The sequence below is a fragment of the Monodon monoceros genome, unplaced genomic scaffold (genome assembly GCF_005190385.1).
Source record: "Monodon monoceros isolate NGI ecotype Baffin Bay Population unplaced genomic scaffold, NGI_Narwhal_1 Super_Scaffold_17, whole genome shotgun sequence".
NCBI classification, from domain to species: Eukaryota; Metazoa; Chordata; class Mammalia; order Artiodactyla; family Monodontidae; genus Monodon; species Monodon monoceros.
Genome location: NW_021703773.1, coordinates 20,629,245 through 20,917,602, shown reverse-complemented (window position 1 = coordinate 20,917,602; position 288,358 = coordinate 20,629,245). Strand labels below are relative to the sequence as shown.

General features: G+C 39.6%; 4 protein-coding genes and 4 long non-coding RNA genes across 20 annotated transcripts in view; 6 read left to right on the top strand and 2 right to left on the bottom strand.

The window, feature by feature from the left end:
• The window catches only part of FAM149A (family with sequence similarity 149 member A), a 30,140-nt gene extending 24,136 nt beyond the window's left edge, over positions 1–6,004 (top strand). For 2 of the 4 annotated variants that reach the window (XM_029226269.1, XM_029226271.1), the window contains exons 11-13: positions 1,024–1,144; positions 2,582–2,660; positions 4,953–6,004. In XM_029226269.1, coding sequence (XP_029082102.1) covers positions 1,024–1,144; positions 2,582–2,660; positions 4,953–5,026 — 274 coding nt within the window. In that variant the 3' untranslated portion in view covers positions 5,027–6,004. The other 2 variants (XM_029226270.1, XM_029226272.1) reach the window with 2 other exon arrangements.
• LOC114897491 lies at positions 4,465–8,840 on the bottom strand. Its single transcript, XR_003794154.1, has 2 exons — positions 8,453–8,840; positions 4,465–5,753 (listed from the first exon to the last, which is right to left on the bottom strand). It is a non-coding gene; the product is annotated as an uncharacterized LOC114897491 (long non-coding RNA).
• A 1,555-nt stretch (positions 8,841–10,395) lies between these two features.
• LOC114897490 (cytochrome P450 4V2) lies at positions 10,396–27,031 on the top strand. The gene is made up of 11 exons (XM_029226273.1): positions 10,396–10,990; positions 15,363–15,475; positions 15,865–15,950; positions 16,750–16,940; positions 17,353–17,422; positions 18,898–19,024; positions 20,987–21,172; positions 24,169–24,271; positions 25,081–25,215; positions 25,309–25,488; positions 26,707–27,031. Exons 1-11 carry the CDS (start codon positions 10,396–10,398, stop codon positions 26,877–26,879), a joined length of 1,959 nt encoding a protein of 652 aa, XP_029082106.1. The 3' UTR covers positions 26,880–27,031.
• A 9,040-nt stretch (positions 27,032–36,071) lies between these two features.
• Positions 36,072–40,734, top strand: LOC114897519. The gene is made up of 3 exons (XR_003794172.1): positions 36,072–36,978; positions 37,080–37,323; positions 40,657–40,734. It is a non-coding gene; the product is annotated as an uncharacterized LOC114897519 (long non-coding RNA).
• A 57-nt stretch (positions 40,735–40,791) lies between these two features.
• Positions 40,792–42,660, top strand: LOC114897518. The gene is made up of 3 exons (XR_003794171.1): positions 40,792–40,868; positions 41,543–41,682; positions 42,175–42,660. It is a non-coding gene; the product is annotated as an uncharacterized LOC114897518 (long non-coding RNA).
• Positions 42,661–42,672: 12 nt separating this feature from the next.
• LOC114897517 (coagulation factor XI) lies at positions 42,673–73,971 on the top strand. Of its 5 annotated transcripts, none has more exons than XM_029226354.1 (16): positions 44,910–45,234; positions 46,083–46,138; positions 52,530–52,692; positions 53,960–54,066; positions 54,738–54,897; positions 56,125–56,234; positions 56,942–57,101; positions 59,400–59,509; positions 59,602–59,764; positions 59,855–59,961; positions 62,510–62,678; positions 64,137–64,312; positions 64,891–64,986; positions 65,545–65,684; positions 65,958–66,154; positions 73,786–73,971. In XM_029226354.1, exons 2-15 carry the CDS (start codon positions 46,084–46,086, stop codon positions 66,141–66,143), a joined length of 1,902 nt encoding a protein of 633 aa, XP_029082187.1. In that variant the 5' UTR covers positions 44,910–45,234; position 46,083; the 3' UTR covers positions 66,144–66,154; positions 73,786–73,971. The 5 variants fall into 5 exon arrangements, with proteins under 5 accessions (XP_029082189.1, XP_029082187.1, XP_029082186.1 ...); XM_029226353.1 differs by lacking the exon at positions 73,786–73,971 and adding an exon at positions 68,816–69,205; XM_029226351.1 differs by lacking the exon at positions 73,786–73,971 and having other exon boundaries at positions 65,958–69,205.
• Positions 73,972–108,744: 34,773 nt separating this feature from the next.
• FAT1 (FAT atypical cadherin 1) lies at positions 108,745–231,737 on the bottom strand. 6 transcript variants are annotated; one of them, XM_029226368.1, is made up of 27 exons: positions 229,953–231,735; positions 211,620–214,899; positions 173,641–173,955; positions 155,083–155,144; positions 153,003–153,332; positions 152,433–152,643; positions 150,064–150,203; positions 145,274–145,549; positions 144,936–145,146; positions 135,182–139,249; positions 134,420–134,616; positions 131,763–131,922; positions 130,737–130,970; positions 129,277–129,666; positions 127,792–128,006; positions 127,394–127,531; positions 125,008–125,151; positions 124,280–124,477; positions 123,060–123,861; positions 122,786–122,917; positions 121,222–121,379; positions 120,128–120,590; positions 119,286–119,439; positions 119,043–119,153; positions 116,959–117,590; positions 116,117–116,254; positions 108,745–110,171 (listed from the first exon to the last, which is right to left on the bottom strand). In XM_029226368.1, exons 2-27 carry the CDS (start codon positions 214,879–214,881, stop codon positions 109,543–109,545), a joined length of 13,770 nt encoding a protein of 4,589 aa, XP_029082201.1. In that variant the 5' UTR covers positions 214,882–214,899; positions 229,953–231,735; the 3' UTR covers positions 108,745–109,542. The 6 variants fall into 6 exon arrangements, with proteins under 6 accessions (XP_029082201.1, XP_029082204.1, XP_029082202.1 ...); XM_029226371.1 differs by having other exon boundaries at positions 131,769–131,922; XM_029226369.1 differs by lacking the exon at positions 229,953–231,735 and adding an exon at positions 227,207–227,372.
• LOC114897525 lies at positions 227,394–249,387 on the top strand. Its single transcript, XR_003794174.1, has 3 exons — positions 227,394–227,711; positions 228,007–228,192; positions 249,229–249,387. It is a non-coding gene; the product is annotated as an uncharacterized LOC114897525 (long non-coding RNA).
• The last annotated feature ends 38,971 nt before the right edge of the window (positions 249,388–288,358 follow it).

Here is a 288,358-nt window from a genome sequence, read left to right as displayed (position 1 = left end):
CTTACATAAATTTTAGTAAGGATGTCTTTAAACTGTTTCCTGGTGGTAAGTCCTAGAAGTAAAGCTACCAGGTCAAAGGTTATGGATATTTTTAAGGCTCTTGAAATATTTTTCCAAAGTTCTTCTAAGAATGGTTCTACTAATTTATAGACCCACTAGCAATCCACAAGACTCTTTCCTTGCAGCCTGTAAACTTTAGTTAGTATGTATATTTTAAAACTTGATGAGTCAAAAATTGTCATATTTTAATTTTCATGAATTTATTATTAATAAATAAATGAATTAGAATCTGTTTCTAGAATATCCATCTCTATTCTTGTGCACAAATTAGACAATTTAATTTTTCAGTGTTAATATGTGGTAGGGAAGGTCTTTTATCATCATTACTCTTCCTTTGTTGAAATTACTCACCCATGTTGACAAATTTTACAGTCTGGTTGTCAAATTTAAAAAAAAAGTATCACATTGGACCTCATAGCATTAAATCTATTAAAAATGTAGGAATAATTGACATTTTCACAAAACTTAGTTTTCCCATCAGAGAACATATTTTGCCTTTTATGACCTTACATAAATTTTTGTGGTTTTCCTCATCTAGGCCCTGCACATTGAGAATTAATTTTATCCTTCATTGATTGCTCTATTCCCTAAATTTCTACAGTGCTTGTATTCAGAACCAGACACCGTAGCACTATATTATATCAACTGCATTGCATTGTAATCTAATTACTTGATTTGTTTTCAGTACTTTGTAATCTTCTTAAGGAGAGGAACTAGATATTCAAAAACTTCTATGTTCTGCGCAGGGGCTAGCATAGCTGAGCACTCAGTAAATACAGGCTCACAGTCCTTACTAAACACAGAGGTGACTGGGGTTGGGACTCAGTCCCCCGCCCATCTTGTAGAAACTCAGCTCATCCTACTTGGCGTTTCCTTTGGGAGGCAGGTTGTGATTAATACCTTCGCGGTAAGGTCTGTCCGTCTCTGTACCTGGGTGCTCAGGTCATGTTGTTGTGTTTACAGGCAAACTGGCGTGGACCGCACGGCCTCCCCACCAGTTCAGACCTCAAGGAGCAGGTTGCCACCAATAGGCTCAGAGACTGGGGAGCAGAATATGGCAGTTCCCGGATGGCGTCCTGTTTCTGTAAGACAGATTTCTTAATATTTAAGTGCACCATTTACATTGTTTGTCGGAAAACAAACATAATTTGGACACTTCCACATGAACACGGTAGCATAAAATGTCTCCATGATCTGTTTCTTGAAAGTAACTGGCTTGTGAGAATTTATAGGAGGTGGGAGGATTAATTCAATATTTTGTGAAATAAAAACACGGCCCGAACTAAATCAGAAAGTCCAGGTGTCAAGGCCATATCTGACGGTCAGGATGGTGTAGCGAAGAAAATAGCATGAAGATTACGTCAGGGGACAGGCAGATCTGTGTTTGAATCCTGCCACACAAACTCTTTATATGATTTGCTTCCAGTTAGTCTCCCTGAGCCTTAATTTTCTCACTTATAAAAGGGCAATAATGACTCCTACCTCAAAGAATTGTTATAAGGATTAAATGAATTTATAGATGTTAAATAATGCCTGGCATAGATTAAGAACACAGTAACATACCCTGCCATTTTTCCCAGCTCTCATTTTTACAGTTAATCTTTGCCGTGTTCACTGGAATGTAGGCATAATGTCTTCTTCACCCAAGCTCAACTCAGCCAAGCGACCACAGAAAGTCTGGGGAAGGTATCCTGCTGGTAGAAAGCCTAACCAGGTTTCCCCCAGGTTTATAATGACTGCTCACTTCACTCCAATACAAGTAACTTGTGTCTATTTTATAAAACACAGAAGACCCCCAAGTGTGAGAACATAAAGCGTAGAGAGAGAAAAGCCAGCTGATGCAGGGCTTTCTCTCGCATTCCTTCTGCCTCCCTGAATATAACAGTAAAACTCATTCTCAGAAGGCAAGAGTTGCAAAGCTTTAATATTTAACTTTAGAATATTGTGGCTTAGAGTGGAATCCTAAAAGCAGTCAAATACCACATTTTAAAAAAGTTAGATGCTTCACAAATGCAGAAGAACATTTCTATCATAGTTTAATATTAAGAATTTTATGCAGTTAAGGTTTTTAATCCATATTTACTTATTAAGGCCCTACCACTTTACCGGGTTAAAAACTACAATTACATAATTAAATTGATAGGTGTGTTTAGTGGACCTTATACTTAGCAATATCTAAATAAAAGTTTTCAAATAAGCGAGTGAATGAATGATAAACGAGCAACTGATTGAAGCATATATAGATTTTCTTTTGTCTTTTTAAGGATTCCATTTATTTTAAACAAGAGCATATCATCCTTCATTTAGCTCAGAGGAAGGCATCCACAAAAACATGTGTTGAGCACAGTACCTGTCCGTGTAGAAAGATCACCCCTTCAAGAAAGATCTCTGGCCACGGAACAGTTTTCAAGCCCAGCACATCCCATACATTTTGGGTCGGTTCTCTGTTAACCATAACTTTCGTTTTTAAAAATATTTGAAATGGTAAAACTCATCCCTCATTTTATTTTTCTTCTAACAGTCAGATACACCCCGAAAAGGTTCATTGACACTGAGGGAATTTGCTGGTCACACATGGACAGGTCAAGGTTTTTTGACAGGTCGGTGTTCTCCATATACAAATAAAATGATGTAATACGTGAAGTTTCAAGTTTTGGAAAGAGAAATTGGAGATTATCGACCTTGAGAGGACAATTTTGACCAAGAGTTTGTCATCTATGGCTATATCTCAGGAATCTCCATAAAGAGCAAAACTGCAAAGACAAGCACTTCTCTGCTGTTGGTTAAAAAAACAAAATAACTGAGTAAATCTGAAGATCAAAGTGGTTTTGGTAAGCAATTCATGAATCAATTGGGCAGCATCTCATGTGGCAAACAGAGATATTCTGAGGAGTTGCAGGGCATGGAAGGCTTTTATAAAAGGAAGGCAGGACAGGGAAAGGAGATCATCAGCAAGGAAAAAAGGAAAGTTCATTGGAGGAAGGTAAAAGCTCAAGTGATGATAGCTTGTCTTTGGCTGAGCTGCCGGGTTTTCCATTGGCTGGGCTTGTTGCTGGGCAAGAAGGAAGTCTTCCTTCCTCCTGCTGGGGCAGGAGTGTAGCTGCGCTTCCTGTTTGGGAGAGCAAGGTAGTCTCTTCCTGTTGGGGTCAGTCAGTTACTGATGTCTTCCTGGTGGGGTAATTAAAGGTGAGTGGTGGGCAGGGCATGAGAGCTCCCACTACTGGCTTTCCAACCCCAACTTTGGCTGAGGTTTCCTTTTATTAATTTGCACAATCTTAAAGGAGAAAATGCCCAAAGTTTTTCCTAATAATTTAGAGCCTCACCCTCATAAAAAAGAAAATGCTGTCTTGAGTCTTATGAGAAATCAATGTCTCTCTGCTGTAGAGTTTCCATTTTTTTCTTCTGAATGAAACCCTATTTTCAGATTCTCTTTGAAGATCTCATTATAAAAATGCTTCACAAAATTAATACAAATCTTCTAGTTATTTTATGATGTAGAGTTTTACAGATAAATACTTATTCTCAGGTAGTATGCCATTTAAAGAATGAAGTTTCTAGACTGAATTCAGGCCTATGATGTTTTAATTTTCAAAACCGTTACCAACATTTTTGTTCAAGGAGGCAACGTAGCATCGTCATGAGATGTGCCACTCTGGAATCAAATGCCTCGTTTCCATCCTGACTCGAGCACCTACTAGCTGAGCACTTTAGGAGAGCCTCAACTGCTCCGGGCCTCAGTTCTTTTATAACAGACTAGATGGAGAAAACAATTATTGGAAAAATGTATGGAAAGGACCTAGCTAGATGCCAAGCATACACTGTTTGCTCAAAAAATATGAATCATTTGTATTACAGATAATCTCAAATGTAGAGGATAATTTGCTGTTTTAAGGGAAATAATATAACTTTAAAATAAATCTAGTATAATTCAAGCACTGGGACAACTCAGGTTTATCACTGTTTATGTCAGCCCTTCTATAGTTCTATAGCATAGTGATGTCAAAATTTCTCTATTCTTTTGAGATTTTTCTCCTATGCTCATAGCTCTAAGCTGCTGTGTCTTTTTGTTGCTTTTTGCCTTGTGCATTCCCCAGGAGTATTCTCTGTCATTTTCAATGACAATAGTTCTTTCTCTAAAAGGCAGCCGTGGTATGTGAGAGAGAGAACAGTGACGGTTGATAAATATGATTCTGCGGATGGCCAATAGACAGTGGCTAGTTTCGGAGATGTTGACTGCAGCGTGCTAGGTGGAGATGCCAAATAGTTTGTTGGGCGCACAGTACTAGAGGTTAGGGGAGGAAACTGGGCTCTGAATTTGTTTAAAATCTGCACTCTTAATTTTTCACCAAATACTAAGTCACTGTATTCTCTTATCAATAACTTTATGACAACTGTCATTATTGCTGGTTGGAGGCCTTTTTCATGTCTATAGAAGTGATTGAGGGTACATAAGAGAGATGTTCCTATATTTCTAAAGATTTATTTTCTTCTTCTCTGACAAGCAGGCTTGTGGTCTCTTGCTTACCTTTGCTTCCAGGTCCAAAAGCGCAGGGGCTATTAACTTATCAGCATTATTTCTGTAGCAGAAAAAAAAAAAAAAAAGGAGAAGCTGAGGGACCAAGAGTTGGAAGGACTTCTTAAGGTAGCTGACAGAGTTCTCTGGGGGAACTCATGGCCAGGACCAAGGCCCAGTGGAGGGGAAGCACCCCTCTTTCTTCTCAGCACCCAGAGTGGCAGTTTTTCCAGATGACTATTTCCTGATTTGTGTACAAATGACATTAAGTTTTTTTTTTTTCGTTTTAAAAAATATCATCTGCATGGAACATATAACACGATCCTTTTGGGACCTGGGATTTGTAACATTTTAATGAGAATTTTGCTTGGTGTTTCAGGTTCACAATTTCCACCTAAATCTTTTCAGAGGACAACTTTGACTTTCAGAAAGAGATTCCAAGTGGCGTGTTGATGTGACTTCACCAGGACTGCAACACCTGTTGAAGCATTCAAAGCCTCGGTACACCATTTATCACTTGAAAAATAGAAGAAGTATTGTTATATATCTGTCTGACAGTCTGAGATGTTCGACTGCCTGAGAGAAATGCAAACAAATAAACAACTTAATTTTGAACACTTTTTGCATACAAGTCAAACCCACCAACCTTCTTCATTATCGGAAGCATTCCAGTAAAGGTTCTTTAGGCTTTGCTCAGAAGAATCTAATATGTGTTTATAATTCATCCTTTTATTAATTATACACAGACACACACATGCTTAGTGCGTGTATTCACACACTACTTCGTATATGAAAGTATATTATCTAGGAATATGCCATTTTATCTAGGAGTATGTAACTTTATGTCTTTTGAGATTTTTTTGTCTCATTCTATTATTAATTCCATCAAAGTCCTAGTCACTAATAGATATTACTCCCTCCTTTAGAAAATAGCAGAGTCACCTTTGGTACAATATGACAGGTTGACTAATGTTCAGATTGTTCTAGTCATTGTGCTGACTTTCTTATACCTTTTTAAAAAAGCACTTTAGGGGCTTCCCTGGTGGCGCAGTGGCTGGGAGTCCGCCTGCCGATGCAGGGGACGCAGGTTTGTGCCCCGGTCCGGGAAGATCCCACATGCCGCGGAGTGGCTGGGCCCATGAGCCATGGCCGCTGAGCCTGCGCGTCTGGAGCCTGTGCTCTGCAACGGGAGAGGCCACAACAGTGAGAGGCCCGCGAACCGCAAAAAATAAAAAATAAAAAAATAAAAAATAGAAGTACAGTGGTCTAGACTCATACCTTATAAACATTTTCTATTGGAAAATAAAGTACTATTTTAGAGATAACATAAAGTCTTGGCTCTTCCACTCACTTAAAAAAAAAAACAGCCTGCTTATGCATATATTTTAACACCTATATTAAAGATAATACAGATAATAATCTAGAGTTTATTAAATAATGCTTAAATCAAGGATGGTGTAGGGCAGTGTTTTCATAATAATCTACTTTGATAAATGAGTCTCATCTTAGAATTTACCTAACAAAGTTTGAAAAAGGCAAATCAAATTACTCCTGAGATCAATTTTTAAACTAAGGTTAGTGACTATATTAATTAAAATGTCAGTTTATCCAAAACCGAAGAAGAAATGAAGGAATTTAAAAATAATATAAAAAAATGTAAAATACCATAGAAAACTACTAGATTGTATGAATTTAATACTAAAGGAAGTATCCATAGAGTTGTTATTCTGAACTAGAATGGGATTTCTATACCAATTAAGAGATACATTTTTATAATATCATAAATCATTTGCATATTATATTTTTATTGTCATTGTTTTCTTATGACTACAGATCATGGTTAGGATGTTTAATTCTTTAATTTTTAATAAAAAGTGTTGAGTTTTCAAAAATTCATTACATTTATAAAATGTTTAGATTCCCAATTTTCAATACAATTTGTGTAAATATTTCTCTATTCTGCAGTGTCTAATAAACAGGTTACTCATTCATTTATTTCCAACTCCATAGCAAACTTTTCCTTGTGAATTCAAAATATATATCCATATATGTTTGTGAGGGTTTTACCTCATTTATGAGTACACCAATTTAATCTTCATTTCAGAAAATGGCATTCCTGTGTGGCAATCATACTTGATATTTATCAAGCACCTCCTTTGTATAAGATTCTGTTCTAAGCATTGGGCTGAACAAGACAAAGTTTTGCCCTAATAGAACTTACATTCTAGTGGAGCGCACAGACTGTAAACAAATCAATAGAAACATAAGGTGAGATAACAATCAGTGCTATGAAGAAATATAAAATAAGGCCATGTGACAGTGGAAAGAGTTGCAACTTTAGATAGGACAGTCAGGGGAGGCTTTATTGCAGAGGTAGTCTTTGAGCAAAGACTCAAAGCAAATGAGAAAAGAAGCCATGTAGAAATGGAAAAAAGAATTCTAGACAGAGGAAAAAACACACAGCCCAAAACAGGAGCATACCTGGAGGTTTGAAGAGCAGCAAAGAGGCCAGTGGGACGTGGGATGGAATTAGCAAGGAGGTAAATAATAAAGAATGAGATCAGCAAAGTAATAGGAGCTGAGGGTTTAAGATCCTTTATGGCCTTGGAAGTTGTAAATTATCCGAAATGGGGAGCCACTGGAGAGTTCTGAGGACCAAGTGATGTAATCTGACACGAGATGATGTTTCAGATCAGATGATAGTGGTGCAGCTGGGGAGGAGTCAGGGACCTTGGGTGTGTTCTCAAATTTGAGCCAATAGGATTTGCCATTGGACTGGATGAGCAGGGTAATAAAAAATCCAGATTGACTCGAAAGCTCTGGCTTAACACTTGGAAAGATGGTGTTGGCCTTTACCGAAATCAGAAAAAGTTCAAGAGGAGCAGATTTGGAGGCATGTTGAGACATGTTTGTTTGAGATGCCTGAAGTGGAGATGTTGAGGTGTTTCGATATCTGTCCCTGGGGTTTAGAGAGGAGGTATAGACTGGGGTGTGTGTGTGTGTGTGTGTGTGTGTGTGTATATATATATATATATATATATATATATATGGTATTTAAGTACTGAAATGGATGAGATAACCAAGAAAGTGAGAACTTAGAAGCAGGGAAAAAAGAGTTCTGAGCCCCAGGCATCTTAACCATCTGGAGGTACGGGATGTGAAGAGAAACTAGCAAAGCAGACAGAAAGAATAACTGGTGAGGGAGAAAAAAATCAAGATAATATGGAGTCAAAGTCAAATGGGGGCGGCGGGGTTCAAGGAAGTGATAAGGACTCAAACATGTTGAATGCTGTTGATAAGTCAATTTAGATAAGGTCTGAGAAATGACTTAAAGATTTAGCTACATGGGAGATATTGGTGATCTTGACAAGATATGTGCTAGAAGAATGGACAACACAAAAGTCTGAAGAGGCTTCAGGAGAGAATAAGAGGAGGAATTGAAGACAGTAGGAATTTACACTGATCATTTGATGTGTGTGAGTATATAGATAACATAGTTCTATATCCAGTGAGAATTTATTTTTTTAATCTAAATTAGGTATCTTTTTCATACTGGGAATCATTCCAAGTGAGATAAAATTTAAGGAAATCAGTTTTAACGTTTACAAAGGCCTTCTGTAGTTTATAACACATTCTGGCCCACGACTTTAACTTTCAGAAGCACTTATTTGAAGCTGGGGAGAGTAGCAAACAAAGACCTTCCAAGTGGGAAGGGATTCGTCCTTTACTGTAGAATGAATCTTCAGGAGAGAAAGTAAGTTCACACCTTCCTACTCGATTGGATTAGTTCCATGAAGCTGACAATGAATGTGGTTACAAAGGCAGACAGATTTGTCTTCACCTTGGCACAGCACTGTTTCCTACACAGAGCATCCTTACCTTTTACGGTGGACCTTCTAAGATGCAGCACTGTGTACGTTGCTACCAGGAGAGAAGGATGGTGCTGTGCATTTCTTGCAGGCCTGGCCATCTGACTGGTTTCCTCTGAAATGTAAATATTCCAAGGCAGTATGAGAAGGGTCTCATCTGGTAACAAGAAAACCACAGGAAAGATGAAAGGGAACAAAGGGACAAGGCTTTTGTTGACCCTTAAAAAAAAACTTCAGTGTCCTGTTCCTCACCCACAAATTGCCTTCAAAATAAAACTAAACCGTGTACACCTGGCAGTCAACTCAAGGTTTATTTCAGCTCGCTCCATGCCACCCATCAACATCATCTTGCTCTAGGCACTCTTAGCTACCTTGTGCTCCAAGCAGGGGCCCCTACACTGTCTCCTGAACCCCTCATACCCTCCCCTGACCTGGAGCACTTCTTCTCTCATGCTGCCTGGAGCATTCACTCCCCCCACCCCACCCCACCCCATCCCTCCCTCTTTCTCGACTTCCTGAGGTCTGCAGTTGTAGGTTATATTCCTTGTTTTGTCCACAGGGATTAGCAGAGAGTCAGATATAGACAAATCTTGTACTTTTATAGCTTTAATTGGCCTTGTGGCTCAGCCTCAGTCCTTTAGAGAGAAGGAAATGAGAGCCCAGAAGATATACTGAAAGATATTACACAGATATATTTTTTTAAAGTGTTAAAGTAATTCAACAATATGGAAGTGAATAACACAAAAAGTGTAAGTTCTTCTCCATTCCCATGCAGTCGAGTTGATCATTATTTTTCTTTCCAGGTATTAGTCTAGCTGCAGAGAAAAAAAATTCTCCCAAAGAGGGCATTACATTATATATTTTGTTCTGCAACTTGTTTATTATTTTTTTCCACTTAATATTTCATGAACGTCTTTCTGTGTCGGTATATATAGATGACTTGAAGAAATTCAGTTGGAGAAAAGTCTTAGGTATGTTTTTCTCTACATCAAAGAGGCTCTGCAGGTGGCTGCAAGTAAAGCTAATCCAATTAAGCAAAATAAAAATACAGGGTATTCTCAATATTCCAGCTTCCTTGGCACTTTTCCTATAGCTTAGGGACGTGCTGCTAGGAGAGGGACCCTCCATCCCAGCGCCTTTGTGAAGAAGGATCAAGTGTACACAAGGGAACCAGAATCAGGATTGGGCACCTGGAGAAAAGAGAGAATTTGGTAGTTAGGGAAACCAGCCCCTGGGCAGAAGTGGAGCATTCTCCTCACTGTCCTTACCTTTTCCCTCCGCAGGCTCAGAGGTTTGTCTCCTTTCCCTTTTGAGAGCACTCCATAACTACTGTCTCCTTATCGAAACCTCCCCTCCCAGCATCACTTACCTCCACCGCTTTCAGAGAACGCGACCTCCATCCTCTCCCACCCGCCCTTGCCTTGTTCTCTTGGGGTGCTACCTTTTCTTGTTCCCGAAAATATTTTGAAAAATATTTGGATCACAACAACCTTACTCAACTCCCCTGTGTCGCAATCAGCCATCCGATGCAGACTGATAACTGGTGCCCCTAAGGTCGTGTCCCTAAGGCTACTCTGGATCAGAGTAGGTAGCTGCCCGAATGACCCCGATGCGGATGCCAGGATGCAACCCACCCCCGGGCGGGTAGGCAGCCAGTCCCACCGGAGTGGACCACTGGCAGATGTGCAAGGAAATGAGCTTAGGTACCCAGCCGGGAAAAAACGAGCTCCAGAGGCTGAGTTTCAAACCAGATACTTATTTCCATTTAAAAATATCCTGCGCACTCTAGCCTGAGTCGTCCCATTCCCAGCAGAGGGGGGCCTATAAGCCAAAGCTCAGCCCCCTCTGGCCCCGGAGTGCCTCTCCGTCACTAAGCTGCCTTCCATTTCACCTTCAGCATCCTCCCCGCTCCACCCACTAACGTGCCACCATTTACATCAGCGCAGCCCACAAATGCTCGTTTCCCGGACTTTCGTTTTCTGCTCGAAGCAAACAAAGAGGCCGGTTACGTCGGCTTGGGCCTCCGCAGTGCCTGATCGAGGAGCCTCGGAGACTCCAACCTTGTCGCGAGAAGCAGGGCTGCCCCCGCTTCAGGGCGGCCAGGCCTGTGCCCACCTCCGGCCGGCCGGGGAAGTGAGCGGGGCCGGCGACGCCCCCTTCTGCTCCCGGAGCGCCCCGCACCCTGCGGGCGCCGCCCGACTTTCCAGAGGCCAGGAAACTCCGCCAGGGGCTGGCGCCCTTGACCTCCCGGGGCTGCACCGCGCCCGCCGCCCCGAGCATCCCGCCCCGCGGTCCCGCAGCCTCAGTCCAGGTGCAGAGCGGCCCGCAGGCGCGATGCTGGCGCTGTGGCTGCTGAGCTTCGGGCAGAGGTTGCTGCTCTGGGGCGGGTTGTGCGCGGTCTCCCTGGCGGGCGCCATCCTCACCCTGCACCTCCTGCGGATGGTGGCGAGCTACGCGTGGACATGGCAGCAGATGCGTGCGGTCCCAACCTTGGAGGGCGCCTACCCCTTCCTGGGACACGCGCTGATGTTAAAGCCGGACGCGAGAGGTAAGGGACCGCGCCCAGGCCGGCCAAGTCCCCGTCCCAGGGATGGGGGCTCCCGACCTGCGCCGCGCCACCGGCCTTCCTACAGCCTGGACACCAGGGCTTGAGGTGCTGACGCTGGGAGAGAGGATTTGTCACCCGCTGGAGGATGGAGTCCCAGTTCTATTTAGTTTCCCTATGACACCTGGCAAAATTGCTAGTGCCCTCCGTTCCCAACGAACTTTTTCTTTGTGTACAGCGTAGGTTGCAGTATCTCTGAGCTTTTGTCCTGAATTTTTGCTTCTTCTCTTCCCACCTCCTACCTGCTCCTACCTCAGAGCACTGCAGTCTTTGCTTGTCTTGGCTGTTAAAGCCTTAAAGGCAGAAACTTCCCTGAACAAGGCAAATTCTTAGAACTTAGAAATCTCCCTCTCTCTCTCTCTCTCTCCCTCTCTCTCTCTCTCTCCCTCTCTCTCTCTCTCTCTTCCCCTCTCTCCCTCTCTCTCTCTCTCTCTCCCTCTCTCCCCCTCTCTCCCTCTCTCTCTCTCTCCCTCTCTCTCCCCCTCACATTTATTTATTTGAAAACCACATTTGTAAAATCATCTTGGATAATACTTAAAGCAGAGCTAACCTCCCCTTCTATCCTAAGGCTTTATAGTATTAAAAAATAATTGTGTAGAAATATGAACCCTCCCCTCCCCACAAAAGAAACAATATACTTGAGGAGTCTCATCATATTCTTTTTGGGAAGTTTTCTAAGAATTGAAATCTCTATTGAATAAGACCTGTTTCAAAACAAACTGTGAGTTGACTGGAATATTTAACATAATTCTCTTTGGAATTACTTTCTGAGTGAAGAGAATGACAGTGTACTGTCTTTTATAAAGGGACTTTTTGATCCGTCATACAAGTACTGGATTTTGGCAACAGGTAAACTTTTGCTCAATTTCCAGCTTTGCAACCAAGTTGATGGATTTGGGGAAGTTGTTTGAAACTCTCTAAGTTAGAGGGGTTTTGTTTGTTTGTTTACCATTTACTTGTAAATGTAACTGTATTACAGAGTAATTTTAAGGATGAAATTTAATGCATGTGGTATCTAGATCACTGTCTAGAACTTGGTTAGACTAAGTTAGTTAAAGCTGTCAATCAACCATTTATTGAAGCCCTGCTTTGTGCCCAGCATTGAGCTCAGCAAAATTGGGGATATCAGAATATTCTGAGAAATATTCCCTGTTCTCAGCACCTTTGTCTCTTATACAGGAGGCTGTGCCTTTCATTTTGTGGCTACTGTCCAAATTCTGCCCTCAGTAATTCCACCTGGAGTATTGCAGTTGTTTTCCCATGAGCCCTTTGAACTCTAATCTCTTGCTTTTGCATCTATGTCAGCACCCGTCTTCCTCAGCTGCCACCTGCTATTGGACATGATATCTTCAAACCACAGATTCAGACTTCCCTGTCTCCTCTGTCAGACCAGACCAAGGCAGGCAGTATATTAGCACGAAGCCAGATATTTTGATACTGTTGACCTGACCCAGCTCTTTTCATGGCAATGTTACCAACTGTCTTGACCAGAAGACATTTTGAAGAAGTGCGGTAATATGGTTAAGGTGGTGCATTCTGGGGTCTGACTGCCTTGGGTACAAAGCCAGATTCCACCATTTACCAGCTCGGTGATACATTGGGCAAGTTGCTTAACTGTGCACAACTTCCTCAATTGTTTAATGACAGTAATAACAGCATCCCTCCCCATATAACTGTGGTGAGGCACAAAAGACATAATACACCTGAAACCCTGAGCACTAGATCTGACATATAATAACCTGCCATAGCAAGTAAATATGACATAATGAATGTTAATTATTTTAAGACTATTATTATTAGGTTTGGCGTGCAAACACTTAAAAAAATCAAGACTATTGATTTAATTTTATATGCAGTGGACATCCCCAGCCTTAGCCCTTCTCCAACTTTGAACAACTTGCCCTGAAGCTCAGGGGTGGGTGAAGCTTAAGGATGGAAGAGGACCAGGGATGGACTAAGCACGAGCACATTTTTTGACATGGAAAAAGAGCTGAAGAGCTTAATGGTTCTGTTTTTTATGCCATACCAGTTTTTCCCCTTGCCCAAATTCCCACATAAAAAAAAAAAAAAAACCCTGTCAAAATCTCAAGCATCATATTAGTAGCCTCACAGTGAGTTTGGGATGAATCCCACTGTTGTCAATCAGGCATTCCCATTGCCCAGGAGAAGCCCTGGATACCCATATGCCTCCCAACTAGCCTTCCCCTCCACAAAATTGGAAAGGAAGAAGTAAAACTGTTACTCTTTGCAGATAACATGATATTACAGAAAACCCTAAAGATTCCAGCAAAAAAAAATTATTAGAGCTAATAAACTACTTCAGTAAAGTTGCAGGATACAAAATCAATATATAAAAATCAGTTGTGTTTCTATACACTAATAATGAACTATCAGAAAGAGAAATTAAGAAAACAATCCCATTTACAATTGCATCAAAAAGAATAAAATACCTAGGAATAAATTTAACCAAGGAAGTAAAAAAGGTGTACACTGAAAACTATGAGACACTGCTGAAATAAACTGAATAAGACACAAATAAATGGAAAGATATTCCATGTTCATGTATTGGAAGAATTAATATTGTTAAAATTTCCATACTATCCAGAGCAATTCTCAGATTCAATGCAATCCCTATCAAGCTCTCAATGACATTTGCCACAGAAATAGAATAGTACCAAATTTTGTACGGAATACAAATGACCTCAAATAGCTAAAGCAATTTTGAGAAAGAAGAACAAAACTGAAGGCATCACACTTCCTGATTTCAAGATATATTACAAAGCCATAGTAATCAAAACAGTATGGTATTGGCATAAATGCAGACACATAGATCAATGGAACAGAATAGAAACCCAGAAATAAACAGATGGTGGTCAATTAATTTAGCACAAAGGATCCAAGAACACATAATGGGGAAAGGACAGACTCTCAATAAATGGTGTTGGGAAAACTAGACAGACACTTGCAAAAGAATAAAACTGGACCACTATCTTACACCATGCATGATAATAACTGAAAATTGATTAAAGACTTAAGTGTAAGACCTGAAGCCGTATACCTCATAGAAGAAAACATAAGTGGTAAGCTCCTTGATTTTTTGGATTTGACACCAAAAGCAAAGGCAACAAAAGCAAAAATAAACAATTGAGACTACATCAAATTAAAAAGCTTCTGCACAGCAAATAAAACCATTAAGAAAATGAAAAGGAAACCTACAAAATGGGATATATGATTTGCAAATCATATATCTAATAAGGGGTTAATATCCAAACTATATAAAGAACTCATACAAGTCAATAGCAAAAAACCCTGAACAATCTCATTTAAAAATGGGCAGAGGGTCTGAATAGACATTTTCCCAAAGAAGGCATACAGATGACCAACAGATACATGAAAATGTGCTCAACATCACTACTCGTCAGGGAAATGCAAATAAAAACCACAATAGGACTTCACCTCACACTTTTTAGAATGGCTATAATCAAAAAGACAAGAAGTAACAAATTTTGGCAAGAGAGAAGGGAACTCTTGAGCACTGTTGGTGAAAATGTAAATTGCTGCAGCCACTGTGGAAAACAGTATGGGGATTCCTCAAAACATTAAAAACTGAACTACCGTATGATCCCTCAGTTTCACTTCCAGGTATATATACCAAGAAAATGAAAACATTAACTTGAAAAGATATATGCACGCCATGTACACTACAGTATTATTTACAGTAGCGAAGACATGGAAGCAACCTAAGTGTCCATCACTGGACGAATGGATAAAGAAAATGTGGTATGTACACACACACACACACACACACACACACACACACACACACACACAGAGGAATATTATTCAGTCATAAAAAAGAAGGAAATATTGCCATTTGTGAAAACATGGATGAACCTTGAGGGCATAATGCTCAATGAAATAAGTCAGACAAAGCAAGGCACGTATTTTGTGATCTCACTTCTGTGTGGAATCTAAAACAACAACAACAAATATCTCTCTGGGAGATATTAAGTGACTTGTCCAAAGTAAAACAAAAACAAAAACCCCAAGGAACCAAAAGACACAATAAGGAACTTATTACAAAATTTTTGTCTTTTAAAAACTTTTTATTGGAGTATAGTTGATTTACAATGTTGTGTTAATTTCATGTGTACAGCAAAGTGAATCAGTTATACATATACATATACCCACTCTTTTTTAGATTCTTTTCCCATATAGGCCATTGCAGAGTACTAAGTAGAGTTCCCTGTGCTGTTATCCTTATTAGACAAAATTCTTGTCTTGATTAAATTTAAGATTAAATATTTTCTCCCAGATTTTTTTCAGCAGATGATTCAGTACACTGAAGAATACCGACACCTGCCACTGGTGAAACTATGGCTTGGGCCCGTACCTCTGGTGTTCCTTTATAACGCAGAAAATGTGGAGGTGAGTATGTGGCAGATGTGATAAATATTCCACTGTCTGTCTGATGGTGTGGGAATCTCATTAGATGTGGTCATCCTCCGGATTCACCTGCCTCTCCCCTCTCCCCTCAAGAAATGACTCTGCTTGGTTCTTAGTTTGTGGGAGGAACCAGGAATCATCTTGGACATTTTCCTTCCTTTCAACTCCATTTAGTCCTCAAGACTGAATGACAATTATACGTTCAAAACTCTAATTACATTTCTTTGAGGCACAGGAATGAAAATGAATCACAGAGAAATAACAATTATGAAATCTTGCTTTAAAAATTTGTTGTGTTCTAGCCAGGTGTTCTTATAACTGAAATTGTTTTGATGTCTATATCCCTCAATTTTTTTTTTTCTCTTTTAAAGGTAATTTTAACTAGTTCAAAGCACATTGACAAATCCTATATGTACAAGTTCCTAGAACCGTGGCTTGGCCTAGGACTTCTTACAAGGTACCTCAGTGGAAATTTGTAAAGCTGTCTTGTAGAAACAGTTATTTCTATGAGTAATTTGTTATTTCAGGAACTGACACAAGGTATTCTTCCAATAGCAAGATTGAGGTATTGGGAATTATGGGAGAAGCTGGAAGGAAAGGTCCAGCTAACAATGGGCCTTTGATAGATAGGGTGTATGGTAATCTCCAGCCACTATATTCAATAATGATAATCACTAGTGTTCCAAGAAAAATGAGGAGGTACTGATGTATAAATGGAGTAAAGCCAAGGATAGTTTGCAGAAGGGAAATCTTGAAAATATAATGAAAAAGGCAGTCACCCTCAGAGAAGTGTATCGAACACAGTAGCCTCACTTCTTGAGTTGGCACCCAGAAACAGGACTCCATCCTCTGAGAAAGGGCCTAGCAAGAGAAAGGCAGGACCCTGGTGGGGACTTTGGAGAATTCAAAGATAGTAGAGATGAAAGAAAATCATGGAGCAGTGGATCATCTGAGGACTAAGATGTTGATAGAGGGGAGAAAAATTCTAATTTTTAGAAACTCAGAGCTTAGAAATTTAGAACAATTCTTAAATGTTTCCATTTTTAATGAATACTCTTCTAAACATTAGTAATATAGAACAGTATTCAAAATATTCACATTCTGTAACTATACATGAGTCTTTGTCATTCTGACCAAAGCATTTGAGAATCTGTAGATTAAGCTGTTTCAAGAGAACTTGATGATGACTATATTTATATTTTATTTGTTTCAGATGTTGCTTCTTTTTTCTTTGTAACCGTGTATTTTATTTCTAGTACTGGAAACAGGTGGCGCTCTAGGAGAAAAATGTTAACACCCACTTTCCATTTTACAATTCTGGAAGATTTCTTAGATGTCATGAATGAACAAGCAAATATATTGGTTAATAAGCTTGAAAAACATGTTGACCAAGAAGCATTTAACTGCTTTTTTTACATCACTCTTTGTGCCTTAGATATAATCTGTGGTAAGTCTCAATGATTTATTTTTAAAGTTAGGATGTAATGATAAAATGGCACAAATAGAAAATAACAGTCCATAGGGCGGGGCGGGGCAGGGGAGAAAGGACATTGGGTTCTTCTGGAAGGTCCTATTGCTAAATTAGCCACCTGAGAAGCAGCAGCCATTCATAGGACTTCGGACAAATGGTCACTGAGCCAACATGACCAGAAGGTCTGAGGGAAGGAAGGGCAGGAACTGGGAGTAAGAGAAGCAGTAAGAGAAGCAGGAACTGGGAGTAAGAGAAGTAGGAAAAGAACAATTCTACAATATATATGAACAGAACAGGACATAATGTCTTTTTTCAAGTGTCTGCCACTGGAAAATGTAGCCAAGATATATGCATGAGTTGAATGGTTGCTTCTCACTATATTTTACAGAAACAGCTATGGGGAAGAACATTGGTGCTCAAAGCAACGATGATTCCGAGTATGTTCAAGCAGTTTATAGGTAAATGAAGCCCTAATTATTTCTAAAATTGTTATTGGGAATTCCCTGGCAGTCCAGTGGTTAGGACTCTGCGCTTTCACTGTTGAGGGCCCAGGTTCTATCCCTGGCCAGGGAACTAAGGTCCCGCAAGCTGCGTGGTGTGGCCCAAAAAAATAAAATAAAATTGTTATTGATCAGGGCTTTAAAAAATTCTTGCTAATAATTTCTGTCTGTACTGTAGCTTTTTCATCATTTCAAAGTGAAACATTATACTAAAAATTAACCTAACCATTTAAGCATATCTTTCAACAGTACAGGAATGGTTATGGCACATCCAGATTATGCAGTAATTTTAAATGACTATTTTATAATATATCGAGAGATTACATTATGATGCTAAGTGATAAAAGAAAGACATAAATTTTTTGGTAGTTTGATAACCACTAGGTATAAAAAAATTATTCATAGAAAAAGCTAGGAGATACTATACCAAAATGTTAGCTGCGGTTATTATTGTGTGTGTGCTCTCTTTCTTATTGTGTTTTGGTTTTGTTGTGATTCATTCTCCTTTCCTATATTTTCTGCACTGAGTATGTATTATTTTTTAATTGAAATAATCAACTTTACTTTTAAAATTGCTTGTGATTACTCAGCTATTAAGAGGCAGGGCCAGGATTTGATTCAATGCATCCTATCTTTAAGTCCACGGCTCATTTCACTTCATCTTAACAACTACTTGTTGAGCATCTATAATCTGCCATTCACTGCACAAGGTACTGACTAGTTTTATACGGGCACATGAAACAGAACAGCAGGGGAGACAGGCATTGAAGCAAATGAATATAAACTTATAAATTATAATAATTGCTTAGAAAGAAAAGATCAAGTTGATATGAGAGAGGAAAACAGGGATGTGTTTACAGATTGCGTGGTCAGGAAAGGTCTTCTCTGAGGAATTGACATCTAAGCTGGTCATGAAGGAGGAAGATCGTGTAGGGGTCTTTCTGCTTCTCACTGGGAATAATGAGGGTGGTGCTCGTGACAGCTATGTGACAGATGAGCATTTAATGAGCACTTTTCTGTGGAAGAGGGCAACCCGTAGTTTACTGGCACTACGGAGGAGTGAGAAAGCAAATGAGTGGACACCATAAAGAGGCAGATTTCATATCAGCTTGTGCTACAAGAGCCACAGGCAGCCTGGGGTGGTCAAGAACTCTCCCTGGAGAAAAAGAAGCAGAGATCAGATGACCATTTAGTAAGGATGTTTTATAACAGATTCTTCATTCCTCTAAAGGACCCATTAAATGTTTAAGCTTCACTGGATGTGGAATACCCCATGCCTTCATTGTTGAGTGTAAAGCCTGGATCTTAGTAGCCTCTAAGACGAATCATTATCATCCCTACATATTACCCTCATTGAGAGCGGGCATCAATTAGGTGCTCACGAAATACACATTTTCAGTGTATCAGCTGATGTGTTTTTATCCTATTTATAGGATGAGTGATTCAATACATCAAAGAATGAAGATGCCCTGGCTCTGGCTTGACCTTTTGTTCTTTATATTTAAAGATGGATGGGAACACAAAAGGAGCCTAAAAATCCTACATAATTTTACCAAAAATGTAAGCACTTGATTTTTTTTAATTGTGATAAAATATACACGACATAAAATTTACCATTAACCACACTCTCAGTGTTCTGAAACCATCACCACTCTCCATTTCTAGATCTTTTATGCGTCCAAGATTTTTATGCTGTGTTAACATACCCTGGAGCCTGTGTCTCATAAAATAAAAGTTGAATAATAATGGAAAGGAGACAGTGTGATTACATTTTAATTATGTACTCACCAAAATATTAATTAAACACTTGTTAGGTGCCAAACACTGTACCAAGTGTTAAAAACATAGTAGTAAGATATGTATGTCCCCTGAAAGAGGTTAGTCTAGTAGAGCAGGTTGTCTATTAAAAAAATTACAAAATGTGATATGAACTATAAATATTTATTAACAATCAGGGTGCTATGTTGAATGAATAAAGAAGAGGGGATCCATGTTATGAGAGTCTTAGGGAAAATGTTTGGATTAGGCAGTAGCTTTCAAAGGCAAAGGGCATTTATAGCAGTATCTCAACTTGGAAAAGATTAAAATTAAGTAGATGTCACTATTTTACTTCCAATTAAAAAATAACAAGGAGATAGTGATATTGTTTCAGATATAAGATGTCAGTCTTGTGTTAAACATGTGCTTTTGACAAAGCAATATTTAACTGAAAATATACATCAAATTATGATTTAAATGTACTGATAAAAGTACCAATTTAAATATATTCTCTCTTTGCTGTCAGTTTCAGTTTAAACTATATTGGCATTTCTTCCTTACAGTGAGGTACAGCCTGTCACCAACAGATCATGTGGTTCCCAGTCAGGAAATGTTGGATGAATGAGGTGTTGGATTGAGGTGGCCACAGTGGAGGACAGAGTTATCTCCATTACTCGGCAGTAGGAGAATGACCACATTTTTCCTCAAATTACATGCATTACTATCAATATCAATAATTAATGAATTCCAAATTGGATGGACAATATTATTTATTTAATAAATATTGAAAGTTGCATACTGAGTGCCAGGCCCTAGGGGGTTCCCCCAAGAATGAAAGGAGATACGGTGTTTTGTCCTCAAAGCACTTAGGATCTATTCATTCAAATCACTTAGCAGCAGGTTTGGTCAATTGCCTGATAGGAGAAGAAAGTTGAAATGTATAGCCAAATTAAGTTTATGGGCTTTAATTCTTTTATTCATTCAGCAAAGATCTAAGGAATGTCCTTAAAATGCCAGACAGTGTTCTAAGGGTTGGAGTTATATCAATGAACAAAGACAAATTTGCTGCCACATGGATGGTACATTCATGCATTATATTATATAGCAAGTATACTATAATGTCAGGTGGTAAGTGAAATGGAAAAAAAAAATAAAGTAAGGCTAGAAAGATAGTGAGTGCTAGGGACCAGGTTAGCAGTGATCCGGGAAGGTCTTTCTGATGGTGTGAGAAGGGGTCAAGACCTTAAAAGGAGGGAGGGAGTCAGCCACACTGGCATCTGAAGAAAGAGAAATCTAGGCAGCAGGAACAGTGAGCACATAGGGTGAACTGACTGCTCAACCTGCTGTTTCTTGTCCCCGATGCAAGCTGTAACGAGAGCAATCCATTATTAGTCTATTATATAATGATTGCATTCTCCCACCACCTAAACTTTTTCTCATTAGCTCATCCAAATCTCTAGGGCACCACTTAGGGGATTACTAACTCTATCCCCGTGTTAGAAAGATGGCAGAAATAGCACTTGAATATTCTGAATTTGTCTGACATTAAATTTGTTTTTTAAAGTCTTACCAAATAACGTCCTAAAATGTTAACAGGAAGCTTTACTATATTTTCCACAAGAGCCTAAGTTATTGTTGAGTTAGAACAGGAAAGGTTTCATGGAAAAAAATCCATGAAAGAAGCTAGTATATTTTCATAAGAAAATATATTATGAGGCTACATCAAATTCCAAACAAGAGCATATGATTGTTTAACTCATACAGGTCATCACTGAGCGGGCCAATGAAATGAAGAGACATGAAGAAGGTAGAAGTAATGACAAGGACTCTCCTCCACGCAATAATAAACGCAGGGGTTTTCTCGACTTGCTTTTAAATGTGACTGATGACCAAGGGAACAAGCTGAGTTATGAAGAGATTCGAGAAGAAGTTGACACCTTTATGTTTGAGGTATTTTATCTCATCACATTATTTTCAGGTATCATTAAACAAATTGCAGTTATTTTCTAGAATCTTTAGCATCATTTTTAAAAGTTTATTCAAGTTTTAAAGTAGCTTCATATAACTGAGGATGAGTCGCTACATTATAATTAGAAATTACAAAATGTAAGAACCTGATTAAGTACCAGATCAGCTTTCTTCTTCAGAAAAAGCCTTTGACTCGTGGTGAGTATAGCGCTAGACACATTGTTTTCTCAGGAAAACCTAAAACCCACTGGATTTTTCCAAGTAGAAAAGAAGTCAGAAATTGCTTTCCCTATATTGCTTCATGCTTTTTAAAACTTTCTGAAACCCACAAGTCTGTCTTTTCACTACCTCCTTTTTGAAGTTCTAGCAAATGAGTGCTTAGCTCTTGCTTTGAGCTGCCCAAACTAGAGAAGATAGCAAGAGCCCTCCGACAGAGAATTTAACTAGTTTGTGATTCTAAAGGGATTTCTGACCTTCAAATAATGAAAAGAAAGATGCAGTTTTTACAAAAGGTAATTCTAGCATTATTAAATATTACAAAGAGTGAATCTCTCAGTGTGTGGATTGCCAAATAAAGATGAAGAAATGGTTTTAAAAAGCTCCCTGTGGTAATATCCTGGAAGTGGAGGAAAGTGAAGGGCATGGGTAGCTTTGGATGGCTCAGTACATGCCAGCCATGGATGGTGTGAGCAGCCCTGCTTGCAGGCACCTGGGTACAGCGTACCTCTGGGTACAGTGTACCTCTGGGTATACTGCCAGATCGCACATTCTCCCGGGGGCACAGTATAGGAAAGCAAGCTGTGTCAAGGGTCCCTAGACCCGAGTTCTCATTCTGGCTCCATGCTAACTAGCCTTATGAGATGGTGCCAATCATCTCAGATTTCTGTCACAGCTTCCCTGTGTATAAAATAGAGAGATGGATTATATCAGTGGTTTTAAACTTCTTTTTTAAGCAGAGCGCTTCATTGAAAAGAAATTTTATGCAGAAAATGGACATCTAAATTAGCTAAAAAGTGGAGCAGTGTTAAGCTGGGGTCTCTGGGGCCAAATCCCACCTCTAACCTGTACTAGAGGTGGGACCTCGGGTAACTCATGGAGCCTTTCTGGGCTTTGGTGTCCTCACTGTTATAGCACGGGCCTCGCAGGATAATTACCAGGATTAGATGAATGATTTTTTAAAGCGCACGAAGAATCTTGCTCGGCACATGGGAAGGGTGTGGTGGATATTGGCTATTATCATTTGAAGTTAAAGTGGAGAGACCATCTCACATCTCCGCCCTGCATACACACGCACACACACACGCCCACATACATACACTCTCACGCACACGTGCACACACACATCCTTCTCCTACCAAAAACCTCTCACTTTCATGAAAACAACCAGAATAATGATCCGTTTCTTCCAGCTCTAACATTGTTTGAAATTCTAAGTTCTTTCTTCTTTGCATCAAATAGGAGACACACCTCGTATGATTATAATATGGTGACCTCCTCCATAAAGAGGTTGCAGGTTATTACGACCACACCTTTCCTGCCCCAGGTGCTGGCCACTGGATACTAAGGTTCCTGCCCCTGCCCTGTCCCACCAGCCCGCTTCTATAAACTGTGTGCTTTGTGCTTTGCTTAATCCTGCTTTCCTCGGGTAGCAGACGCGTGGAAGCAGGAAGTTCAGCCGACATCTCTTACACATTGGGATCAGGCTTCCGCCTATAAATTCAAGCGAAGTTATTAAGAATTCTTTAGCAAGAGCACTTCCTCCTGTGACTCTGGTAAACAACTGAGTGAAATGGGCCAGATCTGGTCCGCAGCTCAGGGTAGTCTCTGTGAAGGAACAGCAAGCCTGAGAAGAGGCAATGGCACCAATATCAGAGACTCGGAAAATATGTATTTTATAAAATTGCAGAATAAACCTCAAACAATTCAACTTTGAAGCTGTTTTATGAAGCAAGTGCTTTGGAGATTTCTGCCCAGAGAAAGAAAAATTATAACCATTACTTGTGTTGCATGGGGAAAATGGAAAAGTAAGAACTTCCATAGAGGAAACAATTTGTTTTCGGTTTAGTTCCCCTAAAAGTCTTATTCATAGAGTTATAATATTATTATTGATTTTCCAAACTTTTTTTTTCTGCAGAACTCATGTAAAAAAAATTCTTTGTCTGTTCTTAATCTCTAAAATGTAAATATCTGTATCACGTATTTCACAGAGTCTTTCTAAAGGAAAATTGAATTAGTTTCTGCAAAGTACTTAGTATTTTGCCTAAAGCTCAGCAAGTATTACGGGAGGCTATTTATCAACTTCCTGACATGCAGGATGCTACTCAGACCACACATAGACACCCTGGCGTCCAGGGCTGACAGGTAAAGCCTACCTTACAAATGCTAGAAGGTGGAGGAGTACAGATCTGGTAAACTGGCTCATAAAAGTCAGGCTTTTTCCCCTTAAAAACAGTCAAGAGCACCTAGTTCCCTTGGAAGGCCCCCTTATTAGCACAGCCTAGCCACTTCTCACCACATATGCATACTTCTTCTCAATTATGAGAAGAATAACCATTATGATACTTTTCAGATTTAATCACCTACAGCAGATCATTTATAAGTTGACTCAGAGGTTCTGTTCCTATTTCCCTTTGGACAGTGTACTTACAGCCTTCCTTTCATTCCTCAGAGCATCACAATTACCTTTTTATATCATGTATTACTGGAAAAGATTCCTCTTGGTAATCTCCCGTCCCTCACAGTGATTCAGGGAGTTGACTGATGGCTTTTGGAGCTCGAAGGACCTTAGAGTGTTGAAATACCTATCTAAGCATGAACCTTCCCTTTGAAGGGATTGTTTTGTTTCTCACCAAGGTGAAATACTGTACCGAATTGTTTTATTCTGTCTCTGTCAAATCCAGAGACAATTCCAAATAGAGTTCTCTTTTCTAATCTTCGCAATACTACTCCACTAAGTTATTTTTTCCTTACATTTGTAGGGTCACGATACGACCGCAGCTGCAATAAACTTGTCCTTATATCTATTGGGTTCGTATCCAGAAGTCCAGCAAAAAGTGGACAACGAACTGGAGGAAGTGTTTGGTATGTTTCGTCCCTTCACTATTTACACTGTGGGTACCATGTCCATGGAAGCAAGTGCCGTTCCTGCTCATGAAGCATAAACAGCAGGACCTGTTCTAAAGATACAGCAATAAGCAGGAAGGCCCCCCTATGGGATCCCTTCCAGTCCCAGTCTTCTTAGCAAAGCCTTATTCATCACTTACAGAATACAGGCATTTGCTAATTGCATGGCATGTGACTGCACTGGGCTAGATGCTGGGGATGCACAGATAAATGTTACTGTCCTCAAGCATCTCACTGCTTAATAGATGAAGCAGACATATCTACATAAAGCATTGAGTCATGGGGTCAAGGAAAACTGTTTCATACAGCATTGCATCTGGCCACCAATGAGAGAAAAGATGCATTAAGCCGGTAGCGCAAACTTTTCTACGACACAACCAGCAGTCCGCAGGTAAGCTGTCCTAGGCTGATGCCAGCAGTGATGTCACTGGAGTCCCAACACCCCAAAAGGAAACTCTGTCCCATTAATCAGCCACTCTCCTCTCTTCCCCCAGCCCCTGGCAACTGCTAAGTTACTGTCTGTCTCTATGGATTTACTACCTGTTCTGAATACTTCCTATACATGGAATCCCACAACATGTGACCGTTGGTGTCTGGTTTCTTTTACTGAACATATCTCATTTTATTTTGATTATGGGTAATACTAGAAACTCTACTTTAGCTGTAGGTATTTAACATGTTTTGATGCATGTATTCTTCTTCAATGTCCCATCCCCCAAGCTCAAATAATCCTTTCCTTGTTATCTCATGTATTTACTTAAAACCAGGGAGATCTGATCGTCCTCCTACCTTAGATGACCTGAGGAAACTTAAATATCTGGAATGTGTTGTTAAAGAGAGCCTTCGCCTTTTTCCTTCTGTTCCTTTCTTTGCCCGTAATCTTAATGAAGACTGTGAAGTTGGTAAGAATTCTATAATTTGAGTAGGAGGGAGAGTGGATTATTTTAATGTTTGTCTTGCTCCATCCTCACGGCCTATTGACTACTTCTTGACAGCGGGTTACAAAATCGTGAAAGGCTCTCAAGTAATCATCATGCCCTATGCACTGCACAGAGATCCAAGATACTTCCCCAATCCTGAGGAGTTCAAGCCAGAACGGTTCTTTCCCGAGAATTCGAAAGGACGTCATTCATACGCATATGTGCCCTTCTCTGCTGGACCCCGAAACTGTATAGGTTTGTATCCGGCAGAACTTGTTTGACCTTTCAGGCCTGCAGAGTAGGGGGTTTCACACAAAAATTTCTTGAGATGTAGCAGCCCATAGGCAACTGTCTTTTTAAAAAACTGGCTTCCTCTTCCCTCCACTTTACTATACATTATTTTTTAAAATATGACTGTCATAAAGTGTATTAGTTTGTTAGGGCAGCCATAACATGGTACCACACACTGGGTGGCTTAAACCACAGGAATTTATTTTCTCCCAATTCTGAAGCTAGAAGTCCAAGATTGAGGTGTCAGCAGGATTGGTAATAAATACCTGCTTAGCTTGTAAGTGATCTTCTTCTCCCTGTCTCCCCACATGGTCTTTCCTCTGTGTGTGTCTGTGTCCTAATCTCTTCTTTTTATAGGGACCACCAGTCAGATTGGATTAGGGTCCACCCATCTGATTATTTTATTTTATTTTTGACCATTTTAATTTAATTACTTCTTTAAAGTTCCCATCTCCAAATAGTCATATTCTGAGATACTGAGGTTTAGGACTTCAACCTATGAATTTGGGGGGACACAATTTAGCCCATAACATAAAGCATAAATAGTTTGAAAATGTTGTAGCTTTTAGATTAAAATAGAACACACTTCATATGGTACAAACCCTATTTATAACAATTAGTTATATTTAGCTTAATTTCTGTGTTTGTTGATTTTAAGAACTGCATTTTGCAAAACCAAAACACAAGATGCTTACCACAAGGCCAGACGAAGTTCTTAAGCAAAGTGAATGCACGTCACCATGCATTATAAAGACTATCAGCTTCAGAATCTCTAGCATTTTATCGTTTATGTAACTGCAGACATTTGTAAATTAAGGCCAGATTTAAATGGATGAATCTGACGCTTATTTAGTACCTCTCGAGTAAATTAAATTTAAGTTAAAGGCCTAAATAAGAAATCAGTCGAGAGTAGTGATTCTCATGCTTAAACGAGCCCAGGATTCATCTCAGGTTTTGCTAAAATACAAATATCTGGCCCACTTCAGCTGTTCAGATGCACTGGGTGGGAACAGGAAGGGCACTCAAGAATCTTCATGTTTTACAGGCATCCCAAGTGATTCTGATTCTCCCAGGGCCCACTGCGAAAATATAAAATTGCCTGCTTCCTCTAATTGGACTTGTGATTTCTCACATTTGAGATACATCTATCATTAAAGTGTTGCTATTTACATTAATTTGAAGGTCAAAAGTTTGCCATGATGGAAGAAAAGACCATTCTTTCCTGCATCCTGAGGCATTTTTGGGTAGAATCCAACCAAAAAAGAGAAGAACTTGGTCTGGCAGGAGAACTGATTCTTCGTCCAAGTAACGGCATCTGGATCAAGTTGAAGAGGAGAAACACAAATGAATCCTAACTATGCTACTGGGCTGCTCTCTTACCACAAAAAGGTCTTTCTTTAAAGGAAGCTTTGCATTTACAATTTGTAGATCATGAACTCAATATTCTTAATCCCTAAACCTAATTTTTTTCTTGTCCCCATTTACCTTGGGGTCAAGTCTGCCAAAGTGCGAGTTTTCATATCTCCATCACCATCATAGCTCTGACCCCTGGTCTTGATCCCAAAAGTAAACTGATGACTGTACCCAAATAAACACATAAAAGCTTCTCAGCAGAGGGATCCACAGGCCAATCCAATTTCAATCAACGGACCCAAAGGATACAATTTAAGTTCCAGAATATTTTTAAGGTATTCTTGTAAACTCAGGAACATATAGATGCATGTATATATATACATTTGTTTGAAAAGGGTGAGTAATTAAGTACTTAGACATAAGGAGCTTAAGTTTCAAGAATTATATCAGTGGCATCAATTATGAGAAGAAAAACCATTATGATACTTTTCAGATTTAATCATCTACAGCAAATCACTTATAAATTGACTCAGAGGTTCTGTTCCTATTTCCCTTTGGACGTGTACTTATAGCCTTCCTTTCATTCCTCAGAGCATCACAATTACCTTTTTATATCATGTATTATTGGAAAAGATTCCTCTTGGTAATCTCCCGTCCCTCACAGTGATTCAGGGAGTTGATTTATGGCTTTTGGAGCTCGAAGGACCTTAAGAGTTTATCAAGTTATGCCGTGGGCTCTCCCTATCCACGAATTCTGAATCCATGGATTTAACAAATGGCTGATAAAAAATATTTGAAAAAAAATTCCAGAAAGTTCCAAAAAGCAAAGCTATTTACATAGCATTTACATTGTATTAAGTATTATAAGTAATCTAGAGATGATTTAAAGTATACAGTTGGAAGTTCAAGATGGTGGAGTAGAAGGACATGCGCTCACTCCCTCTTGCGAGAGCACCGGAATCACAACTAATTGCTGAACAGTCATTGACAGGAAGACACTGGAACTCACCAAAAAAGACACCCCACATGCAAATACAAAGGAGAAGCCCCAATGAGAGGGTAGGAGGGGCGCAATCACAATAAAATCAAATCCCATAACCGCTGGGTGGGTGACTCACAAACTGGAGAACACTTATACCACAGAAGTCCACCCACTGGAGTGAAGGTTCTGAGACCTGCGCCAGGCTTCCCAACCTGGGGGTACAGCAACGGGAGGAGGAATTCCCAGATAATCAGACCTTAAAGGCTAGTGGGATTTGATTGCAGGACTTTGACAAGAATGGGGGAAACAGAGACTCCACTCTTGGAGGGCACACACAAAGTAGTGTGCACATCAGGACCCAGGGGAAGGAGCAGTGACCCCACAGGAGACTGAACCAGATCCACCTGCTAGTGTTGGAGGGTCTCCTGCAGAGGTGAGGGGTGGCTGTGGCTCACCGTGGGGACAAGGACACTGACAGCAGAAGTTCTGGGAAGTACTCCTTGGCATGAGCCCCCCAGAGTCCACCATTAGCCCTGCCAAAGGGCCTGCAGGCTCCAGTGCTGGGTCACCTCAGGCCAAACAAACAACAGGGAGAGAACTCAGCCCCACCCACCAGAGCAGCACCCAGCTCTACCCACCACCAGTCCCTCCCACCAGGAAGCTTGCACAAGCCTCTTAGATAGTCTTATCCACCAGAGGGCAGACAGCAGAAGCAAGAAGAACTACAATCCTGCAGCCTGTGGAACAAAAGCCACATTCACAGAAAGATAGACAAAATGAAAAGGCAGAGGGCTATGTACGAGATGAAGGAACAAGATAAAACCCCAGAAAAACAATTAAATGAAGTGGAGATAGGGAACCTTCCAGAAAAAGAATTCAGAATAATGATAGTGAAGACGATCCAGGACCTCGGAAAAAGAATGGAGGCAAAGACTGAGAAGATGCAAGAAATATTTAACAAACACCCAGGAGAATTAAGGAACAAACAAACAGAGATGAACAATATAATAACTGAAATGAAAAATACACTAGAAGGAATCAATAGCAGAATAACTGAGGCAGAAGAACAGAGAAGTGACCTGGAAAACAGAATGGTGGAATTCACTGCCATGGAACAGAATAAAGAAAAAAGACTGAAAAGAAATGAAGACAGCCTAAGAGACCTTTGGGACAACATTAAATGCACCAACATTTGCATTATAGGGGTCCCAGAAGGAGAAGAGGGAGAGAAAGGACCCAAGAAAATATTTGAAGAGATTATAGTCAAAAACTATAACCACCCAAGAGATAACCACCCAAGTCCAGGAAGCACAGAGAGTCCCAGGAAGGATAAACCCAAGGAGAAACATGGTGAGACACACAGTAATCAAACTGACAAGAATTAAAGAAAAATGATTGAAAGCAACAAGAGAAAAATGACAAATAAAATAGAAGGGAACTCCCGTAAGGTTAACAGCTGATTTCTCAGCAGAAACCCTACAAGCCAGAAGGGAGTGGCATGATATATTTAAAGTGACATACAATGGAGAAAAGACAGTCTCTTCAATAAGTGTTGCTGGGAAAACTGGACAGCTACATCTAAAAGAATGAAATTAGAATGCTCCCTAACACCATACACAAAAATAAACTCAAAATGGATTAAAGACCTAAATGTAAGACAGGACACTATAAAACTCCTAGAGGAAAACATAGGAAGAACACTCTCTGACATAAATCATAGCAAAATCTTTTTTGACCCACCTCCTAGAGTAATAGAAATAAAACCAAAAATAAACAAGTAGGGGGTTTCCCTGGTGGCACAGTGGTTAAGAATCCGCCTGCCAATGCAGGGAACACAGGTTCGAGCCCTGGTCTGGGAAGACCCCACGTGCCGTGGAGCAACTAAGCCCACATGCCACAACTACCGAGCCCGCATGCCATAACTACTGAAGCCCATGCACCTAGAGCCCATGCTCCTCAACAAGAGAAGCCACTGCAATGAGAAGCCCATGCACCGCAATGAGGAGTAAGCCCAGCTCGCTGCAACTAGAGAAAGCCCACGCACAGCAACAAACACCCAACGCAGCCAAAAATAAATAAATTAAATTTATTAAAAACAAACAAAAAAAACCAGATGGGACCTAATGAAACAAAAGCTTTTGCACAGCAAGGGAAACTATAAACAAGATGAAAAGACAACCCTCAGAATGGAAGAAAACACTTGCAAATGAATTAACGGACAATGGATTAATCTCCAGAATATATAGACACCTCATGCAGCTCAATATTAAAAAAACTAACAACCCAATCTAAAAATGGGCAGAAGACCTAAATAGACATTTCTCCAAAGAGGACATACAGATGGCCAAGAAGCACATGAAAAGCTGCTCAACATCACTAATCATTAGAGAAATGCAAATCAAAACTACAATGAGGTATCACCTCACACTGGTTAGAAAGGGCATCATCAGAAAATCTACAAACAACAAATGCTGGAGAGGATGTGGAGAAGGAACCCTCTTGCACTGTTGGTGGGAATGTAAATGGATACAGCCACTATGGAGAACAGTATGGAGGTTCCTTAAAAAACTAAAAATAGAATTACCGTATGACCCAGCAATCCCACTACTGGGCATATACCCAGAGAAAACCATAATTCAAAAAGACACATGCACCCCAATGTTCACTGCAGCACTATTTACAATAGCCAGGTCACGGAAGCAACCTAAATGCCCATCGACAGATGAATGGATAAAGAAGATGTGGCACATATATACAATGGAATATTACTCAGCCATAAAAAGGAACGAAATTGGGTCATTTGTAGAGACGTGGATGAATCTAGAGACTATCATACAGAGTGAAGTTAGAGAGAGAAAAACAAATATCGTATATTAACACATGTATGTGGAACCTAGAAAAATGGTACAGATGAACCAGTTTGCAGGGCAGAAATTGAGACACAGATGTAAGAGAACAAACGTATGGACACCAAGGGGGGAAAGTGGCGGGTGGTGGGGGTGGTGGTGTGACGAATTGGGCAGTTGGGATTAACATGTATACACTGATGAGTATAAAATGGATAACTAATGAGAACCTGCTGTATAATAAAATAAAATTCAAAAACAAACAAAAAAAGGATATTGACAAATACAGCTCTGATTCTAAGGACCCTGTATTTTCAGTTTATTCTGATGTGAAATCCTCCGTTGTTTTATTTCTTTAAGAAAATATTATCTCCTAATAAAAAGAAAATATGTTCATTATGTAAGATTTATTTGGAAATTAGAGATGAAAAAATAGAAATCACCCTATGGAGATAGTAGTAATATCTCAGTATATCTCTTTCTAGTGTTGTCCTATACCTAAATATAAATACATATTTACAAAATTAAGAAAAAAAATAAAGTATACAGTTGGATGTGTGTATCCATATGCAAATACTACACCGTTTTATATAAGGGACTTAAGCATCCATGGATTGGTGTCTGCGGGAGGTCCTGGAACCAATCACTTGCGGATACCCAGGGATGACTGCACTCCCTTTTATTAGAAGGGAATAAGTTCAATGGAAATGTACGTTTCTTCCCAAATTTAGGCCACTAGTGGGTGATAAGGTTGGTAACAGAGGTCTTTAAATCTCTCCACTCCCATTATGATGACACTCCTACAATATGCTCTTGCTTTATGGAACTCATGTCTCGATATGTCATTAGAACACAGATGTTCTGCCTCTGATTTTGGCATATTTCTTCTAGAATTCTTTCATGGTTAAAGGAAAAGAGAAGCCATTCATCTGTATTAGGTAACCCAGTCATGACTCACTTAGTTTAGTGTTGGACTTTCAGTAAATTCAATCCTCCAGAACATACCTGTCAAGCTGATAACTGACACCCACTCCCTGAATTTTTATGCCATGGACAACATCTCTAGTCCCTCACTCAGTGACTTTTTAAAACTTCATTTAATAAGAAATTTTAATAAAATTGTTTTTTCAGTTTTTCCAAGGCCATAGCTGATAGAAATGACAAATTAAGAGGATGGAAGATGTATTCTTCAATGGATATCAAAGAAAGAGCTTACAAAAGCAAAGCCACCTGGGAAACACCATAGGCTGCAGCCCACTTTAATATCCAAAAGACGCCAGTGTAGACCACCCAGCCCCTAAGCTGGTCGGAAAAAGTCAGGGACACATGTGATGCAAGTAGAAAAGAGTCCCATCCTATGGTTAACCTTCTTATCTAGAAAGTGGATATACGTAGAAAATCTTGTTCCCAGATGACCTTGGATAATTGGAGTTTTATTTGTGGAAATCAGTCTTATTTATCAATTTTATGCACTTATGTTTAATCCTTTGTGTTTGTTTGAAGTGACCCTACATTAAATGTGAAATTCAATGTAAAGTAAAATATTGCTACATGTTACCTTTTGGACTAAAATCTTCATTTAGCCCCAGAATAATCTGTTACTCATATTTTAATTGGAAATTCTCCAAAACCGTGGCAGAGTTGGAAATGAGAAATTATATCATCTTCTGTAGTATGGAAATGCAGGTGCTGATTTTTTTAAATTAAAGGATGATCAAATATCCATTTATGTCCCCATTACCTGTCTTACTTCTACTCAAAAGAGGTATCTCAAGAAAAATAAATTTTAAACATGGGTGCTACATTTTATTCTAAGAATTGATGTCAGTTTGAAATATGAATGATTTTAAAGGATAAGTTAGTGGATGACTGATTCATAATGTAATTAAAGTAAAAGCACTTTTGAGTTGATGTCATTAGTGTCACTCAGGCTTTCTAACAAAATGATCCTCACGCTGTTATCACAGACTGATTTAGAGTTTCCCATACTCTGAAGAATAAACTAGAGGAGAAGGAGAAATACCAGAACGTTTTGCTCAGCTGATAGCAAAAAGTAAAATCTCTTAGGGCTACCTGGGAGTCAGCAAAAACCATAAGCATCATTGGGTCGCAGGGATTTACAGCTTAGAAATCTCTCCAGGTGGTGGACTGTTGAATTGATGTTCTATTCCTTGTCACAGACAACCAAAGAATGTCAGCTTTGAACCAGCAGACCTTTCTCACAAAGAGATACTCGGCACAGAAGGGTCAGTTTTTACCCTGGAAGGTATCTGGATCAAATGCATTTATTTCCAGCATCTAATGAGATGCTGATAGAAACATTTAACTTTGACCCCCTTTTGCTAGGAACAGCACCTTCTTTATTTTTGGAGTTATCGTGGGATATCCCCACCTTCTGTTCTCCTCATCCTTTTGCTTCCCCAAACCACACCCGCTGTAAACATGTGGTTCTAGAGGAAGCAATGGAGAGCCTCCCTCCTGCCCAGTCGCTCTCACTCTTTGAATCTCTAGGTCTTCTTTTATACAAACAGCAAAAGGAAACTCTGTTTTTAAAGGGGTCACGTGACGAGACTAGGCACACCCAGATAAGCCCCATTTTGATTAGCTCAAAGTTGACTGTTTAGTAACCTTAATTACATCTGCAGAATTGCTTTTGCCCTGTAACATAGCGTAATCATGGACAGACAGGGTACCCCAGCTTCTTCAGTTCCTGGGATCTGAGTGGGAAATCTTGGGAGACATTTCAGAATTCTGCCTACCACTGCCTCTTTCCAACCTCATTCTGATTTGGTTCTTCTGAATCTACAAAGAAATTTTTAGTTTTAATGTATTATGAGAACATATGTTTCACTGTAAGAAAAATTTAAAAGAAACACAGAAGTATATTTAAATAGGTTAAAATTGGTAATTGCACCTTTTTGGGAAACAACCTCCGAGGGTTTCTGCTGTGATTCGGAGAGAGGGTAGTTTTTCTCCCAGTCATCTTTTTTTCCTGATGAGGCCAGTAGCAGAAGAAATCTCCAATTTAAATTCTTTAACATTGCACAAGCCAGAGGATTCCCTTTTGTCGTTTGCTGGTGTACCAGGTGATACCCTGAATTTAAATGGCGGTACAGCATGAATATTTGAAATATGCTACTTCATTACAGCCAGAAACTATTTTATTGGCAACATTATCCTACATTTTTAATAAACACTCTTCTGCATTGCAGTAACATGCATTAAATATTTATTTAAGAACTAACTCCCTAAAAATCTAATTTACTAGCCAGAAAGATGTATTGCATTTTTGAAGAATAGTTAGGAAACCAAGGGGATTTAGTGGGCAAGGGATTATAGTCTTTAAATATTTTTAAAAGCACAAAAAAGAGAATAAATCATTTTGTATGGATCTAGTAGGTTAATCTAGGAATGATGGATAGAAGTGGCAAGGAGGTATATTTCAGTATATAGGGAGACTTTTTCTTAAAAATAAAAATAAAATACAATTCCCTGAACAGGAACAGGCTCCTAGGAAAACCAGTATGTTCCTTTCAGGTCTAGGTGTCCTGACAGAGAAGTCTAAACTCTATGCTAGGAGTGCTAACTTGTCTGACAAGGGGCAGATAGTAAGTCTTTTCAGCTTTGCAGGCCGTACTGTTTCTGTCACAACTACTTAACCCTGTAGGGTGAAAGCAACCATGGATAATACAGGAATGAATGAGCCTGACTGTGGTCCAATAAAACTTTATTTACAAAAACAGTCTGTGCACAGTGGTTTGTCAATCCCTGCTATGTCTTATTTCCTGAACTGGATGGGAGGAAGACCTAAAAATTGACCAATTCCCTTCCATCCTTAAAACTTCCTTCACTAGGATATAGGAAGGCATGGATACCATTTGCCAAAAGGGTCTTCATGCCTTCCAGGATGATCTATCCATTCCCACCCCTTATTCAGTTGTGTATCCAGGTTATTATATTGGAAAAGTCTAGTTAAGATTTATTATGACTCCAAATAACTAGGAATGTTATTATGGACCTTTTAAAAAATGGAAGCCTCTACATGAATTCTGTGGTCTTATTATGAAATAGTTAATATATTTAATAGCTGAACACAGGAATGGGACGTTCATAGAATATGTTGACAGGACAAAAAGTTGAAACTGTTGGCAGAAAACCAAAGTCAATATCGGAGCCAAGCAAATACTGCCTGCCTAGAGCCCCATAGGGAAAGCTCAAAGACTGGCCATTTTTAAGTGGCGAGAGACACCCTCACCTCCAGAACCACGAAGCAATTGTGTTTTCAGGTAGAGAATTTCTGTTATTCTGATGGCTTCCAAATAGTTTTTTTTTTTTCTTTAAGCATGAAGAAACTACTAGTTAATGTTCTAATTCCCTGTGTATCTAGAGAATGTAGAAGGAATTAATATTCTTATATGTGGAAATATTTAAGTGGAAGATATTTTTAAATCAAAGAGAATACTGAATGATTTAAAAATTTAAAACGGGCTTGAAGATTTTGAATATTGTTCCTTAGGGACTCTGGACTGATACTATTGCTGTGGTTTACAATAATTTTCTTTTTGTTCAAATCAAGAGGCTTCACAAGTGTTTAATTGCCATAATTACTAAGAACATAGGTGCCAAATGAACAATAAACACAACAGTAGTCTAGAGGTCTCAATTTGTATCTTGTGCCAAGTCCTTGGGTACAAAATGTACAGAAAACCCTTGCTTTCTATACTGGTAATTGTGTGCTTAGGTTTTCTATTCAGACATTTACAAGAAAATCTGTAACACCTTAAATTAAGGTTCATGTTGAATATGATCTACAACCACTAGAGTTATGTGTGTGTTGCCTTCTCTTTTAGGATGATTTCATTCAGACAAGCAGCTTACTTCATTTGCTTGTTTGCTACAGTTTCCTGTGGTGAGTGGATTATCTATAAGACATAAAGTTAAGGGTGAATGTTTCTCTTCCACTGCTCATTGATAATTCCAGCATGAAATATTACCTGTATTGCTGCACAGACCTTGCAGTCTGGGAAGTAAATTAACCCCTTTTTCATGCTAGCACTCCAAAACATATTGGAATGTGTTTATTTCAAGTAGAGTTTGATAGTTTAGTGATGTAATAAAAATTCTAAATCCCCTAATTAATGGGGCAGTTGCCAAAAATGGAATATTATCCTTCAGAACTACCCAGCCCAGACTTCGAAAACAAACTTATGGTTACCAAAGGGGAAACATGGAGGGGAGGGATATATTAGGAGTTTGGGATTAACATATACACACAACTGTATATAAAACAGGTAACCAACAAGGACCTACTGTTCAGCACAGAGAGCTCTACTCAATATTCTGTAATAACCTATATGGGAAAAGAATCTGAAAAAGAATGGATATATGTATATGTATAACTGACTCGCTTTGCTGTACACCTGAAACTAACACAACATTGTAAATCAACTATGCTCCACTATAAAATAAAAAATAAAAAATAAACCACTACCCGGCCCAAATTGATGATTTACTTCCAGAAGGGAAACTGATTGAATTTGCTCTATGCGTTTTATTTGGACAGCTTGCCACTGAAACATTTATAAAGGAATTGATATGAGAGGAGTCAATTTCAATGTATCTAAGGTGAGCAGTGTTGAAGAATGCCAAGCAAGGTGCACCGATAGCGTTCACTGCCCATTTTTCACATACACCACGCAAACCTTCTTCAGTGCAGGGCACCCGTGAGTAAAATTCACAGTGTCTGTTCTCTCTCATGGTGTTTTTAGGATTTAATTGTATTCTTCATAACCTTTTTTTTTTTCCCAGCTGAAAACTGGACAGGGCTTTTAGATCTAACCACCCTTCTTATTTACTCAATTTTGGCGCCATTTCTCCTGAAAAGAGTAATTTCCATTTGGTCTGCAAATTTCCATTTGTGCTTGCAGAATGAGGGTTCAGCAAATAATGCAGAAGAATGGCTCCCACTGCATCCTCACCTTAACCCTCCCTCTGCAGAGGGGGGATGTCTATTTGATGAATAACACAGAACCCTAACCCAGTCACCACCAAGGTCTTGCTTTGTTTATTTTCCACTGACCATGGATCATTTTCAACTGGAAATGGGCTTCTGCAGGTACCTGGAAGTTTAGGAAGCAAAGTAACCTCTGCTTTTCACATTCAGGAACAACTGCCTACTAAAGTACAGTCCATGAGGGACACCTACTAGTATAAAGGTGCTGGCTAACGTGGAATCTGGATTCTCACTGAAGCCCGGTGCAGACTCAGAAATTGGTAATTGTATGGCTCCTACTTCACTCTGTGATTGTAGTAGGCAGAAAAAGAGCCCCCGAAAGACATCCACATCCTAATACCTGGAATCTGCTACCTTACAGGGCAAAAGAGGCTTTATTAAATATGTGATTACGTTAAAGACTTTGAGATGGGAGATTATTCTGGATTATATGGATGGGCCCGATGTAGTCACAAGCGTCCTTATAAAAGAAAGAGATACCAGAAGGGACAGAGTCAGAGAGAGAGAGAGAGAGAGAGATTTGAAGAGGTTACACTTCTGGCTTTGAAGATGGAGGAAGAGTCCATAAGCCAAGGAATGCAGGTGGCCTCTAGAATCTGGAAAAGGTAAGGAGCCCTGTTGGCCTGTTGATTAAAAAGCCCAGTAAGACCCATTTCAGACTTCTCGACTGCTGATCTCCAGAACTGTGAGATAATACATCCGTGTTGTTTTAAGCCACTACATTTGGGATAATTTGTTACAGCAGCCATAGGAAACTAGTACAGTGACACTGTAGAGAAAACTATAGGGTCATTTCTTGGCGGTGTCTGTTATCTAGTGAAATGACTCTAGCATAATGAATCAATGAAACCCTGTAGTCTCAGACACAGAGGTAATTTTAACTGAATTATCCAGAAACTTTGCTATGATATTCTACCTTATTTAGCGTATCAGCATGTCAATGATAACATGTTATTGAAGCCAAATAGCCAACAGTCACTTCTACATAGTTGTCAAGTGCTGACCCTGTGCCAGGCCCTGAATGGGGAGCTCCTGGGAAGACTGGGAAGTTGGCAACTGTGCACACCTTCCCCAATCTGTTCCCATCCTCCCCAGACACACCTCCTCCACAGTGTGTTCCAGATTCATTGCTTCGAATTAACTGATTATTTAATTTTTTAATATTCAGATTTGGTTTTTTTAAAAAATATAATTTCTTTCTCTTTATTGATATTCTCTATTTGGCGAGACATTGTTTTCATACTTCTCTTCAGTTCTTTAGACGTGGTTTTCTTTCGTTCTTTGAACATATTTAAAATAGCTGATGTAAAGTCTTGGTATAGTAAATCCAATGTTTGTGCTTCCTCAGCAATGGTTTATACTGACCTTTAATTCTGTGTAGGGGCCATAGCTCCTTGTTTCTTTACATGTCTCATAATTTTTTGTAAAAAAAAAACAATCAGACTTTTTAAACACTAGCATGTGACAACTCTGGAAATCAAATTCCCTCTTCCTCAGAGATTTTTGTTGTTACCATTTTGTGTTGTTGTTACTGTTTGGTGACTTTCCTGAACTGTGTAAAGTGTTTAGTCTTCGTTATACATGGCCACGGATGTCTCTGCTTGGTTTTCTTCATAGTTAGCTAATGATGGGACAGAAGTTTCCTTCAGTGCCTGGAACCAGTGAGTTTCCCAGCCTTGAACAAGGGGCTTTTTGTGAGTTAGGGCATGCCTACATTGCCTCCGCAGGGATTTTGCAACTTTGCCCTGGTCTCCACTTTCTGCTGACACAGAGCTCACAAAGGTCAATGTCAGCCAGCTCAGGGCTTCCTCAGATCTCTCACAGGCTTGTGCACAGCCTCGGTCATGCACGCAGTCAGCTCTATACATGCTCATGGCCTTCTAGATGCCCAGGAATATGTCAGAGATTTTCAGGCTTTCCCTGGTTTTCTTTTTAAGATTTTTATTGGCTTGTGGTTTGTCCCAGCTGTTATTGCTGTCTTAGGCAGCTACAATGTTGTGTAATGGCCATACTTGTTTTTTGTGACAAAAACTTCCAAGGAAAATGCTGTTAACACTGAGGAAGCTCTGAGTCAGGTGAAAGAAACTCAATCCTTGGGAGTGGGGTTTTCCTGAGAACTTCCACACAGTCAAATAATGACAATGATCTGGGGACAGAGCTTTGGGGCAGCTCCAGCTCCGATCTGCCCCCTCCTGGGGCTGTTAGGCTGCTGGATTTCCCCGTGATTGAGGGTGTTTTCAAGGCTTCTGTGGAGCTGGGGAGAGGGGCTGGGAACAGGGCAAGTTAAAACCCCACAAAACTTGCTATTCTTATTGAGATTCAGCTGGTTTTCTTGAATAAACTCTCCCTGGACTTTTATAAACCTTTGGTTAATTCCTAGAGTTCTGAAACAACGTTGATTTTGACAATTCTGCCAGCGCTCTCGTTACTTTTATGGAGGAGAGGATTTGGGGAGGTCCTTACTCTGTCATTCCCACTAACATCCTGTAGTGCTTTTGGTAAACGAAACAAATGAAAAACAAACTAGCTTTAAAAAAGAACATGGTCTTTGGAACAAGACAGCCCTTGTCCTTCTGTCATCTGGACAGGTCAGACTGTGACTGCACTTTCTATTCAGCTCTGTGTTCCACATTTTGTGTGGAGCAACAGACAAGTGGAACACTTCAAAGGAGAGTAACCCGAATGGTGAGATATCCAGAAATCATGGAAAATAAGATACAGTTAAAGAAGCAGGTTCTTTAAACCTGAAAAAGAGTCAGGATGACTGTTTTAAATTTTTGTTTTTGAAGGACTGTCACTGGGAAAAGGATTAGATTAATCTGCGTAGTTTTATAAGGCAGATACTACTATGATAAAAATAAGAAAAAAATTCCAACACCTGCAGTGATCCACAAGTGAGCCTTGTCATGAGGTAGTCAGCTCCTTGTCACTATAAATGTCTTAAATAAATGTTGAACAACTTGTCAAGGGTATCCTTGAGAGGATGCAGTTATAGGTAGGTATGGATGACCCATAAGTTCTCTTCCAGCTTCAAGAGTCTGGTGTTTTTTTTTTTTTTTTTTGAAAAATATAAAAAACGATTTAATTAGTTGAGTTCTAATTTCCTAAACTGCCCATCTGAAGATATTATGTTATGGTGAACACTCCCAAAATATGTCCAAGGGGAGCCTGGACACTGGTGGAAATTAAACTATTTGTAAATAAATTGTTCTTTGTGGAAAATGCTCACTTACATTTACTCAAAGAACAAAATATTCTTCTACTGTCAAAGGTTTGGTTTTTTTCAAAAATTATATATGTATACTTTTTCCAGTTTTATTGAGATATAACTGACATACAATTATAAACTTATACATGCATAAGTTTAAAGTGTACAGCATAGTGTTTCGACTTATATGTGTTGTGAAATGATCACTGCTATAAATTTGGTTGGCATCCATCATCTCAGATACACACACCAAAAAAAAAAAAAAGAAAGAAAAAAAAAATTTTTCCCCCTAATGGTGAGAACTCTTAGGATCAACTCTCTTAACAACTTTCAAATATACCATACAGAAGTGTTTTTTATGGGTGAATAATATTCCATCATATATATATATATATATATGATGGAATATTTTATATATATATGATGGAATATTTTATATATATATATATATATATATATATATATATATCTCACAGTGTCTTTATCCCTTCACCTGTCAGAGGAAACATCTTAAGTTTCCATGTCTTGGCTATTGTAAATAATGCTGCCGTAAACATGGGGGTGCAAATAGCTCTTGGACACAGTGTTATTTCCTTCCAATATATTCCCAGAAGTGGAATTTCTGGATCATATGATAGTTCTGTTTTTAATTTTTTGAGGATTCTTCATACTGTCTTCCATAGTGGCATTTGTTATCTCATATCTTTTTTTTTTTTTTTGCGGTACGCAGGTTGTGGCCTCTCCCACTGCGGAGCACAGGCTCCAGACGCGCAGGCTCAGCGGCCATGGCTCACGGGCCCAGTCACTCTGTGGCATGTGGGATTCTCCCGGACCGGGGCACGAACCCGTGTCCCCTGCATCGGCAGGTGGACTCTCAACCACTGTGCCACCAGGGAAGCCCTCTCATATCTTTTTGATAATCATCATTCTAACATGTGTGAGGTAATATCTCATTATGGTTTTAATTTGCATTTCCATGATGATAACTGAGGTTGAGCACCTTTTCATATACCTTTTGGCCAGTCATTCTCTTCTTTGAAAAAATGTCTATTCGAGTCCTTTGCCCATTTGACAATTAGATTATTTGGTTTCTTTTTTTTCTCTTCTTGGATTTTGAATTGTGTGAATTCTTTAAGTATTTTGGATATTAACCCCTTATTAGATAAATGTTTGCAAATATGTTTTCCCATTCTGTAGGTTGTCTTTTCATTTTGTTGATAAAAATACTAATTTTAAAATTATTTTGAATATGTAAAACAAAAACTGAAAGATAAGAGTGTCTAGGCTTTCAGAACATAGGCAATAAGAGGGAATTTGAGAGATTTTTATGGAGATGAGAGGATGGCAGAGAAAAAGAAAGTTCTTTGGTCAACCTAAGGCTCTAGGGTGGTCCCAATGCTGCATCAGAGCCCAATACAGGGCTCTCTCTCTCTCTCTCTCCTTCTCTCTCTCCTCTCTCTTCGTTTGTGTGTGTAACTCTACCTTCTCACCTTTACTATTTTTATCCAAAGAAATGACCTTAATGTAAAAGTCATCATTCTCATTTAAGACTGTAGTCTTACTTCTCTATTTATTTTATTGCCTCCTTCTGAAGTTGTACATTGTTTACCTCATAGGGAAAATCCAAAATACCCTACAAAAGACAGATGTTCCTTTGGTATCAAATGAAGAATGCCAGAAAAGTTACAGAGATCATAAAATAACCAAACAGATGATCTGTGCTGGCTATAAAGAAGGAGAGAAAGATGCTTGGAAGGTAATGCATGGGATTATGAAAACACATAATAGGCCACTTGAGAAAAATCATTTCAAAATATATTTTTTCCAAGAGTACTTCACTATAGTTTTCCAAATAATTCAGAACCAAATAATCTGAAAACTTCACAAGAAGTCTTTAACAAATTGAATATACACATATAATTTTTATATATTATATATTATACATCTCACAATCTTTGCAGGAGCATGCCATATCTAAGGGAAGACAATTGTAATACAATAATTGTGCTAAATATAAGAGCATTAGATTTATCTCACCTTGGGTGATGATGTCAAAATTTCTTTGTTGGAATGAACAGAAAATGCAGCCATACGCTACTGACTTAAGTCACTTTCACCCCATTCAACAGCTGAGGCACAGGAGTATCTGAAGAACTGAGAAATTTTTTGTGTGTGGTGTGACTACAGAATTTTAAAGGCACATCTGTCATAACCTATCATTTTATTTTTTCTACTCACTGTGACACAGGGTGATTCAGGTGGTCCCTTGGTTTGTAAACACAATGGAATATGGCATCACCAGATGGGGCAAAGGCTGTGACCGCAAGGAACAACCAGGAGTCTACACCAAAGTTGCTGAGAACATGGACTGGATTTTAGAGAAAACACAGGATGGCGATGGTCAGTCTTTGATGAAGTAGCCAGCTTAGAGCATTCGTTTTACAACCTGCGTTCAATTCAAGTGCTGAGTCTTGGGGTCCTCATCTGCAGAAACGTGGGGAGTGGTGTCTACCTCCTGTCCTTGTCATAAGGGGAAAAAGGGCCGAAGCATAACGCTTTCAACTTTCAGTAGTAATGCTGTAATGGGAGAGAAAACAACTGAGGATCTCCACGACTGTTTGTTGTGAAATAAAATGGCAAAAGAGTGTGATTAAAAAGTGTTTTCTTCTGATAGTGAAACAGACTGGAAGATATGTGACTCCAGATTCTAGCACAGTGCCTGGGATCATTCTAATCTCACCATCTCCTCTGGGTATCAGTCTATCTCAGAGATACTAAATTCTCCTCTCGACCTCACCTGCGTGGTTGTTCATACCTACTACTGCCTGCCTCACTTGAGGTGAAAAGCCGGTAAGCTTGGATTTTGTTCTGCCGGGTGGAATCGAAGAAACCTGTGTAACATGCACTTTTGCAAGGAAGAGGTGGGTTATCTGAACCTAGAAGAATAGTATAGTGCACCTTTTTACGTTGGCCTCCTACCTTGGGGCTAAGCTTCAAATTTACCTTTTCCTTACTGTCTCTTTCAGTAAGTTCTATTTCCCCCATACGTCCCTTCCTGTAAGAGCTTTGAAAGGACCTGCCAGTGTTCCCGATCTGGGGTCATCTTTCTACATAGGCATTTGGCCACCAGGCACTGGCTATTCCACACCTTCAGAAACTGTTCAGATAACGGCAACGTTATGATAGACATAAAATGAGATTGTCTCTCTCTGTCTCCAAATATTGAAATAAGCCAAGTAAACTGGCAACACTTTCTAGATTTGGAAGATCACACTCATATCAGCAATACTGTCCCTGAACAAAACACAATATTTCCTCTGGTACCTATAACTTCAGCAAGCTCTGAAATGGGGACTGACTTGTAATTTTATTCTTCTCTTTGTCTTCAGAATATTTTTTTTAAATCATGACTCCATTTATAAACCTAAGATCTTGTTTTGCTTTTCTCTGGAAAATATGAAGTCTTCTCTGAACCGTAACATCTTTCTCTAAAATTTATTTAAATCAAACGTATTTTAAAAGGTTGTAAATTTTTTATTTCTTTTAGGTTTTCAGGGGACCACATAGAGATCCTTAGAGCTAGTTATTGTTTAATGTTCTAAGCGAGGACCTGAAGTTTGGAGAGAGAAAGCAGCTTGGCCAGGGAAGCACGGGTAGCTAGCATAAGTGCAAGAGTCTGGTTTCTGCTTAAGTTACATGACCAATAAACTAATGAAAGATCTGGGTAACAGAGGACATGCACCATCCTGATTTCCATAGAGTCCTTGTTCAAGGTCCATGGGAAGGCTCTGAACAGAAACATAATTAAGTGAAACCCCACAAAGTATTTCACAAGCTTTCCTCTCTATGAACTGCAACAAGTCCTACCACTAGGAGGTGCCCTTATGGACAAAGGGAACTGACCTGCTGTCTTTGGATTGCTTGTCACTCAACAGCTAGACAGTCACTTCTTAGCTCTCCATTGGTGTCTTAGTGCACTGAGATCTAAAGAAAGTTATGTGGACTTCCCTGGTGGCACAGTGTTTAAGAATCTGCCTGCCAGGGCTTCCCTGGTGGCACAGTGGTTGAGAGTCCGCCTGCTGATGCAGGGGACGCGGGTTCGTGCCCCGGTCCGGGAAGATCCCACATGCCGTGGAGCAGCTGGGCCCGTGAGCCATGGCCGCTGAGCCTGCGCGTCCGGAGCCTGTTGTTCTGCAACGGAAGAGGCCACAGCAGTGAGAGGCCCGCGTACAGCCAAAAAAAAAAAAAAGAATCTGCCTGCCAATGCAGGAGACATGGGTTTGATCCCTGGTCCGGGAAGATCCCACATGCTGTGGAGCAACTAAGCCTGTGTGCCACAACTACTGAGCCCACAGGCCGCAACTACTGAAGCCCACGCACTCTAGGGCCCGCATGCGGCAACTACTGAGTCCATGTGCTACAACTACTGAAGCCCACATGCCTGCTCGTGGTCTGCAACAAGAGAAGCCACCACAATGAGAAGCACACACACCGCAACAAAGAGTAGCCCCCGCTCACCGCAACTAGAGAAGCCCGTGTGAAGAACCAACACACCCAAAAATAAAAACTAAAAAAAAAGAAAGCTATGAAAATCACATATTTTTCCATTTTTCAAAAGAATTTTAAAGTCTAAAGGCATTCAGTGTTTGCAAGTGGGATAAAAGAGAGCTGGGCTCATTAGAACGAATCCTACCTTCCTAGGCCTCTGAGGAGGTAACACTATAAAAATGGAAACTGTGATTGCAGAAGAGCAGGGCATCTACAATCGGCCCCTTACTTATGACCCACTCTGTAACCCCCGAACAGCTGAGTTTCATTTCTCTGCTATTCTGAGCATCAGCAAGTCCATCAGACTTCCCTTGTTTTCTTTTTAAATGGTGAGACTCAAGTTAGCCTGGAATTAATGATTAACAGTTGCTATTTGAAAGTGTGGTTAAGTGCAGCTTTGGCCAGCAGGCATCCTAATTGTGAGTTTGACCAACTGCTAAGGCACATGGGCAAATTCAAGTTCTCTAAGTTTCTCTGTATGTCACTTGTTTGAATGCATAGTAAAATAAGAGAGAAAAAATTAATGTATTCAAAAAGCAAGCACCTCTACCAAGGTATGTGTTTGATATGCAAAGATTTTCAGGACTTTCACAGGCATGCTGTACAAAGAGACGATGTTACATCACACTGGGAACCAGTAAAAGTAAATATTAAAGTTAAGTGAACATTACCTGCAAAATCTCATTTAGAGGAGGATGAAAACCATTTTGGAAAAAGAAAGACATTCTTATTAAGAATTGCAGCAAACAAGGACTTTCAGGTATGATTTCAAAAATTATTTAAGATTTCCCTCAAGCAATTATTCCTTGAAGTGCCTTTTTCTATTGTACCATGGGGTTTTAAAATTTTTTTACAATAGACAATGATTGATTTTTAAAATGTGTCTGATTTAACATTTTGGAGGTTTTTAGTTAATAACCATAAGCAATGTGGGAGGAGATGCAGAACGGAAGAAGAGTAATAGTTTGTACTCAATAGCAAGTATTTTACAAATTAAAAAGATTTTCAAGAGTAATATGAACAAATCAGAAGACTTGATTTGTCTCATAGCAGGTTTTTCATAGAGCTGTCAGTTCAGGGCTTTGTGGGGATAAGTACATGTATGAGTGACCAAGACAACCTAGGAATAGATTTGTAACATAATTTTTAAATTAGAAAATTTTGTTAGTAAAAAATCATTTATAGCTTCTTTGACAGATTTAGAAAAGAAACCTCAAAGATGGAAAGAAAGGAAATGAATTGAAAGAGAAGAAAGAAATGGAAAAATTGGGATGGGGAGAGAGTCAGATGATGGCAGTGAGAAATGTCTGATTAATAGTGAGCTGGAGGCCGAGGAGAGGGAGGGAAGGGAGGAAAGTGAGAGGACCCTTCCCTTTTAGCCCTTGGTCCTTCCCAACCATGAATGTGTTGACCACTGCACATACGACCATGCTGAGGAACGCTCTAGGCTTGGGGAAAAATAAAATTCAGCTTACGAGAGGAGCTCTGTGAACACTACTGAATTAACTACTCCTCTCCCTCCGTATTTCTTGTAAACTCTGATATCAGTAAATTAACTATAAATTCACATTTTGTGTTCTAAACACATGTACATTTTTCTTTTTGTAGGATGACTTTATTATATCAAATGGTACATTTCATTTTATTTGCCTCAGTTTCTGGTGGTAAGTAGAGTTTTATCTTTAGTATGGACTGGGAATAGCTTGGTTCCCTGACTTGTGATGAGAAAACAGAAGGGTATAAGCCCAGAGAGGAAAATCACACTATTGTTCAAAGCAGGGAAGGAAACTGAGGTAAAGGAATTGTTCATGATACTAAGAATCTATGTCTATCTATATCTATATCCATATCTATACTATGTTTATGTCTAAATCTATATCACACATTTAACTGATATTTAAGACCAATATTAAAAAGCAGAAATCTTGACTTGCCTCACTGATTAGTCAATTTTCCATAAAGCAGTCAGTTCAATGCAACACACACACACACACACACACACACACAGAGAGGCAATTTTGGACTGAAAAATGTCCCCCAAAATGTCCAAAAATGCAAATATTCCTACACAGTTTATGCATTTCAATAATTTAATCACTGCTGTGAATTCTCCACTCTACATCATGTCCACTAAGTTTGTTTATAAATTACTTAACCAATATTCAGAAGGACATATCAGTTCAAGTATTTTTAGCCCTTATATTTATTCTTTATTTAAAATGAAAGTTTAAGCATTCCTTTAAAAAAAAAGCCTTACATATATTACATTTAATTTCTGCTACTCTTGTTAGCATTTAATGCACAGTAAACTTTTTTTCTGGCATATATGGAAAATGGTAAATCTAGGTAGAGATTTAAAATAAAACACTACAGTTCATAATTTCATTTTTCTTTGTGACAAGATTCTTATCCAGGTTATTATATTCCTTCATTGTCATCATTATGAAATAGTATTGTTATTTAATTGATAGGTCAGTAGTAACTCAATGGACATATTTTGAACATTGGACCCAAGAACTGCATCTCTACATATATACATCCTTTACATACGCGTATGGAACATTTACAAAAATTGACCACATAAAAGGCCCTAAAGCAAGTCTCAACAAATTTTAAAGGATTAAAACTCTACAGAGCATGTTATCCAATCACAATAGAATTGAGATAAAATGTAAGAAAAGACAACTGGAAAATCACATTCAAAATTAAATAATACCCTTTTAAATAAATATCAGTCAAAGAAGAGATCACAATGGAGATTAGAAAATGTATTGAACTGAATAATAATGAAAATATGGCTTATCAGAACTTTGGGACATAGCTAAATTGGTGCTGAAGTCAAGTGTGTACACTTACATGCATATATTAGAATAGGGAAACTGTAAAAATTAATGATGTAAGAATCCAGTTTAAGAAGATGGAAAGAGAATAGCAAATTAAATGCAAAAAAACTAGAAAGAAGAAAAAAATAAAACAGCAGAAATTAAGTAATTGAAAAACAAACATATATTAGGGAAGCTTAACTAAGTCACAGTCTCCAAAGCATTTTGTAAGGCCACTGTGATCTTGATACCAAAACATGACAAGGACATTGAGACAGGGATATTATGACATTTTGACAAATCATAGGCCTTTTTTCCTTGTGAATGTAGATGCAATTATCAGAAACAAAAGAATTACCAAACATCACCCAGCAGTATGTTAAAAGAAACCCAAAAAGGATGATTACATTGTGACAAGTTTGGGTTTATTCCAGGAACGAAAAATTAGTTTAGTGTTCAAAAATCAATGGATGAACCACTTCTGGGTATACATCCAAAAGAAATGAAAGCAGAGTCTCAAAAAGATATATTCATAGCAGCATTATTCACAATAGCCAAACAGTGGAAGCAACCCAAGTATCTGTCAACAAATGAATAAACAAAATGTGGTATGCACGCATTAATAATGAAATATTATTCAGCCTAGAAAAGGAAGGAAATTCTGACACATACCACAAAATGGATGAACTCTGAGGATATTATGCTAAATGAAATAAGCCAGTCACAAAACAACAAATACTGGATGATTCTACTTATGTAAGTTATCTAGAGTAGTCAATTTCATAGAGAGAGAAAGTAGAATGGTGGTTGCCAGGGTTTGAGGGGAGGAGGGATGGGCAGTGTTTAATGGATGTAGACTTTCAGTTGGGGAAGATGAAAATGTTCTGGAGACATATATGTTACTACAATAAAAAATAATAATTTAAAATACATGCAGAAAAAATATATAATAAAATTCCACTTATGATAAAAATTCTTAGCAAACTGGAATTAAAAGGGAAGTTCCCTCTTCTGTTAAAGGATATCTTTAAAGAAACAAACAGACAAAAGTCTAAACCAAAAATCTTCACGAAAGCTAATAATAGTGAAATAGTAAAAGTTTTTCCTAGGAATTGATAATAAGACAAGAATACTCACTATTAATTACCTTAAACATTATACTGGCCTAGTCACTGCAATAAGAAAAGAAAAGAAGTAAAAGGTAAAGGACGAGAAAGAAACTCTCATTGTCCATGGATGATATGATTGTGTCCCTCAAAAAGTCCAAAATAACCAACACATAAATTAGTTGAGCCAGTAAATTATATGAGCAAGAATTCTGGAATACAAAGTCCATATGCAAAAACAGGCACTTTCTAGTTCACCAAAAACAGATTAACCAGTTTTTACTGGCACTAAGAAGCTGTGTTTGGATTTTGAAAATCAATCTGCCTTGTAAATTTAAATGATCCAATTAGTAGGTGGTATATTTTAAGAAATACAGCACCTATATTAAACATGTAAAATCTGTTTAATTTACCAAATAAGTAATAAGCTTCTTAAAAGTAACATTTTAATATAGCATGCTTGCTTTGCACTAAGAGGTGGGATTTCCTTGGTCAATGGGACTATTTCGAGGTGCGAATAGACCCTCTATTAATGGAGGCTGCCGTACAGCTTCCTTAGAAGCAACACAGAGCCTGGGGAGAGGAGGAAGATTCTGTTCACCCTCAGGTCATTCTCAGGGAGCTGCCAATTTTGGAGAAAATCATGTTATATACAGAGGTTATTATAGATGGGTAATACAGAAGGCATATGGGGTGGATTTTTGAGGAGAGCTGTGGCAGGATCCTTGACTCTCTTCTCCCATGTATCCCTTGGCAGTTTAGTGAACTGGACTCCATCCTCAGAATAATGTTTTAAAGAAATAGTGAAAATACATAGGATTACCAAACAAATAAACTATATTTAAATATAGTTAGTTAAACTGTAAAAAAAAATTTATATAGAAATAGATGTGCTTCTTATTAACACTTTATGTAGTAAGATTTAGTGGTGGGTCTAAAACTGCATAGTAATTACCATCAAACTAGGAATGAGTGATAATGATATTTTGAGATATCTGCAACTATAGTGTTTTTAAATATGCGATTTTTATTATGACAAAGGCACAGATACTGTGAACCCTAATGCATTTTTTTCTTACATTAATAATGGAAAGATATGCCATATTTTAGTTAGAAGCTAGGGAAAATAAAGATGAAAATTTCCCCCATTTAAGTCCATGGACTGTATAATCCTATAAGCCTTAGTGATAATTTCTACTGTTTTTTACCTATATACTTTCCCACATATTAATTGGTATGTTGGTTATTACTACAATAGAAATTAGTTATTTTTAATTTTATTTATTTTTGCTACAATAAATTTAAGTGATATTTTATTCTGTCCAAATATTTTATTTTTGTTATATATATTTATATATTTGTTTTTATATTAAGAAAACTAAGGGTTATATTGTAGTATTTGTCAATAAAAATATACCAAAATTAAAAACTACAACACTTTTATTCAGTGACTAAGTAATAATGACCTAAAACTCCACAATCTGGAATATTCAATATCTCTTTCTAGAAACAGAAGCAAATTTTAATTTTATGCAATTTAGCTTCGTTTGTATTTTTAACTTACTTATGGTTTCAGTGGAAGGGGATTCAATAATTTTTCCAAGAGTCTTTTTCCTGTTCCTGTCTATTTATTTATTTGTTTGGTTTTTATTTTTCTTCCAGTTTTATTAAGGTATAGTAGACATACAGCACTGTATAAGTTTAAGGTGTACAGCATGATGATTTGACATACATACATTGTGAAATGATGACCACAGTAAGTTCAGTGAACGTCCATCACCTCATAGAGATACATTAAAGAAACTGAAAAAAATGTTTTCTTATGATGCAAACTCTTAGGATTTCCTCTCTTAACAACTTTCATATGTAACGTACAGCAGTGGTAATTATACTTATGCTGTACATTATGTCCCTAGTACTTATTTATCTTATAACTTGAAGTTTGTACCTTTTGACTTTCTTTATCCAATTCCCCTCTTCTCCAATGTCTGCCTCTGGTAACCACAAATCTGATCTCTTTCTAAATGAATTTGTTTGTTTGTTTTTGAAGTATAATTGACCCACAAGACCGTATTAGTTCTTAAAAAACAAAACAAATGAACAAACATAACAAAACAGAAACAGTCATAGAAAAACAGAATAAACAGGTGGTTGCCAGAGGGGAGGGGGATAGGGGGAGGAGAGAAACAGGTGAGGGAGATTAAGAGATGCAAACTTCCAGTTGCAAAATAAATGAGTCACAGGTATGAAATGTACAGTGTGGGGAATATAGTCAATAACTATGTAATATCTTTGTATGCTGACAGATGGTAACTAGACTTGTCATGATGATTACTTTGAAGTGTACAGAAATATCCAATCATTATGTTGTGGGACAGGAACTAACATAGTGTTGTAGGTCAATTAAACTGGTCCATTTAGGAAATAAAACAAAAATAAACAAATGGGACCTAATGAAACTTAAAAGCTTTTGCACAGCAAAGGAAACCATAAACAAGACGAAAAGACAACCCTCAGAATGGGAGAAAATATTTGCAAATGAAGCAACTGACAAAGGATTAATCTCCAAAATTTACAGGCAGCTCATGCAGCTCAATATCAAAAAAACAAACCACCCAGTCCAAAAATGGGCAGAAGAAAAAAAAAAATGGGCAAAACACCTAAATAGACATTTCTCCAAAGAAGATATACAGAGTGCCAACAAACACATGAAAGGATGCTCAACATCACTAATCATTAGAGAAATGCAAATCAAAACTACAATGAGGTATCACCTCACACCAGTCAGAATGGCCATCATCAAAGAATCTACAAACAATAAATGCTGGAGAGGGTGTGGAGAAAAGGGAACCCTCTTGCACTGTTGGCGGGAATGTAAATTGATACAGCCACTATGGAGAACAGTATGGAGGTTCCTTAAAAAACTAAACATAGAGCTACCATATGACCTAGCAATCCCACTACTGGGCATATACCCTGAGAAAACCATCATTCAAAAAGACTCATGTACCACAATGTTCACTGCAGCTCTATTTACAATAGTCAGGACATGGAAGCAACCTAATTGTCCATTGACAGATGAATGGATAAAGAAGATGTGGCACATATATACAATGGAATATTACTCAGCCGTAAAAAGAAATGAAATTGAGTTATTTGTAGTGAGATGGGTGGACCTAGAGCTTGAGTTATTTGTAGTGAGGTGGGTGGACCTAGAGCCTGTCATACAGAGTGAAGTAAGTCAGAAAGAGAAAAACAAACACCATATGGTAACACATATATATGGAATCTAAAAAAAAAAAAAGGTTATGAAGAACCTAGGGGCAGGATGGGAATAAAGACACAGACCTACTAGAGAATGGACTTGAGGACACAGGGAGTGGGAAGGGTAAGCTGGGACAAAGTGAGAGAGTGGCATGGACATATATACACTACCAAATGTAAAATAGACAGCTAGTGGGAAGCAGCCGCATAGCACAGGGAGATCAGCTCGGTGCTTTGTGACCACCTAGAGGGGTGGGATAGGAAGGGTGGGAGGGAGACGCAAGAGGGAGGAGATATGGGGATATATGTATATGTATAGCTGATTCACTTTGTTATAAAGCAGAAACTAACGCACAAAAACAACAAGAACAAAACACACACACACAAAACAAACCAAAAAAACTGGTCCATTTAATATAGTGAGGTGATGTAGTACATTATCACATCCAGGGCCATTGGATGCCACCCGAAGATGATCAGTGTGGAGCCTTTGTTTCATATAAACATGGAGTTTAGACACGGAGCGGCGCTGGGGAAAGGGAAAAGCAGAGGTCATTCTAGACCTGTGAGCATTTTTGCCAGTGAAGATCTGAGAAATGAATCAATTGCTCACAAGGCACCCACGTCTCCAAGACAATCATTCAGAAGCACCATTCCATTGAGGCACACGTGCCATTTAGTGATTTTCTTTTCTATCTGGGGTTGCTTATCCAATAAACTAAAAGCTTTTATTGCCCTGATTTCATGTTCAGGCATATTTCCTGTTAAGTAGCCCTACTTCACTTGCCTTTGTGAGATTATTACCTGATTGGGTATGTGCTCGCTAAAATCCCAAATAACACGTGTAATGTATTATAACACAGAGTGTGTGACCAAGCTGTTCCAAGATGCCTACTTTAAAGGAGGAGACATTACTGTTGTTTTCACACCAAATGCCAAGCACTGCCAAATAGTCTGCACCCACCATCCAAGGTGTTTGCTCTTCACTTTTATGGCTGAATCATCATCTGAAGATCCTACCAAGTGGTAAATGTTTGCTTTTCTACATAGAGGAAATAGATTTTATACGACAGACGGACAGACAGACAATTACCAACAATAAATTGCCGTCTACCATTTTATAAAATTTAATGTTAACAACTGGAAAATGTATTTTCCTTCCATTGAAATTTTAAATATTACAGAAAAAACGGTAGTGTTTAGGCAGGTCAGGAGGAACAGACATGCCCCTCAGTGTGGTTTCTTGTGGTCTCAATATTAATGATACTTTCTCTCTGATTTCTTTCTACTTTAATGCCAATTAATCATTTTGTTCTTTGCTTTTCAATTGATTATTGATATTTGATATGATTTAAACTGGTACTTTTCCCTCAATTATTTTATTAGAAAAAAATTCATTATTTATAAAGGTAATTTGAAAGAATAGTACAATGATTTCCTATCTCCCCCAAGAATTTTTGCCATTTTTGTCTTCCCTATTATATATGTGTAGATGTCCAACCATTTGAAATAATTTGAAACCATCATAACACTTCACCCCTAAATATTTCAACATATATTATCTTACACAAAAAACATTAAAAATTAATAAGAATCCCTTTATATCATCTCAATTGTCCCCCAAGTGTAATTTATAGCAATTAACCAGAATCTTATTAAGATTTGCAAATAGCATCTGGTGGTTTTGTCTCTATAGTCATATTCTTAAAAATTTTAGGACATTCCATCCATCCTTTTTGTTTCCGTATTGAGCTTGAAAATTTAATGATAAAGCTTTACTGCAGAATGAAGTTATTAACATCTTTGTGCATTATTACTGCATTCATAGTGCCCTGAACTTATAAAATTTACTATTCTAGAATCTACAACAGAGATTGGCAAACTTCTTTTTAACAGGCAGAGAGTAAATATTTCAGGCTTTGTGGGTCCAGAGGCAAAATCAAGGATATTATATAAATACTTACACAATGATTTCAAATGTAATCATTAAAAAGCATAGAAACCCTTCTTAGCTCATTAACTGTACAGAAACAGGCAGAGAGCTGCATTTAACCAACAGGCCATAGTTCACCCACTCCTGCTTCCAGTTAGGAAGGAGTATTACATGTGATCTTTTCAATGTCGGGATGTTGGAATGGAAAACAAACTCACAGTCTTGCTAAGAATATATTTGTTTTGGCATGAGATAGAGAAGTTTGTTTCCTTCTCTTTGACTCTCTGTGTGCTAACTTTTAAGACCCATTATTTTAAAACATAGATTTTCACCCAGTAATGTTATTTTTTTAAAAAACAGGTTTACTTGCATCCTGAAAGACAGTGTTGCAGAAACACTGCCGATGGTCAATATGACGGGAGCAATTTCTGGATATTCTTCCAAGCAATGCTCAGACCAAATAAGTGGTAAGATGTCTTGCTAGAATTGATATATACTAGTTATTGTGATGTGTACGTGCAGTTACATCAGGTATGGTTTTGTGGCTATGAAATAAAACCCTGCTATATGGAAACGAGGTCTCCTAATGAAGTTCTTTCCTCGTAGAGGAAAAACTAGCATACATGCATGTCCCCCCTACCCCATTATAGTTCATTAAAATTTATCTCATAGGACGTATCTAACTACACCAGTTCATCATTCACTTATTTTCTTTCTCCTTCCCAGCTTAAAGTTTTATATGAAAGTCCTTATTAAATATATTAATTCAAATCAAAGGAAGCAACCATAAAGGTTAAGATGACCCTTGTCTTAATGGTGAGATATACCAGATACTTGAATAGGTTAATTAGTGAATCAATCCATCAGTGGAGTTAAGGAGACAAGAGACATCAGTTCATAAAGCTGAAGCAGAAATGTACAAGTCTAATATTGCTGCAGTGCAAAAAGGACACTGACATTCTCTTACCGTTTCCATGTAAGAGTAGGAGTTGAGCAGATTAAAATAAAACTAGACGCCTTCTGAGGAAGTCAGGGAAAGAACTGAAAGAGCAAAATCTGGAGGGACGGTTGCTAAGATAGAATTATCAGATGCCCCCAGAGACTGGAAGATAACCGTATTTTCTGATTTTATTTCCAGCTTGCAACAAAGATATTTATGTGGACCTACATATGAAGGGCCTGAACCATAACAGCTCTATTACCAAGAGTGCTCAGGAATGCCAAGAGAGGTGTACGAATGACAGGCACTGTCACTTTTTTACATTCGCCACAGAGCACTTTCCAAGTGTAAAGTATCGGTGAGTGAGCTGTGGACTGAGCCCAAGGACCTTAGATTATCCAATAGAAAACAAAATGGGATTCTTTCTTTTTCCTTCAGCTTGTAGGGGTTAAAAATTTATTTTTGACCCCTACAAGACAATTCTATAAGTACTCCCAGTTTTCTTGATGGAAAATGCATTTAAAGTCCAACTTGGATGCATTTCATTTTGTAGTACGGAGTCTGTCTTTCAATGATGCTTTTAAAAAATGTTTAATACATCTCCTAGCTAATTTGAAGAGTGCTACATTTTTAAAGTGGCAATTTTGAAACAATTACAGTGGTCCGACAGTTCCATTCTCAGCCTAAAGGATGCTACATTATGAAGCTATAGAATCAAAATGAAAAAGCTACTCAGATATCCTTCCAAATAACAGTTCCCCACCTGAGACAAAGTAACTGAAACCCATGTGAAGTATTTTAAAACTTGCCCCCTACTGGATTTAGAAATATTGCAGGTATAAACCTCCTGTGTAAGAATATAAAAGGATCTCATCTGTAATTGATTAATCTCTTTTCTCTTAAAAAATATTTTTAGGGAAAAATATCATTAACTTCTTTATTTAGAAATATTTGAGATGTTCTGGATTTGTATAGGAAACTACACTTATCTGAAATCCAACAATGAAAGAAAAGTTCAAATGACTGGTATTTGGATTTTAACATTCTGCTCTACACATTCACAAAAAAGGAGATGAGTGGCAATAAAGCGTCAAAGATTTGTTTGAAGAAAAGCAATGATAACAAAGAATGAAACCCTCAAATTAAAAATTAAGTTTTCATGGCTTTTCTTTAGCTCAGCTCAAACTACACCTTTTTACATATTTTATGTCTAAGATTCAATGCAGCATGAACAGCGAGCCAGGAAGTTGTGAGTTGCTACGTATTATAAAAAAGTTAAAATGCTAAAATTGAGAAGAGCTTGAGAAGTCATCAATTCCTACACCTCTACTCTTCATGTCACCACCCATCTAAAGCGGCCATTTTACTGATGAAAAAATAAAGTTGACAAAACTCACAGGACCACCAGCTCTTGGCAGAGTTGGGACCCAAACCAGCTGTCCAATCTCTCAATCAATACCTTTCAGAGCAATTCTTTAGCTATCATGCCCAGGCTGTCTCTAAATGTGCGTTTCTTATTATCTTATGTTTTTCCGTATTTGCATTTGGAGAGGTAAAATATTTGTCCATTTTGGTCTTTATTTAGTAACATTTGTCTGTTGAAGTACACCCAAACGGGGATGCCAACCAACATAACAAAGCTCAGTGAAGTGGTGTCTGGATTTTCACTGAAGCCCTGTGCGCTTTCTAATCTGGGTAACTATTATTTTCTTAATGAGGTAGTTTAGCCATTAAATAGTAGGTGCTGATTATGTGTACGATGGGCATAACTTAGGATACCAATTTGTGCTTACTGATGAAATGGACCCAATGATCTTTCATCATCTTCATGAGAAAAAGTTCATTATGTTCTACATGATTAAAGCTTATATTTGAATTTAAAGCTTAAAACAATCACTTCAGTTATCCTAATTTTAAAAAATGTAAAAGATCTTGGGATAAACTTTTAAAAATTACTAAGACCTTGTTTCTTTAGTGCAATTTTAGGTTCGCAGCAAAATTGAGGGGAAGGGATAGAGATTTCCCATATACTCCCTGCCCAGACACATGCACAGCGTCCCCTATTACCAACGACCCTCGCCAGATGGTACATTGGTTACAAGTGACAAACCTACACTGACACGTATAGTCACCCGAAGTCCACAGTTTACATTACGATTCACTCTTGGAGCTGTACATTGTATGGGTTTGAACAAATATGTAATGGCATGTTTCCATCATTAGAGTATTATTCAGAGTACTTTTCACTGCCTTAAAATTCCTCTGTGTTCTGCCTATTCATCCCTCCCTCATCCCCCAACAAACTTGTTATATGGAATTTACGAATACCATGAGTGGGATTTTACCTTTACCGATGCTGCTGGTGAACTGACTTTCTAAATATGGTTTCTTCTGTTGCACAGCTTGTATTAGGGACATTTTCCCTAGAACAATGTTTGCAGACAGTAACATTGACAGTGTCATGGCTCCAGATGCTTTTGTCTGTCGCAGCATTTGTACTCACCATCCCAGTTGTTTGTTCTTTACCTTCTTTTCTCAAGAATGGCCAACAATATCTGAAAGGTAAGGAGTTAAGATTGTGTCATGTGTTATCTTTTCAAACAGTTGATCAAAAGCCACCATTAAAAACTCTGAGCAGGGGCTTCCCCGGTGGCGCAGTGGTTGAGAGTCCGCCTGCCGATGCAGGGGACACGGGTTCGTGCCCCGGTCCGGGAGGATCCCACATGCCGCGGGGCGGCTGGGCCCGTGAGCCATGGCCGCTAAGCCTGCGCGTCCGGAGCCTGTGCTCCGCCACGGGAGAGGCCACAACAGTGAGAGGCCCACGTACAGCAAAACAACAAAAACAAACTCTGAGCATCTACAAATTTTATCTAAATGTCTGTCAAGGATACCTAAAAGTTGCAAAGAAGAATTCCTAGTTCCTCTTTCTTTCCTATTCCCCACCTATCGACTGCAAATCTGGTGTTACCCAGGACTCTCGCTTTTCCTTATGTTAGGGAGGTCTCTGCCTTCAGAGAGTTGCTAGTTCTGAAAGGAATGACGAAAATAAGGATGGTGATCTTAGTTCAGTGCCTGGTTAAAATAACTGAACCTGGAGCAGAAAGAACTGGAAATATCAGTGACTTGTCAAATCCAAAGTGGAGAGGGGTGGAGCGATGGCCTTCATCAACAGAAGCGTGGGTAACAGTGCAGGGAGATTTGAGAATTTCCCTACTGCTTCCCTACTGATGGGTATTAACATTGGAAACCACAAAAAAGCACAGGAAATTGCTATGATCATCAAAGGGATGTTTGCTGGGGTTGCTGCTCCTCACTAACAAAATTCACTAAAAAAAAGAAGAAATCTTAAGATTATTTGCTTAAAAATCTAGATCATATGTATTATCTTAATCTGAATGCTCAGAGCCCTTGTTATTTGCTTGACATTGCTGTTCATTGTTGGGGAGAGTGTCCCCCAGAGCCATCCAGCCACAGTAAGCCCTTGAGCTCCTGTTTATCAAGCAAGAATGGTTTTTTATCAAGTGAGGATATAATTCCGGAAGTACAACGCTAGGTTTGTCACATGAGAATATATCTGTTACTTTCATTTTCTCAACATGGTTCTAAATGCGGGGATACCATTAGTCAACTCAATAGATTAAAAACCCTGCCCTACTTGGACCAGAGTGGAAGTAAAAGAGAAGTGATTAGATTGGGATATATGGTCAATGTAGAGCCAGTAAGATTTGCTGATGGATTGAATGCCAGCTGTGAAGTAAAGAGTCAATGATAGCTCCAAGATTTTTGGCCCAAGAAAATTAGAAGGATGGCAATGCCAATGAAGAGATGGGGGAAGATTTCTTACAGAGATGATTTCAAGAGGCAAGAGGTGCCTGGTAGCCATCCAGAGAGAAATATTGAATTGGTGGTTAGAAAGGGAAGTCTGGGTTTAACAAGGGAGGTTTATGCCCTAGATCAGTGTTAGGTGTCACCAGGATACAGCTGGTAATTAATGCCATTGAAACTGATGAGGTCACCAAAACACTGAGCGCAGTCAGAGAAAGAGACGAGGTCAAAGATTGAGCCTTGAGGCAGTATAAACTTCAGAACTTAGAAAGATGCTTTTGTAATGTGTTATTCTGTCTTAATCACTGCTCTTTTTTTTATTCCTTTTATAAAATTCCCAATCAATACCTATAAGAGGAGCAACACATTTAATCCTCATTACAAGGTGAGAGAGGAACATGGGTGCTACAAGCCAAGACTTGGTTTCTTAAATATACGTTAATGAATATTAAATAAAACTAAATATCCATTTCCTCAGCTGTATTAGCCACATTTCAAGGATGCAGCATATGGCTGGCTAGTGGCTCTTGTATTGGCTGGTATAGACGTTGAATATTTACGTCATTGCAGAAAATTCTGTTGGACGGCACAGCTCCAGACTGTGATTTTGTGCTAATTAGGAAAAGCTACTTCCTCCCAGAAAGATGCTGCCTGGGTATGGAGTCTGTGGTGGATTTTGCTTATCCCTGTCTACGCCTACAGCAACTCTGGGTAGCAGATTTGTAGGTAGCATGAAAATTCTTGAATCGTTGAGATAGTCTAGGAGAGTTGAGAGAAAGGAAATAAAAAAGGAAGGTACTAGGAACAGTGATGTTGAATAGAGCAAGCTTAGAAAATTTGGAGGCAGTTTGGTAAATTTGTCTACAACCTATGGATCATGGAGTCTGAGTCAGTGATTTATGAATAGTACTTTCAAAATGGGAACAACTTCCCTATTAAATGCCAACAGGAGCTGACTTCTATATGTGCTGTGAAAATGTCTTCTTCTTTGATATGTTTACATGATATCTCTATATTTCCCTTTTTTACTGTTAGAAATCTGTGTCTACTTAAAACGTCTACAAGTGGGTTGCCAAGTGCACGCATTAGAAAGAACAAAGCTCTTTCTGGTTTTAGTCTACAAAACTGCCGGCACAGTGTCCCAGGTAAATGATGAAAGCTCTTCCTTCTGATTGACAATCAACAAATGTGTGCTAGGGTTTCACGTCTCATACCTGATACGTGCTTTGCTGTCTAGTGTTCTGCCATTCTTCATTCTACCGTGACACTGATTTCTTGGGAGAAGAACTGGACATTGTTGATGTGGACGGGCACGAAGCCTGCCAGAAAACATGTACCAACAGCATCCGCTGTCAATTTTTTACCTATTCTCCATCTCAAGAACCTTGCAACGGAGGGAAGTAAGACGTATGATGAGTTCCACAGATGCTCCTGCCCCATCTAGCTGCAGGGAGGAATTATGTTTATACCATTTTGTTTCCAACCTGCAGGGGTAAATGCTACTTAAAACTTTCTGCAAATGGATCTCCAACTAAAATACTTCATGGGAGAGGAAACATCTCTGGATATACGTTAAGGTTATGTAAAATGGATAATGGTGAGTTTAATGTCACTTGAAAAAATACATCCCCTGTATACTGAGTATGTCATCACTAAGAGAGTCAGCAGTAGCTACAGAGGGGAGAAAATTAGTAAAGTAATGAACTTAGATGCAATTTTCTGTTATTTTCACTGCTATCACTCAGGCTGCCCTGTTTTAAAGGTAAATATTGGGCTTTGACTAAACACTGTGTTGCATGGCATTAACTGAATATGTGTTATAATTTGATACATTTGTATAACCAGTATTTCCTGGTGAGACTCAGGCTCAGCCAAAATTTTTATGTCTGATTGTTGTTATCAAGGTCAATAATCTTTCTTATTATCCTTTATAATAGAAATATCAACCAGCATCTTGGTTAATCAGATTAGTCATTTTCTTTCTATTGGCTATTACTTGATCTTTAATTCAAACATAGTCATCATATGTTTGGAAAATTATGTATCTGTGCAAGAAATACTCAAGTGGCTCCTTCTCCAGGGCCTTTAGATTTCCTGCAAGTGTTCTGCATATTTATGAATATTAGCAAAAGTTACAGTAAAACCTTATTAATTTGTAACAATGAGTATAGTAGGGTGGAAATAAAAAGATTGTCTATATTAAACAAGACTATAATAACATAAAAATTATAATACACATCAGATCAGCAATGCTTCCATTCCAGTGGCCGATTTCTGAGCATAGAAACAAAAGATGGTTTGTAGGCAAACAACACTGTGTAAGAGATGAAACAGGAAAGAGCCTGATACACACATTCCTCTCTAAATTATTGTAATAACCTATTATGACTTTAATGTTCATTGACTTACATACACTACATGTTTTTAGACTTTTACTGCTTACTGCCCAATATTATAATGCAGTATAAATTAAGTTGCAACTGAGACTTAATGAGTGAAATGGAAGTGATAATTATGCTTTGTCGTAGATTTCAAAGTATGAAAATCTTCCGTGTCAGAAATATTGGCTCTACTGAGAGGTGAATAAATCCTTAACTTCTGAGAACTTGTTTTGTATAATAGAACATACAATATGACTGTATACTGTGTCCAATGCTAGCATCCTAGCTGGGAAATTCTGCCTTTCTAGGGCTTAGAGGGGCTCTGATGGGAATCTGGATGGCTCTAGCTTCTTTAAAAAGACAGTAAATTAAAAAAAAAAAAAAAAAAAAAAAAAAGACAGTAAATTGAGTTGTATCTCATACATTCTCTGTTTTTCTTACAATAAACTTACCTAAGATAAAAAGGAGTATTTACAATCATTCTGTTGTCTTGGTTCTACCAAGCAATAGAAAGGATGCAGCAAATTTTGCTGTTAGTGATGTTGACATAGTTTAAAAAAGGGAACCAGCACTTATACCTTTAATTGCAGAATTCATTCTCTACCCTCCTTCCTGCTCTTTTCTAATAAATCTAGGGACTCTGGTCTCTAGAGGTTACAGAATAAATCAGGGGTAGATTGATAGCTAAAGCAGAAAATATAAGATAAAGGAAAATAAAATCTTATGTCTTTTTAGTGCATCTTCTGAAATAAGTGAAACTAGATAATTAGGTTTTGCTGCATTATATTAGATGAAATAATACCCTAAAATGAGAGGGAATATCTAACTGAGATGTTTATCATATCTTGTACTGTCATTTGTCTACACTATAACTTAACTTTGTGAAGATACAGAGCAATTGCCATTCAAAGAAACATCTCTTAACACAAAATGTAAGGCTAAAAACAAATATTTAAAGCATTTTTTTGAACTGAGAAACCAAATAGAACGAACACCAAGACCTATAACTCATCTTAATAAGGTCTTTATTTAGTTGTTCTTAATATATTTTAGTTACTGATCTATTAATTTTCTAAGGCAAGAAAAAAAACAGAAGGGTGAGTTTGAATCAAAGTCCTTGGAAACATCAAAGGTTGAGCAGAAAACCCCAGTCTGTCAACAAGACCAAAGGGCAGACGCAGCTCACAAACAGAAGAGCAGCCAGGTCTGGGTGTGGGTAGAGCATGAGTGACTGGGACCAAAGGGCAGCTGGAATGGAAGGGGATGGGGAGGAATTGGACAAAGGCCACAAACTGAGTGGAAGTGCTGAAATTTTCTTTGTAACAGTAGTTCTTAAACGTTAGTGAGGCTGATTAAAACTCAGATGACTAGGGTCCACTGTCAGAGTTTCTGATTCACTAGGTCTGAGGTGGCTCTCACGAATTTGCATTTCTAACAAATTCTCAGGTGATGCCATTGGTCGGGGGCCACATCTGACAACCATTGCTTTAAGAGAACCATTGAGGTTAGCATTTGATGGAGGGTAAGACTGCCTTGCCGCCCCAGATGAGGCATTACCTGGGGGCATGCGATTACAAGGTGACTCATCATTCAGTTTTTATGTGCATGTTGTGCTTTGCCAACTTGATTCTAAAGTGTCTTCAAGTCAAGGTCATGGTAAATTATTGAATCCAGGGAAGGTTTTTTTCCCTGTGTGCCTGAAGGAACTTTACTGTTGGAAAATGAAGATGTAGGAACCAACTCACTGCAATCCTTCTGTTGTAGCGTGTACAACGAAAATCAAGCCCAGAATTGTTGGAGGAACCAAGTCTGTTCTTGGAGAGTGGCCATGGCAGATAACTTTGTACATCACATCACCCACCCAGAGACACCTGTGTGGAGGCTCCATCATCGGAAACCAGTGGATATTAACAGCTGCTCATTGTTTCAGCGAGTCAGTACCACTGCTGTTTTTACTCGTTCACCGTACTCACACATATATTAAATGTATCCCTAGTATTTTAGTACAATTTTAAAGATGTAAATTAACCTATTTGCTAAATTAATTTTCTGTCTTTAGTGATAAAAAGCAAAAAGGAAGAGCCACTCATGGTCTACCAGCATCAGAACAGGTGCAGGAACATGGCTGTTTGACTTCATAATACTCCACTTTTCCAGTTAAATGTATACTCATCCCCAGGGGAGTCCTGGTTATTTCCTATTAAGAGCGTATCATCTTCTGTGCACTGTCTGGGCATTGGGTCCAGAACTAAACTCGGAGACAATTTCCTGCTCCCTGAATCTAATTTCCCATTTATTCCCCCTCTTCTTCTCCCTCCCCCTCCCCCTCCTCCATCTTCTCCTCCTCCCTTGTCCTCGATCTCTCCCTTCCTTCTTCTTCTCCTTCTCCTTCTCCCTCTCCTTCTTCTCCTCTTCCTCTTCTTCCTCTGCTTCTTTCTCTCTCTCTCCTCTCTCGTTCTCCCTCCATCTCTCTCTCTTTCTCTCCCGCTGTGTTTCTAGACCCATAAGGAAGAGTTTATTGTACATCAGCAAACTGGATTCCCGGGGCTTCCCCGGTGGCGCAGTGGTTGGGAGTCCGCCTGCCGATGCAGGGGACGTGGGTTCGTGCCCCGGTCTGGGAGGATCCCACATGCCGCGGAGCGGCTGGGCCCGTGAGCCATGGCCTCTGAGCCTGCGTGTCCGGAGCCTGTGCTCCACAACGAGAGAGGCCACAGCAGTGAGAGGCCCATGTGCCGCAAAGAAAAAAACCAAAAAAAAAAACAAAAACAAAAACTGGATTCCCTACTTAAGTCAATTTCAATACTGGTAAACTTAACAGCTCCATCGGGAGAGCATTCAGAGTATATGTAACCCAGGGAATTTTAGCTGGCCAAACTTCCTCTTTGCACCTCAGTATCTTCTGGGTTGTTTCCAGACACAGTTTTGTGTTTTTGTTTATTTTATCAGTATGCAACTTACTCATATTATTACTCAAAGATTCATTTGAGGTCAACAGTCTCTTTTACCCTTTACATATGGGAAAATGGAGTACCAGAAAGTCCAAGAGAATTTCTCAGGGTCACAGCCAACGACCCCAGCAATGAAACTAAAACCCAGAACTTTTTTTCTTTTATGTGTGTGTGTGTGTGTGAGTGTGTGTTGAAAGGCAGAAAAAGTATTCATTGATTTTTGTGTGTTTAACATAAGGCAAATGATAGCCCAGGACATTCCATATAGGACGACTATGTGACTGAAAAATCTTAGCATAAAATCACTTCTTTCCACTTAAAAGCCCACCGTTGGCAGAAAATAGTACCTAGTTAGTAACAGTCAGTTAAATAGCACTGTACCTCAAATGCTTGGGAATTATTCAGTAAAGGAATTTTCTTTTCCTCGACTGCTTACTCCTTAGGGTAGAGTCACCTAAAGCTTTGCGTGTCTATAGTGGCATTTTAAACCAAGAAGAAATAAAAGAGGATACATCTTTCTTTGGGGTTCAAGAAATAATAATTCATGATCAGTATGAAATGGCAGAAAGTGGATATGATATCGCCTTGTTGAAACTGGAAATGACAATGAATTACACAGGTATGGAAAATTTTAAACAGAAAGCTGTCTACAGTGACTACATGGAGACGATGTTTCACGCTCCCAGATTCACGGCCAGACCCTGGCAATCTCTCCATGTGTTATTACCATGAAAGGGGGAGGGGATGCCGAGCTAGTCTTAAGACTGTTGTGCTTTCCTGATGACTGCATTTTATTTTGGGGTGTGGGTGAAATGGTAGGTTGTCCCCAGGCTTCTTCAGATGCACAGAATGACATAACTTGATAATATACTGGAATATTAAAGAGGATTTTTATCTGCTTTTTAAGGAAGAAAGGATTGTGGGTCAGAATGATGAAGCAATTTCTACAGGGTCACAGACCTCGCGAGAGTGACGGAGTTAGTGGAGAGGGCTGTGGCTTGTCTCTCTCGTTCCCTCATCCTGGGATGTGTGACAGATAATGCTGAACACGAGGGATGAAAATGTATAACGAGGAGGCACAAAAAAAGAATATAATACATAGGGAACACACGAAATAATGGAACGTGAAGGAAGTTTTTCCTGGGAAAGAAGATGTATTTTGTTTCTGATCATTAAACTGTGATTTTTAAAATTTAGATTCTCAACGACCCATCTGCCTACCTTCCAAAGGAGATAGAAATGTGACGTATACTGAGTGCTGGGTGACTGGATGGGGGTACCAAAAATTAAGAGGTAAGAAATGATGTTTCTCTGTGTGCTCCAGCTCGAGATACAGAACACAATTTAGTCGTAAGCTTTTCCGCTATATCAATTCATACAGCTAAAATGAGAGTAAAATAATAACATTATTCAATTGCAGAAAACATATTAATAAAGATGGAAAGACAAAAATCACTCAAGTGAAGACGACACCTCGTCTGTTTGACTGGAAATTTTAAATATGACAATCTCTTTAAAGAAATTGTTTTTAATGCAGTTTAATTCAAAACCTAGCACTTTTCAGTAAATGTCTTAGCCTGTTATCCAATTATTTTCTCTGGGAAGTAATTCCAGTTAGAGCCGTGATTAATTTTGGACTTAATTAACATTAACAAAATGGTACTCACAATAGTGAGAATAATATCTTCTCCATACTCTGTAATTATAAAAGATCTATGAAGTAAACCTAATATTTTTTTCCTTCTAGGTTTTTAGATAGGTATGGTTTTGATTTTAAATACATATATTTAAATTTGTATATGTATTATATATATGTGGCTGTTCCATTAACAAACTAAACATTTTTTTCAGACAAAATACTAAATACTCTCCAGAAAGCCCGGGTACCCTTGGTGACAAATGAAGAATGCCAGGCAGGATACAGAGGGCATAAAATAACTAATAAGATGGTCTGTGCAGGCTACAAAGAAGGAGGGAAGGATGCCTGCAAGGTAACAGTGTTCTCAGCCAATTGAATATACTCACATTAGAATGTTTCATGCATTTTTAAAGCAGTCTTCTGCCAATGAGCGGGGAACACAGTGGATTTGTTTTCCTTACCCTGAAATCTGATAGGCTGAGGGAAAAACAAGAAATCCAGTTCTTTGAAGTTTATTAAAGGGCCAAGACAGAATTCTAGGTGAAATCACTCTGATGAAAGTGTATTTAAGATGAGAAGTATCTGAACTGATCTGCGTGCCTTTTCTTTTCTCCATGTGTCATAGGGAGATTCGGGGGGCCCCCTGTCTTGTAAGCACAACGAGGTCTGGCACTTGGTAGGCATCACGAGCTGGGGCGAAGGCTGCGGCCAAAGGGAGCGGCCAGGTGTTTACACCAACGTGGTTGAGTACGTGGACTGGATTTTGGAGAAAACGCAAAGCAGCTTGAAAGAGTCCCCAGATGCCATTTGACTCCCTGAAGGGTAAGCCAGGTTATTCCCTGGAAGAGGGTTTGGATTTCACCCAGGAAGACACTGCACCATCATTTTCCTCCACAGGCTACAATTCTGAGACTGTAACAGATTGAAGGGGCTTGGTATTGGTAAAAACACACCAAAACTGTCATTCTCAAAACCCCCAGTTCCGCCATCATCAGAGGGCGATCAGCACCCAGTCTCTTGCTTGCTGGTTGCACCTTTCCTGAGCCAAACGAATACTATAAGATTAAGATATTTGAAGATGAAAACATACCCAGATAGACCAGAAAAGAATCAGGTAGTGGCACCAAAGGATCGGGTAGAACTGCTCAAAGAAACCACTGTAAAAAGATTTGTTAAATGAAAAATGGGAACTGGAGAAAATGGAAACAAGGGCAGTCACCATCAAATCGCAAGACTCTGGGCTCTGCGTACATGCACACATCTCTTTTGTAAAGAAAGAACTTGACTGAATTTGATGGCACGTTTTCAGAATAATCAAGAATTCCTGTCATGTCATTTTTTAGTATTTTTTAAGTTAGTCTGGGTAGAGATAAGCTATGAGTGAGTGTGAATGTGGGTTCCAGAATTTCCGTATGGGAAAGGATTAAAAGCAGCAATTCACCTGGAAGTGGGAACTTAGGGGACGAATCTTAAAGGTGTTCTTGCCTAGAAAACTATTTGTGCGTGGATTTCATATTTATTTGCATAGTTTTGGGTAGGGGAGGGCTGATGAAGATGAGGGGCTAAGCTAAAGACCTCCTAAGATAAGCTGCCTCTGTGAGTGTGGGTTTACAAGTCTACGTTTAGAGATGATAAATGCATTGACAGAAATCAAAATAAAATACATCCATACTACGGGGAAAACAATTTGGGAATAAATGGATGGTTACAGTAACGTCTTCAGCATCTTGAAAGTATTCTCAGTACTGGGGTGTTCCCTGTAAATATTTACCTGGTTATTGTTGCTGATATAGTTTAATAATCTAGAATTTTCGCTGTCTCCACCAGTTTTCAATCCGTGTCAACAACTTATGTCAATATTCAATCCAATATGTGCAGTCTTTCTTGAACAGACTGAGCTGGTGGGATACAGCAGTGAGCCAATAAATAGATCCCTACCTTCCTGAACCTTCCGGTCTAGCTAGCAGGAGCCACAAAAAATAATTACACATATATAAAATATATCATATAATTGTAAATGGAAATGAGAGGGAAGCACAGGGTTCTACAAGAAGTTAAGGAAGAAGAGAGTTTAGGGAAGGTTCAAAGGCTGGGATAAAAAGGAATTTGTCTGAGGAAGAAACAATGAAAACAAAAGCAAACAAACAAAACCCCCAAATCAAACAACTGGAATGGCATTAAGGCCTGAGCTACTGTCCTACCTCATCAAAGACTCAGGGAAACTCTGATCCATTCTGATGAAGAGGCATGTCCCCAACTGGTCCTGTTCAGACCCTCTTCTCCCTTTACCTTGTGGGTCCTGCCTTGTCCTCTAATATTCCTTTCTTATGGGCTTTTCCCACATCCTCCATCAACCTGAGTCAGAATGGGCCTTTCCCTGTCCTTGTGCGAGAGAATTTTCTACATTCTGGTTAATGTCTTTAAAATTCACATTTAGAGAATTTACCTACTGCCCTGAGGCTCCAGCAGCAGTGAATGGTGGCCCTGTGCTGAGGCAATGGTTTCCTTTCTTAGCTTGCCTCTCCATGAGACGTTCTGAGGCCGCCAGGTACCCTGAGGAAGGCTTCTCTGGGGGCCTCTGCCTACATCCAACCCATTTCCCTCACGGGGTATGTACGCGGTGCTCATTCATCAGAGCGGGGCAAGCTTCTATCTTTCTTTCTGTCCTTCCCAAAGCCATCGACAAACTGAAACTAACTCTTCTGAGCAATTTTTCAATTAGGAATGTGCCCGTGTGTGTGTGTGTGTGTGTGTCTGTCTGTCTGTCGGGGGGCGGGGAAAGACGAGTTGGGGAGAGAGGCGGAGAGAATGAAAAGGAATATTTCCAGTAACCACAATACTTAACACACACTCAGCCTCACTACCTCTCTTGATGATCCCTCATCTTCAGATATAGTTTTAATTTCCTAGGGTTTCAGTAACAATTTGCCACTAACTGAATGCTTTAAAACAACAGAAATTCTTTCTTTCACAGTTCTGAAGGCTAGAAGCCTGAAATCCAGGTGCCCCCTCTGAGGCCCGCAGAGGAGGGTCCTTCCTAGACTCTTCCAGCTCTGGTAGCCCTAGGCCTTCCTTGGCTTGTGACAGCACCAGTCTGGTCTCTGCCTCTGTCTTTACATGGGCTTGTCTCCTGTGTCTCTCCGCCTCTTCTCATAAGGACACCAGTCATATTGGATTAAGTGCTCACCCAACCGTGTAAAAGTATGTGCTGCATGAAGTATAGAAATTATTGTCATTATCCATTTAGTTCAGACTTTCCGAGAAGAGACTATATTCAAAATACCCCCTGCAGCAACTGGCACAAAACAGATATTCAATAAACAGTTGTCTCTCTTTTGCCCTTGAGCATCAGACCATTTTATTACAAACGTAGTAGTATGTGGTGGGATTCCCAGGTGGAGATTATGATTGTGCATATATGTGTTTGTTTTACTTGCTCTTTCTAAAGAATTGTCAACATTTATCTTTTATCTACTGAGGCAGCTTCCCCACTGCACCCAACACCCCCGGGGAACGTGTGCACACTTTGTAACTCCAAGAAACTTTCAAAGGACACTGTGCTGTACCAAGGCAGAAACTTCCATATCCTGTGAGGATCTGTGTTAATGCTCGGACATTGTGAAATAAACAGTCAAGTGGCACTCGTGACCTTGGTTGGGAAGGTACCTTAAAAAAGAATACAGGGGGGCCTTCAAGATGGCGGAGGAGTAAGACGCAGAGATCACCTTCCTCCCCACAAATACATCAGAAATACATCCACACGTGGAACAGCTCCTACAGAACACCTACTGGACGCTGGCAGAAGACCTCAGACCTCCCAAAAGGCAAGAAACTCCCCACGTACCTGGGTAGGGCAAAAGAAAAAAGAAAAAACAGAGACAAAGAATAGGGACGGGACCTGCACCAGTGGGAAGGAGCTGTGAAGGAGGAAAGGTTTCCACACACTAGAAGCCCCTTCGCGGGCGGAGACTGCGGGTGGTGGAGGGGAGGAAGCTTCGGAGCCGTGGAGGAGAGCACAGCTACGGGGGTGCGGAGGGCAAAGCGGAGAGATTCCCGCACAGAGGATCGGTGCCGACCAGCACTCAACAGCCCGAGAGGCTTGTCTGTTCACCCGCCGGGGCGGGCGGGGCTGGGAGCTGAGGCTCGGACTTCGGTAGGAAAGCAGGGAGAGGACTGGGGTTGGTGGCGTGAACACAGCCTGCAAGGGGCTAGTGCGCCACGGCTAGGCTAGCCGGGAGGGAGTCCGGGGAAAAGTCTGGACCTGCCGAAGAGGCAGGAGACTTTTTCTTTCCTCTTTGTTTCCTGGTGCGCGAGGAGAGGACATTAAGAGCGCTGCTTAAAGGAGCTCCAGAGACGGGCGCGAGCCGCGGCTAAAAGTGCAGACCCCAGAGACAGGCATGAGACGCTAGGGCTGCTGCTGCCGCCACCAAGAAGCCTGTGTGCGAGCACAGGTCACTATCCACACCCACCTTCCAGGGAGCCTGTGCAGCCCGCCACTGCCAGGGTCCCGGGATCCAGGGATAACTTCCCCGGGAGAACGCACGGCGCGCCTCAGGCTGGTGCAACGTCACGCTGGCCTCTGCCACCGCAGGCTCGCCCCGCACTCCATGCCCTTCCCTAGCCCCGGCCTGAGTGAGCCAGAGCCCCCGAATCAGCGGCTCCTTTAACCCCGTCCTGTCTAAGCGAAGAACAGACGCCCTCCGGTGACGTACACGCAGAGGCGGGGCCAAATCCAAAGCTGAACCCCTGGAGCTGTGAGAACAAAGAAGAGAAAGGGAAATCTCCCCCAGCAGCCTCGGAGCAGTGGATTAAATCTCCACCATCAACCTGATGTACCTGCATCTGTGGAATACCTGAATAGACAACGAATCATCCCAAAACTGAGGCTGTGGAACCTGGATGCAAATGTAGACTTGGGGTTTGCCTTCTGCATCTAATTTGTTTCTGGTTTTATGTTTATCTTAGTTTGGTATTTAGAGTTTATTATCACTGGTAGATTTATTGATTTGGCTCTCTTCCTTTTTTTATATATAGATAAATGTGTCTTTTACTCATTTTGTGAGTGTATATGTGTATGCTTCTTTGTGTGATTTTGTCTGTATAGCTTTGCTTTTACCATTCATCCTAGGGTTCTGTCTTTTTTTTTTTTTTTTAGTACAGTTTTTAGCACTTGTTATCATTGGTGGATTAGTTTTTTGGTTTGATTGCTCTCTTCTTTCTTGCTTGCTTTTTTGTTTTTTCTTTTTTTATTACTTTTTTCTTTTTAATAGTAATTTTTTTCATTTTCTTAACTTATTTTCTTTCTTTCTTTCTTTCTTTCTTTTCTTTCTTTCTTTCCTTTCTTTCTCTCTTTCTCTCTTTCTTTCTTTCTCTGTTTCTCTCTTTTTTTCTCCCTTTTCTTCTCAGCCGTGTGGCTGACAGGGTCTTGGTGCTCCAGCCGGGAGTCAGGTCTCAGCCTCTGAGGTGGAAGAGCTGAGTTTAGGGCACTGGTCCACCAGAGACCTCCCAACCCCACGTAATATCAAATGGTGAAAGCTCTCCCAGAGCTCTCCATCTCAACACTAAGGCCCAGCTCCACTCAATGACTAGCAAGGTACAGTGCTGGACACCTCATGCCAAACAACTAGCAAGACAGGAACACAACCCCACCCATTAGCAGAGAGGCTGCCTAAAATCAAAAGTTCACAGACAACCCAAAACACACCACCAGACTCATTCCTGCCCACCAGAAAGACAAGATCCAGCTTCATACACCAGAACACAAGCACCAGTCCCCTCCACCAGGAAGCCTACAAAGCCCACTGAAGCAACCTTACCCACTAGGGGCAGACACCAAAAACAACGGGAACTACAAACCTGAAGCCTGCAAAACGGAGACCCCAAACACAGTAAGTTAAGCAAAACGAGAAGACAGAGAAATACACAGCAGATGAAGGACCAAGATAAAAACCCACCAGACCAAACAAATGAAGAGGAAATAAGTACTATACCTGAAAAAGAATTCAGAGTAATGATAGTAAAGATGATCAAAAATCTTGGAAATAGAATGGAGAAAATACAAGAAACGTTTAACAAGGACCTAGAAGGACAAAAGAGCAAACAAACAATGATGAACAACACAATAAATTAAAAATTCTCTAGAAGAAATCAATAGCAGAATAACTGAGGCAGAAGAACGGATAAGTGACCTGGAAGATAAAATAGTGGAAATAACTACTGCAGAGCAGAATAAAGAAAAAAGAATGAAAAGAATTGAGGACAGTCTCAAGAGATCTCTGGGACAACATTAAATGCAACAACATTTGAATTATAGGGGTCCTGGAAGAGGAAGAGATTAAAAAAGGGACTGAGAAAATATTTGAAGAGATTATACTTGAAAACTTCCCTAATATGGGAAAGGAAATAGTCAATCAAGTCCAGGAAGCACAGAGAGTCCTACACAAGATAAATCCAAGGAGAAACACGCCAAGACACATATTAATTAAACTATAAAAAATTAAATACAAAGAAAAAATATTAAAAGCAGCAAGGGAAAAACAACAAATAACATACAAGGGAATCCCCATAAGGTTAACAGCTGATCTTCTGGCAGAAACTCTGCAAGCCAGAAGGGAGTGACAGGACATATTTAAAGTGATGAAAGGGAAAAACCTACAACCAAGAGTACTCTACCCAGCAAGGATCTCATTCAGATTCCACGGAGAAATTAAAACCTTTACAGACAAGCAAAAGCTAAGAGAATTCGGCACCATCAAACCAGCTTTACAACAAATGCTAAAGGAACTTCTCTAGGCAGAAAACACAGAGAAGGAAAAGACCTACAAAAACAAACCCAAAACAATTAAGAAAATGGTAATAAGAACATACATATCGATAACTACCTTAAATGTAAATGGATTAAATGCTCCAACCAAAAGACACAGACTGGCTTAATGGAGACAAAAACAAGACCCACATATATGCTGTCTACAAGAGACTCACTTCAGAACTAGGGACACATACAGACTGAAAGTGAGGGGATGGAAAAAGATATTCCATGCAAATGGAAATCAAAAGAAAGCTGGAGTAGCAATTCTCATATCAGACAAAATGGACTTTAAAATAAAGACTATTACAAGAGACAAAGAAGGACACTACATAATGATCAAGGGATCAATCCAAGAAGATGATATAGCAATTGTAAATATTTATGCACCCAACATAGGAGCACCTCAATACATAAGGCAAATGCTAACAGCCATAAAACGGGAAATCGACAGTAACACAATCATAGCAGGGGACTTTAACACCCCACTTTCACCAATGGACAGATCATTCGAAATGAAAATAAATAAGGAAACACAAGCTTTAAATGATACATTAAACAAGATGGACGTAATTGATATTTATGGGACATTCCATCCAAAAACAACAGAATACACTTTCTTCTCAAGTGCTCACGGAACATTCTCCAGGACAGATCATATCTTGGGTCACAAATCAAGCCTTGGTAAATTTTATTTATTTATTTATTTTATTTTTTGCGTTACACAGGCCTCTCACTGTTGTGGCCTCTCCCATTGCGGAGCACAGGCTCCGGACGTGCAGGCTCAACAGCCATGGCTCATGGGCCCAGCCGCTCCGTGGCATGTGGGATCTTCCCGGACCGGGGCACGAACCCGTGTCCCCTTCATCGGCAGGCAGACTCTCAACCACTGCGCCACCAGGGAAGCCCGCCTTGGTAAATTTAAGAAACTTGAAATCGTTTCAAATATCTTTTCCGACCACAACACTATGAGACTAGATATCAATTACAGGGAAAAAATTTGTAAAAAGTACAAACACATGGAGGCTAAACAATACAGTACTAAATAACCAAGAGATCACTGAAGAAGTCAAAGAGGAAATCAAAAAAAAAAAAAGTGAACAGCTTGTTAAGTGGACATCCTAGACTTAAAATTCAGTGGGCCCAGCAATTAGTATCGTTAATAAATATAGTAACACCATTTTGACTAACAAGAATAAGAATGCAAGTAAGAATATTACAATATGGGACTTCCTTGGTGGCGCAGTGGTTAAGAATCTGCCTGTCAATGCAGGGGACATGGGTTCCAGCCCTAGTCCGGGAAGATCCCACATGCCGTGGAGCAACTACGCCCGTGTGCCACAACTGCTGAGCCCGCATGCCACAACTACTGAAGCCCCCGTGCTCCCCAACAAGAGAAACCACCACAATGAGAAGCCTGTGCACCACAACAAAGAGTAGCCCCCGCTCGCAGCAACTAGAGAAAGCCCGTGCGCAGCAACAAAGACCCAATGCAGCCAAAAATAAATAAATAATTAAAAAAAAAAAGAATATTACAATATGTCCCTCTTGTAGAGTGCCTGCTGTGTGTTTTACTCCTTGTACCACCATGCAAGATAAGGTATTATTATTATCATTATAACATAATATCATGTTGTTGCTTTTACAGGGGGAAAAAGAAAGAAAAGACAAGAAGTTTTGCAAGTATTTTCTGCTCAATTCTCCACTTGCCCTCTAGATGGCACTTTGATACCTCCTTTTGCCACATTTTAAACCATAGCATCTGGACAGAATGCATTTAATTTATAAGTAAACAAATTCTATGTATATATAGTATCTGGAAACATTAGATCAAATCAACTGCTTCAATTCAAGTTCGCTTGACTTTTCAAATATAATTGTTGTAAATATCGAGTCCCTAGACAGTAGTTTGTCTTTTAAACCACGTGCTCCAGAGCCCCCACCCCCCGCTTTGGGGACCCCTCACTTCCCCGTAGTGACTAACTACAGGAATCCTCAGCAGCGGGTGACACTGGGTCCTGGGTACCAAGGTGTGCTCCTAAAGACCTCTAGGACTGCAGAGGGAGTGATCAACTATCTTCCACCAAGCCATCCCCGTTCTCACTTGCCACCTTGCTGAGTCACAAGCCTCAGGACTTCTTGCCATCTCTCTGTGGCTTCCCTTCAGCTGTTGCAGCGCTTTCTACCACCCCGCAACCGTCTGGTCATTTCCAGTCTCTTCCCCACCCTTGCTTTGCTCCACATGTGAACGGAATCCCCTCCCTTAATTACTCAGTATTGTAAAGATCATGATGCAATATTTAAAACAAACAAGCAAAAACCTTTGAGTTCTGAGGGCTTGGTGATAGGAAAAAAAAAAAAAAGAAAAATACACCTCCCCTCGACACACACACACACACATCCCACATTTGGAAGTGGATGGAGATATAACCACTCCAAGACTCCGTGAGTCAAGTTCCTCCTCAAGGTTTCCCTTCCAGCTGTGTGTTTCCCCGGCCCCCGGCGGCTTGCAGAGACCAGCTGGCTTGGGACTGAAGCTTATACTATTTCGCGACTTTGACAAAGAAACCCTCTTAGGGACAGAACGTCCATCAGTATTTGGGTTTGTCCACTATGTGTGGACAGAGAAAAGGCCTGGGCTACAAATCTTCCCTGACTTGTGGACAGTGTCTAATAAGTCAGCCAGCTGGCTAGTGACTTCAAAAAAAATTTTAAAACTGGTGGGAAGAAAATCTAGGGAAGAGCGATGTAGGTCCAAGTCGTGGAAAGGGCACAGTGTGAAATCGTCAGAGCTTCCACGTGTGCCCACCAGAGGGCGCAGCAGTTAGTCTGTGAACGGAAGACTAATTCTAGACTCTAGAGTCTAGAATTGAGAAATTTCTTGACGCCTTAAATGTCATTCCCCTCGCTGTCCTACCTTAGCGTGTCTTCAATTTGTAGCCCTCGAGTTTTCAAAAATTACTGGAGTCCAGTGTTAGTTCGAGCACCCTATAAAAAACTGTTATTCCTACTAACCAGAGATACTTAAGTATTGTCAAGGGCAAGTTGTGCAGAGCCCATGAAAAGTGACAGGTACTACCTACCCGTCTTTATCTGGCTCCCACGAAGCTCTTTAGAAACTTCTACCCCCAATCTGTGCCTGGACATCGCAGGGATGGGCTCGAAACACCTCCCCAGTTCGGCCACTACATCATTAAACTAGAATCACCATCTGTGGAAGAAAAAAGATAGGTCCCTTCGTAAAGTGAGTCTAGATGGTGGCCCTCTGCTAAGAGGTGCCTGTTGGCCACATATTTATTTGAGTGCCACATACTTCGGGGGTAAATGAGGCCTTAGGAAGTCATATTTTATTCCAACATTGCCATTAGACTGTTTATCTAAGGAAGAGAGTATAGTCTTAGAGTACACAGCAAACTTTCACATAAAAGTATTATTTCAGAGTGAATTTCAGCTCAAGATCTGCCTTCTAAAGTTACCCCAGGCAACAATAGCCACAAAGCAGAGGACTCAAAGATGTTAATGCCAAAAATATTCGACTCTTAGCAACAAACTAACAAAATGAACTGTGTTGCCAACTAGCCAGTTCAGCCAAGAATAATCATTACAATAGATTTTGAGGCCTATAACTGTCATTTTATTCCTGAGTGTAAGAGATTGGGAAAGAAACTTTTAAAATGCAGTTGTTAATTATATGAATGGGACATGTTAAATGATGTTTCATTGGGAGAACTTATTAAAATGATATTATAGTTCCGATATTTTAATTTTTTTCTTTCAAAAACAATGAGTGAATCTAAAATATAATTAATGAATTTTAAAATAACGCCAACTTTTTTTTTAAACATCTTTATTGGAGTATAATTGCTTTACAATGGTGTGTTAGTTTCTGCTGTATAAAAAAGTGAATCAGCTATATGTATACATATATCCCCATATCCCCTCCCTCTTGAGCCTCCCTCCCACCCTCCCTATCACACCCCTCTAGGTGGTCACAAAGCACCGAGCTGATCTCCCTGTGCTATGCGGCTGCTTCCCACTAGCTATCTATTTTACATTTGGTAGTGTATATATGTCCATTCCACTCTCTCACTTCGTCCCAGCTTACCCTTCCCCGTCCCTGTGTCCTCAAGTCTCTAGAGAAAGCCCACGTACAGCAACGAAGACCCAATGCAGCCAAAAATAAAAAATAAATGAATAAATAAATTTTTAAAAAATGAGATGAATACGGAATTAATAAGCCGGGACAGGAGCTCCAGCACCACCCGTGTCCCTGGAACGGAGACTGAGAAACCCCTGGGGCACTTTGGAAATAAGTTTCAAACCAAGAATAATCAATACTTGTAAGAAAACAAATCCAGAAAGCTTCCAGGGTCAGCTAGTGGCAGGGCCTGGTGGTCCCTCGCCTGCACCCAAGGCTCCAGCACTGCAGTGAGATGTCCTGCCATTATATATATTATGTATAATATATATATATAATGCATAAATATATACAATGGAATATTATTTAGCCATAAAAAAGAAAATCCTATAATTTGTGGAAACTTGGATGAACCTTGAAAGTATTACCGTAAGTGAAATACGTCAAAGCAGCACAATTACTGAATGATCTCAATTACATGTGAAATCAAAAAGCCAAAGTGACGGACACAGAGAGCAGAATGGTGGTTGCTAGCAAGTGGGGGAAATGAGGAGTTGTTGGTCAAAGGGTACAAACTTCCAGTTACAAGATGAATAAGTTCTGGGGACCTAATTCACAGCATGGTGATTATCGTTAAGAACACTGTATTGGGGCTTCCCTGGTGGCGCAGTGGTTGAGAGTCCGCCTGCCGATGCAGGGGACACGGGTTCGTGCCCCAGTCCGGGAAGATCCCACATGCCGCAGAGCGGCTGGGCCCGTGAGCCGTGGCCGCTGAGCCTGCGCGTCCGGAGCCTGTGCTCCGCAACGGGAGAGGCCACAACAGTGAGAGGCCCACGTACCGCAAAAAAAAAAAAAAAAAAAAAAAGAACACTGTATTGTATCCTTGAAAGTTGCTAAGAGAGTAGTTAGGGAAAACATCAACGCTCATAAATCAGCTACATTTTACAGATGCAGAATATGAGGCTCAAGAGATTAAGTGATTTCCCCATAATCACAAAGCTAATTAGTGATAAATCTGAGTTTAAACAACGGATCTAAACTTCAGTTTGGAGCTCATTTTATTACACATGCTGCCATCGTAATCGCCAGTTATGGTAAGATTTTCAAAAGACCACACACTTAACATTAGAACAAAGAGAACTCTGTTCTTTCTTTTTGGAGCGTCTCCTCAAATCATCACCTTTTTATGGGAGAGCATTTCTAGCTGTTACTCTGTGCAGACGATGTTCAGATTTGCTGTTCCTTCTATGTTACAGTAAATACTTAATAAAAACACTTGCTTCAGTGTCTTTGTTTAGCTGAAGAAATAATGTCTTAATACTAACTCTTCAAAGATATTGTATAATGTTTGCTGAAGACAAAAACTATATGTTACCTACAATGAAGCATAATAACAAAAGGAACACCTGTGGACTCCTCTCCTCCCCCAAATACCTTTAATCAACCTGTGTGAATTTTCTTCATTTTATTACTTCCTCTTCCCCCAAGATAATCCTTAGCATTACCTCTTTTAAAAACTTAAAAAAAAAAATTTAGTCACAAAATGGAAAAAATTATATTTAGTTTGTTTTTAAGTTACATGAAATTTTTTCCTAGACTGTATGCAGTTTTCAGAAAATTGCCATTTCATTCAATATTATATTTCCAAGATTTTTTCAAGTTATTTCATGTAACAGGAGCTAACTGATTTTCTGCCAAATCATGTTCTACCAGGCAAAATACATTTATTCATTTTTTTATCAGTGGATATCAGGTCATTGACAATTTCTATTGTGAACAATGATATCATGACACTTTTATGCTAGTCTACTAGGCAAGTATTCAAATTTATGAGATACTGCCATATTGATTGTTATAATAATTTATTATATAAGTTGCTGTAACAATTTGAATAATCAGATCTTTATTTTTCCAAACTAATGTTTATAAAATTGTGCTTCATTGAGATCTCAAGATGTATTTCCTGAAAAGTTAGTGAGGGTAAATATTTTGTAGTTATTTGTAATTTGGCTTCCTTCTCTTTGAAATAACTCTTGTCTTTTGCCTGTTATTCTACTTGTCTGGGGGTTTTTCTTTTTGATAGGTAGCAGTCTTAAATATGATTCTTTTCTCAGTTATATGTATTGCATGTATCTCCTCCCAGCTTACGAGCTGTGCTTTTTTATTTTATTTAATTTTTTGGCCGTATTGCGCAGCTTGCGGGATCTCAGTTCCCCAACCAGGGATTGAATCTGTGCCACTCGCTTTCATGGCAGTGAAAGTGAGTCCTAACCACTGGACCGCCAGGGAATTCCCAATGGGTTGTCCTTTTAACGTTCTTTATAAAGTCTTCTGATGTACTTTAAGTAAAAAATCTGATATAATTATAGTTATCAGTCTTTTATTAGTAGTAGTTTTAGGTCTTATTGAAAGCCCTTCTTCACTATTAAGTTTATAAAATGATTTTCCTAATTTTCTTCTAAAAGATCTGAAGTTTTTTTTGTACTGCATTTGAGCCTTTCATCCATCAGGAACTTATTTTGGGATATGGTGTGTAAAAGGGGGTCAATTTTCCCCACATGGATAACCAACTGTCCCAGGGCTGTTTTGAAAGCTTGATCCTTTTTTCAGTTACCTGCAATGCCACCACTGCTTTCTTACTTTGGTTTTGCATATACGTGTTAGTCTAGCTCTCGGCTATTTATTGCGTTCCTCTTCTCAGTTTGTTGATTTCAGTGTCAGCACCACATTTTCTTAATTGACCATTGCTTTGCAATATGTCTTCCTCTGTGGTAGAAAATGATTTCTCCAATTCTCTTTCTTCAGCATCTTGTCTATTCTTAGGTGTTTGCTACTCCATCTTAATTTTAGAACCATACTGTCAAGTTTGTCAAAAAAAAGAAGAGAAAGAAAAAACAGAAACTATAGGGGTTTGACTGGAATTGGGTTGAATCTATATTAATTTGGAGAGTGAATACTATTGAGTATACTGCTTGGAGCTTTATGATATTGAGTTTTCCTACCCAGGAACATAGAATTTCTCCGTTGCTTTTGTCTTTATTATTGTCTTTCAGCACAGTTTTTTAGTGTTCTCCATACTATTTTTAAACATCTCTCACTAGATGTATTTCTGAGCATCTGGCTTTTGTGGAAGATTTTACTTGTAAAGCCATCTGGGCCTGTAATTTCTCTGTGCAAAAAATTTTGATTACAGTCACTTTAATGCAAAAATATTTGGTTTAATTTAATACTTGAAAAGGCTGAGTGGTCGCAATGTTTTTCTCTAGAGAGGAAATGCATCTTCTTTTGCCAAGATCCAGGGAGCACTTCTGACTTAGAAGCACTTCAGCTTCATGGAGGCGGGGGTGGGAGGGGAGTGTAGTCCGGGGTACCACTCACCTTTCTGGTCCTGATTGCTGTACCTTACAGGGACTTTGCTTTTATGTGAATAAAACTTAGTACTTACAGCTCTGAAAGATGTTTAATGCAGGACGTAGGTGTTTTCCAGTGAAAGGGCCCCTCAGAATATCTAGTCCGACATTCTGCCAAAAGCAAACATCTCAAGGTTGACTCTTAGGAGGCCACTTAGCATCATTCATGGCTCCCAACTGCTACAAAAAATAATGTAGGAATGTTGATCCTGATGGAAGGTGGCTGAAGGGCCTTCTCTTCTATTTAGAGGGTATGCTTATTTGAGGTGGGCATTGATGAAGGCATCCCTTGACACTGCTGCTACCCTCTCTGGTTTTCCACACATCTACGAATCGGGGAGTGGTGAAATGAGGCCATTTCAACCCGACAGTGATGCTTGTGGGAGTGCTTAATGCATTTAGGCACCACATAAAGTCACGTGATTCCTAGTTTTGCTTATCAATGTACTCAGTTTTGCTGAAAGAATAACCCTGTAAATGGTTATTGAACTCCAGTGAGGTCTGCATGTCACAGCCTTGACCTTGGAATGAGCAGCGATGCTATTACTTGTGATTAGGCTCCAATCTTTCCTCTGCTCTTCTTTGTTTATGTGGACCTGCACTTGAGCATTGCTCTCGAACATTTTTTCTGAGAGTTCCTGTCACCCACCACCCTTGAAATGAACAACTATGCCTTATTCATCTCTATGTCAACCACTTAGGCTGGCAAACTTCTGGTGTACTGAACTCTTCAAAGAGTGGGGGAGTGAAGGTACAACTTGTCCCCTTTCTACATAGTCTTGGTTATACATACTGTTTAAAATCAGATGCAACATGATCCTACCTACTCATTCGTAACTTGGTTTATATATAACCTTTTATTGAGTACAACAAATAAGTTGAAGCACAAATATCTTTGGGAGCATCACCCACAGGAATATATAAACTTGGCAAGTAGATGAATTGCAGCTCAGTCTCAATGTCAGAAGCCTATCTGGAGAGTACTCATCAGCCTCATGTGAGAGGCGAGCTCCACCTACACAATGCAGCCCAACTAGCACTCATGCTTGTGTTCTCTCTGACTTTACACTACATGCATATACAGTCTGGACTCTATCTTATCTAATTCGTGAAATAGTTTTCACCATTTATTCTTTCAAGTAACAAACATATAGTGATTTTACTAAGTGTACACTATGCTGGATATTAGGAATACAATAAAATGAGAGAGACCAAGTACTGACCCTACGGGATCTCAGAGTTTCCAGGAAGAGACAGATACACAGTTGTAGGAGCGTAAAAAGTACTCTGAAAGAGGTACATACGCAATACCCAGGACAATCACTGAGAGTAATGAATTCTGCCTGACAGTCAAGAAAGGCTCAACAGAAGAAATTATATTTGAGTCAGATGGCAAAAAAAATATGCAGAAATTTTCCGGGATGAGCACAAGACGAACATCTCAGGTGGAGGCACAATTATGATGTGGTGGCTGTGAGGACAGTGGATTGGAAAGAGAAAAGCATGAACTCACATCTGGCCCACTGCTCCTTGCGCTTCCGTTGAAAATCATTTTCCTCTGAGAGAATAATTTCTTCTCTGCAAATTAGGCATAATTACCTATCACACAAGGCTGTTGTAGGTTTGACTGAGATAAATTAAACAATGCTTAGCATAGCACACTGGTTTACAAAAATCAGTCAAAAAGTGGCAGCTTTAACTCACAAAGACAAATAAGTCATGATAAACCATTGTCAAGAAAGGAATTGAAGGTCAATCATTGCTTTTAATACTTTCCAATGAAGTCCAACGTGTTCAGAGACCCATCTCTCATTGCTAATTTACCACTGCTTTTTAATCTGATTCTAAAAAGATTCTAAAAAGGAGGAGAGAGGAGAGTTTTTTCTTCCCCCACACTTAAATTTATCTTAGTTCTGATTCACTGTGATATCAAGCAATGGTGATTTTAATACTCTGCAGCATTCCGGTTAAAACAGACTGGAACGTAAGTGGTTGACACTTGATAGCACTTGATGTTCTGATAATAACAGCTGGCTGCTTTGTATTTCAAACGTCTTTGAACTTCCAGCTGACTTCTCCTCGTTCTTAGGAAGGAAAGGGTTATTAGCAGGTCTGTGAACAATTTCTCCCTCCTAATGAACACCAGAAGCAAACCTGGCCATGAGCAGAACCCTGTGCAAAGGTGAACCGTTAAATCGGGGTCTCTCAGGGTTGCCATACACGGATTACTCATCTAGTAACGCTTTTCGCATGATATGCCGTGTCTGTCTAGAATAGATCACATACTGCCAATAAACTTGCAATGTGTGGGCTGCAGCTGTGTTGAATAAACACTGGAACCAGAAGAAGCTACATGATATGGAAGATAAGTAAGCTGAGAGACCCCTGCACGCAGCTTTGTATTACCTATTCTCCACAGATTTCTGTGTCAGACACCAAACCTCAGCCTGGCAGAAATGGGGACCCGGGAAGCTCTGTGTCATGGGTCTGGGCACTCCTGGCACCGATGTCGCACATACTATTACTTTTGTTACGGACTTTACTAATCATCAGTATCAGTCTGCTGGGTATGAAATGTATTTTGTGTGAGTCTGATTGACAGGTAAGGGCTTCGTGTTCATTTGATTTAAAAAATCACAGAGAAATTCAACCTGAAATTGCCTTCACACAAAGGAATGACTCTAACCACACCTCAGACTGAAAAAAATGTAACATTAGGTTTATATACTCTTACTGTTGTTTGGACCCAGAAGTTCTGGAGCTGCGTCTCTGCTCTGCTGTTACCTGCTTCTTCTGTAGTGTTATGAAGCGTGTAAGAAGTTCTACCAAAACAAATACTTTACACTTACTAGTAAAAATAGCTGCTCAGGCTGAACTTTTCTGATAACAGTAATGATCTCATCAGTTATTTAAATAGTTTAAATAGTGCCTTGGAGAGGAAGAAGATCTGCCATTAAGAGAGGAAAAGGCACAGCTGAGTTGTCTCAATGAGTTGAGATGCTCATTAGCTAATCTTCTCCAAAGTCTCCAATGATGTCCTGTTTAATGGCCACTAGAAATACAGAAGCATTTTAGTAGAGGGTTCTCAGTCTAAAACCTTTTTAGCTGTAACATCGATTACTTTTGTACATAATAAGAGTAACACACATAAGAGCCTCCAACTTTTACTGAGAGCTTACTATATGCCAGATACACATGGGAATAGAGAATCCCGGAAAAGACATACTGCATTAGTTCATTTGGCTAGCCACTGGATGTCTAACTCAAGTTATGTGTACATTTATTAAGTTGGGTCAATTGACATAATTGGCCAACCGTTCAAAATTGTGCAGATGGCAAGTACAGGCAGGTCCCAAAGGATCATGATTTATGAGAAGATACATATTGCATCCTGCCTCGATAGAGAAGAGAACTGCTTTCTCCCAGGCAGCACAAGTCTTCATCCTGGGGTAGTAAAGGAGAAGGTTCTGTTGTTGCTCTAATCATTTTTATCCTTAATCTTCCTAACCTGGATTTCAACAATCCAAAATGAACAATGAATATTCACTGACTGAGTGTAATGCTCTACAGTTGGGTGGTATGGAAAAAAGAGAGTTCCAGAGTCCTTCAATAAAATCTCCAACAAACCCAGCGGTTGATTCAGATCATCTAATTCTCATCAAATTCTAAGCAGGACAGAGTTGGTCAGAGGATTTAACCCCTAGTGGAATCTGGTAGCACGGGTGTGGACAGTCGGAAAGAAAGCCTGCGCTCCAATCCCACCTCTGCTTGTGTGACTTTGCCTAACTTATCAAATCTTTCAATATTTCACTTTCCTCACCTCTAAGAGTGGAGACACTAGTAACTACCACGTTGGGTTGTTGTAAAAATTGAATCCAAGTGAGATGATATACATAATGTGCCGGGACACACCAAGCGTCCACTAGGTGGTGGCTGTTATTATTTTTATGGTTATTGTTAACAATGGGAGGACCACTTGGGCCAGTTCATCGCAGTGATATTAGGCCTCAATTTCCTCTGCCTAAGATTTCAGTACCCTTCCTGCCAACTTTGACTTGAACCCTGCCCCAAATCTCTATTCATCTACCTTAAGCTTCCGTAGCAGACCCTGCTTCCTTTATATCTGTACCACCTATACCATACCTCCTCCCTCCCCCACGGGCTGTATTTCTGCCACAGAGTAAAAAGTCAAAATGATGCCAGTGCCCGCTTGGTTTTTTAGTATGAGCTGACATAGTAAGTTTCTCCTCTATCGCTGCCTTACTTAACAGCTGGACATCCTTAGATCTCAGAAATAGCCTCCACCAGGGCTAAGCTTGCCTTTTGTACAATGAGTTACTTGGGGGCTATACTTGCTATAGTTGGTGGCATGAATTGGATTAGGTTGTGCTTCCCAGGCTCCTTGCTTAGCTTCGGTCTCCTCTCTGTCTGCTTAGATCCTGGCATGCGACACGTGTGAGCATTTTATATATAAGGACACGCAAAGGAAAAAAATCACGGCAACTTCAGCAAAGAAACTTACAATTTACTTTTCAACATAATCTTATCATTTACTCCAAGAATACTTGAGTAACTGACACAAAACCTATTATTATTTTACTACTATTTCTGTATAGGTAGAATTCTATTAATAAATACCAGCATAGCATCCCATGCAAACCTGTGTTTTATCCTACCTTATACTGGTGTGCTAGTGTGGATATACAAAGTGCAGTTAAGTCAAAAATAGAGGTGTATCTCAAAATCCTTATCCATTTCTCTCAGTGTATAGGAAAAGTATAGCAAAAACTGTATTTTCATACCACTATAACGTGTCATTAATAATATTCAGCATTATTTTAGCAGAAGGAGTTCTGGGTGTTTTTCTGAGATAAAAAAAGTGCTTCTAAGTAGAAATCATAATGTTTCCCCCACAACCAACTCATCCTCTAGATTCTTCGTTTCTCAGTAGGTTTTATTTTTGTCCTAGTCATGCAAGCTTATAGCCTTGGAGGCATTCGGATACTGTTTTAGCAGAAGATACAAATATACAACTGGATGTATGTTTTAGATAGCACTGTACTGAAACTAGCCAAACACGATATCTCATATAAACATCTTCTTTGTGTGTTATTCCTCATAAAAACGTTTTAAAAATATTTATTTATTTTGGTTGTGCCAGATCTTAGTTGTGGCTCGAGGGCTCCTTAGTTGTGGCGTGCAAACTTTTAATTGCGGCATGCATGTGGGATCTAGTTCCCTGACCAGGGATCAAACCCCAGCCCCCTGCATTGGGAGCGTGGAGTCTTATCCACTGCGCCACGAGGGAAGTCCCTAAAAACTTCTATTGAGACAATTTGCAGAGCAATTTTAGGTTCACTGCAAAACTGAGGGGAAGATGCAGTGATTTCCTGTGTACCCACCTGCCCCCACATATGCACCGCCTCCCCCACTGTCAACATCCCCCCACCAAAGTGGTACATGTGTTTCAATGGATGAACCTGCACTGATGCATCATAATCACCCAGAGTCCACAGTTTACGTTAGGGTTGGCTCTTGGTGTTGTACGTTCTTTAGGTTTGGACAAACGTATAATGACGTGTATCCACCATTATGGTATCATACAGAGTGTTTTCACTGCCCTAAAAATCCTCTGTGCTCTGCCTATTCATCCCTCCCTCCACCTCCTACCCTCGGCAACCACTGAACTGTTTACTGACTCCACAGTTTTGCCTTTTCCAGAATGTCACACTGTTGGAATCGTACAGTATATCGCCAGTTCAGATTGGCTTCCTTTACTTAGTAACATGCCTTTTAGTTTCCTGTATGTCTTTTCATGGTTTCGTAGCTCTTTTCTTTTTGGTGCTGAATAATATTCCATTGTCTGCATGTACTACAGTTTATCCATTCTCCTCCTGAAGGACTTCTTGGTTGCACAAAGGCTTTTTGGACTGTATTTAGTGCTAGACAAATGATATTCCATAATCAAAGCAGTACCCCCACTTCTCCATACACTGTAACAATTAGTATCCCTTTTATTGAGGCTTAGATTTACTCTAATAATGTCAATATGACAGACAGACACAGGCGTGAATTAGGCAATGTTTTACTGTACAAACCCTATGAAAGTAGTGTGTGGTTTTTTACACTTCTGAAATATCCTACATAAAACCACGCATGCTTGTAAAAGGCCTCTATGAAAATGGAATTCCCCCCACCCCGAGTGGGTATAATTTTGACCACTGCAGGATGAGGGAACTTTCTGAAGCAATTGTTGACATGGAAATAAACAAAAAGGCTTTGTGCACCGGTGACCAAAAAGAAAAATCCAAACTTTAGGAAGAGACGCGATGGCTTCCCAGTTGCAGGCACACTGAGCACACATTCTACCAACTATTGGCATGTTTTGTTTTTCTGTAACAAAAAGCTTCTTTATATAATATAGGTAATTAGTCATACTCAGTTGGGGGTTCAGCTCAGCTTCTGTCTCAGTAAACAGAACCAGGGAGGGATTAGCTCTGGTGCAGGATGCCTGCCAAGTGCTAACCCCTACTGGACGGATGAAAATAAAACATTGTTAAAAAGTCTTGTTCTGGCCTTAAATACTTCCCTACGTTTTCGCTGTACTGCCGCAGCTAACACACGTGGTTCCTCAAACTGCGTCATCCTAGGGGGCGCTGTTCTCCTGGGACAAACTCGTTTCCCACACTGTATTTGTATGTGGGAAACCTTTCGGTTGCTAAGTGTGTTTAGTCATTCCAGAATGGTCTTTTCATAAAGAAAACCTGAATACGTAATCACCTTGCTTAAAACACTTTAAATGGTCCTCAGTGCTTCTAGGATAAAGATCCCAATCCCTCCTGTAGCCTCTGGAGCCTAACATCATCTGGCCTCTGATGGTCCCTGCAGCCTCCACTCATATCACGTGCCCCCGCCCCTTGCCTTCTGCTCTCAGCATCCACCACCTTCTGTCACCTCTCTCCACAGCCCTTTCCCATCTCTCCCAGGAGTCTGTTCTTCTCTCTAGTTGTAGCTCAACTGTTACTTCCCCAGGAAGCCTGTTCTGACCATTCAGAGTACGTGATAATCCCTGGTGCAGGCTTTCTTGGGGATGTACCACTTCTCTGCACCTCTTTTCATCACATTTCATATGTACATGTGTCACATAGAGATATATGTCACACACAGAGATTTGGCATAGAAGGTAGTGACTAGGGTGGAGTCTGACTTTTTTCCTAGATATTTCTCTGAAAAATGCAAGGGCTGCTGGTGAGAGCAGACTTGCGGTGGCGACCGTTGGCCTCTGCTCTACAGAGATTTTGTAACTCCTTGGAAAGAATAGAATCAATCATCCTCCCTTTCAGTAGCTAGAAATTTAGAGTAGTTGAAATATGTGGGAATGAACCTCTGAGGGCCGAAAATGTGACATATTTGGGAACAATTCTTAAACTCTGTTTACCTACATGGAATATAGTTTTGTGAACTCACTGCATTGATGCTGTAAAAACTAGATGTTGTGGTCTATCTGTCTCTTATTTAAAGTGTTGTTTTCTCTCCTTCAATATTGCTGTAAACAGTGGCACCCATGTAGCATATGTTTGATTTTTTTAATGTTTCATATAAAAACTACAAACTACCTTCCTGCAAATAAGCTTACCTTCCTATCCAGACATTTTTGTTGTATACATGTTCTACCAGTTAAATACTTTTGCAGGTTTAATCCTGTATTATTTCTTCTATTTTGTTTTGAGTAAAAGGGGGAAAAATTAAAAAGCTGGAATTCCCCTCCAAAAATGTGATGTTAAAAAGACATATATAGGTTACGCATATCTGTATGGTTAATATCTGTCTCATGTCCCAAACTCCAAGCTTCACAAAGCAGAAGACTATGTGGATTTTGCTCTTCATGGCGTTTCCAGGGCAAGCCTAGTTCCTGGGATGTAGCTGGCCTCCAGTCACACATTTCACTGAGGACAGGGAAGGATTAGAAGTTAATCGGCCTTTTCTGTAAAGAGAGCATGGTCATTCCAGTCAGCACCTCCCAGGTCAGGTTCTAGCGCGCTGGTTCTACAACTTTCTCAGCTGTGCCCTGCTGTTGGCTACTCACTCTACTCACTACCCTCATTTCTCCTGCCAATTTTGCTTGCATCTTTCTCACTTCTATTTATTATCTTTCCTGGTAACCTGCAAGTCATTGATCCCTCATTCAGCCAGGCTCTAGTCCAGGTCGCCTTCCGTACATGCTGAGCTTGACACTTCGTATTGTTACCAGGAAGCGCTGATGAAGCCATGCACAAACCCAGGTGATGGCAGAGGCGAGGTCAATTGTCCTACGAAGGCCTCCTGCACCTCAGTTGTTTCACGGCAGGGAGCCCTATGCTTTTAGGTTTTTGCCTCAGGCAGTGATTCACGCCTTTCAGGGCGTTACCTGTACCAACTATTCTGACAATCTTTGCACACTTGCATTAATTAAAAAGGACTCTTAGGTTTGAGAAAAAGAAATCCATGAACTTCAGAGGTATTTGCATTGCTCAGAGATGTAAACTGCTTCCTCAAAGCTTTGACAGGCAAAAACATGATAGTATTTACACGCAGGCAGATTCTTTGGGAAGGTCAAGGGTACACAATTTTAAACTAAATGTTCTAAGATGTTAACTGCCTTTTTTTTTTAACCCTTGGTATCATAGGACTCACCAGTGAGGCCCCAAACAGTATCTATTTATAGAGATGTATTGATAGTCCTGGTTTATTAAAGTGCAACTCAAATTCAGTCTGAACTTGACCTAAATTCTAAGTGAATTCTGCACCCTCTGCAAAACAAGTCATTGGCCTTTGGGAGTGAGGGGAATGGGCAGTCCTAAGTCACTTGATTGTTATCAAAGTCATTCACAGCCAAGTCAACAAGCTGGTCAAGTTGCCAGCATTACGACTACATCAGAAGAAAGCTAGGAAAAGACTGCATTGTTCTTGAGATTCAACCCAATCAAGATCTGAACCTTAAAATTTAAGTAATAATTCAAAATAAATGTTCCTGAAGTAAAAACAAGACCAAAATCTATGAAGTTGAACCACATTAAGTTGCCAATATTCAAGAATAATTTACCTTTACCAATGGCAATTTCATCTTACTGAATATATACTCATTTAAAGAGCCCACCAGGATCTGGGCAAAAAAGGACCCATAATTCTCAACCTTAAAACAGATGCCAGTAAAATCACTAATGTTTATAGATCAAGAAAAACATATTTCTGTGCCTTTAAAAAACAAACACAAAAACAAAGCCATTTAAAACGGAAAGAAATCTTGATTCACATCAGATTTCTCCATGGCATAAACAAAGCAAAAGAACACTGAAATAACATTTTCAAGAAACGCAAGGAAAGAAAGTATGACTCAATTACTTTCTATCCAGCGAAGTTTTTTGGCTTTTTTTTTTCTAATTTCCAAGGCTTTGGAAAATAGTTTAAAACATACATATGCATCTGGAATATTGCAACCATAATTTTTTTCTGAGGAATCAACTACAAGACAAGCTTCATCAGAACATGTGGTTATAGGCGGAGCTTTGAACAAAGTACTGAGCATTAAGTGTATTTACATGTAAATCTAAGATTAAAACAGGATTAGGATAAAGATGGAAGAATAGTGTGCAGACGTTAAACACTCCAAGAAAGTGAAAACGATTCCACTTTAAAATGAGAGAAGGAGGGAGAAAATAGACTAAACTCATTGACTGCTGCATGGAGAAGAGATTATAGAAGCTAGTGAACCAAACAGTAAACTCCTAAGTCAGGAAAAAGGAAACTAAGGGGTTTATAAGAGATATTAATGTGAAAGTTACCACCAGGAGAAAAAAAAAGCAAACCTTTCTAGAATCCCATAGAAATATAAAACCCAAGTATAATTTTATTTTTTAAAAAATATGAGCAAAGGAGTGGTTGCCAGAGGTTATGGATGAGGTGAGAATTTAAATATAAAGGGTTAGCACAGGGAGTGTTTGGGGCTGATGGAACTGTTAATGCGTCTTGACTGTGGTGGGTGTTATACAAATCAATGCATGTGTTAACATTTACGGAGAGAAAATGTCTACGTTACTGTTTAGTTGATTGATTCATTTTTTATTTAAAAATATAACAAAAGCATGTTTGTCAACTTACTGGATAAATAAATGAATAGCCACCTTTCCCACTATTCCCCCAAAATGAGCCAAGAAAATAGACGGTATGGTGAAAGACACATTATAAACATAATTCATACAGTAAGTATAACTTAAAATAATGACATAGAGAGAGAGCAAACACATCAGTCCTATCAATATGTGTAAACTGGCTTTACTCCCCTGTGGTAGGCTTGCGAAACATAATCTACAAAACTCTGTTCCACACTGTAATTTGAATGCAGCCTCCATCTTCTTGCATTGTTATAACCTCTCCAGCAGTCAGCAGCAACCCACTTACTCATTTTCTTTCAAAGCTCCGTCTTTTTGTGGATCATCCCGTTACTTTGCTATTTCTGGTCTGAGGAACCTACCTGGTTATCAGTCCATTTATTCATTAGTTCATTCTTTTGCATAAAAATAGTTGGTGGAAAACATCAGGATTTCATCTTACTAATTCTTTTTCAATTTTAAAATAATTACTGTGTTAATATGTTAGGACTGCCACAATAGAATACCACAGGCTGGGCGGCTTAAACAACAGAAATTTGTTGTGTCACAGTTCTGGGGGCTAGAATTCCAAGATCAAGATGCCATCAGCGTTGGAGTCCAGAGAGACTTCTACTCCTGGATGGCAGAAGGCGGCCTTCTTGCTGTGTCCTCCCACGAACTTTCCTTAGTGTGTGCACCTTGAGACCTCTGGTATCTCTCCTGACTAAACCCCACCTAAAGATAAATCTAATCCTCTGCCTTCTCTGTCCTTGTACCTGGACAACTGAACGTGACTGTCACACATTAAATTCATGTCCATGTACCTCAAGGGGACCATTAGGGGGCCAGACAACTCTTCTGCACTTCCTGAGTCCATTTGATCTTTCATTGCCCTAGATAATTATTTTATACCTTTATTTTCCTCAAATCTCTCAAATGTTACTTCTCGTGTTTGATTCTTATTTCAGTGAGAAAACAAAAGCTATCAAAACATACCGTAAAACTCACCTGTTTAAAGTGTACAATTCAATGGTTTTTATTATATTTAGAGTTGAGCAACCATCATGTAATCTATTTTTAGAACACTGTCATCACCCCAAAAGTAATATATGCTATTTTCTCTTTTATTCTAAAAAATATTCATCTATTTATTTAGTTTTGTTTTTTTAATCTGCTCATTAAAAGCAAAAAAAAAAAAAAAGACATTAAGGGGAAAGTGAAATTTCTAGAATTACTAAGAATGACAAGAAGTTATAACTCACAAAGTGTTTCACTTAACTGCCATGCATGGCTGAAATCATTTAATTAGCCAGGCCAAAACGCACACTTTGTTGTGGTGTATTCTCTTGAGTGCGCGTCCAGGGCCGCATCTTTGAACGTTTTCTAGTCTGTTGTGTCTTTCTCTAGTGCCACTGGGCTCTTCCGTGGGTCTGGCAGAGATAACGTAGCAAATCCCAGATTGCTAATTCCCACAAGGCAGTCACTCTGTCACGTGCTTAGGGTGGCACCACATGCACACGTGTATTTAATACATGTTTTCTTTCTTTTTTTTTTTTTTTTTTTTGCTGTGACGGAAACCCTTTAATTTTTATTAGCTCAATTTACTGCAGGAAGGAATGACATCAATTCCTGCGTGAGGTGATGACATTAATTCCCGCGTGAGGTGACTGCAGCCACATGGAAGCTCTGGGCTCCTGAAGCTCAGCCCCCATGGCCCACAGGCAATATGCTGCCGAGTCAAGCTGAGGGCTCTCTGAGCCTCTCACTGGCTGACTCAGTGATGTGCTAAAACTGCAGCCCTTAATCTGGCTGCACAGGAGCTTTAAAAATATCCCTGTGCCTGCCCCCATCCTCACACATTTGAATTTAATTGTCTTAGGGGGCGGTCCTAGCAAGGGTAGTTTTAAAAAGCTCTCAGCTTATTCTTATTTGCAACCCAGGCTGAGAACCACTGTTCTACTAGTGACCAGGTCAGGATCATGTTAATCAGTTGAACCATGTGGAATTGCCGTCTTCAGGGGGCAAAACCAGTTCAATATTGGCGATTTCATACAATTCAGTCTAATTTATGGGCAACTGGTTTTCATTTTTGAGGGGGAGGTGAGATTGTCCTTCCAAAGTCATTCTACAGAAAACCCCCGTCCGGTGATAGGGAAGCCAATGATCTATTCTGTCAAGATGCTGCCCCTTGATGGACCAGACGCCCTGCATCTCCCCTTCCAGTGGAGCTTAAACATTCAGAAGCCCGAATCTGCCAGGCATGAAGGGAAATGAGCAAAGCAGGCCAAGGGTGAGACAACCAGAGGTTTCCAGGGAACATGACAAAGAGAGAAGCTTCGTGCCTCCTTCAAAGGCATTTACATTTAAGAATATATATATTTTAGGGGCTTCCCTGGTGGCGCAGTGGTTGAGAATCTGCCTGCTAATGCAGGGGACACGGGTTCGAGCCCTGGTCTGGGAGGATCCCACGTGCTGCAGAGCAACTAAGCCCGTGAGCCACAACTACTGAGCCTGCAGGTCTGGAGCCTGTGCTCCGCAACAAGAGAGGCCGTGACGGTGAGAGGCCCCCGCACCGCAATGAAGAGTGGCCCCCGCTTGCCGCAACTAGAGAAAGCCCTCACGCAGAAACGAAGACCCAACACAGCAAAAAATAAATAAATAAACTCCTACCCCCAACATCTTCAAAAAAAAAAATAGTATATATATTTTAAATACAGAGCAGGCCAAATAAAACACATGGATGGGGGAAATCTGGTGCTCAGGCCTGCAGTTTGTGACCTTGTCCTGAAAGGTAGATGTTTATGGAAGAGGGAGGTGGCCCAGAACAGGGGAGGACAGGATACTTGACACAGCGGGCCTAGGAGCCCAGGGAGAAAGCAGCTAACAGCTCACTGCCATGCCTGGTGTGCCCCGGGGGACCCTGTGAGAGAAACAGGGAGGCAAGACACGTTGGCACGGGGCCCTTTGGGGAAGGGAGTGCAGGGGACCCATGAGGGGGTGTGCAAGCGTTTTGAGAGAGGCTAGCACATCCCCGGCAGAAATGGTACTGCCAGGATAGCATTTCCTCCATGACAATGCATGGGAAAAGAAAAAGTTTAAGACAATGCCCAGACACCCACTGACCTGTTTCACCTCTGGCATTCTGGTTTTCATTCACTGTGGCGAGCACTCACCCAAACCCGAAACACTGGCTGTCCTAGACGCATTGATCTCACCCCCCTCCAATCAGCACCAACTTCCACCACCCCTGGCTCCTGAAGACTCCTCGAATCCAGCTCCTTCCCTCCAGCCTTACCACCACTGCTCCTGTTCAGGCTCCCTTTTCTCCCCCTGGATTATGGCAGTGATCCCTTCTCCAGCCTCTCTGTCTCCAATCTTTCCACCCTGACTCCTTGCAATCCGTTCCAGAATATCCTTATAGGCAACTCCATCTGGAAAGATCTTTCCAAAAGGAAATCTGAACCACATTATCTGCCTGCTTATAACCTTTCAGTGACCCAAAGAGTAAAGCCGAAGGTTCTCAGCAGAGCATATAAAACCCCCAGGGTTGGGACCCACTTGCCCCTATAGCCTTCTCGGTCTTCTTTGCCACACACTTTACATTCTGGAAATACTGAACTGTAAAGCCTTCCTGCACACCCCATGCTAGTTCATGCCTGTGTGCTTTCGCTCAAGTTGTTCTCTGTTTGGAATTCCCTTCCCACATTCCTCCAGCCTTTCTCATCCTTTAAAACGTCATCGTTATGGAAAAGTAAGTACCCCATCTCTCAGCTCCCTTAAGCCTCTGTATATCCCTCTATCTTATAGTGAATTAAGATCTTTCTTCTGTTTAAAATATAGGCATTTACTATATGTTTCCCTCTAAACTTTAGATACGTCCTATAAATTTTGGTAGCTTGTATTTTGTTTTCATTTTCTAATTTCCCTTGTGATTACTTCTTTGATCCATTGTTTTTTTTAGGAGTATGTTGTTTAATTTCCACATGTTTGTGAATTTCCCAAATTTCCTTCTTTTATTGATTTCTAATTTCATTCCACCATGGTTATAAAACATACTTTGTATGACTTTAGTCTTTTTAAATCTATTGAGCCCTGTATTACAGCCTAACACATGAGCTATCCTGGAATGTTTCTACCACACTTAAGAAGAATGCACATCCTGTTTTATTGGGTGGCGTGTTCTATAGATCTCTAGGTCTAGTTGGTTTATAGCGTTGTTCAAGTCTCCTATTTCCTTGTTGATATTCGGTACAGTTGTTCTTCCCATTACTGAAAGCGGGTATGTATTAAAGTCACTAACTATTATTGTTGAATTGTCTATTTTCCCTTCAATTCTGTCAGTTTTTGCTTCATGTATCTTGTGGCACCATTATTAGGTGAATATGTGTTTATAATAGTTATGTCTTCTGGATGGATCCTGACCCTTTATAGTTATAAAATGTCCTTCTTTGGGACTTCTCTGGTGGTCCAGTGGTTAAGACTCCACATTTCCATTGCAGGGAGCGTGGGTTCGATCCCTGGTCAGGGAACTAAGATCCCACATGCTGCACGGTGCAGCCAAATTGAAAAAAATTAAAAAAAATAAAATGTCCTTCAATCAAATCAGAGAATAAAAGAATATAGTTTGAAAGAGAAGGAATGAACATAGTATACTCACCTGCCATCGTCCTCATTATTTGGAAACAGAACATTTGATTAAACAAATAATAAAGTGTCAGTTCATCTTTAACAAACTACAGTTCCATTAAAATATGACATCAGTCTAAAGAAACAAATGAATGTCTAATGTGCTTCTGCTTATGACATTTTTATGTTATGTGATTCTTGATCACTTCAAGAACACTGCAGTTTGTAGACTTTGTTTAATGACCCCGAATTGTGTGGTTGGCTATTCTAATTTTAAAAGCCAAAAACTATTGCAGCAAGAACAGGAGTTCTTTCTACGAGGGTGTCTTCATTGGAGGAATTCAGGGTTGCTTTTTTTTTTTATTATTACTGTTAGTGAATTGAGATAAATATTTCTATATGAAAAAAAAATGGAGTTAGTGGGAAACAAGGTAGATGGGAAACGACTTCATTGAAGTAAAAAAACAAAAAAGTTTGTGAAAAATGATCGAATCCCTATTGTGCAGGTCTTGAAGTGCTGGACACCGGCCATGCTTCTGACCAGTTCTTCTGAAGGGCTCCGGCTGCCCCTGCCCATCCCTGCTCCTCTCTTCAGCTCTCCCCCCACAAAGTGCTCTCTCCTCTCAGCCAATGCCTTAGTCAGCGTTCTCCAGAGAAACAGAACCAATATGTGCCTGGCATACACTGAGTGAGCAATAAACATGTGAATGAATGACACACATTTCTTTTATGCATCTATTCCCCACGTGAGTGTTTTGTATCGTTCACTTCATTCTAGCTTTATTTTTTTCCAATTTTTATTTCCCTGAGTCAAACTTCTCACACTTTACCAAGATATTAATTATCTATACAAAAAATTGTCCTTATGACTATTATGTAATGATTCAACACTGCACATGTATAAACATTGCTAAAAACCACAGTCTCCTTAAGAGCTGTTTCCTATAGCTGATTTGATCTATAACACTCAAGACTATGCTTTCACTTACTTAAATTCAGTGGTTATCCCAGACAGATGGTCTTTACCAATAACAGGAACCAAGTTATTATAAACAACATCTAATTGCAAAAACAATTTTTGCTCTTTCACTACATTTTCTTTTGTATCTTTTAGTTATCCATTTTTCATAACTACAGTGGAAAATCATATGGTTCAAGTACCTTATTTTATGTGCCCAAGTTATTTAAGGTGAGAAAGAAGATACTTTCTGATTCCCATTTTGAGTATGTACTAGTTATTGGAAACATAGCTGTAGAATAGGTACAAGGTGTACTTTAGGAAAGTACAAGATGAAGCTGGAATTAGTACCAGAAGATGAAGAAGTGCTCAAAAATGATAGGACGTATCAAAAAAAAAAAAAAAACCCAACCAAAACAAAACAAACAGAGAAGACAATTTTGATGAGCTCCTATATGCCAGACTGGGGGCGAGTGGAGCATTGAAATAAATAACAGCAGTAACAAACTCTATCCATTGAACTAAATAGGAAAACATGAGTTCATCCAAATATAAATACATGAATATTTTGAAAATTTGGTGAGGAATAGGGTATTTATATAATCTCAAAGTACTTCCTCACAAAAATACTAATTATAAAGAGTAATTCATCAAGTGTTCAAACGGACATCATTAGTTTTGGGACAAAGTGAAATCCTGTGACACCTAATAGGACGAAACGAAATAGGATTATCACATCCAGGATAATCCTGCCAGAAAGCATACCCTGAACCTAGTCGTGAAGAGATCATGGAAACCCCCCAAATGAGGGACACAACAAAATAACTGAAATCTTCAAAAGTGTTTAAGTTATGAAGTCAAGGAAAGACTGGGGTATTATCCCAAACTTACAGACTTAAGAGACAAGAAGCATAATTCTGAACTGGATCATTTGGCTAAAAAAGAGAGGCGTAGATGAGAGTAATGTTTCAGAGTCAACTTCCCACTTGTCATGGTCCTATTGTAGTAACACAGGAGAATATCCTTGTTTGTAGGAAATACAGACTGAAGTATTCAGGGGCATTAGGTCAGCAATTTTCTCCCAAATTCTTCAGGAAAAAATTTTCTTGTACTGTATTCACAACCACAGTTTAGTTATCCATTCGTCTACTGAAGGGCATCTTTGTTGCTTACAAGTTTTGGCAATTGTGAATAAAACTGCCCGATTGTCACACAAGAACTGTACGTGTGCTTTTAGCAGTAAACTTAAAGCCAGCAGTGATACACAACATAAGTAATCATACTCTGTGATAACTTCCCTAGACAATTTTTTCCATCCTGAACATTGGGGTCAAAAATAGTTTGAAAACAAAAAATAGCTTTCCATTAGAATTCTTTAAATTTCTTACCCAATTCAGCAGTATGATCTGAAAGTTATCAAATGTTTTCCATATGATTTGTCCCTTCCCCAGAAGCAACCAACCCTAGGACAAAATTACTATCAACATTTTTCCTCAACAAAAATATTTCCATTCTTTATACTTTCTCTTGCTGACAACACATATCCTACTTGCTTTACACACTGAAATGCTTCCCTTATCATTTTTAGTAGCTTTAATTATTAAAATGTTGTAATTTTTAACCCTTAAAAGCCTTAACCAAAAAACAAGTAATTGAACTGTTATACCAGGATTTACTTACTGGCAAACTTAAGCACATATTTCATAACCTCTAAAACCTTACATTTTTCTCATAGCATAATTTCTCTTTAATGTGGTTGGTACAAGATGCGTATTTAATAAACCCAAACATCTTTTGAAGTTCTACTAATTAACCCAAGACCAAAGTCGAAGGCAAAGTGGGCTGTGTTTGTATTTTAAGGACATGATAAGAATTAACTTCAGGCTTTCTCTTAGGCATATTTTTGTTCTCTTCGGGTCAGAATTTTGAAAACAGTATTTTATCAAGCTAGCTCTCTTTAACTGCATATGCAAAAAGAACCAGTTTTGTAATTTCAAAAGAGTTTAATCTTAACCGTTTTTTTCCGGAGTCTAAAGAATACTGTCGTCATATATTGTTAAAAAAAAATTATCTTTCTTTTTCTTTAGTCATAATCTCACAGCTAAAATTTTTCTAATGAAGTTAACCTGAATTTCCCACTTTACAAAAAACAACAAAGATACCAATCACACAAATGGAATATACACTCACCCACCAGAAGACAGAACTGTCACAAATCTCAGGAAAAGGAAGAGGAAGACCCATACGGAGTCCCAAACAAATACCTCCCAGACACAAACGGTCCTCGACATCAGACACACATCAGAACCAACTGACACAATGCCCAAAGAGTGCTTCGTGGGCTTCCCTGGTGGCGCAGTGGTTGAGAGTCCGCCTGCCGATGCAGGAGACCCGGGTTCATGCCCCGGTCCGGGAAGATTCCACGTGCCGCGGAGCGGCTGGGCCCGTGAGCCATGGCCGCTGGGCCTGCGCGTCCGGAGCCTGTGCTCCGCAACGGGAGAGGCCATAACAGTGAGAGGCCCGCGTCCCACAAAAAAAAAAAAAAAGGGTGCTTCCTGCTCAGAGCAGAAGTTAGCCTGGGTGCACACCAGTGGACTTACTTGGTCTTGGAGCTCATCAGCTTGTCCAGACGCATGTCTCCGTTCCACCAAGGAAAAGCGTACACTGGCAGCCAGTGCCCAGCAGGGGAGAAACAGGGAGGACCCCCCGAAACAAATGTTTTTGGCAGCTGCTAGGAACGTCCCCTCAAATCCCCTTCTCAGGGCCAGCGCGAGCCACAGGTACCGGGCTCCCTGCAGCCGTCGTGGCGTGTCGTCACGGCCTCTGCAGCTCGGCTGGGGCTGGGGGTTGGAAATCCCGGGAGCCAGATGTCGCGAGAGCGCAGCCCCACGGTGGGTGCCAAAAACTGTGACTACAGGTGGGGTCCGGCCGCCCACTGCGCAAAAGCCAATAAAGAGAGAAGGCTGATGGGAAGGGAGCTCCGCTTTATCTCAGAGGCCAGCGACCCGGGGCGGGGGCGGGGCGGCAAACTCACGTCCAAAGGCCAGCTGCCCCCACTAGCAATCAGCGGACAAGAGTTTATCGAGACGGAGGGAGGGGCTACGTGCAGGAACAGCAGAGCCGGCTCTCACAGTCATCTTGAAACTGGTCCTTGGTGGTCTGACCAGCGCCATCTTGCTTTAAGTATAGTTTAGTCTTCAGTTCCAGTTCAGTCCCAGGGTCGGTTTGTTCCCATTTCTCTGAGGCCAGCTCTCGGAATTGTGGCAGCTTACGTCAAGGCTACAGCCTGGTCATCATGGAGTTAACTCCTTCCGCCTGGTGGGCGTTTCAGTATCTCCAAAACAGCTCAAAGAATAGAGTTCCTTGAGGAACTAAAGGTCCTTGACTTTGCTTAATGTCTAAACTATTATTATTTTGTCTTGTTGGACTGTTTTCCTTTGTTTCTGTATTTTCTCACTGAAATCTGATTAAACTTACTCTTTGGCTAAAGTTTTTCCATGGACGAAAGGCAGGCTGAGGACCTGGGGGGTGGGGGCAGGGGCTGAAGGACCGACCATAGGGTCCTGCTCTGTTTCAACATCAATTTGAATGTCGCCTAACGTACTTGAATACAGTGACAAAGTGGAGTGCAAACACGTACGTACACATACACACACACACAGGCACACACGCAAAAATCCCCATGGCCGACAGTCATCAAGAATTTTCCTACAGCTTAAAGCAACAGACAGTTGTCAAGAATTCAGTCAGCTTGGTCTTCCTCATTGTAATATTGAATACAGGCCAATACAAGCCCTGAGTTCTGCTCTAGCAAGGCTAAGACCTCATCTTAAACCCCTACTTAGAGATTTCAGTCCATTTGATCCAAATAGGAATCATGTTTCTCCAGGGGGGGCTCCACCAGCTTGTATTGGGCCCCCGGGCCTACATTCCAAGAGTGATTTCATGGTAATATTTACCAAGCACTTCTGAAATTTTTCATTAAGTCAGAACCTTAACAACTCAGGAAGTACGTTTGTGTAAATAAGAGGTTTTACCACACACAGAGAGATGAAACAGCAGTGTGTGTGTGTGTGTGTGTGTGTGTGTGTGTGTGTGTGTGTGTTCTGGGGAAGGACACTCATTAAATGGGGCTCACCACATGCAAACGCTATAACAGATTACAATGCTTTCACAGTGACACAGGCAGAGTTCCCGAAGTAAACCATTTCCCTTCCCACCTCTTTGGCTGCATTAACGTTCCAAGCCAGGGGTGCATCAGCCTTGTCCCTATTATACATGTTGACAGCGGATAAGCGGTTTCACTCTGTGTTCATATCTCCTTTTGTGAAGGAATCAGAGCATCTGAAACCCATGAGGGGAGAAGCTGTGTTTGCAATTACATCTAATTGCAAATTACTTACAAATAATCCCTGTGCCCCATCGTGGTTACTGCCGAGGTCCTCCAGATACACAGGACTGAATCAGAATCGCGCTGCTTGAATTTCGAGTTAACATATAGGAAACTCGTGAGTCATGAGGAGACGGTTCTGATTTTAATCTACTCTCTGTTACTCCAAGCATATAACTATTATTTCAGCATTAACATGTACTAGAGCTTTTTAGGAGTGGGGAGAAAAGAGCGCTAAAGCATCACAATTCAGTTTTTATTAAATATGTTACTTCATAGCATGCAACCCTGGACCACCCTGAAATATTTGTTTCTCGGTCAAAGGCCATGACTACTCATAAGCAAGCTTTGTTCACTTTTATGTGCAAAGGGTAGAGATTAAATTAATATATGTTAATGAAAGCCACAAGATAAATTGAGCTCAGTGAATCAAAGAATGAATGGATGTATGAATGAAAGAATAAATGAATAAACCAGACAAGGGGCAGGGTGAGAAGGGGCACCTGAGCCTCGGAAGCACCAGTACTTGGGCCAAGATTAAATGGAGAGTATTATTTTTATTTTGTTAAATGAAGCAGGTGGGAGAATGAGAGGGCACAGGATAGGAGGCTGTGAACTTGACCTTGAACATTCTCATCTTACTCTTCCTGAAGAGGAGGGACTTGATCGTGTTCATTCTTCACCAAATGGCAAACATAATGCTTCTGGCATTCATTGACTGGAGTAGATACTCAGAAACAACTTGGCTAATGAACAGCAAAAGTGGCATCTTGAGATTTCGTTGCACCCACATCCTGTAGAATCTCCAGGGTTCAATGCACTGAGTTGGTGGAAAACAACAAGGATTCAAATGACCAAAGCTCTTCTGCGTTAGTCAATCAGTTCAATGATCTAAACTAGTGGTTCAGGAAACTTCTTTGAATTATAGCATATCCCATAAGGGCATGTTTAAAAATGTAAGAGATACATTTTAAAAATAATAAACTATTAAAACACGTATTTGAAAATTGGGGTGGGAGTGCAGGAGGAAACAATAACAACCATAATAAAGCATCTATTGAACATCTATTTTGTGCCAAAACTGCTGGCAGGAGGGGCTTTGCCCTTTTGCTGTTGGATTCACTTCCGGAGATGCTGTTCAGAAAGGTGGTCCGTGGGAAGATTTGAGGCCAGAGTAAGGGTTTTGAACTTTAGCCTTAACACTGACCTCTGGGAAGTTACCTTGTCTGTGTCTCAGTTTCCTGAAATGTGGATAATAAAGAGGGTCACAGGATGGGTTCAGAGAGTTACTAAGTGCAGAAGCCTTGGGATGTGAGAAGCTCTCTCTCAAGCTGTTTGTATGGATTCCACACCACACCTGTGGGTGATTAGCCACCCCACCCCCACCCCCACCCCGCTCCTTCTCAGCTGAGGAAACTAAGTTAAGTAAAAGTTAAGTAGTTGGTTCAACATCATATAGCACCAGTGACAGGGCACGATTCTGAACTCAGGTCTGTGGCTCAAAGCCACTGATGCCTTGAAAGTGTGGGTGTTTGAGAATATGCCCCGAGGGTCCTTGGTTTAAAAAGCAGTCCTCCTTTAAGAAGCAGAGTGAGAAGGACTGAACTTTGAGCTATGAAAGTAACTGATCCTGAAGGTTGCACAGCTCCCCAGGCAAGGGTGTGGACGACTGTCCAATCCAGTCATGGAACGTCCTGCCTGAGTGAAGAGGGCTTCTGCCAGGTGCAGCAGGAGGTCTTGGTAAGGAGGATGGGCTCCCAAGGTTGAAGGGGGCATTCCCACGTGCCAGCTTTGTCATCATGGACAAATGTCTCAGCTTTTCTTATATAAAAGGGGGAGGATGATAATAGATACTCCCCATACCAGAGTCGTAAGGCTTATATCGCTAAGCTCATAGAAGAAAGCCTGGTGCATAGACTCAGCATGGTTTGTTGTTGTTATTATTCTGGTAAAGAACAAACCTAGTCTTGTCATTCAGTGTGAGGGGGTCTCCTGAAGCATGGATCATTGAAAACCACAGCACAGGCATTATATGGGAGAAGCATGACCTGGGGATAGTTTTAAATTTTGTGACGCTCCCCGTTAGAAGTAAAAATGCAGCATTTTTATTATTAAAATAAAAGCTCAGAATTTATTATTAATAAAAACTATCTCAGTCCAATAAGTGCTTTTGGTCGGAGAACATTTTTGCATTTTGAACATTCAATTTAATTAAAGGAATTCACGTTTTTAATAAGATTTACAAATAAAGCTATATTTTGTCTGTCCTAACTTAAAACATCTATTTGAAAGTATGCTTATTTTTGAAAGAAGGGGAAAATACTCATTTAAGGTAAAAATTTAAATCACATCATTTAAAAATGTCTGTTGTAATCCTAATTTGCAGGTGGGTTAACGTTTCAAACTTGGCAAAGAAATGGAGCCGTGCTTCTAAGTCTTGACAGACATGAGGGGGTTAACATGTCCTCTGGGTAGACTATTCGTTCCTTTTCTTATATTCTCCCCTCATCCTAAAACTGTTAGGTAATTTCCATAAGCATCAAAATGAATGGAAACAATAGTTATGAGACATTTTGAGAATTTCATTTTACCCTTGACGATCATTGGATAATGGCTCTGGTTTAGAATCTTTGAGTTCATACTTCTCATCTCTTCCTTGTAGACCCTGCACAAGGTCTTAGCTCTGTCCAAGATATATTTGGTCCCATGACATTTTTGTTCAAATGCTATGCATTTTCTTTCTCCTCTATGTCCAGCCTCATCTGAAAATGGAGGCCCTTCTATGGTCACACTTTCCAACAGCACAGTGACAAGTGCATTAATTTCCTAAGTGTTCACAGAAGCAGAGGTTTTTCTTGGGGAAAAAAAAATTACTGTCATTCTTTTCAAGTGTCTCATTCTGTTTGCAGTAGAGGCAGTAAAACGCTGGTGAGGAAATTAAATTCTGACAAACAACTCTGTCTCTCATCTGGTGCACTAATTGAAATTGAACCAAACAACTCTGTATCTCATCTGGTGCACTAATTGAAATTGAACCTCATGCCTTAGATGAAGAGCAATCAGAAAGTTCACAGAATGAATGCGAGTCTGCAAAAGACAAAGAACAGCCCACACTGACCTTCAAAAAGTTGCTGACCAGACTCAGTAGGGTGGTGAAAGTAGGGAATGACAGCTAAAGGGGAACCCATCAACTGAAAAAAGGCTGGGGGCGCTGGGTAGGGAGTTAGGATATTTTTCCAGATCTGATAGCTTATAAACCTAAATGTTACATTTATATGGAGTCCCTGAAAACTGAATGGAAATCAAGGCTAATTCTATGAAGATGATTGGTTCATCTAGACTTTTTCATAGAAATAAATTCACAGGAAGAGAAAAAAGAGCAGGATTATCCAGAATTCCCTAGATCAGGGCTTTCTTGTACCAAGATGCTGACCCTCCAGCCCTCTGGGCAATTGGGAGGAGCTCGGGGCATCATAATACACAGCTGGAACTCCTGGTTTAGAGCAGCTTAGTCCCTCACGCCACTGAGCCATAGAAACATCATCTTCTACGTGTGCCATGACATGGAAGAGGCAGGGGAAAAGCAGTGTCACAGAAATATCACAGCAGAGCACTAGACTGATTGATAAGGAAATGTAAGAATGCCCATAGAAGTTCTACCATTTTTGTTGTCTTAGGTCTAGAATTTTGTTATATGCAATACTTTGAAAATAAGTAATCCACATATCTAAAAAACTGTCCTGAAGAGGAACAAAAATGAATATACAAAGACATTAATGTTGGATAAAAAAAGACATTAGTGTTGGGATTGCTGTGAAAAAATCATAAACATCTTAAAAGTAGCAAAATAGATAGGTTATAAATCCATACTATGAAACATTATGCATCTCTTTAGAAAGGCATTTTCTAAAAAGGATCATTTACACTGTAAAGTGGGAAAAGCAGGGGGCAAAACTGGATACAAAGTACCAAGTTTGTAAATCAATCTTAGGCAGCACACTCAGAAAATAAAATCAGACTATACACACAAAATGATAATGGATTTGTTTCTGCGAGATAGGATTTGTTTCTGGGAGATAGGAATCTAGTAGTAGATTCTTATCTACTTTTTTCAAAAACTTTTTACTTTTTTTAAACCAAAAAATATAAATAAATAAATAAGATTTATAGAATGGCAGATTTTAAATGTTGGATTGATTGCGTTCCAGAAATCTTAAGAAAATGTGTCTGGAGTGATCATTGCATTTCTACTCTATGTGCCTATGAACTACACGATTGGGAACACCATATAGATGTTTTTAATTTTTTTTTTAATTAAAAGATATAATACATTTCAAAATACTCTTTTTATGCAGGCGAATGACAAAATGAAGAGAACAACAGCCCCGTCCAATGTCGTCTTGTGATGATTTGAATAGAAATAAACTGTGCATAACCAGAGTGTCCCCATGAAAAGACCTAGAAAGGGCACTGTGTTGAAATTCTGTGCTTGTTAGGATGGCCCACTAGTAGAGTAGAGCTGGTTCTGCGTCATCCCCAAAAGCAGAAATGCTAAAAGGCAGCAGAGAAGGGAAGCAGGTGTTTTCCCTGGTCTTGGAGTTTATTAATCAAGTGCAATAAGCACGTTTCGATCTCCTACAATGCTTATATTTAAATGTTTTAAAACATTAAAAACTTTGAATGATTCTGCTTAGTAAGAAATCATCCCAGAATCATTAGAGGAAACCAAGAAAAGAGACACCAGGGAGTATCTTTAGAGCCTGGCAGCATCTGGCAGGAGGCAAAAGTTCAGTGACTGTTAGACGGCAGCACGGATGAACACACCCAGAAACCCTCGGTTTACACACAAATAGGTTCCATGAGAGGAACTCTCTTGCAGCAACGTTCTTCAAGGAAGAGAACTGAAAGAGTCAAAGCTTCTAATCCCTGCTGATAACCTGGTTACTAATTTGTTTTAATTATCAATAAATAACATTAGGTAAAATTCTATAACAGGTCATTTTGGCAACTCAAGGCACTGATTTCCTACAGCTTTATCTAGTATTTTCATTAGAAAGAGTAAACAACAGCTTTTGAATTCATATCACTCATTAACAATGAGTGTGTCCTGGGTGTACCTTTCCTTCTTCCATCACCATGCTTTTAGAGTCAATCCCCCACTTCCTAGGCTCACGCTTAGTTTCTTTGGGAAGGTACGTGAGAACTCAGGCGGCCAGTTTTTTGCTTTCGCAAATTAAAAGCAATCCAAAAAGCTTAACGCAGCTTCTCAGCACCTGGAAAGCATCTCTCCCACTTTGCAGCAGATTAGTATGACAGCTCCACACACTGTATGATAAAAACGAATGTGGGGCTTCCCTGGTGGCGCAGTGGTTGAGAGTCCGCCTGCCGATGCAGGGGACACGGGTTCGTGCCCCGGTCCGGGAAGATCCCACATGCCGCGGAGCGGCTGGGCCCGTGAGCCATGGCCGCTGAGCCTGCGTGTCCGGAGCCTGTGCTCCGCGGCGGGAGAGGCCACAACAGTGAGAGGCCAGCGTACCGCCAAAAATCAAACAAACAGACAAACAAAACGAATGTGGTAAGCACAATTACCTAAAGTAAATTTACTCTTCCTGCCACACATACACACAAATCTAAATTTTAGAGTAGAATTGAAAAAAATAAGTCCGAAATCAAAATTTAAAAGTTCAAATGTTTTTAGCTAGCATTTTTTTTCTAATGGATATTTAGCCTGTAAAACTCTTTCCTTTTAAACTAAACCAGTTTCCAAGGGTATCAGATAAAGAGTGTGACAAATAACAAGTGGCCTTCAAATAGAAATATACTACCAAAAAATATATAAAACACGGAATCCAGGTGAAAAGGACATTTAGCAGTGTCCAGAAATACTGAAAAAGTGGTGGAATTTTCTAAGGCATCTGAATTTTGCAAGGGAATTTTAAATGAGTAACAAGCAAACAGTCAAAATGAAGTCTAGTTGGGGAAAGTGACAGACCCTCGCTTCTACCTATCAAGATTTATGGAAGTAAAGGGTCTTTAGGAAAAAAAAATGGACAAGCATATGCTAGTTATACTATGTGGCTGCTTGGATTCTTCTGTAACAAAAGTGTTCAATTCATATAGTTTGTGTTATGTTAAAGTAATCGTTTTCATTTGAGACCTCGGGTCAGTTGTTTATTCATTTCCAATGAGCCCAAGATGATGCCTTTTCTTAAAAAAAATAAAATGCAAATAGTCTTCAGTTTAAAATATGGTCTGTATAATATTTTAGAAGGTCAAAGTATCGTAAAAACAAAAAATAACAAAGAGTGCCAATGGTGGCCAGCAGACTTCCAGGATGGTCCACAAGAACCCTGCCCTGGGGAGTACATAGTGTAATTCCCGACTTGAGTGTGGACAGGAATACAGTGGGAATTCCCATGATTAGGTTACTCATCAGTTGACTTTTAATTAATCAAATGGCAGATTATCCTGGGTGGGCCTGACCCAATCAGGTGAGTCCTTAGAAGAGGGATTGGGCCCCTCCTGAGGTCCGTTGGCTTTGAAGATGTAAGCTACTATGTTATCAGAGGGTCACAGAGCTAGAACCTGAGTCAGACGCTGCCAATAAAGTGGGCACTGTCAGTGAGAAAGCAGGAAACTCGGCTGTACAGCAAGAAAATGGGGACCTCAGTTCGATGACCCCAAGAAACTGGATTCTGCCCACACCATGTGAACCTGGATGAGGACTCCAGGCCTCATAAGAGACCCCAGCCCAGCTGAAAACTTGGTTTCAGCCTAGCAAGATCTGAGCAGAGAACCTGGCCATGCCATGCTGGGCTTTTGACCTGCAGAACTGGGGCTAACAAACGGGAGTTATTTTAAGCTACCACATTTCTGGTAATTTGTGGCGCAATAGGAAACTAACATACTAACGTTCTAGACACTGGGAATCAGTGGTTAAGAGCGTATTCCAGACTTCCAGTTTAAGGTGGCAGAGCATTCTATTTCTTCTCTTGAAAATCCAAAACAGGGAAAGGGGGAAAAAGTTAAAAAGCAGCCCCATTTTCAATGCAAGTAAAAAGGTATTAACTATAAACCACACTACAGTGTATGAAGATGGATGGTGCGGGGAGTGATAAATCATGCCTTAGCAGAGGAGGAATCAGACCTCACAGCCTGGAGAGCTCGTGCAGCCTACAATGATTTCTCACTGGAAAGTGGGTGACAACGGGGTGAGTACCAGGGGTGCTGGCTGTTTCAGTTGTATACAGACCCGTGTTTCAGCTCCGTCCTGAGCAGACTCGGTGGCAAGAGGCAAAGAGGAGGGAGGAGGAATGTTCCCAGAAATGACAGCTGGGGGACTACGTGCATGATAAAACCGCCAGTCTTCCCATCCAGTCAACTTTAAAATAAGAGCAACGGTATTTCTCAAGCTGGAAGTGCGAAGTCCCTCCTCTGGAGAAATAGATCCTTGAAGTAAAAGACCTATAGATATCAGCAATGGTCACCTACTAGTTTTGACCACGTCCTAAGAGGCACTTTATAAATCCATGAGAGGCCACACCTGTTTCCCCTCTTTTCTTCGACCTTCTTAACCTTGGGGCCTTTTTACTAGCTCTTCTGCCAGGAATGCTGGTGCACCAGGTGGCCCCGTGGCCTCATTCTCCCTTATCAACTGCAGGTGTTTATTCAAATGCCAGCTTGCCATTGAGGTCTTCAGCTTTTACCTCCCATCCCCCATCCACCCCACCACTTTCCTTCCCCAATAGCAATTTTTCTCCTCAGCACTCATCACTCCATACTCTGCTATGAAATATCTTATTGATTCACCATCTCCCCTTGCCACCTACCCTCCCCCCATGTAAAATCCAAGGAGACAGAGAATTTTTGTCCATACAGAACAATACTCAGTAAGTGAACAAAAAGATTTTTTTGAATAAATTAATAAAATAGTCACAAATTCTAAAAAATAAGTAAAAGAAAAATTAAGGCAATTAAGAAAATGAGAACGTTACAAAGTAAATGGAAATAAACATCACATGTTACTTAGCTCTGTGGTGAATGTTTACATCATCAAAACAATGAAAACACTATGTGTGAATTAAACCAAAAAGGAAGGTGTAACTAAGGCGAGGATAACAAGAGCAATGGAGGTTTACAGGTTACATGATCTGCAATTCCTAAAATTAGTGACTCAAGAAGTGACAATACATACACTTAAAAATTTGAAAGGAAAAATGAGAAAACAGCTTAAAGGGTTGTAAGTGGTTATAGCAGAGTGCCTGAGTTTGCTGGTTTTGGTTATACGTATTTTAGCTCTCTTTGATGTTAAAACTCTGTATATATATCGTTTAATAAAATAACAAAGGCATTTTACCTAAAGGGAAACTGTGTCTTTGCAAAGTTCTAAGAACGCTTGATTCTGTATAATTCGTATCACGGTGGCTGGCACATGGTCTGTACTGAACAAATATTTGTGGGACGGAGAGATGATTTTGACTATAAATACACATGGAAGATGGCTTCTGAGTTTCACGTTAAATCCTATAGAAGTATGATGTGTTCTTTGACAACAGAAAGATAAAATACTTCATAAAATGCTTTGTTTTTGATATAAATCATAGGATAAAACCATAGATGCGTTTCAATTATGGCCAAGAAATAGCAATAAAATAAAAAATGCATAAGAAAAGTTTTCTTGACGTTTTAGTTAGAAAATACTTATTACGTAAGAGTGCCGTTTGCCTCTACACCTATAGTTTTGAGCAGTAGCACGTAGCTATATACTGCCACCTAGTGGCAACATCTGTAAGTACAGTCTGGTTTTGGCAACTGCAAAGAAACTCTTTGTATTTAAGCCAAAAAAAGCTATATCCATCCTTCTATCCATCCGTCCATCCAGCCCTTCTTTCTCAATTCATTAACTGAATCCTGAACAGGAGTATAAATACGGAGGAATAACAGGCAGTAAAGCTAAAGTATTTTATTAATAATTTATTGTAAGAAAGACTGGCTAATGGTAGTTTTCAGTAAAAACCTTTACAAGACCATTGCATCACAAATATACAGACACTATAAAAACTGTGTCATGGTGGTTTTGGTTCTAAACAGTCTGCAGAAGGTCCCCATTACACTTTCCAATAATGAAAAATCTTTATAATTCTAAAATACAGCAACCCATTTAAGACATGTCCATGTATGGGATCTGTCCTCATCCTATGTACAGATAGAAATGAATGACTATACTGAAATGTATTAACGAAACGTCATACTTCAGTTGAAAAGGATACAGAGTGAAACCCTGGTTATACTAAAAAATCAGGGTGCTAGGTAATGACACTAACACCACCAAAATTCGGTCAAAAACAAATGCACAAATTATCTTGAAATTCTAGTTAAAACTGGAAAAAATCAAATCTGTACATAAAATTTACAAAAAAAGACAGGAAAATTAAAATAATCAAATCTATATAAATACATGTATCATGCTAACAAGATAGTAGGACTGATTTTCATTTTATTATTTTAACACAGACAAATGTAAATACAAAAAAGATGCTCAGAAATGGCACAGCCGACGTAAACCTCATCCAAAGACAGAAGGTTAGGACGCTGGAAATGGCTAACAGGTCACAAGGTGTGGGATTCAGTGCAGCCATGCCCGTTTCAGCTCACCGAAAAAAGCGCTTAAGCACTGCTGCAAAGATCAATGCAGGAGATCACTGACAGAATCTCTAGGTTCATTACGGTTCAGGCACTTTGCGGGGAGTCTGAGCGTCAGACCTCCGTATGCTGTTGAGAATCGAGTGGAGGGATCGTCACCTCTTCGAAGTGGCCATCATCTCCACTCTCGTAGTCACTCATCATGACCTCAGACTCGGCTTCACAGCACGCAGACACGTCAGAGCAGGAAGCTGTGGAGGCGTACATGGACACGGGCATGTTCTCTACAGTGGAGGCTTCAAAGCTCCTTTGATACCCTGGAGGGTAAGGGGCGTAGGGTTCTCTGCGAGCACTGTTCTCACCAGGGCCTGCTTTCTGAGGTTCAGACATATCGGCAGGATAGAAATTGGGCAGATACTGATTCAAGTTGAACCTCTGCCGGCTTCTCGATGAAGAGCCCAGGCTTCCTGCAGCGGGCATGTCTCTGGGAGGGTGTATGGATTCAAACTGGTCACTGAATTCTGGAGGTAAGGGTGGCAGCTCGTCAGGCACGGGGAAGTCCTCCGGCGGGGGTGGAAAGTCACTCTCGATGTCGTAGCCTCCAGGGTAATAGTCTGTATCGATGGCGTTTGGATCTGCTGAGTACAGGGGCGTCTGCTCATCAATCACCTCATAATTGGGGAACTCTTGTATATCTGGCAGAGGAACACTTGGCATCCAATCTGATGTATCCCAGTGATACCCTTGGTAGAAAAGAAAACAGACTTCAACGTGTTTTCCTCCCAAGAGTGCGTACCACGGAAAAAGGGCTCAGTGTATGCAACACACACAGGTGCAAAGGCATTCCCACGCACAGAGGATCAACATTCTGGAAACCCTTGGTCTCTGCTTTGAAGACGTCCTCCCATCCCGAACCACTTTTGAGAACCTCTATGAATTAGGCTCTGGCTCCTAAAATGTGGACTTACAGTTTTATGTAAGCACCTAACTCTCAAGTGTTAGGTGCTTACATAAAGAAATGGAAGTTTTAACAGAAGCAGTATGCTAGCATCTAGATACATGCACTTTTCTTCAAATGATTCCAATCATCCTTTCAGCTTTCCTCTTGTAATTTAGAACCCACTGCTCTTTAGAAAGAAGAGTATTAGTTCAGTCTTAGGACATTGGTAAAGAAATGTTGTCCTTTCAGAAAGAAGTCTCTATTTAGTAAAATATTAAATGTCACTTGATCTGCACTACTTGTCGTTAAAAAAAAAAACCAGTAATTAATGTGAGCCTTTAAATAAAAGCAATCTTTAGCATGCTAAAATTTAAAAAAATAAATTTCCTTTATAATAACATTATAAGTTTAATATTAAAAACTGTACTACTTTTCATTAGCCCTAAGAAAAACAATGAACTATATTAATACAGTGACATATCAAAGCATGCCTCCAAATCAAAAATGCAATTAAACATTGAAAACTGTAACACAATTTTTGATAAACTACAATTTTTGTTACTTTAAAAAGGACTAAGGATCATTTTCAACTGTATATTATAAAAGTATAATTATTATAAAAAACCCTCCCCCCACCCCGGGATTTTTGAAATCCTTTGGCAGACGGGCGAAGGTGAGGCAGTCGCGTTTAGAATGCAGGGCACGAACAACTATGCACTAGTTACTGCGCAAACACATGAAGCAAGTCAGCACTGGGTCGAACCTCCGCCAATTTGTTTTAGTGAATTATCAGTGAACAACTGGCATGCATAAGTCACCTCTTGATTTGCTGAGGTCAGGAGCAGCAAAAGACTCTTTTGGTTGCAGAGTAGAGAGAAAAGAAAACATTTGTAATTAAAAGAGAAGGACGGCTGAAAAGGCAATAAAGATAAGTACATAACACAATATAACTGTTTATAAAGGCCCAGTCAGCCATGTACCATGCCTCTAAGCCATTATCTATGAAAATTCCAAATGGTGAGAAATTTGTGTAGCACAAATAAAATGGGACGTGGGAGTGCAGGGAAAAGATGAGTGATGATGAAGTAGGGACTGTGCCTGGAAACTCAGGATTTTACTTTCTTTCCCTTGTTTCTGGCAAGCTAATCCTGAAAACACAAAATTTTGTTAGGAGTAACTGAAAGTCTACAGGCTCTAATAAAATGTAAACTGGTAAGGAATTTAAATGATACCCTCATGTTACTGAGAAATATTATGAAAGGCTCGGTCACATCAGGTCCCTTAGGTGATAACCCAAATACAAAAGCCACAGTGACACAAGAGACACATACTTTCCAGCACAGCAAGGCCTTCACATGGCCATTAAATTCAGAGAAACCATGAATGCACTCAGACACTTATGAACAGCCAAGAGAAAATCTCTCCAAACCTTGCCCAGTTTGAATACGATTTTATACCTACGTTGTCCACCTTTCCTTGGAGACACCATTAGCTGCCTGTAACCCTGAGCCCACCCATCCACTTGCTCTTTCAGGGTCCTCGTTTTGCATGTGGAACTCCAGCATGGAGCAGAGACAGTCAGTGTGAATCACATGACCCTGGGCAGGTTGCTTACCCTGGCTAAGCTTCAGGCTCTTATCTTTGAAATGGGGGTGGAAATCCCTTAGTTATTTGGAGGATTAAATCAGATAATGTAGGTCAAGCACTAACTGTTGGAGACCATCATGATTCTTATTATTGTGGAAGTAAGAATCATGGTGATTAGTGACTTTCTCAACAAGGCCAATGCCTTCTGTGCGTTCAGTGATGTTCTTGAAAATCCTTGTGATAAAATAATTTGGAACAAAGAAGATCTGACGGTTCTCTTCTAGGAATTTAAATCAAACACTGAAAAAACTGTGGTGATTCTAAAACATGAATAAGCCAGTATTTAGCTAACATGTATCTAAAGAATTATTTTAAAAAGCCTGCTAAAACTGTGGTAGTTTCTTTTTAAAAAGAGGATTGACAATTTTTGTTGCTAAATAGGCACTCAATAATTCTTAAATTTAAACTAGCTTTCAATTTTTAACTCAATTAATATTTAATATGCCGAAAATATTTTTCAATGAAAGAGACTGCAATGAAAGAACCACTCAAATTTTGCTTCTTTAAACTCTGTCAATATTTAAAATATTAGAATTTCATCATGGGAAAACTAAAATTCAGTCGACAAAATACAGATCACCTTCTGACTCACCAAGCAAAGACATGGTGCTTCTTAGGAAAGTAAGTGTAAGGCTCATCGGTAACTGTAACTAGTAAACATGGAAACCTCACCCCTGCCCCATCCCATCAAACTTGGCCTGAAACCACCCTTCTCTCACCTAAATCTTGGTGACACATATATCCTAGCAAAAAGGATCCCCTAAGCTTTATGTACTCTTGGTGGTCTACGCCAGTAGTTCTCACAGTGCGATCCTTAGACCAGTAACAGCAGAATTAACTGGGGGCTGGTTGGGAATGCAAATTCTCAGGGCCCCATCCAGACCGCCTCAATCCTTGAAACCTTGGTGCTGGGGCCTAACAATTAGGGTGTTCACAAGCTCTACGGTGATCTGACTTACAGTTTGAAAATGCCTGTGCAGTCTGCATGTGATTACTTGAATTTCAGTGTATAATAAAGGGCTAATTTAATTTAAGGCAGGTATTTCCTATAATTTTGACCAGATAAACCTTCCTATTCAATGATTTTCACTCAACCAAATATAAAAATATACCTTATCATGTTCTATAATTTTCCTTGACCATACCTCAGGGAAAATCCAAAAAGGAAGAGTCAGTTACAGTTAATTATAAAAGCTGTGTGTTATTTAGTTTTACTCCTATTCATATGAAGATAATTTTTTATATTAAAATTTTTTTAGATAGAATTACTTCTAACTTCTTACTATTGTGCCATGTAAAGGCAGCTGTCAAGACCCTATAGGTGACTTCTGGCATCTGTGTAAATTCACTGTGAACGGCAAAAAGTAACAAAGACTACAGACACACATATACAACAATATTTTGCAATGTATCTGGATTATTAATGTACACGCCTGCACAAAATAAAAGTATTCAACCTCCTCAGAACCATAAGGACTTTGTACAATACTACAGTAGGCAAAAGCACACAACTCCAGGGACAGTCACTGTGAACACAAACACAGAGCACAGGCATGACTATACCTTCTTTAGTCACCGTGTCAACTACAGCATTGACATGGTGTATTACAGTCACTATGGAAGCTTGTAAAAAGGTACAAAAGGAGTAAATTAGGAAAATCTTCAGTTAGTCAGGAGACAGTGCATTAAACAGAAATTCTTTATATTATATAACTTCTACCTCATAGTTTTAAAAATGTGACTACTTTAACATAGCTATATAATTATGTATGACCCTTGCACTCTCTTCCTTATATGTCTCAGAGATTTTTCTAATCAAGCTATATATTTGTATTATTAATCAAAGGAACAGAGTAACCACATGATACTGTAATTTAGGAAAAAAATTTTTAGCCATAAATTTGTGTCACAATGACAATTATGAATCAAGTCATGACAAAACAATCCTTATTTTAACATCCCATGGGCAAAAGATTTCATATTCAAAGAGTCAAATACTTGCTAAGCCAATTTTCTGGGACCATTTAATAAACTCATTCTTCCCAGGAAAAAAAATTAAGAGCTACATAATAAGGTAAACTATGCAACATAAAAATAAAAATGGTTTTGTCGCTGTTCTATGTACTCCCACCCCAATTTTCTTGTCTTTCTGCAGATGAGTTAACAGCTGGTGAGCTAACATCCTGCAGAGAAATGCAGACTGTCTGCCTGGCTGTTTCCTGTGTAAATTCCCTTTCATTTGCTTTCCCTTTCAGTTGTTTTAAAGCATCTATGCCAAAATAAATAAGTATGCATGTAATAGGCAGAAGGATCGCCCTCAAAGATGTACACAACCTAATCCTGGGAACCTGTGAATATGTTACTATCCTTGGCAAAAGGGACTTTGCTAATATGATTAAGTTAAAGGTCCTGAGATGAAGGGATTTTCCGCTATTATCTGTGCAGGCCCAATGTAATCACAAGGGTTCTTAAACGGGGAGCAACTTTCCCAGCCTTGGCTGGGGGGAGCTGTGACTAGAGCAGAACGGCCAGGAGGTGCACTGTTGCTGTCTTTGAGGGATGGAAGAGGAAGCCATGAGCCAAGGAGCGGGGCAGCCTCTAGAAGCTGGAAAAGGTGCAGGAAAGGGATTCTCCCCTGGAGTCTCCAGAAACAACCTTACTGACATCTTAAATTTAGCCTCCTGAGACAAGCATCAAACTTCTAAACTACAGAACTGTCACAAATTTATCTTGTCTCAAGCCACTATGTAATCTATTATAACAGCCTTAGAAAATGAAAAAATATAATTTAAATACACTCTTAATACAGACTTTATGACTGATAATGATTAAAACTATGATAAAGATTAAAATACAGACACTCCTGGAAAATGTATTTTTTCTCACATTGTATTATCTGGCAATTAATTTTCATAACTAATTTGACCACAGCTTATTAAAGCTATTTAAGAGTATTAAGAATGATGTTTCAGTGAAAAAAACTAGGAAAAGAAAGAAAATGCTGACAAAATTCTGAGGTTTACGAAGAGCATTTAAGGACAAAGATATAAATTATTACATAAATCAGCAACTAATGTTCTAGAATTAAACCTACTGAAAGAAAGAATTCTACTTTGTTGTTGGTTTAATAAGCAGTTATGTCCATATACTTCATCACTAGATAATAAACACAGGTGTACCTTGATATTCTACAAAACATGCTTAAAGTGATTCAGGAATGAATGTAACGTACTTATGGCCATCCTTAGTTTAGAAAGGTCTCTTCAGTGTATTATGGGCTATTTACTCTGGATTCACAAACAATTCAGTTTACACATGGCATTTTTATGCAAAAAAATTACTAATTCTGACATTCAAAAATTTCCACTAAAAACTCACTTTTTTGTATTTCTGAATATTGACAGTTTTCTCTACTGGTATGTGCTAATATGGTAAAGCTGATTATCAAGGCGATTTGCCCTCAGATAAACAAAACTGGCATCAATGATCCCACCGTCAAACCTTCTTCATTAGAAATATAATCAAACTTACTAGCAATCTCTTAAACTGTGCTCTCAGTCAGTATGCTCTGATCCAAATGGGAGCTGAGGCCGCAGGGGAGTTGGGGGAAGAGACAAATAAAACCTTGTGATACCGCAGGTGCCGCTGAGGTTGCATGTTTCAGACTATGGCTTCTCCTCTTAGGGCTGTGAGGGTGTAAGTGTGTGTGCGCGGGGTATGCTCAAGGAAGCTGCTACAAGGGTTTTTAAAAAATCCACATAACTTCTATAATATTCACTGTTGTGGAAAAAAGGTCAAAGTGAAATTAACCAATCAGACAGACATTACCTTTCAATTAATTATATTTTCTTCCTTATTACTGACCAGTTGCTACAGTTCCAATACCTAAGCACTAAGAACATTTTAAACATTTTCCCTAGTTGGAAGTTCATGCAAGGCTGTCCAAGGTATTGTCTAACTGTGGTCCGAAGTGAAATGTGAAGACCATGTGAAACCAAACCAGGGGCACCGGGCGCGTCTACCTGACTGCGCTGCATCACGTGTGCAGGGCTGTGGACAGCTAGCAGGGGACCAGGGCATTTCAGGTGTGTGTTTACTCACCGTTGTCGTCACACAGCTCCGACTGGAAGGAGCTCAGGGACTGCACTTCACACAGGCTCTCCCGGGCACTGTACGGCTGAGAAGGCTTTTCCTCCAGTGGCTTTTTGGAGAGACAAGGATCAAGATCCACTACTTTAGCTAAAAGGAGGAGATGACAGACAAACCAGTTACACTCCATGAAGGCAGAGACTCTGTTTTCTTCCCTGCTGTATCCTGACGCAGGGCAAGCGTGACCCACAGACTGCCTGGCATTTGTTTAGTGAAAGAACATCAAAAGAAAAAACCAGAAACATCTGAAAAACAAAACCAAAAACCTACAAATATGGCTTGCAGACTCACACAGAATAGAAATTCGCAATAAACCTGCCTGTGGACACCATCAGACAACCTGGGGAATTAATTTGAAAATGGTACCATAGATTTTTTCGAAGCATCAAATATATGTCAGACCACTTAAATACCGTCACTTTCTCTGGCCACGTTAGGAAAAAAAATCCTATTACGCAAATGCCCTCCCAATTTTTTTTGTCATAAAAGTCCCTCCACATTATAGTTGAGAACCCACATCAATTACAAAGATAAAATGATCTTTCCAGATTAACTGGAACATGACTGGATTCAATTCCTAAATTAAAATAACATCGCAGCCACAGTGCTCAGCCAGGGCTGGGGCATCAGGAAAAGCTTTCCAGTCGTCCCAGAGCTCTACAGGGTCTGAGCACATTCACCACTCACAAAGACTCCGCAGTTTGATCTGAACCACCAGAAGCTCTGGCAGAACTTGTCACCTCACTGTCCATTGCTCAGCGACATTGTATCAAGATTTAGAAAGTTGTTCTTACTATCATAGTCGAAGTCCCAGTTCGGCTTCTGGATTGAGTCACTGTCAGAAGGCGAGTTTGAAGGAGGCGGCGGAGGCAGGTTTGGGGCCACGCTGCAGACGGCCACGGCCTTCCGGTGTCCGTGCACAGACTCGGGGTTAAAGGTGCTGAATTCGGGGTGCTCGGGTATAGCCGATCCTTCGAAGGAGTTTCGGTCAAGGTTGTTTCTAGAGTCGCTTGGAATGCTTGGAGTGTAGGAGATAGGACGGACAGGCACCTGGGGTGGTATGTCGGAGTACATGTTCTTATTTAGCTTTGAGTCAAAATATGGTCTTTGCAAGAAAGCTGCGCTGGGTCCCAAGTGTTTGTCCTCAGGTTTGGGCTGGTGTTTCTTCTTTCGACTAATCATCTTGCGGCAGAAGATGAACAGCAGCACCAGTAGGAAGATGCCCGTTATGAAAACCACGATGCCGATGCCCTCAGCCAGGCCGATGTCCCAGGGGGTCGACACGTATTGGTTTGGGGTGACGTCCTCACAGTGTCTTCCTCTGTACTCACGGCTGCAGTTACAGTGGTAGGAGCCATGTGTGTTCTCGCAAAGGGCTCCATTTCGGCAGGGGTTGCCAGCACATTCGTCAATGTCACTCTGACACCTGCCAAGACAGCCCAGATTGAGGAGAGAGGCCTTTGCAACATGAGCCAGAACGTGCCAGGCCTATGACTCTTAGAGACTAATGGCTAATTCTTCCTGAATAAGATCCACCCAAAAATACACTACTGACAACAATAACTACACCTTTCGTAGAGTAATGAATCATTTGATTCCATACTCTGTACATTTGGGAGATAAACATTATGCCAAGTCAATCTTTAACTGCCAGTTTTCTAAGGATTCAACAGATTACTAAATCAAACTCATAGGCTAAACCTCAGTTTGTCTTGATTTCTGATCCAGAAATTTAGAATGTGCATGATAAATGTACTTCAAGAGACTAGGTTAAATTTCTCAGAAAATGTTCCTGTTTGGAAAAATGACAGTTCCATAAAGCATGTAAAAAGGCTAGAAAACTGCCTTCCGTTTTTATATGCTTCTCCCTGTTGAAAGTCTCCCTCAGACCCTCACCCTTATGGACTCGTCCGCATGCGATCCCCTCACCCCCGCTGCCCAGCCTCCCGCCTTCCCAAATGGGCATATTTTGCACCTGCGCAGATCCACCTGCCACTTGGAACCCTTCCTCCTTTAACAAAATGTATCTGCTTAACATCCCCTATACTCATCTAGCATTACAATTTTGATTACTGAGACATTTTTGTTAAATACATTGAGTATTGTCTAGAATTAAAGTAGACTCACAAATGAAAACCGTATGACTGATGGCAAAGTTCAAGACCACAACCACTACTAGAGCAAAACCTTATGTGAATCTCTGCAGGCAGGTCGCGCTTCAAGCCTTCTAACAAGACTGATATGACAGTGAAGGCTTTTCTAGATGTACAGCACTAGGCACTTACAAGTAACAAGCACCGAGTAAGACTTCACCCATTTGGTTTACAAACTAAGGTGAAATGGCATCTGGAACTAAAAGCCACTTCTTTCAAGGTCAATAACAGGCACCTTAGTGCCTCATTTTCTTCACCTGGAAAATAATTATCACCTCTCAGGATTATGGAAGGCTCACAGAAGATACTGAGAGAGTGGAAAAAGATTTTAGATGCTACATAAATGATGAAAAAATGTCATCACTCTCACAGATAGGTAACAACTCCTTGGGTGTCTGCTTTAGAAAACACAATCTTACTCATTCCTCAAACAGTTACTTCCTGCAAGCACCCACACATTCTTTGTTCATAAATAATGTTTTTAAAGTATAGAAGCATTATATATTTAAAGCATATAATATTTCAAGCATTATAATATTCATTCATTTGGCTCAGTATTTTTTTATTTTAAAGAATGAAAAGATAAATTATGCAAGGAGCCATTATGAGCTCTGAATTCGAATCCTGAAGCAACACAGTCCAAATTAATGAAGTTTTGTTGCATCTGCTGATCACTGTGAAACTATAGAGAGGTGCAGATACAAATCTTGAAAGAAGCCAGTTACCTTTCTCCCCTAAAACCCGAGTCACACTGACAGACAGCACCATCCAAACTGTCAAAACATGTTCCACCATTTTTACAGGGTTCATCTTTGCAGTAGGGACTAAGCTGGCACCTAAAGAACAGGGAAAAAATAAACATAAACAGAATACTTAAATGGTAACAAGTGAATGTATTTTACAAACATGATGACATTAGAAATGCTAATGTTAAAATTAACTATGAAAGCTAAGAAAACTCTACATACCTCTGACCAGTATATAATCCTCTACATTGACAAAGGAAGTCTCCATTGTCCACAATGCAGGTGCCACCGTACAGGCAGGGATTGGAGGAACACGGACTGATGCCCACTTCACAATAGGTCCCTATGTACAAGGCACTGCATTTGCAGTAATAACCTATATCAGCAAAAGGGAACAAAAAGTCCTATCATTCAGTAGCTCAAAAAATAAGTCTCAGTATATTCGTTTTTACTTTTAAGTTTAGGTGAAGATTTAGCTCTCCGAGACCTGTAAAAAACCTAGTAAAATTCCCATTCCCTCTGAGTAAAAAGTTGTCTAGTGCTGGTATCACCAAAACACAAAGAACTGAAGAGAAAACTCATAACCAGCTCTAGTTCACCATAATTTATGAGGGGTCCAAGGCCTTCTGGAAAACCACTTCTACTCCCACCTAGAGCGAGCAAGGCTAGCAGTCCCCTTGCTGGGCCACTGGATAAAAGGAGGCCTCAAGAAGAGCTACGTGGAACCAGTTCTAACCCCCAGGTCAGTGTCCGTGTGGCCGGAGAGGAGTTCAGGGTCAGCTGTGGTTTCCTGTGGCTACTGGTGCAGAATGAGACGTGTTTGGAAACACGAAGCAGCGTGGCCGCAGCTCAGCGGGAGAGAAACTGTCCCCTCCAGCCGCTGCTGGGATGCATTCAAAATCTCACTCCGCTAGAGCATCATGTATGCTACTCAGATCCCATGCTGGCTGCAGGATCTGACAAAACTGATTGAATAAAAAGAGGAAGAGCAGAAATACAGGGGGAACTTCCACTCAAGCGCATATGCGTGTAACGTTTAAAGAAGGCTCACGTGTGAAGCTTACCTCCAGTGGGTGAGGGGTGGCAGGCGCCTCCGTTCTGGCATGGGCTGCTCGAGCAGTCTTCCGTAGCTGTTAACAAGCACCCAGGAGACACGTCCACCGATTCTTCAATGTGTGCGTAGCTCCTTGGTTTGTTATTTAAAGGGAGTTCCTGCCCATTCAGATAAATGGAGTCCATACAACCCCTGAAACCACTGCCAATCTGGGGGCTTCTTCCATGCCGTGAGCCCTGCTGACGGATGTGGCCACCAAAAAACACATGGCTATCCAGGTTGAGGGTTTTCAGTGTCCCCGGGGCTGTGCCTGATGCGGTGTGGACTTGGTCTAGAACCAACCTGGCATAGTTTCCATTCACTTCAAGAGACACCGCATGCCACAGCCCATCGTTGACCTGGATGCTCTGGACAGAGACGATGCCTGGGCCGCTTCCACAGTCGAATTTGTACTGCAGCCTTCCGTTGTGGATCTATGACAGAAACAATCACTGTTCACGTTACTCTCATGGAGTCTTCATGCACAGTCTCAGATCATGTTTGGTGACTGAAGGAAGAAAGTAAGCCCTCGCGTTTAAGTACTACAGAACACACGCTCATTCATCATACAGATAATAAAAATGGACCTTTCAGGGATATCAAATTTCAACCGCATATCCTAAAGGCGTCGTATAATAATGAACTGTACCAAACAACAACCAAAAATAGCATCAGGTTTTATCAGAAGTCAAAAATGAATCATGCTAAAAAAAAAAAAAGTAGGCAAGCTAATTATCACTTCAAGCATATGTACGACCTTTCTATAAACTCCCTATAATATTACTAAGGTGTAATATCACTTAGAGTTTGAATGTTAACAGTCACAGGTACCTAAAAATGTTTGTAAAAAACAGAAGTAAATGTCTATATCACCGCAGAGCAAAAAGAGCTTTTCATTCTATAAAACTTATGTGTAAGTATCAATGAACCATTTAAATGAATAACTCAACCATTTCATTTTGCTTATCTTATTCTTTTAAAAAAATGGACAATCTGAACATAATATGGAATTTATATTTTTAAAGTCTCCCACAATCTGAGGTACAAATATGCAAAAACACTCACCTCCAAGATGCTGTAGTCAGTCCCGCGAGCGTACATGACAACCGCGTGGGTAGAGTATGTTCGCAGCCTCATGGTCAGTTTCATCTCTAACTTGTTTTCATTTTCCATTAGACGATATTTCACAAAGCTGTTTCCAGTAAATGTTACGGATGAACTCCCTGTGAATCACAAAGAGGAAAAAATAAATCAGAATCGAGTTTAAATATTTTTATAAGTGTCTCCCCACACTCCCGCCCTGACTAATTCAAGTTTTGGATCTATGATTATAACATTATAAAATGCAATTCAATGGGAAATGTCTACTTGTTTAATAAACAGCACAGCATAACTGGATTTCTATTTGGAGAGAATAAGTTAGACTACTGTATCACAGAGAAATGAATTCTAAGATAATAAAAGACCTAAATATGAAATGTCCATTATAAAATTATTAGAAAGCAGTTTAGGAAAATACATAGCCTGAAGGTGGTTTGGGAAACCTTCTCAAGCAAGACATAAAACAATTCCCATTCTACAAAAATGATGAAAATAATATCAATCCAGAGATGAAAATTGTTTTGTAAAATTATGCAGAAGTGACAAAATAAAAATTAGACAAATCAAAAGATCAATAACATACAGACAGCGTTATGCAGATGTTTTCTGATCAAAATACACAAAGAGCTCCAGAGCTCCAGACATTAAAGATAAGAAACAGACAAATAATCCAGATAATCCCACACATAATAGGAACGGGCCAGTCACAGAAGAGGAAGCGCTAACAGGCAATGAACACATGAAAAGACTGCTTTCACAAGTAGCCAGGGAAATGGCAATTAAAATAATTAGATACCATTTCATGCTTATTAGATGGAGGGATTTGTTTTTTAATTGAAAACCTTCAATATTAGCAAAAGAACGGGGAATGAGACCTTCACACATGACTGGAAGAAATAGGCACTGGCACAACTTCTGGGAAACTAACATAATGGTATATCTAAAAATTAAAAGTGTAGTTCACCTTTGACACAGGTAAGTCCCAGTTTTACAATCTGCTGTACAGAAATGAAAGCACCAATATGTAAGGATACACGTTTAAGGATTCTTCTTGTAACACAGGAGAACATAAACTGAATCTCTACACGTAAGCACCATGTTGAATAAATGATGGTACAGCCGTGCTACAAAATGCTGTACAACTATTAACAAGCATTAGGACTTGGCAAGATGCTCATAACAGAGGAAAAGAGGGCTGTGTTAGATGTAATCACTCCTCAGTTTCATTAAAAAAAAAAAAAAGATGTGAAAGGAAAAGGAAAATAAATCTGTACGTATGGGACTGTATGTTCATATGAGCTCTGATGAGAGAGGAGGAGCATCAAACTATTAACTCAGGAGGAGTTCAAGAGGAAGGAAAAGCTACTACTTTATTCGCCTCTATGTCTGGCTTGTTATAATAAACATACTTTACAATACTTTTCAACTCCAACAAAGAAGAAAATAAACTCTGAAAGTTACTTTTTTAAATACAAGTACTCTTTTTTTTTTTTTTTTTACAAGTACTCTTAATTATTGAACCTCTCACCTGGGCACTGGCCAAACTTGCCACCTGGACAGACGCAGCTGTATGTCTCCTCTCTGGGATCAGTGACACATTCAGATCCTTCAGGGCATGGACTGTCTTCACATCCATGATGGACAAGTGGGCATTTTCCCCCTTTGTTTAAAAAAAAAAAAAAAGGGCAGGGGGGAAAGCTAATTAATAGGAATTTCAAGAGAACAATCTTTAACGTATAGCCTTCAAAGGTCGTACATGAAATGACCTGCACTGCCTACTTCCACGTGCGTATGTGTGTTACCTGTGCAGAGACACACAGCTGTCCTACGGTGGCGCGGGGTCACAAAGCTCAGTCTGGCCGTGCTATGCGTTGACATCGCACTTTCATCCACGGACACCTTTTCGTCGCAGAATCTCCAGGGGCAATCCAGCCCTGCACAGAGCTTCTGGAACACATCCAATATCCTCACACCACTGATCTCCTCAATATCCGTCATGGAAGAATTAATCTTGTGCAGAAGTTGTTTTGTTGCGACCTGGGTGCTACCTGATTTCTCTACAAAAAGCAAGATGTCCAGGTGCGGATGAGGCTCGGAGGGCTGCAAGCTAACGATCTGAATGTCACTCCTCCTCACGCCCAGGATGTTCCGCAAAGCTCGCTGGAAGTTGCGCCAATAGTCACCAACGAACTCTTCCGGGGTGAGGTTGGCAAAGCGGACGGCCACGGTCTGGTTCAACATCTCCTGCGTCACTTGTCTGATGTGCACCGTGACATCAGCTGCGGTGGTAAATTTCCCATCCGTTACGCTGACGTTGAGGAGGTACTGCCCTACGTCCAGCTTCTTGTGGGCTATCAGCTTGCCCCCCGTGCTGGAGACAGAGAAGAGGCTGCCCATTTGGGGATCGAGGCTGTAGGTTAACGTGTCATACACGTCTTGGTCCGTCGCGTGGATCTTCCCAATGACACCACCTGAGTACTCCTCTCCAAAAGCAGTAATGAAAATCTCTAGTGGCAAAATTGCAGGAGGATAGATGCTCTCTTCAATGACTCTAATGTCAATGTATGTCAAAGATGACAACTGAGGCTTTCCGTTATCTGCCACCTACGAGAAAAGGGAAAAAAAAAATCACCTTCATCTATGTCGTCGTTTACAACTTAATAAAAATATATTTACATTGTTCAAGTTCTAAAATATTACCAATCGTTAGATATTAGTTTTCCACATGAGAAGTATTATCAAGGGACAGGATAAATACTTCTTTCTAGCCCTTTCACTAATTTACGTTGAAATTTAGCTCTACCAACGTCTATGACAAAGTAACCAAATGAATAAATAAGCCCCCACGAACTGCCATGGGATAAAAATGAAGGTCTGACTAAAAAACCAGAAGAAGACTATAATTCTAATTCAGTTTTGTCTTCTCATGCAATGTAAGCTGTTTACATAGGACAAGATAACCACCAAAGCAGCTCTTCTCCATATGAGCCCACAACAAAATCATAAAGACAGACTTCAATACCTTAATGTGCAGTAAGTAATGGTCGTTCACTTTCCTATTTATGGCAGCTGCCGTCAGGAGGGCTCCCTGCTGGTTGACTTCAAATGCCCCCTCCTTGTTTCCACTCACAATGCTGAAGAAGAAGGGAGGGCCATTGTGGGAGGAGTCCCTGTCCGTCACTGCCAGCTGCAGCACGCTGAACCCCACGGGCTTATTTTCCTGCAAGAGTAAGAGAACCACACAACTTTCAACAAAACCCCGTATCATATGCACGTTTTCTATAATATGAAATTTACAGAAAAGAGAGACACTGCCGCTCCATGTGGAAGGAGGAGAGAGAAGGGGTGGTGGTGATGGGAAGGAGGGGGCTGGAGGGGAGGGGGCATGTGAGGAGAAAGGTGTGGGGGGAGTGAGGGAGGGGTGCCGGGAGGGGTGAGGGAGGGGAGGCGTTTGGAGGAGGAGTGGCAGGGAGGAGGGAGGGTAAGGGGCAAGGAGGAAACGCAAGGGCAGAAGGTAAGGTTAACAATCAAGCTAGTGAGAATATCTTAAAAATCAAAGCACAGGAAGAGATGACAGCATCTTGGAAATGCTCATCTTTTAGTATTGGTGGAGACCCCTGTAATGTCACTGTTCCCATTTTTCTCAAAAGTAGTCTTTGGAAAAGAAAGATATTTCAAACGAACCACTGAGGCCAAAAAAGAGCTTATTTCAACAGGGGTGCGTTCAGTGAGGCTTGGGCCCAGGATCACCTGGATGATCAGGCTGTAGTTTCCCCTGGAGAAGATGGGAGCGTTGTCATTGACATCAGACACGTCTATGTTCACAGTGGTCGTGGTGACTCTGGGTGGACTGCCGTTGTCCGAGGCCTGCACGGTGAGCGTGTAACCCGAAATCTTTTCGGGGAAAAGATAAAGAGAATCATGTCCATTTCCACAAGGCCCAAGCGCAGGGTTCAGCCTGAAGCGTACTTCTGATTACTGGAGGGGCGGATCCAAAGGCCTGCCATTCCCCGTGTCCTGCAGGCAGGCAATTCCCTAGCTTACAAATAACTGATCTGAAAAATGTAATGTATCTGCTCGACAGAAAAAGTTACTAATAGGGATGAGAATCTCCAATGCTTCTCAGAAACGTACTTGTTCCGTTAAACTGTTCTAACTTTGAAAACCTGCAGATCTATTAACAGAAATTAAGACAGAAAAGTAATACAAATGATGAGAGAAAACATCACATATGTCGAAGGCTGTTGCTTTACTAGTGGCGGGGAAGGCAACTTTCCCTCCGGCCCCAGTGTGACTCTGAGCCAGAAGCAGGCAGACAGCAAGCTGCCTCCTACCCTCGAGGGCTCACTCGTTCTCAACACTCCGCTCACCCTCCCCGCATCCATGTCACTCTTGGATTGTAGTCAACTGTCTAAATCTCCCAAGATCCTCTCTTCGGGAACTTCCTACAAAAGAAGGTGAATTAAGTGAGGTGGCCCCTCTTCCAGGACAGTTTCTTTAAAGCTCTCTCTTCCAGAATGAGCAGTGAAGAGGCCAAGAAGCTGGCTAACCCCAGAGGACGTGCTGCAGAATGTCAGTCCTGAAAGACGCTCCAACAAAAAGAGGACGACGTAGCTTGGGAGACTCTCTTTTGCTATCTCACAATGGACATGAGTATACTAAAGGATCTGAGAAGTGTTTCAGTCAAAAATACTAAGTTTTGTTCTGCCCAGCAGTACTGCAACCCTAAGCATAACAGTCATGCTTCCTAAACTCTGGGAAAGTCCCCGCTCAAAAATAACAGGTCAGAAAAGGAATGAACGAATGGACTTTGATGAAATATCTCAGCACTATCTCCCCAAATTCCTCTAATCTTGGATTTACCCACTACTCTTCTGAAATTGCAGTCTTTATTATCATCGATGCCCTTCCAATTCCCCAAACCAAGGCTCTTTCACTTCTCCTTCACGTCATTACCTCTGAGGCAGCTCCCCTCCTGTCTGTGAGAGCACATGACTAAGTGGATGGATGGATGGACGGATGGATGAAGGGAGGGAGGGCTTGCCTCTCTCCTTATTCACTCACTTTTATCTCAATACCTCAGATCACTTCCATAATCATCTTCAGAGGCATGTGCCATATCTGTATTTCCAGCTTTCAAGTCTCTTAAGTTTGACTAAAATCTCTGAATACTGGCTGAATAATTTTACTTGAATACGCCACTTTCCACTACAAATCAGCATATTGAAAACCATGTTCAAGCACCTCTCCCAGTGCTGAGTTTACGCCCTGTGACCTCCTACTCGCCTTTAATGGCACCACCCAGTCACAGCAAGACTGAAATGCATCGAGTCATCTACCACCTCTGCTTTCTCTGGAGGGCCATAGCTGAGCTCTGTGGACCCTAATTTTTCCTCTACAAAGTTTCCGCACTTGTCTCGTCATTCACTCGTCATTGCTACTTTCCCAGTTTGGGCTCTTGTTGTTTCATAACTGATTAACTGTCACTGTCCCTCCCACCTCTGGGATAACACTTAGACCTGCTGTAGGACTGGTCTTCAGCAACCACCTCCTGTGCTGTTACACCTGGGCTCACAGCATCGGTAACCACCTAATGCCTGCAGTGCCAGCCTGAACCTACGATCCTGGTTTTGTCTGTGGCCTGTCATCTGTTCCTAAAACTCTTCATCTATCTCTCCTCCCTCACCTGTTTGTACGATCACTCTACTCCAACACAACTGAACAGAATCACCTAAAGACACCCCACGTCTCTTCCTTCCTCCATCCTGTTCCCCCGGTTCCTCACAGGGAATTCCCTCCTCTCAACACTATGGTTTCCTGAATCTCTGCTATTATTTAAAACCCAGCTTCTAGCTCCATGAAGCGTCTCAAAACACTGGTGCCAACAGTAACTTGGTCCTGAATACAAACTCTTATTATCCAAACTTCACATTACTATGAAACACATCACATATTCTGGAGATCTTCATACTACAACTGCTTTTCAAGTATTTATATCTTGCTTGTCACTTACTGAGAACAAGGCTGGTTCTACCCTTTTAACACTTCCCAAAATGTCAGCAGAGGCAAATACAAGGCACTTCCATCTACTGATCTGATCATCTGTAAACAATCTACGTCAGATTTTTCCACTTACTGTTTCCCGGTCTAGAAGTTTGGTCACTTTCACTTCTCCCCTGGCAGGGTCGATTGTAAATGGACTTCCCTGATTGCCGTCTATAATTGAATAGTGGATGTGGCTGTTTGAAGGTCCATCGGCATCATCTGCCATAACCTAGAAAATACCACACTCTGGTTTAGGAGACAGATGAGGGAGGGACAGAAGTCTACTCAGCAAATTTCTGATATCAACAGCTAGTTTGTGTTAAGGCAATCACTTATAATAGAGTCAGTAACTAAAGAGGCTAGCAAAAGACATTTCCCTATCTTCAAATTATCAATATTTTCAAGTAAGGCCACTACAAAAATTGGATCAATCTCACTAAAAATTCTTGCAAAGACCCAGAAGAAGGCTGTAGGGGAAAAGGTACGCACTGTAATGACAGACTGTTCAAGAACAGCATCTTCACTGATCACTGCCGTGTAGGTGTCTTGGCTGAACACTGGGGTATTGTCATTGATGTCTGTTACATTGATGTTCACAGTTGCAACATCACTCAGTGAAGGTGTGCCCCCATCAGTGGCTTCTACCGTCAGGTAATACTCATGAGAGCTTTCATAGTCCAGATTCTCAATGATAAATATGGCCCCTGAACAGAAAATCAAAATTACTTTCCAGTGCTTTAAAATGCCACCACATTCTCCTCCTATGACTAAAATTTTCAGCTCAATAGTTTACTTACCATTTATGTATGGTTTCTAATTTTTTAATTCAACAATTAAAACATGAATTTGCCCATCCTTGGAACCTTATTTATTTCTCTTAATTACTTTCCTGATACTCTTTGTGATATGTGAATTGCTTTCCTAGTCAGTACTCCTTATGTCTCCCTGCTATAAAAATGATAACATTTCTTATCTCTTTTTAATGATAGTTTACTACAGACTTTAATGAAATAGAAAACACAAAAATTCTGTTCTTTGGCTTTTCGTTTCCTTTTCCTTCTCATACTTTTTCTTTTACAGAAATGTACATCCTTTTAAAAAATCTCCAGAATAACTATTTATATCCCGTCATTTTTTAAAAATCCCTTTTTGATTTAATAATTCCTTTAACGTCTTTCCTTTTAACTTCCTTATAGTCTACCCTACATAAAGAGCCCTAAAAATAACAATTTTATGATATGTGCTAAAAATACATTTTAAAACAGCATCATCACACACCCTACCCTTCAGCTAAAAGCCACATACAATTAAATACAGTTGGAATGGGGCAATTTTTTACAGAGCAATTTACTTACAGCTATTTTAGATGACAGATTAACAAGACTACAAAAAGTATTTATGCAGCCAGAGTCAATAGCGCCAATGACTTCTGACCTTGTTGGCGGTCACTCAGTAAGTGACTCGGTCCAAGTACTTCGACGGTTGTCTATAACTAGCATAATGAAGAGATCAATTTAATGAATTATCAGATGTCCCCTACTGAAACTAAGATCAAAGAGGTCGAAACTGCTGTTTCACCTGGGAAGCTACTTCACATGAGATCCACGTGGGCCATAAAAAGGAGCCATTCTGCAAAATCTTCTACCATCTTCAATTCTTTACCTTTACTGATTTATGACACCTTATATCTTTACTAAATTACTAGAGTATGATGCTTTAATTTTCTATTTAAAGTTAATTTGCTTATAGTTATAATGGATAAGGCAGAAATGTATTTTATTATGTAGAACTATAGTTTAAAGTCTTCTAAACCACTCTGAATCCCACTTACGATAACACAAAGAAAACTTGGGTCTTCTCTTTTAGAGTATCTATTGACAATGTATGACCTGTTTTTGTACCAGGTGAAGTGATGAGCAATCTAGCCGTTTTCTGCAGAATAAAGGGCTTCCTCTCGTTTGCATGGTAGGTTACCTGTTTTAGAATCTATGCTGAATTTCCCATGTTCGTTTCCACTTATTATCGAGTAGGTGATTTCTGCATTTGCTTCAATGTCCCTACTTGCTGCATACACTTGAAGAACTTCTGTTCCAATGAGAACATCCTCAGACACTGTGGCACCATATTCACGGTATTCAAACACGGGTGGGTTGTCATTTATATCCAAAACGGATACAACAACAGTGCCGGTAGCTGTCAACCTTCTTGGCAAACCATGATCTACAGCTTTCAAAGTTAGAGTGTATACTGCCTGTAGTTCTCTATCCAAAGGCTTTTCTAACTGAATGATTCCAGATAATTCATTAATGGAGAACTGTCCATCAGCAGAGTTAATCAGTGAGTAGGATACCTTCCGATTCAGTCCTGTCAAGACATCATGTCAGAATGTTTTATTTCAAGAAACGTAAACAAATTATTTTTTTTTAAATCCAGCATACATATGAAAAAGGGAAAATACCAATATACATTATTTTAAAATTCTTATGACTATGACCTTAAAAATGTAAACTTTAAAATGAGCAATTTGTTGAGTTAAAACAAATATAATTTCATAGTCATCTGGCTTTTTCAGACTATGTTATGCAGGAACTTATGCTCTAACAGCCAGCAGATCTTTAAAAATAAAGCCTATTTGTTATTTAGCTTCAGTAACAAAAATTTATTTGAAAAGCAACATTTTTGGTATTCTTCTGATTCTTCAGTGTTAGAATGACTGAAGAAGTTATTTTTATTCTCTGCTATCAAAATGCTATGAATATATACCTTAGAGTCTTATTTTCTCTATAAAAAATTGGAAAGGTCTGTAAAACTATAACAATATATCGTTTTCTTCTGTTATGTTCCTATGATACTAAATCTCTTTGTCACTAATGCTTTATTCACAAAAAATAACACTTCACTAATTAATTCAATGGGACATAAAGATCAGTTTATCTCATCACTAAGCAGAATTTTAGGGGTACCACAGATACTTTACAACAGTAAGTTCACTGGGCACAATTTTGAGACTTCAAATATTCATTAAAAATGAGTTCATTGGGCTTCCCTGGTGGCGCAGTGGTTGAGAGTCCGCCTGCCAATGCAGGGGACATGGGTTTGTGCCCCAGTCCGGGAGGATCCCACATGCCGCGGAGCGGCTGGGCCCGTGAGCCATGGCTGCTGGGCCTGTGCTCCGCAACGGGAGAGGCCACAACAGTGAGAGGCCCGCATATCGCAAAAAAAAAAAAAAAAAAAAAAGAGTTTATTATTCTGAAGATTTCATTCCATTTTTAATGCTAACACGATTTTTAACGGTAGCATGACAATGGTGAGTTATTCAACATGCATGAGGTAGGGGTCATCAGAGGGGCTGAATGTGGAACAGTGCTCTAAAATAGGCTCCTCCTCAGGTAACAGTGCATAGTTTGAAGGCAAAAGCATCACTTGGGCGATACCTGCATCCACATCCGTGGCCTGTACCCTTGTCAGGAGCGTGCCAGGCTCTGTGTTTTCAAACACGGTGATGGTGTAAGGATCAGCAGAGAATTCGGGGGCATTATCATTCACATCCTCTAACGTGAGCACAATATCAGCTTGACAGAATCTTCCCCCTCCATCCGTGGCCTTGACCAGAAGATTATAGGTTGCCTGGTCCTCGCGGTCAAGGGGGGCTAATGTTTTCAGTTCACCTAAAAACAAAAATAAATGGGCTCACTTGAAATTTAAGATGTGACTGCAAGAGCACATCTTTCTTCCCCTTTTCTCTTACATTTAGAAAATCTGAATAACAGCCTTCCTTTGGAGAACAATTTTATTAGTGACAGAGTCAGCAGCTGTGGGAGCCCTCAGTGCTGGAGGGTTTCAAACCCTGCCAGGTGCTAGCTCTAAGCCTTAAAGATCTCCAGGTCAGGCCCTCTCGCATTATATACAATGCCCAAATGCAAAATAGCTGCCAATTTACCAAATTGAAAATATTTTTAAATTGACTCAAAAATTAGATTCACATGTTTATAATTAATTTGGGGGGAGCTTAATAGAAAACTGTTACTTGACCCCCAATTTTAACAAAATACAAATTGAAAGAGAAAGTCCTAGAGGTTTAAAGTAAAATACCACTCATCATTTTAATGAATACACTAAATTATAAATTTATGGTCACAAATTCAAGAAAACAAACTATATGTAAAATGGATAAAGCAGAAAGTTTGAGATATACTTTAACTTCTGAGTTTTTTTTTAAAAAGGTGATATAAAAAAACATAAATTTTAAATCCTCGGTTCAAGTAGGTGATTGTTGCTCTTTTTTATCTCACCCCAAATTTTACACATTGAATTGCTGTTTGCATTTCTAAAAGATGCCATTTTTGTAGCAGGAGAGTAAATTTTACAAGAACAAACTGTCATTTCAAATTTTCCGTGTGATCCAAAACCACCCACACATGACTTTGCTGGAACACAATTAGTTTTGCCCCAAACTCTACCTTTACCTGTGTCTGGATTTAGTTTGAATTTTTCTGCACCTGGACCAAATAATGTGTAAGTAATTTCGGCATTGGAACGGATATCTGCATCTGTAGCAGAGACCTGCATGATCAATTTCCCAGGAAAGGCATCTTCTGGAATCGTGTCGGAATATAAAGTCTACAAAGATTTTAAACAATACTGTTAACATAAAACATTAAAAGGTAACATGACTGCCAAGGGAGTAACAGAAATCATTTAACTTTGGTCACAGAACACATGGGAAATGACTAAAACTAAAATCCAAGGAGCTTTCAAAACTATTTTTCTTACAAAACATTTAAAACAGAGAGGATTCATATAACAGTTAACAACCCCATACGCTGAAAGAGTCTGACCTGACATTTAACCTACAGAATTCTGAATACTTTGTCTTTGATTTGGTTTCATATTTAATTTAATTTAAATTCTTATGAGAAAATACACATAACACTCCATTTTTACCTAAAAATTAGAGAGAATACAAGCCTGATACATTACGTCTAATTTCCAACACAGGAATTTATTGTTTGCAATCACTGTTAAAACACCACCAAGTAACTGCATTTGGGAGAGAAGTGAGCCTCATGACACGGGAGAAAACAAAGGTTATCCAAGGCCACCGGGGAGGGGGGCAAGTGATGCTCAGGCCAGGACTCTCTTCTGCCCTGCTCCACCCCGTCTCTCTTCAAATCTGACCTGATTCTCAAACACAGTGAACGGTTGTTTTCCAGTTCCAAATATTTAGAAATCCATGTCATAAACCAAAACATAAGACAAACAGATAAGACGTTGTTAAATTTATTTTCTTAATATGAGCTCAATTTTAGGTGAACTATGACTCATGAAACAGGATATTTTGTAATACTGATGATTCCGAATGATCTAGTGTCCTAATTAATACCAAAGGTGAAAGGAAAAGTGTTGAAAAACAGCAAAACACACACATTTAGTTCCTATAAGATACATACACACGCACGCACACACAGAATCCTCCTTCCATAAACCACTGTCACCAAAGCCCTGGATTGGAATGAACTCCTCACCCTTCAGAAGTCCCACTCTCCCCCCAGCTGAATTATTTGTATCCATTTCCCGGAGAGCTCTGCCCCTCTGCCCGTCCAGCTACACACAGCTCATGCCCACTGCAGCGCTCTCCACCTCCCCGCCCCCTTCCAAGTCACCTGCTCCCTGACCCAGCCTTCCCTTTACCTACCACACTCTTCTTCCTACTTTTTACTCCCAACTTTCGTCACTGGCCAGATCTATCTCCTTGTTAACACACACCCTTTAATCTCCTGAAACCAGGCGTCCACCCACATCACCGCACTGGGACCACCATCTCCAAGCCAGTCACTGAACCCAATGGTCTGTTTCACTCAGTCCACTTTTTATCTGTGTCACACCTCTGCTGGCCATCCCGCCTCCTAAAAGTTCTCCCCTCCTTTGCTCTCAACTACACTGTGCTGGTATCTGCGCTCTCTTCCTTCCGCCTTCTTTCTCTCTAGGGGGATACCTTTCTCTACTCTTTCCCTCCTTGCTACTATCCTCTCAAGCGAATGCAGTTAGCAGTTATCCACCCAAGCTGCCAAGTTCACACACCCATCCTCCATCTCGCTAACTCTAAACGACTATAAAAACACATTCAACTGAACGTCCCGTGATCTTAAACTGAACAAATCTGAAGTGGAATTCAGCATGCTTCCTCTAAAACCAATTCCCGCTCCAGGCTCATCTGTGGTCTTTCTCCCAAACACTCCTGTAGGAAACCTAAAGTCAACCTTGACTTAACTAACATGCTTGTCACGATGTCACGGCCAGGCAGGACCAAGTACCACTGGTTTTCCCGTTACAGCATCTTTCATCCTTCTGTTCCCTGTGCCTCAGTCCACTGCCTGTTATCCCCACTTTCACACTTCCTCAGCTAAATGGAAACAATGCTACCAGACTCAGCTTCTCTCAGGAACTCCTGGAGTACGCCATCTCCACCTTTCAGGTAAGGAAGGATTCGTGGAGTCCCAGCTCCCTGGAATGCCCTCCATAGCCCCTCTCACCCAGTTTACCCTCCGGCCCCAATACCCTTCTGTTTCCACTCTTGGTGATCTCATCACCACCTCCCAAAGGCTGAGCTTTTCCTCATCCTCCAGTTCCGGGGACAACTCCCGCCCTCACTGAGCAACCTCAGGTGGCGCAGCTCTTCCTTGGTGTGCATTTTGTCCTCATGTTAAACGGTGGGCTCCACAGGGGCAGAAGCCACACGCTTCACCTCTGGGTTCCTCTAGCGTGTACAAGAGCAAGGGCCCAAAATATGGTCTCTTGGTGCAGAACAGAGCTGCCTCACCCCCAAATGAAGGGAATCTTTTCATGAAAACGTAACAGAGCAATGCTTATATACAACTGTAATCCTGTCAGCAATTCACAGTATTTTGAACTAGGTTTTTAAGCTATTTAGCATCCCCCAAAAGTAGTTCTGAAGCTAATCCAACTCTTGCCCCATTTAACCCTCACCTCGACTTAAACATTGAGATTACAACATGAAACACATTTGAATTACTCTACAGCACCACCTGACAGTCCTTCTGAAAGGTTTAAGAAAGAAATCTGAATTCATAATATATAGACTTAAGGAGTATCCTACCTTTTCACAAATGGGACTGTTGTCATTTGCATCAAGGACTTTGACTTCAACTATAGCTTTTGATGAGAAGGTCCCATCAGTTGCTGTGATAGTCAGAAGATAATTGTCCCTTTTTTCCCTATCTAGAGGTTTCTTCACATAGACCTTCCATTCATTCTGTATATTTTCAATAGCAAACTGCCCCAAAGGATCCCCTCCTATTAAATCAATGGAAGGAGATGACAGTCAAATTTGTTGAAATAAAAAAAGGAATAACAGGAGAAATAAATTGTACAAAAGATATATAATATTATGATTCAAAAGAATTAAGTTTTAAAGAAAGTAATTACACTTAAATTTATTTTATTAGCTTTCCCATTCACTAACCCCTCCCACCCCAAACCCTCAAAAAACCCAAAACACAAAGAAAGCAGCACTAAAATGTGTATTTAAACACAGCATTAAGCCAAATAAAATTTCAAGACTATCAGTAAACATTTTAGCCTACACTGAAACTATAGATTTTTAAAATTATAATATCTTTTTTATACACTGTGTATAAAGATCAACAGAATGAATCATCAAAATCAGCCTAATGAAACAACTACTGGCTTTGCTCAGGCAAAGAACTTGAAACATAGCTTAATAGATGTTATTTCTACTTATTTTAGATATACTAAAATTGTCCCTTCAACTCTCAATTTCCAGAAAATACATATCTCAGAATTTATACTTCTAATACAACTTAATTTTAAATTAAACCATTCACTTTAAACACGTTACCTGTTATGTAATATGTAACTTGTCTGTTGATCTCTTCAGAATCAGCATCCGTGGTACTCAGGATGGCAATTACGCCCCCTGGTGGATCATCTTCACTCACAGTCCCTTTATAAATCTCTGCTGTGAACCGTGGGGGACTATCGTTGACATCGGTGACAGTAACATCCACAATGGCTGTGGAGGAGAGCTGAACCTTTTCACCATGATCTGATGCAACCACCTTAATCTGGTAACTGTCTCTCTCTTCGTGGTCAAGTTCCTTTAGGGTTGTAATCCATCCTGTTTCCATGTTAATGGTGAAAGATTCGATGACTTCTACACTTTGTGACTGATCTAGACTATACATAACTTGGCCATTGGTTCCTGAATCTAGATCAGACGCCCTGATCTGGATGACTCTGCTTCCCCCTGGCAGGTTTTCAACAGTAAATGCCTCATATGGACTAGACTCCAAGACAGGGCTGTTATCATTTGCATCTTTCACTTGGATACTAACATCTACAGAAGCCACCACCTCATAGTCATCGTGAGTGCACCTGGCAAGTACGGAAAACTGGTACCACTTAGTTGTCTCATGGTCCAGACCCTTCTCCAGTTTCAGTCTCCCACTCTGTCTGTCGATCACAAAGAACTCATCTCTGTTGCTCTCTGGAGTATTCCCTTTGACTAGGCTGTAAAGGACAGTCTCGCTATGCTCTGCTCGAATGAGATCTATTTCTGTTCCAATAGGAACGTCTTCCGAAACTGTATAGGTGTAAAATGGTTCTGAAAATCTTGGAAGCCGCATTTCTGGTGGAAGTACTTTAACATAGACGGGAACAACAGATTCTTTGGGTGGAGACCCATTATCCACAGCTCTGACAAAGAAAGTGAAGACCTCGTTTTCTAAGCCAATTAAGCTTTCTTTTGTAGTTATTATGCCAGACAGTCTGTTAATTTCCAAATTCTCTTTAACGCCTTCAGAATCTGCTTCAATGGCATAGGTGATGTCGGCATTGGATCCCTCATCCGCATCACTGGCAAGGACTTTGATGACCGACGTCCCTTTGGGAGCATTGGATCCAATATTCACCTCAAACTTGGTTGCTCGAAACTGTGGTGCATTATCGTTGTCATCTGTAAGGATGACGTTAATGGTGCAGAAAGCAACTTTTCCACCAGTGTCCTTGGCCATGAAACGAACTGGGATTACTTTTTCCACTGGGGTTTCTCGATCAAGTTTTTCCAAAGTAAAGATCTGTCCTCTCTCATTTGTGTAAAACCTGTCTTTGGCAAAGTCATTTACAATATGGTAGGTAACGTGACCATAAATACCCGAATCCCCATCAGTTGCTTTAACCTCGGTCACCAGCGTGTGCAAGGGAGCATTTTCAGCAAGCTCCACTTCATATTCGTTCTGAAGAAAAATGGGACTGTGCAAATTGCCTCCAATCACACTCACATGAACCTGAGCTGAACTCCTAAAAACTCCGTCAGACACAGAAACCTGAAGGGTGTACGATGGCTTCAGGGCGTGCCGGCGCAGGTTTGAGAGCGTGATGATCCCCGTCCTGCTGTCAATGACAAAATTCTTATGATCGTTGCCAGACAGAATGGAATATTCCAACTTGTCTATGTCTGAACTGTCCGCATCATAGGCTTTTACACAGGTCACAAAATGCCCATGGGCAGCGTGCTCGCTAATTCTGGCTTCATAAATCTGTTGGTCAAATAGTGGTGGGTGATCGTTGAGGTCGGTGACATCCACTGTGACAACCACATCGCTGCTCAGAGGAGGCATGCCGCCATCAACAGCCCTTACAAAAATCTTGTGCTGCTGGAACTGCTCAAAATCCAAAGTCCTAACCAGGGAAATGAGGCCAGTGCTGCTGTCTATGTGAAAATGATCATGACTCTTGCTATGATTCCCAAACATATGGTATGAAATCCCTCTGTTTGGTTCTGAGTCAGAATCTGTTGCTCTGACTTGAACCACGGATGTGCCAATTACAGATGCCTCGGACAGGGTGGTGGCATAGGACTGCTGGGCAAACACGGGAGGGTTGTCATTGACGTCTTCCACGATTACGTCCACAAAGACCTCAGCGTGAGCACCGGTCAAGGAGTCAGTCGCTCGGATGCTCAGTTTATATGCTGGGTGGGACTCAAAGTCCAGAGGTGCTATGACATTGATAACTCCGGTGTTGAAGTTAATAGTAAACTGGCTGAAAGGATCACCATCTGTGATGCTATAGAACACTTTCAAGCCCTCTGGACTGTTGGCTTGTACGTGGACAACGGGGCTGTGCATCTGGACGTTCTCTGGAGTCTCGGCACTGTAGAAAGGCTTTTCAAACACAGGCATGGCTTTGTTCATAACGGTGATGGGAACCATGACTTCAGCCGAAAAAGCTGGGTTTCCTCCATCTTTTGCAACCACTGTGACAAGATATTCTTTATTTAAGGTGTCAGGTTCAAACTGTTTTTTCAGTAAAATTTCCCCTGAGGCTCCAATTTGGAAGTGTTCGTGGTGTTCCTTGAGGTAGTAGTGCACTTCCCCGTTCCTGCCGCCGTCTCTGTCGATGGCTGTCACGTAGCGAATAACATGGCCCACGGCGGTATCCACTTTAACGACGGCGTAGTAAGGCAGGTTGACAAACACCGGTGCATTATCATTCTGGTCTTCGACGATGACCTTTACAATGACACGGGCCACCGCTGAAGGCTTGCGTTCTTGTGTCACTTCCACTACCACATCAAAGGTCTCCTGCTGTTCACGATCAAACGGTATGCCAGTGGTCGACAGAACTCCTGACGTGCGGCTGATTTTGAATCTGCAATCTGGGTTGAGGATGTGATAAAACAGGGGTTCATTGATTGGATTCCCGATAGCAGTTATGACAGCTAACCTTCTGGCTTCAGTAGAATTCTCTTTCACTACCGCAGAGTAGAAATCTTGGGTAAACTTCAGCTGACTTTCTTTGCTTTCTTTCACGTTAATTTTCACAGAGGTTAAGCTTGCAAATCTGCCATCAGAGGCCCTGACAGTTAACTCATAGCGGCTCCTCAACTGAGTTGTGTTTTGTACAGTTATAGTACCAGTCTTGTGGTCCATTAAGAACTTCTCCCCGATGTTGCCTTCGGTGATGGAGTACATTAACTGTGACAATGCGCTTGAATCAGCATCTGTAGCATTTACTGTAATGACCTTGACTCCTTTGTATGTTGGCAACAAAAGAGATGCTTCATACAATGATGTGGAGAACACAGGAGGGCAGTCATTAATGTCAATAACATGGATAGTCACGTTGGCTGCATATTCAGCAAATAAACATGGTGTTCCCATGTCATGAACTTGTACAGTGAAGTGAAAAGTACTTGTTTGTTCATAGTCCAAACTTAGTACTGTATGAATAGCACCAGTGCTGGAATCAACAGTAAAATATTTGTGTATAGCTGGTTCAACAATGTGATAAACAAGCAAAGCATTTGATTCTTTATCAGCATCAGTGGCTCGAATAACTAATGGGACATTCCTGTCTGTTAGGACCACACTGTGAATTGAAGCTGATTCGCTAATGAGCCCCGTATATTCTGCCTGCGTAAAAACTGGCAAGTTGTCATTTTCATCCTGCAGATGCACTAGAACGGTTGTATTCGTAGACAAACCAGCCATGTTAGTTCCTTGTATTGTCAATGTATAAATGGGCAAAGTTTCAAAATCCAAAGCTTTCTGAGTGATGATACTTCCAGAATGTGGATTAATATCAAAGGCATCAGCTGTATTTCCATCTTTTATTTCATATACCACTGATGACTGACTATGAGCTGTAACCATTCCGACGAAACTCCCAATGCTGACAGTTTCACTAATTTCAACAGAATACTCTTTTGATGTAAACTTGGGAGAGGCGTTGTCAGCGATGGTGACAAAGATACACACAGAAGTGATTTCACTCATTGGTGGGTTGCCTTTATCTACAGCTTTTACCATTAAGTCATATTCCACTTGGTTACTTCGATCTAATTCTTTGGCAGTTTTTATAGAGCCCAAGATGGGATCAATTGTAAAAGAATTTCCAATGTTTCCTGGGAGGAGAGAAAAAAGAATGTTAGAGAAAAATACAAGGACCTATCAATATTCGAATGGAACTTGTTTTATTCAATTTGTCTCATTTTTTCGATTTGTTTCATTTTTATCTACTCTAAGGGCAAACTTTTCTGTTTTGTCTATAGATTATGAAAAGAAACAGAAGTAGTATCACTCTGTACCTAAAGCCAAAAGTCACTCTCTCTGGTTGAATCAGGAATGTGTTGTGGAAGGATCTGGTTATCCTTCCATAAAAGAGTTTAGTTAATCATCTCCAAGAGTCCCTCAAAACCCCTTTGGAATATATTTATTTATCACTTGCAAACTCTCAAGAATCTTACCCACTATGAAAAGGGAAGACTTCAATTAAATTTAACAAACTTAAATAGAGTTGGCCCTTATTTTATGCATTCGGGGACTTGATGAGTAAGCCTGTGTGTACTCTGCCCCACTTTATGGTTTTTTTTTCAAGATTTCAGTAATATCCCCTGAATTTTTTCAGGTCAATTTAATTTCTAGGTGAGTGGTTCTCAACTGGAGGTGCTTTCACCCAGAGGGACATTCAACCGTGTCTGGACCCCTTTTTGGTGACCACTACTTGTGGGGAGAGGGTGCTCCTAACCTCTAGTGAGTAGAGGCCAGGGATGCTGCTAAACATACTACAATGCACAGGACAGCCCCACAGCAAAGAACTTTCTGGTGCAAAATGTCAATATTGCTGAGGCTGAAAACTCTTAAGATTGTTTTACTTGCTTTTCTTTAGACATTTTCCAGCTACGTTATGTACATGTATTTAGCTGCAAATGCAACTCCACAATATTCCATAGTTTTGTGCCACTTGAGCTCTTCCTGAAACCAGGAGTTTACTACAGTTCTGCAGTTTACTCTCTTTCTGGGTAGATCAAGGCAGTGTGAGGGTCCTCAGATTCGATCCAATCACGAACCCTTCATCCCTTTTCTGTTTTATAAGCAAAGAGTCCAGAATCATTTATTCTAGTCATAGAACTGAACTGATCTAGTCTGAGGAGCTGCCGCAGAACTTGCTGAGGCAGAAGATCATGAAGCTCCCATGCCTGAGTCTTTAAAAGCTTACTTGACATATTTGAGGGGAAAACAACTTCGAACAAGAAGAAAGAATGCCTACTGATAATTCCTTTAATCTTGAAAATGTAGCATTTGTTAGGAGTTAAAAATTCTTTTTCATCAGAGTGAATTTATAGTGGAAAGACGTATAACTTGTTTCTTAGTAATAAAAATGATGTATTCAGTGATTAAAAAGAATCCCTTTTATAAAATATACTTTTCTTTAAATCTTGGAAAAATTGAACTATTACACTTTACCCAAAACAAAGTCCACTTGCCACTTAACCGCCTTCTCAAATTCTGTGTTCCTCGAGGTCTGCAATCAAGCATGGACGGCGCTTCATAGACCAGAATTACTTGCTGTGACTTGCAAACCAGGGGCTCAACCAAGCACTCCTTCCTCCACATCATTACTAGTAAACACTTCCTCTACAGCTTTCATTTCCTTCCTTTAATACATTTTCCAAAAATCCATGATAGTTCTTTCTGAGGCCAGACCCAGTCTGGTTTTCATTAAGTCTGCCTGGCTCTGCATCCAGGCCCCAAGGCCATGCCTCAACCTGCAACAGGACAGAGGTCCAGAATGTCTCCAGGCCACGAAGCTCTGAGACGAACCCTGGCCCACGAACGGGGTCATGCTGCCTCTGCCAGGCCTCGCAGACACTAATTTCCGGCCTGTCTGTACCTATGAGCGCCAGTGACCCCAGTTCTCCCCCACTGTGTTTTAGTTGGTTATTGGGATTCCAAGGTCCTTTCTCAGCTACCTTTGCATCATCCCCACTTCCAAAGCTGTGACTGGTTGACTGCTTGGGGGGCTGTGAAAACCTCTGGACAACTGTCTTCATCCCCACTCTTTACTACCCTATGTCTGTACTAATAAAGCAGCTGACCTACCATATTTTATATTCAGTCATCTAGATGCATTTCTCTTTTACTTTGTACAGTGAAAATCTTAAAGCTTCAAATACACAAGGCCTCACATGGAGGAATAAATGGATTTTATCTGCAATGAGAAGGCTCCTCAATCACGTGAGCACATCCTCATCTCGGAACCACTGGGCTTGGTGGGTCCCTGCCTGGAACAGTCTTCCGCCAGCTATTCTCACTGCCTCTCCATGCAGGCGTTCATTCATTCAGGTTTTGCCCAAATGCCTCCTTCTTAGAGAATGTGGTGGTGAGGCCTTCCTTGACCTCCCCATTCAGCATGGCTGTTTCTGTCCCATTACCCTGTTTTTTCTTTACAGCACATATTGTCACTTGTTCTTATCTGTTCTCCCACTAGGATGTAAGCTCCACTTAAGCATGGCTTGTTTGATTCATTATTTTATCATCTCTGCCTAGAAAAATGCCTGACACATAGGAGACACTCAGCAAATGTTTGTTGAATGAAACAACTTTTACACATGTATGGAAAGAAAACAAATTAAATACCAAACAGGTTGATCAGCAGCTTGAAAAAAATTAATACATTCATTAAAGTACCATATTTATATTTCTACTTGGTTTTGTTTCCCTGCATTTATGCTATACTTCAATCACTACCAACAACCACTTGTTAGATGCGGCACTTCATTTAAAAGTATTAGCAAAAGGAACGTGTCATGACTATTTGGAAATCTCTGATAAAAAATTTTTATTAGCAATGTGACATTCAAAACGTTCTTTATTACTTGCAGTATCTCGACTTTGATAAAGACAGCTCGGAGCTTGTCAATGATAACAAGAAGGTTACACAGGAACACAGCTAGTTAATCAGTATATGGATCCTACCTGTATCAATATATATACTACAGCAGAAACCATCAGATTTGCAGATGGAAAGCAACACCACATTTCTGTGGCAACACTGAGGGCTGCTGAGTGGCTTGAATGTGTCCTTGTCTGATCTAGTAATAGCCACATTCACCAAATATTGAAATATACATATGGCATTTGTGAACAAACTAATAGGGCAGTGACAGAAGTCTGTACTAGGTTGGGGCCTTAGTCATTCACTGTAGGAGAGATACTGGTTATTTCTAAATAGTTTTAAATTGTTCTTTCCATATGAACAAGGCAGTTATCTGGACAAACATGCAAATGTGTGCTCGTCAGCTATGACTGTATTACACATGTACACCCCAAAGGGCACATCAGAAAGCTGTGCGCAGAACCTGTCTCTTCCCACGATGGACATGCCGTGGATGCTGACTGCCCCACAGAATGGCAACCTCTGTAAAGCTTCAACTGTAATTACATTTTACGTAAGTTTGGGGAAGAAAACCAATTCTAATCAATAAGTATATTTACGGAGTGTCTTCTATTTGCAGAGATAACAGTTTTGAATTAACAATCATCTACTTTAAAAAAATAAATAAAACACTACAGCCCAGAGTATGGCACCGATGTGTCTCTTAACACCTAACTCAATTATTACTGAAAATATTCTTTAATTACTTCCTTTTTTCCCTAAAGACTCCTCATCAGACCAAACCTTTTGCTCCATAAATTGCTAATTAATCATGCAGTGTTATAGCCTGAATTTGTAACTACTCTTTTGAACTTTATTAAATGCAATCTGACACAAGTCAGAAGCAGGTGACTATGAATACACTGTTGAATGAAGGCTGTGTGACCATTTTCTAGTTCCTACTATTCAACAGATTTACACACATACAATTCTACTGCATTTTAATGGTAGTTGTTTCCTGTAAAGTAACCTGTATAGCATGATTTTTACATTACCAAATCTATCCAATTATCTTCTTTGAAGCCCAGAGTTTATATCAGAATAGGCCCTTGGTATTATCTATTCTTTGAGTGGAGACACAGTTCCATTCTTGGAATACCGTATTACTAATCCCATCAGTCATTACAAGCATTTAAAGAATGTGCATGCCTTCAGTCAGGCACCAACAATCATATTTTAAACGCCCAATTGCTGAAAACTATGTGAAAGCTAAGGGAAAGTTTAACATTTTCTCCTACACAAATCCAGTAAGTTTGTCTCAGGGGGGAAAACTATTTTATTTAAGTGCTCAGGCACGTACAAATGGAATGCACGTTTTTAATGGTTAAATTTCTGAACCAGTGGAAAAATCAGTTTTATTCAGGGCACTAACTACACTATCACACATTTTAACACTGCAACCTTGGGCAGTATATGAGGTCTTATTTGTGAGGGATGGCTTAAGCTTGGTCATTTTCAGGGAAATAAATGAAACTTCAAATATATTAAGATGAAAATTGTTTAACCACATAAAACACATTGATAAAGCAAAGAAGTACTCTCCATTTGCTCAGCTTTGGATTATATGATCTTCAGTTAATTGTACCTCTATCAATTCTAATGCCCAGAAAAGATACATAATTTCTAAATATGCAGAGGTACGGATTTACAGAAAAAAAGTTAAGTGGATGATCTCAATATTCTAAAATCACTATAGAGAAAGAATGAGAGTCTAACCTTTGTACTGACAATGGCACTGAGAAAGATGGAAAACTGGAAGCTGCCTTCTTGATATTTAATCACTTACTCATAGTATTTGGCACGAGTCGGGCAAGTCCCAAAGCTAGATGATTTCTGACTGAATAAATCACATGCCCTAAAGCAGATCCCTGTTTCAATCAGGGGCAGAATTCTTTTGCAAGCACATACATTTGTGGACCGATGGTAACCCCTACCTATCAAGCACAAGTACAAATGCTCCTAGCAGGGCACCGGGCATATAAAATGAGAGTCCACGGAATAAAGAAATGAATGAGTGAATAGCAGCATCAAACAGAAAACAGAACAACATTTCACTTTGTCACCACCGTTTCCTGGTGATCCTCCTTCTTGGAATTACCAGCAAGGCTCTGGACCTCTTGCCCTATCACACCCAGAGCTGTCCAGGCCCACAGTTCCAGCTGGTCTCCCTGCTTTGCTGTCTCCTGCCCAACTCCAGCAAGCCCCTTAGCCTTTTCAACATTTCTTCAAGCCCTCGTCCCAACCCTGGGACCTACTGTACCAACCCAATTCCATGAACGAAATGCAACTGTGAAAGATGCATGGGGGTGAAAGTGGCAGAAAAGCAAAGCCTGGAAGGGGTAGGAGAGGCATGGACACCCTTTATGAGACGTGACCCAATTAGAACTGGACGAGTTGGCACTCTGTCACAGTTTCCTGCTCTGCCCAAGAGAAGATATGCTCTGACTAAAAAAAAAAAGTTAAATCACTAGGCCAGCCTTACCCTAAGAGTACTTCATAGTTTATGGAGGAAAACGATTGTGTGGTTAAAACCATTTTGGAAATCCTGAATTGGTCAAATAAAGTTTTCCTTACTGTAGGACTTCTCAGAGCCTTGAATTATGCTAATATTATGAATCTCCAAGAACATTACCCAAACATAGTTAGGACTCTCTAGCTTTGCTTTCCAATGAATTAAAAGTTAACTTTGTTTCTTTCTCCTAACATGTAAAATGGTAGCTATCAATTTAAGCAGTTTTGATACACAGAAATGTTTCAACATCTAGAACTAATTTTAGAAAAAACATACTTTCTAACAAGTGCAAAGTTATAAACCTATAAAAAAAGAGCAGTTATAAAAAAAAGCAGTTATTAAAGCAGTGCTCCAAAAATACCTGATTCGATAGAGTACAGCACTTCAGCATTTTTCCCTTTATCCTTGTCCAGAGCTGTAACCTGCAACACAACTGAGCCGACAGCTGCTGATTCATAAACCCGCCCTTTGTAGGAGGAGCTCGTGAACCAGGGGGCGTGGTCATTGGTGTCACTGACATTAACAACAATCCGTGCAAAGTTGCGCTTTACAGGGACATCTTGATCTCGTACCTAAAAGAATCAGCATATTATTGATCCTGTTAAAGCTTTCCTTAAAATTGATTAAAGATCACTCTCAATCACATGGAACCCTGCAGGAACCAAACAGTGTGTCAGAAGAATGAGCAGAAAGCCTTACCATGACTGTGAGAACATGCTGCTGAATGGCTTCATGATCAAGTTTTTCTGCTGTATAGAGAGAGCCAGTTGCAGGATCAAGGCGAAATTTCTTGAGACTCAATGGATCGATACTGCTCTGCAGAGTGTAGATTAGTTTGTTTTTTTCATCTTTATCCACAGCACTGATTTGCAAAATTTCTGTTTCTGGTGCTGTGTCTTCAGGAATAACAACTTCATATTTTGATGTAGAAAACTGAGGACGATGGTCATTTGTGTCTATTACTTTGATGAATACCTGTGATGACAAAATTACTCACATAACAATAATATTCCTAATCATGATGTTTTAGTATTTAAAGAATCAGGGGAAAAAAATCAAATGCACACTGAAAAAAAAAACCCTAATTTTTGAGCAAAATAAAATTCAAACATGAGAAATAAAAGCAAAATCCAGAATAAAAAACATCTTTCAAATTTTTCATTGACATATTACCTATATAAATATGAGTAACATAATAAAAACGTTTCTAAATTCCTGAGACTAATTTTTGAGAGAGAAATGTAACACACACACAAATGTAACACACATTTCTTTCTGAAATGCAGGCTTAATTTCTCTTAGGTCTCCACAGAAATTTCTAGATTGCTCATGTAAAGATAAAGAATTTACTTTACCAGGATTCACAGAAGACTGATTTCCTATATCAGATTTGCACCTGTAACTACCAAGCTACTGAGGTGAGTGTGCTGCTTAATGGTCACAGTATCTGAAGTTCTTGTTCTAATCTTTGAGATTCCAAATCCCTACCAATATTATGAATAAAAAGGAAAATGAGAAATGTGCTTTAAAATCCTTATATTTTTGTGATCACAAAACTACACAGATAGTAAATACATTTATTTCTTAAAAGCAATTTAAATACACTCAAGAGAGAGAATTCTCTTAAGTAGGTCATAAAATAAATATTAAATAAAAACCTTAAAGGAAAAAAAAGGAGATATTTAAAAACTCAGTCCCAAGTTAAATTAAAAAAAAAATTTAACTTGACAGTAAGAAGATTAATTTTCAGATTGAAAAGACACATGTGGATAAGGCATAACGGAAATCACTACAATTGTAAAAGATGGTCACAGTTATAAACAAGAAACATGAGCTTCACTAGCTCATATGGAACAAACCTCACTAGTCCGAATGGCACAGGAGGCCAAAGTCCTAGTACCGCATGGGGGAGGGCAGGGCGTTAACCACACGGGGCCAAGAACACGGACTAGAGGCCTTTCCATGAAGACAATACCACCGTTCTCCTAGAACACTGAGACCTCAGCGGTGGATCTGTAACATTAAACTATATGAACACTAAATGTATCCACCAAACCACAGAAAGGGTTTATGTGAAAGTTATGTAAACATTTAAAACTACAGATGCCTCACTCTGAAAGGTCAATGATGATCCAGAAGCAAAGGCTATAAAGATAATTTCTATAAATTAAATGACTACATATTCATTTCCACTACACAATTTTTTTTTTTTTTTTTTTAATTTTTGGCTGCGTTGGGTCTCCGTTGAGGTGCGTGGGCTTCTCATTGCAGCAGCCTCCCCTGCTGCAGAGCACGGGCTCTAGGCGTGCGGGCTTCAGCAGTTGTGGCACGTGGGCTTCGCAGTTGTGGTGCACAGGCTCAGTTGCTCCGCAGCATGTGGGATCTTCCCAGACCAGGGCTCGAACACACGTCCCCTGCGTTGGCAGGTGGACTCCCAACCACTGTGCCACCAGGAAAGTCCCTCCACTACACATTTAAAATTTATTTTCTCATGGAAGGAGTGTTGGGCAAACACAGTTCAATCCTGCTCCAAGATCAACTGATCTCACCTAAATATGAACAGCTGAAGTAAGAACAACCCTCTTTGATAAAGCAGTTCAACTGACACACATTTCCCGGGCACGTCCATGCTCGGCACTTGCTGCATTTAAGGAGGGTGTAAAGAAGTATGGAGCACCCCTGCCTCCTGAAGCTTTCAACCTCACTGGGCAATGCCTTGTACATACAGGTTTCCTATGTTATCAAGGAAGTTTTCAGGAGTCCAGAGGTGGTGCAGGCCATTTAGGAAGCTTTCGAGGAGGAGACAAGCTCTGCTTGCACAGGTTTTAGGTTGGCAGATGAACGTATACTGGGGTAGGAGGAAAAGCTCAATCAGAGATGTGAAGGCGAGGGTGGAATGGAACATCCTGTCTCTCAGACACCTCAGAGGAGGACCCTGAACCGGGGGTGACAAAGAAAAGGAACAGGGAGAAGGTGGGGTCCGAGAGCAGAGCCTGGCTCCCGAGCAGAGGCTGAGAACTGTGTGGCCTGTGTGCTCTGAACTGTCTGATGGGAGCAAATCACCTTCCGTCCTCCTCCCAGACAGGAAGACCGTGCTGGTTGGCAGGCAGTGCAGGATAAATCGCAGAATCAGAGAATGGAGACAGGAAGGTGACTCAGTGCCAAGCAGGGGGACAGGAGCCCTAACCAGTGCTGATGTGCAACAGGGAACACGCAGGGAGCGCTCACTGGGGACAGGCCTGAGGGCTTGGGGGGCCAGCACCCGAGTGTCGTCTCACTTTGTCCTATGAGGGCAAAGTCGCTGTGCCCATTTTCCAGAGGAGAAATGGAAGCACAGCGGGTCATAGCCACCTGCCCATGCATAGGAGTAAGAGGCAGAGCCCCGATTCAAACAAAGTGGCCTGCTCCAGAGTATGCAATGCTGATGTTCCAGAGAAACTGAAAGAAAACAGGAAAGCAAAGCTGTTTCAAAGAAAGGGAAAAAATGTGAACTGGATTTGGTAAGTTACCTTGAGATAACAGATAAAGCAAAGTGACGTGATTTAATACTGGGCAACATCCTCAGCGGAAACAGCAGGACAACAAAGCAAGGAAAGCTGCTTCAACAGAGCACTGGCAGTTACATCACGATCCTCCGCTACTCCCCTCTGCGAGGATGCTCTCTGGCTTAACGGAAAACACTCTCCAAACCTCAGATCTGACACCTGCTGCTACCGACCATGATGCGGCAAAACCTGTTCCGTTGGTTCCTGAGTTTCACCTACAAACAGGAATCTACCTGCTGTGTTCCAGTGCCTTGTCAGCTGGGTTCTGATCTCTGTGTCCCTCTTCAGCTGGTATTTGCTGCTCTCCTCCCACTCAGATTCCTATCTCCCTGTTCTCAGCCCCAGACTGGGAATCAAAACCTAATTACTGGTCATTGTTCCCTAATGACCCACACCTGGACAGGTCAGCTTGGGATCTGGACCACTCTCTGATACTCTACCTCTCCCTGCCAGCAATTCACTAGGATATTATCAAGACCCTCTGAAAATGACTCAAAATAAGTTACAGAAGTATGCCCGAAGCATTGAAATTGAAGAAATTCTGTGTCCCTGAGAGAATATATTTACTGGGTTTTATGGGAATTTTAGTCACCGTATTTCATACTAAGCTCTTAACTATACTAATGAAAACTACACTTACTGTGAGTTATGTAGTAAGTGATAAATGCTACAGGTAGATATATCATCTTTAGTAATGAGAAGGCTTGGCACAGAGGGTCATTTCTACTGGTTATTAAGTTTCCTTTGCTAGACTTCCGGTTAGTCAATTACTTGAAATGATCTACATACAGTTACACTCTTTAACCTTTCAGAATTACCCTGTTCAATTTATTACAATTCTTGATGCTTTTCTTCTCATTTTCATGCTCTAAAGTCTAGTTTCTACAATGAGAACAGTTACTGACAAGGCTGAAATTTTAATACTGTGCTGGTACTTTTACATGACAACCTCAAAATGACCCCAAAGCATGATTCATATTATCAATTTTAAATACATTAAAAATCACAAGCATTTGGACAAAGAAATAAGGTCATTTCACAACTGACTTTAAATTATCTATTCATTTATTAATTGAAAAGACATCACAGACTAATTTTTATTCTTCAATGCAACTAAATGATTTAGTAAATGATCTGTCTTAAGATTTAAAATAGTATAATCTAAAGATAGGAAATTGGAATTCAGAAGCATTTCATCCTCTAACATTTAATTTCTTCCTTTTACTTTTCACACACAGCACATTAAACACGAGGCTTTGGCTTTATAATTGTAATGTAAACTCCAAGAGGGCAGGATTTTGTTTCCTACTACTCAGCTTCTAGAACAATACCTGGCACACAGCAAGTATTTAAGAAGTTCTCAAACAGCCCCCACTGTGAATCAGAGAAACTGATAAGAAAGAACAGAACTTAAACATAATTTATAGGGTTCTGACATTTCAATTTGAAATGCCAGTAATCGGACCATGTCTTAATCATCAGATAGGAACAAAGATATTTAAAGGAACAGAACAGTTTTATCAGTTATTTTACACAGCCTAAGGTAGTCAAGGGGGGAAAAAACCCAAAAAAGTGTTTTAAAAGATAATTAATCACTTTAACCAGTTTTAATGCAAATGACTTGGACAAGTCATCCTTGACAGTGATATACTTTATACTAGTACAATTCAAAATGAGCGTAAAAATAAAAGATTTTGATGGCATAACGTGTTTTTTTTTAAGTCTTCTTTCAAAGTTTTCAAAACTGGTTAATTACATTCAAAACCTAAAACAGGATTTGCAGTGATATTTCATTCCCTAAATAAAAATCCTTGCTGTATACATGTGCATAAACTATATCAAAATAGTAACTTCTGATTTGAGAACCTCAGAGGGCAGAATCAATTGTTCATATTGCCTGTGGACACTTAGATCAGAACACTGTATCATCAGCAATTTGCCTACCTGAGTCAGTATAGTGGTGGTTCCATCTGTAGCCTCGACTGTGAGATTGTAGTTTGATTTTTGTTCTGCATCAAGAGGTTTGGCAATAATGATGGTTCCAGTGCCCTTGTCCACATCAAAGTGACTATCATAGTTGCCACCTAGTTTAAGTTAGGACAAACATTAAAGTAAAAACAGGTCACGGGATGAAAATTTGTCATTTATTTTGTGGCTTTCTAATTTTTAATGGCAGTTTTAAAAAAAAAAAAGGAAGAAAGAAAGAAAAATTTCTGATATATTGGTCAAAGTGATTCCAAAGAGCTTTCATTTTGAAAGACCAGAAAAGAAGGACCAACTGGAAAGACAATGCTGGCTTACTAGAAAAAAAAAAAGCTGAGCCGTAACTGCCAAGGAAGCTACTAAATGAGAGGAAGCAAGAAAGCAACTCTGAAAACAACAACAAAAATGTTTCTAATACTACCAATGAATTACTTTGTTTGTTTTTTCAAGGGTTCTGAATACCTCTTTAACTTATATCTCAGTAGCTACATTTCATATCATTTAGTAACCAAAAAGTTGGCCATTCAAAAATTTACTAAAAAAAATATTTTGTGACGATTTGAGCATATTGCTCTAATGAAATAACTATTAAAAACAAATGTTAACTCTGGGGAAAAAAACTGTGGTAGTTATCATTGGTTAGTCCAGACTCTTACTAGTTGAGAATTATCACTATTTGAAAATTTTTCCCATTGCTGTCGTACACAAAGCTTAATGAAAAAAGGTTTCTGTGCTACTAACATTATCCAAATGCATTCCCCATCATATTCCAGATAAACTCTCTTCAAAGCCACTGAACTTGAGATACTTATATCAATGAAATGGAATGGAATGAAAATAAAGTCTAAACGTCATGATGAAGTTCTATTATTAAATCCAACCAAAAAGCAAAACAGCACACACACAAAACAGTCTTCAGTTAAATCTAAAAATAAGGATCTAGGGATGTATGGAAAGTCAGAATGTTTGCAATTGGAACAGGCGACCATGGGCCCACTATGAAAAGAAAAAGCAATGAAAGATGGTCACTGGAAAGAAAAAAGTTTGAAAAATGGATGCTTTTCTTTAGATCTCATAATCTGAGGCAAATTATGTGATCTCAGCAGATACCTTCTGCTGTACAGTTCAGGTCACAAGTCATCTGAAAGATGTAAAACACTTCTCTAGCAAATGTGTCTCCTGGCACAGCCAAAAAGAAGCAAGCATGGAAGGCAAGCACAGAACAAGGAGAGCAATCAATCAAAGTGGTTCCAAAGGCAGTCAGTTTACACGTGAGGTTAGATGCTGCGCAGCCGCAGTCTGCCCATCTGGAAATGCGATAGGAGTTACCTGACAGCAAGCAAACTATTCTGACTGCAGTTAACTATGAAAAGAATCTTTTTTGTTCATTTAAAACTAAACTGTAATGGTTTCGTAGGTGTTTATAACATAAACAATTTCATACAAAGACCAAAGTAGGGAAAACGGCCCCGCTGTCTACAAAGTCCAAGGGGTAGAGCCCAAACCCCTGTGCCCTGTGGTCCCTGCGGCTTCAACCCGCTGAGACAGCAACTGGGGCAGGAGGGCTCCGGGGTGAAGAGGGAAAAGGGATATTGGGTTCCAACCAAAGATAACCCGAACACGTACTTTTGATTTTAAATATACTTGTAATTAAAATACTGTGAAGAAATAAGAATTAAAAAACTAAGACGCCAAAGTCTAATGTGAAATTGTTTTAAGTATGTTGTATTATATTCAATATCTAGCTAAATTCAATGACAGAAAGAAAAGAATTGGCTTAGGCATATAATTTTTATCACAGGGTGATTTAATCTAGTGAAGCCTGCTTTCTACTGAAAATGAGGTAAATCAAACTTAAAAAGCCACAGTTGACACTATCCTTTATAACTTCTAAATTAAAAATTTTAATCATATTCCCTATAAAATACTGACATGCGACAATCACATAGGCATAGTTATTTTAAACATTCAAATCATAATCACTAAAAATAGTTATGTGCTATATGTTATGTAGCAAGAGGAAAAATTAAGAAGCTGTGTTTTTAGACCAAACATTCAGATTTCTTTATATCTCTTTGGTACACTTTTAAAAACTTTATTTTTATATTAATAAGGTACATACAGAGCACCTATTTTAAACAAGTTTAATATATGTTGGATATAGTGAAAAATTTTGCAAGCAAAACACTGCAGTTTAAAACAAATTCTCCACTTATAGGTCTTACTCCCAAATTTTAAATTCTGAGATGTGCCCCAAAATCAGAAAACCAGAGGCGGGTTCCCCTCAGTGTGATCTATACAAGGATGATGAAAACCGTCATGAAGCTTACCAATGATGTCAAACCAAAGAGGTATGCCTGGAGGCTCAACAGCTATTACTCCAATCATGTGAGCAACTGGATCGCTTTCCATTACAGTAAAGGTAAAAAATGATTCTTCAAATGAAATTGGCTCCGGGGACGGTTTGGGTTTGGAGATCCATTCAATATGGAGTCGAGTGGTTGATGACTTTTGGGGGCGACCATTATCAACTGCCTTAATCTATAAAATATGGGCAGAGGGGATAAAAACAGCAAATGAAAAGTTGCATCCCATAACTGAAGCATTGATTGGTTTGGTCTGAAACTGAACCAATTTCAAACATTTAATATCTGTGCGGTATATATTCCATGTTAATTCCATATTCCATTTAATGCCTGATAAAAAGGGCAACCTTTTTATGCCATACTCAACATAGATAACGAGAATGACAACTAAAAAAGGGAAAAGCAAACCCATACTTCCCATTGTTAGGTACAGCACTGAGGCCATTTTACTGAATAGAGAGAAAGTTATGAGAGACGTAAGACTAGATTAACGGTCAAATTATGGAAGAAATTCAAGGACTAGATCTTACTCACTGAAAGAATATCATATTCTCCAGCTCCAGAAAACTTCTTGGACAAAACCACTCCAGTTTTTGGCTCAATAAAAAATTTGCCATGTTCATTTCCCTCTTCAATGCTATAGGAGATTTCTGCATTGGGACCTTCATCTTTGTCTGTAGCTATAACACGATATAAAGGCTCACGCTTGGTGTTTCTTTCTCGTTCTGGTTTTTCCCGCTCTGGGAGTCTGATTTTGTAGAACTTCTGCAGGAACTGAGGCTTGTTGTCATTTTCGTCAAGGATCTTCACAATTACTCTTGCAATGGTTGACTTGGGGGGACTACCATTGTCTGTCACTGTAACCTTTTTTAAAAAAAAAATAACATCAAGAAATGTTTTTAAAATATACTGTATAAAAAGTGAATGTCTTCTTCCTAATGACAATCACCTTTTCTATAAACCTCTGCAATTCACACAGCACTATGGACACGTACCGATTCCTCACTCCGACCACAGCCCTGTGAGGGGGCGGGGCAACCTCTCCATTTTCACAAAGGGACTGGGGGCAGGCCGGGGGGAGGCCAGGGGCTAGGAAAGCACCGGCTCTGAGCCCTCGCTCTCTCCTTACCCGTCACCCCTCTTCCTCACATGCCCTAACTGTAAACGTCAAGCTCTCAAAAACTCAGTATTTTTAAGCGAAGGAAGAGATATATGAAGATTTTGCTTTTAAATATTTAGAGTCCTCTTGTACATGCTTAAAAATAAAATCTTCACATACTGCATTTAAAAACTGTCATTTTTAAGCTTCATCAATAAAATAAGTTAAATCATCCGATTAAAATACATGCTAAGTAGCAGGCCTTTTAATACTAGCAATCATTTTATTTTGCCTGGCTCTCTCTTTTCTTGTACAGAAGATTTCCATGTTTGGTAGGGTGAACATAAACATTTAAATTTAAGACCAACTTATTAAATGAGATTTTCAGTAAAAGAAATGTAAAGTAACTTTTATTCTAAATAGATTATTCATGTATTCATTTTAGGAATGAAGATCTGAGATTCTTGAGGGTTACGCTGGTGAATGCTTCTGAATGCATGAGAAACCATTTCACCCTCAGATCCAATGTTCATTTTCAGTTCAGTGTGCACATTAAAAGGGATGGCCGTAGTTACTCCCCTCACCACGTCATCCCAAGTGAATTAATGAAATGCTAAAAACATTAAAGTAGACTTAAGTTTTCTGTGGAACTATGTTCTTTCTGAAGCTTGGCAGGTGCAAATTCTGTTGTTTATAAAAGTGGGAATGAATGTATCTTCATGGTACTTGTCAAGAGTACTTAAGTAAAGTAGCTGCTTTAATTAAAGCACATGATTTGCCTTCCCAAACTCTCAAAATGAAACAAAATTATAATTACTATTTTAATTTTAACCTCTCAAGACATTTCCTTTTGATCAGTTTTCATGTGATCTTTAGGAAAAAAGAAAAATTGAAGAGAAATACAACCAAGTACTATGCTTTGTAGCATTCGTCAAATCGTTTCCTCCGTTTGGGTTCCATAACTAGCAGCCGGGCGACACAGCTTTTAACATGTTACTAAAAATACTCTCTTCTTTAAGACAGTCAAATCAATGCCAACACTGGCCCTCAAATAAATTACCACAAAAGGACTACAGAGAAACATACACGATATGTAAACTAATCTTATATCCTATCAATATCTTAATATCATCTTCCAAGTCCTAAGTACCTTATACCTGCTCCCACCCAGACTCTGATATTCATTGAGAAGAGAGGGCTCCGGAGTGAGGCGGACAATTAGCAGGTGTGTAGTGCGGTTCTAAACAGGGTGAGGGGGCCGCAGCAGGGCGCCACTGTTCGTAACCTGCTGCCTTGGATATTTTGGCATCTGTCTATCTTCTGGGGGTTGACAGGGGTGTAAAGCAGACCTGAACTATAGTCACAACATTTTATTTTCCTTTTTATTAATGACTATAAGGTGATATAACAAAATAGCAGCAGCTCTGAATTACTAGATAATATGAGTAAGATTGCTCTTTCCCATATTTATGATTACGAGATTTCTAAAATTATTAAAAGTAAAGAAATGCTTACTTCTAATATGTGTTCACCTTGCTGCTCGCGGTCTAGCTTCCTGGATGTAGTCGTGATGAGACCTATAAAATGATAGCAGTTCATGAATCCTCACAAAATAAAGGTAGTTACAAACTACTGTAACTGAAACCACACACTGAGTGTAGAAGTTTGAGCAAATGCCTAACTTATTCTGAAGAGGAAAAAATTATTAATCCAGGTAGGGTGAATTATTTTATTTACAAACAACATAGTTTATACTTTCTCATTTTAATGATCCTTAAAAACATTAGATAAATGACAGAAGTATTAAGAAAGCAGAAAAACTCAAATCAGTTACATTTAAAGAATTTGTTTAGTAGTTTCAACATACATTTTGTCAGAAAAGATTTTTAAAAAGTGGGATGAAGTTATCCAAGATTTCAACCTCATCCATATCTGCTGTGACTGCTGCAGGGATGATTAAGAATTTTGAGAAAAAACTTCTGTAACTGTATTAAAAAGGACCACTGGAAAATATAATGTTGACTATGATTTATTGTCTTTGGGTCGTCTACCCTCAAAAATAAAGAACTGTTATAAAAAGTATTGTGATTTTCCAGGTAATACTGCTCAAATAACAATCATTTAATTTCCCCAAAAAGGAAGAAATGATCCTCAAAGAAACCCCATATTCTTTATTTCTTTGATTTTTCTATCAAACTAGAATAGCTATAGTTTAAATCTCTCTCTAGAGCTTCAACAACTGCTAAACTGCCAACATATGTTGGAACCTAGAAGGCCATTAAAACTGATGAAATATATTCTTGTACTTCACAGAAATTAAAAACAAAATTCCCCCAACCACTAAAATAACCTCTGCAACCTGTGTTGATAACGGACAGGTGCAAACTGAGTGATTCTGAGGCCTTTATGTGGCAAATCACCGCTAGGACTAATCCTTCTCCTGCCCAGCTTTCTGTGGTTTTCCACAGAGAAATACCTCAAATAACTCATATTTAAGAACAGATTTTATCATTCTAATTGATTTTCTATTAGCCTAATTTCACAAAACTACCAACTAAAGGCTATTCAAAATGTTTCCCTAAATTTGGACATGAAAGACTTATGTTTCCATTTAATTCAAAGTTTTTCTTTTCTTAAATAGTCACTAAGAATCTACATCAACATTATCTTCCCCACCATTCAATGAAGCAACACTCTCTTTGTAATAAGGACAACAGAAGACTATATTGTAAGCTAGAATCTGGGGTTTTTCCAAAACCGTACTTACAGATTAAAAGAGGTTCAAGGAAAATGCTTCACAATGCTTAATGGTGTGAAAACGTGGCTTACTGTGGCACAAGCTTGATTTTCATTAGTCGAAAACCTTTTAAAGTTAATCCCTTTTTTTTTTCCTGTCAAAAGTTTACCACCCTTTCTGATTGTCGTTTTAAGCAGTTCAAGAATGACAGGAAATTGCTGTGATTAGTCCCATCTAATTGTCCTCATGTACCCATCAAAAACTTGCTGTTAATGGTAACAGCACAAAAGGCCACAGCTTGGCATGTTCACAGCAAGATAGGGTTCTGCTCTGTAGAACATAATCATTCATTGCAGGGATATCTGTTAGCAAATAAGTATCTGTAGCAAATAAATAAATACCCGTTAGCAAATACAATTTCCTCACTTTACCGTTTCCTTATAGCACACCAGACTGCTAAAAAGGATGGACTTACATCTGTATTATCAATTCAATATAAAGACAAAAAGCAAACCTGACCATCTCCTAGGTTTGGAGTTATTTGCATGCTCTCTCTACTTAAAATTAATTCTCTCTTAACTCAAATGGAATATTAATTCCATTCAAATGCAATGAATCCTAATGTTCCTTTTTATCCATTTTTTTTTTGTGCCCAGCTACTCCTACACACTCCTCCACCTCTCAGCTTAAACATCACTTCTGAGGCTTCCCATGACAGGCCTAGCCTGGGGTTCTGCTGCTGGGCCTCCCAAGCTCTTTCATTTGCTTTATCATAACATCACCCCACAGCACTCCTTTAAAAGTCTTTTTTTGTATCCTTCAAAGTCCATGAGGCTCTGCCTTTCCTGTATATCTTGGTTATATTGTTATATCTCTGTTATCCTAAAGAAACACTTAAATGTGTGAACACATGAATTTCTTAAAACCATAAAAGAACAGAATTTTAAATATGCATTGGAGGAAGAGAGGCACGTAAACTACACTGAACTTGGAAATGATACAAATTTATAGCTTATATAGGAGCTAACAGAAAACCATTTAACATATATTTACAGGTAAGATGTGTCAAGCACTGTGACAGATGGTCCAGGTGATGGTGACGTCCAACAGACATTTAGAGGCACAGATGTGAAGTGCAGGGAAGTCAACAGAGGCAGAGACAGACTTAGTTATACCCTAAGTACAGAAGAGAGTATGAAGAATGGTGAATGGTGGGCCTACCAAAAAATAAAGGGTGGGCCAATCTTATTAAAGTAGGGGCCATGAGTGTTTAGAAAGCCATGAGGAAGCCTAAGGAGCAAAGGCTGGAAGGGAAGCAGGTGTCCCAGAGGCCACAGGCAGAGAAATTTAAGGAGGAAGTCTCTCCTCCAAGTACTTCAGAGAAGCTTGGAAGAGAAGATCAAGTGAGAGCCAGGGAGGCAGGAAGCAGACCAGGAAAGGAATTTCTTTTACGAGGAGGAGACCATTCCGCAGGCTAACAGGGTGTATGTAATGAGTGACTGTAACCACGAGGGAAGATAAAGATCCAGATGTGAACTAACCAGTACAGCAGCCACGAGCCTCATGTGGCTACTGCAATTTAAGTTACAGGTAAGATCTCATGAACATGAAAGATATTTCAGACTGAAAAAAAAAAAAGACCTTTCTTCCTAGATTCGCACACTTGTACCAAAAGGAATCCTGTCACAAGTGTCACAGTTTTCTGGTCCTGAACACCATCACCAGGGAGGGGCAGTGCATGTATGTCCTATGGGGATGGCATGAGGTGGTACAGCCCCTAAGAGAAGGGGAAAACAAGTGCTTCCTGTGGAATTTCCATACAAAATGAACCCCAAAGAGAAAACAAAATGTCCTAATGAAGCAGGCACATACTAGGAAAACCGTGGATGCGCTCTGGAGGTACAGTCAACTGCACCGGGAGGGGAACACAGTGGAAATGCTACCCAAGTACCACACGCTCCAGCCACACCAACTTAGCTCTAGAATTCATGATGCATTTCACAGCCACTTTCACCTCTGTAATTTCTGCACATCTCCATCCTGCTAATCCTTCCACCATGCCTGCCTCACAAACACCTATTTTCAAAAATGAATCCAAAGGGTACCTTTTCTATATACATGTTATTGACCCTGTAGGTATTGAATATCTAATTAGTGTATCCACTTCTTTCATTGTAAACACTGGTGCTCACCTGTAATGTTTATTACTAAGTTCCAGAAGGAGCTATACTTAACTGAAACAGCACAGTATTTCAGAAATGGAGAGAAACCTTTAAGATTACCAAACTCAGCTACCTGAGCCAAAGATAAATTAACTTGTTCCAATTCACCAGTAAGTCACTGTCGGAGCCAGGATTCGAATTTAGTTTTCCTGAGGCCCAGATGAGAGGACTGGGGAATTCTTCCCCACTCCCCATCACGCCACACTGCATAATTTACTGCATCATGGTATTTCAACTCTCCAGAAACTCTCGACTGTGACTTACACGAAGTTTAAGAAAAAAGAAAGCTGGCAATGTTCATCATTAGTCACTTAATAGGTCCAAAAAAGCAAGTTAGAGAGTAAAATAGAGTGGGCGAAGGCAGAAAGAAGCATATGCAAGTGCTGCCTCTTGTAACAACTTTATCTTTCTTTTCTCCTGAGCTCTGTTAAATTAGAAACAGAAATGAAGACAAAAAACTTCCTTGCCCTAAAAAAACAATCCTTTCTGTAGACCAATACCATTATAAATGTAAGCGGACTGAGTGAGCAAATACGGCTTCTTCTCACCAATTCACAATTACAAGTTTGCCCCATAAATGTATGTAGAACTAAGAAACCAAACTTTCCTGTTTTTATGAACATCATTAAAAAACTATTTACAGCTTTTCAATGCCACTATAGCACTTAGAGAAGACTCCATTTAAGACAGGATGTTAGATTAACTATAATGCTTTAATGTAAGATTTTAATATTCGACATTTCTTATAAATCAATACCAAAAACCACCTCCAAACTTCCCAGAGTTCAAGAGATCAAATGGACTTCATGAGGTAGGTGGCACGTAAAGGTGAACTTACGGGATTAGTAGGTGAAGATAACGAAATAGTCCACATCGGCAAAACTGTATTTATGCATTCATTCAACTATTTTGTGCTGTCCACTCAGAATGCAGAGAGGATTAAGACAGACTCTTGTTTTCAAGAAACAAGGTCCAGAAGGCAAAGACTATATTCAAGAAACAGTGAGGTAGATGAGAATGTAGGGCACATACAGAAAAGAGCACAGGTCCTTGCTGAGGGCTCTGGATTCCAAGGAAGTTTGAACTTGCTTGGATGATGTCTGGTCATCTCTGTTGTTCCAAGAGACAACCAACCCACCAGCCAATATGTGAGTGGGGCCACCTGGGACCAGCCAACCTCAAGCCAACCAGCCACGTGAGACCAGCACTACATGAAAGAGCAGCCAAGCCTGGCCAAATCAGAACTGCCCAGCAGAATCTTCAACTAAATTATGGTGGTTGCTTTAAGCCGCTGAGTATTAGGATGGTTTGCTCTAAAGCAAAAGTCAACTAATGCATCAAATGAGCTCATCTCTAATTGTTATTTGGCTTACTAAATGCTCAGGTATTGTGCTATGAGATTTAAATGTATTATCTCATTCAATCCATATGTATATAAATATATGGCAATATCTGTACCATAATAAATGAATTAATATTTTTACAGGCTCAGAGATTAAGTTGCTTACTCAACGTCATCAAGCAAAGGGGTGAGACGGGAGTTCAGTAAACACAGCACCGGAGTCTGAAAGCCACATGAAGAATGAGAGAAGCCAAGGAGGGATGGAAGGCTTTGGTTCTGGAAGAAAAGGGTTTGAAACGTCAGCACTATGAATGAAACTAGATGGCAGCTGGAGAAGGAAAAAAAAAAAAAGGATTTCTGAGTAGGATTAAGGTCTAACTGCACTGAGAGAGAAAATAACTTGCAATCTGCAGTTTTTGAAAAACCAAAACTGTGAAAGAAAAGGTCCTGGCTCTAAAAAAAAAAAAAAGTTGCGTGGTCATGTGTTCACCTTGCTTGGCAGGAAATTTACTTTGAATCATTTTCCAACTATTCTACTTGAAAATAAGCAGAGGAAGGGGAAAGATCAAGGAAGAAACAAAAGTTTGCTCACCTAATTAACATTTCCCATTACTCTGATTATTTTTGTCTAACCCCTGCAACAACTTTGGCCTTCTTATCCTTTTGCTTATTTTATAGTAATGCATGAACTATAGCATCATATGTGCCAGAGAAGCACCATCCCACAGAACTTTCTGCAATGATGGACAAGTTCTACAATTGGCACTGTCTGATATGGTAGCCCCCAGTATACGTGGCCACCGAGCACTGGAAATGTGGCTAGTGCGTCCGAAAGGCTGAATTTTTAAATTAAATAATTCAAATTGTCACAAATCATCTCTACTCCTTTGGAGAGTCTCCAATTTCAAATTATATATGTCAAAACCCCAAACTTTAACATCTACAATAGTCAGAATCTTTTCCTGTGGTTAAAATTTGAAGCAGTATTTCAATAGCAAATGTATTTGTTACCAAAATCCAAATTTTGTAAGCATCTAACAATGAAAAAAGCAAAAATGTCCAAGATTTTGACACACTGATACTGCTCCAACAAAGCCCCCTTCCTCCTGGCCCCTCCCTCTTACTGGTCTCCTCACTGGGCTCAGCTGGTGATGAGGAAGCCTGGTTTGCTTTTATCAGTTTACAGATGCATGTGAACACCTAAAAATCAAGAGTCTCTGTGTTTAACAATGACTTTTCAAGAATCATGATTTTACCAATGTACATTTTTGCTTTTGGTGAACTCTTGCTAAAACCAAAAATTAATGAAATGTATGTTTATAAGCAATAATGATGTCATAAAGTTCTCTAGCTCAAAATCACCCACTTGTTCAGTCTGTACTATGCTATTCAACTTATTTTATAGAATGTCTTCCCCAAATATGTCCTTCTGAGACACACATATAAAAGCCAAGACAAGGCCCTTGTCCTCAAAAGCATACAATTTCCTTAAGGAAACAGCCCTTGTACCTCTGTATCTTTTTCACAATGTTTTATTAATCACAGCCCTATTCTGACTAAGCCTTGACTGTAAGTATGCACTTCGGGTGTATTATTTTCAACTGTTTTCCCCACTGATTTTTCTGAAACACTTGAATCTATTCTGTTCTTCACTAAGTTTAAGAACTTTCATGGTGGCACAGTTGGTGGTAAAGGGAGTATTTAAAGTCTTAGGTGTCTTCAGTGTGGACAGCGTAATTTCTTCAGTAGTTGTTACTACCGTGATCTGGAAATTCCATTTCCATCTTTCTACGTTCAAGCCTTACTTTAGCAGGGCTTGTCCCCAGGACATTGAGTGTGCTTTAGTAATCAGCAACACCAAAGACCATTACAATAAAACACCTGTAACATCCCAGTGAGGACACTGTGAAACGCACTGCTCAAACAACTTTTAGACAAGTACTATAAACCCCCCAAAGACTATACATACACATATATATGATATGTAATATGCGTACACACCTTCATAAAAGGTTAAACCCCAAATTATTACCTGTAGTTACTCCTGGGAAGAGATGGGCCAAAGAAGAAAGGTAAAGAGGAGGGCACCTTCACTTTTTATGTCATACACTTCTATATTAACAAGTATATTATTTAAAGAAATTTAAACATTAAAATATTTTAAAGGTCAGCGTGAAAGGATACAGAAACGTTTACTGGTTGAACACGAATCTCAAGCTGGAAAGCCTCAAATGATTTTCTAAAAACTCTGAAGCATCCGGCCATGTATGTAAAAAAATAAAACTTCTTAGAAACATTACAGTGGCATATCTCTTATGGTTTTTTCTAAAATGTTTTTGAAACTAAATTTTAATGAAATGTACCATACATTCTAAAGTGTCCTCTCACTGTAAAAACTAAGTTTGCTAGAGCCAGAAGGTCTTTTAAAATCTTCTAGCCCAAATCCTGAACTTTAAAAAACAAGGGGGGTTTCCTTGGTGGCACGGTGGTTAAGAATCCACCTGCCAGTGCAGGGCACACGGGTTCAATTGGTCTGGGAAGATCCCACATGCCACGAAGCAACTAAGCCCGTGCACCACAACTACTGAGCCTGCGCTCTAGAGCCCACGAGCCACAACTACTGAGTCCACGTGCCACAACTACTGAAGCCCGTGTGCCTAGAGCCCGTGCTCCGCAACAAGAGAAGCCCGCGCACCACAACGAAGAGTAGTTCCCTCTCTCCACAACTAGAGAAAGCCGCATGCAGCAACGAAGACCCAGCGCGGCCATACATACATACATACATAAATATTTTTAAAAAACAAGGAAATATGGTCCAGGAATGTTAAATTAATTCCCGAAGGTCAGAGTCAGCCGCACAATTGGAACTAGAGTTGAATTCTTACCAAAGAAAGTGTTCAGAAGTCTCTGTGGCTGCAGCCATTTACAACCAGAAGTGAGCACCAGAATCACGAGGAATGATGGCTAAACCCACATTCCCACCCCCACATCAGAGCCACTGCATCAGGACCTCCATCCGTGAGGACCCGGCTCACACAATTTCAGAGGTTTCCAGGTGATGTGGCAATCCATCCCACACCAACCACCTTGGGCCAAGAGCTTACAAAAATAGAAAAAAAAAAAAATCCATGCCCAATTAATTAAATTTTAATTTAATTTAAATTACTAAATATTTTAATAATTTCATAAACACAGAATTGCTTTTAGTCACTGTAATTATCACCACTGGCCATATTCTGGAACAAAGTATATTATCCATTTCTCAAAAACACCACTTGAGATACAAGAAAACGTTAACAAGACTAGGGATTTAGGAGAGAGAAACAGTACTTAAGAACCATAATTAACGTTGCAGAAATGCTACTTCAAAGAAATGGCCATGAGAGTCCACGTGAAGATTCCAACTGCTCTGAAGTTACTTATTAAACCTAAAACATCTCCCAGAATTTTCCTGACAAATCTGCAACTACTGACCCAAATCATTAAATCCTCCTAGAATGTAAGTGAAATGTAGCCTTTCCAACGTAAAAGAAAATGATCTAAATGGCAGTTTCCATTTAACAGCATATTTCCCTTCTTTTTGGAAATGCCTTTTGTAGTATGTTGAATGGTGGCTTCTCTCCAAAAGATACGTCCAACCTGAAACCTGTGACTAGGACCTTATTTGGAAAAACAGCCTCTCAAGATCTCAACGTGAGATCACCCTAAATTTATGATGGGCCCTAAAATCAATAAGTATCCTTTTAAGAGAAAAACACAGAGAGAGGTTTGAAATACCCAGAAGTAGGGAAGGTGGAGGCAGAGACTGGAGCAATGCTGCCACAAGCCAAGAAATGCCAGGAGGCACCAGAAGGATTCTTCATTAGAGACTCTAAAGGGATTGTGGCCCTGCCGACACTTTGATTTTGAACGTATGGCCTCTAGAACAGTGAGAGAATAAATTTCTTCTTTTTTTTTTAAGCCACCCAATGTGTGGAAATTTGTTACAATAGCCTTAGAAAATTAATACACCTTTTTATTTGAATAGCAAACAAAAGTACTGAAAAAAATACCAAAAAAAGAAGAATTAGGTAAGAATGGCAAATAATTGCATAATCTAAAGATAACCACTCATCTTATTTTCTATGTTTTATTACTGTCTTCATTTGAAATGTCTTATGACTTTATATAGGGTATCATTCTATATACAAGATGAATTAAAAGGCAGAGGATTAAAAAAATGTCTGCCCAAAGATAATTTGGGGTAGGAAAGTGCCAAATGCTCCAGATTACCCAAGTTCATTATATGCTTTTCCTCAAAAGGAAGGAGAAACAGGCTGTCTCAGCTCTGGGAGGACCTCTTGAACATCTCTGGCTGAGAACCACAAATGAACTAAATCTTATTTTTATATAATACATAAAATATGCCCCAAATTGTACCTCAGTTGTATTTTTAAATATATTATCTCTCATACTCTTTCCTCTTCCATAATAGAATGAAGAAAAAATATTTTTTAGTAATCTGATGAACAGTAAGTATAAATACTAGTTTAATGCCTATAAAATACAAAGTCACAATTAGTCACAAGTTGTTTCAACTAATGACCAAGATAGAAAAGACCCTTCTATTCTGAACAAACCTAAACAATTTCTCTCTGTTCTTTTAAGAGTTTATTCAACAAGCAACATGGGCCTCAGGGTACAATAACAATAGTTTAAAAAATAGCTTTCAAGAAATAATTTACTCAATAAAATATTCTCTTTAGTCAGAATAATTTACCTGTGTTCACCCTACATTGGCCAAAACAATCCTTTCTATGATGACCTCTCATTCCTCTTACATACAAGCTTAAAACAAAAAATAAACCAAAAAAAAGCAAAATGCCTACTATCAAAAATTAACATAAACTATATAAAATAAATATAGAAGCTATAAGAGGTCAGAAGTTAAAAATGTTTTAGAGGGCTTCCCTGGTGGCGCAGTGGTTGAGAGTCCGCCTGCCGATGCAGGGGACACGGGTTCATGCCCCGGTCCGGGAAGATCCCACATGCCGCGGAGCGGCTGGGCCTGCGAGCCATGGCTGCTGAGCCTGCGCGTCCGGAGCCTGTGCTCCGCAACGGGAGAGGCCACGACAGTGAGAGGCCCGCGTACCGCAAAAAAAAAAAAGTTTTAGAAATTTATGGGATATGTATTCTAAACTTCAGACTCCTGAGTAATTTTTTTTAAATTTCCATGATGCATTATTGAAATTGAAATACAGCCTGCTTTGAGTTGGTGAAGCTATCACAGAACTACAGAGACTTATCAAATGTATGGAAAATAAAGGAGGCAATATATTAGTAATTATTAGTAGTAACTGTTAATTATTCTAATTTTTAAAATAAAGTATTAAAGCAAGCAAAAGACAGTGAGACAGGAAAGCAGGAGACATTAACTGTAGAATTCCATGTAGCACATGACAAATACTTTTTCATGGGACATTATATTCTACAGATCTGTACCTAACCAGCTTTAATAAAGTGAAAATGTTCTCAGAACAAGCCTGTTTACTGTAATTTACAAAGAGCACAGCTGAAGTCCTGAGGTCTGGACAGTGGCTAGATAGAGGATACCACAGGAGGAGGAGGGACAGAAACTAAACCAAGGACATTGTTTTCCTGTTCAAACTTCTAAGACTCCTCTTCCAACAGGTGAAACGGAAATCATATGAATTTCGCTAATTTTTAAAATCAGTCAACTGGAGAATACATATTAAGCAGTAATCACATACTCTGTATCATGCTTGGTTCTATCCTGACCCTCCAGGACCTGAGCCAGGACTGAATGTCCACAGAACAGGCAAGACGAGCGCCACAGTGAAAAGGCAGAGCAGACCTGGAAAGACAGGCAGGGAGGTGGGCCCTGCTACCCACCGGCTCACATCTAAAAATACAGATTGCCTTGTAGGCCAAGAGCGAACTTCCAACTTTTCCTATAGTTATCACTCAACGGCCATCCCCTTGGATCTTTAGACCATGAGCTCAGCGATCCTCTGCAGTACTGCGCTGTCTTTATTTAGGTGGTGTTCCAAGACTGCATTTAACTACAGCCTGTCTGGAGTTCTCTGGGCAGCTGCCGCCATTTGAACAGCTATTGTTTGTCACTGCAGTCCTGGTGCCGGCAGGATTAGGCTTGGAGCCAAAAATGGAATTCTATTCATACACTGTCAAGGCTGGAAGGGCGCTCAGAACTCATTTAGTTCAAACTTTCAGAGTCCCATGGAAAACCCTAAAAGAATGAATCAAATGACCAGTCTAAAGTCACACAAGCAGTGGCTGAGAAAGAATCTGCACCCTGAAATCTTCAGACTTCTCTTCTGGTTTTAATTCTATCTTAACTAGCTGTTTCTCATTGAAAATGGATGGCACTGAAACATAAGATAAACATAAGATCAAAAGCCAAATGCAATTTACCAGGAATTGCCTTCAACATTCCTATAAATGTCAGATATAGCAGAGATAGGGAGGGGAAGAAACCCAACCCATTTTATAAAGTTAACATCATGTTGACAAAAAAGGCTAATCTCACTTAGGCACTTAAATGCAAAATCTTAAAATACTGGTACTTAAAATAATTTTAGCAAATGATATTCAGCAACATTAAAAAAAAACAGAATACCCCTTGAAAGAATTTAACCTAAGGATTCAAGGTTAACAGATTTTCGGAGAAAAAGCATATCATCTATTTTAACGTGTGCAGAAAAAGCAGTGCATAAAACTTGACTTCTTTTAGACTTTAAGGATAACATACTTCACGGTAAAATAAAAAATAAGCAGGAGGAACAGGTAGAAAGATCTATAGAGTCTTCCTTAATATTTGCATATATTTGGAAAAAGACTACAAATGAGTAAACTTTTTTTTTTAAATGAATTCCTGCCATTGTAAAGTGACTGGCCCTTCATTTCCTTCCTGTGCAGCTATCAAATGTTACCGGAAACCCTTGGAAGTTGTTTGCAGCTATAGCTATTTCCTATTGCACTTTGTTCAGCCTCCGTTCCAGCCACAATAAAATGCCATTTACTTTGATTGAGAAAAAAGTAGTTGTAATGTGATAGTGGACTAGAAGATGGATGGTTACCCAGTATACCTATTAGCTATTACAGCATTTTATGACTTTCCCACGCTTTAGGGATTACTACATATATATGTATATGTATGTATGTATATATTTTATATATATACACATATATATCACTCTATCTGCAATTAAAAACATTTCTTATGCTGAACATAAAATAATCCTACATGTAAACAAATGAACGAAAATAAATCTTTTCTCATATTTCAACCTTGGTAACTAATGTTCTACTACTATTCTTTAAAGAATAATTTTAATAACCTGGAGAAGCAAAACACAGCTCTCATCTTTTTTAAGTATTCACTGCTTAGAGCAATGGGAAATAAATTTAATTTTTACTTCAGGAATATTAAATAGTCTGCCACCTCAGAAATAAATCAACAATTCAACCAGCCCAACTAGTAAATACATCACTATATCAGGGGTGAGAAAACTACTGTCAACCTGATTTTGTATGGCTTACAAGCTAAGAGCAGCTTTTATATTCTTAAATGACCAGAAAAAAAACAAAAGAATATATTGTGACACATGAAAAGTGTGTGAAATTCAAATTACAACGTCCATAAATAAAGTTTTATTGGCACACAGCCATACTCATTCATTTCCATGTTGTCTAGGGCTGCTTTCGCTCTACAGTGACAGAACTGAATGGCTGTGACAGGGGCTGTATGGCCTGCAAAGGCTAAAATATTTCATACCTGGCCCTTCACAGAAAACGTTTAATGATCCTTGCAGTTAATAAGACTAAGTTTAAACACTTAGTGTTACTTACAAGCTTCGTGCTTTTTGGTCTGAAAATATCACTAGAAATGAGATTAGCCTAAAAAGCAACCATCATATAATTCAGAAATTCCTTAACACAAAAAACAGAGAAGGTAAGAAAAACCGGATCCCAAACCACATTTACATCACAAACCCAAAAGCAAATCAAGTGAATGTGGGATCCTGCACCCAGAATTAGCAGTCATGAAACCCGCGTCCTTCTGGCTCTGACCTCGGGTGGCCTTCACCTCTCTCTGAAGTCATATAATTACTTGAAAAATGGGGAAGACAGCAGACTCTTGGCATTTGTAATCTCTACTCATCTCACAGGGTTTCTTGTAAAGATTAAGTATGTGAGGTTGCTTTAATACATAAAGTGCAATGTGCATAATAAACTACATGTGTCACTGCCCTTCTGGCTCTGAGAGAAAGTTTTATTCCAACCTGATCTAAAAGTGAGGTCAAGAGTGGAAGAGTGGTAAAAGAAAGACCAGAAACAGCACAGAAGAGTAGCAAAAGAGGGAAAGCCAGGGTTTGCTGGTTCCCTCTTTGGCTGTCTCCTTCAAGCTCAACTCTCAAAGGTGACAGGCATGAGACAGCCTTTGGAAATCAGCCCAAAGAGAGAGAACCAGTGTGGCTTACAAGATTCCAACAGTGCAACATGCTCCAGATCCGATAATGAGAAGAGATTTAGAGTAAAGATCAGCCTCCAAAATATATGAAATTTTAACTCTACAGAATTGATAAAGGAAAAGCTAAGAAAACAGTAAGCTGAAACAGCCTCAATAAAGTTTTTAAACCATTTAAAATTTCAAGTAGATGGAAACAGATTCAACAGTTGTCGAAAGAAGCTAAACCCTTTGAAGATGCTCAACGCAGACACACGGAAATCCATCCACAAACATATTCATATATTCAAAAAGCATGCCTCTACTTAATACACATTTCTGATGAATTCATTTTTACCCATAAAAATTTCTCAGAGTATTTGTTCCCACAGGAAGATCTACCTCAATGAATGAGAAGATAAAAAAAAAATTTACTAGACAGTATAAAATCAGTGGATCGGTGAAATGGGTGGTGAAAGGTACATGGATATGTACCTATATTCTTATAATAATGTGGTAATTTTTCTAAGGCACAGCCTCTAATACTAATAATACTGTTAAGGGAAAAACCCAAGATGGTTATCACTGTATACAGTATGCTACTACCCATGTAAAAAGAAAAAATAATGTATTCTTGTTTAGATATGAGTAAAAGAAATGACAAATAGTAGTTTCCCCAAAGTGTTTTAAAATGTAGGTTTTATTATTAAAGAATGGTGAGGCCACCAGATCAGGAGACCACTGTCACTGAAAAGGTAGTTTCTTATTCACAACACCCGTGATAAGAGGGCGTGCCACGCACAACGCGCAGGGCCACACGAGGCTGCACGGGGGTCGGTCAGGAGGCTGAAGGAGCAAGGAGAAAGCATGCACCAGAGCCTTTCCTGTGGTTTCCACAGAAAGGACAAGGTGACACAGCACGAGCAGGTTTAGAATTGGCTGGTATGAATTATTTCAATGGGCTCTGGTACTCACTTCATGCATGAATCTCAAAGTAAATACGCTGAGTGTAAGAATCTTTACCAAAAAAAAAAAAAAAAAAAGTATACACTCTGTGAGTCTAATTGTAGAAAATTTTAGGGAGCACAAACTAATACACAGTGACCGAAAGCAGATGAGTGGTTGCCTAGGGGATGGGAGCAGAGAGCAGTAGCGGGGAGGGGATACAGAGAGGCATGGCGAAACTTTGGGGAGCAACAGGTAGGTTCACTGCTTGACTGTGGTGATGGTTTCAGTGTTGGATAGCTATGTGAAAACTCATTAAATTGCAGGCTTTAACTATGTGCAATTTATTATATGTCAATTACACTTCAATAAAACTTTTAAAATAAAGAGCAATACTTGCTTTGTGTCTAAAACCTGGAAAATACCAACACAGAGGTAAGGGAATAAAACTGTGGTCTTTTCTAAAGCACGTACAAGCCCCAAGTGAACACTTGAAACTTATATGCCAGTTTTAAGTTACATATCAGGCCTCAAAAGTTCAAATTGATAACAATGACTAAAAAGACACTTTGCTGAGGTTGCTCCACTTTGCTGAGGTTACTCGTGGAGAATGAAGCCTGTGAGTGCACACTGGTCCCCATTGTTTGGGGCCCTCCTTCTTCTCTGTCCTTGACACTCTGCAAAGGAAGCTGCGACGTATGTGTCTGCAGGAGCTGGGCAGTCAGGGCTCTTGTCTCTCTCCCACCTCGAGCAACCGCACAATTTTTGTTAAAAGAAGCAAATTTACCCTGATACTGAACATAATCAAACAAACGATGTTATAAGAATTTCTGGTGTCAACAAAAGTGTGTGTGTCAGGAAAGGAAAATGAACCAAGTCTCTTTTGCTTGTACCCTCTGTAAAAGGAAACACCCTGCCACCCACCACCCCTTAGAAACAACACAGGAGGAACCATCTGCGATGCAGACAGAAAGGCAGTTCCAGGCACAAAAACTTTGACTAGAACACAAAATATATTTAAAAATGTTCATCCAAACTTGTCGTTGAGAATCCCCCATTCAGATTATCAAATCCAGTCCTAGCAAGGTTTTCTGTTCTGTTTTTTAAATTACACGTCATACTATGACAAAAGGAGAGAAAAGTCGGGAGGGATGTTTCCTCCTCTCCAAAAGGACTTAGTGAGGTCAACTGATTTAAGTTTATACAAAACATGCCAAGGGACTGTATGCAGACTCTCCAAATTAGGTCATTATTTATAAAAATAGCGTAAATATTATCCTTTAACCCTTCTTCTGGTATTTATGCTTTTCCACCAAGCATAGCCATTCTCTCACACGCTCATCTAACTCGATCTCTTGGCCTCACCACTCCTTTAAACTGTCCCAACTTGAAGAACATCCCCTACCTCTTGTCCACCCATCCACTTTACTACTTTCAGAATCAGCACACTGACTTTTCCAAGGGGCCTCATCCTCCTAACTACACCACCACATGAGTCATCATCAGTTCCACAGTTCCTCCAGAGGCACTGATTAGCACCTGGGCACACATCTCACACCCACCTGTCTCTCTTTGCTATTTCACTTACGTAGACTACATACTCTCAAAGCATCTCTTAACATGCTGGGTACACAGCAGAAGCTCAATAAACGCTCGATGTGTAAACAAACAATTTGAATGGCAATGAATTCCAGCTTTCTCCAGTCTGCTGGATGCTGTGATAATCACCAGGGTCCTAAATTTCTCTTTACCACTAAGGGGCAAGCAGACGCATTTTACCTTGTCAAATTTGTTTATCCAAAGGAGAGGCACAGGATCTGTCAATCTACTAAGACCTTGGTTATCTCATGCAGAGTTAACAAAGGTAACTAACACCTGCAAGTGGGAGAGGCCGTGGCATCCTTCCTGGAAGTGACGCTGAGCACGCATGCATGCACTTGCCTAAACAGGCCTGCAGAAATGCTCAGCACTAGTCACAAGATGTGAGGGCCTGGGAGCCAGTTTTCTCCAAGATCCCAGAGGTAAAGCCTCACTACTGTCCACATCTCCTGATTTCCAGCCCAGTGATTTTCTCGCTCTGCCATTAATAATCAAGTAACACGATTTAGGGTCCGCAGGTGGTCTGATGGGTCAGCACATCACAGGAACTTTCTTCCACCAGGCTGTCTTTCACCAGCTTTCATAGTCTGGCCCCCAATAATACTGAGGCTGTATTTACTATATTCTTTTATAATGCCCATGCTAAAATACGGTTATTTCTCAGTCTTTAGAGACTTCAGGTGACTTGTGGAATGATCAAATTTCTCTATTAAACACACAGTTTATTACATACTTCACAACAAATATTCCTGAGTGCTAACTATGGTTATTTTCCACTACTATCTGCCTTCAACTCATAAAAAAATAAAACCTCTCTGTAGTCTCATGGCTATCAGCAGGATGCATATGCTACCCACCCAGGGGTCTGGGAGCTAGCTATGGACTCCTGAAAGAGATTTCTACTCCCGGAAGATAAGGAAGAGCTTAGAAGTCTCGGCAGACATCTCTTTTTAAGAGTTGTCAGAATAAGGCTTCCCTGGTGGCGCAGTGGTTGAGAGTCCGCCTGCCGATGCAGGGGACACGGGTTCGTGGCCCGGTCCGGGAGGATCCCACATGCCGTGGAGCGGCTGGGCCCGTGAGCCATGGCCACTGAGCCTGCGCGTCCGGAGCCTGTGCTCCGCAGTGGGAGGGGCCACAACAGTGAGAGGCCCGCGTACCGCAAAAATAAAAAAAAGAGTTGTCAGAACAGAGAGACGTAAAGGGAGTAGCAATGCCACATTAATCCCACTTCTACAAGACATAACACAACAGCAGTGTCATCATCATTTCAGAGGCCTGAGATGACCAAGGTTTCAAGGTTTCAGTAGCTCTAACTTATGTAATTATAATGGCATAATTATCTCAAGGTAAAAGTAAATCCTAATACAGTCAAAATAAGTCTTGTTGACTTGTAGCAATCAAGAAAGACAGTCTATATGATAGGTTGGAATATGGTGACAAGAGGTTTAAAAACTAACATTTTAATGTACTTTTTAAGACACAAAATATTACATACACACATGTTCCCTTATCAGATTATCTTTCTACAGGTATTTTGGTACACAGATATTGAACTCAAGCTTCCTTCCACCTCAAGAACTGCTTCCTTTTAAGTTCAACGAAGGAAATTATGAAATAAGAATTGCACCCAAAAAAAAAAAAAAAAAACTGGCAAGGAAGCTGAGAATGCCTCCTTAACTTTGGTTTTTGTATATTATTTCTTTGACATATCAAAAAGACAACCCAGTAACTGAACAGGCCAGCTCCCTCAGAATAAGACATAATGAGCAAAGACATGATAGAGGCATGTAAATTATAAATCTACCACTTCAGAATCCGTAACTAGATCCTATGAAAAAGTACTGAATCACCGAAAATCTGGGTTCAAAGGCCAGTGATCTACTTCATGAGAAGTTTTATGTTCCTACAAATAAATTGTCCTCTCAGTGTCACACGGTGGTTCTGGTTTTAACTCTGATCAAGAAATCAGAGTGCAACCCTCCACTTGTAAAGTTTTCATGTATAAATGATACCTAACTTTTCACTACACAGATGATAGCTATGTTGAACCTTTGTGTGTGTGTGTGTGTGTGTGTGAGAAATAGTAAAAAAGAGAACCAAGACTTCAGAAAAAAGTTGATGCATTATCAAATGTAAAAGAATAAATATTTGAAGTTTATAAGGATTTTGGAAGAGGATTTTGGAGTCAAGGAGCTACCTACTTAGAAAAAGGGTGTCAGACATTCAGAGGAGAAAACAGTTAGAAGGAAAACTTGAGGTATGAGTTTAAGAAAGTAACTGCTCCCAAACTGAAAATTATTTAATACTGATCCTCTACTGCCTAAAGAGACATAGCACTGCTCTAAGGAAAAATTCCAAAACAACATTAAAAAAAAAAAAAACTACTGTGAATTGTGAAATAAACTCTTGATATTTTTCATAAAAAGTAGAGTTTGGAAAATTTAGCAGCAGTAGAATTTGAGGTTAAGTTTAAAATGTATCACTAATTTAGGAACTATTAATGAAACTACAATATTTGCTTTTTAACCTGCAAGTGAAACTCTACTAATGAGCAAAATAGTTCTATAAAAGCAAATTCAAAGGAAAAAAAATTGGGGATAAAATTTTCATGAGGGAATAAAGGCTTGTCTTGAGTAACTCAAAAGGGAAACGATTTATCAAAAACTAAATAAAAGTGGTAAATTAAGAAACTTAATTCTTAAATTTCCCTATATCAAGAGCATATAAGCATGAATATTTCATACATAATATTAACACATACCTGTCTTAGGATTTATTGAAAAAAATCCTTGTGGATTTCCACTTGTAATTTTGTATGTCAGCTTGTCATCGGAGCTAGAATCTGGATCAAATGCCTCAATCTGGACCACAGACACATCCTTGGGAGAGTTTTCCATTATTTCCGGATAATAAACAGGCTCTGAAGTCTGCGGTGCATTGTCGTTCACATCCTCCAGCTCTATATAGACCTCTACAAAGGAGGAAAGGGGCACGACGCCCTGATCAGACGCGTAGACTGTTAGCCAGTAATGGGAGGTGGACTCGCGGTCCAGTCGACCTGAAGTCTCTATAACACCTAGAGGAGGAAGAAGAGAAGCATGAAGTAGCCTGTCAACCATCGCCGCCAACTGTCACTCTGAGAAAGCATCAGCCTAAATGACAACTCTTATGCCTTAAGCCGTACGGAAGGCTTCTGTGTCGCTTACAGCGATGCAATCTTAAGCCAATTGTCTAACCTCTCTGTGCCTCAGTTTCTTTTCCTATAAAATGGAGTAATAAGAGTAGTGTGTTCCTAGGTTGATGAAATGAACTAACACATATAATGATTAGAATATAGCACTTGGCACGCAATATTGGTTATAAAAGTATTTGTCATTATTAGTATTAGGTGCCAGGCACTATGTGGGGCACTTTACAACTATTATCTTATTTAAGTCTCAAAACAACCCGAAGAAATGAATGGGCAAATATGGTCTCTTGTGTCCTGAAACCCGTCAGTTTCTTTTAATCACCTTAAGCAAATGGCAAGACAACCAGGATGCTAAAAATATAAATTCTCCTACCACATTATAAGCTCCACAGGAGCAGAGACCACATCCTTCTAAATGCCAGTTTACCCAGCACATTACCCAAAGCCCAATAATTATTTATTAAATGAATGAACAAAAATGAATGGATATATTAACTGGAGTTGATACAGAAAAGTCCTCAAATGGGATCCAAACTAGGACACATTTCTCATTAAGTCAACTAGTAAGAGATGGAATTATAAAATTACAAAAAAAGTTAGAATGTCTGTAATGTTTTGGCCCAGCCACTGAAACCACGCGAAATCTTATTTAATCTCAAGATTAACCTATTCTCAGGATGATTAACAGTGGAAATATCCATTTCTCTTGGGCAAATCCCACCTTTTTATTCAATGGTGTAAACTTGTCCTTTGGCTTTCCCAAAATACATCACTGGATTTTTTTCTTGTGCAATAATCATTCTGAATTAACGCTATTTTTAGGGTTCAACATGATCCAGGTTGAACTATGGAAATCCTACAACTTTAAAATCACTGAAGCTTCCCATTTAACGCAAAATACTATGGGAAAAATAACAAATGTCAATTTAATCTGTGCTCAAAAATGAAACAGTATTTATCTCAACTAAATATATACATCTGTATTTCTTGATCATTATGTAAATTTAAATATTTGCTTATTTGAGGTTAATATCACAAAAAAAGTCATTTATTTTGAACGTTAGATAATTATATCTAACACTCCCCCAAAGGTTTACAACTTAAAAACAGCAAACCTAAATATTATAATGTGAAATAGATTATCATAAAATGAATGTGTATTGCTATTCAGAAGCATTATAACTACTGCTTCACTATTTCTTTGCAAACCCTCAAAATGGATCTCCTCCTAGAAATATGGAACAAAGCCTCAGAACTCTTAAATAAAAAAGGAGCTAGCTGGTCTCTCTATGCAGCAGACAACTCAAACACGTTTTCCTTTTTCTCTGGTCCGAACATAAGTCTATGCATACTCAATCTGTTCACCAAATTATATTTGTTTTTAGCCTGAAAGAAGAGTGCCCTTAGTAACCAAGTGAAAATAATCTTTTCCAGATTTTCTTTGTCTCACTCCCATCAACCGATACAAAGGACGCCAGGGAACAGTTCTAAGAGGATTACATATTAATAAATGAATGTACATATGCTTCTCTTGTTTCTGCCATGTCATTAAAATGTAACATAATTCATTTGGCAGGTGAAGTATTATTAGAAAATTTAAAGACAGGTACGTGGTACTTGTATTCACCTCTTTTGAGTTCTAATCCTCCAACAGTTCATGCTGCTATCCACTTTTAAAAACTGTGTCCCTCTCAACGTCATTTGTAGGCATTTAATAACAATAATTAGGAAAAATTTTGTCAGTCTTTATGATACGTCAGGCACTATTAACTGTCTTACACGCATTATTTTATTCATTCCTTATATCCAACCTGCCCATATATGTGGTGTTATTATCCCCATTTCATGAACAAAAAACTCAGATTAAGAGTGATGAGGAACTTTCCCAGGGTCATAGTAAATGGCAGAGCTGGAGCTCAAACACTAGGAATCTCTGACTTCAGGGCCACCAAAATTCCATCTGTCTTACTGTTAGTATGACAAAAGTTCAGTCAACAAAATTTAACATGAAAACTCTGAAAAGACAAGTCAAACCTCATACTTCGTCCATTTTTTTGCATGTCAGTATTCAGAAGGAGTTTATTAAGTGAATATTCACATACAATAGCTTCTTTTAGTGTCAGGATGGAAGGAAAGAAAGAGGTAGAAAATGCAAATACATAATAAGAATTAAACCACAGACAAAAACAGTTATTTATTTTCCATCAAGTTCCACTTGGAGTCTGGTCTGTGTCCTGACTAGTGTACAATTATGGGATGGATACTTCTGCTGGGAAGAGCCCCTCTCCCCCAATCAACCTAGCAACTGAGGGGGTAGCCACACCCTTCTGTGCATGACCTCTGAGCCACAGTCAGGAGGGAAAGTTTCCAAGTCCCAGGTAATCTCCAGATACTACCAACAGTTCAAAGTGAGACTCCAAAGTAGCTCTACTCAAATATGGAAGAAACTAGAATTGTATCAATTAGTAATTAAATACGCATAAGTGATGTTCATATTTCATGAATTCTTAAACTGTATATTTTAATATATATTTCATATAGTGATTGCTAAGATGTTCACATTTTGATGTACTTTAATTATTACGTTCTTATAAAAAGAAAGAACAAAATTACTACAGCTTATAGATAACTAAGAAATAAAGTGAATTTTTAACTGCTAAAGGGAAAGGAGGACATACTGAATAACTTCTAACCAAAATGCTCAAAAAATAATACAAATAAATTTACTGTATTTATATATAATAATTTAATAATACAAGGACTTACTGTATGTCAAGGACTTCACTAGGTGCTTTACATGCATTAAATCGTTTAAAGAACACTGGAATCACATGATTTTCATCGTGGCTTCACAAATGAGGAGACAGAAGCTTAGATAAAGTCAGCGAATGGCCCAAGCCTTACAGTGATGAGGAAGCACAGCCATGGTCAGTCAACAATAAAGTGGTGGAATCGAGATTTGAATCAGACAGTCTGACTCCAGAACTTAGGCTCTTCACCATCAGGCTACACTGTCATCATTAGCCACAGAATCATCGTCACACACTCCACAGCAGCAAGGATGCTGGAGACCAAGGAGCGGGGTGGGGGGCTGCCATGATGAGAGGCTACAAGCAGTTTTCCACTACTGAGATAAGGGTCTTCCCCACATTTAAAGGACAATAAAGAAATGATTCCAGGGCTCTGCTTCACAGTGGTTCAGGGGCTAGTGCCTAAGCACTATTTTAATTGCGGATTCTAATTCTAAGCACTATTCTAAAAGCATAAAGTAGGTGGGAAAAGACCATACTTATGCAAAGGGATTTTGTGTTCTGCTTTTTAATCTGTCTGCTCAGTCACAAGATACATCCCTGCGAGACCCCAGGCAGAAACTTTTGCAACAGGCAGAACTGAGCTCCCATTTTGAATCTAGGAAGAACTGACCACTGGTCCAGGAACAGCTAGAAACAGTCTAGATAATCTGGGAAGACAGACTAGTAGTAGATCTAAGCCTCAGCCATTTCAAAACCAAGAATTGGAGACTGACAACCCTTTAGAAATCCTCAAGTACAACTCACTTGTTTTTAGGAAAAGCTGAAATGATTTGCTCAACTTTAGGAAGCTAAACAGGCAGAATGTTGAGAATCTAGATCAAGGCATCTCCTTAACCAAGGGCTCATCAGAACCCCGATCATTCCTTACGGGGGGTCCCAGTTTCTGAGATGGCCAACATACCAACTACCTAGAAGTCTGGCCAGAGCAGTGTCTATTCTTTCAGTCCTTATTCCTACACCTGTCACTCTTCTTTTCCCAGTCCTTCCTAGAGCCACAACTAGCATGTACAGATGGATTTCTTCTGTACATTCCATTACCTTAATTCATTAAAAAGAAACAAATTTTCAAAATTCCATTATGAAGACTTCTAACTAGTACCTTTAACACAGGAAAACAACAACTAAGGACCCCTAGGCATCACTGGAAGTGAACTGACCTACTGTGTTCACTCGCAAAACTGCATCCCACTCCCATTTCTCTCAATCCATGATCTTCTACCAACCAACTTTCAGTAACTCTGACTTTTTTGCACACTGGGTTATAAATTCACTTTTCCTGAAACAATTCTCTAAGGAACCAAACAAAACTATAAATACTTAAACTCCAGTTTTAAAGATATTTCTCTTTAATACATATCCACAATAATACTGCATCTTACTCGGCACATATACACATCCATACACTAACTTCCTGTGGTTTCCCTCCTGTCTTCAAATATCTCCCCCTCTCTCAGCTCCCTTTCTTTCTCTGCCATCTCTGCTCCTATTTTTTATTTCCTCTTTCACTTTCTGGGAGAGCAACAATAGCATGCAAGCAACTAGATGATCCGTAAGCCCAGGCTGTGAGGGAGAAACAAGTGATAGCCCAGGGCTACAACAGCTCCCTCCAGCCAGATGAAAAGAGTCTCAATCAATGCTGTAAAAGAAAAAGCCAGTGAGATGGCTAAAGCAGAAATAACTCCTTTCTTGTCAAGAGGTTTTAGCGCACAAGCAGCAGACAAGGTAAGAATGCTGCTGTGTGATTCTACGCTGTATATTTTGAACACAGAAGACAAGTTTAGAGAAGCCTTTTATATATGCACCACCCAGCAATGTTATAAGAGATCATTTCTTGGCTTTAATGAAACATGACGGAAGCGAAAAATGCCTAGCTTTCCAATCTCAGGAATACAATGAAGACATTTTCAGGAAAAGTTGTTAATAGAGCTGAAAAATTTGAAAGAAGCTAGAAATCTGGAGCTATTAAATAAAAATATTTATCATTCCAAACATACTCTCTAGGATTTCAAAACTACCACCAGATGTCACTATGGAAACTGATTTTAAATGTGCATACAGTGGAAAAACTGGACTGAAAACAATAATGCAATGTAATTGTTGAAAGAGCTTGACCAATGTGGCTGAAAATACAGCTCACAGCAAAATTTCTTTCTAGAAGGATTCATTACTGTCCGTATAATTAAACAGGTACTGATGGTGTCTTCCTATACACGCTGATTATTCAAAGGTTGTAGGATACAGTATTAGTTGCTCAAGTAGACCGTCCAAAAGTAAATAAAAGTTTCCAAGAATAACTAATTTCTACTATGTATCCCTGCTCGCTAATGGCCTGTTAACTTGAACACTGGCCTTGGACAGGAACAGCCAGCAGTCCCTCCAACTGCCACTGGCAGGGCAAGATGCTTTCAACAGAGTAATCTTTAAGGCAGAAATAAAGTTATATGTAGCCACTATACTGCCAGTGTAGCCACTATACTGCCAAAAATAATTTAACTGACTCAAATTTCCATGGTCACAGAACACCTTTCTTCCTGGAATTTTCCTGTTTTCTTTGTTTAACAGGTCTTGGCCCTCTATCAAGTCCTGGTACCAAAGCTTTCAACAAAACCTTGCTCTTTCAGATTCTTCAGCTACTTCAACTCAAAAATACTTATAATCAGCAACAATCTGGCACCATAAATTTGCAAACCCTACCCTCCTTTCTGATATACCATGTCACATACACTTTTTACTTTTCTGGAACCAAGCTTAAGGCAGCAACTGTATGAAAAGCTTCTTAGTCAATCATAAGAAAAACTTAAACTTAAAATATAATTTTTGATATTTTCTCTGAAGGCAACAAGGGACTGACTGTTCTTTTCTCCATTTCCATAGTCTCATTATAAACAGAAGAACTCTTCTGGAACTAAGTGTTTTCCCAAATATAAAAACAACACTCGCTTAAAAAGAAAAGAGATATCTTCTATACAGTAGAGATACAATATCTATGTTTCTGCAATTAATCTGTAAATGGTTACTCAATTTTTTTCTGCTAATTATGGAAAAATGAGAAGTCCCATAATTGTCATATTAAATAGTAATCTGCTACAAGACATTCTTCCTTAAAATTAAGTTTAAAAAGTAAACTATAAGCTCCCTCCTAAAAACTAAACCCTTTAAGGGCATGGATTTGTTGTCTGTTTGGTTCAGGGCCTGGTAAATGGGTGCTTATCAAGCATGTGTTAAAAAACAGATGTTCATCAAAAAACAAAGTAAGTATGAGAAACAGTCCCAGCCAAGAGGAGCCTAAGGAAACATGAAAACTAAAGGTCATATGAGATCCTGGGTGGGATCCTGGACCAGAAAAAGCACATTAGGTAAAAACCAAAGAAACTGAGTAAACTATGGGCTTTAGTTAACAAGAACATATCAATATTGGTTCACTGATTATAATAAATAGACAATAAGAGGGGAAACTGTGTGTGGGGCAGGGACTATATGGGAACTCTGTGGTATGTGCTCAATTTTTCTGTAAATCTACCTAATTGTTTTCAAAGGATGACCATCAGAGTTCATAATATATGATTTGTTTCCTTAAGTGATAAAACTTTTTTGTATTTCTTTTTATCTCATTTTCATTAAATACAAGATTTAGACTGATAATGCTGTTAGTATAATACCTTGAGAGATCCTAGTGTGCCCATAAAAAAACCTTGTATGTTGGGCTAAAGATTTAAACAGCAATCCAACTATGTATCTGTTTACAGATATAAATATATATATAAATGTAAGAAAGACTTTTTATTACTTTGTTTTGCCTTGATAACATTAATGTGCAAAGTGATAAAATGAGTTTCTTGATATAAAAAGTTAGATTTCTGATATTTAAACACTCTTTAAAATGACTGCACCAATTTGACACGCAATAGTATCTAATAAATCAAAACCCTTGAGTTCTTTTAGAAACATAAGTAAAGGAGATCATAATGTAAATATATATATTTAATGTTCCTGCCTGCTTCTGCATTAGTTGGCAAAACTGTATAGTTACTGCTGACTTAAATACAGGAACAAATGAGATAAGAGTCTGTTAAATTGAAGGCACTTCAGATACTAAAATGGCTATACAGTTCACTTAGGGAATGACACAAAATATGCTTTCAGTAGTCAAATAAAAATTTTATACTTCCTTTCACTTCAGGTATACAAGATATTATCATTTATTTTACTGGTGTTGGTAATCATAAAACATAAGGAAAATATACAGAGAGCCACGTTTAATGGTTTACTCTGCAGAGAAAAATTCTCTGCAAAATAATACCCTAATACTTTTAAAAAGAGAATGATACATACATAATTAAATTTTTAAATGCTTGAGACCACACAAATAAGGTAAAAATCTCATGTTTTTGATAATTTTTACAAAGGTCAAAATAAAATAAGTCAGCTAAGAAGCATCCCCCATGGGCCAAACAAACCACCAGGCGGCACACTAGCATACCGCACAGTTCAACACGTGCCTCTCTGCCCTCTCATAGCTAAACACAGAGTAAGTCATGTTGTAAAACTATCCCTGCAGGTTAAAGACATGGTACTGATGTCACCAACATCCAATCTTTCAAAAGCAATAACTTGCCATGAGTGTTATTTTGTGAGAAGCCATTTGTGGTTGGGAACACGGCAAACTCAAGTGAAATGGTAATGATGATGGTGATAATATAAAACAAGAGATACATATATAGAGCTCATGATACACCAGCTGCTATTTTAAATATGCCTCAAATCTTTTAATCTTTACAGAAATCCTAAGAAATGGGTAATATGATCATCCCTATTTCAGATGAGCAAACAATGGCAACAACCTGCCCAAAGTCACACAGTTAGTTCATTACTGGTGGAACTTGGATTCAATCCCAAAGAGACTGGCTCCAGACAGTCACCGTAACACTTCTGAGTCTCTGGCTGTGTCCTCTGATTGGAGAGAAGCATGACAGCAACTGAACACAGCCTGCAGTTTCCAGAGAAAGTCCTGGCTTCAAAAGAATGTAAAAATGGAGTGACCAGATGGGAAAAACTGGTTTTGTTGTTTTCCCAACATTTGGGGATCAGGGTAAAGAATCTGATGATGCAAAAACCTTGCTGTTCTGTGCCATTAAAACATTAAGCACATTCCACAGCGTCAGGATAAAAGGGGGACTTGGTTAATTTATAATGGTACATATGACACAGCTTTAAAAAATGATATGTTTAGGGCTTCCCTGGTGGCACAGTGGTTCAGAGTCCGCCTGCCGATGCAGGGGATAAAAAAAAAAAAAAAAAGACATGTTTATTAATTACAAGGAACAATGTCAACAATATACAAATTGATCAAAAATATAAATCTTTATAAAACTGTACAGAGTACAGCCTTGGTTTTGTTTAGTTCTGTTTCAAAATTAAAAACCACACAAACACACAATTACATGCCCGGGGGGAAAAAGAAAGGTCTAGAATAAACAAAGTGATGGAGGGACAATAAAGAAAATCAACCAACCTAGTGAACTAAAATTTTTTTTTTTTTTTTTTTTTGCGGTATGCGGGCCTCTCACTGTCGTGGCCTCTCCCGTTGAGGAGCACAGGCTCCGGACGCACAGGCTCAGCAGCCATGGCTCACGGGCCCAGCCGCTCCGCAGCATGTGGGATCTTCCCGGACCAGGGCACGGACCCGTGTCCCCTGCATCAGCAGGCGGACTGTCAACCACTGCACCACCAGGGAAGCCCTAAAATATTTTTTAACTGTAAATTTCTATAACCATGAATTTTAAGTCATATTTAAAATGCATACAGTAAAAAGCCAAATGAAATTTAAGTACCAACAGTCTTTTAAAAGTTTTGCTAGTGTAACCTTCTTGCCTCATTTTCCCTTTATATCTTAGATAACACTTTCATCTGTTTCATTTAATCTCAGTCAATGGATAACAATGGATAGTCTGACAGCTTCAACAATTTAATATTCAAAATTATTTATATATGAAGCTACTTATAGTGCCAGACCAAAGTTCACCTTTATGAAATAAATTACAATGAGAGCTTAAAAAAAAGAATAAAGAAACTACTTACAAAGTTTTAGGTCTAGGAAATTGTATAATTATATTGTATAGAGTTAGGTCATAAGTTAATAATTAAAGGGAAAGCTTCTTATGTAGTAACTGTCAATCTGTTTTTTCATTATTTAGACTGTCTATTTAAATCACTTTAATTAAAATGTATGTCTATCGACTCTTTCAATTAAAATTGTTACAATGACTTTAAAATCAGCTGAGGAAGCTTTCTGACTTGCAAACTTACCAAAACATATTAATTAAGTTCATAATCAGATTTTAAGCATCATGTTTCAAGTCTAGGGATTTCTTTAGCTTTGCAAAGAGCCATTCCCATGTCAAGCTCTGCTAAACCATGTTTTTACGCTTTGTGGAGAACGATTCCAAGTTCAGATTTCCATGTCAGAATCATTAATACTGTTAATGAGGGTTTTCATGGATAAGCTCTCTTAAAAAGGATCATCCTTGGGTATCAAAAATATCATCTGAACACATATTAATTGGATAAAACTATGTACACCAGACAGCCTGTGGAGGCATTAAAATCCAAAGGATACATTTCACATACCAATGGCAATGCTTCTAGCAGTTTGTTTCATATTTTAAAAGCTATTCAAATTCAACGTAGATTACTTTTCCCACCTTACGTTTACTGGATGCAACTCAGCATATGCTTTATATATACCATTTTTTTGAATCCTCACAATTATTCTGTAAGCTCGATGGTCTCTCCTCAATTTCCATATGCGGATGTAGAGGTTTAGAGTTGAAAAGTCACTGGTCTAAGGTCATTTATTCATCATCATCATAGGAACAGATTAATCAATGAATTAATTAATGAATTCCCTTACCAGTTAGCCATCTAAGCACTTACATTTACTAACTTGTGTAAGCCTCAAAAGTTAAGTAAGTTGCCTTAAGTTACCCAACTAGCTGCAGAGAAGCAAGAATCCAAACCTGGCTGACTAGTCCACAGGCAAAACTCATAACCACCAGGGTGTTCTCTTCTGCTTTTCCTGTTCTTATGGGGTGGCAGAGTTGTGATTCAAAAGACACATCTAACTCAAGCCCTGGCTCTTTCCGTATAAGCCTGGGTAGGCGATCTTCATAAATCTATCACTATTGATGGGGGAAAAAAAAAATCAACACATCAACAAAAGTTTACCAGCACTTGCCCTGGTGGGAGGAATGACATAAATTCAAGTATAAACCCAACTAAATGTGGGCCAAACAGATCTCTATATAAAGTTCAAGAATCCAATGTGACTAAGTTTAGGATAAAAAGAAGGAAAAAAGGATATAAAAAAGAAGCCACACTGTTCTATATTCAGGAAGCTAGTATATTTATCCTATCATCTTGTTAGGTAAAAATGCAGACTAAGTTTATATTAAATGAAGCATAACAGTTATAAGGCATTATAGAATACTGAATATCACTGTGAGAATATCGTAACTGAGTTGTGAATGTGCTTCCCGTTACTAACTTTAAAATATTGAGTGGTAGGATCCAGAGTTCTAAGTCTTAAAAATCAGTTGTAAAAGTTCTGTGTCAGAAAAAAACTGATGTTTTAAGGAAAACCTCCCTTTGGAAAAGAAATCTTGGTAACTTTAATCTAGTCTCCAATACTTAAGATAATAAATACAGATTTTAAAAAACTGTACCCTACAGTATCTGCTTCATCAAAAAGGAGTTAATGTTTATAGTGGCCTGGATCTTGCTAGAAATTAATCTGGAACCTGGTATTATTGATTTATACTTTCTTTCATTCACTCAACAAACACATGGTTCCCACTATTTGCCAGGCCTGGTATGAAGTGCTAAAGAAACCAAGAAAAGTAAAACAACATATTACAGGAAAGACAGTTAAATAAAATAGTAATTTATTCCCTCGAACTGCTTTTTGAGAAGGGCAACATAGTATTTTAACGACTAGTTACTTGAATACTTATTTTCCATTATTTTATCTCTTGCACAAAAGTCAAAGAAATCCTTTTATAGGTTATGAGTCCCTGACTGAATTTTAGGATGCAACATGTAATTATGCGATTTTTAAAAATATTATAACATTAATTCTATTTTGTGAGAAAAGATAGAGGGAAGATGTGTATATACACTAAAAATGGTGGATTATAGGGATAAGTGAATTTTTTCTTCTTTGTGTTCACATTTTCTAATTTTTCCACAAGAAGTACATATGTGTTGCATAAAAATATTTCTTTAAACCCTCATGAATAAAGGATTAATCCAAAGTATATCAACAGAACATGAGAAATTTCAGAAATGTACAAACAACCTTTAAAAGTTAAGAGTGACTTCTAGGGTTCCATAAGCCGAGTAAAAACTGCCTGAAACACTTGTATTGCAAAGTGTGCTCCAGCACAGAGAAGACAAGGCACTATTCAACGATTCAAATGTCCGTTGAAACAACTATGCCTCAAGCCAAACTCCTTAATGCACTCCCTTGCTAAAGAAGGAATGGAATGAGATTCCTCTGCTACAGTCAAGTATTACACTGGTCACTGTATAAACACAGCTCTTTCCGAAAGAGACAGTTGTCTCCAGAGTCCTAGAAGGCACCAGGCTGGGAAAAGAGCAAGTTTTCCTTTTTCTAAGGTCTGTTCAAGCTTCTGTAAAACAGATTCTAAACATAGAAAAGTGCAACTATTTATTTTTCTTAAAACCTAAGACCCACATGCAATTCAGCTATGCAGAAGGTTTGTTTTACATGAACTGAACACCAGTTGAAGCAAATAAAAATCCCTGTATAAATTCCCCCCTTTCCTATCTACTCCCAAGCAGCATTTTTCTTTACTTTTGATCAAATGAATGAAGTAAACCTGTTTCTCTATTAAATTCTATTTTAACCATAAAGCAGTTTTTAACTTAAAAAAATTCATATTAGTTTACAAATTGGTATAATTTAGAGGCAATATTCAGCTACTTTTAATATCCAATTTGCTGCCAAAGCCCAGTCTCTAAAAGAACTCAGTAACTCAGGTGAAGCTAACCTAGTTATGACCTGACTCACTGACACTGATAACTTAGGATAAACTTTGGGTAAACCATGTTTTATGCTAACAAATACTTCAAATTAAATCAAACACCTATAAATAGTGATCTAAATGTATTGCAAGACTTAATTAAACCTTACTAAAATCTTTATTAGGACAAAACATCAACTTGTAAATACATATAATCCCCTAGCTTCACCTGTTTTCTAAATTCAGATTTTTTTTTTTTAATGAAGAAAGGTATGAGGGACACACTTGAATGTACCAGAAGATTCCTAATTTGATATATTTTTAAAAATCACCAAGACAGGGCACACCTGTCTTTACCAGTGGTTTCTAAAACTGGAGGGGAACAACCAAGACTCAACAAATCTAGAATACGTAGTATACACTCACAAAGGGAACAACTGTGATCAAGATCTCTCAGTGGTAACCGTGAGGCATAGAGGAATCTGCCCTATGCTAAGCAAACGGGAAGCAAACTTCATGAAGTACTCCGAAATACCGAGTGAACGTTAATTCATCATCTCAGAGATAGTGGAGACATAGTTCTTACTTGAGACAATAAGAGGCTATATAAGAGTAGATTGGTGGGTCTCAAATAGCTGTCATGTGTCTACATTTAAAAAACTAAAGCAGAGAACTGAATTTGAGAAAAATTAACTGTACAGAATAAATAACCACAGTAGTTTTTATATTATCCTGATTCTTAATTCCCTCTGAGGTCAAAGTTGTTCTTTAAAAAAGTAATAAACACTTCATTAAAAAGTGAAATATTTTCTTCTCTAATTCTCCCAACCATTAATAAGATGAAGTGATAACAGAAGACACAGACTATGAAAATAAATACAGAGACATCATGAAGCCATAGATATTAGAAAAGTGTATATAATCAAAATTAATCATTAGAAGAAATATATTCAAAAGTGCATAACAGTTAATTACAGCATACTAGTTGTAATTAACTAGTAAAACAGTTACTGAAATGTCTCAGAGATGATATAAAAATATAAATAAATAAAAATAAAACCTTCTTAATTAAAGGTATAACTGACCAAAAGTACAAAACACTAAAAATGTATCTTCCTTAATAGTTAAGTAAATGGCAATTTAATAAAACAGAAGGACTTCACATTTCGTTTTGGAAATTATCTGTACTTTCCAAAATACTTTTTTTTCATAAAGCTAAATACAAAGAAAAAAAAAAAAGCATGAGACTTAAACATTACTGGCATTTCTAAAGAAGCTCAAATATTTCTAGCTCATGACAGGCTATTAGATAGATAAGGTCAAAGGAAAGAGGCCAGATGTTCTCTTATCAACTCTGTCTTTTTAAAAATGATTTTTAAGAAACGATTCAATCCTAAACTCCTGGATAGATCTGCCTCTTCATCCAACCATTTATGAAAGAGATGGTGAAGCAATCATATTTTTTCTAGTTATTTTACTTTCTGGTTGGTTTGCTGTAACAGGCTATTTGTTAAAATCTGAAAAAAAGTCATCTAAATGATCACTTTTTAATCTGGTAACTTCTCAAACGTAACTTACACATCCAGTAAGCTAATCCATTTACTGCTAAATCTACCCATTAATGGAAATAATAGAAACATATTTCCCAAATGATCTCAGTACCAAATCAGGAAAACGAAACAATTATGTTTGTAAATTTAGTCTCAATTTTACCAAATATTGAATGAATTTTTAAAATGTTCACTTTACTAGCATATTTTGAAATAATGCTGGCATAGCCATGGCTTTAATTATTGTCTTTAAAAGAGAAATTTAACCCAAAAGACTAACCTAATCTGTTCAAAAGAAATTTGCAAGGGGTCAGAAGTAATAAGAGGAAAAGACTGAGATACCTTTAGCAGAACTGATGTTTTCTAATAGGGAAAACTAACTAATTCAAAAATTCAAAGAAGAGAATACATAAAATCTGAAATACATGAAATCTGAAAATGACTGGACTTGTATTTGCGATTATTGATACCACCATAAAACACTTAACATGCTTCTATAATGCACTGTCATTTCTGCATGTTTCTCTCCTTATCCACCACTTTCCCCCCACCCGCCCCTCAACCCCCAACCCTCTGCAAGAAAACATAATGGAGATCCACTCTCCCAAATATCTTTACCAAGACACAGGGAGGCAGCTGACCTCCTCCGCAAACAGCATTTTATGAGGTTCCAAACTCAAGAGAAGTAAAGCATGAGACTTAGTTATTTTAAATGATCAAACCAAAGAAACAGATAAGAATGAAAAGAGTGATAAAAATCATCTAGTCCAGCCTCTAACTTTACAGATGAGGAAGCCAAGGTCTAGACAGTAAAAGACTTGTCATTAGGCCACAGAGCTGGAGTCAAAGCCATAAAAGGAACCCCATCCATCCCCTGAAACCCCAACCTACCTTCAAGTGCAATACCTGGAAGGAAAGTGAAGAGGCTGCCTTAAACCAAATTCCAGTAGGAGTGAAATATGGTTTCTGATTTGTGGGAGAGATGACTGATACCAGGAATAGCAAGAGTCAGTGATACAACCTCAGAGTTAACCATTTGCCATAAATTCTAAGAAAGCTTAAAAAGTACTCCTGGCCCTACCTTACCTTGCTCTCCATGACTCTGACTTAATCACACATCCCAATCACTGATGAAGAATATTACTCATTTCAGAATTAGAGAGGGAAACAGGATTTCCAGACAATGTAGGTTCTATTCTCCAAATCTGTCACTTATAAGTACTAGTCTTCAAGCAATATAATCCATCATTCTTACAGTGTTTTTGTTAACTGTCCCAACTCTGCATTTTAATAAATGTGTAACTGCTGGTGATTTATTATTGTCAATGCCTCAGTTTCCTTACATATAAAATGGGGAGGATAGATGTGTCGTAAGGATTAAGTGATTAGTACTAAAAATAAAGGTAATTACTACTACTAAGTCTATTTTGATGCTTGAGAAGCTAAACCAAAGCCAAGATTTACAAAGATTCTTAAAGAGGTATGACACCTGGGCTTCCCTGGGGGCGCAGTGGTTGAGAGTCCGCCTGCTGATGCAGGGGATGTGGGTTCCTGCCCCGGTCCAGGAAGATCCCACATGCCGCGGAGCGGCTGGGCCCGTGAGCCATGGCCGCTGGGCCTGCGCATCCGGAGCCTGTGTTCCGCAACGGGAGCGGCCACAACAGTGAGAGGCCCGCATACCGCAAAAAAAAAAAAAAAGAAAGAAAGAAAGAGGTATGACACCTTAATCCTTAACCTTGTACTTTACAAGGAAGCTACTACTACTCCAAAGAGAAAACTAGCTAACAGAAACCACATTATGATGAAGTAGTGTTTGAAGCAGAATTATTAAAATCACTTAAAGACCAGGTGACTGACTAAACTAACCTTAGTGCTCTGAACGGAATGCTGCAGAGCAAAAGAAACGTAGACACTTTCCACTGTGGCCACACTTTCCAAAGAGGCACATAAATAAGCTGTTTCGACTAACCGTATAAAACATATGTTAAAATGTGCACAGCATGCATCCAGACTGAAGTGGTCACTGAGGTCTAAGCTATAAAGTCTCATTTCAAATATGACATGATAATCAAAACTAGGAAAAAATCAAATTAGAAATCTCTGGAGCAAAGACAGAAAACATCATGTCCATCGCTGCCCCAGATATTGTCTCCTTCCCCATTTATGTGCATCAAATTTTGATCACGTTTCATCAAATTTCCAAGAGTCATTACAGATTTACAAGTTAAAGCTAACCAAGTTCAATCGAAGTCATTCCTAGAATATACCATAATTACTAAAAAAATTTAAAGACTAAACTGTATACCTATATTACAGTTAATCCGTTTGTCTCCAAAGGTACAAAATTATCAGTATCATATGGAAATAAGGAACATTAGAGATTTCCTTATCTTAGACCTGGGTACAGGAAAATGAAGCATATACCTCCCAAGATTCTTTTCAAAATATCATTAATTTACCTTCTAAACTGCTAAAAATTGTAACTGTCTCTAATTCAAGACTTTTTATGATGTGCAAGTACAAAGAAAAACTTTTTTGAAATAAAAAACTTGCTTCTCAGAGAAAACAACTTACTTTTAATGATTTTTTAAAAGCAGTTAAAACAGCAACCTTATTTCAAGGGTTTATATCTAAAAGAAAGTCTATTACCAAAGAGGAAAATTGGGGTGGCAAACCATTAAAACAGAAAGAGCATTTTCCTTCTTTTTCTCCTGGTCACCAGTGATGACCTGCTATCACAGAGGTCCCCAAGGAGCCAGGCATAAAGCCTGGACTGGGATAAAAATTCACAGTGGGACTTTCGGGAGAGTAGGGCAGTCAGCAGCAGGGAAAAAGGAGCACCTGCACGAAATTGGGAGGGCAGGCAAGCTAGACCTCTCCTTGGGTAAGACAGGGCTACACCCTTCCCTGGGTCTGACTGTCCTGCATCCCCACCAGTCGCTTCTGGTCACCGACCACAAGCCTCCAGGTGACCTGGCCCCTGCTCTCTACCCCCTTCATCGCAGACATCCAGCCACAAAGCCTGTTTGTATTTCGGGGCTGCTATTCCCTCTGACCAAAAGTTGCCTTCAAATGGCTGGCTCTGCTTTCCTGTCATTCAAGTCCCCACTCACATCTCCTCAGAAGTCCTCCCCTGCCCACTCCATCTAAAGAAGACCATCTACACCCTGCAGAAAACCACCGACGCACTGCACTGTTTATTTTCTCTACAGCACTGCTAAGCTGAAAGTATGTGTTTATCTTCTTCTCGACTTGTCAACGGTCTTCTCTCTTCAGAAAGAGAGCTCCGGGAAGACCACAGCACTGTGTATCTCATACAATGCAGAATCCAGAGCACCAGGAATGGGTTTCGGTAGGTAGGGAGCTGTCAATAAATAGTAATTAGCGAATCAAAGAAGGAAGGAAGGAAGGAACTCTCCATGGAGGCCTTTTTTCATCTTCTGAATCGTGCCTCAGAGAAATTCTCCCAAGGATTCACCTTCAAAGGACACGGATGATTTCTCCAAAGTCCTCATCCTTCAGGGACCCACGCAGGATTTGAGGGCGCTGAAGTGCTTTCCACCTCCTTCCCCCTCCCCACATTCTCATTTCTCTACAACCTCCTCGAAGGGTTCTTTCTAGGATGGTCCAAGCAACTGGTTCTTCTCCTTAGGGTCAAAGATCCATCAAGGATCAGCAGGGCTTACTGTTCGATTTTTATTCCCTTCACTCATCTTTTGGACTTATGCTTTTAGGGATCAGAGATCCCTCTGAAAATATGAAAATGGTTCAATTCCCACAGGGACTTCCAAAGCCTTCACAGAAAATTAAAAAAATAAAATCACAAGATATTGCATATAAAATTTAATAAAACTGAGTTTTCCTGTTGTTTTCAAGGGTTACAGCACAGTAAGATTACTACTTCATTAACTCCACTGAGCCAACACATATTATATACTTATGTGACTTATGCAACTAAATGAATATGCAAATTAACAGTTTACATGGAACTTTAATAGATGCTTACCTACTTAAGAAAATAAGCTAGAACTTCTAATGTTTACCATATTTAAGAATGTATTAATCTGTAAGAAATTCTTTATTCCACAGGAGTCTCATCTACCCACTCAATTAGGTCATTATGAATTATGTGTATCTGGCGATAATAAACTTTTCAAAGAGTTTTAGGATTACACATTTTTTTTAAAGAGCTAGACTGAACCTTCCTTGCAGATGTACTATATCCAATCCCAGACTGAGGATCCACTGCACAGCGCAGTTAGTGCTTCTGTGCTTGACACCATGAAATGAGTGCTTTAGGAAGGCCAGGCCTGTGGCTGTGAGAGGGAGAAAAAGTGCTTTTGTAAATCTCCTGTTGGCTCCCATACAGGACTCAGGAGCTACTGTGAACTGTGCTTCCCACCTAGAAGAATGTGCCTGCCTTCCACACCTGAACATTCTGAGGCACAGAAAGTGGAACTGACGCTTGGCCCACTTTCAATAGAATGAAATCACTAAGAAACTTCTGTAGGAAACTTTAAATAATTACCAAGCATTTTCCAAAGCAATCAACATTCTTTCACAAGTGAATGACCATATGTTAATCATTAACTTGGGTGTGTGTGGGGGGTGTAACTGGAAAAAAAAAAATCACAGGTCCCTTCACCCCACTAGTATTAATGGCAGCAGAGTGAAACACTTTCAGACAAATAATGTGTACACGGTAATAAAGCTAAACAAAAACTTAACAAATTAAAAAGGGTAACCTTTGGATAGAGTACTATATTTAATAAAAGAGGTGTGGTTTTCATTTACTATTCTGAGTTCAGTTTTGACTAAACTGAAAACGTCAATCTCTTAGTATTTTTGGCAACTTCTTTTATGTCCAAAGTCAAGTCATGAATTTCGGGAATTCAGCAGGCGAGCCCCATTTGTGCGTGAAACACTGTATCTAAGAGGATGAAAGTCAACCAGTGCCCTAATCCCTTGGGCAAGAAAGGTAAGTATAGAGCTGGATTCTCAAAGCCAGAAATGATGGAGAAATCACCAAGAAGCACATTCCTGTCTTATCTGGCTTGACTTTGATTCACCTCACCTTACTTTCATCACAGGAAGGACAGTCCAAGGGCATTACTCTCAGATCAAACAAAGCAATCCAAACAGGCAGAGGCAGACACATGAACTCTTCTCACAGGGAAAGGATGAACAAGCCTGACATTTCATGAATGAATAAGCTGTAATGAAGCATTTCATTCCGTGTCCTTAAATAAAATTTCAAAAAGCTGCTAGAATATGGGACTGTAATAGAGAGCGTTAACCACTGCAAGAGAGGGAATCAACCGCGAAGCCAAACATCCATATTTTTTAGTAAGAACATGAGATGCATGAAGGCCTACAATTTCCTATTTCAAAGGAAAAATCTTCATTCAAAGATTTTCTTAAAATCACAGCAGATTTTGCAACCAGCAAATAGTGGCCTGGGATTGCTTTAGTGCCTTCAGCTATTCCTTAGGTAAGGATTACGCAGTCAACATTTTTTTTCACTCCAGTTAACCTTTCATTTGAACACAACTCAGGGGTTCCTTTCTTTAACTTTTTGAGGCGTTTAGCTAGCATTTAGCTAGCAACTTTCAACTTTCAAGCCAGTAACGTTAGCCTGTATAACACTGGATTCTGCGATTGTAACAGAAGTCTGCTTTTCATAAAGCCAACACACATTTGGTTACTTAAAAAGCAGTGAAGACTTCTTTGCTAACTTTCACCACAGCCTATTTTATTTCCTTTAAATTAGGTAAGAAGCATTATTCTCTCTAATAAAAAAAAGAAAACACTGGCAGACCCTGAATTCTCTGGTCCATTTGGTAGGTTTCTTGGTAACTTATCCAAGTTTTGCTTCTGTATTTGTAAATAAGAGTCCATTTCGAAGCACCCAGATTGTGGGAATCTGCTATAAGGAAATCTACTTCCCCTAGTGAAACAGCCAAGTTTTAATGTTAAAAAAAAACTACTATTCTAAATTCTTTGACTCTCTGACTCACTTATGACAATCTCTGAAGCTAGAATTCAAATGTGTACGGGAAGTTAGCGTTGGGAAATAAAGCCCCGAAGAGCTGTAATCAACCAACTATTCCATTAAAACAGAGTACTGTCTGGTTTAGAAAAATAATGGAATTTTTACTTCCAGATGATTAAAGATGCATCCATTCAGTACTGTCGCTTTTAGAATGAGTCCCCCACGGTGCATATGGCAGAAAGTTTGTGTACTATAATTATTTGTGAATTTTCTTCTCCACCCGAATTCTAAAGAAGCCATGTAGAGATTTTCTTTCTTGCATGCCTCCTCCCATCTTTATCATTTTATTGGTAAATTAGACTTTAAAATGCACTTTTTCAGTTAATGCAATTATAAGTATGCAATAGGAAGCTAACAAAAAATAAAGTATTTGTGGATTTCCAAATGAGTGTTCTTTTTTCCAAGGGCTCAATAAAATCACCTCAGCACATTTAAATCAATATTAACCTCCTAACATCTGGGTCTAATCTGTTTAAATGCAGCGCAGCACTCTGTCTCAATTACAAATCTAATTTTAATATTTAATTCCTAGATCTACTGCCTAAGTCATTATCTTAAAACTTTGGATTTTTAAAAAACTGTTCTTCACGCAATTCTCTTTGAATAGAAACCTATGTCTTTTATCAGCTTCACAGTCTCTCCCAGGTACTTAATTTGAGTTAATAGCTGTGAAGGAATTGCTTATTGCCTGATAACAGATCTTGGATAATCTGTTCTCAAATCATCCCATGAATAAGATAATTTGTTTTAATTCAATCACTATGCCCCTCAGTATATATAAACTATGGACGTGGGACTATGGATGTGGGATAGTGAATTAATTTACAAGGACCACTTAGGGAAGGAAGAGAGAAGAATATGTATTCTTGGTTTTAACAGTAATATCACACTTTATTTGAAAAGCCTCACAGCAGCTAACCTTAGAAATTCATACTAAACATGCTTTTATAGAGTAAACAGTATTTAACCAAGTGAAATAAAAAGTAAACTCCCATTTTAGAGTTATTTTTTTCCACAGGACCTTTAGCACATAAGAGATATCATACATAAAAAAAAAAACAAAACAAAGAAGCATTAAGATGCCATTGGGGACAAAGATTAAAAAAGCTAAATTAAATCAAAGAGTACAGTCTCAAAAAGTTCGCTTAAAAAATTAGAATTTTCAAACACATAACCAGAAGTACAGCCACAAAATTAACAATCACCATTTCAATTATGACAGTTCCCTGATTGAAGTTTTTTCACTAACAATATTGGTACCTTTTGGGGTTTTGTTTTTAAATCCAGATAGTCAGTGGCAGCAAGAATGCAGAGATGAACTTTCTTAAACTGCTGATGAGGCTTTTATTTATGGGTAAAAATGCGGCAATTTGTTTTGTAGCAAAAACTTTAAAAATTTTTATTTCCTCTGACCTAGTAATTCCACTTCCTGGAATTTATGCTAGGGCAACAGAGAAGCAGTACACGTACAAGGAAATAATTTAAGTGTTCAAAAACTTGGTATTGTTATACATATTACAATTAATCTCTGTGATGGCATACTATATTACCAAGAATCATGTTCTCTAAGAATATTTTAAAAATCACAAAAGGTCCTGGATGTGTATATTGAAAGGAAGTCAACAAAGCAATACGCACAGTGTTAAGTTTACTTTTTAAAAAATCCAGCACTTGGAGCTGTATGGGTGTGTGTGTGTGTGTGTGTGGTGTGTACACAAGTTAGGAAAAAATTTCAGTGGTGCTCTAGGCAGTAGAACTTTAAGAAGTTTTTTTTTTCCTTCTTCATAATAGTCTACATTTTCCCAGAGCTCTACAATGGTTATATACTGTTTTTTTTTAATTGGAAAATAAAGTTCATTTTAAAAATGCAAGTGGTTCCCTGCCAACAAATGCTATGGAGAGTCAACTCTTCAAAGAAAAGAATCAATATTATGTAATCATTTTCAAACTCCCCTTTCAAGACCTTAAAAGGGGACTTCTAAAGCTAACAGAAGCCCCAAGCAGGAAATAAATTTGCAACTGAACAGATGCACTCCCAGAGAGGGGTGCGATGCACCTTCAGTGGCTTTGGCAACAATTTCCTTTTATTATTCCTTCGATTCCAAGTGCTTTTCAATCCAAGAAGCCTGAAAAAGTTAAAAGTTAATAGGTCCTTAATAAGGACTCTGCTCCTTGAACTGATTCCTGTTCATAAGGTAATCTGGAGACCCCATGTGGCCCTTTCACACCGGCTTTAGCAAATTCCCTGCAGTGAGGTGGCCCCAAGGCAACTCTGTTTTCCGAAGACCAGGCTGTGACCTAATCAATAGGGCTCAGAGCAAGACAATCCCTACATTCTACAGTCCTGAAGGGGGGAGGGGGGGCGGGAGGAGAGTTCAAGCTTTATCGAGGAATGCTATTTACCTGTCACCGTGATGGTTCACCCGGCAGGGGTTAAAAAAAAAATCTCCAGCTGCTTTAGCAGACTCCCGGCCAGCAGCCAGCACAAAATAAACATATTTACTTAAGCTTCATTCACAAGTTCTGATGTAAAACTGTTAAAGCCCAAAAGCAGGTAGATCTGTGAGATACCAGGGCAGCAGTGGCAGCTTGCATGGTATAGCAAGTTTTAACAGCCTGTCCATTCAAATGCCATGAAGAGTGTCATTACTAGAACATGACAGGACAAAAATCATCCCAGTGTGCACATCCCAAAATTTACACAGAAAAGTCCCAAAATATGAACTTTTTAACTCTGAAAAGAATTATAACTGAAGCAACACAACGGCAAGTTTACAGAAGGACTACTTTTCATCATTGCCCTTAATCCCAAAGAGAAGTATGAAAAATATAGGTTTGGGGTTACAAAGGTTAACAATTTCCCAAGCCCATAGGAACCTGTCTTTTAATTACTACAGATTTTGCTTCATTTGGAAATGGAAGACCTGGTCTAATCACGTCTTTTGGAAAAATCACTTGGTAAAAACTGTCTTAAGACAACAGATACATTTACATAAAGAAGATTTAGCCCTCGAAGGTCAAATCAAATTAGAATTATGCTACCAACCCCAAATACATACCCAAAAGGCAATATGAATGGGACTAGTTTAATAAGAGATGTTTATCCTGAAAAAAAAGACACTAGATTCACTCAGAATTTTACAAAAGTTATCACTAGACAATTTTTAATTGAAAACAAAGCTCTAATTTGAAATTAACTATTAGGTTGCTTTCCTACATCCACTAACACAAAGCAAGAGACAGCCCAGGTCAAATGACTGCAAAATGAGTCTCCATCCAGCTTTAACACTAGCTTAACATCACAAGAATTGCTTCACTGTAATATGTTTACACACCAGGATCTAAGCCAGCAGCACCTTTGACAACGAAATTTTCTGCAACACCAGCATAGTGAGTTTTTAACATCCTCACTGAATACCATCCCAAGAAGGTATCTGCTCCTAACAATACTAAGCTCGTCACGCAGAACTACTTAACTCTTCCCACCACCCCTTCCCAGCAAGGGTGCACCAACCAATCACGGAAGAACAGACATGGGGCCATCACCTCACTGGGTGACTGAGCCTTGCTTTGAATTGACAAATATTCCTCAGAGTAGTTGAGCTCCACACAATTCTCTCAACCTGCGCTGCGCTGGAAGTGGGGCTAGTCCACACAGAGATGTGCTGTAAGTGCAAAATACACATCAATCCAAGACTTCATGTGAACCAAAAACATAAAAGGTCTCATTAACACTCTTTTATGTTGATTACATGCTGAAATGTATGTTAAATAAAATATACTGTCAAAATTAATTTCACTTATTTAATGTGTGTGTGTGTGTGTGTGTGTGTGTGTGTGTGGCATTTAGAATATTTGAAATTATATACATGGACGGTCCTACTGAGTAATGCTGCCTTAACCTGTAAACTAACTCTTCTTTGAAGGTTTGAAGAATAAAAAATAAAAACAAACACTGGCAGAATTTATACAATTCTGCAAATATAAGTTGTGAATATAGGCTCACTTTTTTCATATGGGCAACTGCATCGGAATAAAATGCTTAAACAATAGGGTACTTCTAATAAATGGTTTTATAGTCTACTCTGGGGCACAAATTGTTTTGTTGTGCTTTGTTTTGGTTACACAGATTGTACTGATTAGGTGTCTATCATAATGCAGATTCACCTCTAATCCCAAAATAGAGAATTTAAGACTGCTATTCTCTTAGATAAAATGATCATCCATATACGCTATTCAAGATTCATTATCTATTAAAATATCAAATTTTAGGTCAGCATCTCTAGACTAGGTTTCTAATGAAACCTAAATTAAACTTCTGTTATAGAATCTTAATTTCTTCCTATGAAAGAATTTTATTAGAAACAAGAACATTCATTTTGATATTTAATGATCACTGTACAGCAATAAACAATGAACAAACATTTATTCTTTACTAAGGTCACTTATTCTTTTCTTCTCTAAGGAGGATTATTTTTCATTGCTTGTTTTTCTAATCTCTTTGAGGAAAATAATACTAACCAGGGTTTAATTATATTTTCTTTAAAAAAAAAAAAAGATAGCCACAAGTTTCCTTTTCCACAGATAAGTCAATGTGTTCAAAGACATTAACTTCCCAAATTTCCATTAACTCCCCCAAATTACAGAAACATCACAATGCTTAGTCAGTCAGTACATTTATGAGTTTGTTTCAAATTCTGAGATTTGAAATGTCATAGGGCATTTTCCTATTTATTCTGTTGCATATTTGTCACGTAACTCTAATACAAGCTAACTTTAATACAATACTAACTGGCATTAAAATAATCTTTAAATTATTTTTAATGTTTCCATTTAAGCTGAAACGTGAGCAGAGGTATAAGGAACGTGTACGAAGCCAAGAGATAGCACAGCACCCTCCTATGTTCCCTCCCTCTTTCAATGTCCCCTAAATTGTCCCTGTACTTCCCATTCCATTTCCCCCAAGTTTTCCTCTAAGAAAAAGCAATAAATGAAATAATTTGTGACAAATTAATTAGCAAGAAAAGTGGTGTAAAAAACAACATCCAGAAACCAAAGGCTGTTGTGAAGACCTCCTGGCTACCTTTACCAGACACTCAGTATCTCTGCCTTTGGCATTAAAATGCTGTTCAAAAATTGGGATCCTCAAGTTCCCTGGGGACAAGCCACTTCAGAAATCTTTGTGATAAAAACTGAGAAGGAGTAAAGACTAGGGTTTTGGTGTCTTTACTCTTCATGCATACTCCTGGTATCTTTGATCAAGTTCTAGCTTACACAGAAATATATTTTAAATAACTTGAAGAAGTATTTTAAAACCATGAAATGTTTTAACAGCATTAAAAACCTTATGTATAGCTGAATATGTAAGGTAGAAATTTTTCAAGAAACTATAGATATTTTTTACAGACAATTTTCAAATGCCTTTAAATTCTTATGTACATTTACTATTCAAAAGGAATTTCCTCGAAGGGAAAAAACCAGCTAAAGTGGCTGTGGTAGACTGAAAAATGAACGCAATACTTTGCAACGCCTCCCGAGAGGTGGAGTCTATTTTTCTACCCACTGAGTCACCCTGCTCAGCCAGGAATGTGGGAGAAGTGACAACATAAGAGTTCTGAGTACAGGCCTCAAGAAGTCTTGCTGCTTCTGTTCTCTAGCTCTTGGAACCCTGAGACTATTATGTGAACAAATTCAAGCTGGTCTGCTGGATGATGACACATGTAAGGCTGTACCCCCGGCCTGCAACCAAAATCTAGCCAACTCCCAGAAGCTGAGCCATCATGCTGACAGCAAATGACCCAACACATGAGCAAGCCCAGCTGAAACTAGCAAAGGAAAAACCCAGCTGAATCCAGCCCCAACTACCAACCCACAGAATTGTAACCTAAATAAACTTAGGTGGTTGTTTGAAGCCACTAAGTTTAAGGTGGTTTATTTCCCGACAAAAGGCTAAATAACATGGTTCTCTGTGACTTGCTTCACGGTATTTCACGTCGGCCCAAAGATAATGAAAGTTTCAATTTGGCTTTGGATTTCTCTGCATTTACTCCACTAAATCTTCCAATCGTTCTCATTAAACCTAACTTAAACTAGACATCATCTCTCCATTTCTCGTAACTCTCAACTGGTTCTCAGGCACCAAAATGTGCCTCCTCCGAACAGATCTCTACCCAAATACACAGAGAATAACTTCCACAAAGGTTTTCTGCCCTTCCTTTAATCATCCTAAAGAGTTAGGTATAAATTAGAAAAACGAAGTGAACTGAATTAGCTACTGCTAACCGTCTATTCATATGTATGAAAGGTTTAGAATTAGATGCCCTAAGCAAGAAAAGTAGACAAAGAGCAAACAAGAATTTTTTTTTTAATTTAGATGCAGTCACTTAGATGAGGAAAATATTTTTAGTTTTTACATATATTACTCTCCTTAACATAGTCAGTCTGCTCATTGAATTTCTCCTTAATTCTACTAGGCTTTAAAAGAAGGGTTTGCTATAAGTAAATAGCACCCCCTTAACAGAAATAACCAAGAGATTTACAATAAACAACAAATGGCTTTTTAGAAGAGTACATCTATATGTGCTCAATTTATTGCAGAAAACTGACAGTTTCAAAAATACTCTAGGACTCTAGAAATAATTACTTCTTTTAAGCTTTAGGAAATTCATCAATAATGATACTAGCAAGTAAAAACAGGCTCTACTAATCTGAAAGTCTTTCAAGAGTTAAATGTTTGCAAAATAACATACAATATAAATCGATGTTCATCTTTTAGTACTTAAAACAGAGGAAATATGTTTCCCAGAGAATGACACATATTCTACAGCCCAAGAAAACAACAATCCCTAAGGCAGGTACACCTAGAAAGTCACAGAATTTAGGATTTCTAATTCTAGGTGTTGGTAACCCAATCTGACAAATGAAGTTGCTTCTCGAGCCGGCAAAGTCTAAACAAAAGGAATTGGCAGTGCCACTGAAGTTTTGTTGTGGCTATTACTCTAATTCTTTTGTTTTGAGCTATTTCAGAAGTATGGGAAAAAGGGCATTTTAAATGGAAGATCAGTTTTAACTGCATTAAAAGAATAGGTGGACCTATAGCATATATGACACCTTTCTACCCCTTTATAATTTTCTCTATATATTCCCAGTAGAATAAATTTAAAAGGTCTTTCCCAATGATGGTTACTTAGATATGTGTTTCCTTTTATTATTTGGTAACAATCTATTTCAAGTTCAAACTGTACCGATCCACCAAGTGTTTGCTGTGTGCCTACTACGTTCCAGGCATAGTTCTAGGCACCAGCAATACAGGCAGGAACAACACAAAGGTCCCTGCCCTCATACAGCTCCTATTGTGAGACATAAAATGACAAAAGCAGATTTTTTTAAATGCTAGAATAGTTCTTAATATACACTATGCAAAACACATTATTTGAAAAATCATGGGCCTTAAATTATAAAGCTTTATATTCTGTAGATGTGATACTTAGTTTGACTTCTTTCTAAAACCAACAACACTGAGCTAATTAAAAACAAACATGGATATTATTCATGTTCATGCTTTCCTAATCAGCTTTCATCTTCTACATGAAGTCATCACGCTGTTAAGAAAAAAATACTTTAAAAAATTGTTTTAGATCTATCCTTTAAAAGTAACGGGTTTCCATTCTGATGCCTCAACCAGCGAACTAACTTGGTTTTTACATGGCAAACTCGTCTTTTTTTCATTTAAAAATGTACACATCTCCAGCTGAGGAAAAAATCAAAAGAAGAATAGCGTCATGTGACAAACATTTATTGGCTTTATCAAAAGATGACCATCACTGAACAAGCATTTACTGACTACCAGCTGTGTGCCAAGAACTGCAACAAGATAAAGATATTTGAGACAGCTTGATGTCAACCAGCTTTAAGACTAAACAGGCAAGTAAAACAGTTAACGATGACAAGCTAAAAGCAGGGAGCTCCCTGGTGGCCTAGTGATTAGGATTCGGTGCTTTCACTGCGCTGCCAGTGCCAGGTTCAGTGCCAGGTTCAATCGCTGCTCAGGGAAACTAGCCATGAGAGGTGTGGCCAAGATTTAAAAAACAAACAAACAAACAAACAAGAACTAAAAATAAATGGATCTTAGAGAATCTTTTAGCTAAGAATTTATGGTTGAACTGTTTCAAAACACTTTAAAAGTAATTCAAATGTAAAGTCCTTTTCCAAAAAGCTGTTTTAAACTAACAAAATGTCTTCAACTTGTGATAAAACATATTACTTCACGAAAGAGTCCAAAATCACTGTTTACAAAAACTGACATAACATACGGACTGCAACTGATATGAATATCAATACCTGTAAATCACAGATCAGAAAATGTTGCCACATACAGATTAATTTCATCTTTCACTAAAAATTATTTAATGCTCCTTTTATAATAAACAGTAGCCTTAAAAATAAGCATTACTCATCAAATTTTTTCTTTTGTACTGAATAAGGGACTATTTACAGAACTACAACAGTATATTAAATCCCAAATGCTCTGATTTTTAAGACCATTTAAATAAAAATCCAGTCTGTCAAGAAAGTTAAGTTCAATATTAGAAGTCTGCGTTATCTCACATTATTTTACCTTAATAAAGGCATACTAGTAGTTTGAGCTATGGAGGATTTCCACGATAAGCTGGCAATACTAAAGATCAAATCCTGGCCCAGACAGCTGCCTACCTTAAAAACGGATATATTTTTTATTATTTTATTATAATTGTTTGTCTTGTACACCTTAATGGGGAGACGGGTTTATCTGAAGATACAGGTTTGCAAAGAACTATAGGTTATTACTTCACTTGGAAATAGCCTTGGATGACAGATTCTCTTGAATCTGTGCATTTTTCCCCCATCTACAAATATATAGAAAAGTGACTTCTATTTGTCCATTGTAAAGGTTTACCTTCTTCATTTACAAAGTAGAAATAAAACCCACTGTATAAGCATATATTAGACTAAGTGCCATGTAATGTATGTAGAAATACTTGCAGGCTGTGGAGCATTATAAAAATGCCTGTCATCAACCACTGTCACCATCGTTATCACTGTTCTCCTTGCCCTCTGGTCCTCCCTTATGAGAGCTTGTGAGGATTGGCCACCCTGAAACCTCTAGAACAGAGGGACTTAAAACCAGGGGTCCAAGGACACTGAGGGTCCATGAACAGAGTTAGCATTTCATGAGCCCCTGGTATTGTAACCAAACTGCTGAACCTCTGAAGAGAGAATATACAGCTTTCAACAGATTCTCAAAAGTTTCTGCGGTTCTGAAAACATGAAGAACCACTGTTTTGAAGATCTGGATACAGGTATCTGGGAGGGCAGTAGAAGAAAGGCCTGACACCCCTTTCATGACTACCATTATTATACGTTACAATCTGTTTGTGGAACAAAGGCTATGCAGTGCTATGTCAGCCACTGTGCTTAGGAGCGGGCAGAAAAATAAGCAAGACTGTGCTCTGTCCTTGAGTTCTGGGAGACACACATGAAAAAGACCAATAAACCAAAAGACTCTGAATCAGACATATACAGAAAGGGGAACAAAGAGAAGCAGGCTAACGACCTGGTCTCAGGAAAGGCTTCTCAGAAGAGGCAACACTGGCTCATTAGGCCAACCTAACAAATATTTACAGAGTGCCTATTACATGAACCCAGTAGTAAAAGATTTAGAATCTACCCACACAAGGAGCTGACAGTTGAGAAAAGGACTGTAAATAAACAATTACACTAGAGTGATACTTGAAGTGAAAAAAAAATACATACAAGAAAAGAATTAGCTCCATATGAAGGAGAAAGCTTGTCAAGAAAGATTTATTAAAGCAGAGTTAGAGAAAATAAGAGCCGATCAAGTGGTCAGTGTGTTACCCAAAGGCAGGGAGATAGGAAATAATGGGGCCCAGAGGCGTGAGAGGGTGACAGGGAAGGGACGGGCCCCATCTGGCTAAAGCACCTGGATGAACAGGAGCTGATGAGGGCAGCACAGGCAAAGGACATTGGAAAAGGGAGGCAAGTTTACTAGGGCATCACAGGCTATGCTGAAGAGCTGGGACTTCATGTAATAGGGACACTAAAAGCTTTAAGGAAGAGTCCGTGGAGATGGAACGCCCCTGCTTAAGAACCATCTCTGTATTACCAGAACACCCTCAGCGTGTCACACCTTAAACCACATCAATTCCTATGACACTACTTAATTTAAAAATATGTATGTATGGGGACTTCCCTGGTGGTGCACTAGTTAAGACTCCGCCTTAGCTCCAGGGGACGCAGGTTCCCCGACCAGGGGAACTAAGATCCCACATGCTGCGGGGCAACTAAGCCCGCGCGCTGCAATGAAGAGCCCATGCAGCCAAGTAAATAAATATTAAAATATATATGTATACAAATATTTCAAAATTCAATGAACAGAGTATATTACCATCTAATTCTACTCAAGAATTACTGTGATGATCTAATGAGACAATAAAAGAGCTTAGAATAGGGTTAGTACACAGTAAGCATTCAATAAATGTTAACTATAATTATATACTGATGGTGATAAATATGAAGAAAGTAAGATAAGCGCACAATATGGCTAAACCAGCACAAATTAGAAAGAAGTCTTAAGAAACTACAGAAATAGCTGGGTAACTTTTAACAAAAAAAAAAGGAAAAATCAACTGGGCTAAATTAAAAAGACCATATTTGGTAGACTTTCTCCAGCATAAAATAAATAGACACGTCTAAAGATTCTCTTTCAACAGGTCAGTTTACTCAGCTACTTGGAGGCCTAGCAATGAAACAGGTTCAATATGACAGCAGATATTCTGAGGGGAGAAAGAGTACTTCAATTGCCAAGGCAAGTTAGTTGATAAGACTGGCCCTTGAAGTATATATGTGAATGGTTTTGACTTTTATCACTGCCGTTAAACTGGATAACTGCCAATTCAACACGTTTAGCCATGTGCCCTTGAACAGCAATCTTTCCAAGTCCATTTATTCCCAGTAACGAACGAAGACATGAAAGACCGTGCTTTGTGGCATTGTGTCCTGTACGGTGAGAATGCACTATTTACAGCAACATGGTTTGGTTTTTTAAAAACTACGTACCATGAAGGTAGCTGCAAATAAAGGAGTACACAAAATACAAACTAACAGATAATAAATACTTGACAAACCCAGACTTATGAACTAAAACAATCCAGAGTCAAAACAACAGGAACTAAATGGTTAAGAAAAAAATCCAACATGGACAAACAGCTAAAGTTTAAGATCTACTCAATTTTCATAATTGGGCAAGGCAGGCAATACAGAAAGAACAGACTAGAGGTTAATGGGGTATTAAATCTCTATACACATATGCCTCTCATCAAGGTATGAACACTCAACTCTTCAACACTCTTAGAACATAAAGATGGTTCCCTGCCAAGAGGGTTGAGAAGCAGAACAGGTTCACTAAGGCTTTCATGCCACACACCACATGGTGGCAAGGACAATGGCTGAGGCCAAGGCATCGAGGACGACAATGCAAGACAACAACTATGAGGAACTCCATGCAAAGAAGAAGTGCGGGTTAAGCCAGATTCAGCTACTATGTGCATTAAATTGGTTTCAAAGGTTAGCCAGGACCCTAACAACCACCTAAAACAAGGTTTCCATGAAAAGAGGCTTCAACTAACATCCAGTACAGTTCACACAGGCAGCATTTTTATTCATGAGAAGGTCATACTTTCACAACTGAAAACACAGGTGAGACACCCGTCCATCTCCACTAGACATGGAAGCTCACGATATTACTCAACATGATTCACCTGCTACTAATCAGTTCAGTGCAATAATCTTAAATTGTTTAAATGCTACCACTCTGTAACGCTAAAATCCTGTTCTACTAAATGTGTCGAAGAGCAATACATCGTTCTGAGGAAAAAATGAAGGAGGAAGATTCTTGGAGTCAATACTCCTTCAAGACCAAGCCTCAAATTTAGGATTGAAGGGTCCAGCCCAGCCCAGCCCAGTCCACCCCCATTCAGCCCAGAATCCCACTCAACTTTAAATGGGCTCCCTTGGGGCATCTCAAGACCACTCACTCTTGAGTAAGAGGCAGTCCCATGCAGTGTTTGCATGCACACGCTCCCTAGTTCTGCCACTTAGTACTCAAGTGGTTTTAGGCAACTTATTTAACCTGTGAACATTTCCTCATCGGTAACATAGGGACAACAGTAACTATCTGGTACTTGTGAGGATTAAATAAACTAATACATATAGAGTGCTTAGAACAGCACTGGTTGTGACACTCAACAAGTCTCTGTGGTTTGTTATTACAATGACGCCCCTCATCGTTACTGTCATTATCGCCGAAAGCATGCAGCCAGAGAGCATACTTCAAGTTGTTTCCACCGCATCCCCCCCAGGTTCTGGCCCTCACACATCATTTAGGATTGTATCAGGGCACTGCACGCCTTCCTCCACCACATGCTGCTAAACAACGTAACACCACCTGGAATCACAGGGCTTTATATCTCCACCCCTCTTCCAGCCACACTCACTCAGTACTTTAAGCATCAACTCGTTAAATATCATACAAATAACTAAAGAAAAGCTGATCCTCTGTTTCCTCTTAAAACAAAATGGAATTTCCTTAGGATTTCTAATAAGATCCTATTTTCACCTTAAAATACTCCTGCTTCAAAGGAGGGTCCCTTCCCCAGTGGGATTATTACCACGCCCTCCCTGCCCTGACTCAGATTCACAGATTCTTTACTTCCAGACACAGCAAGAGCACACTATCATCACATAATTTCTGCCAAAGCCCGATTTTTCAATCTCACTGTTGGCTAGGAAATCAGTTTCTTTTCTCTTCAACTTTCTGAGGAGGAGAACAAAAAGAAAGAACAGGACAGCAGCTGTGGCCACTTAAGGGAGGAGATGGCAACACAAAAGCTCTTTCATCAGCAAATTTCTTCACTCCCTAACGGGCCTCCCACCAGTATCTATTTAAGTTCCTGCTGCCCGGAATTCTAGACCCAGCTCCTGGTCCCACCACACTTCTAGCGGCCACCCAGCTCTCAGCCACTCTTACAGACTTTTGGGTCATGATGCTTGAGCCCATTAAGAGCCTTTCTCTACATTCTAGTTTCTGTCATGAGAGAAGTGGCCCTAGGAAAAAACACAGGTCCCTGGCTGTATGCAGAATATCCTACTTGGGAAAAGGTTTTTTAAACTTGAGTGAATAACTAAAATAATAATTAAATACTCAGAGTTCTGCCAAACCAGACAGAATCCCCAGAAACATTTTCCCTCTCACTGAAGTCAACAATAAGGTTAGTCTGGACTGGAATTCCCTTCTGTTCCCATTACACAGACTCATTCCTCCTGCATCCCGTAAGGCATGCCAGGAGCCAGTCTCCAAACGGGTGATCCAGGAATGGTGCAATAACGCTCCCCTGTAATGAGAATGTAGCCAGGTTCTCTCAAGAAAAATGTAGTCCTTATTCTCCCTCCCATATTTCATGAACAGTGATTTATCTCGTTGCAACAGCTGTACTTCCATATTAATTCATTCCAAGTCTTTTCATCAAAATGTAAATTTCAATCCTGAAAGCGGGACTGGGAGTCTAAGAGTAACACAGCACTAATAAGTTCAGAAATTTGCTTTTATCTTAGTTTAATACTTGGTCTCCCCGAATATGTAGAGTCACAAGGGGAAAACACTCCAGCTTGGCTGCACTACACTACAACAGCCAAACTGAACCAAAGTACTCCACGCAGAAGGGAAAACATACCTAAAAGACATCCTGTTACAATACAGACATGGGTGCAACAGAGCTCAACTAATAAACATTGCTTCAATACCAGGTCCTATTAACAAATGAAAAGAAACTTTTGGCCAAGCATTTTGCTGGGTTTTTTTTTTTTTTTTTTTTTTTTTTGCGGTACGCGGGCCTCTCACTGTCGTGGCCTATCCCGTTGTGGAGCGCAGGCTCCGCGGCATGTGGGATCTTCCCGGACCGGGGCACAAACCCATGTCCCCTGCATCGGCAGGCAGACTCTCAACCACTGCGCCACCAGGGAAGCCCAACATTTTGCTAGTTTTAAAAATTATCCTTAGTTTTAAAAATTAGCAAAAACCCGCAACGTTTTACTTGGTGCTCAAGTAATAATTAACTTGGATGGGTCCTCATCAGCCAAGAACACTAAGCTGAATTTATTCCACAGATCTCCAGGAGGAAGCCCCAAGATTCTACGCTGCTCAACTCTGAAGCCTACAACAAGGCAACCAGGAATGTATTGGAAGTGAGAATGGGGTGAACGCTGAGAAGTATAAAGTCAGGAAAATAAAAACCTAAATGTGAAATTACACATGCTTCCAAGATACGTATTCCACTAACATTTCTGTTAAACCTGCTTTACAACCCTCACTGTAGATTTTAAGGAGACAAAAAGGGAAGAATCTTAATTAGAGCACCGGAGATTGGCTCTCTAACAAGACTGACTTTCTAAATAGTGTTTCACCTAACACTCAACCTTTCCAAACCTCAAATGGACAAGCAATCATGTGGGCTTGGATTTATCAGAACAGTTAACTAACAGCCAGCAGCCTCTCCAGGAAAAGCATATGACACAGTGAGAGATTATCTGATGAGTCAAATGACTGTCACCCCCATACTGCAAGTACGTGTTGCCTCCCTGCAAAGCCAATTAGCAAAAGATGCACAAAATTCAGTTGACAGGGCTGTTCATCCAACTACATATTTTAGGTAGTCCATAGAATTTCCATTTCCAAAGAAAACAACTTGTCAGGGGATGTTTTCAAATTTAAGTAGGCTTTTTTTTTTTTTTAAAGAAAAAGGAGGATCTTAAAAATAATAACTAAATTCAGATAGCTGAATATATCCTCTGTTCTATGAGAAGCATACAAATGATATGCGTATGTGACAATGTTGAAATAGGTAAAACACCACAAAAACTCGGTTATATTATTCAACCAAAACTACATAATTTAAAGTTAAGTCAAAGGCAGAAAGCAAACAGACCATGAGATGGGCAGGTTCGTGGGCTCCACACCCACAGCAGCTCTGTACAGGCCCACAGACATCAACCCCATACGAAACGTATCCCTAGAGGAGAAAGGAGGCTCAGCAGAAACGGGCAAGGAGCAGAGACTGAAGTTCTTGAAAGGTGCTAATGAACCCAAACTGGGCCAGGCCAACTCCAATTCACACCGGAGTTTTACTGCTGTGTCCTACGGGGTGCCCAATGGTGTCCCTGAACTGCCCCTACGTTTCTTCATCTGACAGGAACCTCTCCACACTTCCCACCTGCCTTCAAAATCAGTGAGACAAACCCCACATGAAAAATTAGCACATCTAATTTTAGTATTTCTGCTGCACAAACATACTGACTTTTCATGAAAGAATTCTATACTATGATACCAAGTGCCTTGCCAGGGGTCTCTGGAAAATAACTTGGGCTGATAATTCTACTGCCAAAAAGAAAATATCTTGCAATGTATAAATATTATTACATCACCTTTATTCAATTTCAAAAAGCACACAAACATAAATATGCTGCGTGCTATGTATTTTCCTCTGTAAAGCAAGGACTGCGCAATAGATGACACCTAGAAATTGCCAATTTTTCTCTCACCTTTAAATCTCAATCTTTATACCAATGCATAACAGTTCCTACCCCACTGCCCATAATCCCAACTCATCCCCTGCCCTCTCACTAAGTTACCACTGGAAAAGTCTGGCACTGCCGTTCAGCTTTAAAACTACTATAAATTATATATTTCAGAATAAATACTGCCTTGTTCAGTTGGTTGGTTACCCCACCTCCCTTGATAGTAAGAATATCCCAGTCTCTTAAATTTATAGACAAAAAATATTAGTTTCTAAATAGGTCTTTAAAAAGCAACAATAAAAATACTCTTCTCACTTGAAAGAAAAAAATCCAAAAGGCTGTGCTCATATAATTTAAGACATCAAGGAAATGTAAATTAAGATTTTGTTTCTATTTTCTGTCTGAACTTTAACTTCCAACAGTTCTCTTCACAGGCTTTCAAAGCCCACCATGGAAAAGAAAAAAATAGGAAAAATTGTCCTTATGAAATTCACAAAAACACTTCATAGTTTCAGCTTCAGTTACTAAATCCTGGGTATTTTTCTATGTTGCCATTGTACCTGAAAACTAATTCATATCAGAGAGTATGAAAAGAAAAAAGATCCATTCTACTCTTCAGATGGGTGATTACTAACTGCTGCTGGTGATGCTATTTTCTCTTGAATTGGACCATTACAGGTATTTCAGATGAGTAGCATGTAATCTGCAGATCTGTACACATGCTAGTGGTATATAATTCACTAGAAAAAGAACCCCCTGAATAAACAAAAACACATTAAAAATTGTAGTCTCTAAAATCACTTATTTCTAGGACAATAATTATTTTTCATGTGCTATACACCTATTAGATATGGGAGTATTGACTGAAGAACTTATTTGTGGTTATTACTGAATAAAAACTTAAAGGTTTAATGTAATTAGAAAAATACCCCTTTTAGAACGCACATATTCATAAAGGAAATATCAATGAGATTAATAAACAAACTAAACCCCACCTATGGCTGATTACTGCTGTGATTACCCAGTTTCCTTCTATTTCCACTAGCATTCTCAGAAAGCAGAACATTCAAAGCGAAAATAATCATTAATTTACTCATTCAGTCTTTAACCATTTAATGAGCAGCTTCTACACGCCAGGCACTTTTTGCTAGGTGCTGAGGACAGAAAATACATGAGCTAAAAGCCCATCCTTAAAGGTGGTTCTGGGCTGAACTGTGTCCCCCAAGATTCATGTGCTGAAGTTCTAAATTCCCAGTACCTCAAAACATGACCGTACTTGGAGACAGGGCCTTAAAAGAGATAAAGCAGTTAAAATGAGGTCATTAGGGAGTGGTCCCCTATGACTGGTATCCTTACAAGAAGAGATGAGGACACAAACACACAGAGGGAAGATCATGTGATGTCACAGGGGGAAGATGGCCAACTACAAGCCAAGGAGAGAGGACTCAGAAGAAACCTACTCTGCCTTGATCTTTGACTTCTAACATCCAGAATTGGGAGAAAATAAATTTCTCTTGTTTAAGCCACCCAGTCTGTGGCAGACCTTTGTTACAGCTGCCCCAGCAAACTAATACCACAGCTCACGCCCCATCAAAGGACACTGATATATAACTATAAACTCTGTGAAAGGCAGCTAAATTTGAGATATGTACAAAATGTAAAAAAAAAAAAATACACACTCTAGCATAAATTGGCTATCCTGGATGTTCTGGTTTTTAGGACCTTATTCTAGGGGAAAGAATATCGTAACAGAGCATTGTTACCATTTCCAAGAGACATTAAATAGACTCTTAACACATGTTATTTCACTTTATGCCCACATAAATCTTACAGTAATTTTGAGTGTCCCCATCTTAAAGATGGAGAAAGTCAGTTTTAAAAAGGTAATCAACTTGTCCAGACCACCAAATTAACAACTGAAAAAGCCACAATTCAAAGCCAGGTCCCCTCAGTTTGACATTCTACAGCCTACATCTGCCTTTCAAACAAAACCCCAAGAAGGTACTAAGTCAAGCAGATCACAGCATGAAGTTTTAGAACAGTCTTCTCTCTGTGCACTGCCTAATTTGCAGGTGTGCACGAATGTCTGAATAGCATGCTAGGTAGTGGAGTAGTCTTCTAAGTCTGCAACCTTACTAGCTGGAAAAACTCTGGAAGGGCCTCTCAAAGTTACAGCAAAACCATAAGGATGCTTCTGATAATATACAGAACAAACCTGTATATTATCAGTGGTAATGATTTCAATTTTTCTGATTTTTTTCCTACTCATTTTATGCCAACTCATTCAGGTTCCTCTAGTTCCATCCTCATGGCTTACTATACAAAGACATGTGCAACAGGACAAAAAGTATGGACATGCACTGCGCCCTACCAGAAGCCAACGGGGAATTGTGAAGGAGCCAGCACATTTTTTCATTAGAAAAAAATGAAAGGGAAGAGCAAACCACAGTAATAAAAACACGCCTACCTGTTTCTTCATCTATTTTGAAAACACCAACACCAGAACCACCTCGAATGGAATAGTGGGTCTCCCCATCTCTTCCTGTGTCCTCATCATGAGCTGATACCTTCATCACTGATGAACCGACAGGGACATTTTCTTTCACTACACCCTTTTCCACAAAGCTAGGAAACACTGGTGGGTGTAAGTTCTCATTCACATCGATGACTTCAACTTCAATGTAGCAAGTGGAAGACAGAGAAATGGGCTTCCCTTTGTCTTTGGCCCTCACAGTGAGATTATACACTTGCTTCTTCTCAAAGTCCAACTGCTGTACGATTCTAACTGCTCCACTGAGCTTATCCACATCAAAGTTTCCTTCTCTGTGGTCCATAAGACTGTATCTCACCTGACTAGACTGACTTAAATCAGGATCATAGGTCTCTAACCACATGATTATGGTTCCTTCTGGAAGGTCCTCTCGAACTTTCACACGGTAATTAGGGGGAATAAACTTGGGTGGGTTGTCATTAACATCCTCTAATGATACCTTCAGAAGCACCATGGAAAGCAGCTGCGGTTCTTCTCTGGCTTGATCCCTGGCTTCAATCTTTACGTAATGCACGTGCTGTTCTTCACGATCCAAGGGGTTCACGATTTTAACCACTCCAGTCGTGCTGTCAATTGAAAATTTATCTGTGTCTGTAAGAATAGAGTATGTCACATGTCCATTGGACCCCAGATCTTTATCTGTGGCTTCAACCTGGATGATTTCACTATTTATCTCTTTGTCTTCACTCACTTCAACGAAATAGTTCTCCTGTAAAAACTCAGGTGGGTTATCATTGGCATCCAGAACTCTGATCTCCAGAAGACGCCAAGCAGCCTTCTGTGGCAGACCGAGGTCAGACACCGTAACATTCAGGGTATATCTGTCTGTTGTTTCACGGTCAAGCGGAGATAAAATTTTGAGCATTCCTGTTTCCATGTCAATAATGAAGCAACTATCCTCATTTCCTCCAGAAATAGCATACACCAGTTTTCCGTTGAAGCCAGTGTCCAGGTCAGTAGCATTCATGAAAATTATGCTGGAACCCACAGGATGATTTTCCTTCACCTCAATACCAGCTGGAAGAGTACTTCTAAACTGTGGTGTGTGAGCATTGACAGAGTGAGAATCAAAGAAGACATCCTCAACCTCTCCCTGACTGTGTAACTTATTGGCCTGCAGGAGTTTCTCTGCCAGCATCCTGGCCACACCAGTCTCCTCGCAGTGCAAGTTTACTGGCTTGCGAAGGGCAGCCACAGTTATGTTGATATATAATGGTGTGGCAAAATTCTCTCCATCTGTAGCTGTAATTCTCAGACTGTGAAATGACACCTTTGCTCCTAAACCATTCATGAGCGACTGCTTTAATGACAATACCCCGGAGCTGGGGTTTAAGCTGAACAAATCCAGTTCATTCCCAGCTTCAGTCTGATACCGCACCAACTGCAGTTCATCCGCGTCAATGGCAGAAACAGTGGTTATCTGCTCCCCTACACCTAGGTCCCTGGGAATTGTTCCTTCACAGTTTATCTTCTCAAACAGGGGTGTGTTGTCATTCAAGTTATTGAGAGTGAGGGTAGCAAGGATTTCAACCTCCCGGCGGTATGGCAAGCCCCAGTCTGATGCCCGAATCCTTAGAGTATAAACCCGTGGCATCAGCTCATAGTCCAAGTTCTCTGAAGTACTCACAGCACCGGTGAAATGGTTAATCACAAACGGCACGTGATTCAAATTTGCAATGCTGTAAGTCACATACCCGTTCTCACCCTCATCAGGGTCTATAGCACTCACACTCATCACCGTAGTACCAATGGGCACGTTCTCGTCAAAAGATGCTTTGTAGGCTGTCTGGGTAAATTCAGGGGGATGGCTATTTGCACTCAAGACTTTAACCAAGACTTTGGTCGAGGCTTTTCTGTCACTTGTTGTTACTTCAAGTTCAAAATGGGAGGCTTGCTGTCTTTTAATTGGTTCTAAAATGGAAATGAGACCAGTGTTGTGATTTAAACTGAATTTAGCTTTTCCAGGTGTACTTTTAAAAACATACTTCAAATGAGAATAGCTAGGTGTGGCTTTCACCATGACCACGGGTGTGCTGGGAGGAGCAAATTCACTTATTTCTGCTCTGTAAACCTCCTTTTCAAACTTGACTGGCCCAGCTTTGAACCGTGGTGAAGTCACCTGAATTACTTTTACAGAAGAGAACTGGGGAGGACTTCCTTTATCTTTCGCCTGTAGTGTCAGGTTGTAGCCGAAAGGATGACTGTCCCAATCAATGTCACCGACTGCTTTGAGTTTATACTCTTTGCTCCCTGGAGAGGTCCTCACTGTTCTAAACTGCTGAAGGAGGTCTCCTGCCACAATGCTTAAAGAAGCGACTTCCCCATTGGCACCCTGATCGCAGTCATCCACGGTTATGATGGCATACGTTGGGTCCTTCTCCAATTCCGAAGGTGATAACGTCACTGCTGTTATCACAGGAGCACACTCGTTGGCCTGCTCTACGTGAACTGTCAGCTTAGCCATGCTGCTCATACCACTGCTCCCGTACAATTTCATGCCACGGTCCACAGCAAGAATTTCCATCTCGTAGAACTTGGTCTCTGTGTAGTCAAGTCTACCAGTTAAAACTATGGTGCCACTGGTGGGGTGGATAGCAAACATGTCTGTTCGGTCTTTAAAACTGTAGTAAAATTCTCCATTGGTGCCTATGTCTGCATCCGTGGCACTGACTCTTGCAATACTGGTCCTCAGGGCTGTGTTTTCAGGTAAAGAAACACTGTACGAGGTGGGTGAGAATAATGGCCTCAAGTCATTTGTATCCAGCACTTGTACCCTGACCTTTGTTCGTGCTTCCATATTAGTATTTTTTTCAACTGCTTTGACTATCAACGTGTAATGGTCTTTCACTTCTCTATTAAGAATAGCTGTATTTCCTCCTTTGGTCCTTATTCTCAGAAAGCAAAAGTCTCCAAGAATGTACTCTTCAGCTTTGAATAGGTTTTCAGTGTCTCCTGAGACAATTTTGTACCTTAACTCCCACAATGGATTTGTAATGTAAATACCCATCTTTACGGGATGCCCAACATAGGTCTTCGCTGCAGAATTTTCATGCACTGTGACATTGTACTGGAAATGTGTGAACTGTACAGGAGTTTGTTCAAGTGCTTGGCTTCCATCACTGTCTCCAAAATGCTGGAGGAGGAGCAAAAGCAGAAGCGAGGCCAAATGCCTCCCCATCGCTTAACTCCCAGGAACCTGCAACAGAAGAAAATAAGAATCATTGCTTCAGGGAAATAAAACAAACAAAAAGTGTACTTTTTTAAGGTTTTAGACCTTACTTTTTTTTTTTTTTTTTTTTTTTTTTGCGGTACGCGGGCCTCTCACTGCTGTGGCCTCTCCCGTTGCAGAGCACAGGCTCCGGACGCGCAGGCTCAGCGGCCATGGCTCACGGGCCCAGCCGCTCCGCGGCATCTGGGATCTTCCCGGACCAGGGCACAAACCTGTGTCCCCTGCATCGGCACGCGGACTCTCAACCACTGTGCCACCAGGGAAGCCCAGACCTCACATTTTAATAAAGTATTTTCCATCTATACAGAATATGAATAAGTGCAATAGTTTTCCAATATAAGTATCAATATTGCTAATATTTCTAGAATTACTAAGTTTAAGAACAATTTTTTTTATTTTAATGACTCAAAGAATCCTAAAGAGCATCAGATGAAGGTCTTCCAGCTGCAACAACTACATTGTATTCCTGCACTTCAATCTTCAAGGCAAGTATAAGCCACTGCTAAAAAAGGGAGTAAACATTGTTTCCATTTACTTGTATATAATAAATGAAGTGCTCAAAAGCTCACAGACTTGATGCTACTACAGTATCCTGAGCATGGGACACTTCGGACAGCTAACAACCAAAAAAACTCTCAACAGTGGTTTTATATAACCTCTCATAATGATAGCTTGTAATCTCTCCTAGAAATTTATCCTGAAATTATATTATTTCTTTATAAGAATGATTAAGTTGACTCCCTACATAATATAAGGGTTTACTATCTCATTTAGCACTGTATTAACTATTTAAAGGTATTAAAATAAATATATCACCAAGTTTAATACTGAAGTCATTTCTGAACCAACAAACTGAGCCCCAAACAGTCAGTTTACAAAAGGAAAGGCAAGAGCTTGATGTCAAACAGAACTTGCCCTCCCTAAACCAGGGACACAAATCTTGGCAACATCACTGCTGTATCACCACTGCTGCCAACAGCCAGTGCACAGAGGGTCCGCTGTCTTCGGGGCACTGAACAACCCATCACCCAAACACAAGACACACGCACAAAGCTAAATCATCTAAGCAAACATGCGTAGAGGGGCCCAATCAACGCAGCAAGGTGGAAGGCACTGCAGGGAGGTCCAAGGGTGAGGTGGGCGGAAAGAGGACATGTGAGAAAGGGGTACCCTGAACCAGTGGGAAGGCAGGCAGTTCACTGGGCTGAGGCCTGGCGGGGGAGGACAATCGCTTTCAGAGCAGCTGTTCCCCTAAATGCCAACGTAATTCACCTCATAAATGAACGGAGCTTCACAAACGTCCGAGCATGGTCAGAAGAGGACAGCGCTGCAGCCCTGGCAAAGGACCTCTCAGATGAATATTCGGGAAACGGGACTGCTCCCCAAGGTAAGAGAAACAGCAGACTGAAGGGCTGGCCAAACAGCCAAGGGAAATTAGCATGGCAACTTTAATTTACAGTATCTTAACTCAGCCAACTGCCAACTTTGCCCATTAATCATTTCATTAAGGAAAAAAAGAAAAAACCTGATATGCTGAAGGCAGTGAGAAGCTTAATTGGTACTGAATCCTGTCCAAGTCGGGCACCCTAACTTGTGCTTTAGCAACCATGACTTCTCAGCAGATAAAGTCAGGAAATGAGACAGAATTTTTGGCCTCTAGAACAACATTTAAGATTTAAACAAAATAAGAAGACAATCTTTTCCCAAAACTATCTCTTAATTTGGTCAACAGTTTTAATACTCAGGGAAATTTGAGGATTATGTAACAAACCGATAATTTTATCAAAACAAGTGAAAACTCTGATTCATGATTGAATTCAACCTACAGGTATTAAGAACCTGCTAGCAGACACACTGTGCTAGGTACATGGAGTTAAAGACTATTTTAAAAGGCAAAGATCCTGGTACTGAAGCATTTACAAACCAGGGATAAAATGTAAAGAAAATGTCTTAAAGAAGCATTGAAAAGATGATGTTGCACAAGCACTTTCTGTTTTAGGAAACATAATGTTACTAGTATCCAGTTTACAACAAAGTATTAAACCAGGATTCTATTGCAAGCAATTAAAATATTTTTGCTTAATTCTACATATAAAATATTATGCAGTAATTTAAAAAATAAGACAGCACTCTATACACTGACATGTAAAGATGTCCAGATACATTAAGTGGAAAAACTAAACTGATCCCATTTATGTCTGCAAAAAGGGAGGGGAGATAAATTATATGCATAGTTCATGGATGTGCTTAAAAATGAACCAAAAAATTCTGGACAGATAAGAAGTAAACTGTTAATGGTGGTAACTTCTGAAGGACAGGCAGCTGGGGGAATGTTCACATTTTCATTTTTCTCTACTATTTGAATTTTTAGTATATATATATATATATATATATGTTATCTTTATCATTAATTCACTTCTTTGGTCATTTGATTCATTCATCACCCATTTAATGAGAGCCTACCACATGTCAGGAACAGTTCTACATGCTGGGAATACAAAAGTGAACCAAACTACTAACAAATCCTCATGGAAGATACATTTCCTGGTGAGAGACAAGGAAACAAAGAGTCCATCAGATGCTGATGATGAGGGCTAAGGAGAAAAATAAAGCAGAAAGAAATGGAGACTGCAGCCAGAAACACGGAGGGACAGAGAGGCCCCGAAAAAGGACAAGAGTTTCTCAACGTCAAAACTATTGACACTTGGGTCAGATGATTCTTGGCCGGGGGACGGGGTGCGTAGCCTGGAGAGCTGTCCTAGGCATCATTTAGTATTATTCCTGGTCTCCACCCAACTAAAGGCCTGCAGCCTCTCTTCCCCCCAACCCCAACTAAAAATGTCTCCAGACAGTACAAATGGCCCCTGAAGCTCAGTCATCTCCAGTAGAGAAGTACTAGTTAGAGGCGCCACAAGGAGAAAGGCCGTGGTGGCCTGGCACAGTGGGTGAGCGGAGAGCAATAAAGGAGATCCTTTTTTAGATAAGCTTTTCATTTTAAAATGATTCTAGAGTTTCAGAAAAATTACAAAGACAGTTTCCCCTACTGTTAACATCTCACCTTACTATGGTACATTTGTCACAACTAATGAAATAATATAGATACACTGTAATTCACTAAGTCCCAATGCCCTTTTCCCGTCCCAGGATACCAGCCAAGACAACCGCATTACATTCAGTCATCGTGTTCTCTTAGGCTCCTCTGGACTGTAACAGTTTCTCTGATTTGTCTTGTTTTCAATAACCCTGACAGTTTTGAGAAGTACTGGTCAGGTATTTTGCAGAACGTCCCTCCACTGGAATTTGTCTGATGTTTTTCCGCATGATTAGACTGGGGCTATGCGTTGAGGGGAGGAAGAGAACGGGGTAAAGTGCCATTTTCATCACATCACATCGATGCTGATGCTGACCCTGTTCACTGGGTTGAAACAGCGCTTGTCGGGTTTCTCTGCAGCGGGGTACTTGCTGCCCCCTTCCCCTACTGTGCCCTTTGGAAGGAAGTCGCTACGTGCAGTCCACACTTAGGGGTGGAGAGTTATGTTACATAAATTGTTTAGAGTTCTTCTGTAAGGGAGATTTGTCTATTCTCTCCTAATGTCTTTATCATTTGTTTTCAGCAGTATGGCCTCATGGATGAAGGGTGAAGGACGTCGGATGTTCCTACAAATAAAACAACAGGGGAGTGACATGCTTGAACCTAAAGTGAAAGGGCTGCTCTGGTACCGGGGTGGACAAGAGAAGGGAGGGCAGCCAGGGCAAAAGCTGGAGGGAGACCAGTTAGAAGGTACTGCAACAGCATGGGTGAGAGACTGCGGTGGCTCAGCCTCAATGGTCCTGGTGGGGGTGGGGAGAAGGGTGACATTTTGGATCTACTCCAGGACCAGCTGATGAACTGGAGGGCAGAGGCGGAAGGAGAGAAAGAGAGAGGCATCAAAGAAGATTCCACAGGTCACGTGCTGAGCAAGAACTGAGAGGTCAGGTACAAGAGAGGGAAGCCTGCACTGAGGGAGGAACGGATTTTAGGGAGTACGATCGAGGGTTAAGCTTTAGACATGTTAAGGTAGAAATGCCAAGTAATGACTTCAAGTAAGCAGTTAGATGTGTGGGAAAGGTTCACCGTGGAGTGAGAAACTTGAGAGTTGTCAGAATACGGAAGACGCTACATTTAAAACCACAGAACTAAATGATCACCCACGGAGAGAGCACAGAGACAAGAAACAAAAACCAAGGACAGAGACGTGCTACTCCCCAAGATCTAGAAGACAGAAGACGAGAGGAACCAGCAAGGGAGACAAAGCAGCCACTGGGGCAGAAGCAAGAAACAGTGGTGTGACAATGACAATGGTAAGCAAACCAATCTTTCTGAACATTTGAAGCCTAACATGAGACCCTGAAAATGACCCATTAATACTGGCTGATGCCATGCTACTCCCACCACCACTGGTGCCCTGGGCACGCCCTTCACCCCCAGGGCACAAGGAGAAGGCTCAACATGGCAAACCACTGCAGCTGTTCCCTCCCCACGGCATCTCGAGGATCCCTCAGCAGCACCTGCAGCCTTTGCCACCACCCACTTCTCTCACAGCTGGATTCCCAAACACCTGGCTCACCCTTCACAACTCACCCACCATGCACGGTTCTTCTCACGGGACACATCACAGCTGGAATAAACTTTTTCGACCACATTCATAACTGAGACCTCTTAAAACCCTGAATTTACTCTGCAAACTTGGCTAACAGAATGCCGTTGTAATTAAATTATTAAATGCAAGTCTTTTGATCAGAAAAAAATTCCACTTTCTAGGAGATCTTGTTAACCTTACAGTAATTTACCCGAGAACTGTGAACTCACGTTTCACCTTAAAATGCCAGAAAAATTATGGCTCTTAACTCTATGCAAAACAAACAGTAAAGCAGGGGAAACACACACACACACACACACAAATCCTAAAAAGGTACTAATACCATTTCATCTAAAAAAGTACATTATTACCTAGTGCTCACGCTTATGAAAATTAAACTCTAGAAACCATTTTACCCGAAGGCTACACTTTGATATTTAGAAGGTGATCACACTACTTGAACTTACAGTAATCCAGGATTTCTTCTGTGCATTTTCCAAAGTGAAAACAAAAAATGTTTACTTAGTTCAGCCTTTAGGGAAAAGGGCCTCAGGTCCAAAGCTTAAATATCTTTAGTACAGATTTCTGAAAATCCATAAATAAGAGAGAAAGATCATTTTTCTGGTAGAAGTCAGATATTAATATGCTCATGTTTCTTCATCTGCGAGACTTTCATGTAAAGTGTTCCAATCTGTGGCCGCACAGGCTTCACACAACAGAACACAGCCCCGTGCTGAGAACACAACTGCATAAGTTCAAACATTTAGATCTAAAGCTGAAGGTTCAGACGTTTCAGATGCTTGAGACAGGGCGTTAGGTGGGACACTGCATTACACAATGCATACATTCTATTAAATGTATGTTTATTATTTAGAGTCGCAACTCTTACACACGCCATTAGTCATTCCAGCTCTCTATCCAAGAGGGAAACAGTATCAGACTCTCCATGCTACATATGATAATAAAAATACACAAAAATATTCAAGTATTTTGTGTTTTCCCTCATCATACTCCCATTTTGTATCCACATTAGTGAGAGCGTCACTAGAATTGAACTTATTACTGAAATTTAGAGCTTAATGTTCGGCTTGAATAGCGTCACATTTTAAAAGTACTTTCTAGAGATGTCTAAATCATGAGGGAGATGACTATGTTTTCAAAGAGAATTGTCACAAAGTTGTTAAAAGACAATATGAAATGTAAATGGCTCCTGCTTTTTAAAAATATTGTATATTAAATAAACGTTTAATGACCTCTAAAATCACTTAACAGGAGTCAAAAAAGAGTACTGTGTCTGTCTTAGAAAGCCTGCTTGTTACTCAGCTATAACCAATTCACAGCTTCCAGGTGACATTTACAACAGAAAAACCCCCTGCATTTTTCTAATAAATTATAATAGCCATAGACAGTACTTTTAAAAGCTTTCATTCTTAACACTGAAAAATTAATGGGTAGATCTTGTTTATTTCTGGGTACATACTAAATCTCTTTAAGCCATCTTAATACATTTTTTCAGTAAAAATGGGGGTGGGTGGCACTATGAACCCAGAATTGAACAGCAGGCTCAGGATTGGTATATATCACTTAACTGCTTCTGCTAACTCTGTATGTTGTTAGCTTTGATTGGAGCTGCAGTAAGTCTGATTACTCCAGCAATGACTTAATTTAAATACTGCCTTCAAATGATCAACAACTGATTCCAATTTAACTGAGAACAGTCTTCAAGCTATTCATACTGACAGTACACACTGCAAATCCCTCTCCTCGGCACATAATTCTTTTGCAGAACCTAAAAGCTTCAGCATTAACATGATTTAATCAATTCGAAATAATTTTTTGGAAGTTTTCTTGCCCTTAAGTTAAACAGACTTCCTAATTTTTAAATAGCCTCCATATAAACTCTAGTATGTAATTTACCTACTCAATGAACCTATAAAACTTGCCTGTGGGTAGTTTGAAGAGGACTGTTTCTAGTTGTTGTTTTATTGTGACATAAAAGACAAGACCAATGAACAAGGGCTGTGTGTACATTTCTGGCTAGACTAGGCATCCCTGTGCTAGTCTCTCCTCTTTCAGCGCTCCAAAACATGACCACTCTCCGTTATTACCCATCCCGCCAACCACTTTCTCCTCACCCACACTCCAGGGCAAACTTTGCCCACAGAGAAGCTCAATAAACAGACTGTTTACCCTCTTGTGATATAAGAGCATTTCACCTAATATATTTTTCTCTGCAAATAGAAATCATTTAAATGATGTTTTGGCAGTCATTAATACTGGCCACTCTTCCACTCCCAAAGTAGTACAGTTTTCATTATGGATCAAATTATGATGCTCCCTTTTGTATTTAGGTACAAACCTCGGCCTTTCACTAAATACGGGATCAGGAAAGTGAACGTTCCACGTATAGTAGGTACGTGGAAGTCGTGGTAGAGACTCCCCCCACTTCCTCTCCTTAAAATGTTCTCTTCCCCTCCTCTCTCTTCCTCCCACATCTCCGAGGAGATGCGACCCACCCAAGCTACAAATAAAGACACCCTTGATGCCATAAAACTGTGCCTCTCCTGCAGCTCTTCCCTAAATTGTCCCTCACACTCAAGTGCCCAGTCACTGCCGTTGCTGCAGCTGCCTTCAGCAGTCCACAAATACATACAGGTTCTTTCCCACTGAAAATAGCTTTCATTCAAACCTGCACTTCCTTCAAGCCAACAGCCTATTTCTCACCTTCTTATGTTTGCAAAGAGTAGTTTCTCAGTGCTACCTTGACTTCCTTAGAACTCCCTCCACTAAAGACATTGTTGTTTCTACCCTCAACTGTTCCACATGACCTCAGATCCACCCAGGCAACAGAAGCAGCTTCTTCTGGTGTCAAAGGCTAATGTCAAAACTAATGCCTTTTTCTCAGTACTCATCCTCCCTGACAATCTCCGATTTGACACTACTCACCCTCCTCCCCCGTATGTGTCCTTCATACTGTCACAAACTGCCTAAAACAAAGAGGTGATCCATACAGAACGTGTAAAGGATGGACAGCACTAAACTTTCCTGATTCTCTCCAATACCCTTTTATAAGCTACACCAACTCTTTCACCTTCCAGTTTGTCACTACAAATTTCTTTCAACTCTTTTCACACACACACATATTGTTACCCTTAAAGACATCATCCCCTCTGCCCTTATCATAAAGGATCACGGCAGAAGCCTGCATTCCACCCTAACCTCCAACAAGTGCCATGGAACAACTTCCCCCACCCCAGGGATACCTTCAGACTTAAGTTATACAGTGTCTTCACCCACTTCCCACTGCAAAATAATAGCTATTCCACTGAAGATAGAGTGATTTCCTACGTCCTTGAAGAGTTTCACCACTTCCCAAATCACCAAGTTTGCAATCTAAGAAATCAAATTTAAAAAAGCAGCTGGCAGTCATAAAACCTGTGATCTAGCCCAGGCTTTGTCACTAATCATCTGTGTGACTTCAAGGGAGTTCATTAGTCCTTGGATTCCATTTCTTTATTTGAAAAACTAGAGACTGGACTAAAATCTTTACAGCTTTCTACCCTCCACAGATACACATTCTTTCCCCACCTCCTTTTTCTCTCTCTCTTTGTACACACACACACACACACTCCAGAAATTCAGGATTTCTATGACTTTTTATCTTAACTGTCAAACCTCCATATCTCAAGTCATCTAGACTTGACATTTTTTCATTTCTCAATTTCTCAAAACTGTTCTTCTTCCATTTCTGCTGCTGCCACTTGGTTCATATTTGTATTTGTTCAGGCACAGCATGTGAACCGCCTTTTGGTATTCCTGCTTTCTTGCCCCCATACTATTTAGCCTACATACTGCAATGAAATTAGTCTCATCAAAACTTCTTTGTAATGTCACTCGATAGTTTGAAATATTCAGTGTTTCCCCTTATCCTTCGGATTAAGTACGTCCTTCTTAATCTTGTATTAGAGATCTCTGACAATCTGACCTCTACCTACTTTCCCAATTTAATCTCCCATATTACTTCTGTTTCAAACCAAAAAGGTGTCCTTCCCACAGTCTTGAAACCACCAAGCTGTCCTGAGCCCATGACACCACCTAGTGGCGGAGGCTCTAAACTTGCAGCATCGCCGCCTTTCTCTTTGAAAAGACAACGCAAACGTGCCAATTTTATTTTTTCCTGCCCTTTACTCATCACACACAGTTTCGTTATTTCCACCTTTCTCTTCAACATTTCTTTCTTTCCTCTCTTCTTAACCTCCATAAAATTTATCTTCCCTATCTTTATAAGCCAAGGTGAGCCCAGGTCATAGATTTTCTGTTTTCCCTACGCAAAGAAAAAAAGGCAAGCCATAAGAAACGTGAAAGAAGGATTAAAGAAACACTGATGATAAACCAACCAACCCTTTTCCGAAAGATAACATGGTGTGCTCAGGTCTTTTTTCTCACCATTCATCAAACCACAAATCAAGTCACAACACCAAGGGTTTCTACAACTTGCTTTACGTGTATTTCCTCTCCGTGAATCACTGCCTCCTGATTCACTCTTTCCCCAGACCTCACCCTATCCTAATATCCACCTAGCTCACTGAGGTGCTATGATGAACTACCCTGACCCAGATGGGTCTCTCTTACCACACTGGAGATAACTGTTTATTTGTCCTTCTCTCCTGCTGGTCTGTAAGCTTCTTGAGAGCAGGAACCCTGCTTTGTTCACCACTGTTTATTGCATCTGACCCAGTGTTTGGCACAGAGGAGATCCACAGTTGTTGGGTGCATGAATGGACAGATAGATGAGGATTAGCAATGGAGAACGGAAGGCAGGACTGATGGGTGGGAGGGGGTGGGGGATAAGGAGGGATAACATGGGAAAACAATACATCCATCGTTGTAAACTTAACAGAAAATCCAGGCGCAACCACTAGGCCAGTAACAACACTGCCGATGGGTGCCCTGCAGAAGGCTCTAATTTCCAGCAGCTCAAAAAGAGGTCATCAACCAACTCAAGATACTTCCAAAGTGGCTACAGGCGATGCCAGATCAGCGTCCCCACTACAGAGCTTACTATGAAGCATTATGCTTGCATATTTTACGAAGATAAGAATTAAATGATTACCGATTTTCCTAAGTGGTCTATAGAAGACATTTAATTACAGATTTATCTCCACATAAATAATAAACCTTTGGAATTAAGCAAGAATTTTGGCAATATATTTAAATCTGGGACTTAAGGAAAAGATCATTTTTTAAAAAACTTTATTATGTGAAATATACAGATTCCTCATCTGATTGAATACATTTTTGAAATAAAAAGTTCCTCCCAGACCTGAGGAGAGAAAAAAATGCAACTTTCTGATCTTGGTTAAATGAATTGCCTGCATCACTCATTTCAAAAACTCCTTACCAGTGCCTAAGGACAAACTAACACTTGCAAATTAAACAATTAGGTGAGACAAAAAGACACAGTTTGGCTTCATCAACTATATAATTTGGTCAAAAGAAAGCTTACCTGCTGCAGTTTCCCACTCATAAAGATTAATAAACAAGACACCTGGCCTTATGGCTTCCTGCTATTAAATCAGGTCCTTTAGGCCACAAATTAGGCCATGGAGACAACATTTAATGCAACAATAATGCATTGAATTTGATTTAGTTTACTGATTCTATGTAAAATCTGCAAAATTTGGGTGGAAAACAGGTGGCAGTAGACTTGTTAAAGGAGTTAAAATAATCTGTAACATCCCTTTCACTTCTAGCGTTCAAAGAAATGACTACTTCGGAGACAACTTGAGAGCTAAGTCTAAAGACATACACTAGGAAGGCATGGGATCAGGGGGAGGAAAACAGTAGTAGTTTGCATATAATTTTTAGATTCCTCTTTTGGCACCTGACCATAACATGGATTTAAATGGTCTACTAACATGGTGCAAAACCACTAGGTGTACTTCTAGTGACTAATTAAAAGATACAAATGAACAGATATGCAGGTGGCCTGAAAGATTTTTATGAAGTCCTCTAAGAACTTCACTTCCTTTCAGAGTGACAAAGAATTAGTTCATTTAAGATATTCATTTTTCAAGTAATGGGTACACAAATGCACACTTTATTCAAATCAAACCCTACTATGAACGTGTTAAATGCCATGTTTGACATAATTGAGTTATATTCATCGTTGTTTTTAAAAATTATGTAATGTTTTAAGCACTTTTACACCCATCTTAAAGCTTAAGTACATAGAAAAGAAAGGGGGATAATAATTCCACTTGTGGAACCAAAGAGCTGTCCTAAAACACAAAGCCAAACATCAGAATTAACCTATATACCTGGAGAAACACACTCTATGAGTAACTGCAGTAACTCGATGTGCTGGATAACCACAACGCTAAGAGTAACATGAAAAAAACATCACCATCACCTAGTTTTAACACGTGCAGCTATCTTAAACTATTGAAACCTATCTCTGAATGTATGACGCCTCAAGAATCTGCTTTTGTGAAAGATACATAAATAACTGAAGATCGTTTGCCTTTTAAATCTTTTTCCGATTTGTCACTGTAAATAGGAGTTGCTTAACAAAAGCTATTTAATGAAATCATAGTTCAGACACATGAAGGAAAAAAAAACCTCTAACTGCACAGAAAATATTTATGAGTTTACTTTCCTAACGCATACAATTGCGTCCTTGTTTTCAAAGTCCCGCAATTCACATCAGTGGGAACAAAAAAATTCTTAGAGACAACAGAAAGTTAGCTTCCTAGAGGAAAGCACTTAGAGAAAGAAAAAGCACTGAAGAACCAGAATCTCTTAAAAAAAAAGATCTTAGAAGTTTCTCTTCCAAAAAAGAAACAAACGGATAGCACAGTTGCAAATGTTTAGCCCCGATATTTATCACTCACCTATGCTTAACTACATTCAACCAGTTACAACTCAAACCTCAGGACAGCACTCCTTCAGGGCACAAAACATCTAAAAGAACTCGGTGACTCCATTTCAAAGATCCCATCCCTTAGCAGTTGGCCTCTCCTTTCATCACACCAACGCTGTGAATATCTTACAAATCGCAAGAAATTAGCCGCGGAGCGAGATCAGATAAGTCTTTAACAGGCACGCGTGTTACCGGAGAGAAGAAAGTGGAACGCGCGTGTTAAGTTTCCGAGCTCCGGGCGAGGCGGAAGTTCTCGCCCAGAAGCCGCCGGGAACCCCGCGCCGCGGCTGCCGCTTTGATTTCCAGCAATGGCTCCGGGGCCAGAGCCGGTGCAGCCGGGGCCGCCGCCAGCTCGCAGCAGCAGTCGGGTAGGTAATTACCATTCGGGTCACGTCGCGCCTTAACCGCTCCCGCCCATCCGCCTCCGCCCGCCCACCCACCCGAATCCAGGGCCTGCCCTGAACTTTCCAAGTGGGCAGGGGCCTCGGCACCACCACCGTCTGGCGGGTCTCTTTCTTTCCATCCCGTCCCCAGAGCGCCGGGAGGCGCTCGGTCCTGGACTGGACAGTGAGGGGCAAGCTCCCAACGAGCCGGAAGCCCGTCACCCGGCGGCAGCAAGTTGCTCGTCCCGCGGGCACATACGGCTTCGGCCCGGCCGCGCAATGGCACCGAGTGCGCCGCTGCGCCCCTCGCCCACCGCCCTCAAGCCCCAACTGGTTTCCTTCAAACTTACAGCAAAGTTAGCCCGAAGCGGCGGCGGCGGCGGCGCTCTCGGGGGCGCGCACCTCGCCGCCTCAGCGCGCCCCCGAGCGGGGTCCGGGTCGGTCCGGGGCCTCACTGGCTCCGCAGGGCCACATGGTATCTGCGGCCCGCCCTCGCTTTCCTTGCGCCCCGCTCTGAGGCAGCGCCCCGCCACCTGCGAGCCCCACTCCCAGCCCGGCCGGTGCAGCCCCGGCGTCTCACGCACCCGGCGCCTCACGCACCCGGCGCGGGATATATCCCTCCGCTCGCAGCCACGCCCGCTCGCGCCGGCGCTCTTTTCTCCCGCGCAGAAGCTCGACCCGACTTTCCCTGGCAGCCGGAATCCCAGTCCGCGGGGTCCGGGCTACGACGCCCAGCCAAGGGTCAGAGATCTCCCAGCAGCTACAGCAGCCAACTCCTTTCCAGGAGACCAGCGAGTGTCCAGGATGACCTAGCGACACCGCGAGGAACAGATTGGGGCTCGCTCTAGTGCCGAGGTTAGTTATGGCCAGCACACAGATTTGTGCAGGTAATAGGGAATGCTCCCTACTAGGAAAGGGGGAACATTAACTTAGCTTAAAAAAAAAAAAAAAAAAAAAAAAAAGCTAAGGACTAAAGAAAAAGCTTCCCACGCCTCCTCCTTTAGATTCACGGGAACCTTCAGGGAATTCCTAAATCTGAATTTGAATGTCTTGGCTGTAGGTCTGCAATTGCTTGGTGGAATAAAATCTTCCAAAAGGTCTCAAAAGGAATGCAGTTAGATCGGAACCTACTTCCTTTTTCAATCTACAGTACACTAAAATCCCGGGAAAGTGAAAACGCTTCCTTCGCGACCTCCTTGCGCAGAGCTGGTTAGACCCCGGAACTTCTCCAGCCGTGGTTACGAACCCCAACGCCGGCCTCCGCCGGCGGACACCCCTGACTCCCAGGTCTGCGGGACAAAAGGCAGCGGTGCCGTCTCGTGCGCTTTCCCACGCGGTAAGTACACCCCGCAGGCTGTGAACGCAGTCTGACGTGAAACTACAAGTTCTGCAGGGAGAAGGGGAAACCCCGGGCGTCCAGAAGGCCCACTCGGGGAACTCCCCCCACACCGGAGCGCGCAGTCCGGGCATCGCGGTGCTGTGAGCCGGTCCTCAGCGCGGGCAGAGCTCCAGGCGCCGGCTCAGCGCAGCCCGGAGTGCTCCCGGGCGCTGGGAAACAGCCGGGAGAAGAGGGCGGCCTTGACCTCGGAAAGTTTGTGCAGCTCGAATACGTTAACGCTGTGAGGACAAAGAGAGATGATTTCCCTGGAACCGGTGGAGGGGGCTGCTGGAAGAAGTACGAGGCAAATGGGGGTAAGGGAGTCTAGGATTAAGGAGAGAATTTCCCTATTTCAAAGTTAATGCAGTCTCCTCTTATGCCATCTCAAAGAAGGTGATGCGGGGGGGGAAATGTGTCTAGAAGGTCATGGCTGGGAAGGAAAAATAATGCCTGCAGAATGAGTGTGCTGATTCGTAGCACTAAGAGTATGTGGTGTATTCCCTGCGCGTTATTTAGAATACACAGAAATTCACACACCCAGCAAACATCATCATCCAAACACTTGGCCACGGCAAAGCGCTCCTGGAGTTACAGGTGAGTTTCATACATGGAACACCTCGAAAGTAGGTTATCTGGTCTCCAAGCTCAACTCGTTTGTGCCCGTTGCCGAATTCTAACTCTAAACAAAACACAATCACACACGAACGCCAACAGTTTGTTGGGGCGGGATGCGGGGGGCGGGGGAGGAGAAGAACAGTAAAAGGTAAAAAGACACCATCCCATAACGTAAAATCACAAGATTTTTAAAATGACACAAAAGAATTCCTGGAGAAAATTACCATTCACTAATAACTAATAACGCTTACTTGGCCTAAAACATCTGTTTGGGAATCCCGGTTTGCCAGGTCCACTGAAAACCTAATTGCCTGAAAGAAGTTGCACTTCGTCGCCAGAGGAACAGCCGAGAGCCAGAGATGGAGATTTCTCAGTCCGGTGCTGCCACGTTTTTACTGATCCTTTAGCCCCAACGGAACGAAACAGAGGTGCCTTTTTGCTACCAGCTAATTACCTTCACATGAACAAGAAATGTAGTACAAGCTCCACGATTGTCCTCTCAATAGTCGATCCTCCCTAACCCAGTACCCAAAGGCTCTAGAAAATGAGGGGGATGGGTTCCCGAAAACAAAAAAAGCTTTCCGCCAGCACTGCCTCTGCATCCAGTCCACCCAAGCTGGTATTTGTATATTAGATATAGAATGGGCCGGAGTGGGTGGTAAGTGAAGGCTAGGGTGACGGCGACGGACCTCACGTCCACGTCCCAAGAGCGCCCGGCAGGTCCAAGTTCGCCGTCCGTGCGGAGAGCGCGCGCTTTGCCGGGTGCCCGGACTAGAGGGCGCTGCGCCACTGCAGATCACGCGGCACCCAATGCGCCCTCCCTGGGCACCATTTCTATAATAAGTTACATTTGAAATAATGCACAAACAGCATAGCTTTTCAAATTCTTTTGAACAGTGCTTTGTAAGTATTTTATGAATTCCAAAACCTATGCATACTGATCTTTCATTCCCGAGTCAAGCACAGCCAGGGCGGGTGTGCAGCTCGCCGAGCGGAAAGCCGGTAGGATGCACACGCTTCCCTGTACTAGTCAAACACCCCACGCAATTTCATTAACGTTTAAACTTAAATACGGAAAGACTTGCACTCCAGAAAGAACTCACCCGTCCAGCCGAGTCCTCGGTGTTCTGCTTTTAAGTCCCGGCAGGTCCGTAATCGCCACGCGATTTGAATATTTGTTACAAGCCGTGTATGAAGTACCAACTTTGCTTCCCTCGGATCTTCAGCATGTCGCCAACGAGAGTGCGATCCGCCCGCGCCGCCCAGGTGGCCGCATCTCCGGAGGCTTCCGTCCTGGGGGAAACTTGAGCAGCAAAAGGAGGTGAAATGAGAGTGCGCGAGGGCTAGAGAGAGGGCCGAAGAGAAACCAAGTTTGTCAGGACATGTCCGGGCAGCGAGCCGCCGAGTTTAGGAGTTGCGGCCGGGAGCTGCGGCGGATCACTGCCTCTTTCCCCACTCCCTCCCGCCTGGAGGAGGTGGGGGAGGGGAGGTGACGTCAGCGCCCCGCCTAGCCCCCAGCCCCGCCGCCTGGACGGGATTCTCCCGCGGGGTCCGCCTCTTGGACAGTAGCGGCCGCGAGCTCGGAAGCTCGGCCGGCTCTCCTGCCGCAGCGGTGTCTGTGGCCGCTGCGGTCCCGACAGTGAAGCGTCTGCCCCTCTCCACCCCGCCGCGTCTCCCGGGCTCCGCCGAGCGCCGGCGTTCCTCGCACTCGGCGCCGGGGCGGCCCCGCGGCGCGCACCTCTCCGGCTGGCTTTCTCGCAAGCCCCCCTCCGGCCGCGTTTCCCACGCCTCGAACTGCAGGTGATGCTCTTCCTCTTCTGCAGCTGAAATTCGTCGCAACGTGTCGCCTGCCGGGTTGTTGCAGGGCGGAAGCACGAACAGTCTCTGCGGACTAGCCTGGACGACTTGTATTTTGTAGCCCTCCAACTTTAGGATGTGATCTATTTTAAATACTTGTGCTCTAGCGCTGTTTGCGGTCTTTGTGTTGAAAATCACGGAGCCATATTTTAATGTTCAAATCCTCTCCAAAAGCGCCTACGTTTTTACATCCTACTCTGAAGCGTACAAGGATCCAAGGGGTGAAGGGAGAGGTGGAGGAGGAGCCAGTTTCTAATGTTTCCTACAAGTCATCCGTAGTGATGGGGGCCAGTACACAAATCAGTCGGCTACTCGTGCTGTAGACTAAGACAGATGCAAACGCTGTTGAAGTGGAGTTTGTAAGTGAATACGTCCTTTCTACGTAAGCGTCCAGACTCCAGGAAAAAATCTGCTCTGGAATATATATATTTTTTTAACGCCGCTAAAGTACCAAAATAAAATCTCCTCAACAGCGTGAAATTCCCAGGGAGCCATTTTTGTGAGTTGACACTGTCCCCAGAAGGTTAGCATTAAAATTCCCTGGAAAAGGGCAGGGGGCTGGAGCGGGTTCTGTTAATACCTTTGCAGCTGTTGATGTAAATCTAGCGGTCAGTTTAGCTGGCTGTTATCTCTGGAAGGCAAAGAGCAAAACCCCTAGGACACAGGAAACATGGCAAGGAGTTAAACAGTTAAAAGAAAAGAAGATTGTGTTGGAGCATTGGGTGTGCTTAGCCTTAAGGAAGTCATATAACTTCTCTAAATTTCAGTTTCCTCGTCTGTTTCACCTTGTAAAAATGTGTGTGTATTTCCATTCAAAAATATTTATTTGCCAGGGAGGCAATGCTCAAGCAGGCACTTTTCCCCAGCATCATATACAGTGTCTAGTAAGCACATAGGAGTCCATCAATAGTCCTTGTCTAACCCTCCCTGGTTCTTTGCAGTGTCTGTTTTCTCATCTATACAATTAGGAAGAGTTACAAGGAGGTTATCCCAAATAATTTTGTTATGGAAAGGAGAGGAGGGCACCCAGAAGGTGCCAGATTCCTGAGGGAGGGGGAAATAAAAGGACAGACTGACTTGAAAGGCCAGCCTGTTAGTGCAGAGGACAGACCTCTCATGCTTCACTATTTCATCTACACAGGCTAGCTCCTTTTATGTCAATAGTTGAAATTAGAAATTGACTGCAGATTGTAAGTTTTTTATAAATAATACACATAAGTTCCCCCAGATGCTGCCATGCAAGTCAGTCTGGTTTGCTATACTCACCTTTAGCGTTATCATAGGTAAGTCAAATTATTTCCAATAGAAAAAGAAAAAAATACAAACGAGAGGAACTTATATATAATAATTGATGGTATTAATAGAAATAGCTGCTTTTTAAAAAAACAAAGTGAAAGGGGCAGAAAATTTTTAATAAAACCTCTAGACCTGCACTGTCCAATACCATAGGTAGCCACTAGCCACAAGTGGCTAAGTAAACTAAAAGCCAGTTCCTTGGTCTCACTAGCTACATTTGAAGTACTCGGTATCCACTTGTGACTAGTGGCTGCTATATTGTTCAGGGCCAATGAAAGAACATTTTTATCATGACAGAGTTCTGTAGGACAATGCTGTTACAGACTTTGCTATTGTTTTTGGAAGGCTGCATCAAGCATTATATTACAATTTCCATGCATCCAACACTGAGTCAATTCCAAAGTTAAAAAAAAAAAAAAACAGAATCACAGAAGGATTCACTCATTTCACAAATATTTATCAAGTACCAACAGCAATATGCTAAGTGAAACTATAAAGGACTCAAAATTTAATGAGTTAGGTGTGTTTGGTGATTAAGAAATATTAACATGGCTTAACATGGCCTTTCCGTTGTTTTCAATCATTGCTGACTACGAAAAACAGGGGGAATCACTCAATTTAAAGCAGAAGAGATTTCTAAAACATTTTTAAGAATAGTCCTAGGACTATATAATTCTAAGTAGGCTGACTGACTTCTGTCATCCCACCCTCTCTGTTCCTTTTAACTGCTTTCTCATCTCCTACACCCCCTTTTCCCCCACACTTCCTGAAGATGAGGCACTGTTCAGCTATCTCCACTTCTCCATACTTTGGAATTATTTTATCCTTTGCATTTAAATACAGCTCTCCTTTGGGATTGCTTGTACTCAACAAGAGAGCCATTAGAACAGACAACTAGTCAATCTGGTAAGAATCAGTAGTGGTTAACTATGGGTATGAATATGTTCATTTCCCTGGTCCCTTCCAAGTGCATTGTAACAAGGGCTTTCTTAAAGCTAAACCTTAATCATAAAATTTTATTCTAATGGTGAAATTCCAGATGCCAGTGCCAATCGGGAAAATATTTGGAGGCATTACGCGGAATGGCTAACTAGTAAAAAAATAAATAAATAAATAATAAAGTTTACCTTCATTCTGGCATACATACATAGCGAAAAAGGCTGGTTTGGACCTTCTGTCCCTACAAATGTAAGATCAACATCCCCATGTGGTTTGGAAACAGATTCTGCTGGATAAGTATCATGCTTGTGATGCTTTCCCAGCTCGGGGATTGAAGGATTCCACGTCTACCTTTCTGAGCAGTAAGCGATGAATCATGCAGAATTTGTTGAAATACTTTCTCAATAAAAGCAGTAAAAAGAACATTAGACTCAAGGTCAATAAATCTGGTTTGAGTCTTTGCCACGTAAAATCTAACGTACTTGGTTATTACTGAATTTTGGGAGTCTCACTTTCCTTTATAAAGGTGGCATTTCTAAAGTGATCTCAAACAAACAAGCAAACAAACTGCCTCACCTGTTGTGAGAGATACAGTAAAGAATGAAGATAACAAATACAGTATCATTATTCTCCTCAGATTTACTCACTATTTCTCACCCTACCACACCCTCTCAGTTATGAGGCTTTGTAGAACCAACAGTAATAAAAACATGGGTTTAATGCCAATTATAACCTAGCCTCTGTTCCAACTTCTTTATATGCATCATCTCATGGATTTCTTACTAAATTCTACAGGGTATTAGCAATTATACCCTACCTCCATGTTCTAGATGAAACAGTGAGGTTGAGGTAGATTAGATAACTCATGTTGGGTCACATTTTGGACTGAAACTCAGGGCTGACTGTCTTCATAGCCAACATGCTTGTCAATATAATACACCAGCTCCTTATACCCTACACCTCATTTGCACCCTTTATGAACCAAGGCCTTTGTCAGCAGTGTTGTGGTTTAAGAAGCAACCTAAGAGGAGTAGGGTATCAAAAACTATCAAATGATGGCTGGAGAAAGATGGTCCTTTCTAGCAGCTTCACCAAATATGGATAAAAAATTGTTTAAAAGTGGGTCCTTTAGTCACAGAGGGAGAACACCACTGATTGTGTCTTGTAATAGATGTGTAATACATTCATTACTTGTTTGGCTTACCTATTTTCCTAGGTAGATATGCGTACTCCGAAACACATTTCTTTTCAATTTGAAATCATTGTCTGACTTTTAACTTGTTTAGTCTGAACAGCAGAAAAATACATACCAATGATTCTCACTGTATTCTGACAAGGACTATCTCATAGGATTTCATGATCAGCATTTCAATTTATACTCTGTTTCCTTTTCCTGGTCTGGAACCACTACGGTTGCTTTATCTCTCCAATTCTCCTTTCTTTAATTTATACTTTTCCATATGACAAGATGGGAAATTCCCTCTATCTATACTTTTTTTTACTGTTAAGATACTATCCCTTTTCCTGGTAGAATTTTTTTGGTCATAAAAACTAATCTGATATAGAGTCTAAGAGGACCCCATTCGGGAAACAAGAATTATGATAGTCCCCCAGTCTCCTTTCTCTAACAGATGATCTATTTAAGCCCATCATGGTAATTCTGTACCCATTTGTCATGAACATGTGGGCCAGTTGTAGCCAATGAGATATTAGAGGATGTTTACTGGAGGCCTCTGGAAAAAAATTTCCTCCCTCCTAAGGAAGATCCACAAGAGACATTATGTCTCCCTATGGACACTGTCAGGTCAGGAGGTCATGCCTGGGACTGCTACCACCATCTTACTTGCGGAGGATGAGGCCTAAACCTGGGAAGGCAGATGAGGGTTCTCAATGAGGTTGAATCAACTATCTCTGAAGGCCGTCCCAACTCAACACTTCTTTTAATGGGAGAGCATAAATTTTCATCTTTCTTAAGCTGGATCGTGTCAGGATTTGGCTTATTTGTACCTGACATCATCTCCCACAGCTAGGTCATCCTTCTTTAAATGTACAAGGAATTATTTGAAAGAAAAGATAAATGGATGTACCTCCTCAACTTATTGGTTAATAGGAATTGAGACTGACTCTACTGACAAAATGGAAGGACTCTTGGAGTTTTCCTTTAATGGTGAAAAAGAAGTTTTTAGATGCAAAACGATCAGTCTTGCAAACTGCCCATTTCTCTACCATAATGAAGACAAAAATAAAAATATGAAATTTTATCTGTTCAACTAAAAGATTCTTCTTCATTCCTACTGTTCTTTCCTCTCCAGTGTCCAAAAATATTTCTAGATATTGAAACTTAAAATCTTTTGCACAGCAAAGGAAAACATAAGCAAGATGAAAAGGCAACCCTCAGAATGGGAAAAAAATATTTGCAAATGAAGCAACTGACAGGATTAATCTCCAAAATTTACAAGCAGCTCACGCAGCTCAATATCAAAAAAACAAACAACCCAATGCAAAAATGGGCAGAAGACCTAAATAGACATTTCTCCAAAGAAGGTATACAGATTGCCAACAAACACTTTAAAGGATGCTCAACATCACTAATCATTAGAGAAATGCAGATCAAAACTACAATGAGGTATCACCTCACAACAGTCAGAATGGCCATCATCAAAAAATCTACAAACAATAAATGCTGCAGATGGTGTGGAGAAAAGGGAGCCCTCCTGCACTGTTGGTAGGAATGTAGATTGATACAGCCACTATGGAGAACAATATGGATGTTCCTTAAAAAACTAAAAATAGAACTACCATACGACCCAGCAATCCCCACTACTCGGCACATACCCTGAGAAAACCGTAATTCAAAGAGTCATGTACCACAATGTTCATTGCAGCTCTATTTACAACAGCCAGGACATGGAAGCAACCTAAGTGTCCATCGACAGATGAATGGATAAAGAAGATGTGGCACATATACACAATGGAATATTACTCAGCCATAAAAAGAAACGAAATTGAGTTATTTGTAGTGAGGTGGGTGGACCTAGAGACTGTCATACAGAGTGAAGTAAGTCAGAAAGAGAAAAACAAATACCGTATGCTAACACATATATATGGAATCTAAAAAAAAAAAAAAAGAGATGGTTCTGAAGAACCTGGGGCAGGACAGGAATAAAGACGCAGATGTAGAGAATAGATTTGAGGGCACGGGGAGGGGGAAGGATAAGCTGGGACGAAGTGAGAGAGTGGCATGGACATATATACACTACCAAATGTAAAACCGATAGCTAGTGGGAAGCAGCCATATAGCACAGGGAGATCAGCTCGGTGTTTTGTGACCACCTAGAGGGGTGCGATAGGGAGGGTGGGAGGGAGACGCAAGAGGGAGGAGATATAGGGATATATGTACATGTATAGCTGATTCACTTTGTTATACAGCAGAAACTAACACAACATTGTAAAGCAATTATACTGCAAAAAAGATGTTAAAAAAAGTGAGGATGGATCTGTAAAAAAAACAAAACCAAAAACGGTTGTGCTATGGTTGAAGATAAGGTGCTGTATAAGTCAGCTTTGTTGTTTTGTATGTTTAGGAAGGAAGATAGTTTGCCCCTGGCACTTTCCTGAGCAACAATTTGTAAAAAGTCTCTTCTGTGTGGTTAGGTGTAGGAGAGACAAAGAACGAAGGAAACTTCCTCTTATTTCTTCCCCTCCACTTGATGTTTATTCTGGAGTAGCATTGAAAAAAATTATTCATGACACTTGTTAAACACTAAGGCAGACTTTAATCAGGACCATTATGATAGGTGTAGGGTCTGCAGAGGTGGCATTTTTGCAGCAGGAAAGAGAGACAACTTCGAATGCAGCAAGGAACAGTGAGGATTTATACAAGGAGCAAGGTGAGCGTCAATGAATAGAAAAGTACTAAGAGGAGAACATCAGGGGCAAAAGGGGAATCTGGCTAAGCCGACCTGATGGGATTCTTGCTGAAGGCAGGCCAGGGTGATCAGATGTTACCTGGGGGATGCTGAGAGAAAAGGCATTTTGTCAGATATCCAGGGTGGGGAATCCTGGTGAAACCAGCTGAACAGGATTCTTGCTACAATTGGGCGATGAGGCCCGACAAGGATGGACACCAAGATCAAGGTCAAGGGGCTTCAAGGAGCCTGTCTAGAGTTTGGTCAAGGAGAAAGTGCTTGTCAGTAGCAGGCTCCTGTTCTTTCTACTCTTCTGTAATTTTTTTTTGTTTGTTTGTTTGTTTTTTCCCTGAGAAAGCAAAGAAAAGAAGAGGAGCAAGTGTTAGTATTAATCAAGCATCTGAGACCCTCTGAATCTCAGCTGTAACGTTTGCAAGGTTAACGTTAGTCGTCATTATTAGTCTGTGTCGTTGGTTTATAAAAAAGCCGAACTGTTTAAGGAGGTTGAGGTAACACGTAGATGGGTGAAGGCAGAGTACTGTGGAAGAAAGGAGTTAAAAGTCAGAAGGTTTAGATGAGCTTTCTACCTCTAATGTTCTCTAATGTTTACCGGCTGTGTGAGCTTGACGAGTTACTGAGCTTCTTAAATAGCAGTGTGATTGGCTGAATTCTAAGATGGGTCCAGTGATGGCCAACTCCTGCCATTCACACCTTTGTGTTATCTCCTCCCATAGCTTAAACCAACCAGTGTCAGTTTAACAGTAGGACGAGCCAGAAGTGGTGGTATGTCACCTCTGAGATTAGGTTATACAAGACAGTGATCTCCCTTCCTCCCTCCCCCTCTCTCTCCGTCTCTGTCTCTGTCTTTCCCATTACTCACTCTGGGGCAAGTCAAAAGCCCACATGAAGAAGGAACTGAAGGCTTCTTCCAACAGCCACCTGAGTGAGGCCTCCACAAGCCTTCAGCTGACTGCAGCCCCAGCACACATCTCATTGCAGCCTCCTGAGGGACCCTGAGTCAGATCGACCAGCTAAGCTGCTCCTAGATTCCCCAACCCTCAGAAACTCTGTGAGATAATTACTGTTATTTTAAGCTGCTAAGTTTTAGGGGGAATTGTTACTCAACAGTAGATAAAGACCCTCTGAATAATGCCTTTCTACCAATAATATAGTGAGGACTCAGTAAAAGCATGGATCAGAAAACACTTGGTAAACCTTAAAGTACGACATTTAGAGCCAAATGAATAGAGTGGAAGAAAGTGTCTAGAAAAGCACTATCTAGAAGAACTTTATGTGCAGATGGCAGTGTTCTCTCCGCGCTCTCCTGTGTGGTGCTGTTGACTGCTTGGCATGTAGCTAGTGCAAAATGAGGACCGGAATGTTTTGTTTTGTTTTATTTTAATTCATTTAAATGTACATAGTCATAGGTGGCTAATGGTACCATTTTGGACACAACGGGTGTGGAGGTTTCTAAACCCACAAATGACTATTTCAAAACAGAGTCAAAAAGAGCACAGTGCATAAATATCAGGATCATGTTTTCTTCTCCAATTGTGACTTTTTTAAAGGAAGACTTGTGTTATTTATGTGATCTGGAGATTATGGATTGAGTTAAATTAAGCAGTTATTTCCTTCCTTGTGTGCAAAAAGGGCAATACATTTTGTGAAACTGGGTTTCCTGAGACCTCAGGGAGATTTACTTTTGTGTGTACCTGTGAAATTTATTAGGCATGAAATTACGGATTCAGTTGACGGTCCCACACAGTTGGCTGATTTGTATGATTAATTGAAGGGGCATGCAATGAACCAACTGTGCCCGCAGCTACCCAGACTACACAGGGCACTGCTGATTCATCCACCTGGCGGGTGAGAGAGAGTTAATAACCTGGGTGTTTCCTGACACCACTTTATTCAGTGATGTCATCTGGTAAATATGTAACCCCAAATGCAAAGCAACTACTCTTAATTACTTGCAATGACAGTTAAACCTGACTAAAGATATACTTCAATGTATATACAATTGTATCAGTTAAGGTTTGTAGGATGTCATGTATATTACCCTGTTAAAGTAGGAATGTTGAACTGGATTTTCTTATTCTTTCTAAGTGATATCTGTTGAATTGTGCTCTGCAATATAGCTGATTGTCACTTAAATGTTGGCAATATCATAAGTTCCTATGTCATGTCAGATTATGCCTTTCATCCACAAGCTTGCAGTCACGTTATTGTAAGATAACTGTTGCGGCTCCAGATCAAAGCAGGATGAAGGAGAGCTGGCTATCCCCCAGTCATGGAAAAAAGTAAAAGTGGATCCTTATCTCATACTAGACACAAAAAGTTTCTCTTGATGAATGAAAGATGTAAGGCTGTAAGGCCAATGGTTTTTTTTGTTTTTTGGTTATTTTTGGCCTTGCCACGTGACATATGGGAGCTTAGTTCCCCGACCAGGGATCGAACCTGTGCCCCCTGCAGTGGGAGCTCGGAGTCTTAACCACTGGACTGCCAGGGAAGTCCCCCAGTGGTTAAAATATTTAGAAGAAAATATAATAAAATAATTTATCTGGGGCTATGGGAGGGTTTACTACATAAGACAAAATGTTCTAGCCATGAAAGAAAAGATTGACAAATTTAATTACATAAAAATTAAGAACCTCTGCTTATCAAAAGACACCATGTTGAGAAGTAAAAATGTAAGCCACAGACTGGGAGAATATTTATGTAACAAATATAATTGACAAAAAATGAGTATCTTTAATGTAAAGAAGTTCTACAAATCAATAAGAAAAAGGCTCAATAGAAAAATAGGAAACTTTCAATAAAAAAATGGAAAAAAAGAAACCCATGAACCTGTGTTTCAGGCAGAGGAAGTATGAATGGTGATTATTTTTGTAATGGGTTAAATTGTGCCCCACCCCATGTCCTAATCCTTAAATGTCCATGTCCTAATCTTTAAAACCTGTGAATTTGACGTTTTTGGAAAAAAGGGTCTTTGCAGATGTAATTAAATTAAGAATCTCGAAATAAGATCATCCTGGATTATTCAGGTAGGCCCTAAATCCAACGACAAGCATACTTGTGAGGGTCATTCAGGTGAGAGACCCTCAGAGCTAAAAGGCTATATGAAGGCAAAGGTAGAGATTGGACTCATGCAGCCACAAGCCAAGGAATGCCTGTGCCACCAGAAATCAGAAGATGCACAGAAGGATTCTTCCTGAGGGCTTTCAGAAGGAGCACAGCTCTGCCAACACTTCGATTTGGGACTTCTGGCTTCCAGAACTATGGGACAAAACATTTTTGTGGTTTCAAGCCACCTAGTGTGTGGTAATTTGTTACAACAGCCCTAAGAAACTGATACAGTACATAAGAAGAAATACTTTCATTCGTTATTAGACAAACAAAAGTTAAAACCCCAATGTAATACCCGATACACAAACCATATTGGCAAAAATGAACATGTCCGATCATATGAGATGTGGTAAAGATATGGCTCAACAAGAATTCATACCATACTGGTAAGGCTGTAAATTGGTGCAACTACTTTGGAAAACAGTTAGGTATTACCTTGCGAAGATGGATCTGTACGTACCCAGCAATTCTACAACTAGGTTTCACACACCCAAGAGGGAAACGTGTAGACCAGGAGATATGTATAAGAAAATTCACACCCACTTTGTTCATTGAAAACAAAACCTAGAAAACAGACAAATGTCCAGCAAGAAGGGAATGAATAAATAAGTTGTATCATCTTCACACTATAAATTTACACAGGGCCAGTGAATGTACCATTGTTACATGTAACAACATGAATGGTCCCACGCAGTGCAGCATGTGGGATCTTAGTTCCCCTACCAGGGATGGAACCTGTGCCCACTTCAGTGGAAGTGTGGAGTCCTAAGCACTGGACCACTAGGGTATTCCCCTGAGTGATTTTTAGAAATATAGTATGGAGTAAGAAATAGAAATTGCAGAAAGTTTGCTCAAAGTCCAGCAAAACTAAACAGTATGTTACTTATGGAAATATACATAAGATGTAGCATATTCATTTTTTAAAAAGGGATAGTGGTTACTTGGAGAGAGGAGGCTGGTGATGGGATAGGGAGATGTATGCCGGTACAAGAATATTCTGGTCCTGAGATGGGGAATGGGTCCCTAGTTGGTTGTATTCATTCGTGCTTATTAATTAAAAATGTTACAAAAGTTCTTTTTTAATATACTACTATTAAAAATATTTAATATCAAAACAAAACTAAAAAGAATGCTATAATAATTAGGGCTACGCAGAGATCATCCATAACCTCAAGCTGTCAGCCTGTCTGTTGAATATCCTTTCGACAGGTGTCTGAAGAGATGGAGGGTAGCAAGAATGGATATAACCTCACACACAGGAATAGAAAGAAATAAAATAACCCTCTGCATAGATGTGGAAGTGAGAATAGCTGTTATAGCAGGCAAAAGGGAAACGGGCCATAGATGAGAGGAAGGGAGATAAGACTGCTCCGATGAAAGTCTGATGCATCACCAAAGCTTTCCCAGATACTTAAAGTCCTGAGAGTCATGCTTTGAGTAAGGATGACTTAGTGGGATGAGCACAGCAAGGCAGCCAGGTGCTCTTAGAGAAAAAAAAAAATCGAAGTTTCAGAGTGTACACTAGGATACCTCCCCGGGCCTCAACACTAGTGTGCAACCTGAGCTTGTGTCAGCTGTTCTAAATGAGTGTGTGTGAAGGTGGGCAGAGTTCAATCTTGTACATGTAGGCTTAGGTCTTCACTGCAAAACCCCAGGGCCTAATAAGGTTTGCACAGTCACTTCTTGGCTGTGGGGAATTATCCTATTTGAAGCGTGCCATCTGTTTCCAGTTGGGACCCTAACTGATACAAGCAGGCCTATTAATTATCTCTCTCAAACCAGCTGTTGGCAATCCTAGGCGTGGTTTCCTGACAGCTATTACCCTACACTACTTGCCTATATTCCCTGTAAACAAAGGTGTCAGTATAGAGCAGTGATTCTCAAAGTGCCGTCTCAGACCAGAATATTACCTGGGAACAGGCTTACCTGGGAACTTGTTAGAAATGCAAAGATCACCCACCCAAGGCCTACTGAGTCCAAAACTCTGGAGGTGGGCGGAGTAACCTGTTTCAAGAAGCCCTTCAGGTGATTCTATATGTGTTAAAGCATGAGAACCGTTAGCAAAAGGAACTCACAATGCAGCATCCTGAAGATCATATTTATGTTCCAAATAAAAATTTTAGCTCCTTAAGGTGTATAACATGATGCTTTGATATACATATATGTAGTAAAATGATTACTACAATCAAGCTAATTAATATCTCCATGTCTTCACAGAGTAATTATCTTGTCTTGTGTCTGGTGAGAACACCTCCCAGGATCTAGGTTCTTAGCAAATTTCCAGTACACAATACAGTATTATTCGCTGTAGACACCATGCTGTACATAAGTTCTCTAGAACTTATTCATCCTACATAACTGAAACTTTGACCTTTATCTCCTTTGACAAATATCTCCCCATTTCCCCCACCTCCCCACTCCTGAGAGCCATCATTCTATTCTCTGCTTCCATAATTTTGACTTTTCTAGACTCCACATACAAGTGAGATCATGCAGTATTTTACTTTCTGTGCCAGGCTTATTTTGCTTACCATAATGTCCTCCAGGTTCATCCATTTGTTACAAATGGCAGGATCTCTTTCTTGCTAAAGGCTGAGTAATATTCCATTATATGTATCACAATTTCTGTATCTGCTGAATTTGTTTTCATACCCTGGCTATGGTGAATAATGCTGTAAGGAACATGGCTAAGGTACTGATTTCATTTCCCTTGAATATATACCCAGAAGAAGGATGACTGGATCATATGGTCATTCTATTTTTAATTTTTTGAGCAACCTCCATACTGTTTTTCATAATGACTGTACCAATTTACATTCCCACCAACAGTGCACACGGATTCCTTTTTCTCCACACCCTCTTCAGCATTTGTTATCTTTTGTCTTTTTGGTAATAGCACTCCTAACAAGTGTGAGGTGATATTTCATTGCAGTTTTGATTTGCATTTCCCTGATGATTAGTGGTGCTGAGCATATTTTCATCTGTTGGCCATCTGTATGTCTTCTTTGGGAAAAAATGTCTGTTCAAGTCCTCTGTCCATTTTTTTCATCAGATTATTATTATTATTATGCTATTGAGTTTTATGAGTTCCTTATATGCCTTAGGTATTAACCCCTTATCAGATATATGGCTTGCAAATATTTTCTCCTATTCTGTAGGTTGCCTTTTCATTTTGTTGATTATTTCCTTTGATGAGCAGAAGCTTTTTAGTTTGATATAGTCCTTGTTCATTTTCACTTTTGTTGCCTATGCTTTTGGTGTCATAGCCAAAAAAATCATTGCCCTGATCAATGTCAAGGAACTTTTCCCTGTGTTTTCTTCTAGGAGTTTTACCTGTTTTAGTAAGAACTTATGTTTAAGACTTTACTCCATTTTGAGTTGATTTTTGTATATAGTGTAAGGTAAGGTTTCAATTTCTTTCTTTGTATGTGTTTATCTAGTTTTCACAGCACCATTTATTGGAGAGACTCTCTTTTGTCTATCGTGTATGCCTGGTGCTCTTGTTGAAAATTAGTTGACCCTATATGCTTGGGTTTATTTCTGGGCTCTCTGTTCTCTTCTGTTGGCCTATGTGTCTGTTTTTATGGTAGTGCCATACTGTTTCGACTACTATAGCTTTGTAATAAAACACAGCCTGAAGGGAGGAAGGAAGGGGTTATTAGAACCCAGGAAGAAAGAGTCAGGTTTGACCACCTTGAGACCACTACATGTCAGTGAAGAACACAGCCAGTCCAAGGTAAATGTACAGGGAGGGAAACGGGAGAATAAATGTCCTGACCTCAGTAGCCTCCCTCCCTCTATCTTCCACCTGAGCACCCAATGAGAACAAGAGAGCAAGGGAGGCCTTGATGCCATCCCCACGATTCCATCTCTGGGGCACAGAGCAGAGTGTAAAAGGGTAGAGGGGCAAGTGAAAGGTATTAGGCATCTTCCAATCCATGTCTTTTATTTAGCAGCCCTAACTGCAAACGCAAGTTGAGGGAGAGGTGATGGGACCAGAGACAGGTAACACACATTTCAAGTTCTTGTCTCATTTTCTGAAATCTTGTTTAGGACATAGCACAATCTGAGTTAAGATGACTGAGACTTATGGAATTCTCCCACACTGTAGAGTGGAAGAATTTAGGAGGGAAGCTTAAAAAGTAGGGGGGGAAATTTTCCTCTAGATCAATTTAATGTGGGGCCAGTCTAAGGGGGTCATTATACCATTACGTTAAGTGACTCAAGGCTATATCAACAATGCCCTAAATAGATTACTTTATTGGAGATTAATGAACTGAGTGATCCTATTGAAGAAATTTTTGTTTGTGATCATCATCTAGCTCTACAGGCCATACCCTTTCTAAATTTGGTAGTGAGAGAAAAAAACAAAAAAGGAAGAAACAATTTCAGCGTGTGATAATTACTCTAGTCGCAGTAACAGGGCAAAGGTAGACCAGGGTCTAGTAGCTTGAGTCCAAGAAAGAATTTGGTAGGTTACTGGGGAAATAGGGTTTACTATGTTAATTTTGTGGATTGGTTACCAAACCTAACTCTGTGACAGTGGGCAGAGAAATGCTAGTTATCTTCCAGCAGGATTTACTGTTTGAGGGGGTCCTTGAGAGGATCTCAGCTACTCCTACTACTTTCAGTGCTTTGTTGAGACCTGATAAGCCAACGTTGCAAGTGGATGATGTAACCGTGTTTGGGAGAATGTTAGAGCTCAAGGAACGGTTCTCTAAAATTCTCTACATCTCAGATAAGAACTAAAAATGATCCTATGAAAAACTACAGCTTTGTCATGACCTCGTAAATTATTTATAGCATTATATTCCAAGACTGCTACCACTACCACCTGGTCAGCTCCCAGGAATTAAGGTCTTCTTAGGCTTCAATATTTAATGCTTATTGCACAGAACATAGCACTTATCAAAAACTCATTGCTTAATCTTTAGTTTAATAAAAATTACTATTTGTTCACTTTTAACATTTCTTGATTTTTTTTTTTTTTTGGAAAGCCTCCTTTATCAAGTCTCTTAATGTCTCTCTGAGGTAAAGTGCGTTTTGATTAAATAGTCAGCCATTAAATGCACTTACATGTGCTTCGTTTAGCACTGACTCCCTGGTATCATATTTGCTTGGATATGAAATGAAAGGTTCTGGAAATGAGTTGAATACTTTGACTACAGAAGCCTAAATAACTGGTTTATACCTCTGTTTTTTGGGTTTTCCTTTTTTGAACTTGTACTTGGTCATCTCTGGTCTGTTTATATTCACTGAAGAGACAACAAAGAGATAAGCCTCTAAATTTTGTCTGAAATACAGGATAGATAGCTAAACATCCATTTCCCTAGAAATGTGCTAGTTCTGAGATGTCCTGTTGAAGTAAAATTATACATAATTTGCCTTTAGACTGTGTATATGTATTTTGAACAGGTTTAGCAATGGGAATATATTCTGGATTCCCTTTAAGTCCAGATACTTCCAGTTGAATAGTTATTTATGAATAGCGGTTTTATTTTAGTGCGTGTTTTAAATACAGTAAGTGATTCTGTTAAGAGGGCTAACTTTTCAGTAGATTTTACCAATTCGAGTCAACCCATTTCTGAAAATCTTCAGGATGCACTAAATTCTTTCTTTTTTAAGTTCAATGTTCTTCAGAGATGGATTAAAAAGTTAGCTTTTGAATTCTACTATATAGGCAACTTCTATTTGATATTGCATTCTATTTTAAATCTTGATTCTGTAAAGGTTAAGCAGCTTCACATCTAGCTCTGAGAGGGTTTCAAAGAGGAGCAAAAGTCTTATTAATATCAGAGTGTTTAGACCACTGAGTATCACCTTTACTTTGCTGCCCCACACAGGCTGCATACCTAGGACGCAGTGACTCTGATCCTGACGCTTCTTGAGAAGGAAGAAAGCAGGCACGGCCTCCAGGACAGCGGCCACAAATACTTGCTGTGTTCATGAAGCAGCTTTTTCCCAGCTTATCATGCCACTCTGACCATTATCTTGGCATGCGGCACTAATTCATTTTGGGATGAGATTACATAGTCGAATGTAGAAAGCTAATTTGAAATACCCACTTTAAAATGTGGTGAATGTTTTCATGTATTCTATGAAATTACCTGCCAGTTGACTTAACTTTAGGCGCAGATATGCCCCCTTTGCACGTGCAGAGACTTCTTTTTCAATGCATCTACCCAGTATTCACGTGTAGAAAGTTTATGGAAGGATTGTTTTGCTGAAGCATACAAGTGATACAATGAAAAGCTCATGGGGTTTGCAGCCAGACAGACCTAGATTAGGCTGCTATTTTTGATGAGGGACAAATTTCTTAAGAGCTCAGAGCCTGAGTTTTCTTATCTAAAAATGTACATAATAATATTTCCCCAATAGGTTATTGAAATAACATGTATAAGAATCTAAAAAAGTCTGAAACTTAGCAAGTCCTAAAGTATAGGTTTCAACTTTCTCCCTTTTAAAAAATATATTTATCTATTAACTGAGGTAAAACATATTCAAATTCTATTTATTTGAGCAATAATCTAAAAGTCTGCTTTATATCTTTAAAAAGCAGATATTAGAAAATTGTTATATAGGAAATTCGATCTCCTAGCATAATACAACTCTTCAAGCCGAACTCTAATAAGCTTTCTTCCAAGGATTTGGGTCTTTAAACTATCTTTAGCCCCATTATCAGTGTTTCAGATAGGGCCATTTGGATGCAAATTAGCCAGAAAATGAACTCCGATAGAAGTATTTATTTAGAGACCAATGTTGTAGTACTCTGACCCAAAGAACTTCCTCACAGAATGGGATCACACAAAGGTCAGTGATAATAAAACAAAAACATAAATCAAAGTAGAATCTTCCTGTAAACTAACAGCAATATATTCAGTTATTACATCAGTCAGGATTATTTATAAGTATGTCAATAAATTGTGTAGCATCTCGTGGTTTCTCTTCGTGTTCCTCAGCTTATACAATTTGCAGTACTTTATAATGTACCTCCGTAATGTAAAAGAAACCCATTGTTTAAGAAATATCCAATTACCTAGCCTAAGAAGCACCTGTGTCCTCCCTTTACTTATCCTGGGATGTTTATTGCTGTAAACCCGTTATTCTTCTGTGCTGGTGGATCTCAAACTTTATCAGGTGTCGGAACCGCTAAGAGCTGGACCCTAACCTCAGAGTGTTGGATTCAGTAGATCTGGGTTGAGGCCTGAGAATATGCATGTCTAACAAGTCCCCAGGTGACATGATGCTGTTCTTGCTTTGGCTGGAAGAGCAGGAAAGGAAATGCATAATGCTCAAAGGCAATACAGACCCCCCACTGTTCTTCCCTCTGCTCTCTCATGCTCCAGTCTTAGAATAGAGCTGTAGCCAAACCACCATCCCACTGAGAGAAAAATGTTGTGTGCTGTAAGCCTTTGAGATTTGGGGGTTGTTTGTTATCCCAGCAAAAGCTGACTAATGCATATCCGTTCACTGTGACATTATTTAAATAGTAACGATCTAAATATTCGGAAATGATCTAAATATTTGGAAATGATCTAAATATTCATTAAAAGGATTGAATGAATAAATCGTGGAATCTTCAGATAGTGGGATAAAATATAGCAGTTAAATTGAGTGAACAAATGCCGTCTATGTCAATAAATAAATCTTAAAAACAATGATGAGGGTAAAAATACTGCAGCAGGCTACCTGCAGTCTAATGCAATTTACATAAATTTTAGAAAATGCCAAATACTCTCCTGTATTACTTATGGACATATACATAGTGAAATTGTTAAAATATGAATGAAATAATAAATTCTAAATTCAGAAGAGTGGTTACCTGTCAGAGGGGAGTGAAAAGAATGAGTATGGTGAGGAATGAAGAACCTGTATCTGTAAAGTTTTGTTTCTTCATGGAATGAGGAATAGATGTCAAGATTGGACAAAGCCAGATGATGGGGACACAGAAGTACTAGTCTGTATACTTTCCTTTATGCTTGGAGTAGATCACAACACAATAAAGCATATCTTTTAAAGGAAGGAGCTTCCATTAGTAATGGGTTTTGAAAACTCATGGGGTCCAGCAGCTTTAGGTGTGTGGCCGATGAGTGAAGCTGGCGTTTTGAGATTCTCACAGGTTCAAAGAACAAAACAATAGAAATAAGTGGCTCAAAATACTTGTGGTTCAGTCTTATATTTTAAACATGGACACAGATTTCAAGCTGTGTAGTGTCAGTAAGCATGCATACCAGGTATTTCCTTTTTCCTGAATGCAGATTCACTTACTTGGCTGGAAAATTTGATTTGATTTGAATTCAGTAAAAATGCTTGGATAGGCTTTCAGAGGTTACACACAAAGCCCAATTTCCTCTCATTTTTTTGTTTTGTTTTGTTTTGTTTACTGGAGACAAGAAAAGAGGATAATTGGGGGTGGGTGTGATTGTCTCAAAGCTTTACCCACTTCCTTCCTTTCCCTTCAGGAGGAAGGCGAAAATATAGTGTTGCTTCAAAACCTCTACAGCACATCGGAATAATCTGGAGAGCTTTCGAAAAGCACAATTTTCCAGGCCTCGCCTCACATCCTAGTAAATCTGGAGTTTCCAAATATGAGGCAGAGAATCTATTTATTTATTCATTCATTCATTTATTTAAAATCTTTCTACAGTTACTGTTATCTTCATGAGACCACAGCCCCCCCAAAGCCCCACCAGCTGAGAGTTTCTCTTGTAAATTTGCTGCTCACTGCGGGATATTGTCCATTATGTCTATCTTATAAAGCAGTCAGCAAGTGCTAAAAACACAGCAAACCAATAAATAAATTAGGAACATTGTATATAAATTGATTTATAAAATTAGGTGGGTCCCTTAAAAGGAGAGCAGCCCACTTATAGTGTTACCCTACTGAGCCCTGGACGTTGAGCTTCATTTAGAGGTTTGCGTATATAGAAGGTTATCTTGTAGCTATGCTAAGAGTATTAGGGTTCCCTGGGTGTGTGAGCCTTCTATTAAAAATATCGTTAGCTCTTCTATTCAAGGTGTAGGGTATGCAAACGCAAAGGTTGGGAGGACGCTGACTTTGAAACTGGTGTCTTTCAAACTGAAATTGTGGTAGTGATGACCTTTTGTAGGTTTTCTTTTAAAGAATATCTGTGTGTTCTTGAAAATTAATGTTTATTAAAATATTAATATATTTTTATGATTAAAACTTAAATGCTAACTTTTTATTGGTGTGTGTGTGTGTGTGTGTGTGTGTGTGTGTGTTGTAACCCAGGGAAGCAAGAATGAAGATAAAAGGGAAAAGAAGCAGAAAAGGAAAAAAGCAAATACAAGACAGCTGCCATTCTACTGGGAAATACAGCCAGTTGCCTGGGGTGAGAGGTTTCTTCTGAGAGGCTACACGGAGCCATTGCCTCTTGGAACCGTGTCAGCGAGAAGGTAGGGTAAAGAATCTGCCAGCCCCTTCCCTGCTTCCGTCTCTCATTGGTCAGAGTCGGCCTGGGTTGCCGGCTCTCTCACTGAGGCCCATCAGGCAGCCTGGGTAACAGAGGCCCTGCGCGTGGAGCACACTGGTGGGCAGAGGCAAGCTCTGGCGGCTCTGTCTGCAGCCCGCAGCCTGGAGGCTCGCTAGCTGAGCAGCTGCCCTTTAGGGATGACCTCAGAAGTCCAGGTGGGATGGTGGACACGTGCAGTCTGAGGCGTGAGGTGAGGTACCAGGGGGTCGTGCCAGCGGCGGCTCCTAGGGCAGGGAGTACCTGTGCAGGGAGCCCAGCGAGGGAGGGCGCTACAACCGCTGGCCTCCACCTTGAGGTGGTGACGAAGCGTAACGAGCCTTCACTGAAGTCTCTCTGTGGCCGTGCTTGGTGCCAGTCTGGCCTTCTTGCAGGGTCTTCAATAGCACTAAGCCAAAAACTGTAGCCAAGCAAATCCTGGGAGGCACATAACTGGGGCTGCTGCACCAAGTCTGCAGTACAGGCAACATAGAACATGGTCTGAGGCCTCTTGCTGTGCCAGAAAGTAAGGCGGCTGCCAATCTTGGGTTGTGTCAAAAGGACACACGTGCCAACTGGAGAGCACCTATCGCTCAAAACCATGACAATTTCAGGGGCAAAAAGAATAATTAGTGCGATGGGTGGCCACACAAGGACTCTATAGAATAAAAATTCGTGGATGAATAGTGGTGGTCCGAAAGTGAATTGTGGCTGCCAGAGGCAGGGGTGGAGGCTGGGGAATTTGGGTGAAGGGGTCAAAGGACAAACTTCCAGTTATAAGACCAATAAGGCCCGGGGATGCCACGTCCAGCGTGGTGACTATAGTTAACACGGCTATATGGTACATTTAAGAGCTGCTTAGAGAGTAGATCCTAAAAGTTCTCGTCACAAGGGAAAAAAAAATCTTTTTTGTAACTCTATGAGGAAATGCATGTTAACTAAACTGATTGTGGTGATTATTTCATAATATGTATAGGTCAAGTCATTATGTAGTACATTTTAAAGGTATACAGTGTTGTATGTCAATTATATCTCAATGAACTGAAAATAAAATGCAGAAGGAAGGATAGAATTTGAGAATTTGCTTTTTGCAAACTTTAATGAAATAGTGGGTCTAGGCAGTGATAAACAGAGGCCATTAGATAAAAAAAAAAACAAACCATTAGATAAAAAGTTAAGAGGAAAAGTTTATAAAGGATGGAGCATCCTGATGATGCCAGAACCCATTGATCAATATTATCACTAAAAGTGGAACAGGCAACCAGACACTAAGTACCTACTGTGAAGTACTCATGCCTCGAAAATTGAACCTGAATCTAATTCAGGTTGATCTACGAGTTCACAGGAAATATGAGGGACAGAAGAACATAGAAATTGATACCTTGAGGATGCAATCTGCCAAATTCAGAATAAGGAAATCTCAAAAGACAAAAGAACCCATTTTTCAGCAAATGGTATAGAAAAACTGAGAGTGAGGCACAAAAACAGTAAATTTTAAAGAGGGCTTGGAAAACATGTCAGCAAAATACAGTTTTAGGATCTTCTTTGGATTATGATTCAAACAAACCAACTTTGAAATGCATTTTACAGAAAATCTGGTAAAATTGAACATAAACTGGGTGTCAGATGATATTACAGATTTGTTGCAAATTTTGTCAAGTGTGATAATGTCATTGTGATTATGTTTTTTCTTTTAAAGTCCTTATCTGTTAGATATACTGAAGTATTTACGGGTGAAACCATATGATGACCGGGATTTGCTTTTACAAATCCAGAAGAGGGTAAAAAAGTGGGGATGATTAGATGAGAAAGCAGGGACAAAATGTTGCCAGCTTGTCGAAGTTGGGTGGGAATACGTGGCTTTCATTGTACTGTTATCACTACCTTTGTGTATGTTTGAAAATCTATAGTAGAAGGTTAGAAAATGAAAATACATGACCAAGTTCTTCTTAAACAAACACACAACCTCCCATGGGCTCTGATGAATCAGCCAGCTTTGGGAATCATTTAGGTAGAGAGGACCTTGGAATGAAGGAGGGGTAAGTGTAGAGAGGCTGGAACAACCCCTCCCCCAACCCTTCCCCCATCTCAACCCCCACTGTTCCCAGTTGCTTTCCCACCCCCAGTGGCTGCATTCTGAGCATTGGTTAGTGGATTATGCTCCAGGGTTCACAATCTCGATGATGAGCAGACAGTGCCGAAGAACTCAGGGTGCAGGAGTGCCTGCTTGACGTTATAGCTGGCAGTTCTATTAAAATTCCTTCTCTGATCTAAGAAAAAGATTAATGGGTATTAATATTTAGCTTGTATTTCCATGAAAAAGCCTGTGGAAAAGCATTTTGCAAAGCACCTATGGTAACTAATCCAGAAAATAAATCAAATTAGTCACTGTTGAGGGCTTGCATTACAAACCAAAATAAGATACGTTTTTTGATGAGTGGCTAGCTTGAGGGTAGAACTTCATGGTTTTATGACACAACATTTACTATTAATTATTTCCCAGTTAGTTCAGCTCATAAGGTGCTATGGAAATAGCACTGAGCTGGATATCCTGAGACCAGGTTTTGATTTTGGATCTTTCAATGGCAAGCCGTGTGACTTTCTTCGAGTTACTCTCTCTGAGGTTCAATTTTTTTCATTTCTAAACAGAAAAAAGAATAGGTGTCTGAGGTCCTTCCAGCTGTAAAATTCTATTTGTCTCTGAATTTAAAAAATGTTCTCATTCCTTTGCCTGCACAATTTCATTTATTCCTAATAACAACCTTATGACATAGGAAATTTTATTATTCACACATTGACAGATGCAGAAACTGAGAGCAGACAATAAATAAACTGATGAAGTCAATTCTCAATAGTTGTTGAACAGTGAAAGTTCAGGTGTGACCCAATTTTCATTCTCATAGAAATATCCAGTCACTGAGTTTTCCTATGTATGCTGTTATTTACTATTAGTAGTTGAGGCTCCATGGAGTTAGACATTTACAATCATTGGAAACTCTGAAATATGAGAGAAGTTTGATATGTCTAACAATTATAAAAAGTTTGCATCTCAATGCAAGCTATCATTTTTAAAATACAATGGTATTTCTGTAAAATAGGTTCCTTTCCAACTGGATTTGTGTGTACATGTGTGAAAGTAAGTTTCCTAAAATTTCAAGAGAATTAAAGAATCGATAGTATATATTATGTCTAAGATGTCTTGTAAAATAAACAAAAGGTCTCTAAATTTTAAAAGATAAAATGTATTCATCTAATAAGTATTTAGTGAGCATTCGCTATGGACCTCTTTGTTCTGAATGAATTTGAATCTTTAGTGTCGTTCAAAAACTACCTGGATGGGATTAGGGTCAGTTCCTGTCTAGGTTCCCTGGAATAGAGCCTGTTATCTACCTGATTTCCAGGGTCATTGCCCTGTTAGACCACACCAACGGTATTTTGGCCCTGTAATCAACATTCTGGCATCCATGAGAAAGTTCAGAATGCCACTACTTATGCTACATAACGGAACCTTGCATATAATCGAGGTACTCAGCGAGTAAATATTGAATTAAAGCTAACATGAAGACATGATCCTTTAGGAAAAAAAGTAGCCATGGTTAAGGCCATTTGAGCAGGTGAGATTTCAGGTGGCAATAAATCAGGTTACTATTTTAGGGGCAATAGATATTTGGTTCTTTGTGGATTTGCTTGTGCAAAACTAGATCTGTGTTGTTCTAAAGATTTGATATCCACAGTGACAATGAGAGTAAAGATACCTGTTTTTTCACTTTATACTTTTCAAAGCACTTTGATTATGTTATCTCATTTAATTTTTAATATCGATTCTTGATGACACTTTCATGTAAACACTGGCTTAAATTTTACGTGGAAAACTGACAAACCCAGTCTTGTGAGGGGATAGTGTCCTCCTGCTAAAAATAATGTAATGAAAGAAATAGAGGTGTACTTTGGAGGCAACACTCTTGGCTAAAAATCCCCGACATCACTGGGGAAAACTTTCATGTTAATGCTACCTCTTTAGGTCTGAATGTTCTGGTGAAATGAAGGGGAAATATGAGGATAGGTAAATTAAAAGTCATGCTGCCCTGTTTTAAATTGTATGACCATGAAAATTATGTCTTTACAAAACTTTTTTTCTAATTTATAGTGCATGTTAATAAACATAATTCAGTTGTTTAATTCCCAGTAGCACTGAACAGAAAGCAACACTGTAGGTGGCTGATTAATGTTTTATGTTTATCTTTAGTAACTAACCATGTCAATATGTGAAGATGTTCTGAAAGCAACAACATATTCAAAACAAACTTCCTTTGCTATGTAATTTCCTTGAGATATTTCATTTTTAAAAGTGTTTATATTAAAGCTTTTCAAATGTACAGCTTAGCCAAATAGTATTTATACTATACATTTAATAAAATTTAAATAAAAGTTTAAGGGTAGAAAATTTTTGGCTTAACCACAGTTTAAGGGAAGTTTCTTTCCTATTATCACCTGCTATATATAAATCTTTATACCTTCATATACTTTGGAATAAACAATTTAAGTTCAGGTTGTTTCCTTTTAAACTTCTCAGAGTTTGTCCAGATTTTCCTTTATATTATCAATAAGTGTGTTATTATCTCTGTCTTGTACCATCATGTACCACTAATTTATATTTTCCAACCCTTCACAAAGAGCTTAGTGTATCAAATCTTCATTTTTCGGGTGCTACATAATATTTAGTAAAAGGCATGATCTTTCTTAAAGGAAATAATTTCAGTTAATATCATCATTGAGATGATTCAGGTAAACTTATAGACAAGAGAGACCATATTTTATAAATATTCATAAAACATTCCAAATATTTAACAACTGATAAGCCTAGGGCACTGGCCAGTCAGAACAGACAGGAGCCATAAAGTTGAACAAAGTCCTGCAGGCCCCTTTGGGGCCAGATATTAACCCTTTAGCTGCTGGATCCTGAGAAGGGAGGAAGGAGGGGACAAACCAGGAGAGAGGCAGAGGAGGGATGAGGAAGCTCCTGGGACCTCATGACAGTGACTATATATAAATACCAGGGTGTCTCAACCTTGGCACTACTGGCGTTTTGGGACCAATAATTCTTTGTCATTAGGACCTGTCCTTTGCATTGTAGGATACTCAGGTGTATCTCTAGCTTCTACTCACTGGGTTCCATTATCACTGCCCCCTTAGTTATGACAACTAGAAACGTCTCCAGATATTGTCAAATGTCTCCTGGGAGGCTGAGAACCACTGTTCTATATCATCTGGTACTGAAATATTTCAATATCCTAACAGCCGTTACATTCATGCCCCCGTTCACAGTGTCTTAAACTGTTACCTGCCTTAGAGAGCTTAATAAAGATTTGATGAATGAATGGATGACTTATGCAGTCAGTCAATACACTGGGAATAACCTTTCAGGAAAGGTTGATGCATTCGTCATCTGTTGTATTTGAGTGTAGGTACATCTTGATTTACGGCTAAACAGGTGTTTGGTGAGTCCCTTCACCATGCTGACCACAGTATTTGACACTGTGGAGGCTGCTGGGGCATGAGGTCTAGGGTTCATTGTCTGCAACTCTTCTCACTTCATGTACACACTCTTTTTGGATCATTTCTTCCACTCTCAAGGTTTTCACTTATACTCAGATATATCCTACATTTGCACCTCTATCCCTCTTTCTGCACTTAAGCTGCATTTCTACTGGCCATGCATATATTATACTTTAAATAGGAAATGTAGAAAACTGAACTAGCTTTTGCCTCCCCTCTCTGCATCAAGACAAACTCTTTGTCCTATTTTACCTAAATTAATTAGATCATTATCACCTCATTCATGGTGGTAATCTAGATAACTCTCTTGCAATTCCTACATGGAATCAACAATCATGTCCAGTTTTAACCTAACCACCAAATAGTTTGGATTTCATTCTCTTCTCTTTCTCTTCACTCCACTGGACTAATTCTAGTCTCCTGACTGGTCTTCCAGACTCTGGTGTGTTCTCTCAAATCCAAACTTCACACTGCTTCCTGCACCATCTAGCTAAATGGCAACTCAGTGCCATGCTAACGTGCTTCTGTTTTCTAAAGGATAAAATCTAAGCTCTTTAGCACAGCTTTCTAGGTTCTCCCTAACCTGGCCTCTACTGAGTCTTAGAATCTCCAACGTAGCATTTTCTGTTCCAGCAATTCAGAACAGCTGTCAGTTACCTGTTACCCTATGATCAACTTGTCCCTTTGACGTGGAATACCCTCTTGACCCTTTGTTACCTAACCAACTCCTCATCCTTCAGTTCAGGTGACACCTCTTCTAGGAAGTCTTCCCTGAGTTGTTTACCCTGGGCTCAGTAGCTCTGTCATTTGCGGTATTCTGGGCCTTCCTTAACTGTAGCGTTGTCACCCTGGGCTGAAATGGTCTATTTAACTCTTGTGTGGTTCACCACTAGGACTGAGACTATGTCTTATTCATCTTTATATCCTCAGTTCCTTGCATAGGTGCTTAATAAATTCTTTCACTATGATCTCAATAGTGAAATATAAATTTCTTAATCTTAATTAATAATCTTAATAATCTTAATAAATTTCTTAATCTTAATAAATTCTTTCACTATGATCTCAATTATGGGGAAAAACCACCAAAACCTAGATGTACAGATATTGTGGAAAAAAAAAAAAGACCAGAAGGATAGCCACGTAACATAGATTCTGTACTTTTGACATTTTATTTGGTACTTTCTCTCACCTTGGCCACAAGAAGTATCGGTGTAAAGCTTATCCACATTACTACATTACATAAGGAAAATAAAGTTGCTTTGCAAATTTTGGGGAAGGCTGGAAAGGAATGGGGTGAGGGGGAGAAAGGGAAGAAGAAGCAACATCAATAACAAAAATATAAACTTTGCTAATTGTATCCCATTAAACCAGTGCTCTCCAAACCTATAACCCTGCTTCTACCGGGAAAAATGGAAAAGCAGACTAGAAGTCCAATGATAATAGTTCCGCTTACTTCCTTTGTTAATTATGAACAATGCCCAGCCCTCCTTCCTCACCACCCAGACACCCTAAAAAAACTTTTTGAAAACAATTATGTTTTATGATTTTTTTTTTCTGCAGCTTTCAGGACTCAAGCTCAACTGAGAACATAAGGCTAGCAGATGAGCATAGTTTTAAAGAAGTTATAATATTTGGGTTGAAATTCCCTACTCTGTTAATTATGGCCCTGAAGACTTCTTGTCATAATAGCAAAATTTCACAAGCCCTTGACATTAGAATGTTGATACTCAGGCCCTAGTGCAGCTGCCCACGCATGAGGCCAACAGATGGGCATAGTGTTTAAAAAAAAGAGCTGCGTTGCTAAGGGTCAAATTCTCTAGTGCCGTCACCAAGGCTCTGAAAGCTCACTGCTTGAAAAGGAGGCTGGCTGCTTCCTCATCTGAAGAACCTGGTAGTCCTTTGGTGCCCTTCCTGTCCCAGCCCAGCTCCACACTTGGAGTTGCAGGGAGAAGGGTGTCAAGAAACCATGGCTAACTCAGCTAAAGTGTCATGAAAGATATTCCTGTGGTTGACTTATAATCATGATTCTAACCCTCACCTGGTGCTATTCTGGAAGAACACTTAGGAATAGGGATAAAGATGACAAGGCGGAAAAACAGAAAATAATCATATTTTTTTCTAGAACATGGCATTACATTCGCAAAAAATTTCTGCAAATCAATGAGGCTCTATTTATAGTTGGTCAGCAAACAAGATAAGCACTACAGACCCTTTTATTTACAACAGTCAATAAAAAAACTTCCCTTGCAATCCATGTGCAAATTTACTAAACTTATTGAATATCATAAAATATGGGCTGAAGAATATATAAACGGAATGTCTGCAACCTAAAGGAAGCTGAATTTAATCACTAGAGAAGCCACATCTTACGTTCAGTAACGTGGTATGTTGGAAAGAATATGACTTTTTCAGACAGTCAGGCGTAAGCTCAGATCTCATTTCCTGTACTTACCATCTATGTGACTTTAAGTAAATCACTCTACCTCCCGACTCCCAGTTTATTAACATGTAAAACTGAAGATATAGTAACCATCGACAGTTAGATCTCACTGAAGTTAGAAATTTGAGTTTAAGGCCTTGTTGCTCGTAGAAATTTGAGTTTAAGGTCTTGTTGCTCGTTAACTGGTACTTCTTCCTAGTGCAGATTCAATCCGTTCATCAAAGGTTCACCCTCTGTCTTTCAAAGGCCCTACTCTCTGCCCTTAGGCCTTGCCAGGCCTCTTGTTCCACATCTTCTTTTTTGTGGGACGGAATCAGAAGTGGTAGTCATCTTCTGGTTCTGGATCACCCCTGATTCTGTAGGTTGGGGTATGCTCTTCTTTACTACATGGGTGTTTTTAGATGTGTATCATTTATTTTTATTTTCTGCTTTGAAGGATGTAACATACAAATATACGACTTGAATTCACTTATTTACATGTAAATCAATTTCCTTCTCCAACACACTGATACTAAGTTTTTATAGGGATGAAAAATTTTTATAGATGATGAAAGTCTGAAGCTATTAGAAACCAAAGGTATTCTTGGGATTAGTACCAGAATATTGATTGAACATTGCATGGATGTTAATTGGGTCTCTAAAATGTATTGACAAAAGAACTTCCTCATGACACATATACTAATGTTGGACAATCTGCCATGCAGTTCCAACATTTGTGGGTGGCTAAATGCAGTTTGCTTTAGTTAATGAGGAATTTAGTACAGTGAATGGGGGAAAAAGACATCTAAGTAAATCCTTTGTTCTTATGAACTGATTCTAGAAGAACAAGCTGCAGCAAGCCCCGCCTGTCCTTTCCAAGCCTGGGTTTATACTACACCAGGGCAGAGAGAATCAATTCTTCACTTCCTATTAGTCACCCACACAGCAGGGCTGTGGGATTGGCTCATGGGACTTTGTTGAAGGAAACGCGTTCAGAAGCCCTTATTTCTGTTGACTCTTGTGGACTGATTACCGCAAATCTGCCCTCTGGACACAGCTGCCCTCTCCCTGAGGAAGTAATGGAACTGATTGATGCCTCTTCTGCCCATTTCATCCCTAGAGAACTGACGACCAAAGAAGACTCTCTATATTATGCAAAGCCTTAATTTAATCCTGGTTTTATACCTCAGCACCTGTTCACTCCTGTCCAGGTCTAATGTTTGAACACCTTGGAAGATTACAAACTTGTCTGTGGGCCCCTAGCCTTTACTATGATTTTTTTTTTTTGGCTGTGCTGAACGGCATGCAGGATCTTAGCTCCCTGATCAGGGATGGAACCCGTGCCCCCTGCAGTGGAAGCACAGGGTCTTAACCACTGGACCTCCAGGGAAGTTCCTTACTATGATTTTTTATTCTCCCATTACCCCCTCACTATTCCCACTCCATCACCCCTTAAGCCCAGCATGTCAGTTCTCTGCTGCTATTAAACTGTGGTTCCTAGAAACACTCTGAACTCAGCAATGTATAATTTAACTTGAATTTTAAAGTCAAAGGGGATCAGAGGTACTCAAGTATCATTCATGAAGCCTGATTATGAAATGGAAGGTTCGCCCATATGCTGGTATGGAAAAGTTATTTTGTATTTGGGTGTTGGGAAAGAGTGGGTGGGAAAATGGGATCCCCTGACTAATGAAATGACTGAATATAGATTTAGTAACATTGGACTGTGTGCTTTGATGAATGGAGTTATTTTAGGAGAATAGTGGAATTGAGTTTAGAATTTAGACATGATTTTCTCGGCAAATTCAGAATGAATGGTGAATGAATGGAATGTGATATGCCCAGCTCTGTACTGTCAAAAAACCACAAGTTATGTAAATTCCTTCTTCCTCAGATTTACATCTGTTTTCTTACTCCCCATCTTTCGTTCTTCTCTACAACTTCCTTTATCTGCTTTGGCCACACACTCATTCAGAACTAAAAATAACACCAGTCCTGAAATAGAGAAAAGTTTGTTTTGATTCTGACACAGTGACCTCTGTATGTGCTACATTTATTCAATCATATATTGTGTGTTATGAAAGTTTTCCTCTGAGATCTCCACATGAAATCGATTGTAAAAATATCAAGTATTCTGTTTAAGTGCCTTCGCCTTGGGTGTGCCCATGCCATACAGGACCTCATCAGTTTCGGCAAGTGCCAAAAATATATAAAGATTTGTTCTCCTAATTGTCCTTTCATGGGTTGAGGCAATGACAGCAGCAACAATATTAACCAAATAATCACTCTCATTGGCTGAATGCTTCCCAGGTGCCCGGCACTGTTCTAAGCACTGTCTATGAATGAACTCATTTCATCTGCATGACATTTACTCGGCATGACAATCCTACTGGGAAGGTAATAATTGTTTACTCATGAGGGATGTGCACGAGGCCTGTGTTAATCTTAAACTTGCCTAAGAAGGTGCCAGATTATGTGCTGTGCCTTTGGCGGAATCCAAGAACAGTTCCCTGGCAACCAAGTGCCAACGTCAGTCCCTTTAAGGATACCTACCGACGTGTGACCCAGGGGCCCAAGGCCAACATAGATTTGCAGGAAAGTTAATTTAATCCTATTCGTGGGCACTGAACACATTTTTTTCTCTTACTAAGAACAATGGATTAAAGTAACTAAATCAGAGAAGTTAAATCAAATCCAAAAGTCTCATAAAATAAGTACCAAACATGACCTCCTGAAGGCCAAATATATCATAATTAGTACTAAATGAATGCTTGCAGCATATTTCTGAAGTGTGCTTTGTTTTAGAATCCACTGTAATTGGATCCAATTCAGTATTTCACTTGACTTTTTTTTAAGGGAATTGATGTGCTGAGATCTTGTTCTAATGACTACTTTCATTTAGCCTTTTGCCATGAAAACCAAGCCATTGAACAAAGTATTTAGTAGAGAGCATGAACTGCAGATTTTATCCTATACTGCCCTGAGTCCACGACCTTACACACTCATACGCTACACTGCTGCTGTCCAGATCATGAGTTTTAAGCTTGGAAAATCTGGTCTCCACTTGCACAGTTTTGCTCCGTCGGGGGATTCCGCTTTGGTTAGTGACGGTTTAAGTAACTGCACACATACTGCCTCAGAGGAGTGAGTAGTTGCAGGTGGAATTCAGAATTATGGGTTGAAGCGAGCAGGGATTTGTTCAAGACTTGAAAGCTTTGAAGCTGAAGATTTGGCTTTCTCTCATTATGGCGGAAGAATGAAATTCTCCTTAGCAAAAACGTATATTGAGGAAGAACATAATTTAGGTTGATTTTTACCACCAGCTTCACCTTCTACCTATACGAAAGTCCTTTGAAGTCTGCAAAGTAAGAAAGTGAAGGAACACTGGCCAATCTTGAGTCATTACTTAATTATTCATGAGGTGTATGGTGTATGTCAAAGAAAGGGATTAAAAATGTTTGATGCGTGCTGCCTGAGAGAGGAATGTTATCCCGGGGTATATACACCGTCAGGTAGAGAATTTAAAGCATGTAGCAGTCAGATGTTCCAGGCCAGGAAAACCAAAGGAGATAAGTTTTGTCTCTTATGACTGAGCAGTGCTTTGAGACAGACATTTGCACATATTTAACTAACAGAGGGCTACCAAATGCTGCACGAGACCTAAAGATCATGGTGGGTCACTAACATTTGCCCTTTCTGAATACTCCCTGACATTGGGAACATTTGCCAAAGTGTGGCTTCTACTTATAGGTGAAATTGAAGTTCGCTGTTTAAGTTCAGGGCATTAGAGATAGAACAGAGACTATAATACTTTAAAGAGAATAAGAATATGGTACAAAATGCTACATGTCAGCCTGGATATTGACTATCAGATTAGTGGTCAGGTTGCCCCTACCCAGTGCCTCAGGGTAGGGGCCTTCTCAGAGAGACATGGGAGCAGGCCCCCTGGAGCCCAGGGAACAAGGCATCTCATCCCAAGCTGCCTCAGTGTCATTATGGGGGTGACACTGCCACTCCAGTGGGCCCAGAGAGTAAAGCATGGAACCAAAGAGAATTATTCTTGAGCCTTAAGAGGTAATGGAATTTGCTAAGTTTTGGATTGTTCCTATTTCCCACTTTGGGAATGGGAATGTCTATCCTATGCCCAGCCCGTCATTGTATTTTGGAAGCACATCTGGTTTTACAGGTTCACAGCTGGAGAGGAATTTTGCCTCAGGATCAGTCATATTTCAGGATTCACCCATAGGTGATTCAGATAATATTTAAATGAGATTGTGAACCTTAGACTTTAGAATTGATGCTGGTTAAGTTGAGGCTTTTGGGGCTGTTGAGATAGAATAAATGTATTTTGCATATGAGAAAGATATGAATTTAGGGGGTCAGGAGGTGAATGCTATTAACTGAATTATGGCCACCCCCCCATTCATGTGAAGCTGAATGTGAAGCTTCAGCTATGAATATGGCCTAACCCCCAATATGAAGCTGTTTGGAGATGGAGCCTTTGGAAGGTAATTAGGTTTAGATGAGGTCGTGAGGGTGGGGCCTTCACGATGGGAATAGTGCCCTTATAAGAAGAGACACCAGAGAACCTCCTTCCTCTTGCTCTCTCTTCCCACTTTGTGAGGACACAGTGAGAAGGTGGCCATCTACAAGCCAGAAAAGGGATCCTCAGCAGGAACTGAATCTGCCAGCACTTTGATCTTGGACTTCTCAGCCTCCAGAACCATAAGAAATAAATGTCTGTTGTTTAAGCCTTTCAGTCTACAGTATTTTGTTATGGAAGCCCAAGCTGGCTAAGACAGCAAGCTTCCTAGCTTTGGGCCTGAAAGAAATGGGATAGTATCTGGATTTTAATCATTATAATTATAATAGTAATGGCCAACACTAATTGGGTGCTTACTATATTCCAAGTGGGGGTGTAGCAACGGGAAAGTCTATAGACCTAAACTTGGTGGAGCTTTCCTATAAGGCATCAGGGAGACGCAGAAATAGTGTGGACTCCTTTGGCTATCTCTAGGAAGTGAGATGTCTGATTGTGATTTCAACTGCTTCACAAATTTTCATATGGTGATTGTAATGCATTTCCAAAGAAAAGAAAAAAGTTTTGAAATCCAAAATAATTACATGTTGACTGAATCACTAATCTTGATGAAAATTTCATTTAAACTAGGTGATTTCCATTTCAGGTATGGTAAAAATGAAGTACTCTCTCTGCAGACTTGTGAATAATAATCTCCTGAGTACCAATAATCTGACAGCAATGGGCTGAACAAAATAAGCATTTTGATCTCTAATCAGAGAAATGAACACCTGTGAGAAGAAGAATGGAAAGAAATTGTAGGACTCACATTTCCAGAGAATATAACTGTTTAGGAGAAAAAAAAGCCCAAAAATAATTACTACAAATCAATGTGTGTCTGGAAGGTTTAGAATTGTTTTTGAATCATAATCTTTAGTTTTCTATCTGAATGAGAGTTCTTTTTAAAGCAAACAATGGAAAAAAAAGTTTGAAAATTTTCAACCTGGGCAGAGGGGGAGGATCCTCCATTTAGTTGTAATGTTTTCAAACAGGCTACATGTATTCTCCAAATAAAGCAGAAGGAGAAAAGGTGATGCTAGAAAAAGATAAATCAACATTGAGATCTGTAATTATTATGAAATATGACCCTCCCTTAAAACTTTGCAGAAAAATACAAGTAATAACCACTTCTAAATTATTTATGCTTTCCTAATATGCTCTGATTCCCCACTTCTGCTTTCAGAAGCTCTGATTTTACAATCTGTTTACTTTTATTTACTGAATTATGGAATAATGAACAATATCATTATTGCACCCGCGACTTAGACAATATCAGTTCTCCTTTGACTAGTGTGGCACACGTCAAGGTTTTTAAGAAAGGCTCAATGGCTAAAGCTGTAAGTGCCGAATGTCCTCTGATTACCCAGTATTCCAACCATCCTGAGTGTGCCGAGCTGCCAGCACACGTGGATTCCCCAGGGGTTCTTAGCAGTGGTTGGTGGTAGTTGCTGCATCGGAACTCTGTGAATACAGGGGCTGCAAAGACGAGCTCGGGTTGCCAGTGTTTATGTGTGGTCTGTGCTCCGTTCCGTGTCAACACGTGTTAAGTCAAAAGGAGTAGCTATTTTCCCCTCTCTTGTAAGCTTTTTTTTTTTTTCCTTTTAGAAAGAAAAAATATTTTTGAGCTTTCATGTAGCTGGTGCAGATTTTTTTTTTTTTAATGTAGCACACAAGATGCAATCATTTGATCCTGTTGTTAATGATTAGTATGAATGGCTACATGAACCGCCTGGTTTGTTTATTCATCCTGAAGACTGTCAGGGCTAAAACGGACTAATCACGTTTGTTTTCGGCAGCATCACGGTCTGGTTAGCGCTTTGTCTCCCTCAAGGTCCGTCTTCCTTTTGATGTCGAGGCGCGCTTCTGGCAGCTGTGAGGCTCCAGGACTGCCGCGCCATCCCCGCATCCTCGGCATCCCTGCTCCCAGGGAATGACAGGCCTTCATCTGCGCCCTCTCCTTGCCCTTGCGCTCTGCCCTGCCAGGAGTCCTAATGGGAAATGGCCTCAAAACCCTGCCTCCGGGTTCATTAAAAACCCTGTTTCTCTTACATCATCAAAGCGTTCAGTCTCTCATTGATCAATTCACAGACAAACCAAGCAACTGAGAAGAAATTCATCTTTATCCCCAAAGGTTCACACTGTGTGGAAATTATTGAACAGGTGGTAGATATTTTCTCTGTTTACATTAACAAAAGGCAGAGCACTGGCGGGGAGATGGAAAAGGATCTGTTAGGTAACTCCGCCGGCCGCCTGAGGCGACCTCCCTAGCTGTCTCGAAAAGCACACACACCTCTGATAAGTAAATGACTAGCATTTATCTTCTGAGAGCCCAGATCGTGTTCCTGAGCACTTGGCAAGATCCCTTCTTACATGTTCCTTTCTTAACTGGCCACTGTCTGGATTCTCATCCCTGCTCCGACCCTGGTGGGGAGAGATGCTGGGTGGGTTAACAGATATGATCTAAAAGATCCATTTACCTAGATGGGAAGAGGCTATGAAAACACATCTGTAGAAGCATAAATGTGTTTCAGACAAATCGGGGATTAGTCTACCCTGTGGTCCATGACATTTTGACCTTGGAAAGTCTCTCCTTAAGCTAGTTCTTTGGGATATTTAAGATGCTAACTCCTTTTGTGCATTGACTTCAATCATGGAAGGGCAGTGCCAGAACTAGAAAACTCCAGATAATTCAATACCATTAGCTTTGTCTCCCCACCAGGAAAATTACTTATTTGCCCAGTGATTTGCATCGTAGTTTTGCTGTAGGTTTTGTTAAGTAGTCTGTGGTCAGGATATCACACAGCTTATCTCATTTAATCCCTCATAATATTATTATGAGGTGGATATTATTTATCACCATTTCCCAATGTGGAACCTGAGAAAAGAACTTTCTCTTCTGTCTCTTGTGTAAAGGCTCACGCTTCTTCCATTACTGTGAAGGCTCCTGTCTTGAATGAGGACACGGGCCAAGAAACAAATATATAGACACTTTATTTTTTCTTTAAGCTTATCCTGATATTTATTTCAGTCCTGTTCCATCTACAGAAAATTATGCTCCGCTACCCCTATTATCTTCTTATTTCTACCCCAGAATCACGGTTCAGAACTTGTCTCAGCTCTAAGAACGCCTCAGTTGTATTAATATTACTATTTCCAATCTCATATTTGCACCATTTTAATGGATGTTTGTCAGGAAAACCCAACCCCTAAAATGAATTACTATGTTTTTTAAAAGATACACATGAAATGAGCTAAAATGAATATGTAGGAAGCTAATTATATGCCAACTTGAACAATACGTTTGATGGGATTCATGTAGCAGAAACTTCCTTGTCTCCTCAATGGTGTTCTCCCGTTAACAGTGGTCCAGTTTTCGCTAAACACAAGGTTGCTTAGCTGGAGGCCACATTTCCCATCATCCCCAGCAGCCCAGGTTGGTCATGGGACTAAGTCCCCACTAATGGAATGTGAATAGAAGCAACGTGCATCACCACCATCACTTCTCTGAGAAGAAATCACTTGCCCCCCACTTCTGCTCTTCCTTCCTGAAAGCTGGATTGTGGATGTGGCATTGATTCAGAGGCAGGCAAAGATAATGCCCTAAGGCAGTTGTTCTGAATCTGCTGTCCCCAGACCCCCAGGGATCTCAGAGATATTTTCAGTGGGTCTGCATTGTCTAAACTATTTCAATAATAATACTAAGGTTTTTTTTGCCTTATTCACTGAGTTGACATTGGCACTGATGGTGCTAAAGCAATGACGGGTTGAAATGCCAGCGCCTTCGTGTGAATTAAAGTGGTAGTAAAACAAGTGGCACTTGTATGCTTCCTGCCACACGCTCACAGAAGAAAAATGCCAGGTTCATTTAAAAATATCCTTGATGAAGCAGGAATGATGCTCAATATTGTTAAATGGCTTTTTAATAACATGTGTAAAGAACCAAGAAATATGCATATAACACTTGTGCACACTGAGGTATAACCCTTGTCCTGAAGAGAAGCACTTGTGCAACTGTTTGAGTTGAGAATTGGACTATTCACTTACAATTTTTAAATGTCACGCCATTTTTACTTGAAGAAGCAACTGACAGACAAACTGTGGTTATTCAGACTTGGTAGATATTTTCTTGAAAACGAACAAAGAAAGCCTGTTGCTTCAAGGAAAACAACTGGCAGTGTTTGTTGCCAGAGATAAAATTCAAGATTTAAAGAAAAAATTAGAATTGGAAAACTTGTGTCTTCCACCGGGAACTTAATAGCTTCCCAAGGTTTAAAGACTTTTTTAATGAGATAAGTGGTGATATAATAAATGTTTTTAGGGACTTCCCTGGTGGTCCAGTGGTTAAGACTTCGCATTCTAATGCACGGGGTGCAGGTTCAATCCATGGTTGGGGAGCTAAGATTCCACATGCCTCACGGGCAAAAAACCAAAACATAAAAAACAGAAGCAATATTGTCACAAATTCAATAAAGACTTTAAAAATAAATAAATAAATGTTTTAAAATATTGTATCATAAAATATTCTAATCGTCAAAACATAGGCACAATCTAGTGGATCAGTATTTTCCAAATAATGAAGATATGATATTACAAGATCATTAAGTGTCACATGGGTTTTCACGTGACAGGATATGAAAACTTCATTAAAATTGCTTCAGATTGTACACTACAACCAACCTTTAAAAAACTACCACTTGTCAAGTTGTGGTGGAGTGTGAAATAAGCATATCCACAGTTATCTGAAAAGTCATTTAAAATACTCCTTTTTACAAATATATGACTGCGTGAAGATGAATTTTCTTCTAATACTTCAACCGAAATAACACATCAGAACAGATTGAGTGCAGAAGCAGATATGAGAATCCAGCTGTCTTCTAGTTATCAAGTCACTGAAGAGATTTGCAAAATATAAAACCATGTCACTCTTCTGGCTCAAGTTTAGTTTGAGTTTTGGAAAATATAGTTATTGATGTTAAAATTAATAACTTTATTTTTTTGGGGTAAGCTGAATAATTGCCCCCCCCAAAGATAGCCACATCCTAGTGGCCAGAATCTATAAATATGTTACTTTATTTGGCCAAAGGGACTTTGCAGATATTAAGAATCTTGAGATGGGAAGATGTTGTGGGTTAAATGGATGGGCACAATGCAATCACCAGGTCCTTACAAGAGGGAGGCAGAAGTGTCAGAAGCAGAACAAAGAGATGCATTGAAGGAACTGGAGACTGGAGTGATAATCTTTGAAGGCCGAGGAAGAGGCCATAATCCAAGTAATGCAGGCAGCCTCTGGAAGCTGCAAAAGGTAAGAAAATGGATTCTTTTCTGAAGCCTCCAGAAGTAATGCTGCCCTGCCAAGACCTTGATTTTAGACGTCTGACTTCCAGAATCATAAGAAAATAATGTTGTATTGTCCTAAGCCTCTACATTTGTGGTAATTTACTATAGTGGAAATTGGGAACTAATATAATGTAATTTTTAAAAGAACTAAACATTTCTTAGTTAATGAGAAATTAATGAGTTAATTAAACTTGTTTCTCAGTTTTCATTTCGAATATGATAAATGCTGATAGATATATACAAACAAAAGCTCTTTGGAGTCCTTAGTAATTTTCAAAAATGTAAAGCAATTCTGAGACCAAAAAGTTTGAGAATTGCTGCCCTAAGGGATGGTAGAGCAACAAGATGGAAGATACAATGGAAGATACATAAATCCCTGAATGAGTTTATAAGCTCAGCTGTCTTGCCAGGCTGGACTGTCTGCCCATCTTTGGACTATTATTTGTGTAAGCAATAAACTGTCTTATTTAAAATACTGTATCTGGGGTCTCTTTGTTATAGCAAAACAGCCTGTACCTAACTAACAAATAACTAATGTTGTCCTTATATCCTCTTCTTAGTGTAGCATTCCATTTCAAAATCAATTTTAATTGATTAAAGGAAGATTTTAAATCTTATCTGATTGTTAATGAAAAAAAGGTCAAAATAAAATTAGTGATAGTTTTCGAAAAATTTATTGTTTTCCCATTGAATCCTGTTTCTTGATAATATTGAGATATTCTGTTCTCTGCCTTAGAGGGGAAATAATGTCTTAATATGATTTTCCTAACCCTTAGATTGAAATGAGAATTTTTACCAGCAATTATTGATGTGATCTCTTGGTGTTAACTCTTTTGCTAATTCTTGCTACTCTTTGGATCTATCAACAAACTGAAATCATTTTGAGGAATAACGATGCTTATGATTTTGCCTTTGAAATTACCTTGCCTTTTTTTTTTTTTTTTAAATTTCTAACTACCCGATAAGGCAGGTTGGGAAGGCACTATTTCCATTTGTTAAGATGTACCAGGAATTCAGAAAAAGTAAGAGACGACTCAAATGATACAATTATCTCATGGTAGGGCCAGACCAAAAATCAATTTTATGCAGAAGTACTAAAAGAGCACAGTTTTGTTGACAACTCACAACTGGTTATTTTCAGAATGTTTGATAGGTTATTAACTGTTTGGTAGGCAACTGTTTGAATTAGAAATAACTTGTTTCCAAATACCCAATAATATGTCCTAATAGCTTTTTTTTTAAACGTTTTTATTGGAGTATAATTGTTGTACAATGGTGTGTTAGTTTCTGCTTTATAACGAAGTGAATCAGCTATACATATATCCCCATATCTCCTCCCTCTTGCACCTCCCTGCCTCCCACCTAAATAGCTTTTTAAATGTGTAACCTCATTGTATCAAAATTCCAAGACATGATATAGGCAGTGAACATAGGTAATACTCATTAGGATTGCAATTTAAGCACATTAACAAATATTACCACCATATCTTTAACTGCGCTATCTACCTAAGAATAGACTCAAGATCTGAGAGCTTTAAGTGAACTTTGCATATCTGGAAAAGTTATGTCAGTAAAGTAAAAATAAGCCAGAACACATAAGTAGTTAGAAAGACCACCAAGTCTGTGTATAAAAGGAAGTAGTGGGAATAGACAAGTTGTCACATCACAGTACATATTCTTCAGGAGGAAAAGCTAAGAAATTTAAAACAACAACGTCAGAAAAAACTTGCGTATGTTTACATGGCACATGACATTGTGATTATTTTCTTCTGACAGAAATAAATTATATAAATAGGACATCAAAGGGAATATGTAGCTTTGATCTCATTTTTAATTAACGGCACCCAGAGAATTTTCAGATCACATAAATGAGGGATAGTAAGTGTTACTTACGTAAATAATTAATAAGCATCTATAATCTATTGGGCTTTTATCTGTCCTTCCGAACAGGGGTGAGTTATCTAGAATTCAGCCAGTAAGAAATAAACTTATCATTTAATTCTCTTCTCTAGGCTTATTTCTTTACAACTGGGAGAAATTTCCTCAAGAGCAAAGCCATTTCTATAATCTTGTTTAGAAGAGTGTGTTCTAGAGCACAAGCCATAATTAAGAGTTTCTTTTTAAAGACCAAAATGTTTAGTCCAAACATTGTGGCCTAAGTGTTTAGTTCACCACCAACATCTGTTCTCATCTTCTTCCTTAGAAATAGAATTGTAGCTAGGTTTTAACTGTTCAGCAAGGAATTACTTTTTCCAAGCCCCTAGCAAGGAAGTGTGTCCACAGGACACATCAAAGCAATGTGAATGGAAGTGAGGTCTTTAGTCCCACCTAACCTCCCTAAGAGCAGGTTTTTGTCTCTGGGCCACTGGTGATGCCCAGAGCAACCCTGAAAGCCATGTGTTAAAGATGGCTCTGAATATATTTTAAGCTTTTTAGAAATAGGAATAATGTGTTATATATTTTTTTCTTCTCTCCTGAAATAATTACCAGAGCAAACTTGAGCACAACACTTGCTTAATAAGTATTTATTGAACAACAACAAAAAAACCCTAGAATTAAAATGATAACTGTAAATTTAGGTAAAACATTCAAATAGCCTGTCTATATAATATTAAACAACTGATTTTAATGGAACAGAGTTATAAGAAATTTTATTTTTTGTTTGATAGTTCATGTTATTTATGCTGCTTAAGATTCAAAATGACTACACATTAATCTTCAGAATAAGGGAGAACAAAGTGGACACAAGTGTGCTATTTTTCAAATATTAAAGTACCTAAAATACTTTAGGTACACACATAGAATGAAATAATTTTCCTCGTCTTTAAAAAAGAACAAAGTTGAAATGCAGGTGGAAATGCCACAACAGGACACGTCCATTCCTTTGGAACATTAGGTAGATGGTATTTATTATTTCCAGGCAAATTTGTGCAAGCCAAGTCATCAGCCAAGCATTTACTGACATTGCACAGTGATTTGTGTAAATCGAAACAGGAGCACCTCTGTTCAGACAATAAATTCCTCCAGAGGTTGATTAGAATAAGAGAATTTTTAAAGAGGATTAGAAGACAATTTTCAGCAGGAGGCAAATTGGCATATAAAAATATAGTCATTAACATTCCCTAGGGATGAATAAGAGTTAGACAAACTAGAAGAAAAGGCATCTGATCTCTGCTAAGAGGCTTCAAAATTAAATGCCAGAACCATCTCATCTAAGACTGAGTGCTTCATCTATAACTGTTTCTCTAAAAGGTTTATTTCAAACAAAACAGTTTATAAATTCATATATCCCCAAATGAGAAAAAGATGTATTTTTGTCCAAATGGACATATATTGTTATAAGAAACTTAGGGTTTTGACTTTTTCTGACAAAATGAACTGTATTTAACACTTGAAACTCAGGCTAGATGAATGACTATTGACTTGTAGTTAAATCCCTCCAAAGGCATGGGTTCAGGAATCGCCCACATCCCTTGTTCACCTCCTACCCCATCTCAATCTTTCTTCCCTGATGAACACAAGGGAAATTGAAGGAGACACCCATAGACTGTTTTTCATGCATGCATTAGGACTGTTGCTTAGAAATACCCCACATGTGGGGCCACCTCTTCTCCATAAGTGTTCTTCTAGTTTTCTCCACCAGGCTTGGAATTCTCTGGAATCTCCTCTGTGAATTGCTATTAGGAAGGCCACTGCATTACTACCCTCTGCTGCTCTATAATTTCTTCTTCAGATTAGCAGCACCAAAAACACAGCTGGGAAAGAGCAGGTGGATGTTTGCTTTCCTTCCCCAACGGCTCCAAAAGAGGTGACTTTGCAGCAGATTATAAAGGTAAAATGTTGATGTATGTTGACATAACAGTCATGAAAATTAAAATGAGAGGAGGTTAGAGGAAACAATATGAATGCAATTCTGCAATCCACTTAGAAGGGAGTTTTGGGTCTCGCCTTTGTATATGTCTGGTGTGACACCCACTGGTCGCTGGACACTGGGAGCCCATCCCTCTTCAGGCTCAGTCTTCCCACCCCTCCCCCAGCCCAGCTTAGGCTCATTTCCCTGATGTTGGATTCTGGCTTCTCCTCTGAGCAACACCCCTTTTCTGTCATGTTTCTCTAAGCCCCAATTCCCTAGATGGGAGTTTATACCTGATTTTGGAAGGGTCAAGGTGGGAAGCAGCAGTTTCATTAAGCAGTGCTGAAAGTAATGCTCTCATTTCCAAGAAAAGTGACAAAGCAAAACACTCAGGCACCCACTTCCCTGCAGGAGCATGATTTAGCCTTAAACCACCTGTGAGTCCCTCTTCTTTCATTTATTAGACTTGAGGACTTTCCTTTTTTGCTGGCTTGTTTGTTTGTTTGCTCCCTAACTGCGCTTGGTGCACCCTGGATCTCAGACGCAATGTTTGCTCCTGGTTTGGACCTGCCTTTACATACACGTGTCGCAGTGTATTAATATGCTCAAATATTCAGCGGGAAGTTATCTCACAAACAGAAGTATAATATTTCATTCTGTTCAGAAGAATGCTATTGGCATATTTAGACTCAAAATAACATTATACCTGGAGGAAGATGCATACATAGGTGCACACATGCCCATGAAATGCTCCGTATTTTTTAATACAAGTTCCTTTATTTTCTGACTTTGAAGTTAATATATTTCAATACTTGGGGACGAAAAGGTGGCAGGGTCATTTTTGATATGCTATATGGAAACTTTTCTCGCGTTACTGTGTTGGCTCAGATCTGCTAGTTGTTCATTTATTTGTTCAACAAGTGAATGTTTTTTGACTGCCCAGTAAGTGCCAGACAAGTGCTAGACACTTGCAGGTTTGGGGACAGAGGGACAGAGGGCTGGGCTGGGAGAGAGGAGACATGACCTATAAGACATTAGCTGCTCTGTGGAGGACTCATAATTTAACAGCCCATAGGGCAGTGAAGAGATGGACATATAAATAAATCATTTTACTTCAACTCATTAAGTGCTGCAATAAAAGTAGATATAAAGTCCTGAGGGAGTAATTATCAGGGAATGACCAACTGTGGCTCAGGAAGCAGGAAATGCCTCATAGACTAGCCTAAAAATTACGATGCCTCTGCTGTATTTTGCACCATGTTTAGGATTTATGCCCAACCTAAAACCCCATGACCTAATCTTTTCACTTGCCTGTGGCTCTCCTGGGGGAAGATGATGAAGGGAAGGAAGGAGAAAGGACTTCGGCCACCCTTCTACCCCAGGACTGCTGCACTGCCATATTTTTTTACCTTTCTGACCACACTTACGGTCAAAGAGAAAGTTTATGCCTGGGGTGGTGATTGGAGATGAGGCTTAGCTCCCAATAAGGGCACCCTGGATCCCTCCCTTTGTGCCAAGTATAGACCTGGGGAAAAGTTTGAGGAGGTGGAGAAAACAGCATTCATCTGGTCAATGCTTCTTTTTAATTCCCTACAGTGCCTGGATGTGTGCACAATGCCTCTCTGAGGTGACTGACTCAGAGTGAGAGCAGGGGAGCCTGTACTCTCTTGCTAGAATCAGAAACTTGCAGTACATGCATCAGCAATCCTTCGCTGGAGTTTATGTAAAGAAAAAGAAAGCGTTTCTTAGGCTGTGATGTTTCCTGAATTCGTCTTTTCAAAATATTGTGCCCATCCAGATAAATCTTACACTGGGCTGAAGACATTACAATGCATTTGAAGGCAATTTATCAGTTGCTAAATCATGAATAACTCAATCAATCAGTATTATCTTTGGCTGTAGACATCCTCCTTTGAAGTCAATGTAAACCGTGCATATTTAGGGTGGTAAGACAGAAATATCATTTTGCAAACAAATTTTAGAGAGGCTTTTTCTTCTCTTGTCTTTCTTGTGAGAAAGAGATGAGAATGTGGTCACACATCTGCTAGCCAGGCCCCAGGGCTTTTTACTCTCTTCAAGCATTTTCAGGGGCAAAACACTTTTCCTGGCGTTTGCTTTTCAGCAATTTTTAACATCTACGGTGGCTTGCTGGGGCTAGATTTTGAGCTGCATTTTCCCCTATGGAAGATAAAAAGTTTGTCTCCCCAAAGAAAGGACAAGTGTTTATCACATTTTTATTTGTTCTTCCATTTGTCTTTCAATACATTTTCAATTTCTTTCTTTAATCAATCCAAATTGTTTATTTTCCTACAAAAGGAAGATAAATGCCATACCTAGCTTGTCTTGTCTAAGCCTGTCCCTTTTCCTACTAACAGTACTTCGATTGTTAAGAGAGGTTTACATTTCCACATGTCTCTTTTTGAGTCACAGACCACAGTGTTTAACATGGTAAGATAACTGCTGTAGCTCTTCAGGGAATGAAGAACATTAGTGAAGTTTCTTTCATTAAAAAGAGCAAATAAAAAAAGAAACAGCCTATCATTTTAATTTAATTATCTGAATACAGAGATTCTTCATTTATTAAAGCCAAACAGAAGAACTTTCAAAAATTGTAATCCCAATTAACCTATATTTTATTTGCTTTGGTTCACGTATAACACCGAAAGTGACAATGTGTCAACTGTCAGCATTCTGACTCAGTTTTCATTATATTGTACTTTTTAGCCATTGGCAAAAATATTCTTTATTCTTTACATACTTAGAATTTTTAAAAAGTAGATTCAGCATCCAAGGGCTAGAAAACTCGCTACCTGTTTCTCTTCTCTCTGTATCCTGTCTCCTTGTTACTTGTCTACCTTTTCAGTGACATGTGTTTTAAAGGAAATTCAATAAGCATTCAATTTCTTTTCTTAGATGCTAAGAATTAACTTGGTGATAATTTCAGTCTTTTCTTAACTAAAGTCACATGCTAAGTAACAGCCTTCAGAAGACACTATTTTACTATTTTTACCTTTCCTGCCCTATACTTACTATTATACATGTTAAGCGTGGTATAAATGGACTGCTCTATGGCAGTCTGTTACTGTTATTTCCATGGATAGTACCCTATATTGTCAACTGCAACAAAAGTAATATTTTCATTCCCATCAACACTTCCAACCACAACTCAGAATCACTATCCTGTAGCCATTTTAAAGGTAGTTATATAGCTCTCAGTGGGTAAAAATGGTATCATTCCTCTGGTGACTGTGCCAGTGGAACAAATGTTTCAAATGTAAAGGAGATAAAAGATTATACGTGGTGATCCTTGGAGAGCTGTCCTGTACGAAGTAAGAAAACATCTTTATTTTTGGACAACACAGATATTGGTACAGGAGTCAGACTGTGTTTTGACACTCCCTTCTCATTATCTCCAAGTTGCTTCCTTTTTCCCGTGAACATTTATCTCGGGTCCTGGTCCTATTCTCCACAGATACAATGAAGCAAATTATAAATAGATGACCTGATAAACTAATATGAGCATTCATATTAATGACTTACTTCCCTACCCATATAAAGTCTGAATTTTAACTAAGGTTTCAGGGTTTCAAATCAGATGAATGGTCAGTGAGAGAATACTTGACACCCATATCCAGATATTTACACTTAAGGTTCCACAGAACCTTGAAAATTTAAAACCTTTGAAAGGACTGAAGAGATTTAGTCTAGGAGGAGCTCATGTCCACTGTCCCCAGGAACTGCTGCATCCTCTTTTTCTTCTCAATTACTTATTCATTCCATCATTATTGTTCCTACATTGTGTCTGTGGCATTGTATGAGGTAGATAGTCATGAACAAGACAGGAGGCTTAAAAAAGTAAGAGGTTTTCCACCCTGTTATATCAGAGTCTAGAGAGATCATAAAGTATTCAAGTTCCATTTATTTTCCTGTCCCACCATCATAATGTGAGTTTTTTCCTCATGGTCCTAAAATGTTGGTTTTACCTCGTACCGTGACATCACCCATGAGTCCAAGCAGAAAGGAGAGGGAAAGACCCATGCAAAGTGCAAAAGGCAAAGACAACTGTCAACGGAGTTTCTTTTAAACAAAGCTTTTTGTAAGCCTCCCTAGGAGACTTCTGATGAACTCTTAATGGTCAGAACTGGGTCGCATGACCACTTCTAAACAGAAGACATTTTAGCTGGTCACGTTGCTGCCCAGAACACAATCCAGGTTGTGTTATTATGAAAGATGAATTGAGCGAATTCATCATAGGAAATTAGCCATGTCTGCCACAGGGACCTAACTAGCTAGGAAGCTGGGGAAGGCCAATCTTTTTTTTTTTTTAAACTATTAAAAAAAAATTGAAGTATAGGTAATTTACAATGTAGTGTTAGCTTCAAGTGTACAGCAAAGTGATTCAGATATATATATATATAGTTATATATATATATTCTTTTTCAGATTCTTTTCCATTATAGGTTATTACAAGATATTGAATATAGTTCCAGGCCAATCTTAAGAAGTAATATTATTACTAGTACTAAGAAGAAGTGGCAAGGCCAAAGCAAGGGTTGGGGTGAAGTCAAGTTCAAGCTGAAAGAAAAACCTGGAATGAAGGTCAGCATTGAGATGAGTGGGAGCTTGAGACTTTAAAGCATGTAAAGAAGAATAAGTTGAAACTAATGCTGGCAGAAAGAGGGGAGTATAATTCTTTATCAAGTCGAGAAAGAAAAGCAGACTTTCATGCAACATTTAGACTTTTAGATTTGAATCCATGAACCCTGAAAATTATTAACATACTTTAATGGTGAATTGGCTTCATGAGTTTTGCAGTTTTAGAACACTCTGGATTTTTCCCATGGGAGCTGAAGAGGATGGAAGGGAATATGGAGACATCATTTTTCCCCAACAGAGGAAAGAGGTGATGTTAGCCTGGACTAGGCTGGAAGCAGGGGAATGAAGAGTCCTAGAATCCTTTGCGATGACTGAACTGAGGGATTGTTTTGATGTGATGTATGGGAGGGAGAGGGGACTTGTGCGAAAAAAAATGAAAAGCCCACTGTGGTCCCCAGGTTGCTGATCCAGGAGAATAGTTATGGTGCCGTGTGCTGAGATGGGGAGGGTAAACAATAATGAGTTATGTCTGGATATTCAAGAGGGGTTGTCTAGTGCACAGTTCGATATTAAGGTCTAGAACCCAGGAGGGAGCTCCAAGAAGGAGACTTAGGTCAGGATACTTTGGATAGAAAGATCATAATGGAAGCCATGGGAAGGGATGAGATGGTCCCAGAAGAATGGGCAAAGTGAGAAGCCCAAGACGGAACTCTTGTTTTGAGACTGAGGAAATATTCAATAGTAAAGTAATATTTGCTAATAATATTTACTAATATTCAATAGTAAAGTTGGTGGCTGGAGGAAAGGAGATAAGTTGAGAAGGCGACTTCAAAGGGAGACTAGAGATGTGAGATAGAGTTTCCAAATGAATAATGTAATAGCGTCTTGTTCTATGTGCAGAAATGCAAATGTTGTTGCAGATTTCATGATTTTGTAGACAGTACTGACCCAGCAGGGTAGAGGAATCTGCCACTCCCAGGCAAAGCCAGGCAGAGTGCAGGTGGACACACTTGGTTCCCACCCATGTAGAATATTAGATACCGAAAGTGATTGTACGTATCTTCAATTCCATCAATAGAGAGATAGGCGGGTCCTCGGGAAAACTATGAAGTAGCTGAGTGGAGACTGTGTCAGGTGCCTGTGGCCTGCCCCTTCTATTTCCTTACCTCCAGTGGCTTCCTGGCTCCTATTTCAGCTCCTATTTTATGCTTAGTTACCGAAATTTCTCTCAATTAAAATAAGACAAGCTCTAATTAGTTATTTGCTCCTTGTAAAAAAATGTTTTTGCCAAAGTGTGATTTTCTAGGCTTTAAAAACACCTTAAATTTCAAACTGAACAATAGATTCATTTAATTTTAAATTTGCAAATATGAACTGCAGGTTATTGAGACAGTAGTGACTTTGAAAACAACTTTTCAAAGAATGCTGGGAAGATTGGGTAAGAAAGTATGATAAAGTTCCCGCCCCAGCCTCCCCACTTACCTAAAGAGGATGGTCTCTGGATACACGCGCTGGGGGTTTAGTGCTAAGGGTTCTGGACATGTCTGCCAGCTTTGGCTATTATTTTTAAGCTATCCCTATAGGCTGTCCTCTCCTTTCTTCTCCAGTCCAGCTCTCCCACCCCCATCTCTATGCCTCAAGATTCCCTGGTGTTCTCTCCTGGTGTTCTTCTCCTCTTTCTATCTCCTTGACCCCTGACCAGGATTTCTCACTCTTCCATGCTCCAAGGATGCCTCTGTTGTGTGATAGACAGGTAGACACTGGGTAGAGAACTTATAGCCCTTTAAAAAGCACAAGGAATCTCAGCTTTGGGGCATCTAGATATGACAGCTTATAGTGGAGAGAAGAAATCTCAGTTGCTGAGAAATTATATCAGAAGACTTTGCCTTTTTATGAGTGGAGGATTTGTGTATGTATGTGTGTGAGTGGGGAAAATGGGAGATAGTTTGGCATGGGTGGGACTGGTTGGTACCAGGTAGACCAAGATAAATAAAAAATACATGGTTTCAGATTTTACATATTAGACTCAGATTTTGGATATTGGAATACAGAAAAAAAAAAAAACACCTAAAACTCCTGTTTGCATTAAAGTAAATTTTTATTTTTGTCCTTAATACAAATCTCTCTTAACATATATGCCTAATAATTATATAGTATAATATGTATGCATATCCTACTGTATAGACAAAGATATGCACATATATTTAACATATATGAATTGAATATACATACACATACATAAATCTTTGGCCAATTAAGAAATTTCATATCAGTTCGAACTGCTACCTCCTTTTCTTTCATCCATCAGTCATTTCCTTTAACCATTGTCATCTTTAAACCCTGATTTCCATGACATTATATGTGGAAATCTCCAAAGCAAAAGGGCTACCTCATGTTAATAGGTCCATAACCATAGAATCTAGGTTACTAGGATGTTGATCTTTTTTTTTCAATTGAATTGCTTGAAATGATGGTATAAAAGTTAAAAATGAATGATCAAATTCTTTATTGTCATCTCAAGTAACTTAAACGAGAAACAATCTACAATGTGGAAAGAATGCAGAGGGAATTCCTTCTGCTCTATAGAAGGTTGCCATAGAGTGGACCATATTTGCCTTTTGAAAGCCAGTCTTTCAACTGCATTCATCTGTGACAATAAATTTAAGGCTTACATCAACGAAGAGAGCAGAGAGAGAAAAATAAAACCCTTTGCCAGAGCTTGGCTGGACAGCTGTTATTTTTTGTTAGGGATATAAGAGTTTATAAGAAAATGCCCCTCAAAGGATGGAATGCTTATATGTACATTCTTTACAGATGAAACTTTTAAAGAAAAACCCATCGATAGAATCCTGTAAATGTACAGAAACATATGTGAGCACAAATGGCAATATTTAAAATGATCTGAAGTCAGAAAAGTGCAATAAAAACTGTATTTTTCCATTTTCCTTTAAAAAGTCATTTATTTCTATGTTTGTCTTTTCAAATAATGCCCTGACAGGAGGCGACCTTGAATCTTTCAACTGGAGAAGATCTGTAATCCCTCTCCTAGATAGGTTGGTGCTCTGCCTCTCCAAGGGGACTGGGACCAAAGCTTCAGCCTGTTTAACCTCCGGGTGCTCTTAAAATGTGCGGATTTCCAAGCCCCTGTCCAGGCTTCTGATTTAGCAGGCTAGGATGGACACAGGAATCTGCATGTTTATCAAACAAACCAGTGGATTTTAATGCAGGGGGTTTAGGGAATCATACGAAGTAAACACTGCCCTGGAGCTAATCTTGTTATTAATTAGCTATTGTCAGCTAAAAGCATTTCTTCACTGGAGATGAGAAAAAAAAAAACCCAAACTTAAAGCTTCAGGGAAACTTTCAAACTGAAGATTATTTTCTCAATTTTTTCCCCTAAGCTTCAAGACTGCTATTTCAGATAGAATCATTCTCATACAATAATCAAAATTTTTAATTCTTTATTTCACTTTGAAAGAACCATAAAAAGGTTAATTATCAGCAGATAAGAACTGGAGTCACTATAGACTCAGTTTGTGCCTTCTTGCTCTAGTTTCAAGACTCAACACACACATACAACTGATGCTGAGATTTATGACTCAAATTCTGAGAGATCCTGGCAACTAAAACATTGTGGGTGGCCTTGATTATTTCCTTAGACTGAGTTCCAAAAAGTGGAATTTCACAATCAGAAGCTAATGTTTAATCTAAAGGCTTTGTTTGTATTGCCAAATCTCAATATTAAGAAGTAATAATCATAATGAAATCAAACACATAAATGCTTACAGTGTGCTAGGCACTGTATCTCAATCTTCACTACAACATGACTAATTTAATTTTATCATTATACCCATTTTAAAGGTGGTAAAAAAAATGAGACTTAAAGGACTTGCCAAAAAATTGGCCAAGGTCACACAACCAGTAAGTAAGAAAAGCGTAACTGGGATTTAGGTCTTCCTGCTAACCACTAGGTATGCTGCCTTTTGAAGGGTTGTACCAATTGACACTTTCATCAGAGGTATATAAGAATTCCTGCACCCTAGCCAACCGGGGGTATTCTTTTTAAATTACCAGTTCAGTGGGAGCAATCACTATTTTAAAGAGTGAACTGTTTTTTGGTTTTTTTTTTGCGGTACGTGGGCCTCTCACTGCTGTGGCCTCTCCCGTTGCGGAGCACAGGCTCCGGATGCGCAGGCTCAGCAGCCATGGCTCACGGGCCCAGCCGCTCCGCGGAATGTGGGATCTTCCTGGACCGGGGCAGGAACCCACATCCCCTGCATCAGCAGGCGGACTCTCAACCACTGCGCCACCAGGGAAGCCCATCTAAAATCAGGGATATCAAATAAATCAATGGACTATGCCTTTACAGTACAGAGTTGCAAGCAGAAATAGTCTTCAAATGAATTTTTTTTAATATTTGATAGTAAATATACTTTTAAGAAGGCAATTTTGTGTGTTTTGTTCTTTCCTGTGTCCCCAGTTTCAAACGTGCCCATTATGCTTATATGTGCACTCAGTAAATATTTGTGAGATGAATATATATTTAGTCATTTGTTAACTAATTTTTTTAAAAATGTCTTCATTGTTAGAGATTCCCAAGATAACTTTTTGGCAGTTTGTGTGTGTGTGTGTGTGTGTGTGTGTGTGTGTGTGTGTGTGTGTGTGTTTGGCCTCACTGCACGGCTTGTAGGATTTTAGTTACCTGATCAGGGATCGAACCCAGCCCTGGGTAATGAGAGCTTGGAGTCCTAACCACTGGACCACCAGGGAATTCCCTTAACTAATTTTTGTTCAGCTAAATTTAAATAGATGTCTGGCATTTTTCTAAGTACTTTAAATGTATTAACCCTTTTAATTTTCACAACAGCACCATAAAATACTTATAATTATTACAATATCTTTATTTAGGACAGTGAAGACAGTAAGAAACAGGAAGATAAAAAACATGTTTGGGGCTACATGGCAGCAAGAGTTTCAGCTGGCATTTGAACCCATGCATTTTATTTCCAGTGCCCATGTTCTTAACAACTGGTTGTTTGAAAGCATGGAGAACTGTATTCTAGTCGTTTAACTTGGTTTGTTGGTTGGACTGTAAAATATTCCTCCTTGATAGAATTATCAGAAGATTCCTTCTCTATGTCCAAGATATAATGAAGGACCAGAGAATAATTTTTAAAAGTTGAGTTTAATGGCGGAAACGATTTGAAATAATACGTTAATATAATCTATATTTACCTCTTTCACAACTGCCTGGGTGTAAAGACAAGGTTCCTAGAGCAGAAACAAGACAGAGTTTCCCTGACACCCTAGCCTTCCTCTATGATTATCCCAACCAGCTCATATTCTACCCCCAAAGAGTTTTGAGATTCCTTTGGGGGTGCTCTATGGGGAAATAAAATGGGCTGTTTTAACTTTTTTCTTCCTCTTTGTTGTGATTAATTCTGCTAAGGGGAACTGCCGGCAGGGCCCTGCCTAAGAGGTCTCTGCCTGAAAGACTCTCCTGGACTTCTTGGCAGTGGTGGTCCAGCTCCCACTGGACCAGGTCTCAGTTCCCTGAGTTCATAATTCTGACACTCCAAATTGAGCTACACTCTTGCCGAAATGATAAAGTAGTACTGTCTAGTAGTGCTTTTATTCTTAAAGGGATTGTAATAAATGGGTCTTTTGGGTTTTATTCACTGTTTTATTGCAGCTCCTTTTCCTAGAACTTAGTATGGTTGAACTTATACCAAAGAACATGTAAGTGACAGAAACTACCTTGTGCTCAGAATCACCTCTGCAATGCACTCTGCTATTTTTTCACTAAAAGTGTGTATTTTGAATATGTCTTCCCTTAAGATGAGTATATTTCAAGGAACCTTCCCACCTGTCATTTAAATAGACCCCTGCTAGGTTGACCCGACTAGTCTTCCGAATATGTCCAGACATGTCAAATCCTAGGTTTAACCTAACTTAGGTTTAAACTGGGTTTCATACTTCACTAATATCAAAAATGTGAAAAGTGAAAATGACCGTATTTTGTAGATATTCATGTTTGAGTATTCTTGGTGGCGTACCCCTTTCAACTTGAAATGGAGAAAAAGCTTGCCTTCTAGGAAGTTAAGCTAAGATCAATTCCTTAATTGATCATCTCTTATTACAGGGAGAAAGGAGAATGACTTTTGGGCCTGTGAAACTGTAACTCCGTTAAGGGTGTTAGCATATTTAGGGAAGAGTAGCAAGGATATTGGAGGCCTAGAAAAATGGAAGTAAAAGAAGCAAGTGATGGCAGAGCCAGCTAATCACCCTCGAAGGGAGAAGAGGCTTTGGTCAGCTGACTTCAGCTATTCCTATCCTATTAGTAAGGGCATCCCTAATGAGGATGGGTTGCAAGATGTCTTTCTGCACATTTGAATTTGATAGCATTCAAATACGTTATCTCATTTAATCTTCAGATCAATTCTGTGAAGTGAGGATCATTGTTCTAATTATTTGGGTGAAGAAGCTGAGGTTCAGAGATGTGAGTCCAGATTTGCCTGACTAAATTCAATCTTTAACTTATGATATGACTTCAACATATGGTTTGTCTGTAGAAAAATAAGGGGGACTGTAAGGTCGGATCTTAACAAAGGGCACCGCGAAACAGAGGAAAGCTTCAAGTGAGCTTTATTAGGGAGCTCTCCCGGGCGAGGTTCACTGGTCCGAGAGAAAGGGGGCCAGAGAAGTCGCACCCGGGCGAGGGTTGGGCAAGACTTTATAGGGGAAGAAGGGAAAGGGGTGTGGTGAATCTGGGAGGGCGCAGGGTATTCCTTATTTGGTGGTCTTTTCGGGTATCCTGGGGGACCGTTAGTCCCGCCCCTCGAAAGGCGGGAAGGCTGGGCCGGGTTCAAAGTCCCCACGTCAGTTCCTGGAACTGGGTGGTCCGGAATGTCTCCAGGGCAGTTTCTGGAACTGGGTGGTCCGGAGAATTTCGTTCTGATGCAACCTGTGAATCTGATTGTGTTCCCCTGCCTCGGGCCAGTTGGCCTTACAAGGACCAATGGAACATTAATTTCTCATAAAATAACTAAATTCTTCTTTGAAGACTACGTGACTTGCAAGCATCAAACACTGTATGTTCATTTGGGCCAAATAATTGCCTGCATTTTCAAAATAACAAGATTTCTTCTCTTAATAAAATTGAATATTTTTTAGACAAAATGTTTTGCTTCCCTTCTTGGATGTTATTTATTGTTTTAATAATGGTAGAAAAGTACATAGAGTATAAAATAATCAAAAGCTGATTTACTATTGAAATTGGACCAATGTATCCAGGATTTATTGGTTTTACCCTCTAAAGTCCACATTTTTCTATTCTTTGGCTTATGGTCCCTTTTTGTCTCCACACACTTCATGATTATTTTGCTTTTAGTTCCTGTACAAGGTTAAAATTGATTTTTCAGAACTTCCAATAACAATTTATAAAGGATATAACTCCAAAGATGGCATTTCCAACTGAAGTGCTTAGCTTATATCTGTTAATTTAATATCTCAGCCTCCTTTCTTTAGTACAATAATTTATTTCTTAACAGAGGATGTGTGAAGGACAAAAAGTGTGCTAAGTACATTTGAATGGTACTATTTCTGCCAAAGTGTTCTCGAGAGAGTCACATTATATATGGAATGTAATAGCTACCATTAACTCAGAAGTGTTTTGATGTGAAGGCAGATCTCTTATTAACACGTACTTAACATTTATACATGATGGTTCTCCAAAATTCAAGAATTATTTATTGAATTAGCTATCAATAATTTACTAACAATAGTGTATAGGATTTGCTCTTTCATATACAATATATGACTACGTGTATATGACCTGTAAATTTTTAGTGGCACTTTGGTCATATTATTCTTTGAGGCCATTTGGCTGTGTTCACAGTCCTTATTTTGACATCTTGATGTCTCCATACAGATCATACTACTCCCCTAAACTGTACATTGCTAAAAACTGGCATAACAAGAGAGGGAAACTTTCAAAATTTAGAAAAACACAGTACAAGAGGAGCATTATCTAAATATTCCAAAGATTTTTTTTTAAATTAATTAATTAATTTATTTATTTTTGGCTGCGTTGGGTCTTCCTTGCTGCACGTGGGCTTTCTCTAGTTGCAGTGAGTGGGCTTCTCATTGCAATGGTTTCTCTTTGTTGCGGAGCATGGGCTCTATGCGCGCGAGCTTCAGTAGTTGTGGCTCACGGGCTCTAGAGCGCAGGTTCAGTAGTTGTGGCTCTCGGGCTCTAGAGCACATGCTCAGTAGTTGTGTCGCACGGGCTTAGTTGCTCTGCGGCATGTGGGAACTTCCCGGACCAGGGCTCAAACCTGTGTTCCCTGCATTGTCAGGCAGATTCCTAACCACTGTGCCACCAGGGAAGTTCCTCCAAAGACTTTTTAATCATACTATACCATCAACATTTCTTCCCTTGGGTTTATTGTTTTTCATGCAGGGTAACAATTGTTACTGTTCTTATTATCAACTAATAAGATGATTTAGGGACCCTGCAGTAACAACCAACATTAAAATAGTTTGGGGACTAAAATCCTAAGGGTAAGCGTCTGTACTATTTTGCAGTATTCTTAAGGAATACCCATAATCAAGCTTTTGTTTTTTTCACTCTGAGTCTCTATGACTCCAGTGTACATATCTGGCTTTGAGTTACCTATAGATCAGGACTCATCTTGGTATCAACAGTGCCTAGGACCTGGCACTTGCTTCTTATTTGACATTGTAGGTGCTGAAAGAACATCAGCTGGGTAGACCTAGGAGAAGAAGATTCCTGATTCTCTTCAGTCAAGTGGTACATAAAGTCAGCAGTTTTCTTCTCAATATATCTTAGGAAGGCCATTTAAAAAGTCTTTCCTAGGAGCCCTTCAAAGAAAGCAATAGCATCATTAAGCCCCAAATATCTTAGGTCCTATTTTACTATTTGCCAAGAAAATGAGCAACACTTTAGCATAAATACTACAATATACTCAGCAATTTCTACAGTTCCTTTAAGACTTGAAATGTGGGCGTTTCATTAGAGTCCAGTGGGCTGGTTGTACTACCTACCTAGCTCTGTACCAGTGGGGAGACCTGTGAATAAGAAAGTAGCTCTTAATTCTAGAGAATAAGTGTTTTCAAAAAGAAGATATTATTGGCCCACTTTTGTACTCTGTTAAATTCCTTGAATGCTTTTGGTCTTTCCTCCCTTCCTTCGGTGGTTTCTAACTACCCCAACTTATGATGGTTCATCTTACAATTTTTGACTTTACGATGGTGTGAAAGTAATACACGCAGTAGAAACTTTACTTCAAATTTTGAATTTTGATCTTTCCCCCAACGAGCAATATGCAGTACCATCCTCTGTCGTGACGCTGGGTGACTGCAGCAGCCACTTGATCACCAGGGTAAACAACTGACACACTTACAACCATTTTGTACAGACAACCAGTCTGTTTTTCACTTTCAGTACAGTATTTAATAAATTACATGAGATATTCGGTACTTTATTATAAAATAGGCTTTGTGTTCAATGATTTTGCTCAACAGAGGGTCATGGAAGTCTTCTGCAGCACACTAATCCAGGCTAAACTAAGCCATGATGTTCAGTAGATTAGGTGTGTTAAATGATTTTCGACTTACAATATTTTCAACTTACAATGGACGATGGATCTGTTGGGATGTAACCCCACTGTAAGTCAAGGAAGATCTGTACTTAATGAGTTGGGGACTTCACCAGTCTTTCCTGAAGTGAGAAAAATTGGTATAATATAGTAGATTTTAAATCAAGTGATTATTTTTTATCTTGAAAGATTTTTCTTTATTCTGATATTGTGCCCTTCCTACCATTTTGGTTAGAAGTTTCTTTTTTTGTTTTTTGAGATATGATTCTCATCATAATGATTTTTCCTGTTCCTTTAAAAAAATGTTCTTACCTGACAAAATTTTTTAATGGTTGTTAACTCTACATTAATCCTCACATTCATATTTGAAATTTTATTGATCTATGAAATTCAAAGTCTGGCAAGCACAACTGTAGACAAAACCTATAACTGAATCGTGATATTTAGTTCCAGATTTCTCTGAAAGGGAACACACTTGGCAACAGAAATTAGAAAAGCTTTCAAGAATATGACAGATGATTTTTCAGGTCAAATAGGTGATAAGGCATCACTTGTCAAGTTTCTACTTGACGCTTATCTTTTATCCAACATTTACCCTCGATACACCTGGTCATGCATCATGGCTTTAGTACTTTCATACTCACAGAGAGTCACCACTTGGGTCAGACTCCAAGGGAAGAAGCCTATCTGATTTGTTTTGTCTTGTAGTTCTCATTTCACCTCATATCATCTCAAGGTGTGATTTATAAACGCTTTTGCTTGAGCTTGGGTGTGACCAAGCTTGAGAGATGTTTTTAACACCTTCCAATTTTTAAATAATTATCTGAATAGAAGTTGAAGGACTGTATCACAAGGTTTGAGTTGTGGTTTATGATGAATTGAGGATATATTTTTCTCTACAGTTTTCATCAGACGATCACTTGGTAAATCTAACCATCTGCAGAAAGATAAATGGTGATTTTTAGTCCCAGACGTTCCATTAAGGTGTTGTTAGATCTTTTCTCCACCTAGATGTTTAGTGTAATGCACAATAAAACAGATACAATACACAGTTTTGTCAAATGCTAGTTATGGGAAAAGACTTTGATATGAACAAAATAGAATCAATTTATAAAGTCTGGGTAAAGAATGTTGTTTTCAAATATAAAATGTAACTCTTAAATATGACAGGCAGAAGAGGGCTATCTAATCTCAATTCTTGCATAGGTATTAAAAGATAAAAAGATTATTTTGTTTATATATCACTATGCCATAAACAGGAAAGGCACTAAATAATATCTTTGAATCATTGAAAACATTTTGTTTATATCAGTTTTATTTATCAGTACAAACTATACAAAGTTGAATTATATAAAATCATACATTATTTTCTGTCAATATGAGACTATAATTTGCCAAATGCTTAAAAGTCCATAAAGAAACAAATAAAACATCACATATTATCCACACTTAAAATAGTTATTTTATTGTAGGAGTTGTCATATATAATTTGGCATTCATTTTAATTTTTATCTATAAATAATACTTAAAAGATAGCAATACAGGGCTTCCCTGGTGGCACAGTGGTTGAGAGTCCGCCTGCCCATGCAGGGGACACGGGTTCGTGCCCCGGTCTGGGAGGATACCACATGCCGCGGAGCGACTGGGCCCGTGAGCCATGGCCGCTGAGCCTGCGCGTCCGGAGCCTGTGCTCCGCAACGGGAGAGGCCACAGCAGTGAGAGGCCCGCGTACCGCAAAAAAAAAAAAAGATAGCAATACAGAGAAGCAAATTTTGAAATGAATTTAAAATAATTCTCTATACTCCTAGATAGAGGAAAATTTTGTCTTTCATTTTTTTTCTATCACATTTTAGGGTCTGTGTCTTGAGTTACCACAAATCAAATAGCAAAATATATAGAAGAGACTTTTAAAATTCAGGACAGTTTGTCATTGTGGAAAGAGTTGCAGAATAGAAGAAACAGGCCCTGAGATCTAGTTTTACTTTTTTTTCCTTATAAAGTAAGGCAGTTAGGCTACAACATTTTTATGATATTTTAAGCTTTATATTGAATATTTCTAAGCTACAAGAAAGATGTTTTTGAACATTAGCTAAAAAGGTAGTAAAAAGTAGTAAAAAGTTCATTAAAAATATGAACATTATTCAAGTACGTTTGAACAATTAATTTGATTAAATCTTTGCCATCTCACTAAAGAGTTTGGGGCTTTCCTGGTGGCACAGTGGTTAAGAATACGCCTGCCAATGCAGGGCACACGGGTTCGAGCCCTGATCTGGGTAGATTCCACATGCTGCAGAGCAACTAAGCCCGTGCGCCACAACTACTGAGCCTGTGCCCTAGAGCCCACGAGCCACAACTACTGAGCCCGCGTGCTTAGAACCTGTGCTCTGCAACAAGAGAAGCTGCCGTGATGAGAAGCCCGCACACCACAACGAAGAGTAACCCCACTCGCCGCAACTAGAGAAAGCCCACGCACAGCAACGAAGACCCAACGTAGCCAAAAATTTGAAAAAAAAATTTTTAAATAATAAAAATAAACTCATTAATTAAAAAAAATAGTTGAACCTCCTTGCCATTCCTCCACTAATTTGCACAAAAAAGTGCTTATTTTTTAATAAAAATAAATATTCTGTTTTGAATGAGTGACATGCGTACATCTTCTGTCCCAAAGCACAGGGACTTGACTATACTTCATTCAGTTTTGTAACCTGCAACAGTGTCTGGCATGGTGTCTTACACAAAATGCTAAACATCTATCAAATAACTGACTGAATTATTACCGAAGATATTAGCTAGAGATTTACTAGCTAGACCACAGCATTCAAATTATTCGTTTGTTCATTCAATAAACACTTGCTGAAGGTTTACTGTGTACCACACGCCAGACTAGGGGCTTGAGATATAAAAGTAAATACAGTTGCTAGAGTTAAAGGAGCTTATAAAATAGCAGGCTGAC

Bases quoted from the DNA above. Each gene is read 5' to 3' on its own strand.
- LOC114897490 (XM_029226273.1), top strand. From the start codon at position 10,396: ATGCTCGTTTCCCGGACTTTCGTTTTCTGCTCGAAGCAAACAAAGAGG. The intron at 17,423-18,897 runs GTAAATGAAGCC...TCCTATTTATAG, and splicing joins TATGTTCAAGCAGTTTATAG to GATGAGTGATTCAATACATC. The intron at 24,272-25,080 runs GTATGTTTCGTC...ACTTAAAACCAG, and splicing joins CGAACTGGAGGAAGTGTTTG to GGAGATCTGATCGTCCTCCT.
- LOC114897517 (XM_029226354.1), top strand. From the start codon at position 46,084: ATGACTTTATTATATCAAATGGTACATTTCATTTTATTTGCCTCAGTT. The intron at 59,510-59,601 runs GTAAATGATGAA...TTTGCTGTCTAG, and splicing joins CTGCCGGCACAGTGTCCCAG to TGTTCTGCCATTCTTCATTC. The intron at 62,679-64,136 runs GTCAGTACCACT...CTTACTCCTTAG, and splicing joins GCTGCTCATTGTTTCAGCGA to GGTAGAGTCACCTAAAGCTT.
- FAT1 (XM_029226368.1), bottom strand. From the start codon at position 214,881: ATGGGGAGGCATTTGGCCTCGCTTCTGCTTTTGCTCCTCCTCCAGCAT. The intron at 153,333-155,082 runs GTAAGCATTTCT...TTTTTAAAAAAG, and splicing joins AAGGTGAACACATATTAGAA to GTTACAGTGACAGACAATGG. The intron at 117,591-119,042 runs GTAACTGGCTTC...CTGTCTTGGCAG, and splicing joins TCGGGTTTTAGGGGAGAAAG to GTGTCAGAGTGACATTGACG.